Genomic DNA, 278976 nt, shown 5'->3' with positions numbered 1-278976 from the left:
TGGGTGGAACATTTCCAACCTGGACAAAGGTCTATCAGTCTCCATCCTTCAAGGCACTCTTTAACCCTCGACCCTGTGTGTGATGTCCCCACTAGCTTCAAGGTGCTCCAGGACTCATGCTCTTGGAGGCATAGTCCCTGACCATGACCTGGACTGCTTCCAGGAGGGTGAACTTCTGAGCTGACCACTTTTGCAGGCTGGTGAAATATTTCTTTCATGAGATTGTGACCCCTCCCAAAGGGGCTGACACTCTGATGTGAGATGGCTTACTCACACTGGATACAAGAGATGATCAGGCCTCTGGGATGCCCGGACAGAGTACCCCCCACCCCCAGCTTTAGACTTGAGCTCAAGCAGCATCAGTGCTTCCCTGTGCCTGTCCTGACTGTGGCTTCCTCCGATCAACACCCAGGGGCAGCGGGAGGCTGCAGGCATCTCTTACACTGTGGACCTTTCACTGCTGGGTAACCCTATCCCTCTGTAAGTTCCTTGCCCAGCTGGGCAGTCCTCTGTGGTGGCCAAGCCTATCTGCTCTGAAGGCTTTCAGATCATTGCTTTAGAACACTGACTGGCCCTTCTGATTTGGATTCTCCTTTGCCCCCAGGGAATTTGGTGGCTTCATGATCCCCTGGGATAAAGGGAGAACATTTCTTGCAGTTTTACTAACTTTACCCACAGGCCCCTCACCTACCCTGCTGGCTGGTGGCAATGGGTGGAAGGTAGGGGTGGGGTCAACAGGGAAAGAAGTCACATTATGGGAATGTAGTGAAAGAGAAAACAGAATTGGAAGACAAGTTGTTCTCCCTTTATCCTATAAAATTCCACTCTGTAAACTTGATATGACCCCCAAGTAGATTGTTGCTCACATTCTCTGGATGAGATTTGCTTCTGTGGTTGTCATCAGTGGAGCACGGTTATTACTTTTGAGAGAGTCCTTGGAAACCAGTACTCAAAGGCTACATGACCGATGAGCCAGTACCATACATAAATGTTACAAACAAACAGCACTAAATACATGCAGGGGTGAGGAGATCTCTATGGTGTCAATACAAACGTGTTTCAGAGAGTGATGACATTGTGAGTAATAATACCATGCTACATTATTTTTTGATGTTCACTTGCTAAGTTGTGTCCTACTCTTTGAGACTGCAACATGCCAGGCTTCCCTGTCCTTCACTATCTTCTAGAGTTTGCTCAAACTCATGTCCATTTATTTGGTGATACCATCCAACCATCTCATCCTCCGTCATCCCCTTCTCCTCCTGCCTTCAACCTTTCCCAGCATCAGGGTCTTTTCCAATGAATCTGCTCTTTGCCTCAAGTGGCCAAAGTATTGGAGCTTCAGCTTCAGCATAAGTCCTTCCAATGAATATTCCGGGTTGATTTCCTTTAGGATTGACTGGTTTGATCTCCTTTTTGTACAACGATTCTCAAGAGTCTTCTCCAGCACCACAATTCAAAAGAATCAATTCTTCAGCAGTCAGCCTTCTTTATGGTCCAACTCTCACATCCATACATGACTACTGGAAAAACCATAGCTTTGACTATATGGACCATTGTTGGCAATGTGATGTCTCTGCATTTTTTTTTTTCTTTCCTGTTTTTTAATATGTTGTCAAGGTTTGTCATAGCTTTTCTACCAAGTAACAAGTGTCTTTCAATTTCCTGGCTGCAATCACCATCCACAGTGATTTTGGAGTCCAAGAAAATAAAATCTGCCACTGTTTCTATTTTTTCCCCATCTACTTGTGATGAAGTGATGGGACTGGATACCATGATCTTTGTTTTTTGAATGTTGATTTTAAGTCAGCTTTTTCCACCCTCCTCTTTCACTGTTATCAAGAAGCTCTTCAGATTCTCTTCTCTTTCTGCCATTAGAGTGGTATCATCTGCATATCTGAGCTTGTTGATATTTCTCCTGGCAATCTTGATTCCAGCTTGTGAGTCATCCAGCCCAGCATTTCAAATGATGTACTCTTCATTTAAGTTTTTTGGGGGGAGGAGGAAAATATGAAATTATCCAAGAATAGCACAGTTGATGATAAAGACCATGAAGAGAAAGAAGATCTCGGGACCTAGACAGAAAAAGAAGGTTCTTGGACATTTGCCACAACTGGATGATAAATACATATCAAAATATCTCTTCCACTTCTTTCTATCCATTATTCTGAATCTTCATCAATGAATCACTATACTTTCCAGGTGCCCACATGTTTTGTAAAACATATTTTAATCACAGTGTTTAGTTAGAGCCTTTCAAAAAACAAAGAAGACTGGGACCCCATATACCCCACATAGGGGCAGCTCTGCTTGGCTGTGACCTTTTCTTTCAAAGTTAGTATAAATTGACTCACTACAGAGTATCATGTTCTGTATCGAATGCCTTGAGATCATAGGACAAAACCAAAACCTGTGTGATGTAGCCACGGCCCTGGAGAACCACACTCTTGGTGGTTACACAAAATTCAGACATTTGAAACACATCAGGAAAAATGTAACAGTAGACATTGAATGGTGTTTAATTAGACACATCTGAAAATAAAGGGCAGAAATGGTCATGGCTCAGGGTTTTGGAAAGGGCAAGTTCAGTTTGGGCTGGTGTCCCCAGAACCGCTTGGTGGCTCTTGATGCAGGCACTGAAGTTCCAGCTGGACTTGGACCGGCTCAGAAGTATACAGACAGTGGACTGGGTGGGGGTCAGTGGGAACCCTTGAGTAGGGAGACCTGAGGACACTCTGAACTGAAGAAGGCACAGCCTCCGTTTTCTTGGAACTAGGCTCTCCCTGAAGAGCGTTTGACTGCCGTGGAACAGGCGTGGTAAGCCATTAGGGAACCCTGCCCTGCCTTGCCAACAGGTGAGGTTGATGGAATACCCTCTGGGGTAGAAGTCTCTCATTGGGAATAATCTCGGTGGTTTCTTCAACACCAATTTCTTGACATAGACCTAGCCCAACAATCACACACTTTCCTGTCTCTCTTGCCATCCTGTTTCCATCCTCCTGCTGCCCTGCTGGCCCCGGTTTGGTTTCTGAATTTGCTGTCTGCCCTGGTGTCCAAGCACAAATGTTGGTCTTCTCCTTGTATTCCTAACCCAGCGTTGACTCAGTGTTACATGATGGCAGGAGCCTTGGACTTGATGTCAGAAGACCTAGGGCTGAGGCTGGCTCTGTGACCCTGGGCAGGTCACTGCATGGCTCGGAACTTCTGTTTCTTTATTTGAAATGGAGATAATGATGCTTCACTACTTACATTATGGGGTGTTTTGAGGAGAAAAATGAAGTACTTTAGCTTAAAAGAGTAATGTGCTGTGCTTAGCCATGTCAGACTCTTTGCGACCTTGTGGATGGTAGCCCACCAGGCTTCTCTGTCCAAGGAATTCTCCAGGCAAGAATACTGTAGTGGGTAGCCTATCCCTTCTCCAGGGGATCTTCCCAACCCAGGAATTTAACTGGAGTCTCTTGCATTGCAGGCAGATTCTTTACCGGCTGAGCTACCAGGGAAGCCCTAGAAGAGTATTATCTAATACTTAAATAAAACTTATTTTGTGTTGGGCAATTGTCTAAATGTTTTAGATATATTGACTATTTTAATTCTCAAAACAACTGTATGAAGAAGAAGCTGTTAATATGGCCATTTATGGTGGGGAAGTTTAGGCACAGAGAGGTTAAGTAATTTCCCAAAGACTTAACACATTTATTAAATATAAGACCTGGGGTTTTAACCTGGCACCCTGATACCAGAATCCGTCCTTTGAACAGCCACATTAAATTGTTTATCTAATTGTTGCTATAAGAGCTAACACTTACATAAGGCTTAATGTATTCCAGTGTGTGGGCTCAGTCACTCAGTCGTGTCCAACTCTTTGTGACCCCATGGACTTTAGCCTGCCATGCCAGAGATGGTTCCAAATGTCCAGTTAACTCACTTAAATCTTACAGAAGTCCTTGGAGGGATGTGGAGGCAGGTACTGTTGTCATCTGTATTTAAATCATTTGTAAAAACTTCCACAAATGGGAAAATGGAATAAGTAGATGTAGCTTTCCCTGTTCCTCCCACTAAGTGCAATTGAAAGCCTTGTACATTACGTAAAACAAACACAGGAAGGCTCAGAGGGATGGAGAGAAGGCACGCTGACAAGGGACTCAGAATCCAAGGAACCGTATGATCATGAGTTCCCTGTATTTTCTTTTTTGCCTCATGTATCCCAGACTTGGAGCTGAAGAAGCTGGCAACTTGGAAATGCCAATGAGCATGGACGAAAGAAGCCCCAGCAGACGCCTGCTCTCTCCAGCCAAAGGAGCAGCCTAGCAAGACAGAAACCTCTTAGACAGTAACTGCTCTTCTCCAGCCAACCGCTACAGCAAATCTGTGGCCCCATTTCCACCCTTGCCAGTGGCGAGACTAGATCCCCGCCCTTGTGAGGCTTATAACAGGAGCCCCATTCTCTTTGCCACGATCGTGTCCGGAAAGGCAGAATAGAGAGCCAGGACATTCATCCATAGCCCTGGGAGATAATGAGGCCTCCTCCCGTGCTGCCAGTGGAGATCAGCAGAAAGCCATCTGTCACGAATGGGGTGCCCTTCCCCCATCCCCACCCCTGGGAAAGTGTAGAAGGAGGTCTAATGGGGTGTCAGGATTTCCCCCACTGCCTGGTGGTAGTGAGGTCCTCTTACGTCTGCAACAACATGTCAGTGAGGCTGTGAGAGGAGCAGTCATGAAGACCTCCAAGCTGTCCACCCAGAGAGATAACAGCACCACTGGCCTAGTGCAGAGCCAAACTCCCACCCACGCCCAGCAGTAAAGAGGAGTCCCACCTCAGGGGTCCACGACGGCCAAGTGGAAACCTGTGCTTCTACCCCCACCTGACAGTGAAGAGGTGGTCCCTGCTCCCCCACCGCCCCCCGCCCAGACAAAGTGATGTTACAGGAAGCCAGAGACAAGGAAGGCTTAAAAAAGATCAGAGTCTCCTAACAGAGGCTTCCCTGGTCACTCAGTGGTAAAGAACCCCCTGCCAACGCAGGAGACGTGGGTTCCATCCCTGGGTTGGGAAGATCCCCTGGAGAAGGAAATGGCGACTCACTCTAGTATTCTGGCCTGAAGAATTCCATGGACAGAGGAGCCTGGTGGGTTATGGTCCCTAGGGATGCAAAAGATTTGGACATGACTTAGAGACGAAGCAACGACAACAAGAGCTCCTCACAGAAGGCCCCATATGTCCTGGATTCAACTTTAAAAACCGCTCATCACACCAAGAACAAGGAAGAGCTCAAACTAAATGAAAAAAGACAAATCGATAGATACCAACACCAAGATGTCAGAGACGTCGAATTATCTGACAAGGATTTCAAGCAGTCATATAAAGAAGCTTCTGTGGCTTATTTTACTTAACAAAATGCCCTCCAGGGAGGCCTTTCTCGGGAAGGAGAGTAAAAATAAGAAAATTAGATCCATATGTGCTCATTTTTTCTTATTTTTCCTTCTAATATCTTAAAGAACTCTTTGACAACTTTCTGAAATAGTGCATCCGAAGTGTCCCCTAACATAATGATTAGAATTTCTCTAAATCTACTAACTCTCTTAACAACTTAGAATGTGTGTTATAGAGACAGTGGTTGAAAGATATTTCACCATTTCTCATATACTGGCTTTTATTTTATCGACAACTCATTTCATACAGTTTCCCTTGCTTATTTCCCCAAATCTCTTTTTCTGACCTTTTTAAATCAAAAAGCAGAATTTAACTATAAAGTTGTACCCCTGAGATTTCTGATCATAGTGTCAACAAATTTTCATCCTTTTGTTGTTGCTGTTACCTCTGTTTATATAGATTAATTGCTATCTTTTATCTTTAAGAATCTTTGTTATCACTAACAAACTCCTATTTTCCTTTCTGGTTTTGTATCTTTTTTCCACACCTTTCTCAAACTATAATCTTGCTTTTCTTCTTTATTTCCACCATGACATTTTACCAATACTTTGTCCCTACACTGGAAACCTAATATTATTTATTATTATTTTTCTTTCTTGCTCCTGTGAATTGAAAAAGATAGATTTCAACATTTCAGTAAACTTCTTTTTCTAAATTACCTCAGAACTAGAGGTCTCACGTCAAGTGCTTTACACAACAGAAATCTCAGAATCAATTTTCGTTTTTCACTAACATGAAGGATGACAGAGAGATTATACAAAATCTTTTTTTCCTATCCTCAGGTACTTAGAGAGAAGATCCTTTGAAAAGGAATGAAGTTCAGAACTATCTGGGACTAACATGAGGTCTCTACAGAGTCGTGCATCATGGAGTCAGCTGGTCCAGAGACTCTTGTAATAGATGATTTCAGCTCACCAACCAGTGCCCGTCATCAGCACTAAAGCGTGTTGGGCAGTGCATGTCCCAGTGTTAAGTGCTCTTCTCCTTAATTTTCCTGATGAAGGAGCCTCAGCCATAAGGTGTTTTGGATAACCACTATATCTCAGGCTGGGAGGGCTCTGAGGTATTTATTCGTGAGATTTGACTTTATTCCCCCAAATCCAAGTCAAATCAGCCTAAGTATAAATAACTCATTCATCTAGGGAGCTTCTGGAACCCAAGGGAAGGATTAGTGTTCCTCTGGGATCTCAGCTTCTTATTTATCCATGGCTGGGACAGTGGGCAAGATAAGATTAGCTAAAAAAATGATGGAGCAGTTCTTTTAAAATACTAGAGTACTCTCTGAGGATATTTATTTGTTTATTATAGTCTGGCAATACTTTTCAATAAAGCTTAACATTTGCTCTGGAGGAAAATGTTGCTCCCTCACAATTCAGTCTGAGCCAGATGGGGACACTTTATTCCCCCTGGCAATACAGTCTGTGGGAGCTGCTATGAAATTATGAGAATTGTGGTATTTGGAGGGTGGGATACTTGAAAGAACAATGGGTTGATGGGTGGAAACCCAACATGATCCCAATTCCCTCTGTGACACGGAGCAAATCCAGCTTCTGGACATTTTTTTGTTTTTTTGTTTTAATTTGTGTGGAATTAACCAGTAGTTTTCAGATTTTTACAGTATGAAAACTCTTTTTAATTTCAAAAAGTTATGGATAGCATGTGTAAAGGTATCAATTTTGTTGCCTGGTGGAGGGGAGAAAAAAACCTGTAAGTGTATATTAGTTTTAAGACTTGCAGCAACTCCAGTCTCTGTAAGTTCAAATGCTGCAGACTGGAGCCAGTGGTCTGGTTGACTTTGCAATCCCTTCTGGCTCTGATATTCTGGGATTCAAGTCAGAAGAATTTGGACTCCTTAGAAAACATTCATTTATTCAAGAAGAAAGCTGACATTAAATATTACCAGACTCAAGAGCAGCATTAGAAATTTTGAGAGAGATGGATTAAGGCAGATTTCAGGCTCAAAAAAATCTGAGCTGAGAGAAGCTGGAAGAGGGACCAATACTAAGAGCAGTGGGAGGCACTGAGAGACAGAATGGGGAGCCTGTTACATAATGTGGTTCTATTTTGTGCCCATCTAAGCTTACTAAAAAACACTGTTGTGGTTGGACCAGCCTTGTGATTTTATGATTGCAACACACCCTTCAGAAATAATTATCAGGAAAACTTTGAAGGAATAAAGGTTTATTACTTACAAGGCCTAGAAATTGCATAGCACACACCTTGGCTCCTACAATGAGGTCCTAGGTAGGAAGATAATGCTTTGGAGCCTGGGCTTCTGCTTTTATTGGGGGCCTAGGGTTTTGTAGTTCACTTATTGAAATCAACCAAGATCTGTAAAACAAAGGAACCTCCTTGGAGGGGGAGGCCTGGGTTCAATCCCTGGGTCGGGAAGAGGCCCTGGAGAAGGGAATGGCTACCCCTTCCAGTATTCTTGCCTGGAAAATCCCATGGACAGTGGAAGCCGGTGGGCTGCCACCCAGAGAAGTCACAAAGAGCTGGACATGACTGAGTGACCAACACTTTCACTTACAGGAACAGGGTCAGATGTCATGATGGCTAACCAAAGGAAGCAGGGAGAAGGCAATCTTGACTCTCTGACAGGTGGACCAACTCTTCTGATCTTGAGCAAATATATTATGTAATAATATTTAAATATGAAATAATAATATAATTAATTATATGTGGTAACATTTGTTCTATTAAATAGTGTTTGCATATAAAGGCATCAGGACAGTGGGTAGTATAAAGTAGGCTACTTTCCCTTCTCCTTAATCAAAATAACAGTTGATGTGTTACTTACAGCCTTCTAGTTGTTGATCAGTCACTGTCATGTCCACCTCTTTGCAACCCCATGGACTGCAGCACGCCAAACTTCCCTGTCCTTTGCCATCTCCTGGAGTTTGCTCAGATTCAAGGTTAGCACCAGTTGAGCTGACATCAAGAAGTTACTGGCAATGTTTGGGGGTAATTTCTATATTGTATTGATATGCTCACAGAAAAAAGATCTTTGTAGCTTGTCTCTTTTTTATGTTTTCAGTATTTTGTATGCTTCACATAAAAAAAAAGAGATTGATTCTCAAAGACATTCTGCCTTATAGTACTCTTCCTGAAATTTTAAGGACATCTGAACTTAACAGTTTTTATTTCCCAGAGTTAAACACAGATTGGGTATTAGGTTGAGGATATCAAGTCACATTTCTACCCAAATAGTCATCTAACTGATGAGAAACAAGACAAGCAAATAGGGACAATCCTCAAGAATTTTTTTTTAATGTTATATATTGCAGTTCATAATTCACTGTTTTTTAAAAAAATATTTGTTTATTTATTTTTACATTTTTGGCTGTGCGGGGTCTTTGTTGTTGTGTGTGGGCTTTCTCTAGTTGTTGCAAGCAGGGGCTACCCTTCACTGAAATACACAAGCTTCTTATTGCAATGGCTTCTCCTGCGATGGAGCACAGGCTGTAGGCACGTGGACTCAGTCATTGTGGCGCATGGACTAAGTTGCCCTGTATCATGTGGAAACTTGCTGGACTTGGGATCCAAGTCCCCAAGACCCTTGGGACCCCAAGCTTGGGATCAAACCTGTGTCCCCTTTATTGGCAGATGGATTCTTAACCACTTGGCCACCAAGGAAGTCCCTTGAGAATTTTTAAAGTTAACAGTTGTCAAGATTTTTATAGATTATTAATATTTTGATTCTCATTTTCAAGCTAATATTCCCTTCAGATCAGATCAGATCAGTCACTCAGTTGTGTCTGACTCTTTGTGACCCCATGAATCGCAGCACGCCAGGCCTCCCTGTCCATCACCAACTCCCGGAGTTCACTCAGACTCATGTCCATCGAGTCAGTGATGCCATCCAGCTATCTCATCCTCTGTCGTCCCCTTCTCCTCTTGCCCCCAGTCCCTCCCAGCATCAGAGTCTTTTCCAATGAGTCAACTCTTCGCATGAGGTGCCCAAAGTACTGGAGTTTCAGCTTTAGCATCATTCCTTCCAAAGAAATCCCAGGGCTGATCTCCTTCAGAATGGACTGGTTGGATCTCATTGCAGTCCAAGGGACTCTCGAGAGTCTTCTCCAACACCACACTTCAAAAGCATCAATTCTTAGGCACTCAGCCTTCTTCACAGTCCAACTCTCACATCCATACATGACCACAGGAAAAACCATAGCCTTGACTAGACAGACCTTTGTTGGCAAAGTAATGTCTCTGCTTTTGAATATGCTATCTAGGTTGGTCATAACTTTCCTTCCAAGGAGTAACGTCTTTTAATTTCATGGCTGCAATCACCATCTGCAGTGATTTTGGAGCCCAAAAAAATAAAGTCTGACACTGTCTCCACTGTTTCCCCATCTATTTCCCATGAAGTGATGGGACCGGATGCCGTGGTCTTCGTTTTCTGAATGTTGAGCTTTAAGCCAACTTTTTCACTCTCCACTTTCACTTTCATCAAGAGGCTTTTTAGTTCCTCTTGACTTTCTGCCATAAGGGTGGTGTCATCTGCATATCTGATGTTATTGATATTTCTCCCGGCAATCTTGATTCCAGCTTGTGCTTCTTCCAGTCCAGCATTTCTCATGATGTACTCTGCATAGAAGTTAAATAAACAGGGTGACAATATACAGCCTTGATGTACTCCTTTTCCTATTTGGAACCAGTCTGTTGTTCCATGTCCAGTTCTAACTGTTGCTTCCTGACCTGCATACAAATTTCTCAAGAGGCAGGTCAGGTGGTCTGGTATTCCCATCTCTTTCAGAATTTTCCACAGTTTATTGTGATCCACACAGTCAAAGGCTTTGGCATAGTCAATAAAGCAGAAATAGATGTTTTTCTGGAACTCTCTTGCTTTTTCGAGGATCCAGTGGATGTTGGCAATTTGATCTCTGGTTCCTCTGCCTTTTCTAAAACCAGCTTGAACATCTGGAAGTTCACGGTTCACATATTGCTGAAGCCTGGCTTGGAGAATTTTGAGCATTACTTTACTAGTGCGTGAGATGAGTGCAATTGTGCGGTAGTTTGAGCATTCTTTGGCATTGCCTTTCTTTGGGATTGGAATGAAAACTGACCTTCTCCAGTCCTGTGGCCACTGCTGAGTTTTCCAAATTTGCTGGCATATTGAATGCAGCACTTTCCCTTAGAAGAATAGAAACTCCCTCTATTTCTCCAGCACATTCAAGTAGAAGCTCTAAGAAAAACATAGAGCTTAGAAGAAAGTGTTGATCCAAATATGAATCAAATTAAATGTGGTAGTGTACTGAGAAGTTCATGCAATGTAAGGAAAGTAGATCCTTTACATTCTCTTTGAAGTTGTAGAAGTGTTCTGACAGAGGAATTACATTATCTTTTTTCAATGAATCACGTTACTTGATTCTTCAGTGAATAATGATCATATACTCATGTACTGTGAGTGATGTGCTGTTTTCACTTTTTAGAATCAACCTTAATAGCAAAGCATGTTTAGATAACGACATATAAATGTTCTAATCTAAACCTGGAAATCTGTAAATTGATACATAGCTGATAGAAATTGAAAGTGGATACATGAGAAAGAGGAAATAGAAGTTCCAAACAGAGAAAATAGTGGGGAGAAATCTATCAAAGAAACAATAGAAGACATTTTCCCAAAATAAAGCACATGTCTCCAGGTTGAAAGATTGGACTGATTGCTCAGCTCAATGAATGAAATATATGTCCACCATGAAGCCACATTGTTGTGAAATTTCAAAAGCCCAAGGATAGAGAAAAGATCTTGAAAACTTTCAGATAAAGAGAAAACCACTTTAGAAGTAAGTCAGAGGAGAAATACTGTATGACATCCCTTATATATGAAATCTAAAACGAAATGATACAAATGAATTTACTTACAAAACAGAAAGAGACTCACAGACTGAGAGAACGAACTTATGGTTGCCTGTACACACTGCTATATTTAAAGTGGATAACCAACAAAGACCTATTGTTTAACACATGGAACTCTGCTAAATGTTATGGGACAGCCTGGATGGGGGCGGGATTTGGGGGAGAAAGGATACATGTACATGTATGGCTGAGTCACTTTGCTGTTCACCTGAAATTATCACAACATTGTTAATTGGTTATTCCCCAATACAAAATAAAAAGTTAATTCCAGGAAAAACTAAAAACTGAACAAAAAAATGGAAAAAAAAAGAGAAAGACACTTTATATACAAAGGACTGGTTTTAATAATGGCATTATTTGTAGCCTTGTTCATCTTGCCACAGAGATTTTTTTCTTCCACTCAAGCCAATATTACTGTAGTCAAACCCTTTCTCCTGAAAGCCTGTCTTCTGAGTTTTACCTCTGAACTCTTCCCTCACTGCCCTTCTTGTTCCACACACTGAAACTCTTCCTACAAGGTTCTATCAAATACCCACAACGATCTCATCTCTCTTTAACCCATTTCCAGATCTGACTCTGGGACAGACTAAGTGAATACTGGCCTGGATCTGCCTCTTTGCTGAGAGAGGCATCTCTTCAGCTGTCTTCTGTTGTGGGCAGTACTGAGTGTGGAGTTCTCACTCCAGGCCAGCTGGCCTCAGCAAGGTTGAGGAGATTGCCTCCAATCTGCTCTTGTCACAACAAGATATTGATAACTCCTTTTTTTTTTATCCTGCTTGGAGCTAAGTCAATCTATAAACACTGTCACACCATCACTAGAATTCTCTCTGCTGATTCCGAAACAGATGAATCTACACAGCATTACTATCAAGTGGAGACTGCGAGGTAGCAAGAGTTTGCTTCAACTGACAGCAAATGCATGGGTGGGTGGGCACTGTGCCTGAGGAATGCTTAAGGATTCATGCTTGAATTTACATATTTGTACAAGATCAAAACCCCTTCATTACTTTGTTCTGTCTCTGCTCTCCCCAATTTCCCTGTATTTCTCACATGACGGTCACACAATACTACACTCCCAGGGACCTATTGGCCTCCACACATTTATATCTTCCACTGTGTGTGTTAGTCGCTCAGTTGTGTCCAACTTTTTGCTATCCCAAGGACTGTAGCCCACCAGGCTACTCTGTCCATGGAATTCTCCAGGCAAGAGTCTGGAGTGGGTTGCCATTCCCCTCTCCAGGGGATCTTCCCCATCCAGGGACTGAACCTGGGTCTCCCACATTGCAGGCGGATCCTTTGCTGTCTGAGCCATCGGCTTGTTCCTGACTTCCATTACCATTTCATTATTCCATGCATTTTTAGGTGTTCCTGTGTCCTTATAGCCTGCAGATGTCCTTATAGCTTTCATGTATCATTTAGTTTTTGATGAATAGCAAATTACCACAAAATTTAGTTTTGTGGTAAAGTAACTGTTTTTTAGCTCATGACTCTGCAGTTTGGCTATTTGGACTGGGTTCATAAGGGTAGTTCTGATCAGATTGGCTGGGGATTGGCTGGTTGGAGGACTTCAGTTGAGATGACTCTTCTTTACTTTAAGTGGTTTCTCATTTTCCAGCGGGTTCTTCTGGGCATGATCACCTAGTGACTGCATGGTTCCAATAACAAAATAAAAGACGCTGCAAGGCATCTCCCCCCATTCAATTTTATTGAGAATAATCGGCACATGTCACTGCATAAGTTTAAGTTGTACAGCATGATTTATACATGTTATAAAATGATTATCACAATACAGTTGGTTAACATCTCTCATCTTCTATAAGTACAATAAAAATATTTGATAAAAATCTTCTATAGGTACAATTCTTATATACTTTACAGTAGTGTTAACCACTATACAGCCATCATGCTGTTCATTACATTTCTAGTACTTATTTAAATTATAACTAGAAGTTTGTAACTTTTGACCAGTTTCCTTCAACTTCCCTCCACTTCCTACCTCTGGTATCTTATCTGATGTCTTTTTCTGAGTTTGACTTTTTATTTTTATTATTATTATTAGATTCTACACACATATATACAGTATTTGTCTTTCTGTGTCTGACTTATTTCACTCAACATAATGCCATCAGGGTCCATCCATGTTGTTGCAAATGGTAGGATTTGCTTGTTATTTTATGGCTGAGTTATACTTCATGTATATGTCCTAACTTTACGCATTCATCCATTGATAGACACTTAGGATTTAGGTTGTTCCCGTGTCTTGGCTATTATAAGTAGTACTGCTATCATGCTGCTATGAACATGGTGGTGCACTTATCTTTTTGAGTTAAGGTCGTGGATATAGTCCCAGAAGAGGAATTACCAGATCTCTTAACTTAATTTTTAAATTTTTAAGAAAGCTCCATACTGTTTTCCAAGGTGTCTGTAACCAACTTATAATTCCATCAATAGTGTACAAGAATTCCCTTTTCTCCACATTCACACCAGCATTTGTCCTCTCTTCTTTTGTGGATCATGACCATTCTAACAGGTGTGGTGTGATGTCACACTGTGGTTTTAATTGCTTTTCCCTGCTGCCCTCGTGGCTTAGAGGGTAAAGCGTCCGCCTGCAATGCAGGAGACCCGGGTTCAATCCCCGAGTTGGGAAGATCCCCTGGAGAAGGAAGTGGCAACCCACTCCAGTACTCTTGCCTGGAAAATCCCACCAACAGAGGAGCCTGGGAGACTGCAGTCCATGGGGTTGCAAAGAGTCGGACACGACTGAGCGACTTCACTTCAATGACTGGTAATATTGAGCATTTTTTCATGTACCTGTTGGCCTTTTTTGTATTTCTTCCTTGGAAACATGTTTACTCAGGTTCTTTGCCAATTTTTAAACTGGACTGTTTGCTTTTTTGCTACTGAGTTGTATAAATTTTTTATAATTTTGGATATTAACCTCTTATTGGATATGTGCTTTGCAAATTGTTTCCCCATTCTGTAGGTTATCTTTTTATTTTGTGATTGGTTTCTTTTGCTGTGCAGAAGCTTTTTAGGTTGATGTGGTTCTATTTGTTTATTTTCTATTTTGTAACTAGTACTTTAGGCGTGATTTCAAAAATATCACATCAAGGAGTTTTTTCCCCTGTATTTTCTTCTAGAAGTTTCATGGTTTCAGATCTTTCATTTAAATCTTTAATTCATTCTGAGTTTTAATTTTTGTGAGTGGTGTAAGGAGTCAAGTTTCATTTTCTTACATGTGAATATCCAGTTTTCCCAACACCATTTATTGAAGAGAACGTCTTTTCTCTATTGAGTATTCTTTACTCCTTGTCAAATATTAGTTGACTGTATATACTTGGTTTTATTTCTAGTCTCTCAGTTCTGTTTCATTGGTCTATTTGTCTGTTTTGATGCTGATAATATACTTTTTAAATTACTATAGACTTATAGTATAGCTTGAAATCAGGAACTGTGATACTTCTTTATTTGTTCTTCTTTCTCAGGATTTCTTTGGCTATTTAGGGTCTTTAGTGTTTCCACATAAATTTTAGGAGTGTTTTTTTTTCTATTTCTGTAAAAAATGCCTTTGGAATTCTTGATAGAGATTATATTGCATCTATATATTATTTTTGGTACTATTGATATTTTAATTATATTAATTATTCCAATTCATGAACATGGGTTACCTTTCCTTTTATTTGTGTCTTCTTTGATTTCTTTCATGAATGTCCTGCACCTTACAGAGTAGAGAGCTCCAAGTCCTCTTGGAGCCTAGGTTTGGAACTCAAACATTACTGCTTCCAAATGTTCTATTACAGTAAATTTCAAGGTCATCCCAGATTCAAGGGAACCCTATCTCTTGGCAGGAGGAACTACATAGTATTATAGTCACTTTTATAGCACACTATATTTCAGTGGGAAAAAAAATGGGGGTAAAGGAGGAAAGGGATAGACAACTTTTACTTTTCATTTATACCATCTGTTTTGTCTGAATTCTTAGAATCATGTATACATACACATTATTTCTATAATGATATTTAAATATAAGTTCAAATATTTATTTTATTAATTAAAGTTACATGCCAGGGTAATAATCCAGACATTTAGAAGGACTCATGATTTTGAGTCACAACAGCTAATTCAAGATATGTCTTCAGATTTCCTCTGATTGTAAGGTCAAGATTTCCCGAAATCTGCAGCATGGAGCCCAGTACATGATACATGATAAATGCTTAATAAATGTTTGTTGAATCTGAATCTGAATGAAAAGATGGGAGCAAAAAAGATGTATGTATCAGGAAAAATTGCCTTAAAATATGTCTTAATAATTTAGTTTATAATCAGCTTTTATCTTGCAACTTAGAATTTAGTGGGGAAGAAAAGAGATTTAACTTCCATACAGTGGCAAGCATGGGCTGCTGGATGAAACAGCAGCGTGTCCATTGCTGAAAGTCGCAGTAGTTGGAAATTATAACCTACAGCAGAATCAAGGGAGCCCTTAAATTCTAGTCCTAAAAGTCACCAGTCTGATTAAAGAAATAATGTACCTTTGCAAATGCCAAGGATGCTCTCAACTATTTCAAGCGGGACCTTGGAAAAGCACCCAGAAGTGCTATTAAAAAAAAACAACAACAAAACACCTTTCTTTAGCAGCTACAATACACATTACTAAGAAGCAGAAGGTGACCTGTTAATTTTAACAGACACCGTATTCAGTTTGGTTTGCTGCTGTTACTAATCTTTCTGTTTCTTCAAATTAAAAATTGATAAATAAAAACAATAAGAACACATTTGAGAAATTCTTCAAGATTCCTTCTTGGCTGATTTTCAGTGTAGAATGTATTTCCCTAAATCCTACTTATTAAGCAATTGCAAGAGTAGGTTGGTTGGTTATTCATTTAATCACCATTTCGAAACCATCCTTACCCTTCCCAGGAAGGTCAAAAAGTAGCCTGTCATTTGAATGCCCAATTTAACTGGAAAAAGGAAATTGCTTTCATCATTTTTACTCTGCCTTTTCTAATTGGATCGAATGTCAGCTTTCCATGCAGTGTTCCCTGACATACACTCATGTTTCTAGTGCAAACAGATTAGGTCCATCTGCATCTGTCTCCATGGACCCTGGGATTGCATACGCTTTGGATACATATTTATTTTGTGGATTTCATTTCCATGTTAATTAGAATGTAGGTTCCTGGAATTTCCATCCTGAGTATGATAATCTTCTTACAGTCAGCAGGATGGAAACAGCTGCCTGCTGTTTACTTTGTGAAAGATGGTGTTCCTTGCTCAGATGATCACTAGATATTTACTTTCTAAATCAAAGATTGTCCCTCCATTTCTCCTTACAGATTTGTCAGAATATGTCACTTTATTGAGAACTTTTAAACTCAATTATATTAGGTCATTGCGGGTTTTTGGAAGGCACAGTGAACTAAAATTATTGGGAAATCAAATTTACTAATATGCATCTCATTTCTTTTTCTTCTACTCTAAACTCTGCCATTTTTTGAAACAGATTTTTTTAAGATTAATTATTTTTCTAATTACAAAGGTTATATATGTCAAGTGAAGGAAATCTGGAAAATAGACAGTCACACTACTGTTAAAATTTGATGGCTTTATTTTTTGCATAAGTACAGCAGATTTTTGTAAGATTTATTATTATGTAGATAAGTAAGGTATTGGTTCCAAAATGCTTTTTTTTTTTTACCAGCCATCCTTCTAACTGAATCAAGAATTTGTTAGATAATAAAATGCAGCAAATTATTCAATTCAATATTAAATATGTACTAAAGATTTATTATGTGCCACCTACTTTCCTCTCTCTGGGGTGGGTGGGAAGGGCACAAAAATAAATAAGACATATCCTTGCTTTGAAAAAGCTTATAACTAGAGCGATAAAAACACAGTTAAAAGTAATTAATATAAGGTAGACTGTGATAATAATAACCATTACCAAGCACTAATTATATACTTTTATTTCTCATACAGCTCTATGATGGGGGTGCTCGTATTTATCCCATTTTATAGAAGAGTACACTCAAGCTGAGAGATATTAAATATTGTGCCCAGATCACATAGCTAGTAAATGGTAGAAATGGGATTTGAATTCAGCAATATGGTTTCAGCCAGGTTCTCCATCACTGTAGGAGAGCACTTTAATTATAACATTTCTTTGATTTATAGAAATATATAAACACTCTCAGAGTTTTCTTGACATAAACTATAGTGTTCCACAGGTCTCTCCAGTGTTCCTCATTCTCACCTTCTTAAGTGAAAAGACCAACAGTGGAAAATTTACTTTTGAGCTTGTAGGTCTATGAAAGCAGTTTTGTTATGACAGCAATGGAAAGGATAAGAAAATCAAATAGTTTAAAATTTGGCCATACTCATGTTCTGGGATTATTTTCTCTGAGATTAAAGAGTGAGTGCAGCTCATGAGATAACTCCTTGACAAAATCCAAAAAGTAGCAGGTGCTTTTCAATGAGGGATTAAATTTGGCTGTATGTAAGAGAAAATCCAGAAAACAGTGGTTTTTAAAATATAAATGCCTATTTATTTTTGTTGCATAATAAAATTAAGGTAGGTCTCCTGGAGTGGTCTGATGTCTCTATGATATTTTCAGGGTCCTGGTTTCTTCTATCCTTTCTCCTAGTCATCATGTGCTTGTAGTCACAGGTGAGCTGCTGGAGCTCCAGCCATCACATTCAGGTTCCAGGCAGATAGAAGAGGAGGGGCAAAGGAGAATAAGGGGCTTATGACAAATGAGTCACTTCCCTCTAAAGACCGTTCCCAGAGGCTTAATTTTAAATATGGATGTTTATTTGTATGAATGAATGTTCTACTTTTAAGAAGGTTAAAGTGGGGTATGAGGACAGTCCTTGTGGAGTACCTGGATCTGCAGTAGGAGAACTCTTAATTTTTCAAAATATTCATACTACTGTTCCTAGAACTAAGAACTATGGAAATTTTGGAAAAGAATGATGCTAAATACTGCGAGTTCTATTTATAAGGGACATAGTTCCAAATGTTCCATGAGGCCAAGATAGATATTTCCTTGTAAAGGAAATCTGAAGTTGTCACAACAGACCTTTTTTTTTTTTTTTGAATGGTTATAATAATAAAACACGATGTCTCCTGTATAAAAGAGCCTTGGCTAATGCCAGCCGTGAAGCATGTAAGCATGAAAGACACATAAATTTATGCTGAAGTCTCTGATTTTAAAAATAAGGCTATTATTTAGCTTTGTTGTAGTCAGTCATTCAGTCATATCTGATTCTATGCAACCCCATGGACTGCAGCACACCAGGCTTCCTTGTCCTTCACTAACTCCCAGAGTTTGCTCAAATTCATGTCCATTGAGTTGATGATGCCATCCAATCATCTCATCCTCTGTCACCCGCTTCACCTCATGCCTTCAGTCTTTCCCAGCATCAGGGTCTTTTCCAATGAGTTAGCTCTATGCATCAGGTGGCCAAAGTATTGGAGCTTCAGATTCAGCATCAGTCCTTCGAATGAATATTCAGGGTTGATTTAGCCCAATTAATATACTGTGAAAGTCTAAAATGCTTTGGAGATGTCCATTGATTAAGGGGCTTTGGGTGACCTGTGAGTAATGATTCCATAACTTGCAGATCTATATTCAACCTGAATATCCAGTAATATTTGACAAAGCCACCGAGTACTTGCTACAACCTCATCCTCCCCACACACTTCTCCCCAACACACATACAAAGTTGATAAAGCTCAGGCAAGGTCTGTGTTATCACAAATGTATGCTGCTGCTGCTAAGTCACCTCAGTCATGTCCGACTCTGTGCGACCCCATAGACAGCAGCCCACCAGGCTCCCCAACCCCTGGGATTCTCCAGGCAAGAACACTGGAGTGGGTTGCCATTTCCTTCTCCAAATCACAAATGTATACCTCTGATTTTCTCTCGTTTGACCAATGTCACAGAACATCTCTCTTTCAGGACTCATAAAATTTTAGTTCTTCCCTCTTGCTATAATCAGATTCCTAACCCATGATGCCAACCAGAGTTTCATGGGATGGTTACTTATTTATTTGTATCAGTTCAGTTCAGTTCAGCTGCTCAATGGTGTCTGACTCTTTGTGACCCCCTGGACTGCAGCACACCAGGCTTTGCTGTCCATCACCAACCCCTGGAGCTTGCTCAAACTGATGTCCACTGACTCAGTGATGCCATCCAAGCATCTCATTCTCTGCCTTCCCCTTCTCCACGTGTCTTCAATCTTTCCCAGCATCTGGGTCTTTTCCAATGAGTCAATTCTTTGCATCAGGTGGCCAAAGTATTGGAGCTTCAACTTCAGCAACAGTCCTTCCAATGAATATTCAGGATTGATTTCAGTCAAACCAGGATTGACTGGTTTGATCTCCTCTAGGCTAAGAGACTCTTAAGAGTCTTCTCCAACACCACAATTCAAAAGCATCAATTCTTTGGTGCTCACCCTTCTTTATGGCCCAACACTCACATCCATATATGACCACTGGAAAAACCATAGCCTTGACTAGACAGACCTTTGTTGGCAAAGTAATGTCTCTGCTTTTTAATATGTCGTCTAGATTGGTCACAGCTTTTCTTCCAAGGAGCAAGTGGCTTTTAATTTCATGGCTGCAGTCACCATCTCCAGTGATTTTTGAAGACCAAGAAAATAAAGACTGTTATTATTTCCATTGCTTCCCCATCTATTTGTCATGAAGTGATGGGACCAGATGCCATGATCTTAGTTTTTTGAATGCTGAGTTTTAAGCCAGCTTTTTCACTCTCTTCTTTCACTTTCATCAAGAGGCTCTTTAATTCCTCTTTGCTTTCTGCCATAAGGGTAGTGTCATCTGCATATCTGAGGTTATTGATATTTCTCCTGGCAATCTTGATTCCAGCTTGTGCTTCATCTAGCCCAGCATTTTTCTTTTTTTTATTTTATTTTTTAACTTTACAATATTTATTGGTTTTGCCATATATCAACATGAATCCACCACAGGTATACATGTGTTCCCCATCCTGAACCCTCCTCCCTCCTCCCTCCTCCCTCCCCGTGCCATCCCTCTGAGTTGTCCCAGTGCACCAGCCCCAAGCATCCAGTATCGTGCATCGAACCTGGACTGGCGACTCATTTCATATATGGTATTTTACATGTTTCAATGCCATTCTCCCAACTCATCCCACCCTCTCCCTCTCCCACAGAGTCCAAAAGACTGTACTATACATCAGTGTCTGTTTTGCTGTCTCGTATACAGGGTTATTGTTACCATCTTTCTAAATTCCATATATATGCGTTAGTATACTGTATTGGTGTTTTTCTTTCTGGCTTACTTCACTCTGTATAATAGGCTCCAGTTTCATTCACCTCATTAGAACTGATTCAAATGTATTCTTTTTAATTAGCCCAGCATTTTTCATTATGTACTCTGCGTGTAAGTTAAATAAGCAGGGTGACAATCTACAGCCTTGATGTACTCCTTTCCCAATTTGGAACCAGTCCATTGTTCCATGTCCAGTTCTAATTCTTGCTTCTTCATCTGCATACAGGTTTCGCAGGAGGCAGGTAAGATGGTCTAATATTCCCATCTCTTTAATAATTTTCCTGAGTTTGTTGTGATCCACACAAAGTCTTCAGTGTAGTCAATGAAGCAGATATAGATGTTTTTCTGGAATTCTCTTGTTATTTCTATGATCCAACAAATATAGGCAATTTGATCTCTGGTTCCTCTGCCTTTTCTAAATCCACCTTGAACACCTGGAACTTCTCAGTTCATCTACTATTGAAGCCTAGCTTGGAGAATTTTGAGTGTGTGAGATGAGTGCAATTGTGTGGTAATTTGAACATTCTTTGGCATTCCCTTTCCTTGAGATTGAGATGAAAACTGACCTTTTCCAGTCCTGTGGCCACTGCTGAGTTTTCCAAATTTGCTGGCATATTGAGTGCAACACTTGCACAGCATCATCTTTCAGGATTTGAAATAGCTCAGCTGGAATTCCATCACCTCCACTAGCTTTGTTCGTAGTGATGCTTTCTAAGGCCCACTTGACTTTGCACTCCAAGATGTCTGGTTCTAGGTGAGTGATCACACCACTGTGGTTATCTGGGTCATGAAGATCTTTTTTGTACAGTTCTGCTGTGTATTCTGGCCACCTCTTCTTAATATCTTCTGCTTCTGTTGGGTTCATACTGTTTCTGTCCTCTATTGAGCCCATCTTTGCATGAAATGTTCCCTTGGTATCTCTAATTTTCTTGAAGAGATCTCTGCTGCTGCTACTGCTGCTAAGTCGCTTCAGTTGTGTCCGACTCTGTGTGACCCCATAGACGGCAGCCCACCAGGCTCCCCCATCCCTGGGATTCTCCAGGCAAGAACACTGGAGTGGGTTGCCATTTCCTTCTCCAATGCGTGAAAGTGAAAAGTGAAAGTTAAGTCGCTCAGTTGTGTCCGACTCTCCGCGACCCCATGGACTGCAGCCCACCAGGCTCCTCCATCCATGGGACTTTCCAAGCAAGAGTGCTGGAGTGGGGTGCCATTGCCTTCTCCTGAAGAGATCTCTAGTCTTTCCCATTCTAATATTTTCTCTATTTGTTTGCACTGACCACTTAGGAAGGCTTTCTGATCTCTCCTTGGTATTCTTTGGAACTCTGCATTCAGATGGGTATATCTTTCCTTTTCTCATTTGCCTTTCACCTCTCTTCTTTACTCAGCTATTTGTAAGCCCTTCTCAGACAACCATTTTGCCTTTTTGTATTTCTTTTTCTTGGGCAGGGTTTTGATCACCACCTCCTGTACAATGTTACGAACCTCTGTCCATAGTTCTTCAGGCATTCTGTCTATCAGATCTAGTCCCTTGAATGTATTTCTCAGTTTCACTGTATAATCATAAGGGATTTGATTTAGGTCATACCTGAATGGTCTAGCGGTTTTCCCTTTCTTCAACTTAAGTCTGAATTTGGCAATAAGGAGTTCATGATCTGAGCCACAGTCAGCTCCAGTCTTGTTTTTGCTGACTGTATAGAGCTTCTCCATCTTTGGCTGCAAAGAATATAATCAATCTGATTTCAATGTTGACCACCTGGTGATGTCCATGTGTAGAGTTGTCTCTTGTGTTGTTGGAAGAGGGTGTTTGCTATGACCGGTGCGTTCTCTTGGCAAAACTCCGTTAGCCTCTGCCCTGCTTTGTTTTGTACTCTAAGTCCAAACTTGCCTGTTACTCCCGGTATCTCTTGACTTCCTACTTATGCATTTCAGTCCCCTATGATGAAAAGGACACCTTTTTTTTAGTATTAGTTCTAGTAGGTCTTGTAGGTCTTCATAGAACAGTTCAAATTCAGCTTCTTCGGCATTAGTGGTTGGGGTATAGACTTGGGTTACTGTGATATTGAATGGTTTGCCTTGGAAATGAATGGAGATCATTCTATCATTTTTGAGACTCCACTCTTGTACCCAAGTGCTGCATTTCAGACTCTTTTTTCAGTAACCAATAGAATAAGGCGAAGGTGATGGAACGGGATTACCTTACATAATCCTGCTGCCATTTCTCTCACTTGTTGGCTTTGAGGGTCACATTGGGAAGGCCCAGGTGGCAAACAGTTGAGGGAAGCCTCTGGCTTGGTCAACATCCACGAAGAGACTGACACCCTCTGTCCAACAGCCCATGGGGATTGAGCCTTGCCAATAACCACGTGAGCATGGGTCCTTCTCTAGCCTAACCTCAGCTGATTGCAGTGGTGGGGGACCCCAAACTGAAGAACCCAGCCTAGCCTAGCAGCCTAGCCTCATCCTGACCCGAAGACATGATGAGACAAGGAGTGTTCCTAAAGGCTGCTAAGTTTGTGGTAATATTGTTAGATGGCAATAGATAACTAGTATAAAACACATGATAATAATGTCCAGAAAAGAAGAGCAGACAGTGAAATTTTTGCTTTGTCAAACTTTATATTTATAATCACATCAATAAAATAAATAACAGTAATAAAAAGTAAAATAAAGAGGATGAGATGGTTGGATGGCATCACCAATTCAATGGACATGGACTTGGGCAAACTCTGGGAGATGGTGAGGGACAGGGAAGCCTGGTGTGCTGCAGTCCGTGGGGTCATGCAGAGTTGGACACAACTTGGTGACTGAACAGCAACAACAAAAAACTAAAGATAATTAAATGGACTAAAAATTCAGAAATATATTAATATTTATGAAAAAGAAGAGATATTGTCCTGTGACAGAAATTAATAAATTTGTGGTTTCTGTTTTTAAGCCTTATTATCTGCAAATTTGTCAATTACTTCCTCAAAATAGGTCTCTTTTGCATATTCATGTTCAGCAGAGGATAGGTAGATTTGTTAACTTATCATTTCCCACGATTGATCCTTACATAGGAATTTGTCTATACCACACATGGATTGGGATGACCAGCAGCACCCAAAGCAAGCTCAGAACTATATTACAAATTTACTTGCAAACAATATGTATCATCCTGTCTACTTGTGTCAGGCTGACTGTATAGCTCAGATTTCTTTGAAGTAACTTCCAAGTAGAATACCATGCCCAAGCACTTTCAAGTAGCACAGCATATTTCTGGAAACAACCTAACTATCCATCAACAGATGAATGGATAAAGAAGTGTGGTACATGACATACAGTGGAATACTACTCAGCCATAAACAGTGAAGTAATGCCATTTGCAGCAACATGGATGGACCTAGCGATTACCATACTAAATTAAGTCAGAAAGAGAAAGATGAACACCATATGATACAACTTATATGTGGAATAGAAAATATGACACAAAGGAGCTTACCTACAAAACAGGAACAAACTCATAGACATAGAGAACAGACTTGTGGTTGCCAAGGGAGAGACAGGATGGGGGAACGATGGATTAGGATTTAGGGATTACCAGATGCAAACTAGTATATATAGCATGGGTGAACAACAAGGTCCTATTGTATAGCACAGGGAACTGTATGCAGTATCCTGTGATAAACCATAATGAAAAAGAATATATGTGTGTGTATATATATATTTGAGGAGGACATGGCAACCCACTCCAATATTCTTGCCTGGAGAATCCTCATGCACAGAGGAGCCTGGCAGCCTACAGTCCATGGGGTCACAAAGAGCTGGACACGACTGAGTGACTAAGCACAGCACACTACAGCATGTATGTATATATAACGGAATCACTTTGCTGTACAGCTGAAATTAACACAACATTGTAAATCAACTATATCTCAGTTTTTTAAAGAGTAGAACACCATGTTTGTTAAAGAATAAATGATTAAAATGTGCTAATTTCAAGTGTGCATTTTAGATGTTTAGAAAAGTAATCATGGTAATTGTCTAGAACTTAGACCAAGGAAAGGTTTGTTTTTGTTTTTTTTTTAATTGGAAGAGTATTCCATCATTGATGTTTAGAATTTCTAGTGCACAGTGATAATAAAAAGTAGACTGAGTTTGAGTCAGTTTTATTATTGCTGGTCTGAGCCTGGGGCATATTTCGCCCCAAACTCAGGGCATGGGATAAAGTGTAATGAGGGCTTTATTATGTGTGGGGTTTCCAGGAAAGGACTCTCTGATGACTTCATATTTGGGCAGTCCTCTAGGGAAGTGAGAGAATGAGCTGCGCTACTATCTGGAGGAGGATTGTAGCAACCACAACAGTTCTGAGGCCAGAGTGCAGCTGGTATGTTCCAGGAACAGCAAGAAACTGGAGGACTGAAGCAGGAGTGAAGTGGGTGTAAGAGCTGAAGAAGTTAGAGAAGCAGCCAGTCAGGGGGCGGGGAAGGAAGGCATGACTGCCTGAAACATGTAGTACTTGTTTCCATCACCATCCTTTGCCTTGGGTGGCGGGCACTGGGGTCTGGATTTCCAACTGGAAAACCCCACCTGAATCAATTTTTTCCACTTAATAGAACTGTTTCCCAGTGTAGAAAATGAGGATAATAAAACCTATCTCGATAGGGCTATTGGGCTTATTAAATGAATTAAGATGATGGTTGTGCAAGTGTAAATCTCTGTGATAAAAACCACTCTTTGATGGTTAAATGCTGAAGAACCAGGGAGGTGGAGGCGTTCCAAGCGAGTGCTCTGGACCCTGTCATCCTCTTCCTTAACTGACCCCATCCATTGATTTCCAGCACCCTCTCCACACCTCCCCTCTTCAAGCAGGAGGCCTTGGTGAACACAGCCAGGCAGGCGCGCTTCTCATCAGCACGACAGGAGGAGTATAACCGCCCACTGTGATAACGTTTAAACCAAGCTAAACAGTATAAGATAACCTTCATTTGCAAATCTGACGAGCAAAATTACAGGGTTCAGCTCTAATAGAGGGGGGAAATGAAGCTCGAGATCATTATTTCCACTTCTAAGATTAGCAGCTGGAAAATACAGTACATCTGTAAAATGACAGTGTCAAAAATACCCTAGTTTTGCATGACAACAGCCTCCACACAGAAGAAGAATCGCTTCAGAGAGTAGAAAGGGAGACATAGTTCTCCCAGAGGTCACGTCAGATGGACATTTCTGAGTGCTTGCCACATACCAGACCAGGCTACCATGACATCATTTGCTGAAACGACTGATAAAGGTCTTTGAAAAATAGCTGCTTACCCAAGGGAAAACATGAGCTGTCTTTCCATTCTTTTTCTCTTTCATGGGTCGGAAGAAAGTGTTCTTTGCTTGGAGAAATACTCCTTTATATAAATCAAGTAGGGAAGATGGGGATAGAAGGATTTAATGCAGGAGTAAGAGGTTGTCCCAGGAGAAATTGAACATCTCCCTTAAATTTCCACAGGGTTGTTTATTTCTGCATCATAGTCAGTAATTTACTGGGGTTCTTGGCCCCCAATAGACCTGGGTTTAAAACCTTGTATTCCATTGACTTATGGGACCTGGAGCAAACTATTTAACATTTCTAAGTTTCTATTTTCTTAGTAAGAGGAGATAATAAGTGTAGTAGGTAGGTCTGTGATGAGGATTAAATGAGAATAATATATGTAAAGCACAGCACAATGTTCAATAAATTCTGGCTATATCAGTACTGGAGGGAAATTATATAAAAGTCTTATCAGAGGAAAAAAGCATAAGAATGGGGGAAAATAATCAACTTTAAAAATCACTGTAGTTTCCTACAGTTTAATATCCGTCCACTGTAACATTTAATATATGTGAATTGCTTTTTTAAGTCCATATTCTACTTGCTACTGGTATTAGAAATAGTTTTTTTCCCAAACATTTGCTTATTTATTTTTTTAAATTTCTTTCTTTTGGCTGCAGTGTGTAGCATGCACGATATTAGCTCCCCAACTAGGGATTGAACCCATGCCCCCTGCAGTGGAAGTGTGGAGTCCTAACCACTGGACCATGAAGGATTCCCTGTTGTTTTTTAAAAAGGAGATTTTTCAATATACATTATTTCACAATACACTTGGTTTAAAAGTCAATGTATGAAGAGTCAGCATAATGTGAATTTAAATTTAATGATAGTGTTAATATTTTTAAAGAAAACACTTAAAAATCACCAGTAGAAATACTTATTTTCAGTACAGTACATCTTCTTTATCTGGAGCCATGAGTAAATGAAATATTCATGACACATAAGTAAAATTTCCAAATTACTAAAACCAAATCCTTAAACATCAAAACTTTGAAAATATTTCCTAAATGTATTTTATGTAATTATATCTATTATTTATTAAATGTAAGTATGCACATGCATAAAAATAACATTTTAGGCAGTCATATTGAACAATTTTTCTTATTCTTGGTATTTTCTTATTGACTTTGCTTCATTGATCTGAACATCATTACTGCACAATGCTGAAATATGAATTGCCCTCAGGAGCTCATAAAATAGAAACTCACCAATCTAAATGGCTTTGCACTGAAGAATTCTTCAAAAATTACAATTAGAGTTCCTTTTTAATATTTTAGGGGAAGGAAAATTTTCCCTCGACCCCTGGCTGGGTCTGACAATTAAACCGACAAAAACTTGTTGACAGGAGAAAAGCATACAAATTAATTTAATATGAGTTTTAAGGAACATATGTGCTTTTGCAAGAAAATGAAGACCTGGAAAAAAGGTTAAGCCTGAGCGTTTTTATAGAAGGTTTAATGAAGAGTAGAAAGGGGAAAAGCATGATAGAACAAAAGGTTTAAGCTAGGCTAGCAAACTGGGGGGAAATCATCAAGGCCTGTTTGTTTGGATTTCCTCTCCCTTTGGAGATGAGGGCACCTCTGTGTGCTAGGTGCCGGGAGGGTATCTCTCTCAAGAGCGTCCTACAACCTGCATCAGGGATAAGAGGGAAAATCAGTGTGACCTTCCTATACTTGTTGTTTATCTATATTAGCTTAAAATATTCAAGTTGCCAAGGTGCCATGTATTGGGGGAACATGTTCTGCACCTCACCAGCATCCTTATCTTCTGGCCAAAAGAGGAGAAAAATAGACTTTTTTAAAAAAACAAACGGGAAAATGAGTCGCACAGCAGACCTCTCCGTGTTACTCAAGGACAGTCACATCTCCACCTCAGTTTCTATGATCCAGAACTAGAGGATGGTATGTGACTTCCAGGTCACCCCCAGTTCTCATTCCTGAGCTTCCTCCTACTCAGCTATTTAGAGAGGACTTCTTCTATGCTGAGGACTCATTCACAGGGAATGCAGCTGGACCTGGGAGAGGATTCTGACTTTCTTTCCAAGGATTCTGACTTTTCTTTGCCAATTAGAATTCTGCCAAAGTAAAAAATTTTAACTAATAGTCATAGACCAGCAAATCATTGTTGCCATGGCATACACCACTACCATCATCAATAAAGTGTCTCTGACTTTTTAATGACAACAACATAGCAGGTTTTCAATGCATCTTAGTTGAATTGAGTTTGAGAGTGATTTTTCTTTTTAGTAAAAAGAGAACATACATAACAGCATGTCTACTTATATAGAACTTATTATGTATTAAGCATTATTGAGTGCCTTACAGATATTAACTAAAGTGACCCACACAATCTGTGAAGTAGACAGATGATGTGACTCCTATTTTACAGATGCTTATTTATGATTATCTTATACTGAAAGATTTTGTAGTCTGCTCAAGATCACACAAGTTATTTTTTGTTTGTTTTTATTTTTTCTCTTTCTTTTTCTTTTTTATTAAACTTATTATTTTGTATTGGAGTAGAGCCAGTTAACAATGCTGTGATAGTTTCAGGCGAACAACAAAGGGACTCAGCCGTACATATATATGCATCCTTTCTTCCCCAAACTCCCCTTCCATCTGGGCTACCACATAACACCAAGTAGAGTTCCCTTTGTTATACAGCTGGTCCTGTTGGTTATCCATTTTAAATATAAAAAGATTACATAAACTATTAACAGTAGAGAAGAAATTTAAATTAGGCAGCATTCATGTTTTTACCACTAATCTACACCAATTCCAATTTTACATATTAAAACTAATCTATTTGTATATAAAATATCTGGAAAGTTGTATATGCCAAATGCACAGAGTAATTCTATTAGACTGGTGAATTTCCAATATTTTTTCTTACTTATTTTTTGATTATGTGAATTTTCTAATTTTATACTTTTTCAATTAAAATGTTTTATTGTAGTTCTGGGTAAGGTGAAATAAGCATACTCCAACGTGTGTCGCTGTTAAATGTAACTACAGAACCTGGACCTGGACAGAATGCGTGGTACAGCTAGTTCATGATTCTGTAACATAAACAGTGGCAGGAAGATCAGGAATGAAGACCAGGATTTGAAAGTGCCACCGAATAGACAGTTTGCTGTTTTAACCCTGGTTTCTCCTTAGACTTGAGTAAGGCTGAACTTGGAAGAGCACAAATAGAGAGAGCTCTAGAAACCTTCTTGCAAAAGGGGTTCTCATGCTCAGAAAGAGCAGAGGAACTCCTGGGGTTTCTTCTTCATTTTCTTGCTCCCCAGCCCCCTAGTAATCCTGCAGCAGTCACAGGGACAGGAACAGGAACCTAAACTCTGAGGAAGAGAGAACTTTCTCTCCAAGGGAGAGGGGTTTCTCTCCAAAAACCCCTGTTGTTTTTTTCATTCTTTCTCTCCCTCCACCAACCTGCATCTTCCATCTGTGCCAAATTCAGTACAGTCATGGCAAGTGCATGGGAGAACAGAGTAAAGTCCCAGGTTTCTGGCCTAAGGACTGAAACAGGGGAGCTCAAGGAACTTAAAAGTAGCAGGGAGATTGCAAAAAGAGGAGTTTGGAAACATAAGCCCATAAAAGTTCTTTACAAAATCCTGGACTTACCTCTGAACATGGATCCAATCCTGAACACTACCAAAGACTTTGAGAACTGAACTAAAAGAGAGACTCTGTCTAAATCCCAGACCAGCTACTACATGAAGCACCCACAGGACACACCTGAACAGCGTGGCAAAAGCTTTGAAAGTAAAACTGATTGCGAAACCACAACCAAAAGAACCTTCAGTCTTTTAAAAGTTGAACCATTTGGGTCAGTTGTCCAAAATAAAAATATCAACATGATCTATAGGATTTAGAAAAGACCTAGAGTCTAATAACACGACATTCAAAACATCCAGTATACAATCCAAAATTACCAAGCATATGAAAATCTCAATTGATGTGGGAAAAAATGATGAGTAGACATCAAAGCCAAGAAGGCCCAGATGTTGAAATTATCTGACAAAGATATTTTAAAATGTTCCAAGCAATAAAGGCAAATATCCCTGCAATGAATGAAAATAGAAAGTATCTACAGAGAAAACAGAAAATATATAAAAAAGAATTAAATGGAAATTTTAGAACTGAAAAATAGAATAACCACAAAAGAAAATCTTACTGGACACAATAATGTAGTAGAGGCAACAGAAGAAGGAGTCAAAGAGTCAGTGGAATTGAAGATAGATCAATAGAAATTATCTATATATGCAACAGTGGAGAAGGCAATGGCACCCCACTCCAGTACTCTTGCTTGGAAAATCCCATGGATGGAGGAGCCTGGTAGGCCGCAGTCCATGGGGTCACTATGAGTTGGACACGACTGAGCGACTTCACTTTCACTTTTCACTTTCATGCATTGGAGAAGGAAATGGCAACCCACTCCAGTGTTCTTGCCTGGAGAATCCCAGGGACGGGGGAGCCTGGTGGGCTGCCGTCTATGGGGTCACACAGAGTCGGACACGACTGAAGCGACTTAGCACAGCAGCAGCATATATGCAACAGAGATGAAAGAAAAAGAACAGCGCCTCAGGGACCTTGCTGTCCTCAGAGATAATACCGAAATATCTAACATTTATGTCATCAGAATCCAAGAAGGAGAACAGTAAGAATATGGTGCAGGAAAAATGTTTGAAAAAATCATGGTTGAAAACTTCAAATTTGGCAAATAACAAACCTAAAAATTCAAGGAGCTCACAGAATTCCAAGTAAAATAAATGCAACGATATGCTCAAACATCATAATCAAACTGCTGAAAACTAAAGGCAATGAACAAAGTATTGAAAGTAGACAGAGAAAAGTGATGCCTTACTTATAGAGAAAAAGCAATTTGAATGACTATGAATTTCTCACCAGAAATCACAGAGGCTGAAAGGAAGTAGCACATTTTGAAAATGCTTAAAAAAAGGAAAAAAAAAAAAAAAGAATTTTGTACATAGAGTAAATATCCTCCAGAAAAGAAAATGAAATAAAGATATTCTCAGATGCAGAAAAATTAAGAGATTTTATTGCTAGCAAACTGACTCTGATACCCAAAGAAACTAGAACATCAATATTTTAAAAAGAGCAATGTAAGTGATAAATGTCTGAGTAAATACAATAGACTGAGTTATTTAAAAAGTGTTTGAAGTTTGAAAGCAAAAATTATGAAATTATCTGAATAGTTTGAATATACGTTGATATAATATGTAAGAAAGTGCCAACATAAAAGCAGGGGAGATGAAGGGACTTAAAAGATGGTAGGATTTCTACATTCCATGAAAAGTGGTACAATACTATTTCTAAATGTGTCAAATGTTAAGTATGCCCTAAAGCAATACTTAAAAACTATGCAAATAAATGTAGACAAAAATCAGAGTAGACAAGTTAAAATGGAATACTATAAGATATTCAAATAGCTCAAGAGAAAGCAGAAAAGGGGAAACAAACAAAAAAAGAGGAAGTAAACAGAAAATAAATATTAACATGATATACCTAAACCCAAACATATCAATATTTACATTAAATATAAAGGCTTTATCTGAATTATAGAGGTTGGCAAACTTTTTCTGTAAAAGGCCAGATAATAAATATTTTCGCTTTTCTGGCCAGGGTGTCGCAACTGTTCAATTTGCCCATTGTAGCACAAAAGCAGTCATAAACCAAGCATAAATAAGTGTTTTGGCTGTGTTCCAAGTATACCTTATTGGTTAAACACCAAAACATGCAGTGAGCTGCATAAGGCCCATGGATGGGCTGTAGGTTGGTGGTTCCTGTCCCAAACAAATTAATTAAAAGACAAATTGTCAGAATAGATAAATAACCATGGTCAAACTGTATGCTATCTGTAAGAGACTCACTTCAAATACAATGGCATAAGTAGAAAAAAAGTAAAAGGTGGAAAAATTATACCATTAATCAAAATGGAGCTGAGGTGGCTCTATTAATATCTAACAAAGAAATCTCATAGCAAAAAATTTACCAAGAGTAAATAGGAACACTACATAATGATAAAAGGATCCATCACCAAGAAGACATAATGCTCTTCGATGTCAATGAACCTTAAGATGGAACTTCAAAATACATGAAGCAAAAACTTGTAGTATTGAAAGCATAAATACAAAAATGCATAATTGCAGTCAGAGATGTAAACACTTCTTAATAAACAATGTAATTATTATAGTAAAATTACCAAGGATATAGAAGAACTGAACATTATCAACTAATTGCATCTAATTGATGTTAATAGAAACATTACCTGACAGAAATATTAAGAACAGCAAATGGAATATAGCAACACATGAAAAGAATAATCTACCATGGCCAAGAAGAATTCCAACAGTTAGAACCGGACAAAAAACAAGGGACTGGTTCAAAATTGAGAAATGAGTACGTCAAGGCTATATATTGTCACCCTGCCTATTTAACTTATATGTAGAGTGCATCATGCGAAACTCTGGGCTGGATGTAGCACAAGCTGAAATCAAGAATGCCAGGAGAAATATCAATAACCTCAGATGTGCAGATGACACCACCCTTTTGGCAGAAACTAAAGAGGTATTAAAGAGCTTCTTGATGAAGGTGAAACAGAAGAGTGAAAAAACTGGCTTAAAACTCAACATTCAAAAAACTAAGATCATAGCATCTGGTCCCATCACTTCATGGCAAACAGATAGCGGAAAAAATGGAAGCAGTGACAGACTTTATTTTCTTGGGCTCCAAAATCACTGCAGACGATGCATGCAACCATGAAATTCAAAGATGCTTGCTCCTTGGAAGAAAAGCTATGACAAATCTAGACAGTGTATTATAAAGCAGAGACATTACTTTGCCAACAAAGGTCCATCTAATAAAAGCTATGGTTTTTCTAGTAGTCATATGCGGTTGTGAGAGTCGGACCGTAAAGAAGGCTGAGTGCCAAAGAAATGATGCTTTTGAACTGCGGTGTTGGAGAAGACTCTTGAGAGTCCTCTGTCTCTTGAGGACAGAGATCAAATCAGTCAATCTTAAAGCTAATCAATTCTGAATATTCATGAGAAGTATTGACCCTGAAGCTGAAGTTCCAATACTTTGGCCACCTGATGTGTATAGCTGACTCATTGGAAAAGACCCTGATGCTGGGAAAGATTGAGGGCAGGAGGAGAAGGGGGTGACAAGGACGATATACTTGGATGGCATCATCGACTCAATGGACATGAGTTTGAGCAAACTCTGGGAGATAGAGAAGGTCGCGCAAGCTTGGTATGCTGCAGTCCATGGGGTCACAAGGAGTCTGACATGACTGAGTGACAGAACAACACCAACAAGGAGAGTTCATCACAGGAATGCGAAGCTGATTCAATACTAAAAATCAAGCAATGCAATCTACTATGTCAGCATCCTTTTCAAGTACATTTTGAACATTCACCAAGGTAGATTATGTTCTGAGCGATGAAACCTTAAGAAATTTTTAAAAACGGAAATAAAATAAAAAGCGTGTTCTCTGACAATAATATGATAAAGCTAGAAATAAATAGGAGAATAATAAAAGGAAAATCTCTGAATACTTGGAAATTAAATGATATGCATCTAAATGAGCCACAGGTCAAAAGGAAGTCTTCAGGAAGATTAGTCAAGATTTAAAACTGAACAAAAATAAAATACAACATAACAGAAACTGTGGGATGAAGACAAAGCAGAGTGTGTGTGTGCTAGTCACTCAGGTGTGCCTGACTCTTTGCAACCCCATGGACTGTAGCCCCCCAGTCCTCTAACCATGGGATTTTCTAGGCAAGAATACTGGAGTGGATTGCCATTTCCTTCTCCAGGGGATCTTCCTGACCTTGGAATAGAACCTGGGTCTCCTTCATTGCAGGCAGATTCTTTACCAGCTGAGCCATTAGGGAAACCCTACTTAGAGGGAAACTATAACATTAAATGCTTATATCGAAAAGAAAGATTTTATATCCATAATCTAAGCTTCCTCCTTAAGAAGCTAAAAAAAAGCAAAATGAACACAAAGCAAGTTAAAGAGAGAAAATAATGAAGATAAAGGCAGAAATCAATAAAATTTAAACCAGGAAAACAATAGAGAAAATCAATGAAACAAAGAGCTGACTCTTTGGAAAGATCTATAAAATTAATAAATGTCTATTAATATTAAACCCCCCATAAGAAAGAGAGAAAACATTATGTACCAATTGGAGGAATAAAAAAAGGTTATCACAGTTGTCACCAGATATCTTATAACTATTAAAGAAATTGAATGCATAGTTTTAAAACTTCTGCAAAAAGTCTCTAGACCTAGATAATTTCACTGGAGAATTTTACAAAACATTTAAAGAAATAAAACCATTCTATGTAATCTTTTCTAACAAGTAAAAAAGGGCAAAACATTTCTTGAGTCATTTTATGAGGCTAGCATTATACTGACACCAAAATCAGACAAAGACAGTACAGTCAGTTCAGTTGCTCAGTTGTGTCCTACTCTTTGCGACCCCATGAATCACAGCACACCAGGCCTCCCTGTCCATCACCAACTCCTGGAGTTCACTCAAACTCATGTCCATCAAGTGGGTGACGCCATCCAGCCATCTCATCCTCTGTCGTCCCCTTCTCCTCCTGCCCCAAATCCCTCCCAGCATCAGAGTCTTTTCCAATGAGGCAACTCCTCGCATGAGGTGGCCACAGTACTGGAGTTTCAGCTTTAGCATCATTCCTTCCAAAGAAATCCCAAGGCTGATCTCCTTCAGAATGGACTGCTTGGCTCTCCTTGCAGTCCAAGGGACTCTCAAGAGTGTTCTCCAACACCACAGTTCAAAAGCATCAATTCTTTGGCGCTCAGCTTTCCTCACAGTCCAACTCTCACATCCATACATGACTATAGGAAAAACCATAGCCTTGACTAGACAGACCTTTGTTGGCAAAGTAATGTCTCTGCTTTTGAATATGCTGTCTAGGTTGGTCATAACTTTCCTTCCAAGGAGTAAGCATCTTTTAATATCATGGCTGCAGTCACCATCTGCAGTGATTTTGGAGCCCAAGAAAATAAAGTCTGACACTGTTTCCACTGTTTCCTCATCTATTTGCCATGAAGTGATGGGACCAGATGCCATGATCTTAGTTTTCTGAATACAACAACAACTAAATGCCTACAGACCAGCTGCTGCTGCAGCTAAGTCGCTTCAGTCATGTCCGACTCTGTGTGACCCCATAGACGGCAGCCCACCAGGCTCCCCAGTCCCTGGGATTCTCCAGGCAAGAACACTGGAGTGGGTTGCCATTTCCTTCTCCAATGCATGAAAGTGAAAAGTGAAAGTGAAGTCCTTCAGTTGTGTCCGACCCTCAGTGACCCCATGGACTGCGGCCTACCAGGCTCCTCCATCCATGGGATTTTCTAGGCAAGAGTACTGGAGTGGAATGCCATTGCCTTCTCCCACAGACCAATATCACTCATAAACAAATTTTCAAAAATATTAGCAAATTAAATCTAGCAAAATATGAAAAGAATAATACACCATGACCAAGTCAGCTTTGTCTCAGGAATGCAAAGCTGGTTCAATGTTCAAAATCTATCAACATAATTCACCATATTAACAGTCTAAAGATGAAAACTCTTATGGTCATATCAATTGACATAAAGAAATCATTTTAGGGAGTTCAACATTAAGGAAACTTCCTCAGTGTGATAAAGGGCATCTGTAAAAACACACAACTAACATCTTTCCTAATGGGGAAATGCTGAATGTTTTTCTAAGATCAGTAATAAGACAAGCATAATTTTAGGCATGCATATTAGATGGCTGAAACTCTAAAACAAAGCAAGGAGTCTATTATTCAAGCCAGGATAATGGTTACCTCTGGGAAAGGAGGTAGAGAAGTGGTTGCAATTCGAAGGGGCACAGAGGGATCTTCCGAATGTTGGCAATACTGTTGTCTATTTTTTGACCTAATGGTATTTTCATCAGTGTTTACATCACAATTTGTTGTGTATTTATCTTCGGCACTTTCCTGTATTTCCATTATATTTTTCAATGCAGTGTTATAGAAAAAAAATTAATATTAAAAAAAAATTTAAAATGTTACTTTCTTTAGAGAGAATTTTTTCTTTAGAAAGAATAATTTAGTATGATACTCCTCGTAACTTTATATTTTTATTTTACTTTGCTTTTTAAAGCCAGAACATTTATTGCTTGACTAATCATTGAAATCCTTAAGATGAACCGGATACCGCGACAGCTGCCCTTTGGGGTTTAAGTGTTGTTCTTTAATGGAATCCATGCCTGAATCTGCCGTATACAGATTTTAGGTGCCGCATTCGACCAGTCCCCGTGGTATTTCGCCTTTTAGCTTTACCACCCCAGTTATACTTTCTCTTTTGTTTGGCAGGACAGCCACATCTGCCGCAGGTTGACTCCTGAAGGTGGTAGGCTTTACAACCACAGCAGCAGCACAGCGCGTGGCTTATTCTGATGCTTTCCAAATGATGAGGTTCCCTTTGTCATCTTGCTCCGCCCAACTTTCTATATTTTTAATATTAACTCTGCTGCTGCTGCTGCTGCCAAGTCGCTTCAGTCGTGTCCGACTCTGTGCGACTCCATGGACGGCAGCCACCAGGCTCCCCGGTCCCTGGGATTCTCCAGGCAAGAACACTGGAGTGGGTTGCCATTTCCTTCTCCAATGCGTGAAAGTGAAGTCGCTCAGTCATGTCTGACTCTTAGCGACCCCATGGACTGCAGCCTACCAGGCTCCTCCATGCATGGGATTTTCCAGGCAAGAGTACTGGAGTGGGGTGCCATTGCCTTCTCCAATATTAACGCTAACAATTTATAAATACTTGAAGTAAAAAATTGCCCTCTGGAGATTTTATTGTATTCAAACCAAAGTCATAGTTTTAACTACTCAGCATGGAACTTGCTTAACTCCTGAGGTTTTGTTTTCTCACCAGTACAGTGAGGAGTGGGCTAGAAAGTCTCTTCTGGTTGTGGGTGGGGCCCCAGCGCAGGAGGAACACAGGGGATCAGCTAGCAAGCTTCTTAGTCTGTTTTCAGCTTCAATCCAACCCTTTCTGATTGAAAAACTGTCAAAAATTGGCCTTAATTACCTAAAACCTTTTTATATAAGTTCCTTAAAAGATTATTTATAGTAAAGCCATTTAATATCATTAAGATAATTCCATGTGCATGTAAAAAAAAAAAAACTTATTTTAAATTCCAGTGATGGCTCAAAATGTCTGTCCTACTTTTTTAGGTTTCCACTTGCTTAAAATAGTATTTAAAATAAAAATTTGAACCAAAGGACCAATAGGAATTTGGAAAAACAAGCATGGATAGAAAATTAAGAATGTGTAAAAGTCCTATAACTAAATCTTAATTTGTATCAGTATTATGGAGAAAATATAAAGTTATGCAAGCAGACTTTAGCAAAAGTACAGATAATAAACCTCAACGCTTTTTTTCTAGATTTGGAAAAAATGACTTAAAGCTTGAATTTTTATTATGAATGCTCATGTATTTAAAAACTTTTTAAGGTCTTACTTTGGGAGTGATATAGGGGTTTTCTAAAATAGTAGCCTATCTTTGTGTTTTATTATACATGATAAAGTTTTAAATTTGTATGTAGTAAAATGTAGAATTCCCTACTCTGTGATTCCTTTTAATCTTTGCCTAGAAAGTAGTTCCTCATTCATTTCTCATTCATTTAATTAATGTCTTTCATTTATTTAATAAATACTGAACATTTAATATGTTCTAGGTATACATCAGAAAACAAAATAGACAATATTTCCTACCCTCTTGGACCTTACTTGTAGAGGAAGTAGACAAAAAAACATAATTAATAAGTATATTATATGATGTGTTAGAAGGTAGTAAGTGCCATGAGGGGAAAAAAAAGTAAAGCAGAGCTATGGAGATCAATAGTGAGAGGAGGTAGGGGATTGTAATTATAAACAAGGGAGGATCAGAGTAGAACTCATTTAAAAAGGATATTTGAACAAGATACTTAAAGGAAGTGAGTGAATAAGGCATGCAGATATTTGGGGGAAGAATTTTCTAGGTGAAGGGAATAACATGAACAAAGTTTCTGAGGTCAGAGGTTGCCTGGATTGTTGAAGGAACAGCATGGAGTCCACCGTAGCTGGAGCAGTGACAAGTTGGGAGATTAAGAGGGGTAAGGGGACTATTGTGAGACTCTAAAAAGTCTGACATTCACTGTGAATAAAATGGGGGCCATTGAAAGGCTCATAATCTAACTTGGGTTTTGACAGGGTCACTCTAGCTGTTCTTCTGAAAATGACTGTAGGGAAACAAGCATAGATGCAGAGTGACCTGTTAAAAGACTATTACAATAATCCTGGCAAGACGTGACCCAGATCATAGTGTAACAGTGGAAGTAGTAACAAGTGGTCACATTTTGGATATACGGTGAAGGTAGGATTCCACTGGAAGAATGGATTTTTTATCAGCTGAGATGAAGAAGACTTTGGATGGAAAAGAGATGGATAAGATTAGTTCAGTTTTTGACATCTTAAATTAGATGCCCATTTGATATTACAGTAAGTCACTTTTGTACATACAAACCTTCAAGTTGAGAACCTTCAAAAATGTAAACATGCATTCCATCAGTGTCAGGCATGAATGAAATTGCAGCTTGCCCTCTGTGAGTTTCCCTGGTGGCCAGCTGGTAAAGAATCTGCCTGCAATGTGGAAGACCTGGGTTCAACCCCTGGGTGGGGAAGATCCCCTGGAGAAGGGTACGGCTACCAACTCTAGTATTCTGGCCTGGAGAATTCCATGGGCTGTATAGCATGGGGTCTCAGAGAGTCAGATATGACTCAGTGATTTTCACCTTTCACTCTGTCTCCTACTGCTGACGATCCTTCAGCTCTACCATCTCCCACCTCCTCTCCCTCCTCTAGTCAGTAACTCTTCTTGCCTGTTCACTTGACACCAACCCATATATATCAGCTGTTGTACTGTACTACTGTAATTTTTAAAGCCCTGCACTATAAGGTTAAAAACATTTTCTTTATTTTTTGTGCTTTTTTATGTATTATTTGTGTGAAAGTATTAATAAGTCTATTAAAGTACAGTACTATGTGTTAGTTGGGTACCTCTGCTACCTTTGTTTGACTTACAATTAAACTGGACTCACGAATACACTCTAGGAACTGAACTCATTTGTACTTAGGGAACTTACTATAAATGACAATGTTGAGTACTATACTGGACTGAATAGCATCCCCTCAAAATCATGTCCACTCAGAACTTCAGAATATGGCCTTATTTGGAAATAGGATCTTTGCAAATGTAATTATTTAAATTACATAATCATACTGGATTAAGATCAGTTCTAATCCTGTGACTGATGTCTTTATATGAAGGCGAGGTGAACACACAGGGACACACAAGGGACAGTACAATGTGAGGACAGAGGCAGGACTGGAGCAACGTGTCTATAAATTGTAAGATATGCCTGAGATTGCCTTCAGGTACCAGATGCTTTGAGAGGGACCCAGAGCAGCTTCTCTCTCCGCGCCTCCAGCAGCCAGCCCTGCTGACGCCTTGGTTTCAGGTTTCTGGCCTTCTGAACTGTGAGAGAGTAAATTTGAGTTTTATGCCACCCAGTTTGTAGTAATTTGTTAGCGCAATGCTAAGTGAGCAAGTGAAAACATGAGTAAAGTTTAGGGGAAAGATCTGGACTGGAGATACAGATTTGTGTATTGAAATCATATAGACAACATTTAGAGCCTTGAAATTCAATTTCAAGTAAATGATATAATTAGGCTGGGGAAGAGATCCAAATTCTGAGCCATGGGGCCCTCAACATTCACAGTTTGAGACGATGAAGAGGAACCAGGTAAAGAAAGTGACCAATTCAGTAGAAGGAAAAGCATGAGTGCAGTATCCTCAAGTTAAATAGAGTCTATTTAGGGACTTCTCTGGTGGTCCATTGGTTAAGAATCTGAGTTGCAATGCAGAGGACATGGGTTCAGTTCCTGGTTGGGGAACTAAGATCCCGTATGCCTCGGGGCATCTGAGCCAGCGTGCCACAACTACTGGGCTTGTGACCCACTGGAGAGCCTGTGCACTGCAACGAAGACCCCACGTGCTGCAAATAAGACCAGGTGCAGCCAAATAAATAAACAAAAGAGTCTATTTAGATGGAGCACCATCAGCTAAAACAAGCAAGATGAAAAATTGGAAATTAGCATTGAATTGATTAATACAGTGATCATTTGGCAAATTTCATAAAGAGAGTTTTGTTGGAGTGCTGGCAGATAAAGCCTGATTTGGAATGGATTTAGGGGAGAATGTGGGGAAAAAACTGTAAACAACGATCGTAAACAAGACAAGTAGCAAAACAAAGTAATTCTGCTTTAAAAAAGAGCAGTCAGGGAATGGGTTAAGACTCTGCCCTTCCACTGCAGTGGATGTGGTTTGAATCCCGGTCAGGGAAGTAGGATCTGACATGCCTCCTGGTGCAGCCAAAAACAAACAAACAAAACAAGAAAACAACAAAAAAGAGGAGTCAAAATAGAGTTTATGGGAAAATGTCAATAAGTGGGGTCATGAGAGGGCTATTTTAAAACTGGAAAAATAACAGCATGTTTATGTGAAGAAGAGAGTGATGCAGAAGAGAGATGAAAACCCATCCATCTAAGAGATGCAGGGAATGAGTGATGTCCTTGGATAGGGAAGAAGGGATGAGATCTGGGACAGAATGGTCCAAAATGGTAACAAGGAACCACAGCTGGCTTCTGAGCACTTGAAATGTGGCAAGTCCTAATTGAGATGTGCTGTAAAGCACAAAATACATACCAGATTTCACAGACTTAGTGTGAGCAAATGAATGCAAAATATCTTGTTAAAAACTTTAACGTTAATTACACATTCAAATGCTATTTGGGATATACTGAGTTAAATGAAAGGTGCTATTAAAATTATTTTCACATACTCTTTTTACCTTTTTATATTGGTACTGCTGCTACTGCTAAGTCGCTTCAGTCATGTCTGACTCTGTGTGACCCCATAGACGGCAGCCCACCAGGCTCCCCCGTCCCTGGGATTCTCCAGGCAAGAACACTGGAGTGGGTTGCCATTTCCTTCTCCAGTGCATGAAAGTGAAAAGTGAAAGTGAAGTTGCTCAGTCGTGTCCTAGAAAATTTTAAATTCTACATGTGACTCACATTACATTTCTTAAAAAAAAATTTTTTTTATTTTTCATTTTTTGGCTGCGTTATGTACATGTAGGATCCTAGTTCTCTGACCAAGGATCAAACCTGTGCCCCATGCTTTGGAAGCATGGAGTCTTAAACCACTGGACCACCAGGAAAGTCCCTCACATTACATTTCTATTGGATGAGCTACCCTATGGCCCAAGTGAAGGAATTGCCCCCCTAGAGAAGCAGGACAATTTGTCTCAAATAATAAGAGGGAAAGCAGAGTATAGGGGGGAAACTGTTGGCTGGTGAGTGGAGAGGATGGTGGGAAACTGAAATAGCTTCAGTTTTCCCAGTGAATGAAGAAACAAGAGTGTCCATAAATTGAGTTCTATTAATTTGTATTGAAGTCATTTTGGTATAGAATATAAAGCAAAAATCTAAATAGATTTTTCCCCCTCAGTAATGACCATTTGTTCCACACCACTTATTGAGTAAGGTTTCTTCCCCGTTGATGTGTGATGCCCTGCTTTTCATAATATAAATGCGATTTGTTTGTGAGATGTCTGTTTCATCAATCTGAATAGGCTCATATCCATCCCATATTGATTTAATTATTGCAACTGTTGAAGGGATTCAGAACATGACTCTTCAAATATGCCACTTTGGTGTATTGATTATTTTGAGTTGAAGGCACTTGAGAAACACAGAGACATAAGGGGTTCCGTGCTCTCCTATTTTCTACCTAAAAGCAGGTCACAAAATTCCCCAAGAGAAAGGTACCCTCACTGTACCAGAAGAGAAGATCATTCATAGACTGGAAAGCCAACACCGAAATGGATCTGTATAAACCTACTGAAATAACCCTGATATTCCACCAATTTCCCCCATATATTTCCTAGCCACTTTCTCACAGCTTATTGTCCCCTAGCCCAAACCTCTGTTTTGTCAATTCCCCACAAATTTCTTATTTGTTTAAAAGTGTACAAGTCCTCAGTTCTATTTCTTTTTCTTCATGAGACTCCCAGGTACATGCAAAAACAGTGAATACAATTTGTATGTTTTTTCCCTGTCTGTGCCCTTTTAATCCTCAGGTGTAGGCACAGATCCTGAAAGGGTAGATGAAAGTTCTTCCTCCCCTGTGCTCTATAATATGCTCTGTATGTTAGGATTGTCTCTATCCCCCCTTCTTTTTCACAAAAGTCTATTCTTCAGTATACTTGCCTGTTGTATAATTCCAAATGAAATTTTAAGATGTTTTTCCAAGTTCCAAAAATTGTAGAGATTTTGCCTCAGTTCAGTTCAGTCACTCAGTTGGTTTTGTCAGTTTTGTCTTGGTAGAGATTTCTGACAAAATGTGATTCACCAGAGAAGGGAATGGCAAACCACTTCAGTATTCTTGCCTTGAGAACCCAACGAAGAGTATGAAAAGAGATTTTGCCTGGCATTACTCTAGTTTACAAAAAGTGACATCTCTGCAATATCCTGTTTTACCATTCAGTATTCAAAAGCAGAGACGTTACTTTGCCAACAAAGGTTCGTCTAGTCAAGGCTATGGTTTTTCCTGTGGTCATGTATGGACGTGAGAGTTGGACTGTGAAGAAGGCTGAGCCCCAAAGAATTGATGCTTTTGAACTGTGGTGTTGGAGAAGACTCTTGAGAGTCCCTTGGACTGCAAGGAGATCCAACCAGTCCATTCTGAAGGAGATCAGCCCTGGGATTTCTTTGGAAGGAATGATGCTAAAGCTGAAACTCCAGTACTTTGGGCACCTCATGTGAAGAGTTGACTCATTGGAAAAGACTCTGATGCTGGGAGGGATTTGGGGCAGGAGGAGAAGGGGCGACAGAGGATGAGATGGCTGGATGGCATCACTGACTCGATGGACGTGAGTCTGAGTGAACTCCGGGAGTTGGTGATGGACAGGGAGGCCTGGCATACTGCGTTTCATGGGGTCGCAAAGAGTCGGACACGACTGAGCGACTGATCTGATCTGATCTTCCAAATTCATTTTCTCTTTCTGCAGTTGTATAGTTTTCCTCATATAGGTGCTACACATTTCTTTATATTTCTTGGGATTTTGATTTGGTACTTGTTATGACTTTTAAAAATGTATCCTTTTTTCCCCACTACGATTTCTATTTGGGAAGTCCTAATGGACTGGAAAGTGCTGAACTTTTGTATCTGAAGCTTGTATTTACTCTCTACCACTTGTCAATGACCTATTATGTTCTATGAGGAAACTGAGATTAATTAAAGTATTATTTTAATAGTTTTTTAGTTGATTTTCTGAGGTTTTCTCTATATGCAAATAAGTGATCAGCATAAAATGATAGCCGTGTCTCTATCTCTTCAATAATCACATCTTTTACTTCCTTCCTTTGTCTTCTTTCAGGGCAAACTGAACAGCATTTAAACCTCTTTTAATCTCTGGGGCACGTCATTATGGAGATAGCAGTAATGATAAATTATATAGGGCTCTTCTACTCCGGGTTGAAACTGCTGCCACTACTGTTAATTTCTCAGGCGTCACATCTGTTGCAGTCCCCAGCTACTCTACCTTGCTTATTCTGTAGCTTCTAACCTGATAAATAATAAATTGTTAAAACGGTACGCTTAATTTTAGACTATTTCCCCACTGGGGTTGGTGGAGCGTTTCACTGGAAAGTGGTGTCTGTGGCAGCTGTTTTATGTGCAGAGACAGCTTCCTGCTCACTCCAAACACTTGAAATTATCAAAAGCATGCCGTCTGGACAAGGGAATGTTCTAGTATGACTGTATTTCATTAAAAACAATCACCAGGATGTAAGTTAGGAGACATGGATTCCCAGTTTATTAACTTGCAATAATTTGTCACTTCATCCTCTGGGTCTCTCATCTATCAGTTGGCTATGAGTAGTATACAGTATTAATAGTGTCCATTTGTACAAATAGCATGTCACAGGTTTCTAAACTTTTTTCACACACATTGTTCATTTTTTCCTTCTAATAACCTGTAAGCGATCAGGTCAGGGACTATCATTCCCATTTTACAGATGGGAAGACTGAAGCACAGGAGACTGGGTTATACAGACTCACAGGGGACTGGGTTGTACAGGAGACTATGTTGTACAGACTCTAGGTTTCTAGTTGTTGAGCCTGACCTAGAACCTGTTTTCTAGTTCACTGTGTTCTTTGGATGAAAATCCTTAAAGTCCATCAGAGCCTATTCCTTTAGTATGTCTAGTTAGCTGGTAAACCTACCATTAGTAGATTTGTCAGACTTGCATGGGGATATGCAGGACATGGTTCCCCTGATCTCCAGCACCCTAGCCTGGGGTACTCCTAATCTCAGTATGGATCCTTTCCAAAGCACCAACTAGTTCGTTATTCTCTGGGCCTGGGGTCTTGTTTTACTGGGAGACTGTGTGTGAGAACTTTAGGGCCAATTGAAAAGTGGGAGGGCACAGTCCTCAAGACAGTCCTCCTTTCTGACACCAACTGCAAGTTCAAGGGGCTTCCCAAACCACCCTCTGGTTTGGAATTCTCTAGAAAGATGCACAGAACTCACTGAAAAGTGGTAGATTCCCAGTTATGATTTACAGCTGGGAAGGGATACATATATTAAGATTAGCCACAGGAAGATACACAGAGAGTAGAGTCTAGGAGGTTTGAAATGCAGAGAGCTTGTGTGGTCTTCTTTTCTCTCTGGGGAGCCAGAGGCATAATAATATCAACATGTGATGATATGCACAGAGTATTGCCAACCAGAGAGGCTGAGGTGTCTGGTTTTTACTGAGGTCCATTACATAGATGGTAGCTCAAATGGTTGCTCAATTGGTAAAGAATCTGTCTGCAAGGCAAGAGACCAGGGTTCTGTTCCTGGGTTGGGAAGTTCCTCTGGAGAAGGGAATGGCAATCCATTCCAGTATTCTTGCCTGGAGAATTCCAAGGACAGAGAAGCCTGGTGGGCTACAGTCCATGCGGTTGCAGAGTTGGACACGACTGAGCTACTGAGTGACTGTGAGTCCACAGTCCACATTACATAGATGTGATTCATCAGTTGCCCATGTGGTCAGTGTCCAGGTTCCTGATCCTGGGAGACCCAAAGCCTCTGCTCTGAGTCCTGTGGTTGGTCATTTTGGTGTGGCCTGCCCCATCCTAAATCACTTTATTGGATGATCTACTGCCCCTAGAAGAAGAAAGACATCGGAGATCACCTCCCAGCAGTTGAGGACAAAGGTCAGACCTCTTACAATGGAGGTTAATTCTTCACTACACAGGGCAGCTGACAGCTCTGTTTCCTGTATAGTGAGGAAGAGAGCTCAAGAGCTTCAGTTCCGGGGATCAGATATTTTTGAAAGAGAGTTTGCTTTGGCTGTGCCTGAAATGCTCTGCTCTTCAGTTCTCCAAGGGAAAATGAGCTCACCCCTCATTGAAAAAGCCCTTAACCAATCAGTAGCACAAACAGCATACCCCAGGAGGCCTCAGTTCTCTAATCAGCAACCTGAATCACACTGAGGAAATTGCCCTTAACGTGTCATCCAAATTTTATGTAGACCCAAATGTTTCATTTAAATGTAAAACAAAGATAACAGAGTGTATCTGAGTGAAATGTGCCTCTCTTCCAATCATGCTGCTCTTTCCCTAGCACTCAAAATTTGAACCCCACTGAGAAGTTACCCTACATCACCTTCCCAGCCAGCAAAACTCCCACCAGAGAAAGCCAACTCTTCTTAAAACATTTCTCCAGTACATATCTCCAGATACAAAGGCTGTCAGTCAATGACAAAGAATCAACTTGTTAACAGGCCCTAGACTAGCACTGTGGAGAACACAGGGGTGAATCAGTGAGGCATCCTGCCCTCTGAGATCTGGCAGTCTAGAAAGCCAGGGAAACACACAAAAATGACCTGAGGGTGGAGGGAAAGGTATTGCCATACAGACTTACAAGGAAGGGAAATAGCTTCTCCCTCAGAGCCTGGGACTCAGGCCCATGTCTTGTTCTTTCCAAGGCAGAGAAGTCTTTCTCTGTGACCTAGTCTTGGAACATCTATTTTTCTTTGCAACTGAAACCAAACCCTGGACCTCACAGGACCTGATACTGAGCAGGGCCCTGTGGGGCTCTTGGGCACAACGCCTTTATGTGTCCCTCATTTCTTTGATTATAGAAAACAGTCTTCATTCAGCTTCCATGACTTTCTCTGAGTTCTAACTGGTAGATTCAAGCAGTTGTTAATTAAGGAAGGGAGGGGAGGAGAGACCAGGGAGAAACAAACAGTCAAGAGCAGTCCTGGGGTAACATCCTGATTCTCCATCAATGCATACACATATAACAATATCTTTGAGTTATTTTGCAAACACTGAAACCCCTTCCAGGTGGGAGAAATAAATGATTAACTATGGTAGGCCCACAAGCATATAGACCCCAGACCAGTTGGACCTGAAGGTCGAAAATTCTCACTCTTACCTATCTCACCAACCTATCAGAAGAATGTCCACCATCTGACCACTCCCTCTTTGAACAATTACTATAAAAACTTCTCACTATCTTTGTGGCTGAGTCCAAGCTTTCTCTGCTAGCCACATGACAGGCCAATAAAATCGGAGAGGAGGTATTGAGGCAAGGAATATAAGTTTATTTGGAAAGCTGGCTGACTGAGAAGATGGCAGACTAATGTCTCAAAATAACCATCTTATCAGGATCTGGATGCTAGGTTCTTTTATAGAACAGAGAGAGAAGAGGTGAGAAAGTAAAGTAAAAAGGCCATGTATCTTGCAAAATAGGAGGGGGTGTGTTAATTTCTTCTTTTCTGCAGCCATTCACAGGAGGGCTGGGTCAGACTGTCTCTAACAAAGGCACTTTAACAGTCAGGTAGAGGTGCAGGGTTCTCTGAGGCAGGCCATTATGTGTGATTAAAACAACAAAAAGCAAAGATTAAAGTTAAAGAAACGGATTCAGCATGGAAGCAGAATTGGCTTCTCCCAGCAACATCTTCTCTAAACTGGGGCACACAGTTTTGAGGGCATTAGCCTGCTTTGGCTGGCAAAGTATATCCTTTTCTACCTCACCAAAAACTCTGTTTACAAGATTCAATTTGACACCAGTGTAAAGAGAAGTTGAGTTTTCGAAATCAGGCCCCACTGAGGTGTTTTTTGACAAAAGCACCTCAGTGCCCCCTCTTTCTTGTTTGTAGATAAAGGCTGTAGTCTCCTTGGTCTTTCCTGAGTCTCAAAGAGCAGACTTAAGCAGTTACTAGTTAGGGAGTAAGAGAAAGCAGAAATAAAGGAAAAGCAGTCAAGAAACAATAGTTCAATGATAAAAAGGGTCCTAGTTCCTCCTCAAGGGAGGAATAACAATTTGACACATATCTGAATTGTTCTTCAGGAATGAAGGCCCCCACACTCAGATGGGAGGATGGTGACTTCCTGCTAAGCACAAGTACAGAGACCCCAAACGGATTGAAATCAGAAGGTTGATGATTAAATAAGAGTCCCAAACCATCAAACTGTTACCTCATCACCGACAACCAATCAGAAAAAAGTCATGCTCCCTGCATCCCTAGCTCCAAATGTTCTTTTTAAAAGACCTCCCCTGAAAATCATCTGGGAGGTTGAAGCTTTGAACAAGAGCTGCTTGTTTTCCTTGCTTGGCATCTGCAATAAATGCTGTGCTTTCCTTCACTACAAACTGTTGTTGGTAAATTGGATTTTCTGTGTAGCATATGAGTGGACCTAGGTTTGGTTTTATATCAAAATCAGGCCTCTTTTTGGAAATTCCAGCCAAAAAGTCCAAGACACACCAATTCTATTCCCTGGAATATGTTTCCACTGGGGGTGGGAGTGAATTAGGTGTTCTTAGCCATGCATTTCTTCTGGTACTTCAGGGTGTCAACGGTGCCTGTGGTGGAGGGCTTAGCACACAAATGCAATAGATTTAGGGTTGAATGTGATGCTGAAAGCCTAGCTTCTCTGTATGCTGGTGCCAAATCAAATCTTGGAGACAGAGTTTTGGGAGAAGTAGGAAAGGATAGCTGTATTACTTTGCCAGATAAAGGGGGCCACAGCAGGCTCATGCCTTCAAAACCACGTGTCCCAACTTGGAGAAGACAGTGAGAAGTTTCATATAATTGTTCAAAGAGCATGATCAGCTAGTGGACATTCTTCTGACAGGTTGGTGGTGAGGTAAGTAGGAGTCAGCTTCTTCAATCTTCAGGTCCAACTGCTCTGGAGTCTACATGCTTGTGGGTAGCATATCAGTTCAGTTCAGTTCAGTTGCTCAGTCGTGTTTGACTCTTTGTGACCCCATGGACTGCAGCACACCAGGCTTCCCTGTTCATCACCAACTCTTGGAGCCTACTCAAATTCATGTCCATTGAGTTGGTGATGCCATCTAACCATCTCACCCTATGTTGTCCCCTTCTCTTCCTGCCTTCAGTCTTTCCCCGCATCAGGGTCTTTTTAAATGAGTCAGTTCTTCATATTATTTAGCCGAAGTATTGGAGTTTCAGCTTCAACATCAGTCCTTCCAATGAATATTCAGGACTGATTTCCTTTAGGATGGACTGGTTTGATCTCCTTGCAGTTCAAGGGACTCCCAAGAGTCTTCTCCAACACTACAGTTCAAAAGCATCAATTCTACATTTGGATCAATTCTAATGAGGTGGATGAAACTGGAGCCTATTATACAGAGTGAAGTAAGCCAGAAAGAAAAACACCAATACAGTATACTAATGCATATACATGGAATTTAGAAAGATGGTAACGATAACCCTGTATGCGAGACAGCAAAAGAGACTCAGATGTATAGAACACTCTTTTGGACTCTGTAGGAGAGGGAGAGGGTGGGATGATTTGCGAGAATGGCATTGAAACGTGTATAATATCATATATGAAACGAATCGCTAGTCCAAGTTCGATGCATAATACTGGTTGCTTGGGGCTGGTGCACTGGGATGACTCAGAAGGATGGTATGGTGAGGGAGGAGGGAGGGGGGTTCGGGATGGGGAACACGTGTATACCTGTGGTGGATTCATGTTGATGTATGGCAAAACCAATACAATATTGTAAAGTAATTAACCTCCAATTAAAATAAATAAATTTATATTAAAAATAAATAAATAAATAATAAAATCTAAAAAAAAACCCCAAAAAACAAAAGCATCAATTCTTTGGCACTTAACTTTCTTTATAGTACAACTCTCACATCCACACATGACTACTGGAAAAATCATAGCTTTGACTAGATGTACCTTTGTCGGTAAAGTAATGTCTCCGTTTTTTAATATGCTGTCTAGGTTGGTCATAACTTTCCTTCCAAGGAGCAAATGACTTTTAATTTCATGGCTGCAGTCACCATCTGCAGTAATTTTGGAGCCCCCGAAAATAAAGTCTCTCACTATTTCCCTTGTTTCCCCATCTATTTGCCATGAAGTGATGGGACTGGATGCCATGATCTTTGTTTTCTGAATGTTGAGTTTTAAGCCAACTTTTTCACTCTCCTCTTTCACTTTCATCAAGAGGCTCTTTAGTTCTTCACTTTCTGCCATAAGGGTGGTGTCATCTGCATATCTGAGGTTATTGATATTTCTCCTGTCAATCTTGATTGAAGCTTGTGCTTCATCCAGCCCAGCATTTCGCATGATGTACTCTGCATTTAAGCTAAATAAGCAGGGTGACAATCTACAGCCCTGATGTACTCCTCTTCCAATTTGGAACCAGTCTGTTGTGCCATGTCTAGTTCTAACTGTTGCTTCTTGACCTGCATACAGATTTCTCAGGAGGCAGGTCAGGTGGTCTGTTATTCCCATCTGTTTCAAGAATTTTCCACAGTTTGTGGTGATCCACATAGTCAAAGACTTTGGCATAGTCAATAAACCAGAAGTAGATGTTTTTCTGGAACTCTCTTGCTTTTTCAATGATCCAATGGATGTTGGCAATTGATCTCTGATTCCTCTGCCTTCTCTAAATCCAACTTGAACATCTGGAAGTTCATGGGTAGTATATAATTTATCATTAACTTCTCCCACCTGGAGGGGGTTTCAGTTCCAGAAAAATAGCTCAAAGATATTTTTGTGTGTATCCATTGATGGGGAAATAGAATCTTGCCCCAAGGCTGCTCTTGAGTGTTTCTCCCTTGTCTCATATCCCTTCCCTTCCTTATTTAACAACTGCTTGAATCTGCCCGTTGGAACCCAGGGAAGGTCATGGAGGCTGAGTGAAGGCCACTTCCTGTAATCAAAGACATGAGGAACACAGAAAGGCCTTGTGCCCAGGAGCCCCACAGAGCCTTCCCAGTATCAAATGAAGCCCTGGAGCTTTCTCAGTTGAGCTGCCATGATCTTTGGGGAGCTGTGGGAGACAGAGAGTGTGTGTATCTAGAAGAACAAGATGCAGCACTGAGCTGTTAGCAAAGATATTCACTTCTCTGCTTGCTTAATGGATGATAAAATTAAGTTCAAGGGTAAAGAGAGAACTGTTTTACTTATTAAATTCCTCATTAGAATTTGCATATTAGACGACCTTTCTGAAAAGCCACAAAATGGTTTCATTTTTCTAGTAAAATAAAATGTGGTTAAGGTGGGTCTGAGGCGGTGAGGAGCTAGTGCTACTATTAAAAACAAGAGAGCCAGAAGCCCTGTCTCAGTCCATAAGCAAATTGTGGGCAGTCGCTTAGCTGCTGACTCAGTTTCCCCAACTGTCAAAAGCAGCCCAGAGCTCTGGCCACCTACCGCATCCCCACATCAACCAGCCACAACTTTTCAATGCTGTCATTTCCCTCCAGATCAGTCTTTGTTCTTTTGTTTGTTTTTCCTTTTGTCTGCAATTAACATTGCTGTGGACATGTGCTCAGCTGCTCAGTCATGTCCAACTCTTTGTGACTCCATGGACTATAGCCCACCATGCTCCTCTGTCAATGGAATTTCCTAAGCAAGAATACCGAAGTGGGTTGCCATGTCCTCCTCCAGGGTATCTTCCTGAACCAAGGATTGACTCTGCATCTCCTGTGGCTCCTGCATTGGCAAACAGATTTTTTTTTTTTTTTTTTACCATTGAGCTACTGGGAAGCCCTTAACATTGTTACTACTGCTTTATTTTTATTAACATTTGCCTCATTGTCTTTTCTCTTCCCTTTATTTTCAGTCCTAAGACATGGCTGACAATGTGCTTCCTTCCCAGGGCTTACATTCAGCTTTCAAGGATGAGCTGCCTACTCACTCAACCCTGTAAATGAACTGGTCCTATTATCTAAAAACTAGGTTCCTCTCTTGGTGGGTATTGAGCCAACAGACACAACCAAGCTAAAGCACGGGAAAAGGAAGGATTTATTACTACTTGCAGCAAGTAAGGAAAACACTGAGGATCTTTCCCAAAGCAGTGTCTCCCAGACAGCAAAACTAGGGAAGTGTTAAGCTAAGGGAGCATCTATATTCATGAAAGGGCCTGAGCAGAACTGGGGCCAACGTCAATAGAGTCCAGCTTTAGTTGACTGAAGTCAGAAGGTCAAAAAGGACTTCACAGGTGGTGCAGTGGTAAAGAATCTGCCAGCCAATGCCAAAGACATCGTAAATCTGGGTTCTATCCCTGGAGGAGGAAATGGCAAGTTACTTCAATATTCTTGCCTGAAGGATCCCATGGACAGAGGAGCCTGGGCCATTTCCTCCTCCAGGGGGTCTTCCCGACCCAGGGATTGAACCCACATCTCTTATGTCTCCTGCAGTGGCATACAGGTTGTTTACCACTAGCACCACCTGGGAAGGCAAAGTTAAGTTTGTTACTGTTACTTTGAGCAGGGAGAGAACATCTGTAGGGGTCCTGGGCCTCAGTCTGAGGAGATCAAGAGAGGGAGTTCTGGAGCTTGTGCTTGCAGATGTCGGGAGGGGAGCGATCCAGGGAGCTGGGCTTGCTGTCAGGAAGCTGGGGAATTCACTGGTGGTTATTTCAGTAGGGCAGACTAAAGGCAGTCTAAAGGTGAAAATGACAAAGAAGCACCGTCCCTAATTTTAGCTGGGGGCAAGGATGTTTGTATTTTGTCTGTGTTCATACTCGATTGCTGAAGGATCTTGTCCATATATCGATCCATCACAATCACAGAGTAGCCTTGTCTGATGCTGCCATTCGGTGTGGTTGTTCGCCATCAGTAGGAGAACAGTAAATCCTAGCTGTCATTGTGGCCAGCTGAGAGCAACTCCAATTCCACTCCCCAATGTCGGGGACTGCTTTCTCCCTTCTCAGCCTGGAGGGGCTTTGTGTTGTCTTCTGCCCAAGTTCATCCCTCCCCATCCTCAGAGCTGGAGAAACAGGAAGTGAACAAAATGGAAGGTGGTGCTCACGGTCAGGAAGCAGCCGTGCCCTTGCCCGACCCTGACTGGAGATACTTCCTTACCTGTCCCTCCTGACTCTCCTAGGCTGCCTCACTTCCATCTTGCTCCAGCAGTCCTTTGCCCTTCCTTCTTTTCTCAACCTAAATCCTACCTAGACTTCCCAGGTGGCTCAGTGGTAAAGAATTTGCTTGCCAATGCAGGTTCTATTTCTGGGTTGGGAAAATCCCCTGGAGGAGGAAATGGAAACTCACTCCAGTATTCTTTCCTGGAAAAGCCCATGGACAGAGGAGCCTGGTGGGCTACAGTTCATAGGATCACAAAGAGTCGGACCCAACTGAGTGTACACACAAACCCTATCCAGACCAGATAGAGACACACAGAGACCAGTGATGGGGTTCAGGATCCTGACATCACAATATGGCTCCTTCTTATATTGACTATTGTAAGCTGAAAAAGTTTGAGAAAATGGCCCAAACAGGAATGTTACTCTGAGCTCCTTCCCACCTCACCCTGCTTCCTTGAGACAGGAATAAAACTCTCATGTGAGACATTCCCTCCCTGTACCTGGAGGAGAGGAACACGCTTGTCTCCAAAACAAGACAAAAGGATGCCAAGGAGAATCCTAACAAACAGGTCTTGCTCAGTTTCCCCAGTTACTACACTTACCTTGCACTTCTTGCCCTATCCTATCTCCCATGACTGTCCACTCTTCTCAAAGCCAGCACTGAAATACTCAAGTCTAGCTCTTTCCTCAGGTTTCAATTCCTTACAAAGACTTCTGTGTCCCATAAAACTTATATTAAATACATTTGTATACCTTTTCTCCTATTAATCTGTCTTTGCCAGTTTAATTTTCAGACCCAGTCACGGCCCCTAAGAGCGCCCAGGAGAACTTTTCCTTCCCTACACCAGAGGCAGCTTTCCCCTCTCTGACTGCTGCTGAAAGCTCGGCTTCTCCATACTCAGGTGCTGTATGGAATCTCAGAGACAGAGTTTTGGGTGAAGGAGACAGAGTTTATTACTTTGCCAGGCAAAGGGGACCACAGTGGGCTAATGCCCTCAAAACCATGTATTCCAACTTGGGGAAGATAGTGAGAAATTCAATAATAGCTGTTCAAAGAGGGTGTGATCAGCTTGTGGACATTCTTCTGATGGGTTGGTGGTGAGGTAAGTAGGAGTCAGCATCATCAACCTTCAGGTCTAACTGATCTGGGTTCTATCTGCTTTTGGGCTGCCTATCACTCATCCTTAACTTCTCCCATCTGGAGGGGATTTCAGTATCTGCAAAATAGCTCAGAGGTATTATCCTGAGTATTCACTGATGGGGAAATACGACCTTGCTCTGGTACTGTTCTTGACTGTTTCTCCCTGATCTTGCATCCCCTCCCTTCCCTAGTTAACAACTGTTTGAATCTGCCCATTGGAACTCAGAAAAGGTCATGGAAGCTGAACAGCTGAAAGAAGGCAAACAATCAAAGAAATGAGGGACACAGAAAGGCTTTGCGCCCAGGAGCCCCATAGGGCCCTGCTTGGTATCATAACTGTGGATGCTGCATGTTCATTATGGTGTATAGCTATACTATGCACCCCATAGTATAGCTCCTAGTCATTTGGTAACTGCTTTACAAGGATATGTTTGGTTTTTCCAGTTGCACTGTAGGTCTTAGTCTGACTGGTTCTTTTTCATCTTTCATGGCTCAACTTAAATGTAATCCTGAGGCAGGACTTCCCAGCCCACCTTAAGTAAAATATTCCCGCCCCGAGGCATTCTCTCCTTTAGTGTGTGCACTCAGTTCAGTTCAGTTGCTCAGTCCTGTCTGACTCTTTGAGACCCCATGGACTGCAGCTTGCCAGGCCTCCCTGTCCATTACCTACTCTCAGAGCTTCCTCAAACTCATGTCCATCGAGTCAGTGATGCCATCCAACCATCTCATCCTCTGTCATCCCCTTCTCTTCCTGCTTTCAATCTTTCCCAGCATCAGGGTCTTTTCCAATGAGTGAGTTCTTTGCATCAGGTGGCCAAAGTATTGGAGCTTCAGCTTCAGCATCTATCCTTCCAGTGAAAATTCAGGACTGATTTCATTTAAGATTGACTGGTTTGATCTCCTTGCAGTCCAAGGGATTCTCAAGATTCTTTTCCAACACCACAGTTCAAAAACATTCATTCTTCGGCACTCAGCTTTCTTTATGGTCCAACTCTCACATCCATACATGACTACTGGAAAAACTATAGCTTTGACTAGATGGACCTTTGTTGGCAAAGTAATGTCTCTGCTTTTTAAAATGCTGACTAGGTTGTTCATAGCTTTTCTTCCAAGGAGCAAGCACCTTTTAATTTCATGGCTGCAGTCACCATTTGCAGTGATTTTGGAGCCCAAGAAAATAAAGTTTCTCACTATTTCCATGTTTCCCCACCTATTTGCCATGAAGTGATGGGACCAGATGCCATGATTTTAGTTTTTTGAATGTTGAGTTTTAAGCCAGATTTTTCACTCTCTTCTTTCACTTTCATCAAGAGGTTCTTCAGTTCCTCTTTGCTTTCTGCCATAAGGGTGGTGTCATAAATGTTTGTGTGCTCAGTCACTAAGTTGGGTCTGTTTGCGGCCCCAAGGACTGTAGCCCGCCAGGATCCTCTAGCCATGGGATTCTCCAGGCAAGAATACTGGAGTGGGTTGCCATTTCCTTCCCCGTGTGACGTTTTCTTCATTTACTGATCACTATATGAAATGATTTTTACTTATTTTCACCAGCCACCTGAATGTTAGTTGTTTATAAAAGCAACTATTTTGTCTGTCTTGTTCATCCCTATATCGCCAAAATCTATTTTTAAATATAGGATTTTCTTTTCCAATTTTACCAAATCCAGTTTAAATTATAAACTGGAAAAATTCTATACAGGGTTAAATTCCTGATTCTACTGTTTTCTGAAGAACTTAATCTGATGAGGCTGAAATGAAAATAACAAGTATGGGGAGAGGAATGACTGTCAAGTAAAATGTTCATTTGCTTATTTAGGTCTTCCCTTTCCTGTCTAGTGTGACTTTTTATAGTTTTTTGTGGTCAGGAAGTTCCATTTTCATCGGCTGACCCTGACCTCTAAATTGATTCAATTCAGCTGCTATTATCAGGCAAATGTGTACAGAGTTCACAGCATCAAACCAGGCAGGGGCCAAACCAGGGAGAGTGTCTCTGCTCCTGAGATAAGGGGTCTTATCATTCATGGGACTCTTTATACTTTCAACAAATGATTCTTTTGGCCTTTCATTTATCTGCTTAATTGTTTAGCTTTTGTTGGCATTCAGTATCTGTAAGTGCGGAAATGGTTGCAGATAGTTTTGAGATGTGAAAAATCTCACCTACCTACATCAGTTTAAATGGTTCTCGGTTGCAAAGTACTAAATATGGCTGTTCATTCATAAAAAAACAATAAAATAGAACTCTCTGTACACAGAGAAATGGGTCTGGAAGCTACCCAGAATGCTCTCTGGGAAAGAGGCAAGATTTGAAAAGGAGAGTGAAGGCTTTACCTGTGAAGTGTGAATTTTTTTCCATAGTCAGAATACTTTTGTATGTTATTTATATAATTAAGATGATTTTTAAAAATAAGTGTGTGAAAGGAAAATTCATGTTAAATGTACTGTTTTCAGATTCTATACCAAGGTCAAAAGCAGAGCTCAACTCTCAATGAGATAGTACAGTTTCATGAAATTCACAACCAGGAGAAAGGAGAGAAGTGATCCTGACAGTCTTTAGTGATTCTTCTGTAAGAAGCTGTGTGTTCCCAGCAGATGTGTTATTGATGACTCACGGTCCACATCTCATTCCCCAAGCACTTTCGGTTCCCTGCTGAGACGTTCCGTCTCTTCCCGATGCTGCGTTCCCTACTCTACGAAGCCACTGTCTTGTACCACTGCCAGTCTGTGACCTCTACTGTGCTGCTGACCGGACACTGATGGGAGGTCAGTTTTCATTTTTGTCCGTCATCCTGGCAGCCAAGCCCCTAGGATAGGCTAAGTTGCTTCAGTCATGTCCGACTCCTTGTGACCCTATGGACTGTATAGCCCACAAGGCTCCTTTGTTCATGGGATTCTCCAGCCAAGAATACTAAAGTAGGTTGCCATTTCCTCCTCCAGGGGATCTTTCACAACCCCAGGGATTGAACCCATGTCTCTTATGTCTCCTGCATTGGCAGGTGGGTTCTTTACCACTATCTTTACCACTATCCAAGCCCCTATCCCCTCCTACAGACACTAGGTATACCCTCGGCTCTTCTGGTGACTGCTGCTGCTGCTAAGTCGCTTCAGTCGTGTCCGACTCTGTGCGACCCCATAGATGGCAGCCCATCAGGCTCCTCCATCCCTGGGATTCTCAAGGCAAGAACACTGGAGTGGGTTGCCATTTCCTTCTGCAATGCATGAAAGTGGAAAGTGAAAGGGAAGTCGCTCAGTCGTGTCCGACTCTTAGCGACCCCATGGACTAGACCAGGCTAAAACCTTAACTCAAGGGCGGTCAAAACATATAGCCTAGTTCACTGTCCATGCTACTCTGGCATGAAAAGTCTTTCCAAACAAGAATCAGTTAGCTTCGGCCATCTAACTTCCAGGAATTAGAATTAAGAAACACTGAGAGGAGGGGCAGCTTGCAGTGAGAACTGTTCAGCTTATGTAAAAGAAGGAGGCTTTGAAGTAAAGCAGAGGCTGTGAGGAGCCATGAGCAGGCTGACCTCGAGAGGAAGCAGAATCGATGGACACATGGATGCTTTAAGAAAACAACAAAATTCTGTAAAGCAATTATCCTTCAATAAAAAAATAAATTAAAAAAAAAGGAAATATTGTGAGTAAATGTGGGAAAGGCAATCAACAGTGAAAGAGAATCAGAGTTGCCTACAGGAGCAAATCTGCAGAGAATAAGTGCAGCAGGTTCCGGAAGGCACAGAAACTCCATCACCTGACCTCCCAGAAGGCTCTTGGCATGTCCATGAGTTTCTCATTGCAGTCTCCTCCAGCCTGGCTCTGATATATTCAGACCTTCCTGAAACCTGGGTGTTCTGCTTTTCTGGGGTTCTCTGAGACTTGACCATGAGGCTGAGATCACTGTTTCCTCATTTTTATAGGATTAAATACAGCACGTTCTTCATGACTTGAGGTGATCTGAGTCTTTGGAGAAGGAAATAGAAACCCACTCCAGTATTCTTGCCTGGGAAATCCCATGGACAGAGGAGCCTGGGCAGGCTACAGTACACAGGGTTGCAAAGAGTCAGACACCATTTAGCAACTGAGCCCGCACGAGTCGAGTCTTATTCTTCAAATCTAGAGAACCTAACTCCAATGGTCTCTTTGCCCTGCAGGGGTCCCCTCAGCACAGAAGGTGGAATAGATACAGCTGAGCATCGTGGAAAAGGCATGGTCTTCCAAACACATTGGTCTGAGCTGCAGGCCAGCATCTGCCACCTGTGGGCTGTGGAGGCTTTGGGCAGGTTACTTACCTACTTTTAGTATTTGTCCTTCCTACCTGGAAATGCCTGTGGCTTAGGATTGCTGTCAGGCCCAAGAATGGTTTATGTCAGGAGTTGGCATGATGCCCCACACTGTGCTTGGTACAAGTTCATGCCCTTCCTTCTCTCTGAATGCTTCCTGTCTTGCACAATAAAACCCCACCCACCCATTACCCTTCAGGGCAACAGCTATAGTTAAAATTGTCTGCTTCCTGTCTCCCTGGGTTCTGCTGTTTAACTCTTTTGAGCTCACACACTTAAAGAGTGAAAGCCAGTCTGGTCCAAGCCATAAACATAAATTTGAGGTCAGAGTTTGGGCCCATTTCATATGATAGCTACCGTGAGTTCAGTAGAAGAATATGGTTGGAAGCCCACTATAATGTAATCAGTTTCACAGGGCATTGGGGACAGGGAGTTACCTTTTTTATATCTACCCTTAGTCAAGCTGCCATCAACAATTTCTGCACAATATATGCCAAGATCGGAGGACCATAGCACTGTGTGTGATGAACTGTGGCACAGAGCGATTAAATCACAGTTTATTCCAAATTTCACTTATTTAGGATTTACAAATGTATGATGACTTTTGAACAGTGTGATTAAATATTGTAAAGATGGTGTTTAACTCTCTTGTGTGTGTTGGTGGAGGGGGGGTGGTGGATGGAGAGAGTCAGTCATATTTGGCTCTTTGTGACCCCGTGGTCTGCAGCCCGCCAGGCTCCTCTATCCATGGGATTTTCCTCGCAAGAATACTAGAGTGGGTTGCCATTTCTTTCTCCAGGGGATCTTTCAGACTCAGGAATCAAACCAACATGTCCCAAGTCTCCTGCATTGCAGGCAGATTCTTTACCACTGAGCCACCCAGATCTTAACTGGGACTAATTAAGATTTAATCTAAAAGTGTCTCCTGTGTGGGGCCGTACTGTCCTGCTCCTAGACAGGGTTAAGGATTTATGGGCGAGTGACTCAATAGCTGCTCTGTCTCTCCAGAAATCAGCAAACATCTATAAATCTTGCCGAGCTCCACCAGAGTATTACTATGTAGAAAAATATATGGTGGTATTGTGTTTATGGTGGAGCCAGATTACCCTAAAATCATAACATTCAAGACACATCTAAATTCTTCCTGAGAAACTAATCTGCCTGTTTTCCGTGCTTGGACCTGTTTTTCCTGCAAACCTTCAGAGTGTAATTTTTTTTAAGGGACCTGTATAAATCTCTCTGGAGCTGTTCATTCTGAATTCTTTATTTTCTAGTAATCTCAAAGAAGTGGCTTTCTGTGCCCTGCTGACCTCCTTCGCTCAGAACAAAACAAAAGAAAACATAGACCAGAAAACTGAGCATCCTCAGAAATCCAACTAGGCAATGTGAAATATGCACACTCCACAAGTGCCATCAATTATTTCTTAGGCATGAGAGACAAGTGCAAGTATTCCACCAACTGAAAGATCTGCCTTAAAAAATTCAAACCACAGAATCAATAATTCTCTAAGGACAATGAAATGAGGAAATCTTTCATGAAAAACCAACGGGAGAATTTGGTAGATCGTTCATCGCCCTTCCTACCATGCACAAACTTTCCCCCTAAATACATGCCGAGTCAGGGTAAATCCCAGTTTGAAAAGACAATAACACACCTTCTGCAGGAAGTTCACTATGACTCTCAGCTGAACTTGGACAAGGTAGAGAGAAATCTAGAACCGAAAATAATAGTTGCATCCTCTAGGAACCTTGTCATCTGTCATGTAACATACACGTATGTTCTGTGCCTTTGTCTAGATAGCTGAACAGAACTTGTATAAATCAGTAAAAAATGTTGTTAATTTAATAAATATAATGATGGGCTGACTTTTCAAATGGAAACCTTTTCTGTGAGAAGTTCTGTATCAAGGACAATCCAAAATAGCTTGCTTAGGTTGCAACACAAATGTCAGTACTCAAGGGGAGAATATGCCTCAAGAAAAGGTCAAGTTAAACTCAAAGAGTAAGACATGGCATATAATTACCATCTCCCCATGTGACATCTAGTTGTCACAGAACTACCATCAGACAAGATAATAGATGGAAAGGAACACCTGAAAGGGGAGGAATCAAAATTAATGAAATTGTTCAATAAATAGAATGATAAGTATGCTGTCTTTAGCAGTATCACACCACAAATCCAGTGTCATTATAATGTTATGCTATATAAAATCCAGTTATTTCTCATGATTAAATGACTTAGGATGGGAACCAAGACATACCATTTTCTCAATCATTTAGAAGACATTTTTCTCTCATCACTGTCGTCATTCAACATTGAAGAAATAACTCTGTGTTTCATAAGAGGAGGAGCCAGGAGGGCTACCTTCTAGCACAGTAAGGCTCTTTCCCTACTGCTTCAGCTCAAAGTGTTTTGTATTTTCTTTGAGAAAAGACCCATTCTGTTCCCTTTGGCTATCTGTCCTGTTCTGTCCTAGGTTTGGTGTGCTTCATGGGACTCTCATGCCTAAAGTGATTCCCGACCTTACACATATTTTCTACTTTTCTCAATTCCTCCAGGACAATGCTGAGCAGGTCCCAGACATTGATGGAAGTGAAATCAATCAAACATCCCATCACTCAGGCTCTCCTTTCATGATTAAGGATGTTTTCCTTCCAGAATCCTGACTCTTCCTTTTCTGTGTCTCAGAAAATGGTAACACCATCTTTTCCATCAAGAATCATTACAATGAACATGATGGATTTTTTTTCAGACAAATCACCCTGAGTTTTTCTCTGAAGTCCCTTAGTTTTCTTAGAATTCTTTTGTGTTCCTTCAAGTAGCCTTAAATAACTGAGTAGTATGTGTATCCCTGTTTATTGTGCTATCTCTCTGGCACTCCTCTTATTTCTCCTTGGAGCTCCTTTTGAGCTCAACAGAGTCTCTATACAGAAAGAGTCATTGTGTGTGGATACACACCCTGCCTGGCATGATGAAGAGCTCTCAGAAAAGACAGCCTTTATTTTTACTCAGAGATTAACCTGATTACTTGTAATGCCATCATTTTTTAAAAAATAGCACCTCAAGGAGACAAACAGAATGAACTAAGTACCACTTTATGGAGTTATAGAGTTGCAAAACATTCACAATACTGATTATAATCTCCAGAAAATTAAAGTTCAGAAAGCAGTTATTGGTCTCCAGATTGCTTTACTTCCCCTCTATTGGATCATGTAGAACTTGCCTATTCCTCCTGAGGGTCCTTGGCAAGACCTTCTTGTTCATTCTTCTCTGACTAAGTGTGGTTATTAATTAATGAGTTCTATTATATAAACATCTGAATGCAGAGTTCCAAAGAATAGCAAGAAGAGATAAGAAAGCCTTCTTCAGTGATCAGTGCAAAGAAACAGAGGAAAACAACAAAATGGGAAAGACTAGGGATCTCTTCAAGAAAATCAGAGATACCAAAGGAACTTTTCATGCAAAGATGAGCTCGATAAAGGACAGAAATGGTATGGACCTAACAGAAGCAGAAGATATTAAGAAGAGGTGGCAAGAATACACAGAAGAACTGTACAAAAAAGATCTTCACGACCCAGATAATCACAATGGTGTGATCACTGACCTAGAGCCAGACATACTGGAATGTGAAGTCAAGTGGGCCTTAGGAAGCATCACTACGAACAAAGCTAGTGGAGGTGATGGAATTCCAGTTGAGCTACTTCAAATCCTGAAAGATGACGTTGTGAAAGTGCTGCACTCAATATGCCAGCACATTTGGAAAACTCAGCAGTGGCCACAGGACTGGAAAAGGTCAGTTTTCATTCCAATCCCAAAGAAAGGCAATGCCAAAGAATGCTCAAACTACTGCGCAATTGCACTCATCTCACACGCTAGTAAAGTAATGCTCAAAATTCTCCAAGCCAGGCTTTAGCAATATGTGAACCATGAACTTCCTGATGTTCAACCTGGTTTTAGAAAAGGCAGAGGAACCAGAGATCAAATTGCCAACATCTGCTGGATCATAGAAAAAGCAAGAGAGTTCCAGAAAAACATCTATTTCTGCTTTATTGACTATACCAAAGCCTTTGACTGTGTGGATCACAATAAATTGTGGAAAATTCTGAAAGAGATGGGCATACCAGACCACCTGATCTGCCTCTTGAGAAATTTGTATGCAGGTCAGGAAGCAACAGTTAGAACTCGACATGGAACAACAGACTGGTTCCAAATAGGAAAAGGAGTCCGTCAAGGCTGTATATTGTCACCCTGTTTATTTAACTTCTATGCAGAGTACATCATGAGAAACGCTGGACTGGAAGAAACACAAGCTGGAATCAAGATTGCTGGGAGAAATATCAATAACCTCAGATATGCAGATGACACCACACTTAAGGCAGAAAGTGAAGAGGAACTAAAAAGCCTCTCGATGAAAGTGAAAGTGGAGGGTGAAAAAGTTGGCTTAAAGCTCAACATTCAGAAAACGAAAATCATGGCATCCGGTCCCACCACTTCATGGGAAATAGATGGGGAAACAGTGGAAACAGTGTCAGACTTTATTTTTCTGGGCTCCAAGATCACTACAGATGGTGACTGCAGCCATGAAATTAAAAGACGCTTACTCCTTGGAAGGAAAGTTATGACCAACCTAGATAGCATATTCAAAAGCAGAGACATTACTTTGCCAACAAAGGTCCATCTAGTCAAGGCTATGGTTTTTCCTATGGTCATGTATGGATGTAAGAGTTGGACTGTGAAGAAGGCTGAGCGCCGAAGAATTGATGCTTTTGAACTGTGGTGTTGGAGAAGACTCTTGAGAGTCCCTTGGACTGCAAGGAGATCCAACCAGTCCATTCTGAAGGAAATCAGCCCTGGGATTTCTTTGGAGCGAATGATGCTAAAGCTGAAACTCCAGTACTTTGGCCACCTTATGCAAAGAGTTGACTCATTGGAAAAGACTCTGATGCTGGGAGGGATTGGGGGCAGGAGGAGAAGGGGACGACAGAGGATGAGATGGCTGGATGGCATCACTGACTCGATGGACGTGAGTCTGAGTGAACTCCAGGAGTTGGTGATGGACAGGGAGGCCTGGCGTGCTGCGATTCATGGGGTCGCAAAGAGTCGGACACGACTGAGCGACTGATCTGATCTGATCTGATTATATATTAATTTATTCACTCAATACCACCTCCCAAACCCTGCTGCTTATTCCAAAAAGGATTTAAGGTAGATTGTCATCATTCTTGTGGGAAAACAAGAGGACTGCTCTGTTCCTCGGTGTTTTTCACAAAGCCCTTTGTCCCCAAGCTGGCCTTCTGCTCCTTATCTCTCTCACCCAAGAAGCAAGGCCTGGTCTTTGGAGAAGGGCCCTACTTTTCTCTTCTAAGGCAGTTTTTAAGTATCTGGTTGGAACAGCAGCCAGAATATGCCTTGCTCTCTGTCTAGTATTTCACTTGGAAGATAAATTGTTTGTATCACCTTTGAGTTTAAAATCCCATATACAAAATATCTAATTTTTTTTAAAAATTGAAGAAGGACTTCCCTGGAGGTCCAGTGGTTAAGACTTCACCTTCCCATGCCAGGGGTGTGGGTTCGATCCCTGGGTTGGAGAGCTTAAGGAGCGGCTGAAAAACCAAAATACAAAACAGAAACAATATGGTAACAAATTCAATAAAGTCTTCAAAGACAGTTCACATAAAAAAAATCTTTGGGAAGAAACTGAAAAGAAGAAGAAATTTCAAGCAGCTTCCCTTGCTTAGAAGCAGATTAATTGTCCATGCATTTTAAATGAATCCAAATCATGACAAGAAATATCACGAACTGGGCCCATGAGAGTTTGTTTCAGAAATGGAAACTGACAACTAAAAATGTACCCATACATTTTCTACTTACATTTGTTCATTTCATGTGTGATGCTTCTAGAATGTCTGCCATTACAGAAATAGGTGATTTTTTTTTCAGCCCTTTCAATTGCCATAGTGAATTTTAGATCCCTCCCATCTGTGATCCAGCCGTACCATACAACGGCTTCTCACGTCCTTCTGTCTGCTTTAGGAAAATGCCTCTAGTTTTCCTGGGGATGTTTTTCCTATAGGAAGAATTCAGAGAGAAAATAACTCAGTTGATAAACGTGATCAAAATGGACCTAGTCTTTGCCATATGGTGGGAATTATGGAGAGATTCTTTATCATCCCATTATACTCAGCTGTTGTTTACTTTTTGTGAATTGAATGTTGACAGTTATAGTTTGAGGGTTTTTTTAAAAACAGCATATGCTGAACAAGATAAAATATTTAGAACAACTTACTCTGGACTTAGCAATTATACTACATTCTTCCAGCTCATGTATGACTAAATTAGAACATTTAGTAATGTTTGGAGACAACTCCCACACTTCATAAGCACCAAGGGAAAAAAATATAATTTATTTAATTGGTTTTCATTTGAAAGGGAAATAACCCCATTTCAAGCATCTCAGTGTTAGAAAAGGCACTGTGTATTCCCCATGAAAATACACAGATGCTCATGCATTTGGGAAATTAACATATATCTTCCACAAGGAAACATATGAAGGCTATTTCATTACATTACAGTCATTCCTTTCACCCACATGGTTTTGCAGAATCACTGCCAGTCACCTCGTCTTCCCCTCATATATTCTTTACAGAAACCCTGAACTTCAGACCAGAGATGAGGCTTTTAAATTATCATTGGTTTCCAGTGTCACCATTGACAGACATCATTGATTCAATAGGCATTTAAGGAAAGCCTCCTCCTCAATTGTGCCAGGCCTGTGCTGGGCACTAGGAATCTGAGATGAACTCAGTGTGATCCCTTCGTCAAAGACCTCCAGACTTAAAGGCAGAGTCAAGGAAGAAAATGCACAATTACAATGCTGTAGTGGAAGGGGGCACAGAGGAATACCTCAATCAGCCAGAATGGGAAATGATGGCTGTAGGATAGCTAAGAAATATTACCAACAGCAGGCAATGTTTGAGTGAGTAAGGTGGAGAGAGAAGCTTCATGCAATGATATCACTCAAAGGCAGGAGGAAGTGCCCTGAGTCAGTGATCACTATTAGTTCATTGGTGAGTGGAGGGAAGAGGGGAATCAGACTGAACAGTTAGGTGCAGAGCAGATGGTGTTGGGCTTTGCATTTGAACTTTACCCTGAAGGCAGTGGGGAACACAAGAAGAATTGTGAAATTTCTCTGGTGTTCCATCTGGGAGGCTGGTGAGGAGCTGAACAGAGGGCAGTCTATACTGTATGACCCTGAACTAGCACTGTGGCAAGGGAGTGTAGACTTGAGTGAGTGCTCAGGGTGGATCAAATGTGTCTGATGTGTGGGAAATCTTGTTTGCAGGAGAGCTTAGGTAGAAACACTGGAGGGGAAAAAAAGAATTGCTGTTGACTTAAAAATGCACAACGTGAGAGATGTGAATTAAGTTTTATCTGGGGCAAAATGAAGACTGTAGTCTGGGAGACAGCACCTTAGGTAGCTCTGAGAAACTGTTCCAAAGAGGCATGGGGGACGGACAGTATATATGTGATTTTGGTAAATGGGGAATACATGCAATCCAGCGCATATTTTTTTTGTAGAAATTTCTGCTCATCTTGTGAAGCTTCTGCTAGTCACGAGGAATAGTCATCACCATGAAGTATTTTAGTGCTTTTTTAGATATGAGAAGATATAAGAATTGAGCTCATAAAATCAGCTTCTGAGACTATCTAATTATCTGAAGACCTGTTCTGCCAGGTTTTTTTTCTGAGCACAGAGTGCTTCATTTCTACTTTCCACCCTGAACTCCTTCAGGGCGTGTTGAAGGTCAGCAGCTGCAGCCGCACGTCATTTAATCCTTGTAGAGGTAGATGATAAGCACCCATGGCAAGTACCAATTTGTAGTTGACAGGGGCCCCTCATGGTCATAAATTTGACCATACTTCGGGAGGTTTTTTACAACCATTTTATCCTATAGTGCTGGGAAGGCTCATTTTTGGGTTTGGCAAAGGTTTCACTGAGAAACCACTTAATGTTTGTTACTGGACTAGGCTTTTATAGTCAAAGATATTTGGACCTGTCTTTTAATACATTCTAGGAAAAAAATTCCCTTTTGCTTTATCTTTTTATATTTAGAGTTATATTATTACATCCATTGATTGCATATAGAACTGTATATTTGATTAACTGCTTTAAATTGGCTAGTCATCATTATTTTCATTGGAGATTTAGTTACACATTTGGCAATGAAAGAAACAACATTCATGAAAAATAGGCAAAGTACCAATAATATAGCTAGCAGTTTTATTAAAGTTATAAGTAAGAATTAAGCCAAAAACTTTCATTAGGTTTAACCCAGTATATTCTTCGGTTATTTGACTTAATCCAGTGGGAAATTATATACTGGCACTGTTTATAAAGCTTCTAGCCCAATTTTTTAGTGTGCTAGGCTGGTTATTCTTAGTATAATTTAATTGTTCCCGAGATAAAAGAAGCCTTAAATTGTAAATGACCATAGCCTGGTGTTAACTAACTACATAAATCTATTCTATAATTGTGCAATCCAGCACGTATTTTTTTTTTAAACCTCTGTGTAATTGTGAGAGGTTTTATCTTTTTGATTGAATTTTTGCTTGTTGCTTTTTTTGAGCTTGAGTTACTTAGAAGAAAATTCATATTATGGCCAGAGTCAGAGCAGGTATTAACTGGCCAGGTGAGAGGATTCCACCTAGTAATATTAAGAGTCACCTGAACAGGACTGAGCTTTTTTGTAAAATAATTTTTTAAGGGTGATTTAATTAGAGCCTTGGAGTGGAGAAATCCACCAAGGTAATCTAGAGGTACTAGATGCAGGTAATTGGCCACAAACCAATAATTGGGTTGGTTTTTAAAACTAGCACAGGATCACATCCATGATAGAAAAACATCTGATTTATATGCAAAAGTCTAAGAAGTTAACAAAACATTATGAGTGATCATACAAATCAGGTTCAGCATTTTGGGTAAGGTGCTTACTTTTGATGTCTTTTTTTTTTTCCCTCCGTTCTGGTGCAGGTGTAGCTTTCTTTGTTTGAGCATCATTTTAAGATAAGTTTGAGATCAGCAGTTCTCTTTATAGACCAGTCTGGCGTAGTGGCCTTTAGAAGTGAGAATTCAAGAGTCAAGTTCCCTTCAGTTTTACTGTGCATGAGCTAGTTAAGAGGACCTGATAAAAAGTTTTTTATCTAGGTAGGAGACAGCCCCTTTGGGTATATATAATTCCCTGTTTGCAGCTCATGGACATCTGATTTTTATACAGAGATTGTTGACACAAACTTTAGAAACAAAAGAGTGTTTTGTTTTTTTTCCAAATAATTTAATTAACTTTACATTAATATAGCATAATAGCAAGCAACTATCTGGGAAGTGAGTTAGTAAATACAGACCTTCATTAACAAAACTGGAATTTAACATTTATTGAAACAATCTTTTTTAAATTACCCTAATTTTTACCAAATATATTCAACAAATTAAGACTAATTTGTTGCAAAATAAGTTTGGTTTAAAATTTTAACATTTATTGAAACCTAACTTTTTAAAAATAATACATTTACCAAATATATTTAATTAAGACTAATTTGTTGCAAAATAAGTTTGGTTTAAGAAAAAAAAATTGACCTGATAATCTATATAAATATAATTGACCATATAGGCTTTCACCATATTAAAATTTTTAATGAGTTTTAAACTGAAGCTTAAAAAAAAAAAAACTCTTAGGACCAGGAAGCATACACCAATGGCTTATTACATGTTTTACCTACAGATCTAGCTGAATTCCTCCCTTTACAAGGTCCTCAAAAATACCTTGAGGTTTTTGTACCTGTTGGTGAGGTAGCTTTCCTAATTTATCCAAGAATGTTGCTGAAAACCTAAGAGTTTACAATCTTTGGAGGAACCAGATAGAGAAAAAAGATTAATGTCTTAATTTTGCTTACACAAGTATGATTACCAAATTACTATAAGTCATAATTAATTTGAGGGGAAGGTTTTCCTTACATCTGGAAAACACACATTCAACCCAGTAATTTTTTAGACAGAAACAATAAAAATTATAACCATTTTTACCAGTGTACTCTGTCCTTTTGTTAACTAACTTTTTGTTAACAGTTTATGAAGCCATCAGGTTTCTCATTAGGATTTGAAATTTCTTACCCAGTTCAGCATTATGGTCTGAAAGTTAGAAACTTATATTTATTTAAAAGTTTTTTTGTTAATCTTTTTGAAGAGGAAGCGTTTTTTTTGCAAAGGCATCAGAATAAAACCATAACTGTATATCAACAAAAGACTTAAGTCACATTTAAATTTGATTACAATACAAAGTAACTTGGTTACTGCTGTGTGCTATACAACACTTGCAGATAATAACTAGAATTATGACTGATAACATTTTACCAGGATATGTCAGCATTTTAGGAACTCCATATAAATTTTAGAATCTTTATATTAATAACATTTACCATACAATATAAATCTGAGAAGATTTATTACTCATTTGACAATACTTCCCAGGTAATTTAACATAGCAAATAAACCTAATTAGTCTAACATCTCTCATTGGGATGTTTCAGGAGCACTTTGAAGCATCCCAAAGTTAGCTAGAGGTCAAAAAGACTTCATTAGAATTTTATTTAGGAAATTTTGTCAAAGAATATTAAAAGGATTTAGAACAGTTAGTCATAGAATATCATAGGTTCCTGTAAAACAATAGTTATTTACTTAGCCAAAGTAACAATAAGAGATTTCAAAGGTATATATGGAGCTGCTGCTGCTAAGTCGCTTCAGTTGTGTCCAACTCTGTGCGACCCCATAGACGGCAGCCCACCAGGCCCTGCCGTCCCTGGGATTCTCCAGGCAAGAACACTGGAGTGGGTTGCCATTTCCTCCTCCAATGCCTGAAAGTGAAAAGTGAAAGTGAAGTCGCTCAGTCGTGTCTGACTCTTAGCGACCCCATGGACTGCAGCCTACCAGGCTCCTCCATCCATGGGATTTTCCAGGCAAGAGTACTGGAGTGGGTTGCCATTGCCTTCTCCCATATATGGAGCAGATAGCTTAAAAGTAAAAAATCTAAAATCTGATATTAAAAGCAGTTGAACATTTTAATAAAACTTGTACCATGCACAAATTTTTTTTTTCAGGATCCACTTTCCACAAACCTTTTTGTAACCATTACTTAATTTGCCCATCCAAAAACACTCACCTGTAACTCAGATCTATTTCCTTCTTTTAAAATAAAATGCAATTCCACTCCTCACACCTTCTTTAATGAAAACACAAATCCTACTTTACTTAAGGAACCGTGAACTGACTTTTATATTAGCATTTTGTACATTGGTGAGCATAAATACCAGTGATAGTTTAAAAAAAAAAATTGCTTTCTTACAGAGAACATCTTAGGATGGCACCAAACATATTAATAGTTGAAATATCTTCAGCTTTTCTGTAAGAGGAAGCCAGTATATAGTAATTAATGTTTTGTATCTTATTTTATTTGGGACTGACCTAGATGTTCAATAAACTTCCTTTACTTAATTTAGCACAGCCCTAGAAATTTAATTTAGCAAAATTTAGAGAGACTAAATAGATAGAATCACTGCAGATGGTGACTGCAGCCATGAAATTAAAAGACGCTTACTCCTTGGAAGGAAAGTTATGACCAACCTAGATAGCATATTCAAAAGCAGAGACATTACTTTGCCAACAAAGGTCCGTCTAGTCAAGGCTATGGTTTTTCCTGTGGTCATGTATGGATGTTAGAGTTGGACTGTGAAGAAGGCTGAGCGACAAAGAATTGATGCTTTTGAACTGTGGTGTTGGAGAAGACTCTTGAGAGTCCCTTGGACCGCCAGGAGATCCAACCAGTCCATTCTGAAGGAGATCAGCCCTGGGATTTCTTTGGAAGGAATGATGCTGAAACTGAAACTCCAGTACTTTGGCCACCTTGGAAAAGACTCTGATGCTGGGAGGGATTGGGGGCAGGAGGAGAAGGGGACGACAGAGGATGAGATGGCTGGATGGCATCACTGACTCGATGGACGTGAGTCTGAGTGAACTCCGGGAGTTGGTGATGGACAGGGAGGCCTGGCGTGCTGCGATTCATGGGGTCTCGAAGAGTTGGACATGACTGAGCGACTGAACAGAACTGAACTGAAATAGATAGAAATCTTTAAAGCATAATTATTTTTAGTAGAGATTATTTAAAGCTTTAATTTTATTTACATTTTCTTTCCTTAAAAGTTTCTTTACATTGAATTTCTCTCCTTGTTAACAAAATTGCAATAGATATAATAAGATTTTATTTAACTACGCTAAACCTAGGCACAATGAAAGTATTATAATGGATTATTATATTGATGACTTTAAAACATGTTTATATTAAATTGACAAACTTTAACATTAATACCAGGTACTAATTTAATATTGGATATTTCTCAGTTTATATGAAACTGAAACTTATTTGGCTTAATTTTCTTTTTTTTGGTAAAGATTTTTTATTTTTTCTTAATATATATTTATTTTATTGAAGTATAGTTGACTTGCAATGTTTCAGGTGTATAGCAAGGTGATTTACTTATGTGTGTGTGTGTTAGTCGCTTCAGTCATGTCCAACTCTTTGCAACTCCATGAACTGTAGCCCACCAGGCTCCCCTGTCCGTGGAATTCTCCAGGGCAGAATACTGGAGTGGGTTGCCATGCCTTCTCCAAGGGGATCTTCCTGACCCAGGGATCGAACCCATGTCTCCCACATTGCAGGCAGATTCTTTACCATCTGGGCTACCCAGGAAGTCCCAATTCAATTATACATATACACATATATTATTTTTGAAATTATTTTCCATTATAGGTTATTACAAGATATTGACTATAGTTCCCTAAGCTATAAAGTAAACCTTTGTTGCTTGTTGCATATCTATTTTTTTTAATTAGAAATCTAGCATTCTATTAATACTTAGTCAAACAAGTGGGATCAAAATGTCATAAATTTTTCAGCTAGGCAAAAATTCATAGTTTTTTCTAAAATATATATTATATACATACTTTTTATTATATGTATACAAAAGCTTTTTTACTTTTCTTGATAAAGGCTTGAGAAAGAACATAAAAAAAAGAAGAGATGGAGAAATTGAAAAACATGAACTAAATGAAATGGGAGCACTGAATATGAAACAGGAAAAGTGAAACAAGCTAGATAAAAGTCAAAGATCATCATATAATCTAGTTGTTCTTAAACATGGTTGCTCCTTAGCGCTCTGGAGGAAAAGAAGCAATACCTGACCATTTGTATTTTTCAAAAAATTATGGTATGCATATGGGTTTTAAAAAATGACTATAGGTTTTTCTATTAGATCCTAATTTTGGTGGTATAGAGGTCTATTATTTTTCTGTTGACCCATCATGATACAATGGTCTTAAGTGATTAGTAGTTACATAATCACAATAGCAAAAAATGCTTATCGGTTTTCACAATCAAGAGCCAGACAAAAAATAAAAAATAATTATGATTACAAGCCATAATGGGATAATGATTAACCTAACAATATAAAATAATTGCATACAATTTGGGGAGTCAGGCAGAGTGATGTGGTAAATAGAATTGCATAAATGCACATGTATTCGTCTCCCCACCCAGTCTATGTCTTTTGGTTGGTGCCTTTGGTAATTATCAATGGGTGTTCATTGGATGGACTGATGCATGAGGTGGCAATACTTTGGCCACCTCATGCAAAGAATTAACTCATTGGAAAAGACCCTGATGCTGAGAGGGATTGGGGGCAGGAGGAGAAGGGGACAACAGAGGATGAGATGGGTGGATGGCATCACCGACTCGATGGACATGAGTTTGAGTAAACTCCGGGAGTTGGTGATAAACAGGGAGGCCTGGTGTGCTGTGATTCATAGGGTCGAAAGAGTCAGACTCGACTGAGTGACTGAACTGAACTGATCCTATTACAGTTTTCTTAATTGTTTGGGTTTATTTTCTGTAGGTCTTTTCCATCTCTTGTGTTTCCTGTCTAGAGACGTTCCTTTAACATTTGTTGTACAGCTGATTTGGTGGTGCTGAATTCTCTTAACTTTTGCTTATCTGGAAAACTTGATTTCTCCATCAAATCTGAAGGAGAGTCTTGCTGGGTAGAGTATTCTTGGTTGTAGGTTCTTCCCTTTCAAGACTTTAAATATATTGTGCCATTCCCTTCTGGCTTGTAGAGTTTCTGCTGAGACATCAGCTGATAGCCTGATGGAAGTTCCCTTATATGTTATTTGTCGTTTTTTCCTTGTTGCTTTTAATATTTTGCCTCTGTCTTTATTTTTTGTCAGTTTGATTACTATATGTCTCAGTGTGGTCCTCCCTGGGTTTTTCAGCTTGAAGTGAAGTGAAAGTTGCTCAGTCGTGTCTGACTCTTTGCGACCCCATGGACTATACAGTCCAGGGAATTCTCCAGGCCAAATACTGGAGTGGGTAGCCTTTCCCTTTTCCAAGGGATCTTCCAACCCAAGGATCAAACCCAGGTGTCTTGCATTGTAGGCAGATTCTTTACCAGCTGAGCCACAAGGGAAGCCCAATTTTTCTTGTATTTACAATTTTCTTATATTTTTTTCAGCTACATTTTCTTGTATTTAAAATTGTTTGATTTGTAAATGCTTACTTTTTTCTAGCCAATAAATTTGAGCTCATTTACAAATTAACCTCGGCAATACTATCCAAATGTTAGGGGAAGCACACTAACTAAAACCGCCCACCTTGGCCAGGCACCATAATAACCATTTGCGTGAGTTATTTTACCACAGGAGTTCCTAGTAAGGAATATGGAACTGATAAGCCACCACCAACCAGAAGAGTTCAGGAAAGGTCAAAAGGAGACATCATGTGTCTGACCACCTCCCAGAATCCTTCTTGCTGGCATCCATCTTGGCTGAGCAATGCATGTGCCACTAGGAAGGACTCTTGAGTCAGAATGATTGGCCGAAGAAAATCCAGAAACTAATTCCATTATCATCAAACCTGAGACTGTGAGCCATGAGGCAGAGCAGTTCTCCTGGGTTCCCTTACCCTACTGCTCTGCACCAGGGTGCCCTTTCCAATAAAATCTTTTCCTTTGTCAGCTCATTTGTCTCATCAGACAATTCATTTCTGGGTGTTATGTGAGAGCCCACTTCTGGGCCCTGGAAGGTGTCCCCCATCCTGTAACATAAAGACAAAGAAAGACACATACTGAGACATACATATATTCAGACAGACACAACAAGAGATCTGGCTTTATTTTTTAAACTTAATTTTGAATTAGATATCTTAATATCAAACTCACTAACTTACAAGAAAGATTTTAAAACGCTTTTCCTGTTCTGTTTTGTTTTTTTTCAGTTTTAGGAATTAGAGATGGTCTGGATGGCACAGTGGTAAAGAATCTGCATGCCAATGCAGGGAACGCAAGAGATGTGGGTTCAATCCCTCCCCTGGAAAAGGAAATGGCAACCCACTTCAGTATTCTTCCCTGGAAAATTCCATGGACAGAGGAGGTCTGGTGGACTGCAGTCCATGGGGTCGCAAAAAGTGGGACAGGACTGAGAACACATGCACAACTCATAGACAAGATAAGTGGTCATGTTCTCCTCATTTGGACTTATTCCTTTAGGCATGTGTGTGTGGGTGTGTGCCCATGCTCAATGGTGTCTGACTCTTCGAGATCTTATGGACTGAAGCCCACCAGGCTTCTCTGTCCATGGGATTTCCCAGGCAAGAATACTGGAGTGGGTTGCCATTTCCTCCCCCAGGGCATCTTTCCGCTCCAGGTATCAAACCCACATGTCCTGCATTGGCAGTTGGATTCTTTATCACTTGAGCCACTTGGGAAGCCCATATTCCCTTAGTACATTACATATACATATATATATATATTTTTTTTTTTTTTCAAGCTAACTTTCTCTACTGGTTGGAATTAAACTGGTTCCAATCAGCAACTTAGCAACAGCAAATTGGTAGAGAAGGTTAGCTTGAAAAAAAAAAAAAGGAGATCAGTCCTGGGTGTTCATTGGCAGGACCGATGTTGAAGCTGAAACTCCAATATTCTGGCCACCTGATGTGAAGAGCTGACTCATTTGAAAAGACCCTGATGCTGGGAAAGATTGAGGGCAGGAGGAGAAGGGGACGACCGAGGATGAGATGGTTGGATGGCATCACTGACACAATGGACATGGGTTTGGGTGGACTCTGGGAGTTGGTGATGGACAGGGATGGCTGGCGTGCTGTGGTTCATGGGGTCGCAAAGAGTCGGACATGACTGACTGATTGAACTGAACTGAAACTGGTTGGGGGTTGGTTAACCTTTGACTAGCACTGTGCACTTATATTGGTGAAATTAAAGGTTCATCACTTTTTTAGATACCCCCTTTTCTTTCTTTTAATGGTTCTGAAAAGTTGGTCAGCCAGTGTAACAAGCCTTAGTGTGTAACACAGACCAACCTAGATTGTTTTTGTTTTTTTTTTTTGACTAGAGTAGCCAAATCCTCATCTAAGCCTTCTAAGAAGCAGACCACTGAAGGTAATGGAATTCCAGTTGAACTATTTCAAATCCTAAAAAATAATATTGTGAAAGTGCTGCACTCAATATGTCAGCAAATTTGGAAAACTCAGCAGTGGCCACAGGACTGGAAAAGGTCAGTTTTCATTCTAATCTCAAAGAAAGGCAATGCCAAAGAATGATCAAACTATCACACAGTTTCACTCATCTCACACACTAGTGAAGTAATACTCAAAATTCTCCAAGCCAGGCTTCAACAATATGTGAACTGTGAACTTCCAGATGTTCAAGCTGGATTTAGAAAAGGCAGAGGAACCAGAGATCAAACTGCCAACATCTTTTGGGTCATCGAAAAAAGCAAGAGAGTTCCAGAAAAACATCTACTGCTTTATCGACTACACCAAAGCCTTTGACTGTGTGTATCACAACAAACTGTGGAAAATTCTGAAAGAGATGGGAATACCAGACCATCTGACCTGCCTCTTGAGAAATTGGTATGCAGGTTAAGAAGCAACAGTTAGAACTGGACCTGGAACAACAGACTGGTTCCAAATAGGAAAAGGAGTACATCAAGGCTGTATATCATCACCATGCTTTTTTAACTCATAAGCAGAGTACATCATGAGAAACGCTGGGCTGGAAGAAGCACAAGCTGGAATCATGATTGCCAGGAGAAATATCAATAACTTCAGATATGCAGATGACACCACCCTTATGACAGAAAGTGAAGAGGAACTAAAGAGCCTCTTGATGAAAGTGAAAGAGGAGAGTGAAAAAGTTGGCTTAAAGCTCAACATTCAGAAAACGAAGATCACGGCATCCAGTCCCATCACTTCATGGCAAATAGATGGGGAAACAGTGGAAACAGTGTCAGACTTTATTTTTTTGGGCTCCAAAATCACTGCAGACGGTGATTGCAGCCATGAAATTAAAAGACGCTTACTCCTTGGAAGGAAAGTTATGACCAACCTAGACAGCATACTAAAAAGCAGAGACATTACTTTCCCAACAAAGGTCCATCTAGACAAGGGCATGGTTTTTCCAGTAGTCATGTATGGATGTGAGATTTGGACTATAAAGAAAGCTGAACACTGAAGAATTGATGTTTTTGAACTGTGTTGTTGGAGAAGACTCTTGACTTCAAGAGTGCAAGGAGATCCAACCAGTCCATCCTAAAGGAGATCAGTCCTGGGTGTTCATTGGAAGGACTGATGTTGAAGCTGAAACTCCAATACTTTGGCCATATGATATGAAGAACTGACTCATTTGAAAGGACCCTGATGCTGGGAAAGACTGAAAGCGGTAGGAGAAGGGACGACAGAGGATGAGATGGTTGGATGGCATCATCGACTCAATGGACATGAGTTTGAGTGGACTCCGGGAGTTGGTGATGGATAGGGAGGCCTGGCGTGCTGCAGTCCATGGGGTTGCAAAGAGTCGGACACAACCAAGCGACTGAGCTGAACTGAAGAGGCAGACTTAAGCAAAGGATCATTTTGGCAGTTAGAGAATGACTTAGGTGTCAAGTCAGAATATGGCTTCAAAGTTTTTGTTTTGTTTTAATCCTCCTTTCCTGGGGACAGGGGAGCAGCAGGAGGTAGAAGAGTTGGAAGAGATAAAAAAGAGAGAGACAGCATCTGGCCAAGCAATTCAGGTTGAAGAAAATATGAGACAGAGAGACAGAATCAATGACAGACTGTTAGCAGCCTTTTTTTGTTCTACGGTTTTAAGAGAAGCTTCTAGATACCAATCAAAGTAAGCATTTCATTCAGTCTGTTTGACCTTATGGCCAGCTTTTCTAACTGTGTGCCCGTAAATATTAATTTTGGAATATCAAAAGAACTCCAATTTTGTCATTTTTTGTTAGGATCTCTTTTTGTATAATTTCCCCAAGTAAGTAAGTACTTGCAAGTATAAGTTTTGTACATACATATCCCTGGCTGAGGTTTTAGTTAAGAGGCTGGCTTTCTGATGTCCCTTGTAAAAGCATCAGATCAGCCTGTTAAGTAACCATTCAGCACCGACAAGTTAAGTCTCCTACAGCTAAGCAAACCCTGGTATCTTTCAACCAGCCCCCACCAGTATATTTTAATGGAGTGGGTATTCCTTGGCCAAGCCCCACCAAGCATCTTTCCCCTGGATGGGGGGTGGGGGTGGTATTCTCCTAGTATCTTTCAACCAGCACCCGCTCAAAGCGTCTTTCATTTCCAACTGGTCATGTATTCCTCAGTATGTTTCAACTGAGCCCCACCTAGTGTCTACACACTGAGTGGGTATGCCCCAGTATCTTTCAACTGGGCCCCCTGCAGTACCTGTCAGCTGAGAGAGGGCAGGTTATCTGCTCCACTACCAAATAAAACTCAGGATCATCAACCAATATGGGAGATCTGAGAACCAGGAGATACTTACCCAATTTGTCTGGACTGTCCAAGGAGGCAGATGGGCAGATGGTGCCAAGGCTCTAGATCCTCAAAGAGTTCAGGTGAAGGGAAGTCCATGCTGGGTCCCTTCGTCAGTTGCCATAACTGTTGACTTAAAGGAAATTGCAATATGAGAATTGCGAGTTAAGCTTTATTTGTGGCAAAATGAGGACTACAACCTGGGGGAGCAGTTTCTCAGGGCTATCTGAGATGCTGTCTCCTGGACTGCAGTCCTCATTTTGCCCCAGATAAAACTTAACTTGCAACTCTCACGTTGTGCATTTTTTTTAAAGTTGACATTCCCTTTCCATGCTGCTATGGCTGGGCTCCAGGACTACAATGGCAGGTTATATTTTGCTCTAATCACAGTTGATTATCCAGCACTTACTGTGACCAGACCTGGTGCTAAGCACTTTTCATTGAAGAGGATCAGAAAATGCCAGTTTGGTATAAGGATGACTTTGAGCTGAAAGCAACTGAGAGGCAGCAGATATGGAAAGACTACTCTGCTCTCCCTTGTCTGCCTAAAAGCAGGGCACCAGTTGCCCTTTATGAAGGTGTCCTCCCCCACCAAGAAGGGAAGAGTGACTCTAATCTCTGGAGATGGAGAGCAACATCGAGGTTAGTCTGCATAGACAGACCTTATTAAAACACCCCTTATCTTCCATTAGTTCCCCCATATATCTCTAGTTACTTCCCCACAGTTTATCATCCCCTGAAGCTCAAATTTCCTTTCCTTTGTTAAAATGGGTGTATAAGACCCCAAGTCTAACCAATTCTTTGAGTTTCACTTCTCATCTGTGAGCTCATATAACTACTAATAAAATTATCTTTTCTCCTTTTAATCTACTTTTCATTAATTTAATATTGCACAGCCCCAGGCAGTAAACCTAAGAGAGTAAAGGAAAAGGTTTTCCTTTCTGACAAAATACATCATCACGTCTTTGAATCCTCATCCCTCTCAGTAAAGAAGGTTCTATTATCCCAGCATGAAAAGTGAAAGTGAAAAGTGTTAGTAGCGTCTGACTCTTTGTGACCCCATGGACTGTAGTCTGCTAGACTCCTCTGCCCATGGAATTCTCCAGGCAAGAATACAGGAGTGGGTTGCTATTCCTTTCTCCAGGGGATATTCCTGACATAGGGATTGAACCCAGATCTCCTGCATTGCAAGCAGACTCCTTACCATCTGACCATCTGAGCCACCAAGGAAGCCCCGGCATACTGATACAGAAACTGACCTAAGAAATGTTAAGGAACTGATCCAAGATCAATAGCTAATAGGTAGCAGGTCCAGAATTAAAAGACTCAGGCCTATATGACTACACAGCCTGTTCATCTAACAATTATGCTATAATCCCAGCATGATGGAAAGATAGTGCCAGTAGACACAGATTAGGGTGCCAGGAACCCTGTAACCTAATTCTGTCCTGCCACTATCAACAATAAAGTTAATCATGTAAATATTTGTGCTGTTTTCTGTTCTGTTATTGTTCATTCGCTCAGTCGTGTCCAACTCTTTGTGACCCCATGGACTGTAGCACGCCAGGCTTCCCTGTCCTTCACCATCTCCCGGAGCTTGCTCAAACTCATGTCCATTGAGTCGGTGATGCCATCCAACCATTTCATTATCTGTCGTCCCCTTCTTCTCCCGCCTTCAATCTTTCCCAGCATCAGGGTCTTTTCTAGTGAGTCAGTTCTTCGCATCAGGTGGCCAAAGTATTGGAGTTTCAGCTTCAGCATTAGTCCTTCCAACTTAGTCCTTCCAGCATTAGTCAATCCAATGTTCAGGATTGATTTCCTTTAGGATGGACTGTTTTGATCTCCTTGCAGTCCAAGTGACTCTCAAGAGTCTTCTCCAACACCACAGTTTAAAAGCATCAATTCTTCAGCACTCAGCCCTCTTTATGGTCCAACTCTCACATCCATACGTGACTACATTGTATGAGATTAAGTATGGCTTTGGATTATGGGCTGAATTTTGTTTCCTCCAAAATTCTCATGCTGAAGTCTTAACTCTGAATACCTTAGAACGTGATTTTATTTGGAGATAAGATCTTTAAAGAGGTAATTAAATTGAAAGAAAATAATTGGGTGAGTCCTAATCTAATCTGACTGGCATCCCTTTAAGAAGATGAAATAAGGACACATATTTACATAGAAGGAAGACCATGTGAAGACGACTATCTATACACCGAGTGGGGAGGCCTTAGAAGAAATTACTCCTATTATACCTTGATCTCAGGCTTATAGCCTCCAGAAGTGTGGGAAAAAAGTTTCTATTGTTTAAACCAGTCCATCTGTTGTACTTTGTTATGGCAGCCTTACTAAATGAGCACAATCATATAATCTATCTGCCTTATCAACACACACTTTTAAAATTCCTGTTATGTCCTAGGCACTATTCTAATTTCTTTTATCTATCTTGAAATGGCAATGCTTACTACCTTATAGTAGTGAGCCCACAAGCCAAACCACAGATATTTAAATTCTGCGGTTACAAGAAAATGAAACAGGAGTCCTTTCAGTTCTGTTAAATGCAAAACAAACACCTATGCACACCAGGTGTGGACTGCAAGGGCTGCATTTGACATGAACCAAGGTGGTCAATTGCTTTAATTTGAAAGAGGAAAAGTAAGCAGCAGATCTCCTGCTGATGGCCTTATTTTGAGCAGGTGAATACTCTTTTCTTAGTGGGTAACTCAGCTGCCTCAGACTTAACTAAACTGCCATGACCAACTTACTATTTGCGTGTATGCTAAGTCGTTTCAGTTGTGTGTGACTCTTTGCGGCCCTATGGACTGTAGCCCTCCAGGCTCCTCTGTTCATGGGTTTCTCTAGGCAAGAATCGGAGAAGGCAGTGGCAACCCACTCCAGTACTCTTGCCTGGAAAATCCCATGGACAGAGAAGCCTGATAGGCTGCAGTCCATGGGGTAGCGAAGAGTTGGACATGACTGAGCGACTTCACTTTCACTTTTCACTTTCATGCATTGGAGAAGGAAATGGCAACCCACTCCAGTATTCTTGCCTGGAGAAGCCCAGGGATGGGGGAGCCTGGTTGGCTGCCGTCTCTGGGGTCTCACAGAGTTGGACATGACTGAAGTGACTTAGCAGCAGCAGCAGGCAAGAATACTGGAGTGGGTTGCCATGCCCTCCTCCAGGGGATCTTCCTGACCCAGAGACCAAATTCACATCTCTTACATCCGTTGCAATGGCAGGTGGGTTTTTACCAGTAGGGCCACCTGAGAAGCCCCCAACTTACTATTTACCCAATCTCAGAGCACTAAGCCACTGAGGGAGGCCGCATGGAGAGCCATCTCTGATACAGACGATGAGAAGAGGGTCAACTGAACTCCCCAGCTTATGTGGAGAAGGTTCAGGAGAATGTTGTGGGGGAGGAGAGGGGTGAGCTGAGGTGGGGAGAAAAGATGGAGAGAGACACATTAGCTATAGCAGGACAGAAATGTAAAGAAATGGTAGAGACATTTTAGAAAGGTTTTTGGTGTGTGATGTGACAGACTAGAGATCTCTTCAAGAAAATTAGAGATACCAAAGGAATACTTCATGCAAAGATGGGCACAATAAAGAACAGAAATGTTATGGACCTGACAGAAGCAGAAGATATTAAGAAGAGGTGGCACAAACACACAGAACTGTACAAAAAAGATCTTGATGACCCAGATAACCATGATGGTGTGATCACTCACCTAGAGCCAGATATCCTGGAATGTGAAGTCAAGTGGGCCTTAGGAAGCATCACTATGAACAAAGCTAGTGGAGGTGATGGAATTCCAGTTGAGCTATTTCAAATCCTGAAAGATGATGCTGTGAAAGTGCTGCACTCAAAATGTCAGCAAATTTGGAAAACTCAGCACCAGCCACAGGACTGGAAAAGATCAGTTTTCATTCCAATCCCAAAGAAAGGCAATGCCAAAGAATGTTCAAACTACTGCTCAATTGCACTCATCTCACACACTAGCAAAGTAATGCTCAAAATTGTCCAAGCCAGGCTTCAATAAAATGTGAGCCATGAACTTCTAGATGTTCAAGCTGGATTTAGAAAAGGCAGAGGAACCAGAGATTAAATTGCCAACATCTGCTGGATCATCGAAAAAGCAAGAGAGTTCAGAAAAATATCTACTTCGGCTTTAATGACTACACAAAATGGCTGTCTGAGGAGGCCTTACAAATAGCTGAGAAAAGAAGAGAAGTGAAAAGCAAAGGAGATGAGGAAATATATAACCATTTGACTGCAGAGTTCCAAAGAATAGCAAGGAGAGATAAGAAAGCCTTCTTCAGCAATCAGTGCAAAGGAATAGAGGAAAACAATAGAATGGGAAAGACTAGAGATGTCTTCAAGAAAATCAGAGATACCAGGGAACATTTCATGCAAAGATGGGCTCGATAAAGGACAGAAATGGTATGGACCTAACAGAAGCAGAAGATATTAAGAAGAGGTGGCAAGAATACACAGAAGAACTGTACAAAAAAAGATCTTCATGACCCAGATAACCACAATGGTGTGATCATTCATCTAGAGCCAGATATCCTGGAATGTGAAGTCAAGTGGGCCTTAGGAAACATCACTATGAACAAGCTAGTGGAGATGATGGAATTCCAGTTGAGTTATTTCAAATCCTAAAAGATGATGCTGTGAAAGTGCTGCACTCAATATGCCAGCAAATTTGGAAAACTCAGCAGTGGCCACAGGACTGGAAAAGGTCAGTTTTCATTCCAATCCCAAGGAAAGGCAATGCCAAAGAATGCTCAAACTACCGCACAATTGCACTCATCTCACACGCTAGTAAAGTAATGCTCAAAATTCTCCAAGCCAGGCTTCAGCAATACGTGAACGGTGAACTTCCAGATGTTCAAGCTGGTTTTAGAAAAGGCAGAGGAACCAGAGATCAAATTGCCAACATCCGTTGGATCATCAAAAAAGCAAGAGAGTTCCAGAAAAACATCTATTTCTGCTTTATTGACTATGCCAAAGCCTTTGACTGTGTGGATCACAATAAACTGTGGAAAATTCTGAAAGAGATGGGAATACCAGAGCACCTGATCTGCCTCTTGAGAAACCTGTATGCAGGTCAGGAAGCAAGAGTTAGATCCCAACATGGAACAACAGACTGGTTCCAAACAGAAAAAGGAGTTCGTCAAGGCTGTATATTGTCACCCTGCTTATTTAACTTATATGCAGAGTACATCATGAGAAACACTGGGCTGGAAGAAGCACAAGCTGGAATCAAGATTGCCAGGAGAAATATCAATAACCTCAGATATGTAGGTGACACCATCCTTACGGCAAAAAGTGAAGAAGAACTAAAGAGCCTCTTGATGAAAGTGAAAGAGGAGAGTGAAAAAGCTGGCTTAAAGCTCAACATTCAGAAAACGAAGATCATGGCATCTGGTCCCATCACCTCATGGGAAATAGATGGGGAAACAGTGGAAACAGTGTCAGACTTTATTCTTTTGAGCTCCAAAATCACTGCAGATGGTGACTGCAGCCAGGAAATTAAAAGACACTTGCTCCTTGGAAAAAACTACGACCAAGATAGCATATTCAAAAGCAGAGACATTACTTTGCCAATAAAGGTCCGTCTAGTCAAGGCTATGGTTTTTCCAGTAGTCATGTATGGATGTGAGAGTTGGACTATAAGGAAAGCTGAGCACCGAAGAATTGATGTTTTTGAACTGTGGTGTTGGAGAAGATTCTTGAGAGTTTCTTAGACTGCAAGGAGATCCAACCTGTCCATCCTAAAGGAGATCAGTCCTGAATATTCACTGGAAGGACTCATGCTGAAAAGCTAAAACTCCAATACTTTGGCCACCTGATGCGAAGAGCTGACTCTTTTGAAAAGACCCTGATTCTGGGAAAGATTGAAGGCAGGAGGAGAAGGGGACAACCGAGGATCAGATGGTTGGATGGCATCACCGACTCAATGGACATGAGTTTGAGTGGACTCTGGGAGTTAGTGATGGACAGGGAGGCCGTGCTGCTGCCCATGGGGTCGCAAAGAGTCGGACATGACTGAGTGACTGAACTGAACTGTGATATACAGATTCCTCTTTAATCTGTGTACAAAAACATTAATAAAGCTCTTCCTTTTTGAAGGCTGCACTGGCTATCAGCCTGTTGACTCTGGATCCATTCCCTGCCTGTGCTCTCTCTGACTGTCTTGAGCTATGACTCCCAGGCGCTCTTGACCACCAACTCTATGTTAGGTTTGCCAGTGAGAGGCACTGGTGGAGATTGGAGTTGGGAGGAAAGGAGAAGTTAAGGTATTTCTCTGTATTGGGAGGCATGCCTGGCAGCAGCTGCAACTCCTGTATATTAATAACTCCTGCTTTTGCCCTAACAGAGCCCTGATGATACCAGGCGTTCCTGAGTGGTCCCAGCTCCTGGGCTCAGGTAACACCACCTTTTCTATTTGTTCTTCTAGACCAAAGAGTGGGTAGTGTCTTCCCAGTTGCTAATTTGGAAGCTGCCTCATCTACTTAGGTTAATCTTTCAACTCCTCTAACACTTTTATAACTAATTCCCTCTGTTTAATGCCCTCTGTTTAATAACCCTGGTGTGGATTTTGTTTCCTGGCAGACCCTGACTGATACAGAGGACAGACATCTTTTCTCTTGGTTTCTATAATGAGCATTTCTCTAAACACAGGCTTTGTCTCTCGTTGCCCCTTTACTTATTCCATTCCTGGGACTCTGGAGTGAGTACTCTGCTCATAATTTTGGAAGAGTCACTGGGCCCGTTGGATCAGCTCTGCTTCTTCCTTTTCGGAGTGAGTCTTCCAAGAGAACACAATGTCTCTCTGTATTGAAAATCTTGCCTGTGCAGGCCTGCTCTGGTCCAGCAAGTGTCTGCCTATGGGCAAGTCTGTCTAATTTCAGCCCATTTGACTGCCTGACCTAAAGCCTTGTTTTCTAGCCTGGTCTCTACAAGTAACAAAGGTGACTCCATTTGTCTTAACTTTGTTTTATTTCCTCAACTTGGTCAGCATGGGAAAGAGGATTACTGTTTACTGAAGCTTCTTCTGAGACCCTAACATTATTCATCAATTGTTTTGGAACTGAGTTTATAGTTGTTTTTTTTTTTTCTTTAAGATGCTACAAGACCAGGGCAAGGCCTAGAGACATAGGCACCTGGGCTTAGATGATTGGCCAAAGTTCCCCTCCTCAGTAATTTTTCTGAGACTCTCCAGTTGGACTCACATGTGTTCCTGAATCAGCCCTACTTCGTGCCCACTTCCTGACTTTGCAGTCCCTCACCTGACAGGTCTATAGCGATGCCATTGAGCTAGAATATTGTTCCTAATGCCATGTTGATGTGTCTGTCCATGAAGTTGGAATCCCACCATATGTTGTTGCTGTTACAAGCGGAGTCCTGCTGTATTTGGGTGTCAGTAAAGCTGACATCTAGTGTAGGCTTCTCCTGCTTTCTAGAATCACCAGTACACTGAACTCCCAATTCTAGAGTCCTGCCTCTCTTATGCCATGTTCTCCTGTAGGGGTCCCTGTCGTTCTCCCTGTAACCTAGCTGCTTTGGAACCACCAGCACACTTTGAATACCTACACATATGCACACACACCCTGAATCCCATACGGCATGCTTTGTTCAAGTCTTTCCTCATAGGCTTCTCAGCTGCCATGTATATCAAGAGTGCAAATACATGAACCAGGGATTATAATCTCCAAAATTCACTCTCCAGAACGATCTGAGTCTCAGCCATGACCTTGTGTTTGTGTATGTTTTAAAACTTGAGCCCCAGGAGAAATGTCCTGCCTTCTGGATACTCCTTGGGCTCTTTGTCCATTCCCCGTTTTATTTGATAAATTTACATGTATAGTGGAAAAAATTTGAGTTCTTGGAATAAAGTCAGAAACGAATAACCCACAAAAACAGCATATTTCTTTACAGTTCTATTTAAGTCCCATTGACCCTTATAGGTCAATATGTAGCTAAACTGAGGACCAGATTAGTTAAGGAATCCTTGTGTACCACCGGTGGTAATGTAAATTGGTACAACCACTATGGATAACAGTATAGAGAATCCTCAAACAATTAAAAATAGAGCTACCATATTATCCACCAATTCCCTCCTGGATATTTATCTGAAGAAATGAAAACAGTAATTTGAAAAGATAAATGCACCCCTATGTTCATTGTAGCATTATTTACAAGAGCCAAGATATAAGAGCAAGGTAAGTGTCAATCAATAGATAAATATATACAATGGAATATTACTCAGCTATACAAAGAATGAAGTACTGCAGTTTGCAGCAGTGTGGACAAATTTAGCAAGTATTATGTCAAGTGAAATAAGTCAGACTGAGAAAGACAAATACTGTCTGATTTCACTTATACCTGCAATCTGAAAACAAAACAAATGAAAAAACATAAAACATAAACAGAGTTTCTGATACAGAGAACAAACTGTTGGTCTCCTGAGGGGAGGGAGGTTGGGAGGAGAAAAAAATATGTGAGGGAGATTAAGAGGTACAATTTCCCAGTTGCAAAGTGGATGAATTACTAGTATGGAATGCACAGTGTGGAGAATATAGTAATATCTGGGTAATATCTTTGTATAGTGACATATCATAACTAGACTTACTGTAGTGATCATGTTGAAATATAGAGTAGTATCAAATCACAATATAGTGTTCACTTCAGTGCAGTCGCTCAGTCGTGTCTGATTCTTTGTGACCCCATGAATTGCAGCACGCCAGGCCTCCCTGTCCATCACCAACTCCCGGAGTTCACTCAAACTCAGGTCCATCGAGTCGGTGATGCCATCCAGCCATCTCATCCTCTGTCATCCCCTTCTCCTCCTGCCCCCAATCCCTCCCAGCATCAGAGTCTTTTCCAATGAGTCAACTCCTCACATGAGGTGGCCAAAGTATTGGAGTTTCAGCTTCAGCATCAGTCCTTCCAATGAATACCCAGGACTGATCTCCTTTAGGATGGACTGGTTGGATCTCCTTGCAGTCCAAGGGACTCTCAAGAGTCTTCTCCAACACCACAGTTCAAAAACATCAATTCTTCGGTGCTCAGCTTTCTTCAAGTCCAACTCTCACATCCATACATGACTACTGGAAAAACCATAGCCTTGACTAGATGGACCTTTGTTGGCAAAGTACATGACCCCTGGAAAAACCATAGCCTTGACTAGATGGACCTTTGTGGGCAAAGTAATGTCTCTGCTTTTGAATATGCTATCTTGGTTGGTTATAACTTTCCTTCCAAGGAGTAAGCATCATTTAATATAATGGCTGCAATCACCATCTGCAGTGATTTTGGAGCTCAAAAGAATAAAGTCTGACACTGTTTCCACTGTTTCCCCATCTATTTTCCATGAAGTGATGGGACCAGATGCCATGATCTTCATTTTCTGAATGTTGAGCTTTAAGCCAACTTTTGCACTCTCCTCTTTCACTTTCATCAAGAGGCTTTTGAGTTCCTCTTCACTTTCTGCCATAAGGGTGAGGTCATCTGCATATCTGAAGTTATTGATATTTCTCCTGGCAATCTTGATTCCAGCTTGTGCTTCTTCCAGCCCGGCGTTTCTCATGATGTATTCTGCATATAAGTTAAATAAGCAGGGTGACAATATACAGCCTTGATGTACTCCTTTTCCTATTTGGAACCAGTCTGTTGTTCCATGTCCAGTTCTAACTCTTGCTTCCTGGCCTGCATTTAGGTTTCTCAAGAGGCAGGTCAGGTGGTCTGGTATTCCCATCTCTTTCAGAATTTTCCACAGTTTATTGTGATCCACACAGTCAAAGGCTTTGGCATAGTCAATAAAGCAGAAATAGATGTTTCTCTGGAACTCTCTTGCTTTTTCCATGATCCAGCGGATGTTGACAATTTGATCTCTGGTTCTTCTGGCTTTTCTAAAACCAGCTTGAACATCTGGAAGTTCACCGTTCATGTATTGCTGAAGCCTGGCTTGGAGAATTTTGAGCATTACTTTACCAGCGTGTGAAACGAGTGCAATTGTGGAGTAATTTGAGCATTCTTTGGCATTGCTTTTCTTTGGGACTGGAATGAAAACTGACCTTTTCCAGTGTAACAAGAACTAACACAGAGTTGTAGGTCATCTATACCTCAAAACAAAAACAAACAAACCCATATAAAAGGAGATCAGATTTGTGGTCATCAGAGGTAGTGGGTAGGAGGAAGAGGGAAGGGGAATTGAATGAAAGCAGTCAAAAGGTATAAACCTCCATTAAAAGCCAAATAAATACTAGGGATGTAATGTACAACATGATAAATATAATTAAAACTGCTGTGTATTATATATGAAGGTACTGAGAGAGTCAATTCTTAGGTAGATTGATAAGAAATCTGGGGTCCCTGAGGAGGAAAAAGGGGTCTGGGGCTCTCAAGGAGGAGAAAAGGACAAACCTTTTTTTTTCCTCTAAGTCCTGAGCTAATGATTACACAACAAAACAACTCATCTTGCTGAAGGATATGTTTTTCCTTAAACTCTGTACCGATGATTATGTAACAGCATGTATCCTGCTTCAGGACATGCTTCTCCTTCTTAAGACCCTTCTGACTAACCCTGTCATGGCTCAGGCGGTAAAGCTTCTGCCTATAATGCGGGAAACCCAGGTTTGATCCCTGGGTCGGGAAGATCCCCTGGAGAAGGAAATGGCAATCCACTCCAGTATTCCTGCCTGGAGAATTCCGTGGATTGAGGAACCTGTTAGGCTACAGTCCACGGGGTCGCAAAGAGTCGGACACAACTGAGCGACTTCACTTCATTTCACTTCATGGGCGTGGGTCTGGTAAGACCTTTACAACCTTGAGACGGTCTTTAGATTTACTGCAATCCTGCTGCTAAGTCGCTTCAGTCGTGTCCGACTCTGTGATCCCATAGACGGCAGCCCACCAGGCTCCCCCGTCCCTGGGATTCTCCAGGCAAGGACACTGGAGTGGGTTGCCATTTCCTCCTCCAATGCATGAAAGTGGAAAGTGAAAGTGAAGTCGCTCAGTCGTGTCCGACTCTTAGCGACCCCATGGACTGTAGCCTGCCAGGCTCCTCCGTCCATGGGATTTTCCAGGCAAAAGAGTACTGGAGTGGGGTGCCATTGCCTTCTCCTTTTACTGCAATAACCAATTGAAAAAGTATATAAGTGAAGTGAGCTCGCTCAGTCGTGTCTGACTCTTTGCGACCCCATGGACTGTAGCCCATCAGGCTCCTCCATCCATGGGATTCTCCAGGCAAGAATACTGGAGTGGGATGCCATTTTCTTCTCCAGGAGAAATTCCTGACCCAGGGATCAAACCCGGGTCTCCCGCACTGCAGGCAAGTGCTTTACCCTCTGAGCCACCGGGGGAGCACATAGTATATAGCTATAGAAATAGTATATGATGCTGCTGCTGCTGCTAAGTCGCTTCAATTGTGTCCAACTCTGTGTGACCCCATAGACAGCAGCCAACCAGGCTCCCCCGTCTCCGGGATTCTCCAGGCAAGAACACTGGAGTGGGTTGCCATTTCCTTCTCCAATGCATGAAAGTGAAAAGTGAAAGAGAAGTTGCTCAATCGTGTCCGACTCTTAGCGACCCCATGGACTGAAGCCTGCCAGGCTCCTCTGTCCATGGGATTTTCCAGGCAAGAGTACTGGAGTGGGGTGCCATTGCCTTCTCCGAGAAATAGTATATAGAAAAAATATATAGCCCTCTAGCTAAGACTAGCAAGGGGGGCACTCTCCGTCCCCCTTCTGATGTCTATGTCAGAAACTTTCTCTGTCCCTTTTTCACTGTAATAAAACTCTGCTACTGCTACTTTTATTTCACTGTAATAAAAGCTCTTGAGTGATCAAGCCTGGTTCCTGGTACAGAAGCTAAATCTTCTTTGGAGATCAGAAGTCCAACACTGTAAGTTATCAGTAGTAAGTAAATCCTAAGAGTTCTCATCAAAATGAAAAAATTTTTTTCTATTTCTTTAATTTTATGTCTGTATGAGATAATGGATGTTCACTAACTTATTGTGAGAATCATTTCATGATATATGTAAATCAAATCATTATGCAGTATACCTTATACACTGCTCTATGTCAATTTCATCTCAATAAAACTGGAAGGAAAATATGCACAAAATGCCAAAAAACAGAAAATCCTCCCAAAACAAAACCTTAACCACAAAATAACTATCACACTAAAAAGAAAAAGAAGATTTTACTAACATGAGATATCTAGTTAACGTTTAAATTTCTCCAAATTTAATTTTTATAGGTATTTGATCAAATTAGGATCCAAATATGATGCATTACATTGCAATTAGTTTGTATGAATCTTTTAATGTATAGTTTCCTTGTCTCTTTTTCTCTTTCTTTCTCATTTTTCTCAACTAACATGTGAAGGAAATTAAGTCTTGTATGTTCAGTTCCCCACAGTCTGGATTTTGCTGATTGTGACCTCCCTGTGTCATGTAACATATTCCTTAGGTCTTCTGTTTTCAAAATGATTTGATTCAACAATCCTGAAGAGACTTTATTTTTCTAGCAAAGAACACTTCTTAAGAGGTAATAAGCTGTACTTCTATTAGGAAGAGCCTGTACATCCCTTTTTGAGAAGTTTCATTCTTTGATGATCATGGCTAAGATTATTCCCTTGAGGGTATCAAAATAATATTATATCACTCATTCAGCTTCCCAGGTGGCACAGTGGCAAAGAATCTGCCTGCCAGTGCAGGATGCACAAGAGATGTGGGTTCAATCCCTGAGTCTGGAAGATCTCCAAGAATTAGAAATGGCAACCCACTCCAGTATCCTTGCCTGGAAAATCACATGGACAGTGGAGCCTGGTGGGCTACATTCCATAGGGTTGTAAAGAGTTGGACACGACTGACCATAGCACAGATCACTCATTTATTTATTAGTTGAAGTTCTCCTAAAATGAGAGATTTCCCCTCATCTATTACTATCCTAAAGTACAGTTTATACATCCAAAGGTAGGATAAGTGCTTGATTCTTCATTTGCCATTAAAAAAAATAGAGGCCTGGTTCTCTAGCACTGTCCAGAGGTTACCAGGGAGGGTGTCTGTTGTGGTTGTTTTATTTGATAGGTTGTTTCTGAGCATAGACTCTTAAGCCCAATTCTCTGGGATCAAGATCCCAGTTTAGTTGTGTGACTCTAAGCTAGGCATGTACCCTCACTTTCCTCATTTGTATATTGGAAATTTGAGGGTGTTTTCCTTTGTCACAGGGTTGTTCTGAGGATTAAATAAGAATCTACATAGCACTCGGAAAAATGCTTGTCAGCTCAAATATAAGTATTCCTGATCATTCAGTTCAGTTCAGTTCAGTTCAGTCGATCAGTCATGTCCGACTCTTTGCAACCCCATGAATCACAGCACGGCAGGCCTCCCTGTCCATCACCAACTCCCGGAGTTCACTCAGACTCATGTCCATCAAGTCAGTGATGTCATCCAGCCATCTCATCCTCTGTCGTCCCCTTCTCCTCCCGCCTCCAATCCCTCCCAGCATCAGAGTCTTTTCCAATGAGTCAACTCTTTGCATGAGGTGGCCAAAGTACTGGAGTTTCAGCTTTAGCATAAGTCCTTCCAAAGAAATCCCAGGGCTGATCTCCTTCAGAATGGACTGGTTGGATCTCCTTGCAGTCCAAGGGACTCTTCAAGAGTCTTCTCCAACACCACAGTTCAAAAGCATCAATTCTTGATCATTAGTGCTGATCATTAGTGCTGTTCTTATTATATTTAAATAGGCTCGAGTGGATTCTAGGCAATGGTATTTTGTAAAAGGTCCCCAAGTGAAGCCAAATTGGGAAACCACAAGATGGTGAAGTTTAAAGAGATAACGTTTACAAAGCAGAGAAGATGACTATATTTGTTTTGGGGTGTTTTTAGAGTTAAGATTAGGCTTAGGGTTAGAGTTCTGTTTCTAATTTTATTTTTTTTATTTTTTTGTTTCTAATTTTAAAAGACAGGCTAGGAATTGATGCCCTGCTCCCTTCCTCACTAACAGTGTGAGGTTTGACAAGCAAACTAGCATCTCCAAACCTCCAAGTTTTCATGGGAAATAAGATTAATGATAGTGCAGGGCTCATGGAATGGCTGTGAGGATCAGTGATCCCGCACAAGGCCTGGTTTGTAGGAAGTGTTAGCGGTGATGTCTGAAAACTTCACCAGAGACTACTGTCTGTGCCCAGCTGACACTCCTCTCCCTGCCTAGCTGTGTCTCTCCATAGAACTAGTTTTTCTGCCTTTTCACCATTTCTTTATTCAAATAAAAAAAAGCAAGCATTAAAACTTTGACCAAAATAGATTCCACACAAATAGTTGTACTGGAAACTATTACATGCTCAGGGCAATGAAGAGCTATATAAACTTATACTCCAGTAATTCATAGTAGAACATTTTAATTTAAATGATAGTTTGAAAGAGAGAATCTTCAGGGCTTCCCCGGTGGCTCAGTGGTAAAGAATCTGCCTGCCAATGCAGAAGACACAGATTTGATCCCTGATCCGGGAAGGTCCCACATGTTGCAGAGCAACTAAGCCCTTGCACAACTATTGAGCCTATTGAACCAAGAGCTGCAACCACTGAGCTCACACACCCCAGAGCCTCTGCTCTGCAACAAGAGAAGCCACCACAATAAGCCTGAATATCGCAATAGAGAGTAGCCTCAACTCGCCGCAACTAGCGAAAAAGCCTGAACAGCAATGAAGACCCAGCACAGCCAAAAATAAAATAAGTAAATAAAATTATTTTTTTAAAACAGAGAATCTTCAAATTGGCTAAACACATAAATAAAGGCCCTTTGAACACAAGTCCAGATGGATTTTCTGTTATCTTATTTATACTTCCTGACTTATCAGATCTTTCTTCCTTCTGCCTGTTGTATAGCTTTATTTGTTTTGGTTATCTACACACTATAAACTTGGCATTTCATTTGAGATGCTGTATGCTTTAAAAGAAGGTATTTTGTTTTCCCAATATCCTAACTTGTCATCCATAAAGACAACAGACAAGACAGTCTTTAAGACACAGATGTTAAGGGATGAATTATTGATCAAATCATAAACAAGTTAGAAGATGAAATACATTTGCTAAATCAGTTTTATTTTAATCTTTTCCAAACTTTTCATCCTCCAACCCTAGAGATGTATCAGTAATAGAGAAAAATGCCATATACATAGGTGGAATCAACAAAAATAAACAGAGGGCATATTTTTTAAGGCAGAGGTTTCTAATACGGAGATCTCTTTTACGGCTTTCCATCCCCATGGGTCCTGTGCTTTGAAATAAGCAAACACACCAAACTGCACTTATCAATATTTAATTTATCTTCCCATTTTTTATTAATCAAAGTCATCTATAACTGCCAACCAGAACATCCAATTGGTATGAGACAACTTGGATTACTATACTGAATTGCTATAATTCTAGCAAAAAGCAAGAAAATATTTGAATGGAAAACATCTTTAATATGAAAACAGACATCGTGTTTTCTCCCCCAGCACGAAGAATGGAGATAGGAATCTTGATATTCAGGGTCCTTTAATCTTTGGTTCCAAACTCTGATAGGCAGCTGCTGCTGCTGCTAAGTCGCTTCAGTCGTTTCCAACTCCGTGCGACCCCATAGATGGCAGCCCACCAGGCTCCCCTGACCCTGGGATTCTCCAGGCAAGAACACTGGAGTGAGTTGCCCTTTCCTTCTCCGATGCATGAAAGTGAAAAGTGAAAGTGAAGTCGCTCAGTCGTGCTGATAGGCAGAATGGCCCCCAAAATGTCCCTATCCTATTCCCCAGAACTTGCGAATGTTAGATTTAGTGGCAAAAGGGAATGAAAGCTGCAGATGGAATTATGGTTACCACTCAGCTGATTTTGAGATGGGGAGATTATACTGGATTTTCCAGGTGGGCCCAATGTAATCACAAGGGTCCTTAATTAAATGTGGAAGTGGGAGGCAGAAGAGTCAGTGTTAGAGTGCTGTGATGTGTTATGAGGTGAGAGACTCAATCGGCTTTGAGTCTTGAAGATACATGGGGCCAGGAGCCAAGGAATGTGAGCAGCTTCTGGTTAGAAAAGGCAAGAAACTGCGAAGACTTCCCTAGTGGTCCAGTGGCTAAGACTTCAAGCTCCCAATGCAGGAGGCCCAGGTGTGATCCCTGGTCAGGGAACTAGACCCACATGCCGCAACTGAGTTCGCAAGCTACAACTAAAAGCTCTTGCATGCTGCAACAAAGATTGAAGATCCTGCGGCCTCACGTAAGACCCAGCAGAGCCAAATACATTTTTTTTAAAAGGCAAGAAACTGGATTTTCCTTTAGCACCTCCAGAGAGGAACGCGGTCTTGCTGACACCTTAACTTTGCCCAGTGAGACGAATTTCAGGCTTCTTGCCTCTGGAATCGTAAGAGAATACATTTATATTACTTTAAACTACCAGTTTGAGGCAATTTGTCACAGTAGCCAAGAAAACTGCTACCTAATCTCTTTCTTCAAATTATTGACCTCTACTCCCCTTATGAGTCCTGTGTTCTGGACAAAGGGACCTCATCAGCGGTGCCTGGGCGTGCTTTCTCATCCACTCTGGATTCTTTTTCATGCTCTCCCTCATAAAGCTGTCGCTCCACTTCATTGCAGCAGAGGCAAATCCTGTCCCTCTTTCGGGATGCGTTTCAGATGCCTGCCCTGCTGCAAGCGCCCTTGCTACTGCCTCTGCCAGTTGCCGCGATCTCTCCTTCCTTTGCGATCCTGCCGTGCTGTAGTTGTGTCTCCCTGTCCTGGCACTGGCTGCACTTTTTCCTGAAATAAACTTATTCATTCCCATACTGTATCTTCTCTACCAGATTTTAAGTTCTTTGATGACAGGGCTAGTGTTCGACTCACCTCTAAATCTTCTATAATGTTTAGCCCAATACTTTATGTCCTATGAACTTTACATGTCATCATAATCCTGGTACTAGTGGTAAAGAATCTACCTGACAATGCGGGAGATGTAAGAGACCTGGGTTCAGTCTCTGGGTCAGGAAGATCCCCTGGAGAATGAAATGGCAACCCACTCTAGCATTCTTGCCTGGGAAAGCCCATGGACAGAGGAGACCGTCCATGGGTCACAAAGAGTCGGAGTACATGTGGCTGAGCACACACATACATACACGTGTGTGTTTTTAGTAGCTCAGTCATGTTCGAGTCTTTGTGACCCAATGGACTGTAGCCCACCAGGCTCCTCAGTCCATGGGATTTCCCAGGCAAGAATACTGGAGTGGGGTGCCAGTACCTGTTCATATCTGCTCCTATGTATATATGTGTGTATATACATGTATATGTGTATATATGTATGTACATATAGGTAAACAACATTATAGAAAGTCATGTAGGACCTTATGCCCTCATAAGAGGATAAAGAAAACTAAGGTTTTTCACTAGCTGCCACACAAATGGCAAGCATCCCAGACACATCTAGTTTGTAGGAATAGCCTAAACCCTTGTCCCTTCACAGAATGGTTATTGAAGAATGGATGAGTTACTCAAACTTAATCCCCTGATGGAGGAGATGTGGGGTAAAAATGGAGAGCTGTGCCTGAGAGACCCCCGCGTTCCGAAATAGGATCTGAGCAAACAGAGGAAGGGGAGGTCCATGAGCAGGAGTAAGGTCTTGGGCCAATATCATACTTTTAAATTTTATTTGGGATTCAGCTACCCATCAGAAAAAAATGCAAAACGCTGTTTTTTCCCCCACGCAGATGATGATCAATATTTTTCTAGAAAGAATCTAAAAATGAAACTAAAAAAGCCACAACATCAAATAGCTGATGATACACTTGGCTTGCACATCTGTGAGACAGGGCCATGCTTTTAAAAATACTGAATGCTTGGTTTCCAAGATAAAGAGGTAGCTTTGTGGCACTCTAAATTCCAGTTCTGTGAAAATAGAAAATTGTTGTTTTTCATATTTTGCCTACTAAAGCAATTACTTTAGCTATTTTTTTCTAGCTTTTGTCCTTCTAAAATAAACATGAGGCCCAAGAATACACATCTCTCCCAAGACTATTCTAATTCTGGTATATTTTTAGTTCTTTTCCTCTTATAATCAGGAAATGATAGATCACAAATGCATTTTTAATTGTTTTTTATTCCTATATGTCAGACATTATGCTAAGTGTTTATAGATATTTTGCCATTTAAAGCAAGCTAAAAACTGCCCTTGTGTTCCTAGCAGCATTTTTTCTATTGCCAAGATATAGAAGCAATCTAAGAGTTCAGCAACAGACGGATGGATAGAGAAAATGTATATAAACGAAATGGAATACTATTCAGTCACAAAACAGAACAAAAATTTCCCATTTGCAGCAACTTGGGAGAGCATTATGCTAAGTGAAATAAATCAGACAGAAGAAGAAAAATACTAAATGATGTCACTTATATGTGGAATCTCAAAAACACAATCGACTAGTGAATATAACAAAAAAGAAGCAGACTCAGAAATACAGAGAAGAAACTAGTGGTTACCAGTGGGGAGAGGGAGGTACAAACTACGATTGTAAGAGAGGCTAATAGAATGTATTGTACAATATGGGGGTATAGCCAATATTTCATAACTGTAAATGGAGTGTAACCTTTAAAAACTGAATAAAATTTTTTAAAATTAAAAAGAAATGAACAATTCTGTGAGGTGGGTATTATTACCCTTATTTTAAAGTTTAGGTAGCTGAGCCATACAGAGTTTAGGTTCTGATACAAACTCCGATCAGCAGTAAAGGCCAGGAGATTCCATATAACTCAAGGTGTCTGCATCGTCAAGCCCATGTTTTGGACCCCAGTACCATCCAGAAGCTCCCCGTGGGCTACTTACCAGGCAGAGGAGCAGCTACATCCTTCTTGTGCTCAGATGTCCGTGTCTAACTTAGATATTAGATTTAATGAAATTCCAAGGCAGAACTGCCCAAATTTTTTTACAACAATCCATAATAAGAATTAACTTTTAACATCTAATCATAGAACACACACAGTTTGAAACAATATTATTAGTACTGTATAACATGCTTTGATATATTTTATTCTGCTCTCAAATTTTAATAATTTTGGTCAGGTACCACTAGATTGTTATCATAATTCACTAATAGGCTATTACCTTTATTTTAAAATATGTAGCACTAGTACATAGACAGTTTATCTTACACAATTAATTACCTTTTTTGAAAAAACATATGTTTATTTTTGGCTGTGCTGGGTCTTTGTTGCTGTGCACAGGCTTTCTCTAGTTGCAGAGTGGGGGCTACTCTTTGGTTGTGCCGCCCGGCTTCTCACTGCAGTAGCTTCTCTTGTTGAGAAGCACAGGCTCTAGGCCTGTGGGCTTCTGTACTTGCAGCAGTCAGGTTCAGTAGCTGTGGCTCATAGCCTTAGTTGGCTGGTGACACATGGGATTGTCCTGGACCAGGGATGGAACCCATGTCCCCTGCTTTGCAATGTTGATTCTTAACCACTAACTAGACTACCAGGGACGGAGAAGGCAATGGCACCCCACTCCAGTACTCTTGCTTGGAAAATCCCATGGACGGAGGAGCCTGTTAGGCTGCAGTCCGTGGGATCGCTAAGAGTTGGACAGGACTGAGCGGCTTCACTTTCACTTTTCACTTTCACGCATTGGAGAAGGAAATGGCAACCCACTCCAGTGTTCTTGCCTGGAGAATCCCAGGGATGGGGGAGCCTGGTGGGCTGCCATCTATGGGGTCGCAGAGAGTCGGACACGACTGAAGTGACTTAGCATAGCATAGCATAGACTACCAGGGAAGTTCCACAATTACCTTTCTGAAGAGAGATTTATCATCGTAGACAAGTTATTTAATTTCTGAGTCTCGTGTTTCCTCATCTGCAAAATGAGAAGATTGGACCAGATTTGTGACTCTTAATCCTGACTGCACATCAGAAATGTTTAAGAGCTTTTATATACTTTTGTCCAGGTTTTTGCTCCCAGAATCTCTCATTTAATTGTTTTGGGGTGGGGGCCTGTGTACTGATTTTTGCTGTTATCTTATTTTTGTTTTTAACTCCCCAGGTTACACGAACTAGCCACCAATCTTAGAAATTACTGAATTAGATGATTGCTAAATTTTCTTCCAGCCAAAAATTTTAGACTATTTTGAGTGGTGAATGGGCCCACATCCAGCAGTTCTGTGTACATCAGGGTGGGGCCACACACTTTGTGCACTTTTAACAAGTACCTTAGTGATTCTGATGTAAGCCATCTCAGAAACACTGCTCTGAGTCATTGCCTCACCAACTGTTTGTTTCCTCAGTCTAGCACTTAACCCGGCCTGTGGCCGATGCTCTGAAATGTTTGCTAAGTGGCTGCCTCACCAAGCTGCCAGGCCACTCCACTGCCCTCTGCCAGCACCAGGGCTTCATGCCCATTTTCCTCTGTTCTTTGATCCCTTTTCTAACTTAGCTCAAGTAAGATCACATTCTCCTCTTTCTCCTATTCCAACCGTACTTACGTCTTTCAAAATTAAAAATACAGGAAATAAATTCAATATTTTGTATTAACCTATAATGATACTGAGCAGGGTTCTGGGGGGCTCTTGGGCACAAAGTGTTTCTGTGTGCCTCATTTATTTGATTACAGGAAACAGCCTTCATTCAGCCTCCCTGACCTTCCCTGAGTTTCAGTGAGCTGTTTCAAGCAGTTGTTAATTAGGGAAGGGAGGAGTTGCAAGACCAGGGAGAAACAAAGTGTCCAGGGCAGCCTTAGGGCAAGGTCCTCTTTCACCATGGGGATGACACACACTGCAATCTTTGAGCTAGTTTGCAGATACTGAAACCCCCTCCAGGTGGCAGAAGTTAACGATGAATGATGGTAGGCTGCCCACAATCATGTAGACCCCAGACCAGTTGGACCTGAAATTTGATGAAGCTGACTCCTACTTCAGTTCAGTTCAATTCAGTCACTTATTCGTGTCTGACTCTTGGCGACCCCACGGGCTGCAGCACACCAGGCTTCCCTGTGCATCACCAACTCCTGAAGCTTGCTCAAACTCATGTCTATCGAGTCGGTGATGCCATCCAACCATCTCATTCTCTGTCATCCCCTTCTCCTCCTGCCTTCAATCTTTCCCAGCATCAGGGTCTTTTCTAATGAGTCAGTTCTTCGCATCAGATGGCCACAGTGTTGGCACTTACCTCATCACGAACTCATCAGAAGAATGTTCACGGTTTGATCACACCCTCTTTGAATAATTACTATAAAACTTCTATTTTAATATTGGGACCCATGGTTTTGAGGGCAGTATCCCACTGTGACCCTCTTTTCCTGCAAAGCAATAAAGCTATACTTTTCTGCTTCACCCAAAACTCTGCCTCTGAGATTTGATTTGGTACCGGTGTCCAGGGAAGCTGAGCTTTTGGCCTCAATTGGGGAAAGGAAGCTGAAAAAAATAGATATATATATGTATGTATAACTGAAACACTTCGCTGTATACCTGAAACTAGCACAGCATTTTAAATCAACTATACTTCAATTAAAAAAAAATACACTCAAACTAGGTTACTCATACCCTGAAGGTGATTATACAGTGGTAGCTAAAATAATAGAATGAACTTGGACAGATCTTTAATTTTATCTAACATATATTTTTATAGTGTTAACTGTGTGTCAGTTGCAGCTGTAAGACTTTATAAATATTAACTTTGTTGATGTACATACATAATCATCCTATGAGGTGCTACCATCCTTCTATATGACAGATTAGGACCCTAAATCCCACTCCATTTTTGTAGCACTGATACTTATTTTGAAGAGCATTATTTTTTATTTTAAATTATACAGACTTGAACATAGTATTTCAGTTAATATTTTATTTTTTAATTTTTATTGAAGTTTAGTTGATTTACAATGTTGTGTTAGTTTCAGATGTATAGCAAAGTTATTCAGTTATATACATAACTGAATATATATATCTATATATATTTTGTTGTTATTCAGTCACTAAGTGGTGTCTGACTCTTTGTGATCCCATGGACTGCAGCACACCAGGCTCCTCTGTCCTCCACTATCTCCTGGAGTTTGCTCATATTCATATCCATTGAGCTGGTAATGCTATCTAACAATCTTATCCTCTGCTGCCCCTTTCTCCTTTTGCCTTCAATCCTTCCCAGCATTAGAGTTTTTTCCAATGAGTGAGCTCTTTGCATCAGGTGGCCAAAGTATTGGAGCTCCAGCTTCAACAACAGTTCTTTCAAAGAATGTTCAGGGTTGATTTCTCTTAGGATTGACTGGTTTGTTATCCTTGCAGTCCAAGGCACTTTCGAGAGTCTTTTCCAGATTTTGATCAATTCTTCTGAGCAATATAATGCTATCAATATATATTAATCCTGAGAATACACACACACATATATATTCTTTTTCAGATTCTTTTCTGTTATAGGTTATTACAAGATACTGACTATAGTTCCCTGTAGTGTACAGCAGGTCCTTGTTGAATTTTATGTTTACTGCAGCAATGTGTTATCTCTTAATCCCAACTCTAAGTCTGTGAATCTGTTAATTCCAACCATAACTGTAAATTTGTTTTCTATGTCTGTAAGTCCATTTCTGTTTTGTAAATAAATTTATTTATACCATTTTAAAATTTTCATTAATTAAGTCTAATATGAGATATAAAATAAATTTAATTTGGGGAGTAGCCTGCTACAAGGAGATCTCCTATAGATAATGATTTAGCCTCTTCCACTATTGGAGGTTTTTAAGTGGAAACATGAAAATATAGTATTAAGGAATTATTTAATAAAGCATTCTTAATTCACCCAATAGTAATTTCCTTGAATAACTTTACAGAATATGACTTTTTAATCTAAATGTTTATCTCTAGTCATGAAAATTTAACATATTGTCCAACAAACATTTTTATTAACAAATATGTATTTGTCAATAAACTAATAGTGTATCATTTGCTAAGTTACATAGACAAGTGAACACCCTCACTCTGATGTGTAGTCATTTATTTATTGGTCAATTAAGTAAGATATAATACCAAAATGAAGATGACTTCACATGCAAAGGAGTTATTGTCCATTTATAACTAACGCGTTGGATAGGCTGTATAGTCTTATAAGCTAATCCCCAAACTTTGTCTCCCTTCCATCTGCAAAACCAGAACCACTTGTCTAGTGTTTGCAGCTTTATCTCCAGCTGGTCTATATTCTTGGTGGTGTTCTACCCTGAGCTCCTTTTCCAGGGTTGATAGTGGGGCTTTTATTGGGTTGTTTCAAATACCTGGCTTCCATCTAGAATCACATTTCAGATGATCAGTGTTACGGCTTTTCCTGTGTCTGAATCCTTGTCAACAGAGCTCTAGCTGATTGATGGAAGGTGGGGTGGGCAAAGGGGTCTGAGAATATAAAGTCCAGTTGTATCCATTATCATATCTTATGGTGACCAGGCTTTTCTGTAGGAAATGTATCTCAGAGTAAGCAGATAGCACCTGTGGATGGAGGAAATCTCTTCTTTACAAAAGAATGCTGAACTAAGAAATGTGTAAAGCAATGGTAAGATCAGAAAAGTCACTATTTTTCTACCCCTAATTAAATCTCCTTTTCATGTAAGAATCATCCATGTGTGCTAACACCATTTAGTGAAATGGTGTTAATAAATTCACCATTTAGTGAATTGATGAGGAACTGGAATATTGACTTTGTATTAATTCATTACCCACAAGACACTTGCTGGTTCCAAGTAGGAAAATATAACAATTTTCTGGCCACACCTCACAGCATGTATGATCTCAGTTCCCTAACCAAGCCCCCTGCATTGGAACCACAAAGTCTTATAACCATAAGACCGCCAGGGAAGTACCTGAAAAACAGAACTTTAAAATGAAGGCATCCGACCGTCACATTTTACTTGGTGCTCAATCTCAACATAGAATACTGGGAACCATCTTATATGTCCACTGCGGCTGTACAGTTTGAAGCTCACTGCCTTGCCTGTGAACTATTCTACCAAAAATATTTAACTTGTTGTCTAAATCAAGCCTTTGGATCTAACATTGACTTTATAGGAAACACAGGAGATAAAGTAAAAATTAAATGACATCACAAAGAAATCATTATTAGACTAGCTCAGTGGAAAATTCTACAGGACAAATATTTTCAATGAGTCAATGCCATGAAAAAAAACAAAAGAAGGGAGTGTTTGGGTTCTCTTCTAGATTAAAAGAAATTCAGAGACATAATAACTAAAGCAATGTTTGATTCTTAGTGGGTCCCAATCTGAATAGCTATCTCAGTTCAGCTGCTGTAACCAAATTCAGGAGTTCCACCTTGCTTGCAGGGCATGTGTTCCAAGACCCCCAGTGGATATCTGAAAGTTTGGATAGTCCTGAACCCTATATATGCTATGTTTTTCTCTATACATACCTATGACAAAGTTTAAAAATTGTAAATTTACAAATTAGGCACAGTCAGATAATATCCAAATGGCTAGCATTATTCCTTTTGTACTTTGGGCCATTGTTAAGTAAAATAAGAGACACTTGAACACAAGTACTGCAACAGAGTGACAGTTGATCTGATAATCCAGACTGCTACTAAATGACCAATGGGCTGGATACACTGGACCAATGGATGACTCAGATCCTGGGTGGAGTAGAGCCAGGGGAGTTGGGGTTGGATGAGAAACTTCATCATGCTAATCAGAGGGATACACAATTTAAAACTTGATTTAAATCTTTAAAGACCTGCAGTGCCAGGTCTTAGCTGCAGCACATGGGATCTTAGCAATCTTTCTTGTGGCATGTGGGATCTAGTTACCTGACCAGGAATCAAACCTGGGTCCTCTGCATTGGGAGGATGGAATCTTAGCCACTGGACCACCAGAGAAGTCTCCCAAACATGTTTTTTAAAGATATGAAAATGGTCTGTGGTTAAATAAATCTTGGAAATCTATATTAAACACATTTAACCAAGTTTATTTCATACAGAACTACTCAGAGCCTCAAACACATTAAAAGCCATTTCACATGGGGTGACTACAGAATGAATTCTTTTGTTAAGCATCCGTGCCCACAGAATTCATGAGGAGTAGCGACCTCAAAGGGACATGTTTTAGAACATGTTTCTTTAAAGATTTATCAGTAAAGACTTGTGAAAAATTATATCTGTAAATTAAAAATGCAGTGATAAGGGCTTTCCTTAAAGTTGTGACATTGAGAATACTGTTTCTAGTTTATAGCAACACACATACAGGAATAGAAAAACAAGGGTAAATTCTTTCTCTGATATGATCTAAGGTTTCAAAACAACTCACCTTGAAGATCTGTGAACTGAAGTTTCCACAGATGGAGCTGCTGCTACGTATACCTCCGGAATCTAATACGAAAATTGCCTCAAGCTGTCAGGCAATGCAGGCGGTGGGAGGTGGGGAGGTGGATAGGGAGTGGGGTGGGTGGGCCGGTGGGCGTAAACAAGAGCTCTGTGGCTGACCAGGAACAACCAGGCTGATTATGATCTTACAGGAGGATATAAGGTTTCATTTGTTTTCAAATGCTGGGCCTTGCTTTGCTTATACTTATGGGAAAATAGAGTTATAGCTTTCAAGTTTTGGCTTTTGGTATAACGTATTACTTGGCTTAAAACTCAACATTCAGAAAACTAAGATCATGGCATTTGGACCCATCACTTCATGGCAAGTAGATGGGGAAACAGTGATTTTATTTTTGGGGGCTCCAAAATCACTGCAGATGGTGATTGCAGCCATGAAATTAAAAGACGCTTACTCCTTGGAAGGAAAGTTATGACCAACCTAGATAGCATATTCAAAAGCAGAGACATTACTCTGCCAACAAAGGTCCGTCTAGTCAAGGCTATGGTTTTTCCAGTGGTCATGTATGGATGTGAGAGTTGGACTGTGAAGAAGGCTGAGCGGCGAAGAACTGATGCTTTTGAACTGTGGTGTTGGAGAAGACTCTCGCGAGTCCCTTGGACTGCAAGGAGATCCAAGCAGTCCATTCTGAAGGAGATCAGCCCTGGGATTTCTTTGGAAGGACTTATGCTAAAGCTGAAACTCCAGTACTTTGGCCACCTCATGCGAAGAGTTGACTCATTGGAAAAGACTCTGATGCTGGGAGGGATTGGGGGCAGGAGGAGAAGGGGACGACAGAGGATAAGATGGCTGGATGGCATCACCGACTCGATGGACATGAGTTTGAGTGAACTCCGGGAGTTGGTGATGGACAGGAAGGCCTGGCGTGCTGCGATTCATGGGGTTGCAAAGAGTCAGACATGACTGAACGAATGAACTGAACTGAACTGATACCTTATTATAGAAGATTGTGAGAAATACGCTGCATGGATCTTAATTTCATCGTTAAAATTCCTATTTTTTTCCCCAGAAAACTTGAGACAAGAGTCAAATATAAAAAGCTGTCATCTCTTGAGGCTAAAGATTTGGCCAAATGCACCCTAAATTCTAAATCCTAACAATAGAGCAATAATTTCTCTCATAAATGTTGAATAATTTGGCTCTTTTGACCAGACAATAGCTTGATTGCATTGCATTGCATTTCTTGACTTAAAGAGTAAGAGGACAATAGCAAAAAATAGGCAAAGAAAAAAGCTCTAGGCTGGAAGATAAGGCTGGGGTATGTATGAAATTAACTGCAAGCACCCACTGAAGGCGCCCTCAGGCTCTAACTCCCAGTGGGGGTAGGGAAGTCCCAGGGGTGTTAGCTTTCCAGATGACTTAGGTAAAGTTATGGGAGAGTTCCATAGAAAAGGAATCAAATGCATCCTCAATTCTGATTTAATCACATTATTGCTTAAGAATACAATATGAAGTCATTGTATTCTTGAACATTTAACTAAACATGCTTGAACACCTTTGTCAGGTACACTAGCAGCCACTGGGAATTCAACAGGTGAACAAGGCTCCTGCAGAAGCTAACAAGCAGCCACTGAAGCCCCTGAGTGGGGAGCAAAACAAAGGAAATAGAGTGTGTTATGATGGTCCCAATAGCACTTTTAGATTAAATGGTCATGGAAGACCTCTTAGGAGATGACTTGGAAGGTGTAGGTGGAAGAATGAAGAGTTAGATATCCAAAGAACTAGGGGGTAGAGGATGTAGAACATTCCAGGCAAGTGCAAAGACCCAAGTTATAGAAGAGCTTGACATGCTATATAAACAGAAATAAGTCCTGTGTGGTTGACAGTGTAAAGAACAATGAGAGTTCTAGAAGATAATGCTTCAGGGACAAACAGAAGCCTGATCATGTAGGACAGCACAAGACACAGTAAGGACTTTACTCTGGGATAATGGATTTGGACTTCTGAGCTCCAGAACTGGGAGGGAATAAATATGTGTTGTTTTCAGCCACCATCTTTGTCATATTTGTTACAGCAGCCATAGGAAATACAGGTGGGAAGAAAATTGAGTTTACCTGTACTCTCAAACGTCTAAGAGAAACAGGACTGTTAAGTGATTGATGTCATTTAATTCATAACATAGTAGATTCATCACTGAGTCAGTGTTGTGGTGCTCAGCATTGTGTATCTAAGAACTCATTCTCCTTGATTCATGAGGCATGATCAGATTAAGGAGGGTGAAAACATATTAATTCACAAAAGAGATACAAACCACACCACCAACTCACTGGCTTATTTATGGAAGCAGAAATACTAAATGCATCAGCTTACTCAGATCAGCAGCTAAGTGCTGCTTGACTTTGCTTGGGAGTTGTAAAGCCAGAATGACGACAATGAGCTCATTTTATTGCCTAAAGTTACCAAATCTCATAGCCTGATGCACTCATCTCTATGGGATGAGAACATTTACACTGGTCAGATGAATCCACTCTCTCCTGACTATGTTGGTACATTCTGACAAATTCTGGCTGGTAGGCAGTACCTTTGTAAAGTCCTCAAAGTCCTTCTGAGTGCATCACAAGGATAATGTCAATTTACATCATCTTCTCAGGTAGTCTCACCAGGAAGTGAGTCTCACCAGGAAGTCTCACTTCATCTTTCACTCACTGATTCTTTCAAGAAATAGTATTCAGATCTTACTAAATGCCAGATACTTCACTAGGATTTCAGACACAAAGTAAGCTAAAAGCCCTATTTTTTCAGAAATCTTATTTCAGTGGATTAGGAGTTTCTATATATTTCTTCTGTAAATAGCAGGTCTCACTCATGTCTTAAGATTTCATGAACTCCATTTTTGCAGAATAATGTTTCCTTACCCTCATGGTCAAATTTAGGGATGATCCAACTGAGGACCTATAAAGCAGTCAAGTCAATTCAATGAAAAATTCTACAATCTGGACAATTTTAGTTATGTCCTATTTTGATCATTTTATCTAAGTATTAATATTTCACTATCTAGAGTGAAACTCTCAATCTCAATAATTTTTACATTCCTACAAAACAGAGGAGAGTTTTGGCCACCTGTGCAATTTGCAAGAAAGGGATTTGTACAATGGGTGGTGCCTTGCAGCTCCTAGTTTTACTCTATGATACATTGCCATTGAGTGCAACTTAAGTTTTCTCAAGTCCCAAACTAAAGACTATTAAAGAAATCATAAAGTCACAACCATGCCATCCACTCTCGTTTGCATACAAAAATTACTTGTACATCTAGCCAATAAATCTCTGGTTATGGAACTATAGGGGTTTTTTTATCATCTCTTCCATGAAAACCATGTTTGGTAAACTTCCCTTCTTGGTTTGTTGTGGTATAAATCAAGTTTGAAAGTTAATATAAACTGGAAACTAGTATAAACTACAAAGGACTAGTGGATAAGTGGTTTTTCTGGGTGACCTACAAGAAGTCACTCAGCTCCTGGCCTCAGTTTCCTTGTTTGTAAATGTTAAATTTTATGTCTTTAGTTTTCTCAGTTCTATGATTCCATGATTTTTTGAGAATCTCTGGTAAATATCACCACAAAAAGTTAAAAGTTATTTCGTTTCTTTATAAGGAATCAGATCCATTTTATGGAAACCCTTTGGTGAAATTCCATTTTGAGTAGTTTTGAGGCCATGACCATACAGTAGATATTGTCCCTGCTGTTATGAAGTGTTCAAGAGAAGGGAGAGGCAGCATTAAATACACTCAGGAAATCCACAATGACGTTTATGAAACAACTTTTTAATTTCAATTGTATATTTACAAAAAGACAGAGAATAAGCAGCGGGAAGGCAGGAATGATGCCTGGTCACCTCCCACCTGAGGGTGCAGAAAGGGGCCATGGACAACATGTATGTGTCAGACTGATCTTCCCTGCCATTATTGATAAGAGCAATGGACAAAAGGCTTCAGTGAAGGAGGTCAGTCTATTTGGGAAGAGGCAGACGATCTGTTCAGTCCATGTGCCTGAGGAGGAAGAAGGCCCAAGTCAGCCTATTGAGGCCTTGGCTCTTTATAGGCTGAGGCCCTTCTCTTGGAAGTTTTAGGCCGCCTTCTCCAGGGCATGTAGGGGTCAGGGGGATGATACCTGGGAAAACCCCTATGGACCTCAGGGACCCGTTGCTGATAACAGGGTGGAGGGAAGCGGGGCATAGGCGGCTGGGGACCATACTGAAAGTCACCTTGGACGGCAAATTCTGTTTGGGTAGATGGGGGGACATCTGAATGTAAATAGTTTAAGGAGAATTGATCTGACTGGAAAGGATGGTCTGAAGAAAAACAGGTTTCCTGGGGACAGAATGGGAATGGGGGCATCACCTGGTGTAAGGGGATGGGATGACGTTGTGGGGACAAGAGCGGAAACAGGGGTGGGCAAGGAGGCGTGGGGAGCAGGGGTTGGCGCCCTGGGAGAGGCAAAGGTCTGGGCAGAGGGCAGGCCGGCTGATCTCCGCAGACCAGGGGCTGCCTCTCAAGCCTCCGGCCAGGTCGTCTTCTCCCAGTGCCATCCGTGATCCACGTGTCCACTGGGTCCCGCTGGGGCAGCTCTACCCCCCAGGCGTCGGCCACGTGGGCCAGCAGGAGCTGGGAGAGGTGGCGGTGTGCGTACTGGTTCCAGTGCACTCCGTCCGTCTGCAGGTACTTTCCTGTGTGGCGGCGGAAGTGGAAGTGCAAGTCCAGCACATCGAAGCCGTGCTTTTGGGCCTCGGCAGAGCTGTAGAAATTGGCTTCGATCACACTGATTTTCACGGAGGAGGAGGTGAACTGGACCTCGGGCGGGACGAAGCGGCTTGTGATTTTGTCGCCCACGGGCATGGCCGTGTTCCACACCAGGAGGCACGACTCGGACAGCACCTGGCGGAGGCGCCCAAACAATCTCTCCAGGTTCCGCCGGTAACTAGGCCAGAAGTCCTTCCCGTACCTGGTGATGTCCCAGAGGCACGAGTTCATGATGACCAGGTCCGGGTGATGCTCGCTGGACTGCAGCTCCTCCAGGACGTCCTCCAGGTAGTCGGAGTACACGCGCGTCAGGAAGTAGAAGCGCACCAGGTGCTGGCCGGAGCAGAACTGGCGCACCTCGCGGTAGTGCGTGCCGTTGTGCATGTGGCCCTGCTGGCCCCCATGCACCAGCTCATCCTGCTCGAAAGTGTGCTCCCCCTTGGCCTTGAGCTGGCTGAGTGTGAGCAGGCAGTCCTTCTGCAGCAGGAGCACCAGATCCTTGTACACAGCCCTCTGGACTGAGTCCCCCAGGATAACCACGAACTTGTTGTGGAGCAGCTGCCGCACTTCGGAGGTCAGTAGATGGACCATGACGTCTGCACCGCCTAGCTCTTTTCTTTCACTCAGCGGGTCTGCGGAAGGCTAGGACAGAAGGAGAGAACGCATGGGAGGGACCCACCTCCCACAGGACAGGACGCAGGAAGGTACAGTAAGGTGGGCCCGCCCTGTGACTGGGCTGGAACTCTGGCCTGGGGCGTCTGAAGGGCGGGGCGTCACTACCCTTAGCCCGGAGAGAGGGGAGCCTGGAGCCAGAAGCCCTGGTTGGCCCAGAGGAAGTTTCTGCCTGAGACTTGACTTTGAATACCCAGGAAACCCAAGTTCCATGGCCAGGAAGGGCCCCCGCCCTCCCCAGCTGGAGGTGCATCACCCGGTGCCTGGACGCAACTCGGATGCCTGACAAGTGAAGAATGGTTAGGCAAACTCTGCAGAGGTTAAATAATGAGGATTATGATTAAGCAAGAACACGGAGTGTCATATACTGTTAGCTGAGCAAGTTACATACCATATATGTGGCCATATCACTGAAATGGTGTAAAATAGCCATGCATACTAAGTTGCCTCCCACCAGGCTTCTCTGCCCATGGGATTCCCTAGGCAAGAATACTGGAGTAGGTTGCCATTTCCTTCTCCAATAGATATGCATAAAATGCATAAAAGAAAGAAAATACACAAAACCAGCTTTAAATAGGATAGTAGGATCATGGGGGCCTTGCTTCCCCCGTCCTCTTTTTTGTAAATATACTTTACATAGTCTTAAAATCAATTTTAATGAGAACTTAATGTTTCTTATAAATGGAACTTGTAAAAAATAAAATTATAATTCACAAGTGCTTCAGCTGCAATATTCTTTGTTTTTCATTTGAAGGAAATTGACTTTGGCATAAGAAATATATTGAGCTAAAGACCAATGAGAATCAATAGAAGAGTTCTCTGTCCTCCCCTCATGTATCTAAAAGCAAGATATAAGTTTTCTGAGGAAGGTCACCCTTCCCCCACCAAGGAGAGAAGCGTCAAGAAAGAAGAAGACAAGGAACTGTCAATACAAAGATGAGTCTGCATAAACAAACCTTACTAAAATAGCCCTTATTTCCCATTAGGAACCCCTTACATCCCCTTCTCCACACTTTATTATCCTTGAAACACAATTCCCTTTGTTCTCTGTTAAAATGGTAATATAAGTCCAAGTCTACCTAGTTCTTTGAGTTCCATTACTTTTCTGTGAACTGTTGTGCACACAGATATTAATTTAAAAACTATATGCCTTTTCTGTTTATCTACGGTAATTTTATTCACAGGGCCCCAGATACTAACTCTAAGAGTATAGAGAAAAAGTTTTTTCTTCCCCAGAACACTGAATAAGCTGTTAAAAGTTGTGAAACTCATCTTCAGAACTTCAGATTGAGTTTATTTCAAGCTGCCATTTACAGCCATATCCACTAATGAATAAACGCTGGAAACACACTAAAATACTACTAAGTCTCACATGGGGAGGAACATGGCATGCCCTTCACACACTTACAAAGAAGCTGTTAAAATCTGCTGTGGTTTGATATTTGTAGGCTATCATGCATTAGTAAAAATTTTAATAGGTGTGGTGGATAGCTATTAATAAATTACACATTTGGTTTTTAAAAGCTATACTATTTGTGGTTTTAAATGAGTATGAGCCCAAAAATAAAAACATGAAGATGGGTAGAATACAAAAGTGTTCCCCTAAGAGAACAGTTAGAAATATTGGCTTATTTGAATCTTCATTCAAAAACATCTGCTATCAAATAAGAAACTTAAAACCAGGATTTTGCTCATTGTAGTACAACAAAATTAAACATAATTAAACTCCAAATCCCACTGGGGCTCAGGCATATTCTCTAGTTTATATTCACTTATTCACCCACCTCACACTAGTTTATCTTCACTTATTCATCCAACTCACACTTACTAAGCACTGACTAAATGCTCCACATGGGGCTTCCCTGGTGGCACAGAGGTAAAGAATCTGCCCACCAAGCAGGAGACATGGGTTCTATCCCTGGGTAGGGAAGATCCCCCGGAGAAGTTAATGGCAACCCACTCTAGTATTCTTGCCTGAGAAATCCCTTGGATAGAGGAACCTGGCAGGCTCCAGTCCTGCTGCTGCTGCTGCTGCTGCTAAGTTGCTTCAGTCGTGTCCGACTCTGTGTGACCCCATAGACGGCAGTCCACCAGGCTCCCCCATCCCTGGGATTCTCTAGGCAAGAACACTGGAGTGGGGTGCCATTGCCTTCTCCAATGCACGAAATTGAAAAGTGAAAGTGAAGTCGCTTAGTCGTGTCTGACTCTTAGTGACCCCAGGGACTGCAGCCTACCAGGCTCCTCTGTCCATGGGATTTTCCAGGCAAGAGTACTGGAATGGGGTGCCATTGCCTTCTCCGGCTCCAGTCCATGGGGTCGCAAACAGCTGGACACAACTTAGCAACTACAGAACAATAACAAATGCTCCACATGGGGTATATAGAGATGTGTAAAACCTGGTCTTGCCTTTCAGGAGCAGATCGGATATATTCATTGATAACTGTAATACAAAGTTGAGAATGCTACAATGTTAGTTGCTCAGTCATGTCTGACTCTTGAAACACCATGGACTGGAGCCTGCCAGGCTCCTATCTCTAGGCAAGAATACTGGAGTTGGTTGCCATTTCCTTCTCCAGGGGACCTTCCTGACCCAGGGATCAAACCCAGGTCTCCTGCATTAGCAGGCAGATTCTTTACCATCTGAGCCACCAGGGAAGCCCATAGACAAATAAACAAAGGATGTGAAACTGGTTTGTAAACAGAGCTGGGCTGCTGGGGCGATAAGCAATCATGGCTGTGCACAAGTGCCAGGGTGCCTGTTCATATCCAGGTCAGGATGTGAGTCTGGTCTGCCAAAGCAGAGTGAGACACAGGCAGAATGGAGCACTGAAGGCGGCCAGTCAGGAGGAACCTTTGTATCTGTATCTGTCTTTGACTGGCTGTGTGATCCTGGGCTAGTCCCTGCCCTATCTGGTGCCAGGGTCCTCTCCCGTACAATGACAGTCCCGGGTTTCATGCTGCAGACACCCAGTTTCACCTTCTAGGCCAGGCAGGGCTGGTCCTTTGTGCTCCCTGGGATTTGAGTGTGCAGTGAGGAAGAGAGTCGAGAGAGAAGAAATCATCAGAGAAGGGTTGGAGTAGAAAGGAAATATGGACGAGGGGGTGTGACAGAGCATCTGGAAGAGCAGACTCAAGGCCCAGACGGGAAGCGGCCAGAGGCTCTGGGCCAGCTACCTTCAAGTGCCATGAAAACAGAATGAGCAGGTACAGTGGACGTTCAGGATCTCTGCAAACAGGACTCCTCTACCCCAGACCCAAGTCTCCAAAGTGTAAAGTGAAATCTTTCCCCAGTGTTTTCAGGGTTCCCATGCTTGCTCCTTGGAATAAAAGCTATGACAAACCTAGACAGCGTATTAAAAAGCAGAGATGTAGTTGTGTGCGAGTTGGACCATAAAGAAGGCTGAGCACTGAAGAACTGATGCTTTCGAATTGTGGTGTTGGAGGAGGCTCTTTAGAGTCCCTTGGACTGGCAAGAAGATCAAACCGGTCAATCCTAAAGGAAATCAACCCTGAATATTCATTGGAACAACTGATGCTGAAACTGAAGCTCCAATACTTTGGCCACCTGATGAGAAGAGCAACTCATTGGAAAAGATGCTGATGCTGGCAAAGATTGAGGGCAGGAAGAGAAGGGGGTGACAGAGGATGAGACGGCTGGATGGCATCACCGACTCAATGAACATGAGTTTGAACAAACTCCAGGAGATGGTGAAGGACAGGGAAGTTTGGCGTGCTGCAGTCCATGGGGTTGCAAAGAGCTAGATATGACTGAGTGACATGTCAGAGCAACAAACGCTACCCCAGTTCTATGTGCCCTCTCTGGGTTGGACTCTGGTCATACTCTGTCCTAGTCCCCTAGGGTAGAGGACACCATTCCTTTCCATTAGAATTCCCTCCCCTAGGGTGGCAGATGTGACAACAGAGTGCGGTCTCCTTCAGCGGTACTGTGTTTACAGGTCCAATACATTCCTTCTCTGTGTGTGAAGTGCCCTGGACTTGAACTCATGGATGTGAGTCAAATTTGCTGCTTAAAAGTTGTGGAGAATGGAGGCACTTAAGTATATTTGTGAAAAACAACCCTTTTCATCTGTAATTTTCCTCAACTGTAAAATGGGACTTTTAGCACCCACTTCAGAGATTTGATATGAAGAAGTGGTTAGAACAATGTCCTGATAAATAGGGTGGATATGAGTTACTATTTATAAAGCAAGTTCAAGAACACTTGGATAATCATCTGTAAACGAGGGTTACACTATTTGTGCTGTAGAGATCAAATGACAAGAAGCAAGTGAGATTCTGAATAAAACAAAACTAATGTTATTTGAACAGATACCGATGCCAAATGCTTAGCAAATGTTACCCGATTTGTGAGATAAGAAGGATCCTCATGTGATGGAAGTGAAAGTCACTGTTTAGTCGCTGAGCTGTGTCCCACTCTTTTTGACCCCCTGGACTGTAGCCTGCCAAGTTTCTGTCCATGGAATTCTCCAGACCAGAATACTGGAGTGGGTAGCCGTTCTCTTCTCCAGGGGATCTTCCCAACCCAGGAACTGAACCCACGTTTCCGCATTGCGGGCAGATTATCATCTGAGCCACCAGGGAAGCCCACCAGGGAAGATTTAAAGCTACTGATGGCAAATGTCCCTGTGGGAGATAGCCCTTAGAGCAGAACCCCCTGCAGTCTGAATCCCAAAGCTCAGGCTCAGGTCAGGGAGATATTTGAGGGGGAGATGAGAGAAGAGTGCTTCAGTGTGCCTTTAAGCATAGACAGGAAATCCTTTGGGCTTCCCAGGTGACTCAGTGGTAAAGAATCCGCCTGCCAATGCAGGGGACTGAGGTTCAATTCCTGGGTCAGGAAGATCCCATGGACAGAGGAACCTGGCAGGCTACAAGCCACGGGGTCACAAAGAGTTGGACACAACTCAGCGACTAAACAGCAGCAGCAGTAACAGGTAATCGTTTACTCTGCCTGCTCAGGGGAGATGATCCATGTGACCTTAGGGGGTTGGGGAGCTGCAAGTGAGAATACAGATGTTGGGTTGATCAAAAAGTTCCTCTGGGTTTTCCAAGGCTGTTGTGGACAAACCTGAAGGACCTTTTTGGCCAATTCAATATAGATAGATATGATCTCAAGCAAGAGACCTGTAAAAATTAAAACACCTGTGTTTTAGAATAGCCAAAACAAATTTCTACAGATTTTAGAGCCTCACAGTATTTGAGAAATTCTGGCTGTCTTATATGCTGACCAGTGAACCTAACCCACCCAGATACTGTTACAAGGGCTTAGAGCCAAAATCAAGCAAAAATGTCCAGCTGAGAATTTCTTGCTGTTCTTCTGCAATGTAACATGCAGACTGGACTGTAGAAAAGAAGGGAGGAGGAAGTGACTGGGAAGAAACATTCCAGTTAGAAGCTGAAACTGAAAGGAAATTCATGAAATTCTTGATAAACTTCCTGTCACAACTGTAACAGGATTAACAAATCAGACCTCTTCAGGACCGTGGGAAAAAATCATTTAAACTAAGATGTCAAGCATGAAAAACAAAACCTAACAAAAACAAAGTAATTTTTTCGGGGTGGGGTGAATGAAGAATAATTTGGAGAGCTGAATCTTCTCTGGTCTAAAAAAAAAAAAAGTTGGCAAGTTTCATTTTCAAAGCTCCTTTGATTTATAAAAATGAAACAAAAAAAGAGATTTGAAAACTATCAGTTCAGTGATTTTTTTTGGTCTAAGGGTTTTTCTTTGCTTCAAACTTGCAAAAACTTAACAGCTATTTTATAGATTAATTGACTCGTTCATTAAGAAATTTATTGAGAACCAGATATAATGCTAGGTGCAAGGAGTAGATATAAAAAGGCAGTCTCTTTCAAGAGGATGAGTAAAAAAGTGGACACATAAAAATATCAGTTAGAACTGATGATGTAAATGAAATATCAAAGCTGGTATGAAGTCAAGGAGGAGGGAAGAGGAGATAAATGGATGATCAGTGCAGTCTGTGAGTCCAACCTCAAATTAAAATCGATTTTTAAGAGTTTTATGATGATTCCTCAAATTTTAATTGTAAGCAGTTTCATATTTTTCTGTTTTCAGAGTAAAATTTGGGCTTTGGCTAATGCTCTGACAGAAATATACATTATTAATGGCTACTATTGATGCTACAATAAATTATTTTGAGGCATCTTGCTTAGATTTCTGTTCGGGGATAATTAATTTTTAATGGCTTCATAAACCATCATTTATAAAATCATTGACTATTGCATTATAACTATCACAAACCAAACACATAGCATTTGGTTTTTTATTAATCAGTGGGTTGTAGAAATTACATTAGTCTTTTTTCTTTTCTTATTGATTTTTGGTAACAGGAAGAGTGGCAAAGATATATAGGCCAGTTACTCCAGCGACCCTACGAAAGTCTTAAATCACAGAGGTAATTACTAACAATTAGGATGCTGTTTTGATTAGTTGTAGAAGTACTTTACCTAGTTCAAAGTTTCTTGCACATGACTAACCATCTTAATGCAACATTGTACTAGGCATATTAAATAGATCATTTTCTCCTAACTGCATTTTTAGTGATCAAATCTATGTTTGAACTATCTAAGATTCCCTTAAATGTTAATAGAACAGATAGTGCAAATAAGAAAATTATTTTTCATGAGCTCACCTGTACAGCATACCAATTCTTGATATTTGTTTAGTTTTCTAAGTGGAATTTAATCTTGTCAGAAATTAAATTGGTATCATCTCAAGTTTCCAAAGGAAAGAGAAAAGCAAAAGATTCAAACTTCTCTTCTGAGGATGGGGATTTCTCAAGAGACTGACCTTTTGATTTGGGCCAAGTCTATAAACATGAAAATGGAAATCATGCAGTCCTATTATTTTAAAAAGTGGTTTTAGGTGAAATTTTTAAAGATATATGAAAGTACTGTGAAATCCTATGATAAATAAAGCAACAGAAAGTTGTTTTTCAAATAGTAATCATTGGAAAGACCGATTTTAATGCCGCACCCCCAACAACCTCACGTGCAATAAAGGCCTTAGCTCTGCAGTTCATTAATTCAGAAAAAATATAGAAAACACTTTGTATACCTTGGTCTGTGAAGCTGTCATTCTGTAAGTTTGGCTACATCCTCCAACAACCCTCATGGTTCCTCTGCCCCATCCCAACACACATGTCATATGACTCCTATTTCTCACTTGGCTATTCAGTTAGTTATATGCCACAGCTAAAATCTCAGAAACTTACGGTATAAATGGAAAGTTGAATTTAGACTAATGATCTTCAAACTGGGCTCCACGTAACCATTAAAATCTCCTTGTGGAGGCATTTATCTCTGTGGACACATTCAAATTTGTATCCATACCGTCTTCACTGGGCCACAAGCTTAATTTGTGATTTTGAGGGGGGGGGGAATAAAATATCAACAGAATTGCACACATTTGAAGAGTTTGAAAATTGTCAAGTTTAAAAATCCTTAAGGCAGCATATTTTTCGCATAGTAGTAGTCTAATATAAAAAATTTCCTATGGACTATACAAAGAAATGCAGGAAACATTCTTAATGAATGAAATCCTCACTATCAGGTTCATAGTACCTGATAGGCAGGTAACTTCTATAAAAACAAGAAATAAACTATGGAGACTTTATTCAAAGAGCCCCATTAAACAAACAAAAAGCAACATACAAACAAAACCCACAAAACTTGTGTTTTACCAAAGACTGCGATTCATGGGGTCGCAAAGAGTCGGACACGACTGAGCGACTGATCTGATCTGAGTGTAAAGTGGAAAAAAAAATCAGCCAAAAAATCAAAGCAATTCAAACAAAATGTGATTTCAATCATGTACAGCCATTGACAAACTTCCACATTCTGGTCTTCCACATTCCACCATTTTACTTAAACCACATTTGCTAATTCTCTACCTATTAGTCCTTTAACAGGAATGAAAAATACTGAAAGGCAGTGACCCCGCTTTCACTTCCAGCAGATGACAAAGTCAAAAGTGGACTCTGGCCTTGAACAGCTGTGTGCTCTGGGATGGCCTCCCCCACCCCCAACCCCCCGACCCCTGCGCCCAATTTTTCTGTTGTCAAACAGGGGTAATAGCCCCCACTTCACTCAATAATAGTGAAGATATAAGATCCACGTCAGCGTCCATCAAGGGCCTAGGACAATACCAGTCTTGCATTAGGTACCTTTAAACCCTTAGCACAACTCCTCTCCTGGGGAGCACACTAAGCCTGCTGAGGGCAGCTGGCTCTGGCTCCCTCCCTCACACTTCAAACCCACAGCTCCTCTCCTCCCTCCTGCAGGGGCCAAGAGGTACCTCCTCAGGTGTGAAGGCGATCCCTCAACTCTCGGCAGGTCTCCTACATGCCCGGGCACTTTCCTCCAGGAGGTCCCTCAGAGAGGGGAGAATTATGCATTCCACGTTTTCTTCACTCTCCCTGAGCTGGCTCCTTTCTTTAAACCTTAAACATATTCTAGTTTCTTGCTTTAAAAAAGAAAGGAAACTTCTTTGACTCCACCTCCAGGACAGTCCTATCTTTTGTTTCTACTTCAAGGCCACTTTTTACAAAGTTGTTTGAACTGGCTGTGTCTGGGTCCTCACCTCCCACTCACTCCTCCGTTTACTTGAAATTTGGCTTCCAGCTCCACCAAAGCGAAGAAACGTTTGTCAGCAAATCCCCAACGATTTCCTTGTTCCTTTCAGCGGCTGCTTCTTGGGCCTTATCACATCTATAGCATTCCTAGTTCCCCGGGGCTGGGGCACTGCGGAAGATTCCCCTCTGTAACCCTGCCCGAGAGTCTGACACCGTGGCCGCCTGTCTCACCTCCCCCATATCCTTCGTGAGTTTCTCTTTCTCTGGCGATCCCCAAACGTCGGTCTTTCTCAAGGCCCACTCACTGCCTCCCTCCTTCTTTTCTTCAGCATTCTTTCCCTCGGTAAATTCATCCACGCTCTCTGCGTCCACCCGTAAGGTGAACAGAAAGCCCTCTTTGTCCCCACAGTTCTGGTTTACCTCTGTTTTTCCAGACTAATTGTTGATCTCCACCCTTCCCCTAAAAATCCTAGTTAGGATGGAAACAAACGGTACAGTCCCCATATCACTTACTATTTGTATGCAGATGACTCCGAATTGGGGCCTTAAAAGCACAGAGGCTGAGAAGGTGGGCCCTCGAGTTAGCCCCCTGGGTTTAAACCCTGCTCCATTGCTTTATTAGCCTCTGAGACCCTGGGGCGATAATGTAATCTCTCTGCATTTAAGAAATCTTACGTACTAAACAGGAATACTAAAACGGACTTCTTTTAGAATCAAGGGTTAAATGAACACATATGAAGGCCTTTGCATACGGTCTACCATATTTTTAAGTGAATAAATTTAGCTATCTCAAACTTGTCTCCTGAGTTCCTGACGTTCTAGAGAGTAGAATTTGATGAGTTCAGGTGAGATTTACTACGGGGGGTGGGGGGGTGGGGCAGGGGAGGAGCAAGAGGTGACTTAGTCTGTGTGGGCTTTTTATCACTTGTAAATTCTTTGGATACCACTATTCTCCCATCAAACTGTGGCTGAATTCCTCACAGAAGACTCCTGTGACCTTTGAACAATCCTTCCAAAGGTAAATATCGATCATCATGGGAATGACGGTGGTCTATTTTTCTGTGCACTTTCAGAGAACTGCTATATAATTTATGCTTAATATTGGCTGGGGATAGCTTGGTGGAAATAAACTCTGCTTCTAAAATGCTTGGGTCAAGTCATTTTTATTTTTCATGACTGTGGCCATTTCCACCATTCCTAAAACATCAAAATTCTTCAGTGACAACTTGGATATGAATCAGCTCAACAGTTTCTTGGCAATTAAAAGAAAAAAAAAAGATGTAATTTTAGAAAATACTTTAGGAATGAGAATGTTGCTGTATATTTTAGGAAACTGAGCACAGTTTCACCTCTTTCAGATTTTATGGCTAACTTTTCTATTTTCCATAGATTTCTCATAATCCCTAAGGAAGTGTGTCTTACTTTGATTGAAACTTTTCAAAATAGGAGAGATTTTATTTTATACATGTTTTCTCATAGTTCTCAATTTCATATCTTCATTTTCATCTGATACACTAGCCTAACTACAACAGTTTGCATTTATAGACTTTGTTTTTTAACCTAGGAGATGATCCTTCCTTCTATGTATCTCTCCAAAGCTTGTGGATGAATTACAGAGCTCGTGTATACCCAGAGGGCTTTTTCTTAAGCGTTCCCTGTTTGATCTGTGACTCAGCATTGTGTTCCCTAACCCCTTCCTCTCCTGAAATTCTGTTCCTTCTTTAAGACCCAGTTTAAAATATAGTTCTAAGAGCCTTCTCTGTTCCCAGAGAGAAAAATTCCCCCCTTCCTCTGACAGACACCTCTGTTTAGCCCTTGGTTCTGGCTTCTCTGGTGGTTCAGATGGTAAAGAATCTGCCTACAATGCAGGAGACCAGGGATCGATCTCTGGGTTAGGAAGACCCCTGGAGAAGGGAATGGCTACCCATTCCAGTATTCTTGCCAGGGGAATTCCATGGACAGAGGAGCTTGGCGGGCTACAGTCCACGGGGTTGCGAAGAGTCGAACATGACTGAGTGACTTTCTGCTTTACTGTATAATTAACTGTCCATGTGTCTTCCTACTCCAGTACATCCTAGTCCTGGGGAGCAGAAATGGGCCTCACCTATCCTTGTACCCCTCATGGACCAGTGTCTGAGGCAGAATATGGTTATTACCCATTGAGCATTTACCCTGTGCAAGGCCTCTTCTATACTCAGGACCTAGTGAAGAAGGAACTGTTATACCCATTTTACAGATGAGTAAACTGAGGCTTGGAGAAGTTATGTCAATCATCCAAGTTTGTACAGCTGCTGAGAAGAGACAGCACTCATCCCTTATGGACAGTGACTCTTCTGCTTGATTAGATAAGCATAAGATTTTGTTTTGCTTCTTTAGGAGGAAATATGGCTCCAGAGACTGAGCTTTTAACCTCAGCTATACATATATAGTGAAATCAAGAGGAAAAAATAATTTTACCAAAAAGAAAAAGAGTTGCATATAGTTTTCCTTTTTTTTCCCTCTGTTGATAAACAAAACAAAGCAATGCTGTGTGCACAGCTTTAAATTTTTCTTTGTGAAAACAGGACAAGTATGAAGTGAACCTAGTTGTTTTTTACCACTTATAGTTAACAGTTCTGAGTGAGTCAGTGGGAAAGTCAGGGCTGCACTAAAGCCACATTTGTGTTTCAAATGTTTCTATACTTACATTGACTACTCTAGATCATAACTACTCTAGATTCAACAGTTGAGTAAGAAGTTTCCATGATTGTAAAGGGTTGGGGTGGGGGTGCTAATATTGACTAAATTACTTTCAACTGACGAACAGGTTGGATTCTGAAAATTCTGTCTCTAGGAAGGGCCACAGAAGCCCATTTAACCAACGATGAGAGCACTAGTCTGAGTCAGCAGGCCAAAGGTTTCTGCCACCACCAATGCTCACTTTACCTCTGTGTGTTTAAGCTTGAAGTTGGAGAAATGGCCCCTATGTTCCTCTAGGGAGATTGTCCAGAAGAGCTTTTAAAATGACATTATTTTATTATTGCTGTTGGTATTATTTTTAAACAATATTATCTAGTATTCAGATAGGTTTCTATGGGGAACAAAGGTTTTGAATGGGAAAATGGGGATTCTAAGAGCCAGTTTCTGTCTGCTCCCTACCAACACTATTTGGTAGAGGGATCTGGAAGGTCTGGGTTCCCACTGCTCTGGGTGGGATTTCCCTAGGTTTCAAGCCCAAGGCTGGGAACAAGAGGAGGAACCAGGTGCAGGAGGGGAGAGGACCAAGGAAACTGAACCCACCACCACACCAGGCCTTTCCCAAGTCATGCTTTCCTCCCTTCAGATCTGAGTTTGGGCCTAAGAGTTTGTTCCTACTGTGTGTTCAACAGAGCTCTTACCCCTTATCCCTCAGTAACAAAACTAATCCAACGGCACTGCCTACCTCAGGGTTAATTGTGGAAATGAAATGATCTGTAAACTCCATGGATGTTAAATGTTATTCTGAGTCATCTCAGCATATCTGGGGGATGGGACTTAGCAGTTAAGGAAACTGTCCAGTGAAATGAAGTTTTATCTTATTATTTAAAAATGTAACTTATTATTTAGTGACATTGTTTAGTACCCTCTCAACAGTATGCTCAGTGTTTTGGCTCCTCTATTTATTCCTCTTAAGACCTGGATAAAATTGGTACTTCATTTTCTCCATTTTACACATTCAAAAATTAAAAGATTGAGTCATCTGCCCAAGGTCATCCATTTTATAAAAAGCAGAGCTAGGAGTCATAACCGATGCCAAGCCTTTGTGGTCAACCACAACATATAAGATTACACAGACAATAGAAGCGTCATCTCTTTTCTCCAGTTCACAGCTCACTGTTTCCCTGCACTGTATGCTGTTAGAGATTTAGTGGCTTATCAGTCATGCACCCTTATTAGACAATATTACAATGATAACAGTTGTCTCTTTAGGACTCTTGAGTTAAGTGGAGGTGGGGTGGAGTAGACTAGGCTGGTGATTCCTTCCTATACATTAAGTGCCCCCAAAATGAGGATCCTAAGAAAGGCTGGTCAGAAATGTGAAATAGTAATGCTTAAAATAAAATGGGAAAACTGAAAGTACTTACTCATTAAAGTAACTGGTGATTTAGAAATGTACTTCTCAGTTGGTCCTAGATCTTTTCCCTAGAGAGACTCCTTTCTCCGCTGGAGGTTGAAGCGTCAGGTGGGAGAGCCCAGAACCTGGGCTCAAGGCAGGTAAATTCACCTCTGGGGGCTGCTCCGTTTGTGAGCCAGCGTCTGGGGAGAAGAGGCCATTTCCGGTGGCATCTGGAGCAAATAACATAAATCAGCACTTTCTTGCATTAGGAAGTGGAAGACTAATGACCGAAGCTTTAAGAACTGGGCAAATAGGGAAACAAACTGGTAAGTAAATCAAACTGGAGCTTCTTCCTGAAATTTGGCTCTTAGCTTGCTTTCATTTTACATTTCTAAGTAATTTGGGTGTAATGTCTATTGACTCTTGCTTTGTTTCATTTTAACAATTCAAACTCTGGGTTCTTATCACCCTTATTTGTGTGGTTTGTTCACAGCTGGGAAAGCTATTAGAAGGGGAAAGGGGGAAAGACTGGGGACTGGAAGCAGAAGTGAAAAGAGACATAAGAGAAATGATGAGAGGAAGACTGGTCCCTTTTCTAATTAATTTTTTAAAGTCAGAATCCTGAATTTTTGTATGGGGGCATTAGAGTTTACAGGCCACTTTCAAATCCCTTCCCTTGTTCCTCCCACCTCCTGTGGGTGGAAGGATAGACCATTCCGCAGCTGCAGAAAGCAAGGGGTCTTAGCCACAGGCCTCTGGTAAACACAAAGTGGCAAAGCCTCCTCTCCTGCTCCCCTGGAAACCATCAGGTGACAGGAAACGGAAATGGGAAGTGGTTCTCTGATTGATTAGATAAGCTCAGAGCTTTGTTTTGTTTGGGAAGGATCTGACTTGGAAGAGGAGTATCACTTCTACAGATCCCAAGAGGAAAGAGAAGGAAGAAATAAATCAGAAAAAAAAAAAAAAAAAAAAAAGAGGAAGTCAAGTTTTAGAAGTTTTCTCCCAATAGTGAACCTTCTAAAGTATGTCAAACACTTTAGGATAAGGTATCTCTCCATTGCTTTAAATGGTGTAAGATACCTAAGGAACAAGAGTAACAGATTCCAAAATAGTGCTGAAATAATGTCTTTCATCCCTTGATTTTTTTAATTTTAAATTGTTTCAGGTAAATTGGCCTATTAAGTGATGCATTTATCTTTTCTTGAAAAATATTACTTTACTTCGCTGACTGCCCAATGTATGGCTTAAAAATTAATCCCACACATTACACTGTTTTTATCCTATTTTCTATAGCCACAAATCAAATTATTTCACACTTTTCCCATGAATTTAATTACAATGATTATTGTGTCTCAAGGCAGGGCTGTACCTAGAACCCAAATGATAACTTTTGTATTTTAAACTTCAGAGTGGCTTGTGACATCACTTTGAAAATGTGCCATTATTTGATTCTAGCTATTCTACAAATGAGTTGCAAATCTAACTTTAGTATTTTAAAATTCAGAGTAATTTGTGATATAACTTTGAAAACTTGCCATTATTTTGAGTCTAGCAATTTTGTAAATGAGTTGCAGATCTTTCCAGTTCTCTAAATTCCAGCTAGTGTGTACATGGTGAGAATAAAAGAACAATTTAGAGGATGACTAAAATTCACATAATCATCCTAAGACCAGAGAACAGAGGAGCTGTAATAATGCAAATGCTAATCTCACTTGTACTCTTCAAATTCAAAATGAATTTTTTTGAGACCAAGTAACAGATTATTTCCCACAGATTTTCTTACTTCTAAGAACTTACTATGATATATGGAGAGAGTCACAATTGCTGTTCTGGCCCCATTTCATGTTCTATAGCTCAGTGAGCTGGCTTTCTCACCCAGCTTTTTCCTAAAAGATAATGAGAACTATGCATGTATAATGTTTTACACTTAAAATGTGCTATCACAATAAATCCTGGTTTACAGAGTAAGGCAAGCTCTCATTATCTTCACTTTGCAGATGGTAAACTGAGGGAGAGCAGAAATGACATAAGTCACCTCGATGGGTCAGCACAGGATGGAGCACAGCTGAGTGCAGGCGGGCATTTTCACGGCCCTCTGCGGGGGAAGTCAGACAGGGCACACTGGCCTCACTGTCATCTTTACACCATTTTGCTTGTTTCTAGAAGCTACTTAATGCACAGGGTGCAAAAGTTCAAAAGGTGTATGAGAAGTAAGTTTCTTTCCCTTTCTTGTTCCCTAATCCCTTACTCTTCTTTCTAGAAACAATACTGTCACACCTTGTCTATTCTACCAGAAATATTCTCTGCAGATATTCTATATCTGTCTGAAATATTTTATTCTCTTTTTTCCTTTCGAAAGAGTCAACTTCCATTTTTATTGAAGGCTCTGGAAAAAATACAAACGCCACTTAGAACCAGTGGTAAACTGCAAAAAATCTGGTAAATCATCCAGACTGTCGCAAGCACTCAGATGTTTGAAATGCTGTAGAAAACTCGAGAGTCACAACAGCCTATGAAAAGAGGTGGGCTACTGTCCTTTTGGGTTTGGCCCTGATATCCCATCTGGGGATCACTCAGAAACCTTGATCTTGATTTGTGATGTGGTAATTGCATGTCTTTTGATGGAGAGGACTGGAGCCAGAGCGATGATGCTATGAAATAAAGTGAACTGCTGGATGTCTGACTTTGGGGCCAAACAGACTTGGGTTTGAAACTTGATTCTTTCACTTTGGGAGTCACTTAACTCCTCTGTGACACTGCGATTTTCTCATCTGTGAAATAAGGATAGTGATAACCACTACAAAGAGGCATGGGTTTAAGGAGAAAATAGATCCAAGTACCAGGTACACTGCCATGGCTAGTAAAATATATCTGTATCATTAGTCATGGCTCATTTTATTCAGTCTTTCCCTCATTCATTCAAAATAATTGTGGTAGGCAGTGTACGAAGTGCTGGGGAGAAATCACTGTGAATATGTGGGGGGAAACCCCCCCCAAAAAAAACCCTTGCCCTTATTGAGTTGATCTTTGTGTTAGGGGAGGCAGGTAACTAAAGAGCAAGTGAAATAATATGTTAGATAAATGAGAATAGGAACATGATTGCTGGATGGGGCGAATGTAAGGACTGCGGGTTGGAATTTTAAATAGGGTGGTGATGGGGTTCATGACGCATGCAGCACCTTGACATGTTAAATATTTTAAGCTGAAAGAATGTGAGAAACAGCAGGTACTGAAAAGACTCTGACCACCACCCCCACCCTTCCCCACCCAACCCTGAAAGCAAGTCTTAAGACCCTGTGTGGGAGAAGCTCTCTCCATTTAAGAAATGAACATTCTTGGACTTCCCTGATAGCTCAGATCATTAACAATCTGCAGATCCCTGGGAAGATCCCCTGTTGAAGGGAATGGCCATCCACTTCAGTATTCTTGCCTGGAGAATTCCACAGACAGAGCAGCCTGGGGGCTACAGTCCATGGGATCGAAAAGAGTCGGACATGACTGAGCGTCCTACACGTACACAGCATCCTTATCTCTGAAGACAAAGGGACTCCGAGGAATTCCAATAAACAGGGCTTGCTAAGTTCCCTCAGTTCACTGCCCTTAACTCTCACCCTTTGTCCTATTGATCTTCAAATCCAGTTTGAAAACATTCAGGCCTATTCAATGGATGCGAGTTTGAACAAACTCGGGGAGATAGTGAATGACAGGGAAGCCTGGCATGCTACAGTCCATGGGGTTGCAAAGAGTCAAATAGACTGAGTGACTGAACATCAACAAGAATCCTCCCTTTGGGTCTTCATTTCTTTAGAAAGGCTAATTTGTAACTTTTCTCTTGTTAATTTGTCTTTTGTTACAGAGATCCTGCTAAGAACAGTGCAATGGAAGTAAACAACCTTGGTTCAGAGGAGGCTGCTGTTGAGAAGTTGAGGGTGGAGGTGGGGGTATGGAGCAAACTTGGTGAAATCTGGTGGGAGGAAGCACCAAGCAGAGAGAAGAACAAGGAAACAAATTGACTGGGCTGGAGAGAACAAGGGAGAAAGACACAGGAGATGGACTTTCTTCACACAGAGAAGAGAGAGGCAGATGGTGACGGAGTCCTTGGGCCTAGAAAAGAAAACAGCGGTCTCCAAGGCCCTTGCTGAATCATCTGACTTTGGGGAAAACAAAACCGAACTTTAAGTCCCGCCCTGATGCTCTGGGACTTACCGTCCCCTGCCCAGGGGACTTATCGCCCCCTGCCCAAAACCTCCCACCCCCTGTTCAACTACAAATGCCATCTCAGCTGAAGATTACTGAAAACGTCCTGCCTGCCTAACATTTCCCTCATCGCTTCCACAAACCTCCCTTTAAATATGAAGCCTCCCTGATCCGTCTTACACGCAGCCTGGTCGTTAGGCCGACTGTCACCCCTCCTTGCCTGAATAAAGGTAACCTACTTTTCTTGAGGTCGTCTCTCCTTTTCTGCCTCGGCCCGAACTGTACCTTACAGCTGGGAATTCCCTGGTGGTCCAGTGGTTAGTTAGGACTCCGTGCTTTCACACTGTGGGTGTGAGTGAGGGCTTGGGTTCCATTCCTGGTGGGATCCTGGAGAACTAAGATACCATAAGCTACATTGTGGGGTCCCAAAAAACAAAAAGTCAGGGAGAGGGGCAGATTAAGGGTCATTGAAAGGACTTGGGCTTGTTATTTGAAAGCTGTTGTGAGGGGCTTGAGCAGAAAATTAACACCCACCTTAATAAGACTGGGATGTGAGGGAAAGCAGGAAGACCAATTAAGGAAGTTACCAAGTAATGCAGGAGTTGAGGCTTAAACCAGAGTGACATTAGCCAAGGAATGAGAAAGAGTCAGATTCTGGATATATTTTGAAGTAGAGGTGACAGGATTTGCCTGTGGAGAGAGGACAGGGTGTGAGAGAAGGGGGGAATACAGAGCTAGCTCCATGGCTCTTGGCCTGAGCACAAGAGGGACGAAGTTACTGAGATGGAGAATCAATGGGAGAAACAGATTTGGGGGTGGATGGCTTGTTCCCTTTGAGATTCCTTGTACACATCTAAAGTCAGCTGTGGGGTGGGGATTTGGCACTGGGCAGAAAGGACTAGCCTAGAGAGAGCAGTTTGGTTTGGGTTTGGATGCTGTTGCCAATGGAGATGGTGAAGCTACAGAAGAAAAGAGGTCTGAGAATTCCTGGGAGGTCAGGAAGAGGAGAGGGAACCTGGAAAGGGCCTGAGAAGGAAGAGTCAGTGGCTGCAAGAACAAAGTATGAGGTCCTGGAAGCCAAGAGGAAAACGTGTTTCAAGGGAGGAAGGATGGTCTCAGTCAGAGACAGGTGATAAGTCAAGTGGGATGTTTGACCACTGGCAGGACATTGGGTGACCTAGACAGTGTTGGGGACAACTGCTGATTACAGTGGTTAAGAGAATGAGAGGAGAATTAGTGGCAGTGCACCCTCCAGGAGTTAAACTATAAGCAAAGGGAAACTAAAGATGTGGGGAAGTGGGGGGAAGAGAAATTTTGTTCCTTTTAAGATGGGAACAACAGTAGCGTGTTTGTATGCTTACAGGAATGATTCCATAAACAGGGAACAAGATGCTGCAGGAGGAATGGGAGAGAATTCTGGAGCCATTCCCTTGAGTTGGTGAAAGGACTGGTCTCTAGGGCCCAAGTGGAGGGGTTGGCCTTGGATAGGACAGTGGACATTCAACCAAAGAAATTCCAGGAAAGACACCGAATGCGGTGAAGGTGCCAGCGGGCAGGGGTTTTCCTGACTGCTGTTTTCTCAGGGAACTAGGCAGCAGGGTCCAGGTCACCAACTGAGAGTGAACCTGGGGAGGGTGGTATTAGAGGTCTGAGGATGGAGAAGTGAAAGTGAAGTCAAAGTCACTCACGACTGTTTGCGACCCCATGGACTATACAGGCCTTGGAATTCTCCAGGCCAGAATACTGGAGTAGGTAGCCTTTCCCTTCTCCAGCGGGTCTTCCCAACCCAGGAAGATCTGGGGGCGTCCCAAACTGGGGACTTCTGCATTGTGGGTGGAGAAGAAGGTATGAAATAGTCATCTGGGGAATGAGGAGGCTGTCTACTCAATAGCATGGGGCCCCACTCAAAGCTAGGAGCCCTTACTTGGATGGGCTTCCCTGGTGGCTCAGACAGTAAAGAATCCACCTGCAATGAAGGAGACACAGGTTCAATCCCTGGATCCCCAGGAGAAAGAAATGGCAACCCACTCCTGGGAAATCCCATGGACAGAGGAACCTGGCAGGCTACAGTCCATGCTCAACAGGGGTGTTTGGTTTTCTCTAGTCTGTTTCAGCCACAGAGGTGCAGGTACAGAGTAGGCAAAAATACTATTTAGTCAGATCGGAGTTTTGCCTTTCAGTTTCTGTTTATGTCAATGTGCCATTACAAATTTATAATTTGTTTTAAACCATAATTTATTTAAAAGCAAAATCACAAAAGCCCAATATTATAATTTAGTGAAAATATTCTGAATATAACGGCAGAAATGATTTTTCTTTAATAGTAACAATTTTTAATAGGTCTGGCTGCAGATTAATTTAGACTTATCTCTATATTAGCCGTTATCATTTTATCTACAGTTTCTATTTTAAGGAACACTTATTTTTCTTATCTTACTGGAATGGAGTGTTTCAAACAGGCTAGAAATCAGCCCACTAAATACTTACTTATAAATGCACTTATTTCAGCCAGCTGGCATGGCGTGTGTCTGTGTACAAATCAGTGACTGGCCACCTTAAGAAAGAGGACCAAATCTGGCAAACCACAACTCTATGTGTTTTCTTCACTTGTATGACTTGAAACAGTATACATTTTTGATCATTTCTCTTCAAATCATTTGCATTTAGTGCTTTCAAGCACATATGAATAATTTGTTTCTTTAGTGGCACAAAGTCTTCTCTGAGAGTGTGTTAAGAATTTTGAGACTGGATCAAAACTTCTCATGAGTTTATCTGTACTAATTCAGTACATGCAAGCTTTTGCCTTATAGAGGAGCAAGGCCAGAGTTGCTGGAGTTTGGGAGCTTATAGGTTGACAAGAGCCCAATTGGTGGTTTCACCAGGATGAGAGAGGAATGGAATTTATAAAGACCTCATTCTGTCAGGATTGCTTTAACTTTTCTGCAAACCTTCTTTGGAATTTTTGTTTTATGCAATTTCTCTATTCTGCTCCAGTGTAGCTTCATAGTTCAGAGCATGGCCTTTGTAGGCCCAAGAAATGAGTTCAGAGTCTGAAGTTTGTAATCTATGAGCTGAGTGACTTTGGGAAAGTCACTAACCTCTCTGGCCCAGTTCCACTTGTGGAGATTGAATAGGCCAAAGGCTAAGCAGAGTGCTTAGCAATTGGTCTATGCTCAAATTATTCTAAGAATTAGTATACATACATCCATGCTTTAGTAATACAAAATAATTACTAAGTTATCCTAATAAATTAGCAGTATAAAAATAGATTTTTAAGTGGCTAACCATGGAGCTTGGACCAAAGACTTGGCCTCCTGAGTCTTGGTCCCCTAGTCCCAGAGACACGGTCCATAAATTTCAGGAAAAATAAAAGGTTATAAACCTTTTTCACAAAGAATAGTTTAATACACTAGGAGAATTGCATCTTGAATTATTTAGCAATATTCTTTACCTTTAAATAGCATTAAACTTTATTAGAAGATTACCAACTTAGTTTTCTGAATCCAGTGTTTCTCTTCCCCCACCTCCTCTCCCCCTCGCTCATATTACCGTCTTAACCATTTGCAAGTGTACAGGGCAGTACTGCGAAGTACATTCACACTGTTGTGCAACAGACCTCTAGAACTTTTGTCTTACAGATCTGAAAAACTCTACCCATTAAACCATATCTTTCATTTACTGCTCTTCACAGCCCCTGGGAACCACCATTCTACTTTTCTGTTTCTATGAATTAGGCTGCAATAGACACTTCATGGGCTTCCCTGGTAGCTCAGCTGGTAAAGAATCTGCCTGCAATGTAGGAGACCCTAGTTCAATTCCTGGATCAGAAAGATCCCCTGGAGAAGGGATAGGCTACCCACTCCAGTATTCTTGGGCTTCCTTGCTGGCTCAGCTGGTAAAGAATCCACCTGCAATGTGGGAGACCCCAGTTCAATCCCTGGATTGGGAAGATCCCCTGGAGAAGGGAAGGGCCACCCACTCCAGTATTCTGACCTGGAGAACTCCATGGACTGTATAGTCCATGGGGTCACAAAGAGTTGGCCATGACTAAGCAACTTTCACTTAACTTTCAGACATCTCACAGAAATGGAATCACACAGTATTTGTCTTTTCATGTCTGGCTTATTTCACCTAATATAACATCCCCAAGCTTCATCCATGTTGATGTAGGTAACAGGATTTCCTTTTCACAGGCTGAATAATATTCCACTTCCACTTCGCTAAAGTTCACCAGGTCAACATATCTGTAAGAGTACAGTTTTGTCCAAAGCCAGGCCAGCTCTTGAAGACACTAATTTTGAGATATTTAAGAGTCAGTTGACTATTGGTGACAACAAAATTTCCTTTCCATGATCCATGTTGGCATAAACTATGCAAATAAAGAAGCTATATTCTAGACCTGGAAAATGCTAAGAGCATCATTTTTTTTCTCGCCCAGAGAGGCTGGCAGAGAGTCCTCTTTTACCTTTCACATTCATCATCTGTGTTTGAAAATTTTCTCTTTAAAATGGCTTTTACTTTCAAGTTGTCATATTGGAGGGGGCTATTCACAATACCGTCAGTTTAAAAATATCTGGGTATTTTGGGAATGTAAGCTGGTGCAGTTGCTACCATATGATTCAACAATCTCATTCCTGGGCATACATACAGATAAAACTATGATTTAAAAAGATACGTGCATTCCAATGTTCACAGCAGCACTATTCACAATAGGCAAGACATGGAAAAACTTAAATGTCCATTGACAGATGAACGGATAAAGAAGATGGGGTACAGATACACAATGGAATACTACTCAGCCATAGAAAGGAATGCACTTGAGTCCTTTCTGATGAGGTAGATGAACCTATTATACAGAGTGAAGTGAGTCAGAAAGAGAAAGATAAATATCGTATTCTAACACACATATATGGAATCTAGAAAAATGGTTCTGAAGAATTTATTTACAGGGCTGCAATGGAGAAACAGCCATAGAGAATAGACTTATGGACATGGGGAGAGGGGAGGAGAGGGTAAGATGTATGGAAAGAGTAACATGGAAACTTATATTACCATATGTAAAATAGATAGCCAACGGGTATTTGCTATATGGCTCAGGAAACTCAAACAGGGGCTCTCTATCAACCTAGAGGTAGGATGCAGAGGGGGATAGGAGGGAGGTTCAAAAGGGAGGGGATATATGTATACCTATGGCTGATTCACGTTGAGGTTTGACAGAAAACAATAAAATTCTGTAAACCAATTATCCTTCAATAAAAAAATTAAAAAAAAAATGTGGTACAGATACAGAATGGACTACTACTCAGCCATAAAAAAGAATGAAATAATGGCATTTACAGAACCATGGATGGACCTAGAGATTATCATACTAAGTGAAGTCAGAAACACAAGGACAAATACCATACAGTAGCACTTGTATATGGAATCTAAAATATGACACAAACAAACTTATCTGTGAAATAGAAACAGACTCACAGACATAGAGAACAGACTTGTAGTTGCAACAGGGTGGGGTGTGGGGAGGGGAGGATTGGAAATTTGGGATTAGCAGATGCAAACTATTATATATAGAATGGATAAAAAGGAAGACCCTACTGTATAGCACTATATTCAATATTCTGTGATAAACTGTACTGGAAAAGAATATGAAAAAGAATGTATATATGTGTATAACTGAACCACTTGTATAAAAAAATTAATATTTTAAATCAACTATACTTCAATAAAATAAAACTTACTTTTTTAATGCATGCTTTTAAGTAGTGTTAAATGTTAATTCTAAGAATGCTAACATTATTTGTTGAAACCAAAATGCTCACCCTTCATCTGTGTGCATGGAAGATTATGGATGCAGTAATTTATTTTCAAAGCTATCTGAAACTTGGTGATACCACATTTATAGAGGCAAGTTCTAATATTTTAAATACTAGATATTTAAATATTAACTGCAGTTAATTAACATTAACTGCAAAATTCCTGACCATGAAATTGTCTTCTTATGGAAGGTAGAAATTGCTTAATATTTTTGATGCATGCTACTCTTCCTTTCCTTTTTTTTTAGATAAATCTCGACGAGTGCCTCCAGAGCCAGGTGCAGTGCCTGACACCAGCAGGTACAAGGTTGAGAAAAATATAGTCTCCTTGTTCAGGAGCTCCCTGTCAGTCAGGGAGAAACACAGAAGCAGAGGATTATAATTCAGCGCTGGAAATGCGGTTACAGCCTTATGTTAGGCATCACTTCTACCACTGAAAAAGGATTTGAAACATCTTAATGAAGATATGAAAATGACTGAAAATAGCACTGTGAAAAGTGGCTTCCGGTTAGACTCTTCCTAAAGACATTTGCTTTGTAAAGATAACGAGTGGCCCAAATAGCATCACTTGCTTCGTATGTCGGTTGTGCATCACTGTTCCGTTCTACCAGTAAAATGGTAGACTTTTAAATATTTTTCCAAATTATCATTCACAAAAATCATGCCTTCCTTGCCTTCCTTTCTTTCTCCTTTAGGCCGTTCCTTTTCTTAACACATTTTGTTGTTGAATCTCTGAAATACATTTAAATAAGTGAAAATGGAGAACTATAAGTTGCTCTTATTTCTCTGATGTTCACCAGTTTAACCTATGAGTCATATGTCAACATTCTGTTTTCTTTGTCATGATTTCTAACTGTTGTATAACTGTGGACTTAGTCACTTGATATATTGGTATCAGAAGAAAAAGATTCTGTTTATGTTCCATATATGCATTTATTCTTGGTGATGGAAGCTAATTAAATCTCGGAGTAGTTTTAAAATACATGACAAAAACTGCTAAGAAGAAAGAAATATCTCTTTGCTGCTGGTTGAATAAACTCTGAGACTATGCAAGGATCCAATTTAAAATTAGTTCTAAACTAATGATCTTATTCCCCAAGTGTGTTGTTCTCCTCAGTAGGTGAAGCCAACATTCACTTAATTGCTCCATGACAGAAATTACAAGGTCATCTGTGATTTCTCCCTTGCCTTCATCCACCCAGAATAGAGTAGATTCTACCTGCTGAACCAAGCTTGGGTCAGTCCCCTGCTCTCCCTACAGCCTGGATCTCAGCTCAGATCTGCAGTCCTGCTGTGGCTTCCTGATTTATCTTCCCAACTATATTCTCTTCTTCCTCTGCCCATTCTCTGACCTACTGTCTTTGCTGTTTCTAAGATGTAGATCATACACTTTCACTTCCCTTTCATAGGCTGAATTTAACCTGCTAAATCATGTCAAAATTTTTTCTGAAATCAGGCATGTTGGCCAAATACATAGTATGACCTCTGTGAGGCATGCAGATCCCAAAGTGACAAGGCATCTGGGTTTCCTTAGATCACAAGAATAAATAATAACGGACACTTCCTGAGTATAGTATTCTGAGTACGTTGAGTGTATTAATTCCTTTTACAAAGTCAACAATAATAATCCCTGCAGTCATTTATTAGGAATCTACTTTCATCCAGACATTAGGTGTCCATTAGCTGTCACCTTTTACCTTGCTTTTTTGGCCATGAGACATAAGGGGTCTTAGCTTCCTGGCCACAAATTGAACCCATGCCCCCTGCAGTGGAAATACAGTCTTAACAGAGGAACCACCAGAGAAGCCCCAGTTGTTCCCTTTTAAACCACTCTGCAGGATAAGTTCCTACCTCCCAGGGAAGGAGATGAAATGAGGGGAAGGATTTCTTAAAGGGTCAGGTGTTGCCCCAGGCCAGTCAGCTAGGAAGTAGTAAGGTCCAGAGCCAGCCCACACCCCACAGTCCCTGCTCCCTGCCCACCCTCGGCACTGGGCACCACACCACTTACTTGCTTGTAGTGGTGCCGCATCAAGGAAGGTGATGGAGATGGAAATTAAAACACTGTGACCAAGACAGGCAGGCTGTTTTGACTTAGGACCTGTGGGGAACAAACGTGGGGCTGAACTGACTTCACTAAATCCCTCACTTAACGTGTGACTGTTTTGGTTTTGGGCTTGTGTCTGGTTACGGCAGGCTCAGAAGTCCTGGACCTTTGGTGGAGTCTTAGAATGTTAGCCTCCAGGATGAAACTGTCTCTTGCAGAGCGTGATTAACCACAGACAAAATTTTAGGAGGAAGTAGGCTAAGAAAAATCTGCAAATCTTGCCTGTCGTCTGCTGAGGCTGTCAAACAAAACTAGATGAGGAGCTTATCATGTCTTTAAGTGGGAACCCCCCCCCCAGATGCTTTGTCTGAATAAAATCTCTCGGTGGATGCCTTAAGAACAAGTGGTATATCCTTAATGGCGGGGGACCAGCTCACCAGCCTGAGGTTAAGTGTTTTACCTTGGCGCTGTGTCTGCTGACGAGGAACGCATACTTACAGGTTCAGGCAAGGACGAGTTCCTTATTGTCATGTCCAGTCATGGCTTAGTCCCGGAGGAGGAAGGAAGAGAGGTCAGGGGGCATACCACACTGTACTCGTGCTAAGAGGAGAAGGCAGTGGGGAGCTCCTCTTGGCCACTTGCCGATCTGCTGGGTCATCCTCCTCCTATCAGGAGAGAGATGGCACTTCCGTCAGCAGGCTCGGGTGGGGGTTGCCACCTCAGCCAGCTGGAGAGCATGGCCCTGTGGCCTCGGGCTGCTGGGGACCTGGCTTGGGCTTCCTCTTTCGTGGAGCTACTTTCATAGAGTCCTGACCCTTTTCTGCGCTCCGGGTTGAGCCCGGCTGCTGGCTCCCCACTTCATCTCAACCAATCTCACCCACTTCCTCAGACCAACGCTAGGATTTCCTAATCATTTCTTTTACATTTGGGGACAAAGATCTAAACTAATTGAGCCCTCAGTCTCTCACTTTCTGCTTTAAGTCCTTTCTCTTGGTGTTTGGACCATAAGAGACCATTTAGGACCTGAAAAGATTTTTCACTGAAGGTTCTCAGCCAGAGACCACCAGGATCACCTTGGTCTACACCTTCTCATCATGAGCTTTGGGTTCTCTGTTTGCTGGCATCCCATTCAAAGTCCTTGCCCACCTGAGCCGGAAGACATTTTGTCCAGATGCCAATGAAGTTGGCTCCAGTACTTCTGGATGAATCTATCAAATTCCCTGGGCATTAGGACAGACATCTAGTTACAGGGAAGCAGACACTGCTAAGCTAGCACTCAAATCTGTTTTTTCACTTTCTTTTTCAATATACCAGGTCCTTTAAAAAACTAGGATTTTTAAAGTAATTAATATAGAGTGCAGAACATGAAAATACAGTTTTGCCTTGTCTCCAGGATGCTAAAGGAATGACCAAGGAGAGAAGATATACAGTAAAACACCCTGGGCTTTATGCCAACTGTTGATCATATTATGGCTCACATTTACTAAGACCTGTTTCTGTTCCTCTTTCTGTCTGCTCCCTCCTCTCTGATCTCCCTTTCCTTCATTTTCATAAAAAAAACTACTCTCTAGGGAAACTTCCCTGGTGGTCCAGGGTTAAAACTTCACACTTCTACTTCAGGGGGGTATGAGTTCGATCCCTGGTCACGGACCTAAGGTCTGTATGCCACACAGTGTGCCCCTCCCCCCAAAACACTATTGGCTAAATGAATTGCTTACTGTAACAATCTATGCTGTGCTGTGCTAAGTCACAGTCAGTCGTATCTGACTCTGCAATCCTATAGACTGCAGCCAGCCATGCTCTTCTGTCCATAGGATTCTCCAGGCAAGAATACTGGAGTGGGTTGCCATGCCCTCCTCCAGGGGAATCTTCCTGACCCAGGGATCGAACCTGTATCTCTTAACGTCTCCTGCATTGGTAGGCGGGTTCTTTACCACTAGTGCCACGTGGGAAGCCCATAACCATCTACATCTAACCTCAATTACAAGGAAGGTAAAATGATTAGTGAGGTAACTGAACTAGGGTATCCAGATTCAATATACAGTATTTACGGCTAAATTAGGAGGAAATGTTATGGCTTGACTGTGGAAATCAGCTTATTTGTAGACAATGAGGCAAGTAAATGAGGAAGAGAATTAGAGCCATCGGAGCCTTTACCTTTAAAAGTGTGACCTGCCTGTCCCAGTCTGTAGGCTCTGGGGGATTAAGGAAACTAGGCAGCAAGTAAGGACAGGGGCTGATCCAGAGCCTGCTACATACTCCAGGAGCACGTCTATGCTTGAGAACCAGCCCAGGAGGTGTAAGCTCCGGTGTCTATAGGAATTAGACGTGAGATGGAAGAGGATGAAAAGAGCAGGGTCTATTCTTTGTATGGACACCCATTTTGCATACTAAACATGTAGGAATAGTCTTTGTTTCCTCGAAGAATTGTACAGCCAGCCCTCTCATTTCATGTGTTCCATCTACATCCATGGATTCAACCAACTAAGAATAGAAAATATTATAAAAAAAAAAGAAATTCCTGAAAGTTCCAAAAAGTAAAACTTGAATGGCCCACGTGCTGGCAGATATTTATATAGCATTTACACTGTATTAGGTATTATAAATAATCCAGAGCATTTAAAGTATATAAGAGGATGGGCATAGGTTATATGCAAATACTATGCCATTTTATATGATGGGCTTGGTATCTTCTGGGGGTCTTGAAATCAAGCCCCTGTGGATACCAAGTGATGACTATACTGTACTAAAAAAAAAAAAAAAAATGATTGAACCTCTTAGATCTCTTATTTGCTACTTCTGATAAATACATGCTGCTACTGCTAAGTCGCTTCAGTCGTGTCCGACTCTCTGCGACCCCATAGATGGCAGCCGACCAGGCTCTGCCGTCCCTGGGATTCTCCAGGCAAGAACACAGGAGTGGGTTGCTATTTCCTTCTCCAATGCATGAAAGTGAAAAGTCAAAGTGAAATCGCTCAGTCATATCCAACTCTTAGCGACTCCATGGACTGCAGCCTACCAGACTCCTCCATCCATGGGATTTTCCAGGCAAGAGTACTAGAGTGGGGTGCCATTGCCTTCTCCGCTGATAAATACATAGGCTCACAGAAATACCCCTCTACCATAAGGAAAAACAGAAGAGAAAGTATAATGGCAAAATAAAAACTTAATACGTAGCCTCAGTGTTGGAGACATTAGGGAATAGTGGGGATTGTGGCAAAACTGGAGAACGCATGCATCATCTAAAAGGGCAGAAGCCACTCTGCTCTAGCAGATTGCTTCATGAGAGAAGAGGGCTCTAGTATCCTTTTTTTTTTTTTTTTTTCTTAACTTCTGTCTAGATAATGAGGGAGTCAAATTTGAGAAAATATAGAATCAGATCAAATAGGAGCAGTAGGTAGAAGACACAGGAACAGTGAGGACTACAGGAGCTATAAAAGGGCCAGAGAGAGAGAATTTTGGAAATAGTCTTGCCTTAGAAACAGACACTTTACTTTCCCTTCCAGCTGTAGTAGAAACCAGTGACAGTTTCCCATTCAACATCCAGTCTGGCATAGCCTGATAACTCATGTACTTTTGCAATGTAGCATAATTTCTTGATAGGCAAATTTTTGCACCATTTCAGAGTCCTTCCAACCCAAGAATGGAAGGTGAGATGGTGCTACTGGGTAGCAATTTCCTGTCATGACAAATTTTAACCCTTCTGTTAAGTTTACAGTTCTTAATGGATTCTCATTTCTTTGTCGTTGTAGTTCACAGAAATCAAATTTGCAAAGTCTTACTGCCACATAAGAATCTTCTACATGTTTTTATTTTATCTGTGGTGCTTAAAAAAAAATATATATATATATAAAATTAGATATTTATGACACCAATATGCTGATATTATAGTTGATCTAAATGGATTTTAATATTTCTTCACAGTTGGGTACAACTCAGTGGCCCATTTTCAGGTAGAGGGTCAAGTTTACTCAAAGATGAACTTAAAAACATCTGTTTTCTTTGTTAAGGAATAATAATGGTGATAAAATACTGTTATGTGCTTGTGCTCAGTTGTGTCCAGCTGTTTGCAACCCCATGGACTGTAGCCCCCCAGGCTCCTCTGTCCATGGGATTCTCCAGGCAAGAATACTGGAATGGGTTGCCATCTTCCCGACCCAGAGATCGAACCTGCATCTTCTGTGTCTCCTGCATTTCAGGCGGATTCTTTACCCCTGAGCCACTGGGAAAACCCTAATAAAATGCTGTTAGGGCAGTATTAATAACCATACTATCTAGGACTTTAAAAAGCCTTCCAAGTAACTTCAAACAAATCTATATTTTGATTTTAAGAACACTGGGGAAGTAGAATTTAAGTGAATAGCTGTGCCTTTTAATCCACGTCTCATGGGCCTTTTACTGCTTAACTGTCCTTATTTTTTTTTTTTTTCTACCTACTCGCTAACAAGCTGAACTGAGATGAAGTAGAGTTATTGGTCTGACACAGCAGGGGAAAGCTATAGGCATGTTGTTTCCTGAAATCAACAAGGCATTTGGCAACAACTATCATTGTAGCATTGTATATAAGAGGGAGAAATATGTATGAACTAGATGATAGCACATTTTAGTGCATTCACACTCATCTACATTCAACATATCATGCAACAGTGATTTAGAAAATAGTGAGTGGGAAACCATTATGGACTAGGCACAGCTCTAGGTCCTACAAGGATAGGAGTGAATATGAATTTTTTTGTAGAGGACACTGAGAAGCAAACAGAGGTTTTAAAGAAGAAACACACACACACACACACACACACACACAAACACTATACGTATAAAGACATATATAATTAAAAAAGAGATAACTCTAGACTTGAGTAGAGAATAGACTTCATCCTCAGTGGATACTGCAATATAAAAATAATTTTGAAATGTCATAGGTGAAAAATGTTACATTACATAATAATATATAAAAATATATTAATAGGCTATTAAGTATAGAGTTCTCATATACACTCCTCCCATCCCCAGATTCCCCTATTATTAAATTCTGCATCAGTGTGGTACATTTGCTATAACCGATGAACCAATACTGATATAGTATTTTAACTAAAGAAAGAAAAAAAAAAAGTGAAGTCTCTCAGTCATGTCCAACTCTTTGTGACCCCACAGACTGTAGCCCAACAGGCTCCTCCATCCATGGAATTTTCTAGGCAAGAGTACTGGAGTGGGTTGCCATTTCTGTCTCCAGGGGATCTTCTCAACCCAAGGATTGAACCCAGGTCTCCCACACTGCAGGTAGACAAGTTACCATCTGAGCTACCAGGGAGGTTTGACTAAAGTCATTGCTTTACATTAGGGTTCACTCTGTGTTGTATACTCTATGGGTTTCAGTTCAGTTCAGTTGCTCAGTCGTGTCCGACTCTTTGTGACCCCATGAATTGCAGGACGCCAGGCCTCCCTGTCCATCATCATCTCCTGGAGTTCACTCAAACTCACGTCCATCAAGTCGGTGATGCCGTCCAGCCATCTCATCCTCTGTTGTCCCTTTCCCCTTCTCCTGCCCCCAATCCCTCCCAGAATCAGGGTCTTTTCCAATGAGTCAACGCTTCGCATGAGGTGGCCAAAGTACTGGAATTTCAGCTTTAGCATCATTCCTTTCAAAGAAATCCCAGGGCTGATCTCCTTCAGAATGGTCTGGTTGGATCTCCTTGCAGTCCAAGGGACTCTCAAGAGTCTTCTCCAATACCACAATTCAAAAGCATCAATTCTTCGGCGCTCAGCTTTCTTCACAGTCCAACTCTCACATCCATACATGACTACTGGAAAAACCATAGCCTTAACTAGACAGACCTTTGTTGGCAAAGTAATGTCTCTGCTTTTGAATATGCTATCTAGGTTGGTCATAACTTTTCTTCCAAGGAGTAAGCGTCTTTTACTTTCGTGGCTGCAGTCACTATCTGCAGTGATTTTGGAGCCCCCAAAAATAAAGTCTGACGCTGTTTCCACTGTTTCCCCATCTATTTGCCATGAAGTGATGGGACCAGATGCCATGACCTTTGTTTTGTGAATGTTGATCTTTAAGCCAACTTTTTCACTCTCCTCTTTGACTTTCATCAAGAGGCTTTTCAGTTTCTCTTCACTTTCTGCCATAAGGGTGGTATCATCTGCATATCTGAGGTTATTGCTATTTCTCCTGGCAATCTTGATTCCAGCTTGTGCTTCTTCCAGCGCAGCGTTTCTCATGATGTACTCTGCATATAAGTTAAATTAGCAGGGTGACAATATACAGCCTTGACGTACTCCTTTTCCTATTTGGGTTTGGACAAATGTTTATTTGCATCCGTCATGTTTCATGGTGTTATGTATTATCATGTGTCTTCATATCATGTATGCACCATTACAGTATCATATGGAATAGTTCCACTGTCCTAAACATTCTCTCTGCTGTACCTAGGGCACATCCTCCTCTCCTCCAGAAGCCTTAGCAGTCACTAGTCTTTTTACTAGCTTTGTAATTTGCATCTTCCTGAATGCCATATGTTAATAGTTGTAGTCATTCAGTAGGTAGTCTTTTCTAATTATTTGGCTTCTTTCACTTAGCAATAGGCATTTAAGGTTCATCCATGTCTTTGTGGTTTGATAGTTCATTTTATCACTGAATATTATTCCATTTTATAAATGTACCACAGTTTGTTTATCCATCCACTTACTAACGGACATCTTGGTTGCTTCCAAGTTCTTGAAATTATGACAGAGCTGTTATAAACATTCAAATCAGGTTTTTGTGTGGCCATAATTTTCAACTCATTTGGGTAAATACCAGGGAATATAAATAATGGATTGTGTGGTAAGACTAAAAGTATAGCTTTGTAAAAAACTGCCAAACTATCTCTGAAATGGTTGGACCATTTTGCATTCCCACCCAACAATGAAAGTTCCTATAGTTCAAGATCTTCTCCAGCATTTGGTATTGTCATTACTTTGGATTTTGGCCATTTTAATAGGTGTCTCATTTTTGTTTTAGTTGTCATTCCCTAATGACATATGATATTCCCTGGTGGCTCAGACAGTAAAGAGTCTGCCTGCAATGCGGGAGACCTGGGTTTGATGCCTGAGTCAGGAAGATCCCCTGGAAAAGGAAATGGCAGCCCACTCCACTATTCTTGCCTGGAGAATCCCATGGACGGAGGAGCTTTGCAGGCTACAGGGTTGTAAAGAGTCGGACACGACTGAGAGACTTCACTTTCACTTTCAATGACACATGATGTTGAGGATCTTTTCATATACTTTTGGTCATCTATAGCTTTTTTCTTAAGGTGTTAGATCTTTTGCCCATTTTTAAAGTTAGGTTGTTTGCTTTCTTATTGTTGAGTTTTGAGAATTATTTCTACCCTTTAGATACAAGTTCTTAATCAGATACAGGTTTTGTAAATATTTTCCCCTAGTCTATGACATGTCTTTTTAATCATTTAAGAATGTCTTTTGAAGAGCATACGTTTCCCCCCACCCCCCATAAGTTTTTCATTGTAATAAGTCCCAGTTAATTTTTCTTTCACGGATTGCATTTTTGGTGCTGAATCTAGAAACTCATTGTCAAGCATAAGATCACCTAGATTTTCTCCTTAGCTTATGACCCATTTTGAGTTAATTTTTTAAAAAGGTATGAAGTGAAGTGAAGTCGCTCAGTCGTGTCCGACTCTTTGCGACCCCATGGACCCCATGGACTGTAGCCTACCAGCGTCCTCCCATGGGATTTTCCAGGCAAGAGTACTGGAGAGGGTTGCCATTTCCTTCTCCAGAGGATCTTCCCCACCCAGGGATCAAACCCAGGTCTCCCGCATTGTAGGCAGACGCTTTACCGTCTGAGCCACCAAGGAAGTCCTAAAAAAGGTGTGAGGTCTGCATCAATTCCTTCTTTTTCCTTTTTCCTGTGGATGTCCAGTTTTTCCAGTGCCATTTGTTGCAAAGCTTATCCATTGTCCACTGAATTGCCTTAGCTCCTTTGTCAAAGATAAGTTGATTAGATTTGTGGGGGTATTTCTGAGCTATTTATTTCAGGCCATCGATATATTTTTGCCAATTCTTTTGCCAATTCCACATCACTGTAGGTAGAGTAAGAATTAAATTTAGATAGTGGCAGTCCTCAAGATTTGTTCTTCTTCAGTATTGTGTTGGGTATTCTCGGACTTAAGGTTCTCCAAATGAACTTTGGAATCAATTTGTCACTAGCCACAAAATAACTTGCTGGTATTTTTATTAGTATTGAGTTACATCTATAGATCAAATTGTAAAGAACTGATATATTGACAATATTCACTCTTGTATCCATGGAATATGTCTCTATTTATATAGATCTTTTATTTCTTTCAAGAATTTTGTAATTTTCATCAGGCGGATCTTGTATTTATTTTTAAAAACTTTTCCTTAAGAATTTCTTTTTTTTCCCCTTTCTTTTGTAAATGGTGCTAATGTGAATGGTGTTTTACACTTCAAATCCAATCATTGTGAATGGGTTTTGGATTTTTTTCAAATATGTTTTCTACATTTATAGATATAATCATTAAAAAAAAAACCTTTAGCCTGTTGATGTGATGAATTCCATTAATTGATTTTCAAATGTTGAATGAGCCTCATGTACCTGGAATAAATCCTACTTCATCGTGGTGTGTATCTTTTTATACATCATTGGATTTGATTTGCTAATATTTTGTTGAGAATTTTCACATCTGTGCTTATGAGATACATTGTTTTCTTTAATGTTTTTGTGTGGTTTTGCTGTTAGGGTAATGCTGGACTCAGAGAATGAGTTAGCAAGTATTCCCTTTGCTTCTTTTTCTGGAAGAGATTGTAGAAAATTGGTATCATTTCTTCCTTAAATGTATGGTAGAATTCACCAGCAAATTCCCATGGGCCTGGTAGTTTCTCTTTTTGAATATCATTAGTTACTAATTCAATTTCCTCAATCAGTTTGGTTCAGTTCATTCGCTCAGTCATGTCCGACTCTTTTCGACTCCATGAACTGCAGCACACTGGGCCTCCCTGTCCATCACCAACTCCCGGAGCTTACACAAACTCATGTTCATTGAGTCAGTGATGCCATCCAACCATCTCATTGTCTGTCCTCCCATTCTCCTCCTGCCCCCAATTCCTCCCAGCATCAGAGTCTTTTCTAATGAGTCAGCTCTTCGCATGAGGTGGCCAAAGTATTGGAGCTTCAGCTTCAACATCAGTCCTTCCAGTGAATACCCAGGACTGATCTCCTTTAGGATGGACTGGTTGGACCTCCTTGTAGTCCAAGGGACTCTCAAGAGTCTTCTCCAACACCACAGTTCAAAAGCATCTATTCTTCGGCGCTCAGCTTTCTCCACAGTCCAACTCTCACATCCATACGTGACCACTGGAAAAACCATAGCCTTGACTAGACGGACCTTTGTTGGCAAAGTAATGTCTCTGCTTTTTAATATGCTGTCTAGGTTGGTCATATTTCCTCAATAGATACAGGCTTTTCAGATTGTGTCTTTCTCCTAGGTATGAGTTTTCACAGATTGTGCCTTTCAAAGAAATGATCCATTTCATCCAAGTTATTGTATTTTTGGGGGCATAGAGTTGTTAATAATATTCTTTTATTGTTCTTTTAACTTTCATGGGATCAGTAGTGATTGCCTTTCTTTCATTTCTGGTATTAACAGCTTGTATCTTTCCTTTGATTGCATATCATTCTATTTTAATGTGCAATTTTTATTATAAGTGAAAGCAGATATGTTTTCATATAGCCAGTTTTGGGGGTTGTTTTTCCTTTTTTTTGTTGTACCACGGGGTTGTGGGATTTTAATTCTTCAACCAGGGATTGAACCCATGCCCCCTACAAGTGGAAGTGTGGAGTCTTAACTGCTGGACTGCCAAGGAAGTGCCCATACAGCCAGCTTTATTTGTTTTATAAACTGTATAATTTATGTACTTTGCTTGTTTTTCTATTTTATCCAAGGCTATGATAATATGAAATGTTTACCTTATGCTCTCTCACTCATGTTGCCAATGTTTTTATCCCAGCTTGTTATTTTTCTCTTAATTTTATGTTCTTATATTTTCATGCATAAGCTTTAGTCTTTCAGCACTTTTTAAATTGCTTCTTTGTTATCACTGTCATGCTAAGTAATACCTAACATTCACTAAGTATTTACTATGCATCAGGCATTATATATTTACCTATATTATCTATGTTAAACCTCAAAGGATCCTTGTGGTAGCTACTCTTACCTCCATTTTATGGAAGAAGAGTCTGAGGCACAAAACAGTGAGTATGTCATTTCAGGTGAGCAAAGCCAGGATAGGAAGCCAGGCACTCTAATACCAGATGTGTGTTGTGTGTGTGTGTGTGTGTGTGTGTGCTCAGCCATGTCTGACTCTTTGTGACCCCATGGACTGCAGCCTGCCAGACTCCTCTGTCCATGGGATTTCCGAGGCAAGAATACTGAGTGGGTTGCCATTTCCCTCTCCAGAGGATCTTCCTGACTTAGGGATTGAACTCGCATCTCCTGCATTGGCAGGTGGATTCTTTACCACAGAGTCATCTGGGAAGCCCCTAATACCAGATACTCAGCTCCTAAGCTTTACTGCTTCCCAGAGAAGCGCTGCCAGTTGAAGATGGTATGATTTATCTATATTTTTAATGGTATACATATTTTTAAAAATAACACTCATAACCACTCTACCTTAAAAATGTCAAGATTTCCCAGTTTTATAACATAGAGCTATATGTCACAGCTCTTGAAAATTTAAAAGAATTCATTTATTTTCGAACTGGAATTGATACATTATATACTTCAATCTTGTGGGAAATTGGACTGATAGAATATTGGAAGGTGTGAGATAAATTGAGACAAATAAAACAAGCAATTTCTTAAAAAGACAATTACTATAGGAAAAAAGCAAATGATTAAAAAAAAACAACAATGGTCAGAGTACACACAATGTTAAGTTGTGAATGCTATTTGCATGGACGTAATAAAGTGAAAAATGAATATTTAACTACACAATAAAAGTGAATGAAAGGTGAGGAAGTGGAAAATCAGAGAGTAGAACAGACAATTCTAGTTTTGGGGAGATGCTATTTCCAAATGAATTTAGAAGAACAATCAGAGGAGGAAGAATGGTCTTACAGCCAGTAATATTTTGATGGGGCTGAAGATAAACGTAATGAATATGGAGAGAGATTATTTCACTTCCTCATAATCTCCATTTTCTCCCTTGAGACATAGTGAAAAGAAAGTGAAAGTTGCTCAGTCATGTCTGACTCTTTGTGACCCCATGAACTATATACAGTCCATGGAATTCTCTAGGTCAGAATACTGGAGTGGGTAGCCTTTCCCTTCTCCAGGGGATCTTTCCAACCCAGGATCGAACCCAGGTCTCCCGCATTGCAGGTGGATTCTTTACCAGCTGAGCCACAAGGGAAGCCCAAGAATACTGGAGTGGGTAGCCTATCTCTTCTCCAGTGGATCTTCCCAACCCAGGAATTGAACTGGGGTCTTCCTGCATTGCAGGTGGATTCTTTACCAACTGAGCTATGAGGGAAGCCCCCTTCAGACATAGCTCTATTTCAAAAAGATTTTTTAAAGTTTTTTTTTTCCTTTCATTCAAGAATACATCTTCACTTGACAAGTTAAATACATAATGCTAATAAATCACAATACTCAAATGAAGACAATAACTTTAAATGGAATTACAAAACAGAATAAATGCACAACGTTATTTTTGAAGAGAACAATTTCATATACTATCAAGTTTTGCCGCATTGTACCTTTTTCCCTGTCTCATTAAAACTCGCCCTATGTCACTGCTTTCCCATCTAAGGAACATCCGATCTTTTAATAGCACATGGAACTTCTACCAGAGTGACCTTTCTTTTTGGCAGGTCATCTGACGATATTAACTAGAGTACTTTGTTCCCAGAAGAGCAGGAAACCTTAATATTCAGAGAAGCTTTATGGTTGAAATGATCTGAGCAGACTGCCAAAATGATTGACTTCCTTTGCTCTGAAGAAGTTTCTCTTGTGTTTGTAATAAGTAGATATCAAAGGGACATTTATGGGTCTAAGCAAGTTCCAGTACTTGTAAAGAGGGCGACCCCTGAGATAAGGCCGGCAGTTGCGAGAGAGATCTGTTTCAGGGGCGTGGGAGGAAGTTTTCTGAAGGATGCTGGCAGCAAAGGGCCAGCAGCCAGGGCTACAGGGAGGTCTTAACATGACCAAGTATCCCTACCTGTGACAGAGCACAGTCAGAGCATATCAGAAGCATGCGATAGTCAATGTCAAGGTAGGAAGGCAGGAAACCAGGAATGCAGTTTACAGTAATCTGGGCCACAGCCCCAGAAAAACTGAGCAATGAAATGAGTTAAAAAAACAACTCAGGAAAGCAAGTGCAGTGATCAGAACTGGGTCCCCAATAGCAGACTCTGAAATAGAGTGGTAAATGAAATCAATAAACAAGGGTAGAATCTTGGAAACTATCCAGTTGCCTCATATGATTTATAGGACTAGAGAAGTGTGCTGATCCTCATACCAAAATTTATGTTACAAGGTGAAAACACAATTCTAACTTCCCAGTGAACCATGATTTAAGCTACACAAGGCTGAGTGCATGGAAGTATGTCTTTGTCTCTAAGGGAGATTATAACAAATGCTTGCAATTTAGAAAAGTCACCCATAATTTTTAATATTTTTTTGTTTTTGGAGGTAAGCCAAATTCCAAATCTATAGTATCCATTGCAGTAATCGAGATGAATGAAGGAGGTGACAGTGGAGGGAATGGGGATAAGGTGATGGACTGAACAGTTACAGGAGGGAAGTAGGGGATAGGCAAGGATCACACAAGCAGGGAAATGCTGTACAGAATGGATCCTTGGTGTTAAAAGATAGACTGAGGCATATTAAAATTTCTTAGCTTCTTTGAGCAAAAATCGGAATGGAGCAGCACCAGGCCAGAAGCAGTTGAGACCAACTGGGGCTCCAGAAAAGACTTTAGAGAAAGAAGGTGGGAGCAAAGCAATAAATTAGTGGTTGGTTGTCCTTAGGTCTTGATTTCAAAACCACAAGGCATTTACAGGCTTTGATTTGGGTTTGCTTACATAGGCAAACACTGGCATTGGCGCCACCTGTCTTCATGGTTTCTCTGTAGAGTTAATTGAACACTGGTTTCTGGATTGTCTCAGACAACTGAGTGAACAAGGATGCCAGCACAGAGTAGGGACAATCTGATGCTTGGAGTCAAAACCTGACCAGTTCTGTGTGAACTTGTGCCAATTACTTAACCTCTCTCAGTCTTTATCTGTAAAAACAAGAAAACTTACAAAGTTGTTGTGAGAACTAAATGACAGATCATACCATTAACTTGACACATATATTGAGTGTCGTATTAATTGCCAAATCCTGAATTCAAAGTCCAGTGTGCTGGGGGAGACATGCAAAAGCAATCAACACATTACAAAGGGGCAAATGATAAGCGCTAAAATATCAGTGTCCACAGAGTGTTCAAGGAGCCCAGAATCAGGCACTCTGCATACAGATGTGGGGAGAGGGGATTGGGTGTTTGAGTGAGGCCTGAATGAATATATTTCAATCAAAATGCATTTCCCTTGTGACCTTGACCAAATTAATCGCCTCAGTTTCCTCATTAGAGATAATAATAGTAACTATCCCAAGGAGTGATTATGAGAGCTAAATGAACTAATCCCTGAAGAATGCTCACTACAGGGCCTGTGAAGTCGCTCAGTCGTGTCCAACTCTTTGCGACCCCATGGACTGTAGCCTACCAGGCTCCTCTGACCATGGGATTTTCCAGGCAATAGTACTGGAGTGGATTGCCATTTCCTTCTCCAGGGGATCTTCCTAACCCAGAGATCGAACCCGGGTCTCCCGCATTGTAGACAGACGCTTTACCATCTGAGCCACCAGGCCTGGTACACAGCAAATACTTCATCAATGTTGGCTATTTTTATTAACATTATGACTATGGAGAACTCTGGGAGTCAGCATCTCTGATGAACTCAATGATATATCAAGGTCACAGCTAGTTAACAGCAGAGACTAGACTAGAGACCAGGTCACAGTTTTATGCTCAAAATAGAAGTAGAGTTCTAGACCCATCCATCCTGCTTTTTCTCCTGGAGATTCTAAGAGAGTGCGGTAACATGGAGACTTTGGCAACTGTTCCCAAAGGGAAGTTCTGGATGAAATCATGTAACACTTGGATAAGCTCATATATAGAAGGATTGTCCACTTTGACAGGCAATCAGTCTGCAGTATATATAAATTCACTTTTTCTTGTACTAGACATCTTTGGTTTTGCTTTTGTTTTCTTTTTTCCCAGTCTACATATTTTTCTTATTTCAACCTTCTAACCTCATTCTCTGAAGCCTGTTTGATTTTCATATCAAAGGAAAATTAAAGCAAGAAGAATAGGTTCTACTTGTAATCAACATCCATTTACTGTCTATTGTGGTTCAGAAGCTCTTTGCCAGGACTATGGAAAGAGGCAAAGGATAGAAGGATAGCTTCCATCTTTGAGACATGGAGACTTAAAGTTATCACTTTAAGTAAACCAGATCTACAGGCAATGAGAAAACAATAATTCTAGAATAACATATAGATATCCCATGGTCATATGGGGTAGGTTGGCGACAAAGTCAATTGGTGTTGTATTAGGCAGGAGCTAACGAAGATGTATGGAGAAAAAAGAATCACGTCTTTGGCCAGTGCTGTGCTGGGAATTCTGTATAGTATCTGGATGATTCTGAGCCAGCCCTAAAAGTGGTAAAAAGATCGGCAAAGAGAAAGGCAGGCAGTGGTTTTCATTAGGATCACCTGGTATGGACAAACAAACCTGCACCCAGCCCCCACCCTCAGAGATTCTGCTTCCTTCTTCCCCGGGCAGGGAGCTCAGGTCTCCACACATTATGAAAGCTCCCAGGTGATTCTACGTGCAACCAAGGCTGAGAATCTCTGCACTGAGGCAAATCTCTGCACTCTGCTGCTGCTGCTGCTAAGTCGCTTCAGTCGTGTCCGACTCTGTGCAAGCCCATAGATGGCAGCCCACCAGGCCCCGCCGTCCCTGGGATTCTCCAGGCAAGAACACTGGAGTGGGTTGCCATTTCCTTCTCCAATGCGTGAAAGTGAAAAGTGAAAGTGAAGTCGCTCAGTCGTGTCCGACTCTTAGCGACCCCATGGACTGCGGCCCACCAGGCTCCTCCGTCCATGGGATTTGCCAGGCAAGAGTGCTGGAGTGGGGTGCCATTGCCTTCTCCAGAGGCAAAGACTAGATGTCTGAATAGAGAGCTAATGCCTATGAAAGTGTTTTCTAAATCATACAATACTGTGGGAATAGTCTCATCATTGTTTTTCTGTGTGGAGTTTATACCGAGAGTTCCTCAAATGACATTGAACTAGTGTACTTCAAGTGTGTTGCTTGTACACTTCAAACAGGATTAGGAGCGTAGTGTATTAAAGCAGGCATGTGGGTTTGTGGGGAGGAGGGGGAATGGGACCAAAAGAAGTGCCAGACTAGGGCTGGAGGAACTGACTCACAAGGTTGCTTCTGTGGATTCCAGGTCTGCAGCAGCAGAAAGTTATGCCCAGGGCTTGCCAGACATCTCCAGAGCTTTCTGTTTGGAAATTTCAAGGAGGCTTATTTTGTCGTGGAGCTAGTTGCTGTGAAAATGCCAAGCTGGAGAGGAACAAAAGATGGGATTCAAGAGTTTGACTCAGTCCATGGTCATTAAGCGTTTGCTGAAATGAAGACAAAATGTGGGATGACAACGTAGCACTAAGAAGAAGAGATGGTCTCGCAAATTAGATCAGCCTGTTTGGATTTGATGCTGGTGGCAGCAGAAAGCCAGCATGTAGCCTTGAATAGTGTTTAAGGACCTGTAAACGACTGAAAATTGAAGAAATAAATGTGTCCGAGTCTATTCATCCCTTAAGAGGACTTTAAAGAAGAGTATTTTCATCATGAGAATAGTGGTCACTCAAACGGTTTATTTAGGCAAGATTATGGACTCTTGTTTTCTGAACAGGGCTGCACCTTACGGTTAGGCAGGCTGCTCATGGCACAAGAGCTGGTCTTAACCATAGAGTTGGTCCTGAGATCGGTCTGTCCTGAGCCACGAGGGCTGCATCTGCCTTTTCTCAGTTCGCATAAAGGCACCCCACGGAGTAGTGGCAGCCCATCTCTAAAAGTCCGAAGACAGCATCTCCTCTTCCACTCAGGCAGCCTCGTAAGGTGGCTTCCTGACTCAGGGAGGAAGCCCATGATGTGAAAAATAAAGTGGAAGAAGAGGAGAAGAACGGTCAAAATGTAAGAAATGAAAAAGAACAGTAGAGTGAGGTCCTAAGATAAGTGGAGGCTCTCCATCACATCTTTTGTGAGTAGACTCGGGGACAAAGTTCACCGTGACCTGTTAAATGGCAGAAATGAAAACGGACAAAATGCCACACAGAGGCATTTTGCAATAAGAAGCAACAGGAATCTGGGGCCTAAAATGCAGCGAGTATATAACCAGGCCTAGACAAAGTCCATTTTACCAGCAGGAAGTCTCTTTTTAGGGAGAACATGTAATATGAGTATGTTTCCAAAGTTCCTCTGCTCTTCTTTTCACTTTCACCCCAAATCCCTTCCTCCCCAGCCCACTTCAGCACCACAGTGGGACAGGGTGGCCACTGCTTATGTTCCACATGGTAAGTTTGGATGCTGGGTTTCCATATGATGTTCACATCTGCAACACTCTACCACTCTCACCTCTAACTGCCAACTCTTCTGGTACACAGTTAGAAAAGCAAGTCCTTAACGCAGTTTGGTCTTGAAATTACCTAAGAAATGTCTCAAGTTCCTTTCCATTTCTAAAGAAAGCAGAATTTGCATACTAGAAATGGAGCTCAAATACCTAAGCAAAGAATTCCATCAAGATAAATCAGGTTAGTTCAAAGGATATTTGCCTTATGGGTCACAGTATATCCCATGCTTTTCCATAGACCAAGAGGACCTGTGGTCACCGCTCTGGATTCCGACCCCTACGAGGCTTTTGCATGGAACATCACTGATTCTTAGAATTGCAGCTGAGGAATTTATAACATGATCTGTTTTCCTTGGGATTAGCCTTTAAAAATTTATTTATTCAGCCAACATTTAATACATTCCCCAACTGTGTTAGATGCTGGGAACACAAAATTCACTAATGAATGGCTACTGCTTCCAAAATCCTTATTTAGTAAGGGGAGACAGACATTTAATTTAATAAATGCCACAAAATGCTCTGGTGCTGTGAAAGATGTTATGTCTGGGAAAGAGAGGGGACACAAAGGGTGAGGAGAAACCTGTGGAAATAAAGTGTCTATTGGTCAAAGAGCTTGATGCAGATAGAAGGAAGAAAGATGCAGGTAGATCCAGTTGACCAACTTAAGTCCTATCTTTGGAGAAGGTGGGATGAAGCATAGGTCCAGGTAGAAGAGGTGGCAGATGGGGCCAGTGGAAGTGAAACCAAAAAGCCACAGTCTTTACAAAACTTGACCTCCACAGGATGAATCTATAATTCCCAGATATGCCTGCAAGGAAGCCAATTCAATGTTTAAGAGGAATTCCAGAATGCCTAGAGTTGGGGGTTGCTTGGGAGATGGAATGCTCAGAAAACTACCCGCCCCTATCACCTCTGGTCCTCGGAACTGAATTCCTGAGCATGTTTAGTCTCTGTCTTAGCTGTGAAAATATAGACTTTAAGGCACTGATTTTTAAACATTTTACTGTTTAAGCCTGCCATTGAATGAAGATGAAAAATACATCTCATCTCTATACAATGCTGCCGACTATTAAAATAACATCCCTAGTTCTCTCTTTCTCCTTTACTCTCTCCCTTTTTGTAACTGGGTTAATAATTCTCTTGGATTAGGGAGAGGAGATTTTCATTAGTACCCGATCATTTCACCTGTCTTTTCTTCCTGAGATTTCCAGTTCCTTGACACTTGATTTTCTTTAAAATTTCCATCCCTCTCTTAGTTTTTCATATGCTCCCATGGTCTGTCTCTGTGAACGCTAACCTTCGCTTTTCTAACTTCTTACCTGGAACCTTCTACCTGGATCCCTTACCTAAATTTTTCTTCTTTTCATCCATCCTTTCTTTCTTATTGAAATAGAGTTGAAATACAATATTATGTTAGTTTCAGGATACAATATAGTGATTCATTTAAATACATTATAGATGATAGCCACAATAAGTCTAGTAACCATCTGCTGCCATAAAACACTATTACAGTACCACTGACGATACTCCCTATGCCATATAGTACATCCGCATGACTTATTTATTTTATAACTAGAAATTTGTACCTCTTAATTCCCTTCATCTGTTTAGCCCCCCTCCCCTCTGGCAACCATCATTTTTTTACAAATCTGTTTTGGTTCTGTTTTTGAGAGTCCACATATGAATGAAATCATATGGTGACTGTCTTTGAGTTATTTCACTTGGCATAATATCCTTTAGATTTTATCCATGATGTTGCAATTGGCAAAATTTCATTCTTTTTTATGGGTGAGTAATATTCCTGTGTGTGTGTGTGTGTGTGTGTGTGTGTGTTGTGTGTGTGTGACACCTTCTTTATCCATTCCTCTGTGGATGGACATTTAGGTTGCTTCCATATCTCAGCTATTGTAAATAATACTGCAGTGAACATACAGGTGCACGTATCTATTTGAATTAGTGTTTTGTTTTCCTCAGGGAATACACAGATGTGAAAATGCTGGATCATATGTAGTTCTATTTTTAATTTTTTGAGGAATCTCCATGCTATTTTCCGTGGTGGCTGCACCAACTTACAATCCTACCAATAGTGAGGCTTCCCTTCAACACATCTTCATCAATACTTATTATTTTTAGTTGTCTTCTTGATGATAGTCATCCTGAGAGGTGTCAGGTGATATCTCATTGTGATTTTGATTTACATTTCCCTGATAATTAGTGATGTTGAGCATCTTTTTTATGTGTTTGTTGTCCATCTATATGTCTCCTTTGGAGAAATGTCTATCTTTTGCCCATTTTGGAGAAATGTCTATACTTCTTGTTTATTTGTTGTTGGGTCATATGTGTTCTTTATATATTCTGGATATTAAATCCTTTTTCGGATATGGATGCAGATCTTTTTTCAAGTGTTATTTGTTCTTTTGGATTGATCTCTTCATCATTATGTAATATCTTCTTTCTCTCTTTGTCCAGTCTTTGTTTTAAAGTCTATTTTGTCTGATATAAGTAGTGCTACCCCAGCTTTCTTTTCATTTTTATTTACATGGAATATCTTTCTCCATCTCCTCACTTTCCATCTGTGTGTCTTTAGATTTGAAGCGAGTTTCTTATAGGCAGTATATATGTAGTTTCTCTCTCTCTATTATTATTATTTTAGCCATTCTATCTCTTTTGGGAGCATTTACTCCAGTTGTATTTAAAGTAATTATTGATACATATATTATTGCCTTTTATGACCATTTTTTGTGCAACTTTGGTTGTTTTTGTAGTTCTCTTCCTTTTTTCTTCTCTATTCTCTTTCCTTATTATTTAATAACTATCTTTAGTGTTACATTTGGATTCTGTTCTCTTTTTTTTAAAGAAATTATTTTTTAAAAGAATGTATTTATTTGACATGTACACACTATTACATTTATTTATATTTATTTTTGGCTGCGCTTGGTCTTCCTTGCTGCCTGCAGACTTTCTCTGGTTGTGGAGGGCAGGGGCTGCTCTCTCATTGCAGTGCATGGGCTTCTCACTGCGGTGGCTTCTCTTGCTGCAGAGAACGGGCTCTCGCTCACGAGCTTCAGCAGTTGTAGCACGTGGGCTCAGTAGTTTCGACTTGCTAGCTCTAGGATAGCTGGCTTCAGAAGCTGCAGCACAGGGGCTCATTAGTAGTGGTCTGCAGGCCCTAGAGTGTGCAGGCTTCAGTAATTGTGGCACATGAGCTTAGCTGCTCTGTGACATGCGACATGCTTCCAGACCAGGGATCAAACCAGCGTCTCCTGCGTTGGCAGGTGGAGTCCTATCCACTGCATCACCAGGGAAGTTCTTCATTTTTTGTTTATCTTTGTAGGTTTTTTTATTTGTGGTTACCGTGAGGTTCATTAATAAGAACCTATATATACAGAGAGATATCTCCTATAAGTTGATGATCTCTTAAGCTGAACACATTCTAACAGCTCTACGTTTTTAGTCCTTCCATTATGTTTTATATTTTTGACATCATATTTTACATTTTAAATTTTTTCTGTATCCTTTAACTTACTGTAGGTATTGATAACTTTATTACTTCTGTTTTTTAACCTTCCTACTATCTTTATGAGTTGCTGACCTTTACTATATGTTTGCCTTTACCAATGAGACTTTTCCTTTCACAGTTTTCTTATTTCTAAGTGTGGCCTTTTCTTTTCTGCCTAAAGAAGTTCCTTTACTACTTCTTGTAATTCTGGTTTAGTAGTGCTGAACTCTTTTAGCTTTTGCTTGTTGATAACACTCTTTATCTCTCTTTCAATTCTGAAGGATAACCTTGCTGGGTAGAGTATTATTGGTTTTAGTTCTTTCATTACTTTGAATGTATAGCTCCTCTCCCTCTGGCCTGCAGTGTTTCTGCTGAAAAGTCAGCCAATGGTCTCGTAGTGCATGCCAAGTTGCTTCAGTCATATCTGACTCTTTGCAATCCCATGGACCATAGCCTGCCATGCTCCTCTTTCCATGGGGATTCTCCAGGCAAGAATACTGGAGCCGGTTGCCATGCCCTCCTCCAGGGAATCTTCTCAACACAGGGATCTAACTCATGTCTCTTACATCTCCTGCATTGGCAGGTAGATTCTTTACTTGTGCCACCTGGGAAGTCCAATCTTGTGGGAGTTCCCTTGTATGAAACTTGATGCTTTCTCTTGCTGCTTTTAAGATTCTGTGTTTATCTTTCATATGACATTTTAATTACAAAGTGTCTTGGTATGGTCCTTTTTGGGCTCATCTTATTTGAGACTCGGTGCTTCCTGGACCTCAGTGTCTGTTTTTTCTCCCAGATTAGGTAAGGTTTCAGCTATTATTTCTTCAAATAACTTCTGTTTGCTCTTATGTTTCTTTTCTCCTTCTGAGACCTCCATAATACAAATGTTAGTATGCCTGATGTTGTCCCAGAAGTCCCTTCAAGTACTCTTATTTTTTTTTTTAATTTCTTTTATTTCTTTTTTTCTGCTCTGTTCAGCTTGGTTGATTTCCACTAATATGTCTTCTATATCACTGATCTATTCTTCTGTTTAATCTAATCTACTTTGATTCCCTCTTGTGCTTTTTGATTTGATTTTTTAATTATTGTATTCTTCAGCTCTGATCTGTCCTTCTTCTTCTTTTTTAAAAAGTATTCTGACTCTTCTTTAAAATTCTTACTGTGTTCATCCATTCTTCTCCTGAGATCGATGATGATCATTACCCTTAATATACTGGGGAGGTTTCTTATCTCCATTTCACTTAGTTCTTTCTCTGAGGTTTTTATCTTATTCCTTTGTTTGAAATGTATTCCTCTGTTTCGCTATTTTGCCTCGTCTCGTATTTTATTTCTGTGTATTATGTAGGTCCATTTCATCTCTTTCTTTTAAAAAAAAAATTATTTATTTTGGCTGTGCTGGGTATTCACTGCTGCTCAAGCTTTTCTCTAGTTGTGGCGAGTGGGGGCCACTTTTTAGTTGCACAGTGTGGGTTTCTCATTGTGGTGCCTTCTTTTGCTGTGGAACATGGGCTCTAAGGTGTGTGGACTTTAGTAGCTGTGACACCTGGGCTCAGTAGTTGCAGTTTCTGGGCCCCAGAGCACAGGCTCAGTAGTTGTGGCACACAGGCTTAGCTGCCCCGCAGCATGTGGGATCTTCCCGGGCCAGGCATGGGACCCAAGTCTCCTGAATTGTCAGGCAGATTCTTTACCACTGAGCCACCAGGGAAGCCCCCACACCCCCATTTCATCCCTTGATCTTGGAGAAGGAGCCTTATATAGAAGAGGTCCTATTTCAAATACAGTTATATCCACTGATACCTGGGGTTAGGACTTCATCATATCATTTTGGAGGACACAGTTCAACCCACAAGGCTTTCTGTCCTTTTCACTTTATCTTCTTGGAAGTGCAGTAGCTATCTTATGACTATGAGGCTATAAGTATGAAAAGAGTTTACCATCTAAAGAGAGAGGAAAGGAAAGCTAAGGCAACAGTAGGTACCTAACAGCATCACAGCACAGTCAAACTCCCATTGACTTCTAGAGCTCTTGATCTGTTAGAAAATGACTCTGAGCTATTAAGTGACTGTCAGGTGTCCTGTCACTTGTAGTGAAAACCATGCTAATGGATACACCAAGATTTCCCTAGTTCATGACAAAATTAGAAAAATAAGTTAGTAAAATTTTCATAGAGCAAGGCTCATTTAATATAAAGGATTTTAAACATTCTAAAGTTAAACCATTCTCACTTTTTTGTTGTTAAAATATCCTTTCTTTTATGAAATGAAGGTGATTGTAGAATGTTATTTGTTTTTAGCATCCTTACTTGGAGAAGGAAGGAAGAGAGGGAGGGAGGGAGAAATGAATGAATGTGTGAATGGATGAGGGAGAAAAATTTTTGGAAAGTTAGTCATTCTTTAATTTTCAAAAATTCTTTACTTTTTGCTTTGGAAACCCAAAAGTCTGAGAAGAATGCTGCTGAACTTTCCTTGAAACCTAGAATTAGTGATGTGCTGGAGCCTCAGGCACCAGCTCATGAGAGTAGATGGTTGAATTTCAAGCAGTGGCTTAACATCACCTTGGTAACTTGAAATCTGACATGGTGGGAGTATTTACATAATAGAAATCTGCAAGTGCTATAAATCCAGTCCCCTTTCCCCGAGCTGGTTGTTTTCCAGCACCGTATTTCCCCAAACCTGCCTCTTACAGGTGTCCAGGGGATAAGCATGCAAGGGACAACTCATACCAACTAAAACACACATGAGATTGAGACAGACCTATTTACCAATTTAAAATTTCATAATGTTAACTATTCTCTGTCATTGCTTGTTGAATTATCTGACAGTCCATTTCCCTCATGAAAATAGTAGCTCTGCTTTGGAAGGAACCACATCTGTTCTATTCACAGTATCCTCACTGCCTGTCACAGCACAGAGTGGGCTCTGGGGTCCTCATTATCCTAGGAATCATTATCAGATATCCCACAGTCACCAGGATGCTTAGGGAACCAAAAGTTATTGTAACATAAGAATATTTACCAGTGAGGGGTCTGTAGACAGACAAATCCTTGTCCTCATCAGGTGCACATTCTAAGATGACTGAGTGGAAAATGCTAGTTAACAAAAGTACTGTGTAATTTCAAATAGCAGAAGTCATGAGAGTGTGAATTTTAAACAATCTGCTATAATACGTTCAGTGAAACACTGGTTCAGTGGAAAGTTGAAAAAACTTTAAATGATTCTATAGCCAAAACATGTGGGGAATTTTGGTTAAGCCAAATTAAGTCAGTGTCTATTGCTAAACTTCTCAGAACCTTTAATATGACACTGTGAATCTTTTTTTTTTTAGATTAATTTTTATTGGGATATAGTTGCCTTACAATGTTGTGCTAGTTTCTGCTGTACAGCAAAGTGAATCAGTTGTACGTATACATATATCCCCTCTTTTTGGATTTCCTTCACATTTAGGTCACCACAGAACACCGAGCTAAACAGTAGGTTCTCACTCATTATCTACTTTATACATAGTGTATCAATAGTGTATATATGTCAGTCCCAATCTCCCAATTCATCCCACCCCTCCTTTCAATACTTGATGTCTGTACATTTATTCTCTACATCTGTGTCTCTATTTCTGCTTCTCAAATAAGATTATCTATACCATTTTTCCCGATTTCACATATATACGTTAAGAAGCCCACATTTGTTTTTCTCTTTCTGACTTCACTCTGTATGACAGTCTCTAGACCCATCCACATCCCTAGATAGTGTGAATTTTCATTGTGCTTATGAATCTTTACTTTGACCATGAAATCCGTTTTTGACGTATCACCTATAATTAGTGTTCTATCATCTATAATTTGTTGTTGTTGTTCAGTCACTCAGTTGTGTCCGACCCTTTGCGACCCCATGGACTGCAGAACGCCAGGCTTCCCTGTCTGTCACCATCTCCCTGAGCTTGCTCAAACTCGTGTCCATCGAGTCGGTGATGCCATCCAACCATCTTGTCCTCTGTCATCCCCTTCTCCTGCCTTCAGTCTTTCCCAGCATCAGGGTCTTTTCTAAGGAGTGAGCTCTTTGCATCAGGTGGCCAAAGTATTGGAGCTTCTGCTGCAGCACCAGTCCTTCCAATGAATATTCAGGATTGATCTCCTTTAGGATGGACTGGTTGGATCTCTTTGCAGTTCAAGGGACTATTGGAGTCTTTTCCACACTACAGTTCAAAAGCATCAATTATTTGATGCTCAGCCTTCTTTCTGGTCCAACTCTCACATCCATACATGACTATTGGAAAAACCATAGATTTGACTAGACAGACTTTTGTTGGCAAAGTAATATCTCTGCTTTTTAATACGCTGTCCACGTTGGTCATACCTTTTCTTCCAAGCAGTAAGCGTCTTTTAATTTCATGGCTGAGATCACCATCTGCAATGATTTTGGAGCCCAAGAAAATAAAGTCTGCAACTCTTTCCATTGTTTCCCCATCTATTTGCCATGAAATGATGGGACTGGATGCCATGATCTTAGTTTTTTGAATGTTGAGTTTTAAGCCAGCTTTTTCACTCTTCTCTTTCACCTTCATCAAGAGACTCTTTGGTTCATCCTCGTTTCCTGCCATAAGGGTGGTGTCATCTGCATATCTGAGGTTATTGATATTTCTCCCGGCAATCTTGATTCCAGCTTGTGCTTCATCCAGTCTGGCATTTCACATAATGTACTCTGCATATAAGTTAAATAAGCACGGTGACAATACACAGCCTCAATGTACACCTTTCCCAATTTTGAACCAGTTCATTGTTCCATGTCCGGTTCTAACTTTTGCTTCTGAGAGTGTAACAGGAAGGAAGGCCATAGGTCCCCAAGTGGCAGGAGGAAATAAACTACAAGTAGCAGACAATTTTTTTTTCCTTCTCTGCACAAAACTAAAAGAGGCTTCTTTTAATTCTGTGTTGATGACACGTGGTTCTGCCTTGAGCTAACCAATGCGTTTTTCCTATGGAAATGTTTTTCTTAAGCTATGTTAATAAAACTATGTATTTGTTTTGGAATTTGCCTTTCTTCAAAATGGTTCCACCTAAGACTAACTTTTTTTCTTTTCTCAAACCTTGGGCTGATGATGGCTCAACAAACCAGTATCCCTGTCAATTGTTTTTTGGCTGGGGGATGACATACCTTGTGCCTTCCTATCTCAAAAGTGCATATTGTGGGAGAGGGGCTTGGTGAAGCTCCCTCAGCCTTGGGGTGTCTCTCTTATCTGATTAATAGCTTTCTAAACGACATAAAACACATTGCTAAAAACTAGCAACAGGGCACTCTTTCTGTCCCCTTCTGATGTCTAGGTCAGAAGCTTTCCCTATCTCTATTATACTTTAATAAAACTTTGCTACACAAAAGGTTCAAGTAGTCAAGCCTCATGTCTGACCCCAGATCAAAATCCTCTCCTCCAGAGGTCACCAATCCCAGTGTAACACACACTATCCACTTCTTCACCTATAACTAGTTTCCTAATTTTAGAAAACATGAACACATTGTCATCTCAGATTTCTTGAAAGGTTTATACCAGTTTCCTTGAGAGTCTCTTTCTGTTAGGCACTAAAGCAAAATATATTTAGGAATCCCACCCCCAGACAAATTACAGACATTTCCTATGTGTATTTTGTCCATCTTTTTACAGACACAGAATGAGACGTGAACACTTACCTACTATAATTTTAGAGCACAGTAATTGTAGGTACTCCATTTTTCCTTAATTTGAAAGAGTTCACTCTCTAATTGGGTAATTAACACTGCCAAGATATCAGATATGTTATTTAACCAGATTTTTAATTTTCTTTATGTTAACTTCCAAATGGTATAATGAGTAAAACCATCTTTTCAATCATGACCAGAAAGAAAGAGACCTCAAAGCCATTTTAAATTAGTGTTTGTGGCAACCCCCTCCAGTACTCTTGCCTGGAAAATTCCATGGATGGAGGAGCCTGATAGGCTCCAGTCCATGGGATCGCAAAGAGTCGGACACGACTGAGCAACTTCACTGCTTCAGGCAAACCTGAACGCTCTCCGTCCCAATAAGACATAGACATTCCATTTCCATTTCCAATCTCTGGAGTGATGAGCATCAAAATCTCATTTATTTACATGGCCTCATTTTTTCACATCCTTCTGGACAACTGAATATCTCTGCTCTTAAGGCAGCTCAGTGTACCAATGAAGAGCTGAGGCCCTAGACACAGCTTGGGTTCAAGTTCCAGCTCATCCATTACTAGCTATGTGGCTGTGTGCAAGATACTTAAAACCTCAGTTTTCTTCAACTGTGCAATGGGAATAATAGCGATAACATCTGCTTCCTGAGTTTTGAAATTCTTAAACAAGATAATATGGATACAGTAGTCAACTGTAACTTTAGCTCTGTTAGCACTTAGATCTACTGGTGATACTGACCCACTGCCATGCACCTTTGAGTTTTGAGTCCTCTCCTCCTCAACGAAGTCAAAGGAATAAATTCGGTGCCTCTAACAGCTCTTCTGAAGTGACTTAGCAGCAGCAGCAGCAACAGCTCTTCAGTAGGGGGATCCCCCAAGCTTCCAGCCATTTCAGCAGCTCTTTTCTGAAGGAGCTTCAAGTTTCACTGGTTTTCTTTAGTTTTAGTATTTCTAACTGAGCTCAGTGCTCTGAAAAATGCCTGCTTAGAGAAACAGAACCATTTGTGACTTCAAAATTGCCTCAAACTGTTCTTTGAAAAGATCTGTGAAGACTTCAGCCTTTCTGTTGTCAGTGGGAGTGGACTATTATTAGCATCCAGTTTTGCACGGATCTTCTTGGATTCAGTTCTGATTTTGAAGGGGGGAAATTACAGGATGTTTCTCGTGACAGGACTAAGATTGCAGAAGGGTTGGAATGGTTGGTAATGATGGTCTGTCTTCTTTTTAGAGCAGACAAAAAGTTGAGTTGTTTTACTTTTTTCTTCAGGAGAAAGAATGAACTAGACCAAGGAGGTTAAAAAAAAAAATTCCAGGTTTTTAAAGAATTTAGAGATCCAGCATTCTTTCTACTGTATATGGTTTTTCTATCTCTCTGTACTCAATCAAGAGAAATATAGTGGAAAATATCTTCACTAACCAGAACCCAGCTCCCTGAAACTATGATTTAAATAGACTAAAAACATAAACTTCATGAGAAAACATCAAATAACATCAAGCTAGCTGGCCTCGGTGATTAATCAAAAATCAACAACAAGGATATGTCTGTGTATAAGTTGTCAGTCCAAGCTCCTATTCCTTATACATATAACATTGTATGAAAATTTAATGTCCATGAAAGAAGAGATGTTTGTTTTATTCTCTGTTACGCCTTCAGTCTCTAGGAGAGTACTTGGCACATAGTAGGCATTCAGTCAATATTTATCAAACAGACTGATGAATGAATGAAAACAGTATATTTGGTGCTAAAAAGATGGGAAGTGATGGTTTGAGATTATGAAGCAGAGGTATTGTAAGGTCTGTAGTAAACAACATAATATCTGTGATGTTGGGATGGAACTATACCTCTTCAAGCAGAGCAGTTGACCTATAAAGCACTGAGAAATATACTGGCAAAGTACTGACTTTTTAAAAGAAATGGTTAACCAGAAATATTATTTCATCTGAACAGTCCACCAATTCCAAAACCTCTAGTTGAGGTTTCAAGTTTAAGAATAACAGTGCAGACTTTGCATTTATTAATACTACTTTATGAAAATCCATCCTTCAACTAGATGGACCCTTCACCAATGTTCTGATAAGATTTGTTGTTCCCTCGTTTCATCTTTGAGAGGAGGCCATTTCAATTTAAGCTCCATATTAATTTTCCTGCATTTAATTGAGACTAGCTAACATTGGCACAGAGGTCCTATTTGAGCCTTTCTGAGATGCAAAAGATGAGAAGCAGAGAAGGGAAGATGGAGATTAAGATCTAAACTGTGGTTGCAACATCTTGGTAAACTGAGCGAGTCCTTCATAAAGCAAATTATGGAAATGTTTCCATTTGTAATTTGTATTGCCTGGATACAACTTTCTATCATTAATCCTTCTTTACTTTTCAAAATTGAGAGGCAATTGCCTTGGGGGCTTTTGTAAACAATGGTATTTGCATTTTTACATCATCCAGCATGAAGAGAGTCAATCTTGCATTAACTTCATGAGTACATTTGAGGTGCCTTCCCCCTTTTCTAAGTTTTCTTTTATTTTTTGAGATGGCAGCAGAGCTCTATGGAATATTAGACTGTTGCCATTCCATTATTTGAAAGTGTTGTTGTTCAGTTGCTAAGTCATATCTGAGTCTTTGCAAACTCATGGATTGTGGCACGCCAGGCTCCTCTGTCTTCCACTATCTCCTTGAGTTTGTTCAAATTCATGTCCATTGAGTTGGTGACACTATCCAACCATCTCATCCTCTGTCAACCCCTTCTCTTCCTTCCTTTAATCTTTCACAATATCAGGGTCTTTTCCAATGAGTCAGCTCTTCACATCAGGTGGCCAAAGTATTGGAGCTTCTGATAAATATTCAGGGTTGATTTCCTTTAGGACTGATTGCTTTGATCTCCTTGCAGTCCAAGGGACTCTCAAGAGTCTTTTTCAGCACTATGATTCGAAAGCATAAATTCTTTGGCACTCAGCTTTCTTTATGGTCCAACAATCACATCTGTACATGACTACTGGAAAAACCATAGTTTTGACTATATAGACCTTAGCTGGCAAAGTGATGTCTCTGCTCTTTAATATGCCGTCTAGGTTGGTCATAGCTTTTCTTCCAAGGAGCAAGCGTCTTTTAATTTCATGGCTGCAGTTACTACCTGCAGTGATTTTGGAGCCCAAGAAAATAAAATGTGCTACTGTTTTCACTTTCTCCCCATCTATTTGCCATTAAAATGGGACCAGATGCCATGATCTTGGTTTTCTGAATGTTTAGTTTTAAGCCATCCTTTTCACTCGCCTCTTTCACCTTCATCAAGAGGCTCTTTAGGTTCTCTTTGCTTTCTGCCATAAAGGTGATATCATCTGCATATCTGAGGTTGTTGATATTTCTCCCAGCAATCTTGGTTCCAGCTTGTAATTCATCCAGCCTGGCATGTCACATGAGGTACTCTGCATATAAATTAAATAAGCAGGGTGACAATATAGAGCCTTGTGATACTCCTGATCTAAGTTGACCTCATTAGTCTGTAGAATTTCCTGTGGCAGCACTCCATCTTCTCAAATAGAAATCTAGCATCCCCTCTCTCAAATTGCCCCTGTTTATTTTGGGGACCCCCAAAGATGTGCTTCACATTTGCCTACGGACCCGCCTGTCAGAAACAGTTATCCCATGGCATGGCATCTACTCCACAGCCGTCCACTGGCTGCACTTACGCATATTGTTGGCTCAAGTTCATGTGCCTGATGCACAGGGAGGTCAAACAAACTGAAATGTCAGAGTTTGGAGCAGAGAAAGATTTATTGCAGGACCACACAAGGAGATGGGTGGCTCATGTCCTAAAAAAAACCCTGAGCTCCCCAAGGGTTCTGGCAAAACACTTTTTAAAAGCCAGGTTGGTGGGCAAGGATCACAGGATATATGCTTAGATTGTGCAGGGTTCTCTTGACTGATGGTGAGGTAACAGGGTGGTGTCACCAGGGTTAACATTATTGTCTTTAGGCTCCAGGAGGCCTAGGGCTATGTGCTTATGGTCATCAAGTAGTTAACACCTTTCATCTGTAAAACATTTCAGGAAATGTGCATCAAATACTATTAGCCAGGTACTTCAGAGAGGAATTAAAGCAGTAGATATGCAGGAAGGCCTGTCCTGGGAAGGCCCCATGGGGTCCTTACAATGTCTTTGCCTTTCTGCCATATGACCGCCTACCCCTGCCAAGTGCCACTGTCTGAGGTGAGAATGTAAGTGTTCATGCCAAAGTTGTCATATTCTTGGGGTGTGGGTGTGGATTTTATGCAGAGGAGAGGAGAAAGGCACTTTCCCTACTTCTGTACAACACACTGGGCCTTTAAGGAGATCTGATTACATCCGGAGTTCTTTCTATGCTTCCAGCTCTGGCTTCCACCCTCACTCAGCATGTTACAAATTCTGTCATAACAATAATTCTGTCAGTATGTGGCACCCATTCCTCAGCCAGAATTGTTTTGAAAACATTCCCTAAGTTTCTAGTTGCCATTCCCCTCCCAACCCCCACCCCCTGACTGGGGCTAAGACATCAGCTGGGGCAAAGAGGCCACAATCCTCATCTCTTCCCTCTCCTCTGGTGCTTGCTCTCCAACCAAAGCCAGTCACAAGCAGACGCTCCATGGGCCTCCCTGGTACAGAGATTTTTCGTGTAAATGGGGCGGGAGCACAGTGAGGTGATGGGATAAATGTGTACTTTGCTGCTCTGCTGCTAAGTCACTTCAGTCGTGTCCTACTCCGTGTGACCCCATAGACTGCAGCCCACCAGGCTCCCCCGTCCCTGGGATTCTTCAGGCAAGAACACTGCAGCTGGTTAAATACTCTCTTAGGGAAGAAATCCTTTTTCTCTGATTTCTGATGTGATGAAACAAAACCTAATCACCTTGGGCTCCACACACCATTTCCTTCAAGGCACCGCTCAGGTGAGTGCCGGCTGCCAGCCCTTCCGGTGTCTGGGGCTTAGTCATGCATTTTATAAAGGGTCTTCGTGGAAATTTTTCTTAGGGACAAGGAGTTCTTCATATGCCCCGCCAAGACTAGGATCTGTATTTGTTTGGTGTCCTGCAACTGGTCGCATCCCTTTTCCTTTCCTATTGAGCCATGAGGAACAGGTCGTCAATCTAAGCGGCTCTCCCTCTGAGGCTCCTCAGAGTTCAGAGAAGACATTGCATCCCAGATTGCTCTAAAGGGACAGTCTCTTTGTTTTCTCTCCTCCACCTCTTTACTCAGCTTCAATTTCATTTTCTTGCAATTCCCACAGGGGACAGCTTTGACTTCTCTTCCTCATGTTTTCCTGATTTTAGCTGGTCTCAGATCCAGACTCTTTTTAATAAGTAAAAGTACTGAGCAATAATATTATTTAAAGTGTCATTGGCTAGGACACACCAATATTAAAAGGAACAAACAGATAGGTTTCTGAATTCCCAAAAGGAATTTCTATGCACTAGCAATGTCTGTGACCCAACACTTAAAAACCATAATATTCTAGATAATGACCAGATAAAATTATGAGGCTTGGCTCCTTTGGAAAAAAACCTTGAACTAATTTAATTCATGCCTATGAGGATACCATGCAAGTTAATATTGATTTACTAACTCAAATAATACAAAAGTCCAAGAGTGAATAAATTTTCATTGAACTTGGTTTTGTTGCCCAGATATTATGGGCAGTTGGCCCACTCTGCTTCGAGGATAAAGTAATGTGAAAAAAGAAAAAGAAAATTTAATTTTTGATTCCTAAAGCTAAAGCAAGTATCATATTTAACTGTAAATATTCCACTCAACTAAATTCCAATTTTCTCCACAATTTGTTATTCAATCTCCTGTAATAAACATCAACAATGCAGAACTGGAGAAATTTGAGGAGGATATTAAAGGGGCCTCTTTAATTCTGTTACAGTAGCTAGATACATAAAGCTATACGGCATATGTGATAATAACTTTCATTTTGGGGGTTTACTATATGGTAGATACCTTGTCAGACCTTTACTTTACATTATCCCACTTAATCTATGCAGTAGTATTTAAAAAAAATTTTTGGAGTATAGTCAATTCACAAAATTGTGTTAGTTTTTGTTGTGCAGAAAGGTGAATCAGTTACACACATATATGTATTCACTCTTTTTTAGATTCTTTTCTCATATAGATCGTTACAGAGTATTGAGAAGAATTCCCTGAATTATACAGTAGTTCCCTATTAGTTTTCTATTTTATATACAGTAGTGTGTATATGCCAATCCTAAACTCTCAATTTATCCTTCCCCCAACCCCACTTTTCCCATGGTAACTCTAAGTTTGTTATTATGCAGTCTATAATTTCCATTTTATAGATCAAGAAGCTAATGCTCAGTGATATTACAAACTTTCCCAAGTTAATACCATCTGTTAGTGGCAGGACCAGGATTTGAACCTACATGTTTGACTCCAGAGATTATGCATTTAACCCTGTGCTATAAGGCAGGAGGAGAAAGCCACTTAAAAAAATAAAAGATTAAATCTTAGTGCACTCTCATAAAATTTGAACTGTGGTGTTGGAGAAGACTCTTGAGAGTACCTTGGACTGCAAGGTGATCCAACCAGTCCATCCTAAAGGAAATCAACCCTGAATATTTATTGGAAGGACTGATGCTGAAGCAGAAGCCCCAATACTTTGGCTACCTGATGTGAAGAACTGACTCATTAGAAAAGACCCTGATGCTCGGAAAGATTGAAAGCAGGAGGAGAAGGGGACGACAGAGGATGAAATGGTTGGATGGCGTCACTGACTCAATGGACATGAGTTTGAGCAGGCTCTGGGAGAGCCTGTTGCGGTGTAGTCCATAGGGTCGCAAAGAGTCGGACACGACTGAGCGACTGAACAACAAAAATTGTCACATTCATTCAAACTAGCTAAGAATCTGAAAAAGTAAATGCTGGAAAAGATGAGAAGCCAACAGTAAGAGGGGTTGATATATGCCAGGACCAGTGGGTGGAGTATGCCAAAGGGCAATAGCAGAGGGCACAGAGGAAGCAGAAGTCTGAGGGAGCCAGGAGTCACTGCACAAGGGTGAGACGGGCAGGAAGATGCTACTGCTGGACATCACATAGAAGATGGTGGGAAGGGGTTGCAGGGATAAGAGGGCAACAGAAGTACCCAGAACAGGAGCATGCACTGTGGCAGCTGACTGTGGATATTCATAGAATAGAACCTACATCTCTTACAACTCCTGCACTGGCAGGCAGGTTCCTTATCACTAGCGCCACCTGGGAAGTCTCCCCATGTCAACAGCCAGTCCCAACAGAACCCCTCTAGGCTATATGGCCCTGGAGTGGGATTAGGCAGTTTGAGGCACTAAACTGAGCCAGAAGGAGAATCACAGCATCTGTGCAGGAGGAAACAGTGACTAAAGGCTGCATTTTACAGATTCCAGGTAGAAAAGTACCAGGAAGTATGACATTCAAGGGGCTTTGCTTCTTCAGCCCAGTAATCCTCACTGCTTCTAACCGAGTTCTATTAAATTATGCCCACATGTTTCCCAAGAGCAAAAACCAGCTCCTAGAGACAGCTCAATCTGAGCCCACAAAAAAAAAAACATTTTCTTAGCTACTTTGCCAACGACAGGGCCCCTTCTCACTCATTAAATTCAGTGAGTCAAACATTATTCAGTCATATACATATCATGGGTTAACCCTCATCTACTGCCACCTTACAGCGCATGTTCTAATTGCAAGTTTTCCCCTTGGAATGTAGTACTGGAAACTGCATGTTTCATTCTATATGTGGCTTGACCAGCAGGGAATATAATGGTTATACTACTTACTTGTCATTTAAACTGCATTAGCATTGTAAGTTGCCACATCACGCTGGTATTGAGTTCATGGCCATTGAAAACTACCAGATCGTTTATATTTAAATGGCCACTATCAATCCAGATAGCCATCTTATATTTATGAAAACTCAGTTAAAAATAACTTTTAAAGGGATTTTTGCCTGTATTTCTGTTAATTTCTTTGTGGTTTTTAATAGCCCAACACTCCAAATTGCTGAAAGCAGGTTGAATTCCAGCCTGTTTACGACATCAAAATCAACGGTATCAGCTCTTCAGGCTTTATGATATCCACAGCTAGGACAAAATGTCTTCTATGTCTCCAGTAAATTACATAATTTTCAATCAAAATCAATAGATATTTTATCAGACATATGTTCTGAATTAGCCACTTTTCTAAATGCGAGGATGAATGAGATGTATTGATGATGTATGGATGAACTAGATAGAACTAGTACCCAAGAGGCTTACGGAACCTGGAGGAAAAGGCATGAGTACAGCTAAGTACAATACAATATGAGTAAAGTCCTATGAAAGCATTGGAAATTAGCAATTTACTGAAGCGCTTTAGCCATTATTTCAGTTTCTTATACACAGTTGTCCATCGGTATTCATGCGGGCCTGGTTCCAGGACCCCACAAATGCACAAAATCTGTGGATGCTCAAGTTCCTTATATAAAATGGTACAGTCAAGTCCCCTGTATTTGCCGGTTCTGCATCGGCAAATATAGGAGAATCAACTGTAGGCCATCTTTACTGAACCCGTTCTCAAATTTCCAATTGGTTGGTGTGGTACTAATTCAACCCGAAGCTAGGTCCACATGAAGCAACTAAACCAAGTAATTAACGAAGACATCATCACAGCGAGCTGAGCACAGTAGAACGTGTGAATTCTAATGTATTAAGAATGTTGATGCACATGACCAATGCATTAGAAACACACAAATATCTCACCATATCAACACTTTTTGTGATTTTAACTTTAAGACAACAACAATGAGAAAGATAGTGCACAAGACAGATGTGTCTCACATATGCTGCCTCTTCTAGAATGCAAAGATAGCAACAAGAAAGCAACAGAAAGCAGACTTCCACCTGCAATGCTGAATGGAAGCCTAGCCAGTGGCTCCCTTACCGTATCTCTGTATCTTGTAGCCAGCCACCAAGAATGGCCACACAGTTTTTGGTAGCTGAAGCTAGAAGAATTTATTTGGGTGGTTTGACTAATTGTTCCTTTCTCTTACCTTTCAGATGGAAGGAGGAAGAGGAAGAGGAGGAGGAAAACTTTCTGCCCACACTTTTTACTAGGCTGCCAAATCTACATTGGGCTTGTTCACATTCACTAACATCTCAGCAGGGACAAGAGATTACCTATTCAGTTGTGGGGCTTTTGGTATTTTACACTAAAAACAGTGACTCAAACCTGAATATAACTGAAAGAAGAGAGATCGGTTCCATAGCATCTAGACTCCAATCAGAGCTTTCTTTTCTCTTGATACCCTCTGCCCTGTGTGCATGCATGCTAAGACATTTCAGTCATGCCTGACACTTTGCAACCCTATGGACTGTAGCCCACCAGGCTCCTCTGTCCATGGGGTTCTCCAGACAAGAATACTGGAGTTGTTTTTATGCCCTCCTTCAGGGGATCTTCCCGACCCAGGGATCGAACCTGCATCTCTTATGCCTCCTGCATTGGCAGATGGGCTCTTTACCACTAGCGCCACCTGGGAAGCCCACCCTCTGCCCTAGGAGAGCATTATGCAGTCCCGCTCAGGCTGTCCTGTCCCCCTTTCTTGAGACAGGCACCTAACTATGCCTTCCCCAGCTGGGACCCCAGGCTCAGACCTTTCTTGGGCTGTGTGTGAGGCTGGTGCTCCCCTCAGCCAGGAGGCAAGCCAGGGCCAGCAGCCCAGAGATTTTCAATTGAGTTTGTTGTCTTGCTTTTTATTTCCTTCCCTCCCTCCCTCCCTTGCTTCCTTCCTAAGTCATTTGAGTATTTTATTACTAAAGTTCAAAACTCAGTTCTTGGCCAATGCAAGGATGAAGTACAATTTTTGAAAGATGTAATAAAGATGAAATAAACTGTTCATAGAGAGCCAATGGAGCAAATGGAGTCAAGGAGTTGAAAAATGGTGCTGGAACAGTTGGACATTGATATGCCAAAACAAAAAGAACCTTGACTATTCCTTGAACCATATATAAACATGTACTCAAAATGTATCATAGACCTGAATGTTCAATGTAAAACAACAAATGTTCTAGAACAAAACATAGGAAAATATCTTTGAGACCTTGGATTAGTCAGACTTTTTGGATATGACACAAAAGAACAAATAAAAAATGAAAAAAAAAGATAAATTGGACTTCATCACAATTAAAACCTTCTTTTCTTTGAAAGACACTTAAGAAAATAAAAAGACTAGCTATAGACTGAGGGAAAATACTTGCAGAACACATAGCTAATCAAGGACTTGTAGTCAGAGTATATAAATAACTTTCCAAAACTCAGCAATAAGGAAACAAATGACCCAGTTTAAAAAGGGAAGTGGTCAAAAGATTTGAAAAACTTTCACCAGAGATGATGTACAGATGGCAAACAATCATGTAAAAAGAGATTCACATAAAAAGATGCTCAACATTGTTAGTGATTAAGTGTGAAAGTGTTGCTCACTTGAGTCTGACTCTAGCCGTGGACTGTAGCCCACCAGGTTTCTCTGTCCATGGGATTTCCCAGGCAAGAATACTGGAGTGGGTTGCCATTCTCTCCTCCAGGGGATCTTCCTGACCCAGGGATCAAACCCGGGTCTCCTGCATTGTAGGCAGATTCTTGACTGTCTGAGCTACCGGGGAGTTAAAACCATAGTAGAGACACCACCTCTTAGAATGGCTAAGGTAAAATGAAATGAACAATACCAAGCACTCAGGAAGTTGCAAAGCAACTGAAACTCATGCACTGTTGTGGAAATAGAAAATGCTATAGCACTTTGAAAAACAGTTTGGTAGTTCCTTACAATATTAAACATATACTGACCTTATAATTCAGCAATCCCTTCCTAGATATTTACTCTGGATGAATGAAAATCATATTCACCCAAAAACTCACACTCTACTTTTATAGTAGCTCTTTAAAATTTCCAGAAATGGGAAACAACATATTTTCAGAGTAAATGGATAAACATGCGGTAGTACATCCTTACAATAGAATACTACTCGGCAATGAAAAGGAATGAACTGTGGATATAGGCAATGACATGGATAATTCTCAAGTGCATTGTGCTAAGTGAAAGAAGCCAGACTCCAAAGAGTACATATTATGAGTCTATTTATGTGACATTTTAGAAAAGACAAAACAATAGCAACTGAGAACAGATTAGTGATTGCAGAGGTCTGGAGGGAAGGAAACTGACTACAAAGGGGCACTGGGGAATTTTGTGGGTGGCAGAAATGTTTATATCTTTATTGGGGTGGTAGTTGGGCTTCCCAGGTGGCGCTAGTGGTAAAGACCCTGCCTGCCAATGCAGGAGACAAAAGAGAGGCAGGTTCAGTCCTTGGATTGGGAAGATCCCCTAGAGGAAGGCATGGAAACCCACTCCAGTATTCTTGCATAGAATATCCTATGAACAGAGGAGGCTGGCAAGCTACAGTCCATGGGGTCACAAAGAGTTGGACATGACTGAAGTGACTTAGCATACATGCACAGAGTGGTAGTGGTAGTTTTATGGGTGTTTACATACATAAAAATTCATTAAGCTGTACCTTAAGATTTGTGTATGTTCAGTTCAGTTCAGTTCAGTCACTCAATTGTGTCTGACTCTTTGCGACCCCATGAACTGCAGCACGCCAGGCTTCTCTGTCCATCACCAACTCCTGGAGTGTACCCAAACTCATGTCCATTGAGTCAGTGATGCCATCCAACCATCTCATCCTCGGTCGTCCCCTTCTTCTGCCCTCAATCTTTCCCAGCATCAGGGTCTTTTCAAATGAGTCAGCTCTTCACATCAGGTGGCCAAAGTATTGGAGTTTCAGCTTCAACATCAGTCCTTCCAGTGAACACCCAGGACTGATCTCCTTTAGGATGGACTGGTTGGATTTCCTTGCAGTCCAAGGGACTCTCAAGAGTCTTCTCCAATACCACAATTCAAAAGCATCAATTCTTCTGTGCTCAGCTTTCTTTACAGTCCAACTCTCACATCTATACATGACTACTGGAAAAACCACAGCCTTGACTAGATGGAGCTTTGTTGACAAAGTAACATCTCTGCTTTTCAATATGCTGTCTAGGTTGGTCATAACTTTCCTTCCAAGGAGCAACCATCTTTCAATTTCATGGCTGCAATCACCATCTGCAGTGATTTTGGAGCCCAAAAAACAAAGTCAGCCAGTTTCCACTGTTTCCCCATCTATTTGCCATGAAGTGATGGGACCAGAAGTCACGATCTTAGTTTTCTGAATGTTGAGCTTTAAGCCAACTTTTTCACTCTCCTCTTTCACTTTCATCAAGACGCTCTTTAGTTCTTCTTCACTTTCTGCCATAAGGGTGGTGTCATTTCCATATCTGAGGTTATTGATATTTCTCCCAGCCATCTTGATTTCAGCTTGTGCTTCTTCCAGCCCAGGGTTTCTCATGATGTACTCTGCATATAAGTTAAATAAGCAGGGTGACAATATACAGCCTTGATGTACTCCTTTCCTGATATGGAACCAGTCTGTTGTTCCATGTCCAGTTCTAACTGTTGCTTCCTGATCTGCATACAGGTTTCTCAAGAGGCAGGTCAGGTGGTCTGGTATTCCCATCTCTTTCAGAATTTTCCACAGTTTGCTTGATTCACAAAGTCAAAGGCTTTGGCATAGTCAATAAAGCAGAAATAGATGTTTTTCTGGAACTCTCTTGCTTTTTCAATGATCCAGCGGATGTTGGCAATTTGATCTCAGGTTCTTCTGCCTTTTTAAAAACCAGCTTGAACATCTGGAAGTTCACGGTTCATGTATTGCTGAAGCCTGGCTTGGAGAATTTTGAGCATTATTTTACTAGTGTGTGAGATGAGTGCAATTGTGGTTTGAGCATTCTTTGGCATTGCCTTTCTTTGGGATTGGAGTGAAAACTGACCTTTTCCAGTCCTGTGGCCACTGCTGAGTATTCCAAATTTGCTGACATATTGAGTGCAGCACTTTCACAGCATCATCTTTTAGGATTTGAAATAGCTCAACTGGAATTCCATCACCTCCACTAGCTTTGTTCGTAGTGATGCTTCCTAAGGCCCACTTGACTTCACATTCCAGGATGTCTGGCTCTAGGTGAGTGATCACACCATCATGATTATCTGGGTCATGAAGATCTTTTTTGTATAGTTCTGTGTATTCTTGCCACCTCTTAATATCTTCTGCTTCTGTTAGGTCCATACCATTTCTGTCCTTTATCGAGCCCATCTTTGCATGAAATGTTCCCTTGGTATCTCTAATTTTCTTGAAGAGATCTCTAGTCTTTCCCATTCTATTGTTTTCCTCTATTTCTTGGCATTGATCTCTGAGGAAGGCTTTCTTATCTCTCCTTGCTATTCTTTGAAACTCTGCATTCAAATGTGTATATCTTTCCTTTTCTCCTTTGCTTTCCCTTGTCTTCTTTTCACAGTTATTTGTAAGGCCTCCTCAGACAGCCATTTTGCTTTTTTGCATTTCTTTTTTTGGGGGATGGTCTTGATCCCTGTCTCCTGTACAATGTCACGAACCTCCGTCCACAGTTCATCAGGCAGTCTGTCTATCAGATCTAGTCCCTTAAATCTATTTCTCACTTCCACTGTATAATCATAAGGGATTTGATTTAGGTCATACCTGAATGGTCTAGTGGTTCTCCCCACTTTTTTCAATTTAAGTCTGAATTTGGCAATAAGGAGTTCATGGTCTGAGCCACAGTCAGCTCCTGGTCTTGATTTTGCTGACTGTATAGAGCTTCTCCATCTTTGGCTGCAGAGAATATAATCAATCTGATTTCGGTGTTGACCATCCGGTGATGTCCATGTGTAGAGTCTTCTCTTGTGTTGTTGGAAGAGGGTGTTTGCTATGACCAGTGCATTCTCTTGGCAAAACTCTATTAGCCTTTGCCCTGCTTCATTCTGTACTCCAAGGCCAAATTTGCCTGTTATTCCAGGTGTTTCTTGACTTCCTACTTTTGCATTCTAGTCTCCTATAATGAAAAGGACATCTTTTGTAGGTCTTCATAGAACCGTTCAACTTCAGCTTCTTCAGCATTACTGGTTGGGGCATAGACTTGGATCACCGTGATATTGAATGGTTTGCCTTGGAAATGAACAGAGATCATTCCGTCGTTTTTGAGATTGCATCCAAGTACTGCATTTTGGACTCTTTTGTTGACTATGATGGCTACTCCATTTCTTCTAAGGGATTCCTGCCCACAGTAGTGGATATAATGGATATGTTACTGAAGGCAAATTGTTTCTCAGTTAAAACATTTAAAAAATGAAGATGAAACAAAAATATTTTCAGATAAAGGGAAACAGATTTATTGCCAGAAGATCTGCCCTAAAAGATGCTACTAGATGGGAACTTAGATCTTCAGGAAGGAAACAAGTGCACTGAAAATGGTGAATATGAGGATAAATATAAATACATTTCCTCAGTTTTCCCTTCATTTAGCTTTAGGTGGGGACAGGTTGAATAGAAAGCACCTTTGCTAAGAAGGAAGCCGGTGGGGGGATTTTTTTTAGGAAACAGGGAGAAAGCCACCAAATCAATTAGGGAGTCCTAGCTCCTCAAAATTTGGTTCTAGCTTAATGCCATGATGCAGAGTACATTCAAACTCGGTCTTCATGATGCCAAATAACCTGGTGAATAAAACAAATTTGAGTCAATTATTCCCAAACACTGCTAAGTTGGCTGTTTGGTGTCCATGACTTGCTGTAAGCAGATACTAAAAAATGTTTGTTAGGTAATTATAACTTCTAAGCAACCCACTCCAATATTCTTGCCTAGAGAATCCCCATGGACACAGGAGCCTGCTGGCTACAGTCCATGGGGTCGCAAAGAGCTGGACATGACTGATTGATTAAGCACATATATATATATTGCTGAAGCCTGGCTTGGAGAATTTTGAGCATTACTTTACTAGCGTGTGAGATGAGTGCAATTGTGCGGTAGTTTGAGCATTCTTTGGCATTGCCTTTCTTTGGGATTGGAATGAAATCATCCAATTTAATGCCTGATGGGTTATTCTGAGCCACTTGCTCTGTCTTCCATATAGCTCATTCTGACTCAGAAAAAGGCAAAATTTTTAGTGTTGCTTTCTTCACTCTTTTAGTTCCTTGTTCTCTCTTTACTGTCCTGTCTTACCCACTGTCTATTTCAATGACTTATCTCCCCTGAAAACTGCCCCTACAAATACACAAATACAATTTGGTGCTTCCCAGCTTTGTCTGTTTCCAACTGATTTCCTTTGGCCACCTCCTCAATACCTTCCGCCCCGCCCCGCCCATGACACGCCTATGTCCTCTGGATTCTCAGGAGACAAGTCCTCCCTTCTTCAATACCGCCAGGAAAGGGAGGAGAGGAGCTCACTGTATGCCAGGCCTCACCTTCCCCAGACATGATCTCCTAGCAAGAGCTCTGGAAGAAGGCAATGTCATCTCCATCTTCTAGGACGAGTGTCAGAAAGTGGATGCAATTTGCCCAAGTGCACGAAGCCAAGCAAATGTGGAATTGAGATTTACACCCAGGTCCTTCTGACCACAAAAGTCATGCTATTTCACCGTGTTATCTTGTTCTCTATAACCTACGGGATCACACTCAAAGTTAATCAGTCCAGCACTCATATATATTCTAGATCAGGATCCAGTTTTGTACAGCTAGTTTTATATTAGCCCAAACTCCATCCAGGCTCTACTGATTTATGTCTTAAGGTTTATGTCTTAAGGTTTCCCTCTTGGAATCTTTCATTTTATGCAAGGAACAGTTGAGATGAACAGAACATTATTTCAAATTCTCTTACTACAATGTATTGTAAATCACCAGCTGTCCGGACTGTGGCCAGTAGCCATTCGACAGTACTTAATTCAGAGACTGTTGCTATGACATGTTTCTGAGGTCAGCTACAAGTTTTTCATATTTTAATTCCTTCAAGCTTTGGGCTGTATGTGTTAAGGAAAAACAAAGCTGGACGTTAGTTAAAGGTAGTAAGAACAGCCTTTCTTCAGTAACTACTGCAGTGGGGGAAAAGGACTTCAGTAGAAAACCAAACTCAACTCTGATTCATGTAGGGATGTAGAGATGGAGTTGGGGACTTGAGCAAAGTCAGGGAAGTGGAAAATTACAAAGAGGAAGTGAGGCAGTGGGGGTGGATTAATGTGATTAGGCCATCTGGGATTATTAACTGGCCCTGTGGAAGTGAGACTCTTACCCTCTCACAGACATTGGAGAAAAGGGGCCCTATTCAGGTACTGCCTGGAACAGATGGTGAATTCTTTAGTCAGCCTTGAGTTTCCCCAGACAGGAACTTAAGGGGGACTGTGTCATTCCAGGGACACGGCCTTGAGCTGTTAGAAGGCATGTCAGTGTTTGTTCAAGATCTTAGTGTGTGTGTGTGGTGGTGGGGGAGGGGGTGGTGGGTAGACAAAATCATTTGTGACGAGAGTAAAGAACAGTTTTCAGATATAATCTAAAGAAATCATGCCATAATAATGATCTTAATATATACAGCTATTAACATATGATTTCTTTTTGTCACTAAATTTATAATTTCATTTACTAATATAAAGTCAAATGAACACTGCATATGAACTCTGTAACTGAGTAAAGGACTAATTGCACATTTTGCCCCAGCAGCCCCTGAAAATATTCCTAAGTAACAGCATAATATGTTCATAAGCATCTCCAAAGGATAGCCCTGAGTCAGCCATCTGAATCAGTCTTTTAAGTGGAGGAGCAACGTTTTGTGGGTGTATAACTCAAATAGTCTACTTTTACCCACCAACTTTAACAAAATCAAGGAATTAGTCATAAAAGCCTATAAACAGGCACTTGAACAAGTAAATATAGAATGGAAATTTTTATGATTCCTTTCATTGTAGAAAAAATATTCAAACAACTGACAATAAATGATCTATGTTCTCTCTGAAGCTGTTAGAATATATACCCACAGGCTGGATGCGAGCGGGGGTTTGGGGAAGAATGGATACATGTTTATGTAAGGCTGAGTCCTTTCGAGGTTCTCTTGGAACTACCGTAACATTGTTAACCGGCTATACCCCAATTCAAAATAAAAAGTTCAAAGTTTGAAAAAAATAAATAAAAAATAAAATAAAAAGAATATGTGCCAAATTATTTCTCAGAATGTTTTTCTGGTACACACACACATATACCCTATATACATATATACACACACACATTTTTACACATATATATGAAAATGTGAAAACCTCCATAAAGCTAACAAAAATGAAAAACAATTCTAGAAAAATTGCCCATCATTCATTCATTACTGGTTGTAAAACGGTCTTATCTTTGCAGTAACAAGAAGTATTAGATGGGAGAATATGCTATACGAAAAGGAATAAATATTTCACTAAATCACATATTCCCCTGATGAGGTTGGTTCTGCACTATATGCTAAAGGTTCAACAGGAAAAAAAAAAAAAAAAAAGCCTCATCTTACTACAGATCACATTTGGACTTAGATGACGGCAGTAGATCTGGGAGAAAACTGAACAAAGCAGTTCTGGGTAGGAATTTGCAAACCTGTAGTAAAATACCTAGCGCCTAGAACACAGCAGGCGTTCAGGACATGTATGTTAAGTGGAGTTTTCAAAGTATGTATTTTGACCACATGTAAATAAAGTATTTAAGATACTGAGTGATACTTACATTTCTGTTGAATCACCCTGAACAAGCATCTGTTTCAAAGAAATGATAAAGAAGAAGCACCTCTGTTTGTTCAGTTGCAAAGAAGCCATATTATTAATATCATCCTTTCTCACTGTTGCACAGAAGCACTGAATTTAATTGGATATTCCTGGCACCAAATCTTCCCTCGAAGAAACAGAGCTGAGACAGGAGAAAGAAGCCAGAGTGCCCTGTAAAGAGCAAACTGAAGCTCTTGGAGTCAGAGCTGGCAGGTTTAAAGCCCTTATCACAGAAGAACCACCCCGAGCCCCAAATCAAAGTTTACTTAATCTCATTTAGCACAGACTAAGACTTAGACAATTTTATCTGGTTTCTATGCCACAAATTAGAAGGGCTATATACAATGTTAATTTCCTGGGATAGAATTTTAGAGTTATCAAGCTTTAAGAAATAGGAGGTCCCTCTTTGGGGTTTCCCTGGTGGCTCAGACAGTAAAGAATCTGCCTACAATGCAAGAGACCTGGGTTTGATCCCTGGGTCAGGAAGATCCCCTGGAGAAGGGAATGGCTACCCACTCCAGTATTCTTGCCTGGAGAATTCCATGGACAAAGGACCCTGGAGGGCTACAGTCCATGGGGTTGCAAAGAGTTGGACACGACTGAGCAACTAAGCATACGGCACACAGGGCCCTCTTTGAAGCCTATTTTTATTCTGAGTCCTATATCAGGACTTCTGCCTCTGTCCCCCAGTTGCTTCCTTTGTATAACTGGTTATATCTCTAGTTTCTCTAGTAGGGTAGGTACTTACCATGTCCAATTAATGTTTGTATTTCTAGTTCATTTAAAACTTTTCCCTAAACCTTGACACGGGGTATACAATAAATGCTTGTTAAACACAATGAATCAAAACAGAGAATGAGAAGAGTTGATGTCCTGTTGGATGAAGCAAGAAGTCACATATGGTGGGTGACAGTGTAGGAAGAAACTAAAATCAAAGGGCTGATGTATGAGGAAGCCCAAACACAAACACATGGAGCCCTTCAGTGTAAGAAGAAAGAGCTCCAAGTACGCAGAGTTCAGGAGCCCTGGGGAACTGCATGGAGATTCAGAGGTTGCGGTACCTGCTGCTCAGAATCACCAAACGGAATCTTCCCAAAGTTTAAATGAGGAGTTATGTGATGGGTTTACAGAGGCAGGGGAAAAATGAGATGCCATTTTTCTATCTATCAAATTAGCAAAGCTGTTTTCTTAGGATCAAGCCCACTGCTGCTAGGGGCACAGTAAAACCGGTAGGCTTATAAATTGTTGCCCCCTTATGGATCACAGCCTTGTTGTGGCGACAGGGCTTGTATAACTCCATGAAGCTATGAGCCATGCTATGCAGGGCCAACCAAGACAGAAGGTCATAGTGAAGAGTTCTGATAAAACATGGTGCACCAGAGACGAAAAGGGCCACACACTCCAATATTCTTGCCTAGAGAACCCTGTGAACAGTATGAAAAGGCAAAAAGATATGATGCTGGAAGATGAGGGCCCCGGGTCAGAAGGTGTCCAATATGCTATTGGGGAAGAGTGGAGGGCAATTATGAACAGCTCCAGTAAGAATAAAGCATCTGGGTCAAAGCAGAAAAGACGCTCAGTTGTGGATGTATCTGGTGGTGAAAGTAAAGTCGGATGCTGTAAAGAACAATATTTCATAGGAACCTGGAATGTTAGGTCCATGAATCAAGGTAAATTGGACCTCATCAAGCAGGAGATGGCAAGACTGAACATCAATATCTAAGGAATCAGTGAACTAAAATGGAGAGGAAGGGGCAAATTTAATTCCAATGACCTTTATATCTACTACTGTGGGCAAGAATCCCTTAGAAGAAATAGAGTAGCCCTCATAAATAACAAAAGAGTCAGAAATACAGTCTTAGGTACAGTCTTGAAAAATGACAGAAAGATCTCGGTTTGTTTCCAAGGCAAACCGTTCAACGTCACAGTAATCCAACTCTATGCCCAAACCACTGATGCTGAAGAAGCTGAAGTTGACCAGTTCTATGAAGACCTACAACACCTTCAAGAACTAACACCCAAAATTCATGTCTTTTTCATCATAGGTGATTGGAATGAAAAAGTAGGTAGTCAAGGGATACCCAGAATAATAGACAAGTTTGGCCCTGGAGTGCAAAATGAAGCACGGAAAAGGCTAACCGAGTTTTGCCAAGAGAACATGCAAGAGAACATGGTCATTGCAAACACCCATTCCCAACACCCCAAGAGATGACTCTATATATGGACATCATTTGATGTTCAATACCAAAATCAGATTGATTCTCTTCTTTGCAGCTAAAGGTGGAGAAGCTCTATACAGCCAGCAAAAATAAGACCTGGAGTTGACTGTGGCTTGGATCATTAGCACCTTATTGCAAAATTCAAGCTTAAATTGAAGAAAGTAGCGAAAACCACCAGGCCATTCAGGTATGACCTAAATCAAATCCCTTATGATTATACAGTGGAAGCGATGAATAGATTCAAGGGATTAGATCTGGTGGACAGAGTGTCTAAAGAACTATGGATGGATGTTTGTAACACTGTACAGGAGGTAGTGACCAAAACCATCCCAAAGGAAAAGAAATACAAGAAGGCAAGTGGTTGTCTGAGCAGACTTTACAAATAGCTGAGAAAAGAAGAGAAACAAAAGTTGATGGCGAAAGAGGAAGATTTACCCAACGGAATGTAGAGTTCCAGAGATTAGCAAGGAGGGATAAGAAGGACTTCTTAAATGAACAATGTAAAGAAATAGAGGAAAACAACAGAATGGGAAAGACTAGAGATCTCTTCAAGAAAACTGCTGATATCAAAGGAACATTTCATGCAAGGATGGGCACAATAAAGGACAGAAACAGTAAGGATCTAGCAGAAGTAGAAGAGATTAAGAAGAGGTGGCAAGAAAACACAGAAGAACTATACAAGAAAGGTCTTAATGACCTGGATAACCACAATGGCGTGGTCACTCACCTAGAGCTAGACATCCTGGTCGGTGAAGTCAACAGAGTCTCAAGAAGCATTACTAAGAACAAAGCTAGTGGAGGTGACAGAATCCCAGCTGAGCTCTTTAAAATCCTAAAAGATGATGCTGTTAAAGTGCTGCACTCAATATGCCAGCAAATTTGGAAAACTCAGCAGTGATCACAGACTGGAAAAAGTAAGTTTTTATCCCAATCCCAAAGAAGGGCAATGCCAAAGAATGTTTAAACCACTGTACAATTGCACTCATTTTACATGCTAGCAAGGTTATGCTCAAAATCCTTCAAGTTATGGTTCAACAGGATGTGAACCAAGAACTTACAGATGTACAAGCTGGGTTTTGAAGAGGCAGGGGAACCAGATGTCAAATTGTCAACATTTGATGGATTGTGGAGAAAGCAAGGGAGTTCCAGAAAAACGTCTACTTCTGCTTCATTGATTAGGCTAAAGCCTTTGAATGTGTGGATCACACCAAACTAGAATATTTCAAAAGAGATGGGAGTACCAGACCACTTTACCTGTCTCCTGAAAAACCTGTATGTGGGTCAAGAAGCAAAAATTAGAACCAGACATTGAACAACTGATTGGTTCAAAATTGGGAAAGGAGTATGACAAGGCTGTATATTGTCACCCTGCTTATTTAACTTAAATGCAGAGTATATCATACGAAATGTTGGACATAAGCTGGAATCAAGATTTCCAGGGAAGTGTCAACAACCTCAGACATGCAGATGATACCACCCTAGCTGCAGAAAGTGAAGAGGAACTAAAGAGCCTCTTGAGAGGGTCAAAGAGGAGAGTGAAAAAGCTGCCTTGAAACTCAACATTAAAAAGGTGAAGATCATTGCATCTGGTCCTATCACGTCATGGCAAATAGATGGGGAAAAAAATGGAAACAGTGGCAGATTTTATTTTCTTGGGCTCCAAAATCACTGCAGATGGTGACTGCAGCTGTGAAGTTAAAAGATGCTTGCTCCTTGGAAGGAAAGCTATGGCCAACCTAGACAGCGTATTAAAAAGCAGAGACATCACTGTGCCAACAAAGGTCCATATGGTCAAAGCTATGGTTTTTCCAGTAGTCTTGTAGGGCTGTGCGAGTTGCACCATAAAGAAGGCTAGGCACTGAAGAATTGATGCTTTTGAATTGTGGTGCTGAAGAAGACACTTGAGAGTTCCTCGACCTGCAAGGCTATCAAACCAGTCAATCCTAAAGGAAATCGACCCTGAATATTCATCAGAAGGACTGTTCTGAAGCTGAAGCTCCAATAGTTTGCCCACCTGATGTGAAGAGCCAACTCACTGGAAAAGACCCTGATGCTAGGAAAGATTGAGGGCAGAAGGAGGATTGGGCAACAGGGAATGAAATGGTTAGACAGCATCACCAACTGCATGGACATGAATCTGAGCAAACTCTGGGAGATAGTGGAGGACAGTGGAGCTTGGTGTGCTACAGTCTACAGGGTTGTAAAGAGTCGGACAGGACTTAGTGACTGAACGACAGCAACATAAACTTTTGGGTTGTGCAAATAGTTTTGTTTTAAAAATCTTTATATTGTTTAAAAGCAACTTTCAAAAGTTTTCACCACCATGCAAGATGCTTGCAAAAATGTATGACATGGGATGTTTACTGGAGCATTAACACTATGAAATAGAGAAATACTCATCAACAAAGATTTGTAAAAAATAAAATTGGAATATTTCTACATAATATAAATGTATGCATATGCATTAAAAGGATGCGTGTGCACGTGAAAGGATATAGATTAATGTATTAACAGTGGATGGTAGGCTCATAGATGGCTTTTATTCCTTCTTTATAATTCTGGTTTCTACATTTTCACCAATAGATATGAATTCATTTACCAATTAGAAACAAGAAGAAATTTTCTATGTGTGTGTTCAGGGGTAGGCTTTAGCTATATGCAAAATTCATTTACGTACAGAAACCCATTCCTTGACCATACGGTTATAGACTTGTAGGAAAATTCTGCTATGTGCCTGATGTTATGCTGCTATATGCTGTTTGTTAGGTCCTTAGGAAGATAAAAGACACGGTCCCTGCCCTCAGTGAACTTAGGCTTTACAAGAAGAAAAATTTTCACTCTAACATTTACTGAATATTCATTGGTGCTAGGTATTTAACTTAGATTATTTCATTAAAATCTCCATGATGATTCTTTGAAGTAAATATTTTTCTTCTCATAAGGAGAAGTTGAAGCTTAGAGAGGTCAAGTGACTTGCCCACGATCACAGCTAGTAAGCAATACAGGAGAGCTTCAAACCCAGGCAGACCAGTTCTAGACACTCTTCAGCAAGCCTGCCTCAAACAACTGTAATAAAGGAAATACAAGCTAGTTCAGTTCAGTTCAGTCACTCAGTTGTGTCCTACTCTTTGCAACCCTGTGGACTGCAGCACGCCAGGCTTCCCTGTCCATCACCAACTCCCGGAGCCCGCTCAAACTCATGTCCATCGAGTCAGTGACGCCAGCCAACCATCTCATCCTCTGTCGTCCCCTTCTCCTCCTGCCTTCAATCCTTCCCAACTCAAACACTCCCAGGCAGGTCTGGCTCAGTCTCTGTGGGGCCTTCTGGTGTGCACAAGGTTTTGTTTGAGCCCTCCAAGCATCTCTGGTGGGTATGGGGTTTGATTCTAAATGCAATTTTGCCCCTCCTACAGTCTTGCTGGGGCTTCTCCTTTGCCTTTGGACATGGGGTATCTTTTTTGGTGGGATCCAACATTCTCCTGTCGATGATGTAATTTTGGAGTTCTCTCAGGAGAAGATGAGTACATGTCCTTCTACTCTACCATCTTGTAAACTAATTATTGTTTACAGGTTTCCCCCACAGTCAGTCTCTCCCATCATGAAGCTTCCATAAGCCTCTTACCCTTCTCCATCAGAAGACAGACAGAATGAAAACCACAGTAACAGAAAACTAATCAAACTGATCACATGCACCACAGCTTTGTCTAACTCAAGGAAACTATGAGCCATACTTTGTAGGGACACCTAAGACGGATGGGTCATGGTGGAGAGTTCTGACAAAATATGGTTCACTGGAGAAGGGAATGGTAAACCACTTCAGTATTCTTGCCTTGAGAACCCCATGAACAGTATGAAAAGGCAAAAAGATAGGACACTGAAAGATGAACTCCCCAGGTTGGTAGGTGCCTAATATGCTACTGGAGAAGAGTGAAGAAATAAAATGCAAGCTAGGATGGAGGTAAATTCAGAGTGTGACTGGAACACTTAGGACATGTTTCTAACTGATAGTGGAGAAAAGGATGGGGAAGGCTTCCGGGAGGAGGTGTCATTTTCATGGAGTAGAATGTTTAAAGGAGTTGGGGCCTATAGATAGGAGCAAAAGTTGGTTCCAGGCAGAAGAAGCCACATGTACTTGTACTCAGAGGGCAGAGAGAACAGGGCACACTCAGGGAATGCACATGGCTCCTTAGGGCTGGAGCAAAGGTACAAGGGGGTATGAGGATCCAGTGAGCAAGGCTGGGACCTCAGAACAAAGGGACATTCTTGCCTAATCCCACACTACTGCACAAAATGGAATCTTTCTCTAAGTTTGCACTAATGGGTAAGAAAAAGGGTTAAGCAGGCTCTAAAACTCCCATGCTTGTTTGACTGATTACTGCCATGGTAACCTAGCAGCAGCCAACACTTCAAGGCCTCTTCTTTAGATACAATAATAAACAGTGATAAAACATTATCTCAAGACTTTATATTTTTGCCATCAGTTAAAATTCTGTTCTTGGCTATGGTGAAGACTTCTTCAACTCACAACCAAAAAAAAAGAAAAAAAAAGAAATGGGAAAGAAAAGAAAGCAAGAGAAAGAAAGGTATATTTTTAAATAATGTGCTGGAAATGCTTTATGCATATGCTTTAAGAATTCAAAGCCCTTAACATTTTAAGCCCTTGAAAAGGCCAAAAACCTTATGAAGGCAGAGAGTTCCGAAAGGGCTTTCTCCCTCCTAAGAATGAAGACTTGACAGAGGATAAACAATGACACTGCATTTTGTAGCTTCGCAAAGCATTAGCCCCATTATGTCTGTAATGATTTCTGTGGAGGTGAACAGCCACCCCCTCACCCTTCCTTTCCCTGGTAACTCTTGCTGAAAGAGAGGAGCCCAATCTCCCCATTATTGCTGTGTGACAGCTGTGTGATGGGTGGGAACTTGTTTCTAAAACAATCCACAAATATTTAGATTTGGTACCATTCTGAAAGCTACTCTCAACTCAGGCAGCTTCCAAGAGGCAACTCCTTAGAGTAACTGTGGGCTTCTCAGCTGGAAAGGAGACATAGCTGGGTGCAAATCATCACTCCCACTCCTTCTAGCATCCTCCCCTTCAAACCTTACCTAACCTCCAGGAGCTCAGTTTTCTGCTTCGTGAATGGGTTTTCTACCTCTTCTATGCAATAGAGGCAGAAAATAGAGTTAAAAGGTCTGGGGCTCATGAATACACAAATGTATCTTCTACAATTGGTAGCTATTATTATGCATTTAGAGTCATAAACTCAAACAATATGTTAGATAATAAAGCACTGAAATAGCTTAGGCAAAAAGTTTGCAACCCCTAATTCATGTATCATAGTTCATAAATTCTTAGCTATGCTGCTTCTTGTGTTTTAATATTTCTGAAATTGGGATGTGTCTTACAATTGGCAATACTTTTTCTTTCTTAGAAGATCACAAAACAGTGGAGCATCTTACTGTTGCGGACGTCTGAGATTAGATGATTAAGTAGAGTCCCTTTCAGCATATGGAGCGTTTGACTTTGGTTCAAGGCCAACAGATAAAAGAAGAAGCCAACCCCTACTCCTATTCGATAAATCTCTGACAGAGAAGATAAGATTCATGGCAAGGACCCATCTCATCTTTCTGAGCTGTTGCAACCTGGCAACACATCTGTTCCTAAGAGAAGACACATCAGAACCATCCATCTACACAGTCTCCTATGTGATCCATACCACCTGCAGCACTTTTTGGTATCTCCTCAACTGTCCTCCCCAGCACACAGGCTGCTGTTAAAACTAAATAGAAAAAGACTTAGTGTGAGATTTTCAAAGCTCTTTTTAAAATGAAACCGGCAAGAGTGTGATGAATGTAATTTTCCAGGCTTGTAGAAACACGTTGATCATAGCAGCAAGGCTTACTGTTGGGGGAGGAAGTAGGAGAATGTTCATGTACACACACATATATGCAAGGATCCGTCCGTCCCATAATATGGAGTTCTGCCTGAAGGCTTCAGGAACCCCCCAAAACAGCATTCTAAGGGAATGTAGGTGGGTGGGACCTTAGAGTAGCTGGTGTTACCTGTTTCAGAAAAGGAGATGCACACACACACACACACACACATACATATTCTTATAGGTAACAGAACCAGAGTGTGAAATGGGTTAGGAGGTACTTGCCTGGAAAACCAATCTGCAAGGGTGCTAAAATATCACTGGCATAAATCAGAACTAGGAGACCTGCTAATTCAGGTGCTTGAGAGCAACTCTACATGGTGGCTGAAACACAAGTTGGTTCTGTGCCCACTAAAACAGACACCAACTTCTAGGATAAATTAGTTCAAAAACAAAAACCCCCTACAGGTGCTAAACTTGTTTGAAATGTGTATTTGGGTGGTGCTCATGGGCAAATTACATAGTGCAGCTGTGGGATGGAGCACCAGTCCTAACAGCCCATGCCTGCAAGTCCTACTTCAAATGACTATCAAGAACTACCAAGGGCATGAGGTTTCACCTTCCTTGAGAGCTAGAGAGTTAGCCTGCCACTGTTTCATGGATGCTAGTTGATGATCCATGCAGTCTATGTGTGTTAGATGGTTTGGAACAAAGAGCAGTCAATGCCTGGCTCACAAGAGGTGTAGAAATGGGAGAGACCCTGGAGAACTGTCTCCCAGCAACAACACAGCAATGCCACATAGTGGAATAAACAGAGTCGTTCCCACTCCACTAAACAAACAAAGTGAACAGTATATTAGAACAAATGAAACATATGCTGAAAGAAGATCCATGTGAAGAGGTGCAGATTACAGCCTGCCTAGGAAGTTCACGTGGTCCAGCTCTGGTCTGGAGCAGTGCAGGCTAAGTCTTTTCATGGGAATGAACTTGAATGAAAGGTCAATTCATGGAGAAGGAAATAGGACAAAGGAAACAATGAATAGTTCTTTTTCTTTTTTATTCAGAGACATTTCTATTATGTAATTCAGTGGGAAGAATAAAGTTGGATGCTTAAAAGAAGTTGGAAAAATCTTAGTCTAAAGGCAATACAAAGTTTCAAAGTTCAGCTATGAAGAGTTGTCCTTTTTCCTCTTTCAGCACAGATGGCTTTCTTTTTGGCTATAGCTAGACTGCTATAGCAGTGAAGCCTGGTCCTTGTTATACTTAAAGGACTTGAATTAGTAGATAACCAGTTATTAGATTTGAGATGACTGGAACTCCAATCATTTTGAATTTATGTATCAAGTTATCTGGGGCTTCCCCAGTGGCTCACATGTAAAGAATCCACCTGCAATGCAGGAGATGCAGGAGACGAAGGTTCGATCCCTGGGTTGGCAGGATCCCTTGGAGGAGGGCATGGCAACCCACTCCAGTATCTCCGCCTGGAAAATCTCATGGACAGAGGGGCCTGGTGGGCTCAAGTCCACGAGGTCACAAAGAGTTGGACATGACTGAAGCAACTGAGCACGCACATATGCATCATGTTATCTATAAAATATATGCAGAGGACATTTTGTATAGATTTAAAGAATGTAATTCAACTTTAATTTCAATTTCTAAATTCTAAGCATTTTCTCCTTTTCCTAGAATTAGTACATTTGGTTATAGTCCTCTATGTAATAATCATTTTCTTTATAACTTTTATTAATTGGCAGTCTAATGTTATTTGAGAAGGTCACATTGATATAGTAGTCCTCTCTTAGTAACTGTAGAGGTTGGTTCCAGGACTCTCCTGGGATACCAAAATCTGTAGATGCTCAAGTCACTTACAGAAAATGGCATAGTTTTTGCATAGAGCTTAGGCACATCCTTCTTATACCTAATGCAATGTAACTGTTATATAAATCATTGCTGCTGCTGCTAAGTCGCTTCAGTCGTGTCCGACTCTGTGCGACCCCATAGACGGCAGCCCACCAGGCTCCCCCGGCCCTGGGATTCTCCAGGCAAGAACACTGGAGTGGGTTGCCATTTCCTTCTCCAATGCATGAAAGTGAAAAGTGAAAGTGAAGTCGCTCAGTCGTGTCTGACTCTTAGCGACCCCATGGACTGCAGCCTACCAGGCTCCTCCGCTCATGGGATTTTCCAGGCAAGAGTACTGGAGTGGGGTGCCATTGCCTTCTCCAAATCATTGCTAGCACACAGCAAATTTAGGTTTTCCTTTTGGGGATTTTCTGGAATTTTTCCCCCAAATATTTTCAATTCACAGTTGGTAGAATCCACAGATATGGAACCTGTGGATCTGGAGCACAGACTGCACGGTTAACTAATTTTCAGACCTTTTCCCAATATCTCCAATTGTCCTCTTTCAGGTCCAAACTTCAATTCAGGATCTCATTTTGCAAGTAGTTTTCATGTTTCCTTAGTCTTCTCCAATCTGAAACAATTCTTCAGTTAAAAAAGAAAATTTCCATGACCTTGCTATATTGAAGAGTTCTTCAGTTTGAGTTGATTTAATGTTTTTTTTTTTTATTATTATAGAGATTACTCATTTTTGTCAAGAAGACTACAGAAGTGATAATACACCTTAGTGCAGCATATTGGAGAAGGCGATGGCACCCCACTCCAGTACTCTTGCCTGGAAAATCCCATGGACAGAGGAGCCTGGTGGGCTGCAGTCCATGGAGTCCCTAAGAGTCGGACACGACTGAGCGACTTCCCTTTCACTTTTCACTTTCATGCATTGGAGAAGGAAATGGCAACCCCCTCCAGTGTTCTTGCCTGGAGAATCCCAGGGATGGGAGAGCCTGGTGGGCTGCCGTCTACGGGGTCGCACAGAGTCGGACACAACTGAAGCGACTTAGCTGCAGCAGCAGCAGCAGCAGTGCAGCATATAAGGAGGTTTATGATGTCAAGATGCCTCATAATTGATGATGTTGACTTCGATCCTTTGGTTACGATTTCTCCACCATAAAATTATGATTTTCCCATGGAACTAATAAGTATTAATATCTTGTAGGGAGATACTTTGAGACTATGCAAACATCTTATTTCTCATTATAACTTTGCCCACTAATTTTGCATCTATCAACGTTGCTAGCCTGCAACAGTTGTTACTGTTTACTTTGCTGTTTACCAAAGAGTGATTTTCTATTTCCATTTTTTCCCAGCATTTATTAATTGGAATTCTACTATAAAGAATAACTGAGCAATTTATTTATTTATATTAGTGCATACTCAGATATATTTATTTTATTTTCTTGCTCCATTTGTTCTACATTTGGCCCTTGGCAGCTCCTTCAAATTGGCTCCTATGGTGTTTTGACATGCTCCCATCATTTTTTTAAAGCACTGCCATAATTTCTGAGACTACAGATAGTCCAGGCTCATCCTTTATTTCTTCCCTGCAGCCCTGGAATTGACCATTTTTCCGAGGATCCTTGGCTCCTTTTATTAGAGAATGATGGTTAGAAATAAAAATCTTGTGGGTGTCAGGTGTGCTCATTATTACTGGGTGTCATCACTCCCGGGCCCTTTCAGCAAACAGAACTAGGATATATGGACAAAGGTCCGTATAGTCAAAGCTATGGTTTTCCCATTAGTTATGTATGGATGGGAGAGTTGGACCATAAAGAAGACTGAGTGCCAAAGAATTGATGCTTTCAAACTATGGTGTTGGAGAAGACTCTTCAGAGTCCCTTGGACAGCAAGGAGATTAATCCAATCAATTCTAAAGGAAATCAACCGTGAATATTCATTGGAAGGACTGAAGCTGAAGTTCCAGTACTTTGGCCACCTGATGAGAAGAGCTGACTCATTAGAAAAGACCCTGATGATGGGAAAGATTGAGAGCAGGAGGAGAAGGGGGCGGCAGAGGATGAAATAACTGTTAGATGGCATCACCGACTCAACGGACATGAGTTTGAGCAAACTCTGAGAGATGGTGAAGGACAGAAGCCTGGCATGCTGCAGTCCATGGGGGTCACAAAAAGTCAGACACAACTTAGTGACTGAACAAAAACAATACACACACACACACACACATGCACCTACTTATCTATCCATCTATCTATCTAATCTAGAACCATGATTCTCATTGGTATTCCTGATTCTAGTACATGGCAAGTTTCCTTATAGCTGCCCCCCTTTCCTTGTTTGTAACTTCTTTCCCCTTGGGTTGGGGAGATCCTCTGGAAAAGGGAATGGCAACTCATTTTTGCCTGGAAAACTCCTTTGGACAAGAGGAGCCTGGAGGGCTACAGTCCATGGGGTCGCAAAGAGTCAGACATGACTGAGTGACTAATACACACACACACACAAACATACACACTCTCTCTCTCTCCCCTTAATTAAGATAACCCATTCCCATTATCCTTAATCTAGACATTAAAAAAAATTTCATTTATTTAATTGCAGGCTAATTACTTTACAATATTGTAGTGGTTTTTGCCATACACTGACATGAATCAGCCATGAGTGCATATGTGTCCCCCATCCTGAAACCCCCTCCCTCCTCCCTCCCCATCCCATCCCTCAGGGTTGTCCCAGTGCACTGGCTTTGCGTGCCCTGTTTCATGCATTGAACTTGGACTGGTGATCTATTTCACATATGGTAATATACATGTTTCAATGCTATTCTCTCAAATCATCCCACCCTGACCTTCTCCCACAGAGTCCAAAAGTCTGTTCTTTACATCTGTGTCTCTTTTGCTGTCTCGAATATAGGGTCAACATTACCATCTTTCTAAATTCCATATATATGCATTAATACTGGTGTTTTTCTTTCTGACTTACTTCACCCTGTATAATAGGTTGCAGTTTCATCCACCTCATTAGAATTGATTCAAGTGCATTCTTTTTAATAGCTGAGAAATAGAATCTAGACATTTATTTGCACAATCTTATAATGCATATAAAGTAATTTCAGAGTTACTTAATCCATACTTCTGTGAAAACAAATTTATCAATTCAAATAAAATATTTCTGCATAGTTCTTTTTGCTTTTACCCTTATGGAATATGATGGCTAATTTTATGTATCAATTTGACTAGGCCATGCATGGGGTAAGAAGATATGATTTCTGGGTGTGTCTGTGAGGGTATTTCTGAAGGAGATTAACATTTGAATTAGCAGACTGAGCAAAGCAAACTGCCCTCCCCAGCGTGGAGGCCAGATGCAATCTGTTAAAGGCCTGAACAGAACAAAGAGCTGAGAGAAAGAATCCTTCCTCACTGCCTATCTTTTAGCTGACTCACTGGTTTTCTCCTGCCTTTAGACTGAGACTCAGACTAGAACTTACAGCATCAGCTCTCCTGGTTCGTGAACCCTTGCACTCAGACTGGACCTATACCATTGTTTTTCCTGGGTCTCCAAGCTGTGAACTACAGGTCCTGGACTTCTCAGCCTCCATAATCACATGAGCCAATTCCTTATAACAAAGGATGGACAGATAGATAGACCTCATGGTAGCTATCTGCCAAGTCGCTTCAGTCGTGTCCGACTCTGTGTGACCCCATAGACAGCAGCCCACCAAGCTCCCCCATCCCTGGGATTCTCCAGGCAAGAACACCAGAGTGGGTTGCCATTTCCTTCTCCAATGCATGAAAGTGAAAAGTGAAAGTGAAGTCACTCAGTCATGTCCGACTCTTAGCAATCCCATGGACTGCAGCCTACCAGGCTCCTCTGTCCATGGGATTTTCCAGGCAAGAGTACTGGAGTGGGGTGCCATTGCCTTCTCCAGCTATCTATCTATATCTATCTCCTATTGGTTGTGTTTCTCTGGAGAACCCAGATTACCAATATTCAGTATATAGTCAAAATACTATCTTCCAAAATCACTTAGGTTAATACTCTTCTTTTGTACTCCCTTCATTGTGGTTCTATTGTTCATCTGTAATTGTACATTTCTTACCTTTTATATTTCTTTAAAAAAGTGAGATCATATCTGCACAAAACCCTCAAGGACGTTCCCTCTCACTCTAAGTCAAATTGGAAGGCCTTTCCTGACATAAGCCGCACATGACCTGGCCTCCTGATGCCTCTCTGACTTTATCTTCTTACCCTCCAAACATCTGCTCACTCCTGTCCAGTCACACAGGCCTCCTTGCTGTTCTGCCAACACGCCCATCTGCTCCCACCTCACTGCACTTGCATGTGCTCTCCTGCAGACATCAACATGGCTGAGGCCTCACTTCCTTTGGGCTCCTGAAGGCACTTTAACTACCGATTTCTTTGCGTCTCAGTTATAAGAACGTGAGTTCCTTAAGGGCTTTTTTCTGTTCACTGCCATACTTCCTGACCTAGGACATTACTTGGAACTTAGTAGGGACTTATATATATATATATATATGCACGTGTATATATATATATATACACACACATATATATGCATATGTGATATGTGTGTATATATATACATATATATTTGCAGGGCTTCCCTGGTGGCTCAGACAGTAAAGAATCTGCCTGCAATGCAGGAGACCTGGGTTTGATCCCTGGGTCAGGAAGATCCCCTGGAGAAAGGAATGACTACCCACTCCAGCATTCATGCCTGGAGAATCCCCATGGACATAGGAGCCTGGTGGGCTACAGTCCACAGGGTTGCAGAGAGACATAACTGAGAGACTAACAAACACACATATATTTTTGTATATCTGTACTGAATGTTTGTTGAATTAACCTGCTTCGTGTTTCTTTAAGAAAATATCTTCAGTACTTTAGATGTCAATGATGAGTGTCAGCTGATGATGAATTGCCAGCATAAGGACTAACAATCTGTATTTCTGCCACACAATCATGTTCCAGTAACCGTGCCAGTGCAGACTGTGATTCAGTCTTATTCATTAGAATGTTTGCCTTCAATATACTCCTCCACATCTCTGCTAATAGCTGCCTGTCCTTATATAAAGGAAATATGTTTTTTTCCCCTCCAAATTCTTTGCAATAAACATATATTATTTTAAAATCAGAAAAAAGAAAAACAGAAAAGCTATTTAAACAAGCAACTCATAATGTTAAAGTGTTAAGTCCTCACCGTAGAATTATGATGCCCTTCCCCTCTTTTCATGCTCCTGAGGAATCTTTTCGGCTGACAGGCTCCAATATTAACTTTTAAAGTATCTGTCTGAGAAAATGATCCTAAAGCATTTTTGCTCCTACAGATAGGCCACCTACTATTGTGCAAGCCAGCTTATAACAAAACAGTTATCCCCAATCATTTATTAGGGAGCAGCAGAATAAGGAAATAATAACAGATAGGAGAAAGTATGGGGCTACTATTGTGCCAGTTCTCAGGCAACCTGACAGAGAGAGAGAGGTGCGAAGAAAAAGCAGCCAAGCGCTAATGGCAGGTGAGGATGTCAACATCTCTTCCTGCGTTGACACACAGTGACTCGGGGGGAGCACTCTGGAGGGCAAGCACTTAAGAAAAGTGAAATGTATGGTCAGTTCTAGGTTTAGCGTGTTTGGAAGCCAGATACAAAATACCAAATTATGAAATCAATTGAGTGAGGTCTAAACTGAGAAATAATAGCTGGAAAGGTGTTCCCACCACTTGAGAAAGCAGATTTATTTCTGTAAATTGAAAAGACTGGGAAGAGCCAAAGGGATTGTTAGATTCATGGACTCTTCCACTGAGTTCCATGGGGGAAGACTCTCAGCAAACTCCATTTCCTGATGGCATGTTACCAAACCTTTAGGTGTGTGGACAGTGGAAAATGAAAGGGGCCAGGGGAAGAGAAAAGGGGGACAGAAAGCTCTAATTGTGTAAAATCTCATGGGATAAGGGAAAGACTCTTAAGGGGAACAGATGTTGAAAACCGCTGTGGTCTGTCTGGTATCAGAGAAATGTCTGAGATTTAAGGAACTTGAGTCAGCTGCAGGAGAATCTGGCCAATGAAGTAGGCACATCTGAATTAATGGTGAAGAAATCTGTGAAACAAAGTAGAGGGCTTTCTCTTAGGGAGAACATCTGGATAAAAGTGGGGAAACAAACAACAAAAAAAAAGTGGGGAAACAGAGCTTCCGTGGGGCTTCCCTGGTGGCTCAGTGGTAAAGAATCCATCTGCCAATGCAGGAGACACAAGAGATGTGGGTTTGATCCCTGGGTCTGGAAGATTCCTTGGAGGAGGAAATGGCAACCCACTCCAGTATTCTTGCCTGGGAAATGCCATGGACAGAGGAGCCTGGAGGGCTATAGTCCATGGGGTTCAAGAGTCAAACATGAGTTAGTGACTGAGCATGAGCACAAGAGCTTATGTGAGCACAAACACAGCTCTTCAGGACTTTTTTCTTTTATTTTTTTTGGCTGTGCCCAGGCCATGTGGGATCTTGGCTTCCCAACCAGGGATCAAACCCATGTCCCCTGCAGTGGACTACTGGACTGCCATGGAATTCCTCAGGACTGTTTTTTTTCTCCTAGGAATCAATTAGTTCCAGGAAACTGAGGCAACATAAATGACCCCTGGGGTTCCCCATGGACTGGGGATTTCAGAAGCTGCACATAGTTGCCTCTGCTGTGCTTTCTACTTGGGAATTTGCTACAGCAGACAGCTCTGGACGCCTATCCAATAGTGATGCCCTACTCAGTGTTTCCCTGGTGGCTCAGATGGTAAAGAATCTACCTGCAATCAAGACTGGGGTTCGAGCTGTGCACCAGGAAAACACCCTGGAGAAGGGAATGGCTACTCACTCCAGTATTGCCTGGAAAATTCCATGGAAAGACGAGCCTGGCAGGCTAGGGTCCATGGGGTCCCCAAAACTCGGACACAACTGAATGATTTTGACTTTCACTCAACATTTTCTAATTGGCCCTGAATTTGACCTTGAATGGTTATCTAAGAAACCATAGGCTTTAGGTAATGCTATTCCCACTCTCAGTCCTGTGTTTGATTATATTAACCCAGTGGGGAAAAGATTTCTTTGTTCAACAGTGATTAGGAAGAGGCAGTTTTGGCCAGTGGGTTAGAGGAAGCTGATAAAGAAGGCTTCTGGGAAAGGTTTCTTAACTCTCTAAGAGACATAAGGAAAAGTCCCATTTTTGTGTCTGCATGATAGCAACTGAACAACAATAACAACAATGGAATGTGACAATATGATCCCTGACCCTGCTATAGCCAGTTTTTCTTTTATCTTGAAAATGTGTTTTTTAAATTTTTATGCAGTTTCTTGGTAGCTCAGTCAGTAAAGAATCTACCAGCAGTGCAAGAGACCCAGATTCGATCCCTGGGTTGGGAAGGTCCCCTGGAGAAAGAAATGGCAACCCACTCCAGTATTGTTGCCTGGGAAATCTCAGGAACAGCAGAGCCTGGCGGGCTACAGTCCATGGGGTCATAAGAGTCAGACATGAGTTAGTGACTCAACAACCGGCACAAAGGTTACTTTCCACTTACAGTTACTGCAAAATATTCGTTATCGTCCCCATGCTGTACAACACGTCCCTCAGCCTATCTCACCCCGGTAGTTTGTACCGCCCACTCGGCCACCCCCATATTGTCCTCCGCCCCACACCACACACACGTACACACAGTGGTAACCACTATCGTTTGTTCTCGCTGCAGCCATTTTTTAACCAACATGCCCAGGATGGAAGAGTTGAAGAAAGAACTTGGGTTTTTGATATTGTTGTCAAGGTGCCAAACTGAACAACCCTGGGGCTGTGCTCCCTTGGGACCTCTTGTTATATGAGATGATAAATCCATTAGCTGTTTCAGTCATGTTGAGTTGAGTTTTTTGTTGCATGAGTCCTACCTATTTCTTACTCTAATAACAAAAATTTGAACATGTTAGCAAGAGAATCCTTACTTCAGAGTAGATTGTTAAGGCCTCTCTACCTGTCACTCTGGAGGTCTCCCAGAGTGAGGGCGGTGCGATGCTCCCAGAGGTGAGAAAGGGCCCAGAGTCAAGACAAGAGCTCCCAACACCGCTAGGATTGGAACCTTCCCAGTTCCAATAACCCACTGCAAACACTGGAATACCCATTGGCTCAGAGGACTGATGCATGGACCAGATTTAGAAATTGGTTCACATTTGGGCTGAGTCCGCCTCTGAGTTGCCTCTGGCTGTGCTCTAATATCTTCAGGAGGCCCAGATACTATGCCTCAGCTTTGCAGTGGAGAATTAGCTCAGTAGCGTTGGTGTGCTCAAACCTTGCACATTCTGAAGAAAGGATTGGCCTTAATTGGCCCCTGGGAGATAACCTGAGAGCCCTTGGAATATCCTTGCTGATAAGAGTATCTTTGTATAACTGAGACTTTTGAGTCACGTCAGATAGTTTATGTTAACAGGGTGATTTATGGAGAATGCCTGCTTTGTTGACCTGTGGCCTTGAACCACGAGGTATCAGTGTGACCTGTGGAAGCTGAACACTGGGTGGTTCAGGTCAGCCACTCAGGTGCTCCACGCCTATGTGACTGATCCCCAATAACAACCTCGGACACCAAGGCTCAGGTGGGCCCCTTGGTCAGCAATGGTACTTTGCGTGTTATCACATATTGTTGCTGGGAGAATTCAGGGCTGCCTGTCTAACAACCCTGAGAGAGGACCACTGGAAGCCCGGGCCTAATTCTCCTTGGACTCTGCCCTTGGCCTTTAGTAATTTTAATATGTACCCTTTCACTGTAATAAACCAGTACCACGTGTGTAACAGCTTTTCTGAGTCATTCTAGAACAGTGGTCCCCAACCATTTTGGCACTAGGGACAAGTTTCATGGAAGACAATTCTTCCATGGACTGGTGGCAGGGGGTGGAAGACGAGGGATGGTTTCAGTATGATTCAAGCACATTGCATTTATTGTACCCTTTATTTCTATTATTATTACATTGTGATATATAATGAAATAATTATACAACTCACTATAATGCACAATCAGTGGGAGCCCTGACTTTCCTGCAACTAGACAGCCCCATCCAGGGGTGATGGCAGACAGTGACACCCAAAGTGCATTGCTTATGTCCAATCTACTTACTTGCCACTACAAAACCTGCCACTTGATGCAGCTTAATTGCCATTTGCCACTCACTGATAGAGTTTTGATATGAGTCTGAAAGCAACTGATTTATTATGGTCTCTGTGCAAACCTCTCCACTAATGAGGATCTGTATTTGCCGCCACTCCCCACTGCTAGCATCATTGCCTCAGCTCTGCCTCAAGTCATCAGGCATTAGCTTCTCGTAAGGAGCATACAACCTAGATGGGGAGCAGCTGTAAATACAGCAGCTGTAAATACAGCAACCTTCACTCACTTGCCTACTGCTCACTTCCTGCTATGGGGTTTGATTCCTAAGAGGCCACGGACTGCTTCTGGTCTGTGGTCCAGAGGTTGGAGACTCCTGTTCTAGTGAATCACTGAACCTGAGGGTGGTCTTGCAGGATCCTCAAAACTCCTGCTACCCCCAAATTTAAGAATTATTTTGGAATCTCTTATATTCTTTTCAGAGTCACATCTCATTTCAGTATTATACTGGGTTAACTGGTTTACTGGAAAGAGCACTGGGACACAGCAGACCTGAATTCACATCCTGGTTCCATGACATGGTGGTGGCGGGCGGCCTTGGGGGAGGCACAGATCTTCTCTAATAGGCCCTCTTTTTTGCCAAACCGGACAATATCTGCTCTATTACAGTGGGCTGTTGTGTGGAACCCATCAGATAATGCATGTGACAACCGCATGGATTTTTAATTGTTAGGTGTTCTATATACTTTTCATACTTGACACAAAAGTGGAATCTTAATAGCTAACGCTTAAGTCTGAATTTGTGCCAGACATTTTCATACAGTGACTCATTTCATCCCCACTCTACCATCAGCCTCATGTTGTATTTGTGAGAAACTTTGTGAGGAGGATAGTAACAACCTTTCCAAGGCTCCATAACTGGTAAAGAGCAAACAGGAACTGAAAACAGTCTTCCGATTGCAGAGCTCAAGTGATCAATCACTTTACAGTGAAATTCCATCCTTTCAAGTACCTCCAGCGAATTTCAATCCAGTATCTTAAATATGAAACCCCTTAGAGATGTGGAGTCTGTCATCTGAAAGTACTGAGAATGTCTTCGAAACCACCCTTAGATCAAGGTCACTTTAGGAAACACCCCAGTCTCACTTAAGAAAGTTGTGTTTTGTTCTGGGTAATGACACTTAGCAAGTAAACATATGGAAAATTTTGGCTCAATTAGGACACACCAGTCAACAACATTATAGGAGAAGGGGGACTTACTGCCTTCGCTCCCTTTTCCTGTTTATCCAGGGTATTTTGGACAGATTTTTCTTTTTGCATACAACTGCCACAATTATGACAAGGGGAAAAAATCTGTTATATCATCTGTCAAATATGTGAAGCATTTTCCACTGTCTCCTGACATAACTGAAGTCTCGATTGTGAAACATTCTCAGTGTTTCAATCTTGGTTGTGTTTTCTATGTGGGCCTAGATGGAGACTAGATATCATTGCATTTCACCGACTAAATGAGGAAAGAGGTTTTGGGGACAGATAATGCATAAAACAGAGTTGAAAGTGACAACATATTTTGTTGTTCCTGACACTATAGTACAAATTTCTTGGCAGCCCAAGATGCCAGGGGCATAAGAGACTACATAAGGTCAAGAATCCTTCAGCTTTCAAACCCACATGTTAACCAGAATTAAAAGCAAATAGATTTTAAAACTCTCTACTTATTTAAAATGTATTACTGATTTGTTTTGGAATCTGTGCTTTGCTGCATTATGTGTTGAAAATGTTGTCAAGCATTAAATTTCAATGATTATGATGATGTAGCAGAAGCAAAAGTGTTCTTTTTCAGAAAACATCAATGAACTATTGAAAACTTGGATTGTTCAATAAGTAAAATTCCTTATTAAAATGGGCTTCCCAGGTGACTAGTGATAAAGAACCCGTCTGCCAATGCAGGAGACATAAGAGATGCGGGTTCAATCCCTGGGTTGGAAAGATTGCCTGGAGAAGGAAATGGCAACCCACTTCAGTATTCTTGCCTGGGACATCTCATGGACAGAGGAGCCTGGTGGACTACAGTCCACGGGGTCGCAAGAGTCAGACACGACCTAGCAACTAAGACAACAGAGACAACATGCAGTAACATAGCAAGGTGGTCTTTTAATCCTGGGAGCTTGTCAGAAGGAAACAATCAGAAAAAGAATGTTTCTTTCCTTTTCAGGCTGAGGTTTTCAAACATCCGGGCTGGATGAATTTGGACTAGGTTTTGTTGCAATAAGAGTAGTAATTTTAATACACGTATGTACCACCATGCACACACAGGTCCCCCTATGTACATTCCCATCACACCAAACACAACTGCATATATGACACACCATACACACACCACACCACATGCATACATACACAACACATACACACACATCACACAAACACAAGACTTCTCCACACATGCACACCACACACACCTTCCCTCTCACACCAAGCACCTCTCCCGCACTCTTCACAAATGCAGTCTGGCCACTGGCTACCCCCGACCTAATTTCCAACTCTCTCTTCCTTGTTTACCGTACTTCAGGTACACCCTCCTCCTTAGCACTTCTTGAACATGCCAAATACACTCCTGTCTTTGCATCCGCAGTTTCTTCTGCTGAGTTTCTCTTTTCTGGACTTACTTTCCTGGCTTACTTAGCTTTCCTTAGAAAGCCCTTCCCTGACCCCATAACCAGAGTAGCACACAGATTTCTGTGTTGTCTCAAATGGAGAAGAAACTCGAACAAAATTACACAAATCATTCATTCATCCATTCAGCAAATATCTAGTTAACTTCATGTGCCTGACTCTGTTCTAAATACTAGTTATCAGAAGAGTATAAAAGGGGGCAAGGAAACTTACATTCTATTCAGGGAGGTAGGTAATAGACAAATAAACACATACTGTAATGTTAGCAGTGATAAATGCTTTTTAAAAGAAAGAAAACTAGGAGGGAGGAAAAAGGAGCCAGATGTAAGAAAGAGCCAGGAACAGTTGAGAAACATTATCCCAAAGGCACATGTTACAACATCTGTTCATTCAAGATGGTAGCCAGGTAATAGGTTAAAATATGAATACAGAAGGTTTAGCAAGAGGCTCCTTTGCATTTGAAAAGGAGGCATAGTTTCTGAATCTACCTTCAAGGCAAGAATAGTATAAAAGACTCTTAGATGGTCTAATGATTTTCTCAGTAGCAATAATTGCAGTTAAGATAATGGTGGAATCTGGAGTGAATCCATTCAAAACACAGTGCAGAACGAACCACCATGCATACTCTTGTTAATGTCAATTACTGATAGTGACTAGAGCTGACTTGGAATCCAGCAACACAGAAACATCTGAGAAAATAATCAACAGTCTAAAAGTGGGAGCCAGGCTACTGAAAGGTGGGAAGTCAAAGGTGATCATGCACAAGGCAAGATCAAAATCAGACTACTCATCTAGGAATGTCCCAATATATACTCATTCTGGAAGATAAAACTGCACTGGCGCCACCATAAGATGCGACAAAGTCATATAAAGGCTAAGAATGAAGACAAGATCTGCAAAAAAAAAGACCAGCAAGCAATGAAAAATAACCTCTTTCTCTCCTCATGCTTGAGGTTCTATAAAGGAGATAGGCACTAAATAGAAACATCTGAGTGTGTGGGTACACCTACGGCTGTGGGTGCATGTGCGCACAAGTGCATGTATGTGTGTGTATGCGTGTGTGTGTGCGTGTAAACGAGAGGAAGGAACAGACATATTTTAGAGGAGTCCTTACATGCTTAATGATATGTCCCGTCTGCCATGTCTGGCACACTTAACCCAAATCATTATCTTTTTGAGAAAAGAACGGTAGCCTGGACTTTTATGCTACATGAACCTCCAGAATGAGAGCTGCGTCTCGTATCATCAGAATGGGCAATTTCAACAAAATAGGCCATTTGCACTTAAATTACAGGGCCCTCTTCAGTGACAAGATTTGAGGGTTTCTGAATAAAGTTTCAAATCTCTGAAGTGCCTCAAATCTCTTGGCTTCAGTATAAACATCTCTGGGTACAATGTAGATTTTGGGTCTATATAATCCTTGTAATTTTAAACATTAAAAAGATTCCTTTTTTTGAAAGACAGAAAAGCTTTCCCTAAATGTTTAGGAATTAGAATAGGAGCATCTTAGAAATAATTTTTATATAGAAATTTATCTAATAGCACTATTTTATTTCCCATAACAGATCAAACATTTTTGAAAAGGACTGTTTGGAATTTGTTGATGATTCTAATTCTGATCATTCCTGTATTTGAAGACATATATTGAATATAATAACATAAGTGAAAATGTGCACATTTGATCAAAATATGCCATTGTTTAAATATGAAGAAAATAAAATGGAATTAAAGCAATGTTGATACCTATTTCATGAAAAAAAAATTGGTACTAAGTTTTGTAATCAGTACCACAATTTTTCACAAGTCAGAGAATAATCAGGAAGCCAATGAGACATTGTAAAACATAATCCACAGATCTGTTATCTTCCAAGTTAAAGTAATTCAGAGTGTTATATGGATTACAAAATGCTTTACCATGAGTTCTTTTTTAAAATTGATTTTTACTGGAGTATAGTTGCTTTATAATGCTGTGTTAGTTTCTACTGTACAGCAAAGGGAATCAGCTATACATATACATATATCCCCTCTGTTTTGGATTTCCTTCCCACTTAGGTCACCACTGAATACTGAGTAGGGTTCCATGAGTTCTTTTAATTTACAAAACGATCTATTTGCTATGTAGAAAGTTATTATTTTCATTTTGGAGATGAGAAAACTGACACAGAGAGCCCGAAGGAGTTTCCCAAGGTCCCATGGCAAGAAAGTGACAGACAGGTCCAGAACCTAAGCTTACCGACCCTAATCGTGACAACCGTCCTTCAACCTGCCCGTCTTGCTCTACTAGGCCTTATCTTCCAGTGCAAGTTGATACTACTTTAACTTAAGGAACTGCTTAAGATGATTTTACAAAGATACCAAGATGCTCAAAATAGAACTTAAAATTTGCCAGAAACATTACTTAAAATTTGGAACATTCAGGTTTCTGAAAGATATTGGAGAGCTACATGAAAAATACTCTTTGAAGTTCTGGTGTGCACGTTTTATGCAGATTATAAAGGCATGAATGTTTGGTTGCTTTCCCAACTCTGATGGATCAAATTTGCCTTGGGGACATCATACTGCCTTCTCACTGCTTACTTATCCTTTAAAGTAAGTGATAGTTTGGTTTTGTCATCTCCCATATCTCATTTTTAAGTGGCATTAGGCTGAAATTCTTTTTTTTTTTTTTTTTTAAAGAGAGCTTAATAATTCCATCTGCTAAGAGGAAGGAAGATGATTTATTTTTACCATTAAAAGTTTTGGCAGATGGACAGCCTAATTTTCTAGATTTATAAAGAACTCATTCAGAAAAATTAAAAGGTGAGCACACCAGTAGAAAAACGGACAGAAGACATGATCATGAATCTTACAGTACAAAAACACAAATGGCCAATAGATATATGAAAGATGCTTGTAATAAAGGAAATGAATAGCAAAACAATGAGGTACCCATTGACTTGGAAAAAAAGAGTTGGACAGTACTCACTCTTGGTGAAGGTATGAGGGGAAAAAAAGTCTTGAATCCTATGGATGAAAGTGTAAATTTGAATGCCCTTCTGGTGGGCAATTTGTCATTATCTCTAAATTGCATATATCTTTTAAAGGAACAATCCCATTGCATGTATCTTACTATATGACTATACTGATGGAAGTTCATCTAGATCTACGGATCTCACACTTCATTAATTACAGCATTACTTTGGCTTCCCTGGTGGCTCAGATGGTAAAGAATCTGCCTGCAATGCAGGAGACCTGGGCTCGATCCCTGGGTTGGGAAGATCCCATGGAGAAGTGAATGGCATCCCACTCCAGTATTCTTGCCTGGAGAAACCTATGGACAGAGGAGCCTGGTGGGCTACAGTCCATGGGGTCGCAATGACTTAGACACAACTGAGTGACTAACACTTTCACTTTCACTTTGTAACGGCAAAACCCCCTAAACAACCAATTCGTATCCGTAGAGAGTTGGTAAAATAAAAAATAGATAAATCCATGGAATTCCCTGGTGGTCCAGGGGTTAGGAGTCTGTGTTTTCACTGCCAAGGGCCTGGGTTCAATCCCTGGTCAGGGAACTAAGATCTCCCAAGTCTTCAAATCCATCAATCAATCAATCCATAGATGCAAATGTGCATGCATGTTCACTCAGTCATGTTCGACTCTTTGCAACCCCATGGACTGTAGCCCACCAGGGTCCTCTGTCTGTGGAATCTTCCAGGCAAGAATACTGGAGTGGCTTGCAAATACTGGTGCCTAAAAGATGTAAATATGTATGTGGAATGATTTTCAATATTTGGCAATAAGTTAAAAAAGAAGTAAAGAGATGTGAATAGTATGATCCCTATTCAATAGGTTAAAAAAGAAAAACATAAAAATACACGTGAACACTTGTACATGTGTATATGTATATGCTTTTGTGTCATGGGTGAATTACAAGATATTATTCAATAGCAGTTTCCCTTGGGGTCAAAGATTGGGTGAAAGAAGAAAGTGACCTGGCTCAGTCATGTCTGACTCTTTGCAATGCTATGGACTGTAGCCCACCAGGCTCCTCTGTCCATGGGATTTTCCAGGCAAGAATAGTGGAGTGGGTTGCCATTCCCTTCTCCAAGGGATCTTCCTGACTCACGGATCAAACCTGAATCTCCTGGATTGCAGGCAGACTCTTTACTGTCTGAGCCACCAGGAAAGCAAAAGATTAGATGGGAAGGAGTCAATTTAGAAGAGGAGATTTTCATTTTGTGTAGTTTTTGTCCTGTTTTAATTTTGCATTTTCTAACCAGACATACGTGTTATTTTCTGTTTGGTTTAAGTGTTAGAAAGAGAGGTCGTCTCTACAATTACCTGAATTGGAAAAAAAAAAAGAAAAAAGGAAGGTAGCAAAAAAGAAAAGAAGGACAGCATTCTATGTTGATAAGGAAAACAAACATATAAACAGCTCCATCTACAAAGTAAATCTGCAGTCTCTCCTGTCCTAAATCTCCTTTTTATTTTCTAAATCTCCTCTGTATTTTCCCGCAACATATTTTCCCATGTGATGGGCACAACATGCCCATCATATTCTGGAACACATCCTTGAGCACCTGAAGATATTCTCACTTCTGGATTGACCATTCACATCGTGAAACAGTCAGGGAATCTGCTGGAAATTATATCTTGAAAGTTACCACATGGGTTTCCTTTCTTTTCCTTCCCATGATAACTAAGATGCCTGCTGGGAGGTGACCTATGCTAGAATTGTGATACTGGTCTTCAAGGAACAGTGGTGTACTTCATGTGCAACAGGATTTTATTAGTGGAAACTCTGAGCCATGACAAGGACTGTCTGCTTGACCAACCTGTGGTCAAGCTCCTCTGATGCCTCTTCTCAACGGGACTGCAACATTGGCCTGTAAAACCCACAGATTCTCGGCATGAGTGATTTTGTCCACTCCGGCCCTGCCCCTCCCAGCACCAAGAGACTGAAGCAAACACTAGCACAGTTTCTAACAGCTCAAGCCTGCGCTCCTTAAATTATCTGCCTGAAAAAGCCCAGTGCTTCCAGGAGAATTTACTGTTTGCTACTGGCTAAGAGGGTGGCAGAGGATGAGATGGTTAGATGGCATCACTGTGGACAAGAATCTGAGCAAACTCTAGGAGATAGTGAAGAAGAAGGAAGCCTGGTGTGCTGCAATCTATGGGGTCGCAAAGAGTTGGATATGACTTAGCTGCTGAACCACAAAACCTGGTAATAAGCAGATGGGCTCTTGCACCCTCTCTTGGAGCAGATACCTTCTTCTCTTAGTACAATCCCTACTTGAGAAATCATGGCCCTTGAGGTACGTGGAAAGTGTGTTTGCTGATGTCATGTTGTCTTACTCAGTTTAACTAATCAAGAATGAATTCCATACATGTGTAGACGTATAAATAGGAGAAAATAGTCAGAAAATGATTTTGGTGTCTTAGTGATTTAAATTAACTTTGTACTATTTTACGAAACTACACATAAAGAAACATATCCTCTAAAGTCTCCTTTATAAGAAAGATATGGAAATTAATTTTAAACTGTCTTCTTAAGCTTTAAATATGAAAAGTTTTAAACACATATAAAAGTAGAATAGTATATACTCACCAGTGTTATGGGATTACCATATTGTCATTACTATTTCTTTCATTTTCTCCCCCTGAACGTACTCTATTTCCAATGATTTGTTGCTGTTCAGTTGCTCAGTCAATAATCTTCAACAAAAGAACTTCTAACTTATATTCCACAGATGTTGATTGTGTGCCAGCTGGGTATGGTTCTCCTTTGGTACTATGCTGTTATTCAACTTCAAGAGGCTATTATTTGCCACCCTTAGGTCATGGTTTGGGTTTTTTTTCCCAGTAACAAGAGGACTGAGTCCCCGCCAGGCTCCCTTCTAACTGACAGCACAGATTCTGACATAGTTGGGTATGGTGAAGAGTGTAGTTAAGACCATCTGGAAATTGACTTGCAACACAGTACAATGACTGAACTGACTTCACTGTCAGTTGAAGGTTGCCCTTTAGACTAACAGCCTCACATAGATCGTGCTGTGTGTGAATGCTGTTTTCCTGTATAAGGATGGCTTCAAGCTTTGAACTATAAATCCAACTGTAAGTCATTTAATTCTTCCTTTACACTAGGACATTTTTATAGGGGTATTTATGTCAGAGGGAAAAGTCTTACCACAGTTATATTAGGGCCTTATTTTTAGTTTGGATAAACTAGGTTCAAACTCCAGACTGCAGGCTTAAGCACACATAGGAATAAAAATTAATTCGTGCAATATGTTTATGGCATGGTTATTTTTTCCCATAACAATGTTTATGCATATCCACTTCAATAAATCAAGGCTCCATCTCAACTGATTGTTTAGAAGCTCATATGCAAATAAGAGTTCATAAAAAAGAAAGGGGTGATTAATTATTTACTAATGTGAAGACTGGCAGCCAGTTATTGTTTTATTAAAAAAGAAAACACACTGGAAAAAAATCTCAATGTTTCCACTGTTGTTAGTTGTCCTTGATGCCAATGACTTTCCATGTAAAGTTCATTATCGCCCAGGACACTTACTTTCATCCTAACTTCCTCATTTTTCATGTACATATGAAGTAAAACATGACAAGAAGGTCAGCACAATCAGGAAGTTGAATAAAACTGGAAATGAGCCATGGAGAAGAAAATAACCCATGCCCAAGTGGCTCCCTCCAACTGTCCTTCCCTTTTGCTGTTAGTGGTTTCTGCAGTGAGAATTCTCTGGTGTAATCCTGGTTGGGACAGATGACACACACAACCGAGTGCCCATCTGGGTATTTTAAAACATTCACTCTAACAGTTAAGTTTCTAGGAAATAAAACTAGTTGAACAGTTTTCTGCTTAAACCAGAGACACACTAAGATGTTCAGAGGAAGAAAAGGAAGGCTGTGGTCCTGCATCAGTTTAACAGGGCATTAGAAGAGCATTCTGAAGAGAAGAATCTGTGTATTTGCTCAGTCTATGGTGTGGAATGCTTAGGAGAAAGTTTTAGATAATGTTGTCATTTTAACAAGTAACAGTGGCTTGACATCTTATTGGATGAATCAGTTCTCTTTTAAGTAAGTAACAGATATTGGCATGTCCCAAGTCATAGAATAAGGCTATGGTTCCTCAGTTATAATTGTAATTCATGTTTATAAATACCATCAAGCTGCCTTCAGTTTAAAAAAAAGTTTTCTTGCCAGATGACCATTCTATGCTACAGATATGGATTGTGCGTCAGCTGGGTGGGGATCTTCTTTGGTACTGATGTTATTATTCAACTTCAAGAGGATGTTACTTTCCAGCCTCAGGTCATGGTTGGGGTTTAATTCTAGTAACTGGAGGGCTGAGTCCCCTCCCCTCAGCACAGTTTCTGACATAGTTGGGTAGGGTTGGGTAGTCTTCATTAAGACTGAGCATAACAAACACAACTGTTATGATAAAGTAAAATGTATGCCTTGATTTAACACATAAGGAATGTGTGTGATAGCTGTGATGCCTCCCGTATGGCTGTTAGCATAACTGATGCCATCTTGGGCCTTTACAGTTTCTCCTTCCTTCCACTGACTTGATCCAGGACTGTACTGTGTAGTAAATCACTTCTCCAAAGTCAAGAGCTTTGTAGTTAAAAGATAATGTTTAATAATCATTAGGACCGGATGGCTTCTATTCTCTGTTAGTCCCCAAACAATGATGAAAATCTTCGCTGACCTATTCCCAGTGCTCACAAGACTAGTGACGCATTCATGAATGTTGACTTATGAATGCACATCCTATTTCCAAGTGCCTACCCCCACACCCTGGGTTAACTAGAAAATTGTCCTAATGGCTTCTTGACTGTTTGGAGTGCATTTGCAAATGCATCCAGATCTTTGTCTGTTGGATCCTGATCCCAACTTATGAGTAAGTTACCCTATAAAAAACCGGTCCATTGATTATATAGAGTTGCCTGCCTCATTTTTCCATCTCAAGATGCCTTCTCAGTTCAATGGACACTTATCGTTTCCTCTGTCCTCCAACACATCCCCATTGATCACAGGTAGTTAACTGTTAATGCAACTAGCACTTAATATAGACTTTTCTGTATCTGTAAACCAAATCAACCAAGACAGCTTTAATAATACGCTGCTTTTAACCTTTTGAATTTGTAATCTACTTGTTGGTATAAAAATTTTTATCCTACTGATGAAATAAATATTTAAAATCATAATTAAATACTTTCTCATGATAATATCTAAGACAAAAAAATTGGGATGAAGAAAGTAATGTTAAATAATCTTGTTCTATTTTCCTGTTACCCTTCTCAGAAGCCTTTTATAGAAAACTGGGTAAAATACTTCGTTCATATTTTATATTTCATTGTATATCTTAGTAACATTTATTCTTTAAAAATTAAAGTGTCACTATTAAAAAAAAATTATCCAAACAAAAGTTTTTCTGTTCCTATAGCTCAGTGGCTCTCAATTCAATATTTGTTAACAAAGGAAGGTTCATTTCAAGTAAAACTTTACTTGAAATTCCAACATGTAAAAATAAACTATATGAAATCGCTACGGTTGAAAAAGGGCATAGAGAGCCTACCTACTAAGCTTTTCCTTTGGGCAAAGCTTAGGACTGCCTGCTAAGCATGTTGGAAAACCACAGCTTTAGCCCATCATAAGGATGTTTGTTCTTTATGTGGCACCAAGCAAGTCCAGTTGGTGTTCACCACGCTGTGGGACAGGGTTGTTGTGATGGACAGGCTACGTCTCATGCCTGCCAGGTACAGTGCCTCCTGCTGGAATCCTTCAGAGCTCTTGCCAGACACATGGCTCCTTCTCCATCCTTTGTACCTTGTGATTCGTCCACCTTAGTCATGCACAGTTAGACTAGGGGTGGGTACCTGATCTAAGGACAGTTATCTATAGGTTGCCCAATGACATGTAAGTAACCTGCCTTGAGATTTCTGCCCAAGAGAACACTCCATTCTGGAATGACAGTTGGCCTGTCACTCTCTGTGGGGGGTTCGAACTTGAGATGTAAAGAAAGGAATGGAACCAGGAGATATACAGAAAGAAGGCAGAAGGCAGAAGCCTTGAGGTAAAGAGAATAGAGTTTGTGAAGGCTGGAGCAGTGAAAGAAAAAGAGAGAGCAGCTAAGTTATCGTGTCGGTGGAGCACTGGAGAAGTGGGTAGCAGGTCCCTGGTTCAGAGTCCCCCTGACAGGTCACTGGGACTTCTGACGTGTTGTGAAAGAAGTTCGAGGAGGATAGCTTGTGCTTCCTCACTGTCGCATGTCACTTACACAAATCTTTATCCTGCAAGGCTACCTAAGGATTCTCTGTTGATTTCAATTTGGAAAAGTCTGATGATTGCCATTGTATAGTTTTCCTACTTTGTCAAACATGTCATGGGAAACCAGATTTAGGCACTAGATTTGTCAATATCTCAGATCCAAGAATATCAAATGGGTGGCATGTACTCTTCCAGTTTCTACACCTGTGCCCTTGGCAGACATCAGTGATTAAAATGGCCCTTTTGAGTTATTCATGAGACAGACAGAAATTTCAGACAATTTTTTCAGATAGTTCACTAGGCTGGTTACCAGTTCCTATTGTTGACTCTCCAATACTTTGGCCACCTGATGCGAAGAGCTGACTCACTGGAAAAGACCCTGATGCTGGGCAAGGCTGAGGTTAGGAGGAAAAGTGGGTGACAGAGGATAGGATGGTTGGATGGTATCACTGACTCAATGGATGCGAGTTTGAGCAAACTCCGGGAGATAGTGAAGAACAGGGAAGCCTGGCGTGCTGTAGTCTATGGGGTCGCAAAGAGTCAGACATGGCTTAGCGACTGAACAACAACAAATTGTTGATGCGAGTTGAAATCTATTTACAGTATCATTTCAGTAAATATTTTGAATGGAATCATCTATTTTCCTTCTTGGTTAGTAGAGTATTTAGGCAGGTCTTTGGTTTTCAATATTCTCCATGGTGTCTGAAGCCTGCAGCTGAGGTACCAAAGCTGGTGCCCCTGGGGGAAGGAGAGTGAGGCCCAGAATGAGGCTGAACAATTGAAGTCCAAATAAAAGAGGAGCTATTTCATCTTTATATCTGTATTGAAGTTCTGATAAAATTTTATTTGACGGAAGTTTTCTACAACTGAGAAAACCATTTTTGAAATCACTAAATTATACCTCATCATTTGGATCAGTCTTCATACATAGCGTTTAAGTCAAGCAAAGTAAATTCTGTTACTACAGTGAAATTAAATTAGAAATCAATAACAGAAAGATAATTAGAAAGTACCCAAATGTTTGGAAATGAAATAACACATCTCTAAATAACCCCTGGGTAACAAAATAAGTCAAGGGAAATTAGAAAGCATTTTGCACTAAATGCAAATGCAATCAAAACATATCAAAATTTGTGGGATGTAGTGGGATTGAGTTGACACAGTTATTAAAGGATAGTTTCTAGAAATAAAATGCCTGTATTCAAAAAGAAATTTCCGAAACCACTGACTTCAGCTTCCACTTTGAATATTAGAAGATAAACAGCAAAGAAAACCAAAAGGGAGCAGAAGAAATGAAACAGTAAAGATGAGAGTGAAAATCAGTGAACTGGAAAACAAAAATAAGAGAGAATATGAATGAAACAAAAAACCCAGTTCTTTGAGAAAATCATTAAAATCGATAAACACTCTACCTACTCCAATCGAGAGAGAAAAAAATGAGAGAATAAATAAGTGACTAACATTAGAGCCGAGACAGGTAATAACACTATGGAATCAGTGGATAGTGACAAGGATAATAAGGGAATATTATGAAAAACTTAATGCCAATAAACTTGATAACATAGATGGAATGTATGAATTCTTCAAAAGACACAAACTATGAAAGCCAATTCTGCAAGAAATAATAACCTAAGTTATCCTACATCTATTAAAGTAACTGAATTTAAAATTAAAACTTTCTCACAAAGAAAACTCCATGTTCATATGACTTTTCTGGTGAATCTTAACAAGTATTTAAGGAAGAAATAAAATTAACACAAATTCTACAAAAAATTCTTCAAGAGCATTGCACCCCACTCCAGCACTCTTGCCTGGAAAATCCCATGGACGGAGGAGCCTGGTAGGCCGCAGTCCATGGGGTCGCTAACAGTCGGACACGACTGAGCAACTTCACTTTCACTTTTCACTTTCATGCATTGGAGAAGAAAATGGCAACCCACTCCAGTGTTCTTGCCTGGAGAATCCCAGGGACGGGGGAGCCTGGTGGGCTGCCGTCTATGGGGTCGCACAGAGTCGGACATGACTGAAGTGACTTAGCAGTAGCATCCTTCATGAAACTTAATGTCAACACTCTTAACAAAAGTTTGGCAAATTGAATTCAACGTTACATAAATAGCATAATACATCTTGACAAGTGGGGTTTATCTCAGGAATGAACAGTTGTTTTAATATTAGAAACCAATCAATATAATTTACTGTATTAATAGACTAAAAGGAAAAGGATCTGATCTCAGCAGATACAGAGAAAACATTTGGCAAAATCCAACATACATTCCTTATTTAAAAAATACTCACAGTACAGTATAAATAGGACTTCCCCAGTGGCTCAGTGGTAAAGAATCTGCCTGCAATGCAGGAGACATAGGAGATACAAGTTCAATTCCTGGGTTAGGAAGATACCCTGGAGGAGGAAATGGCAACCCGGTACTACAGTATTTATGCCTGGAGAATTCCATGGATGAGAAGCCTGGCAGGCTACAGTCATAAGGTTGCAAAGAGTTAGACATGACTGAGCACACACAGATGCAACTGTTAAAACTGTATGTATAAAGATATTCATTGCACTCGTTAACAGTAGCCCAAAACGGTAACACCAAAATGTCTAACAGTAGGAAAATGGTTAAATTAATAATAATGTATTCATAAAGTACAATTATATTGCAAGCATTAAAATATTTTCAGAAGAAATTAAATAGCACAAGAAGAGTCATGTTACAAGGCAAATGTTAATAAAAAAGAGAATTCAAAATTACAGATAAGCATTATCATGATAATCCTTATTTTATAAGCTAAAATATAAAAGAAACAAAACAGGAAGAAAAATGTTGTTTAACACCTATGATTCTTTGAATCTATGGCTTTTGACCACCTATATTCAAGTTTGTTCTTGTTTTCTTATATGTGCCTAGAAATTATATTAAGGGAGGGGAAAATAACTGACATTAATTTTTGGATATCTTAGTGAATTTATAGAATTTGGGTGCACTATTTTATTGATTCTAATGAAAGTAGAATCAATATCTTAACCATAGATTAAAGCTCATAGATTAAGCTCTTTAAAGGGCAACGGACATGAGTTTGAGCAAATTCCGGAAGATAGTGAAACTCAGGGAAACCTGGGGTGCTGCAGTCCATGGGGTTGCAAAGAATCGGACATGACTGAGCAACGGAACGACAACAAAAATGGCAAGGTTTTCCCAATCTCTATTCTCCATAGATAATTGATGTCCAAAAAGTAAGCATCTTTATTTGACTTCTCCATGAATAAAATTCAACTATGCCTGGAGAAAAAAAAAAAAAAAAAAAAAATATATATATATATATATGAGGCTGTGCTCACATACTGTTTAGAAGGAATCATGCTAGAACTCAAATAATGCTGTCATACCTTAACTGCAGTGTTCAGAAACAGGAAAGCATTTTTAACCTAATAAAAGACATTTTCTTTTTTCTTCTACAAGAAAATTTCTTTTAGCACTAATTGTAATGGAATATGGATCCCTTTGGGCTTCCCAGCTGGCTCAGCTGGTGAAGAACACACTTGTCAATGTAGGAGACCTAAAAGCTGTGGGTTCGATCCCTGGGTGGGGAAGATCCCCTGAAGGAGGGAATGGCTGCCCACTCCAGTATTCTTGCCTGGAGAATCCCATGGACAGAGGAGCCTGGCAGGTTACAGTCCGTGGGGTTGCAAAGAGTCAGACACAACTGGGGCAACTTCGCATGCGAATGTGCATGGTAGCACCTTGTTTTGTGGAAAACTATTTGGTCAAATAATCTAGGCTACAACGTAACTGTAATTATTCTAGAAAGTAAGATTTCTCAGTCAGCAATATTAAATCCTTCATTCTAATCTAATGACCCAATCTGCTATATTCTGCTTCCTATACTGTGTTATTCTGCTTCCTATACTGTGTTATGCTTCCCATGAAACAAAAATGTCTCCCACTAATGAGAAAATAGGAAAATAAAATGGGTGTATGTTATTTGCTTTTGATTTACGGGGTTATAATCTCCAGGTCAGTGACTAATTCTTTTGTGACTTCTCAAAAATGGACAGGACATTTCAGAGCTCTTAGTAAATCTGTAATCATAGAATTGATTTTTGACAAGACTTGCTCTGTACAGCCAAGCTCTTACAAAGGGACAAGATAAACTTGTAAATCATTTATCCAAGCACCAAGGATTGTAACTATCTCCAAATTCTCATTTTCCAGATCTGAGGGACATACCTAGAACCTACAGGGAAACCTTGAGGAAAATGTTCATTTTCTAAGGAATAGTGACAGATGCTGAGGGCAGAGGTTGCACAGAGAGAAACACCATCAGTCTAACTTTCTGTACCATGTATCTTGACTAAAACATTAAGATGTTACAAGATGTTTAATGACTTTCTATTCCCGAGGACACAAGGAAAGCATTTGTTTTTCACACTTAACAAAATATGGCTTGAGCAATTATGATATAAGTCACACCCTGACAAAGTGAAATACTAAGTTCTGGAACCAAGTAAATGTGGTTGGCTTTCTGCCCGTCTTCAGGGAAACATCATGTTGGCTCCAGTTACAAATGAAGCACATTTTCTGTGGTGTAAATACTTAAGTCCATGGCAAATCTGCTGTGATACTTGAAAAAAAAAAAAAAAGAGGGCCAGTGTGGTTCACTAGATTATACATAGTCCTTCAATAGAGTGCTTATTATGCCAAGTGAAAAATGCCTAATCAAAAAAAAGAAAATAATGAGACACATTTAAAATGATTATTATATGCTAAATATACCCATTTTATTGTTTCAATTAATTATAACTTCACTGAAGACTGAATTATAATCATACCCATTTTACAGATCAAGATAGAAAAAAGTTGAAAGCAGCTTTTTACAATTTGTCTTGACAGAGTCAAGACAGATGCCTAAGTCAATGGTGCTCTTAACCACTTCTCTACCACCCCCAGTCAGCAAGAACTTCCTGACAGAGGCTAGCCAACTTACCTAAAATATTCTCTTTGGACATTTAATTAGACTAAATTGTTGTATTAGACACTGCATAAGAACATGTTAAGTATGCATTTTTGTTTTTGTACATTGAGTAAAAATTACAAAGGAAGTTTTCTTAAAAAACAAAACTCCAATATTTTGCAGTTATTAAAAAATTGAAATCACTGGGCTTCCCAGGTGGCTCAGTGGTAAAGAATTCACCTGCAAATGCAGGAGACTCAGGTTTGATCCTTAATCTGGGAACATCCCACATGCCACAGAGCAACTAAGCCCAAGTGCCACAATTACTGAGTCTGCGCTCTGAAGCCTGGGAGCCAGAACTAATGAAGCCCTCATGTCCAAGAGCCTGAGCTCTGCAAAAAGAGAAGCCTCTGCAATGAGAAGCCCACATTGCAACTAGAGAGTAGCCTGCTTCAACTAGAGAAAAGCCTGAGCAGAAACAAAGACCTCGCATAGCCAAAAAAAAAAAAAAATTACTATGGGCTTCAGTTGTATGTACACATACATACATACATTTATATATATATATAAATGTATGTATATATTTTCTTTTTCAGATTCTTTGCCATTATGTGTTATTACAAGATATTGAGTAGAATTGTTGTTGCTAAGTTGCCAAGTCATGTTCAACTCTTTGCAACCCTGTGGACTGTAGTCTGCCAGACTCCTCTGTCCATGGAATTTCCCAGGCAGGAATATTGTAGTGGGTTGCCATTGCCTTCTCCAGGAGATCTTCCCAACCCAGGGATCAAACCTTTGTCCCCTGCACTGGCAGGTGGATTCTTTACTGCTGAGCCACCAGGGAAGCCTATTGAGTAGAATACCCTGTGCTATATAGTAGGCCTCTGTTATTCATATATTTTATGTCTAGCAGCTTGCATGTGTTAATCCCAAACTCCTAATTTATCCCCTCCCCCACCTCCCGCCCTGCTATTTGATGGTGTTCTTTGATGCACAAAGGTTTTGGTTTTGATGAAGTCTAAGTTATCTACTTTTACTTTATGGCTTGTGCTTTTGGTGCTATATCTAAAGAATCCATTGCCAGATATGAGGTCATAAGAATTTAACCCTATGTTTTCTTCTAAAAGTTTTATGCTTTGGTGGTTTAGTCACTAAGTCATGTCTGACTCTTGTGACTCCATGGACTGTAACCTGCCAAGCTCCTCTGTCCATGGAATTCTTCAGGCAAGAATACTGGAGTGGGTTACCATTTCCTTCTCCAAAAGTTTTATAGTTTTACCTTTTTAGTTTAGGTCTTTGATCAATTTTGAATTAATTTTTGTATATGGTGAGAGGTGAGGTTCCAGCTTCATTCTTTTGCATGTGACTATCTAGGTGTTCCAGTACCATTGTTTGAAAAGATTATTCTTTCTTTTTGAATTGTTTCCACACCCTTGTCAAAAATAAGTTGACAATAGACACATTGGTTTATTTCTTGACTCTCAATTCTATTCCATTGATTTATATATATGTCTGTCACTATACAATGCCAGAACTGAAGTTTTTCAAAGAATAAAATTTTATAAATATTCATGATTGTCATAGTCCAGGATCTCACAATTCCAATATTTTTAATAAAACATTACCTAGCCTTGAGATTGGTGAATTATTTGGCTCAAATAATCCAACTACCTATTAAGACTTACACTATATCGGTAGTGAACTGTTAAAGAGTCACCTGCTATCTACTATTTTTAGGATGAAAATTTATATGACAAAAATAAGTCACATTTTTTGATCTGACTGTGCTTTTTAATAATGAAAATCTCAAAATAAAGTATATTACAGAATTTTGGAACTGAAAAAACAGACCAATCTAGGCCAATCTATTTGTGTTTGTTTTACAGATTACAAATTAAACCTTGGCTCATTTCATAATAAAGATGTCACCTTTCCCAAATTGTGACCTATAAAGCATCTCTTTCATTAAATTTATTTGCAAAGTAGAAATAATTCAGGTGTTTTGACAGACTGTGTACCTCTCCAAAGGGAACAAAAAATTATTGGTGTGCACAGAGCTTAATCAACATCACTTTTGTAGTCAAGACTTGTCACACAGCGGTTGTGTCAATAAATATTTAGATGAAAGACTTTTGCATTTGCCTTCTGGATACTTGGCATTATGTAGACTCAAAAAAAAAATCTTATTAGTAAAGATTATTTTAAATTGGAAACACTGAGAGAACAGCATCATGTTTTGAAACAAAATGCTGAAGAAATCAACTAGAAAATCACGGAATGATTGATTCGGAAATAGTTTTGTATCCTACATATCTTATATATTTAAATTTTGTTAATATAATTAATGTAGATTCATAGGGTGTTACTTTACAGGGATGTGGCTTTATTGATGTTTAATAAAAGTTCAAGCACTCTGTTAAGGACTGAACTGTGTCTCCTCAAAATCCATGAGTTGAAGCCATAACCTGCAGTGTGACTCTATCTAATGACCGGGCTTGTGAGGAGGTGATTGGTACAGGTTAAATGAGGGGGAGCCCTAGTCCTGTAAGGCTGGTGTCCTTCTAAGAAAAAGAACAGGCACTAAAGCTCTCTTTCCACCATGTGAAGACGCAGCCAAAAGACAGCCATCACAGAGACAGGAAGAGAGTCCTCACCAGAAACTAAATCAGCCAGCAACAAGATATGGACTTCCGTGCCTCCTGACTGGCAGAAATACATTCCTGTTGTTAAAGTCACTCAGTCTTATGGCAGTTTGCTATGGCAGTCCGAGCTCACTAACACACGCTCTTACTGGTGAAAATAAGTCTATACAATTTCTTGGGACTGGACCCTAGCATGGCAGTTCACACTGTACATACAATTGTTTTTCACTGAAGTTACACATAAAAGGATTATAAGAAGATGTAAGAAGTATAAATCTGAAAGGGATTCTCCCATCCACTATAGAAAATCATCACGTCACTTAGAGAATAAATGCTTTCACATTAGATGAATACCAAACTTGATCTCTAAGATGAATAAGGAGATTCAATCCACACCACATTTTTAATAGCAAAGAAACAGATTATTCCCTAATTGAAATCTTTCTGGAAGAAGGAGAGGGATAAGAATAAGATTAAGGAAAAGAAGACTAGGAAGAAGTAGAAGAGAAGGAGGAGACCAAGAGAGAAAGGAGAGAAAACAAATAAAGCAAATAACTTTGTTTCTTGTTCGTTTGTTTGTAAATATCAGAAGGCTATACCTTGGAAAACGTTCAAAAGTACATTGAATATTTAAGCAGAAATATAGAAAAGCTGATTCAATAATATTAATGCCATGTATACACTTAGGCTGAGAACTTAAATGTTTCACATGAGATCGTGCATGGTTGAAATAAAAGAGCCCCAAGACTGGATATTTTTAAAGAAATTTATCAATACTAAGAAAAATAATTTTAATCTTAAAAAAGGATGCTATTTCTGGAACTTCTACAATGTACTTGCATGAGTGTAAACAAGGAAGAATCTTAATAATCAAAACTCTGGGAGCTAAACGCCATTGAAAAGTTCTTTAAAATATTAAAGATTTTAAATTCTCAGCCAAGTTGTCCTTAAAAGGAATTTAATACTTTACAGGCCGGTTGAATAAAGCTATCCTATATACACTCCTTAAAAGCTTAATTCATTCATGTGTTAATCCATCTGCTTACCAATTGTTCTGGGAGACTTTGGTTAAATTCCCCCTCAGAGACCTGACTCCTCTAATACCCAATGAGTGAGAAACATTATCTTCCTCTGTGAGAAACAACCAGGATTAACAAAAGGGATCTGTAATTGCACTAAAGTTTCATTAACACGTTTCCAGAGGACATTAAAGCGTATGCTACTTGTGATAGATCTTATGGTCCTTTAAAATGCCCACTAAAACTCTTTTGGTGTCCACGAGAGGGGCTTGCTCCTTGAGCTCATCTCCAAGGAGGTTAGAGAATTCTGACTGGTTGACTTAGACCTCATCATTCTGCCAAGAGGAGGTAATCAGTGTTGACAATATCTTCCTGTTTTGAAGCAGTTCTAGTTGTTCCTTGTGAGCAGGACTCTATGGCTTTAGGACAAACCTTTCTGTTTGCCTCCTTTCCCCTGAAAATTACAAAATGGAAAGTGCAAAAAGTCACAGACATTGAAGGAGCAGAGGAGAATGGGAAGTCAGAAGAAACCACACCAGCAGAGGCCAGAATCCAGAGCAGATATCACCAGAAAGTGGTTTAATATTGGTTTTGGTGGAGAATAAAGGAGCACTGTGGGCTTGCCAGATGGTGCTTGTGGTAAAGAACCCTCTTGCCAATGCAGGAGACGTAAGACATGGGTTTGATCCCTGGGTTGGGAAGATCCCCTGGAGAAAGGCATAGCAACCCTCTCCAGTATCTTTGCCTGGAGAGTCCCATGGACAGAGGAGCCTGGTGGGCTACATGGTGGGTGTCCATGGGGTCACAAAGAGTCGGGCACGACTGAAGCAACTTAGCACGCACACACACAAAGGAGCACTAGAAGAAGACTAACTGTCCCGATTCTTCTGCCTGAAAATTCCTCTATCATTATTATACAGATTTCAAATTAAGCCTAATTCAGAGAAGTTTGACCCTGTTGATTTTCACAAGGTCTTAAAACCACCATCCATTTGTTCATTTACATTGTATATTAATACAAACACATATTGATAACCTAAGTACCAGGCTTTACTATGCTCCTTAAAATACTTAAACTGTAACATCATATTATATTTAGATCACAGGGATTGAGATTTGGACTGACTTATTGTGCAATATTTCTTCTTTATTATTTTTGAAGATCATATCAACTTTAGAGTAATTTAAACAGTGTTACAGTTTTCACTTGCACAGTCTAACTTCCCAAACCTTCCTCCCACCTGACTCTGTGATCATACTTTGCTTAATGAACTTCAGGGAACATGAAAGAAGATTCTCTTAAAACTTGCTGGGTCTTGGAGTAAAATGCTCACAATGGAAAGCCAGATGCTGGCAAGATCCAGCTCATAAAGGTTTACCCTCAGGCCTGTTGCTTGGTGGCAGTCTCTGGTAATAGGCACCTCCATCCCTGCTGTTCCTGGAGGGCTGGGTGGCAACGACCTTAAGCCTTCTGAGATAAGAACATTTGCTTTTTTCTTGAGAGAGTTCTACGGGTCAGGTGATGGCAGGGGTAGAATGGAGGCAGCCTCTGCTAATCCAGGGCAATGTAATCTTGAGCTGGAATCAAGGTCTGTGCATATATCCTACGGGCCCGACACAGATGTATTCCCAGGGCTGATGTTCTCTCTTATTCAGTGTGCTAAGGAGACAGAATAGAGTCTAAAGAAAGCTGCATGTCCAGCTTTGTTGGACCAGACTGTAATCAGCTGAAAAGCTTCTGTCTAGATCTCTGCTTCTAAATCAGAAGCCGCCTGTGGAGGCAGAGGGCCTTAGTGTGAATCCAAGTTCATCACTTACTATTGGGTTGGCCAAAAGGTTCCTTTGGGTTTTTCTATGTGAACTTATGGAAAAGCCCAGATGAGCTTTTTGGCTGACCCAATAATTATCTGGGCCTCAGTCCTGTCATGTGTCAGTTGCAGGAGATTAGCATCTGCCTCCCAGGTTTGCTATGAACTTAAAATGGTAGAAGACAAGCCTCAAAGGTAAAAGTATGTGGTGGGTGTTCAGGAAGGCATGCTGAATCTGAAATTTGGTAGCTGCTCTCTCCATCGAAGAGTATCCCTCTCTTTATTTTGGCTTTGTGTCTCTTCTTACCTCCAGCAAATCTTTGGTAAAATTACTAAAGTTTCAAGCTTAGTTTCTTCCTTTGTAATTGGAATCACAGGAGAAGACAGAATTATACAAACATACAAAGGGCATTCTCTGTGTGATTCTCAAAATAAAATATATGACTCTCAAAAGCAAACTCTTAAAAAAAATTCCATTTTTAACTACCCTTTGAACACGTGCATTTCCTCTGCCTACACGTCCCACAAATGTCTGACGCCAACTAGAAGGTAGCTCAAATCTGGTAAAAGCTGACCGAAGCCTTCCAATCCTTCTCCTTATTTTGGGGGGTTGGGATCAGGGTCAGGACAGGACATGAGGTAGGAAGTGTTACCAGCATGGATTAGTGCAATGAAAAGGATAAAAGCTGAGTGAACAATCATATATGGACAAGTCTTGGTGAACTCACTTCTAAATTAGGGGTTAAATGCCTAATCATATGAGGGATGTGAGAACTGAACTAGATAATTCATCAAAGCTGCCTAACACAGTGCCAGATACATAGTATGTGTTCAAGTCAGTTAGTTTCACTCCTAAATTCAGAGATTTGCCCATCTTCTGAGTTCCCACAGCCTTCTCTTTCCCATGCATTATGTCCTGATTTGCATAATAATGAAATAGACATCCTCTCCCTGGTCCTTAAGGACAAGGAGTCTGTCTGATTCCTCAGTACATTCCAGAGAGCTAACCCAGTCATGAAAAACATTTACTTATGGAATGAATAGGACATCCCATATAATTCAGAGGGGACTGTGTAGGATTTTAGAGAAAGCTAGTTCTATTTGCCAGTTAGCAGTATTAGACTGTAAAGGCAAATGTACCAGAGAGCAGGAATATTAGTTAAGAGGAAGGGGAAGGATTTTCTATGTGGTTTTGCAGCCAGCAGGGCAGGAGGTTGTGCTGGGGGCAGATCAAAGACTGTCTCTTTCCCAGGAAGCTCACTGAAGATTGAGGCTCTCTACTGTAGAAATGAAACTTAAGTCTCCCAGTTGAAGGGAGCATGTCTTTGTGCTCAGTCACTTCAGTTGTGTCTGACTTTGCAACCCTGTAGACTAGCCCACCAGGCTCCTCTGTCCATAGGATTCTTCAGGCAAGAATACTGAAGTGGGTTGCCATGCTTCCCTCCAGAGGATCTTCTTGGTCCAGGGATAGAACCTGTGTCTCTTGCATCTCCTGCACTGCAGGTAGATTCTTTACCGCTGAGCCACGGGGGAAGCCCCATTGAAGGGAGAAGGTGCTTGCATATTCCAGTAATCCCTGGAGCCCAGGGAGAATGGGGACCCTTTCAAAAGGCGTAAGAGAAAGGAAAGTATTATGTCTGTTATAAATATTGGCAAGTAATGGGATATTACCAACTTTTCAGTTAAAGGATTACGACATTGGGAGATATTCTGGTAAAGTAATGTACTCCGAAGTGACTTTCATATGAAGAAAACACAGATTTCTATTTGCTAATGTCTAACACATAGACTATGATTAAAATCACTAGATAAACTTTCAGCCAAAATTACTATTTTGTTAAATAGAAACCACAAGGGATGTAGTAAGTAGAAATGGTTGCTTCATTTTCTGCTCTAACACCATGGAATATGGAGGGATATATTCTCCTCCAAGACAGAAGCCTAATGAACTACAGTGAAATGTGCCTCGAGACTCTTACTGAAATAGCACTTAAAAAAAATCCTATAGCAAAGCTTTCAGAATTTAAACAATCATGACTGTATTTGAAAGGCGTGAGGAAATGAGACTACTGTTCATTGGACTGGAGGAATTGATCCCCTGTAGCAAGTTTGGCAGAAGTGTCTCTTGTATAACAGAGACTTTATCAAATAATTCCAGGTTTATGCTGGGCTTGGTGCAGTGTTGGCCACATAACAAGTGTTAAATAAAATAATAGCAACATGTGACATGGGAGCCTGATTCTCTCATTCTTACTGCTAAACCCACATACCAGATGGTTATACACACCCGTAATCAAGTGCAGAGCCGTGTGGGTTGGGGGCTGGCGTGGCAGCTCTGAGTCAGACCGGCTGCCTTTTCTCTCCCTTTTGTGGAAGAGCTTCATGACCTCCACAAACAGTTATTAGGAGCCATGCTGGGGTCCTTGAGAGCTCATAGAGCCTCGTGCTGTGCTGTGCTTAGTCCCTCAATCAGGTCCGGTTCTTCTGTGACCCCATAACTGTAGCCTGCTCCTCTGTCCATGGGATTTCTCAGGCAAGACTACTGGAGTGGGTTGTCATTTCCTTCTCCAGGAGATGTTCCCGACCCAGGGATCAAATGCGAATTTCCTGTGTTTCCTGCATTGCAGGCAGATTCTTTACCCTTGGAGCCACTGGGGAAGCTTTGGATGGGTTCAGACAATTCCTGAGTGAGGCCAGTTTTTCTCAGCTATGCACAGAATATCTTATCAGTACCTCTTACCATTGAGAGAAGCAGCTTCCTATTAAGATCTATAACCACCTTGGCTAGGACAAGTACAATTGATTGTTTATGAGTACTTGAAAATATTAGCTCTCTTAAAAAACTCAACCTTGAGGACACTACACTGAATGAAATAAATCTGCTATGAAAGGACAAATACTAAATGATTCCACTAATATGAGGTCCCCAGAATAGTCAAATTCATAGAGACAGAGAGTAGAATGGTGGTTGCCAGAAGCTGGGGAAGGAGCAATGGGGAGTTATTGCTGAATGGATGCAGAATTTCAGTTTTACAAAATGAAAAGAGTTTTGAGGATGGATGGTGGTGACGGCTGCACAACAGCGTGAATGTTTTAAAGCCACTAAAAAAAGTGAAAGTGAAAGTCGCTCAGTTGTGTCTCTTTGAGACCCCATGGAGTATACAGTCCATAGAATCCTCCAGGCCAGAATACTGGAGTAGGTAGCCTTTCCCTTCTCCAGGGGTTCTTCCTAACCCAGGAATCAAACCCAGGTCTCCTGCATTGCAGATGGATTCTTTACCAGCTGAGCCACAAGGGAAGCCTAATGCCACTAAACTGTACACTTAAAAATGGGTAGAATGATAAACTTCGTGTGTATTTTGCCACAATTTAACAAAATATAAAGACATATAAATTAAATTGAAAGATTCACTGACATAGAAAACAAATTTATGGTTACAAAAAGGGAAAGGGCAAATTATTATTGTTTAGTCACTAAACTGTGTCCAACTCTTTGCAACCCCATGGACTGCAGCACACCAGGCTTCCCTGTCCTTCACCAACCCCTGGAGTTTGCTCAAACTCATGTCCATTGAGTCGGTAATGCCATTCAACCGTCTTGTCTTCTATCGGCCCCTTCTCCTCCTGTCCTCAATTTTTCCCAGCATTGGGGTCTTTTTCAATGAGTTGGCGCTTCGCATCAGGTGGCCAAAGTATTACAGAGAGAAAATTAGGAATTTGAAATGAACAGATACACACTACTATGTAAAAGTGGATGAGCAACAAGGACCTACTGAATAGCACAGGGAGCTATGTTGAATGTCTTGCAATAACCTATAATGGAAAAGAATCTGAAATTTATATAGAGAGCTGAATCACTCTGCTATATGCCTGAAACATTGTAAATCAGCTATACTTCAATTAAAATAAATATAAAAAGATATACACATATAAATAAAAATCTAATAAGCATTTATTTCTTCTGAGGGTCAGTGAAAACCATAGAGATGTTCCTTCTATCATAAAAAGCCAGCAGAGGCATGTTGAAGCATTTAAGAGGCAGCCCTTCACAACACTCTTTTGTGTGGGTGCTGATTCTCCCTAGAGCGAGTCCTTCTAGGTCAATGCGATACCATCTTCATCTTTGTGTCCTTGTGGCTCAAAATATGAGGTTCACAGTGTCCCTGGGTTTATATTACTAAGATAACCCAAATGCTAAGTGGACTCTTCAGTTCTACCAAAATTTAATTAAAAAAAAAATCAGATTGCTTCTAAAGCAACTGAATTCAGTGGGAGGAAAAATGCATTTCTCTTTGAAATTTGAAGTTATGTAAGTCAAACTTCAAAGAACACTAGCACATTCTTTCATGCTGCATATGCTTTTTTTTTTTTGGTGGAGGGGGAGCTGAAGAGCTCAAACCTTTGCTGCTCTGACCTCATGTTTCACTGAAACTATATAGCCTGGGAAATTAAACTTCACACTGGACCAACCTCTGCCATGTGTTGGGTATTGACTCACGAGAGAGCAGCCTGGTCAATAATTACCTGAAAGAAAATGCTAGTTTGATCTAAAAATGAAGCTCGTGTTTTCATGATCAAAGCAGCTTCTCAGGGAGAAGCGTACCCTCACATTGATTTTACTCCCAAATGGAGATGCAGAAGGCTCCCAAAACCTTCCTTACTTGACTTTCACATGAGGCTGCTTCTCTTACATTTATAAGTCTCTGTTGTGTAGTCATGTCTGACTCTTTGCGACCCTATGGACTGTAGCCCGCCAGGCTCCTCTGTCCATGGGATTCTCCAGGCAAGAATACTGAAGTGGGTTGTCATGCCCTCCTCTAGGGGATCTTCCCAAACCAGGGATTGAACCTAGGTCTCCCACATTGCAGGCGGATTCTTTACTGTCTTTAGCCACCAGGGAAACCCTTATAAGTCTCTACCAGGCAATAAAGAGGAATGTTATGGAGTATCTTTGTGTCTTCAGGATCTTGTCTTCCCCAGTAATACTCGAAGTTCTTCCGCAGAGAGTATCATATTTTGTTAGTAAAGTTGGGTCAGAGCCTGTACTGAACACATTGTCCTTGTTAACTACAAGCTATTACCCAATACTTTTTGGGTGATGTGCTTGCAATTCGTAATCAAGTGATTGGCTGATTGTAATCTATTGATTACAATCAATCTATTGATTGTTTACTGAAGTGGATCTTAATGCAAACACAGCTTTCCTCTTCATTGACAACCTTACCTGCAAAACTCACTTTACACACTCTAAACTCAACCAAGTGGGGACAGAAGAAGTGGTTGTTGGCCATCCTCTGAATCAGTGATTTACATTTACATGATAGATTGTTCATTTGCTTATCTCTCTTTGTTCATCTACTTAAAAAATGTTTTCTATTGCAGTAAAATACACATATACATAACATTTACCATCTTAACCATGTTTAAGTGTGCAACTGAGAGGCGTTAAACACATCCATCATGCTGTGCAGCCAACACCAACATCCATGCACAGAACTCTTTTCATCTTGCAAAAGCGAAACTATGTACCCATCCCCAGCATCCCCCTAGCTCCTGGCAACCACAATTCTACTTTCTGTCTCTATGACTGTAACTATTCTAAGTACTTCATGTAAGTGGAATGCAGTTTTTTCTTTTCGTAACTGACATTTAATGTAGAAAATGCCCTCAAGTTTCATCCATATTGTAACATACAAAGGAAACAGAACTTCCTTCCTTTTTAAGGCTGAATAATATTCCATTATATGTAAATACCACATTTTGCTTATCCATTCTTCTGTTGATGGGACATTTGGGTTACTTCCATGTTTTTGCAATTATGAATAATATTGCTATGAACTTGAATGTGTGTTTATCTACTTTTTAGCTCTACAAAAGCCCATGGTAACAATTCATTTGGAGGCATGAACACCATAAGAGGATTTGGAAAAGCAAAAGGATTCATGAACTATTTCAGCCATGAGCAAATATCCCTCAAGCCATCTGTTTAAGCTAGTTCTAAACTCCATTCCATTATGTGGAAAATAAAGTAGAATCTCCATTTTACTTAGTTAAAAGTCACTCAAGGGTTCCACACACTGCTCAAGTGTTTTAGGATCATAGAAATGTTTACTAGAAGGGATATATACAAGAGCATTTAGTGATTCCCATTCTTCATGTCCATCAGAACCACTTGACTTGATAAAAATACTGATGCATAGATCCCATGCCCAGAGATTCTGATTTAACTGGCCAGTGGGTAGGCATCAGTAGTTTTCAAATTTTTTTAGGTAATTAGTCTGTAGCCAGAGTTGACAATCACTGATACAGCTTAATTCTCCTCCTCACTCCCATTGTGAGAGAGAAAGGGGAACGATTTGCTGAAAGTAATACAGAAATTGGTGGAATGATGCAAACAGGAATTTTAAAATCCTCGTACTCTAATTTTAAAATCTAGTACTCTAAACCTCTTGAAACTCCTTTATACTGTACTCTGCCTTCAACTCTGATCTTTACAAATTGTGAACACATAAAATACTATCAAGTGGATGACTTTTATTCAACCAAGAAAGATTTAAATTGAGGTTAAAGCCAAATTGGTAAATTTTAGTTTTCATTTCAGTATCTGAATGGTGATGAAGCCAAAAGATGAAAGGATTCTACTTATTACCAGAAATCTGCCAAAGGAAGACAAAGTCTGTGTGTGCTTTGAGGTATATACTCTTTTATACACTCCTAAAAGAGGTTCATCAGAGACAAAGTTTAAAGTAGAGGAGAAAACAGAAATGAAACAACAGGAGAGATTCTAAAGATGATTACATTCTGTTGTAAAAGTCAAGTAATGGAAATCTAAGAGGACATACAAATGCCCAATAAACATTTGAAAAGAGCCTCAGTCTTACCAGTGGTCAGGAAGCTGAAAATTAAACTACAGCTTGATTTATCAGATTAGGAAAAGTGAACAATGGATAACATGCAGGGCTGGCAAAGATATGGGGAAAAGGGAACCCAAGACATATTTGGGACATGTGTTGCTTCCAAACAGCCTCTGAGGAGGAATGTACAAAGGGTCCTGGCAAGGAAGTCACTGGGAAAGATTTACTGGTCTTCATTAACTCCGTTATTTTGCTTTCCACTCAGATCCTCGACAAAGAGAATATCAAGGAGGGAGTTCCTAGCTTTGGACCAGTCTTCTGTTGCTTTTTCCATGCTTCAGATACAGGAGACTTAAATTCCTATTTCCAACTTAACTGAGTTTGAATCCATTTTGCTACATGCTGTTGATGAGTCCACATTAATACAGAAAGTAAGCTCTTCATGTATAAGTTTCTTAGGTTGACTGGGTTGCTGGGGCGTATTTTCCAATGAACCCACTGAAGCTCTGATTTTCTTCTTCAATCTCTTTGAAGCAAAATTTCTGTACACAAAGTACCTAATTCCTGTCTTAGGTCTTTGCTGAGTGTGTATGGATCACCTCCTGAGAAGCTCAGCAGTGTTTGGGCTACTCTTCCTCCCATGTGCTCTTGCATACATCCTGAGCCCACTCCAGCAATGGATCTGTGTTCTCGACTGCAGAAAGCAATGCTCACCCACTCCCCACCCTGGATTCCTCGTCACCAGGTAGCAAGTCCTCAGGTTCTGTGCTCCTGGGTGGTAACCTTTTCACCAGCTCAGTTGCAGGCTGTGCATCTCACACTATTTCTTGAGTACTTGCTGGTACCAGGCTAGCACTTCATTCTCTCATATTTGCATTTTAACTTCCAACAACCCAGTAAGGTAATTATTATTTTTATTCCTATTTACCTATGAGGAAGATGAGGTTTAGAGAGTTCAAATGTCTTTCGTGAGGACACGTAGCTTGTAACTGGCAGAACAGTGTCACCTGCATGTAAATGAGTTTTGAGGAGTGAAAACACATTCTTCCACCAGTTTCCTCTTTTAGGAGACACTGTGTCTGAACACATCCATGAGGTACCAGCTAATGTGTGGGATGCTGACCCCAGGCTGCTGACTCCAATGACTAAGCCAAAATCCCTGAGCTACCCTCACCGGAGGAAGAGGCCTCTGCTGTCACTGCTGCCCCCTGCTGGAACCTGGTCTCTCTGCCAAGCTGAAGTCAGGTGCCATGCGGCGCCTGTCCCTTGTGCTCTAACTGGATCCATTGCACCCTCTTCTTCTTCTGGGAAAATGGTCAAAACCCCAGGGAGTCTGCCCCCAATATATCTTCTGAAAGTGGGACCCTAAAGGCCAGCTATCAGTTCCCCCTATATCCCTTTGGGAAGAAAAGAGAACAACCCCCTTCCTCCTAGAGCAGAATATTTGCAATCCTGTCCCATAGACTGTCCCAGAAAAGCAGGCAATGTTCCATGGAGATGAACAAGACCTGGACTCCATGAAGATCCCCAGCCTCCAGGCAGAAGGTCGGGGGTGGAAAGGGATAGTTAGGAAGTTTGGGATGGACATGTACACACTGCTATATGTAAAATGGATAAGAGACAAAGATCTATTGTACAGCATATGGAACTTTCAATGTCACACGGCAGCCTGGATGGGAAGGGAATCTGAGGAAGAATGGACACATGTATATGAATGGCTGAGTCCCTTTCCTGTTCACAGGAAACTAGCACAACATTGTTCATTAATTAGCTATATCCCAGTACAAAATAAAAAGTTAAAAAAAGATCCCCAGCCTCTTCATATGATGCAATATGGTAACTCCTTTGACATCTGGCATGGGCATTCACCAATCAGAACTTCAGGAATCTCTCGCGAATATGAATCAACAATGAAGACTTGATCATCAAGACCGATGGCATCCCCTTCCTCCCACTGACCTCAGGCACAGAATTTGTGTACATTGTGTACAGAAATTTTGCTTTAAGGAGATTAAGGAAGGAAATCAGAACTTCAATGGATTCATTGGAAGATACGCCCAGGCAGCCCAGCCACCTTAAGACAATTTTAAAGCATGAAGTGCTTGCTTTCTGTTAATGTGGACTCATCATTAGCAATGGGCAGCAATGGACTCAAATTCACTGAAGCTGGAAATAGGAATTTACAGTCTGTATCTGAACCATGGAAAAATCCACGAAGACCAATCCAAAGCCAGGAACCCCCACTGGGATTCTCTTCTCTTTGCCTCTCTCTGCAGGCTGGCTTCACTCTGTTCAAGTTTAGAGGTGCCAGTGGAGAACTTGAGGGGAGAAGAGGAATGAGCATGGAAAACAGCATCTCAAACTCACATCCCCTCCCCTCTGAGATCAACAAGGAGAAAGTCTTCCCAGCAGCAAATCCTGGAGAAGGATTCAAATTGTCCTCTTTTGGATCACATCACCATTTCTGAGAGCTGCAGTGGGCTTTGTTACCATAAGAAATAGAAAGAAGTGCTGGGCAGAAAATGAAAAATGGCCATTACAGTATAATGAAAATGTGTTTGTAAGGTTTACATTTGTTTTGGTTTTCATCAATTTTAGTTTTTTAAAAAAATAGTTTAAATAGATTCCCAAAGAGAGCATCCTAATAAAATTGTAACCATTGGAAATTAGGTCTTGACTTACCTGTAATTTTTTTCCTTTATCCCATGTGTTACTATTTTTATACTTATTGTATGATCATTTGATAACTGCTTGTCTGCCCAACTGGAATGTAAACTTCATGAAGGCAGGGCTATTTTTTTATTCACTAAGTGCTATGATTTCCATAGCACTTAGAATATTCCTGGCATACAGCTGGCATCCAACACATCCTGTGAAGGACCGAACAAAGAATCAACTCAACCTTTTCCGGGCTCAATGTTTAAGTCACCACCAGATGATTCCAAAGTTAGCTGAAGAATCCATAGGTTAAGAAACACAGAAAGAAAGAGGAAGTGAGATGAATACCTGGAATTAGAAGACCCAACTAGCCTCACCATTTATGGTCTGACAGGAAACTCCCAGAACAGAAACACGACAATACCGAAAAATAATGATCTGATGAGCAAAAAAATAAAAATTTAAGATGGTCATAAAAGAAAAAGATTCAAAATTCTAGCTAATTCTGAAAATTTTAAAGTTTACAGAAAAAGCTAATATTTATAACATGTGAAAAACCGAATTTGGCTTAAGAAACCTACCACCTATCATTATATTTCTATTTGATCCAATTTTTGGATGGAAATACCATCAAGCCAGACATCCAGAGAGATCTCATTACTGGTCTGTGTTTAATGGAGCAACACACTCATGAAAACACACCACTTGGGTACTTCACTGGGTTGTGCTAAAAATTATAGCCTTTCAAAGATTCTTGAATACACATGCTCTTGCCCTATGTACACTTAAATAAAACACTTTAATAAGATACAGCTGTTTGAGTTTCTATTAATTAAGCTTAACTTCTGGTGACCAGGACTTCCTGTGCCTGAGGTCAGGCCAGGACACTGGCTACTCATTGTGGTTGTTAACATGCAGAGAGAAGTATGTTAAGAAAGGTGGAGAATGAGGAATTTTGAGGCTGACGGGTACCCTGTAGGAAACCAAGATTTCTGTGAGGTCAGAGGAGGGGCCCAATGATATTGTGATTTATAATAGGAAATACATATTTGGCTTTTTTCCCCATCCCTGACACAGGGCTCCTAAAACCCTTGTAAATTCATAAGTGACAGGCACACTAGGGGCATCTTTATTTCTAATGAGGTGACTCTGGGTGGCTCCTGAATGGAGACTGGTCACCAGAAAGAGCAAGCCTTGAGTAGAAGCTTTGCATCTTCAGCCCACCCCACCACTTCTCTAGAGAGGGAAGCAGGGCTGGAAGTGGAGTTTATCACTGATCTTGTTATGTGAGGAAGCCTCCACGATATAAAAGCCTACTCATATAAAAATAGTAGGGGGCTTGAAGAGCTTCCAGATGGGTGAGCGTGTAGAGGAGAAGGGAGAGTAGCAGCCTCGGAGAGGGCACGGAAGGTCTGCGATCTTTCTCCATATCTTGCCCTAAGCATTTCTTCCACTGGGCTTTTCCTGAGTTATATCCTTTTATAATAAACTGGTGATCTAGCCAGTAAAGTGTGTCTCAGAGTTCTGTAAGCCACTTTAGGAAATTAATCGAATCCAAGCAAATTAATTGAATCCAAGCAAATTTATCGAATCCAAGGAGAGGGTAGTTGGAATCTCAATCTACAGCTGATGCTTCAGAAGTCCAGCTGACAACCTGGACCTGTAACTGGCATCTGGAGAAGATGAGTGGGAGGTGGGGGGTGGCAGTCTTGTAGGACTGAGCCCTTAGCTGTGGGGTCTGATGCTATCTCCAGGGAAATAGTGTCAGAATTGAGTTGTAGGACCTCCAGAGGGTGACTGAGAATTGCCTGTTGGTATGGGCTTCCTAGGTGGCACTTATGGTAAAGAACCTGCCAATGCAGTAGACTTAGAGATGTGGGTTCGATCCCTGGGTTGGGAAGATCCCCTGGAGGAGGGCATGGCACCCACTCCAGTATTCTTGCCTGGAGAATCCCATGGATAGAGGAGCCTAGCTAGTTACAGTCCATAGGGTTGAAAAGGACTGGACATGACTGAAGCAACTTAGCACACACACACACACATGCACACATGGGAAACTCCATTCCACGTTGGAATTGGTACTAGAATCATCTTAGGCCCCCATCTCCCTCCCACTAGAGACTCACACAGAGGGGAGGGGGCAGTGATAGACTCATGTGACTCCCTGGCAGGCAGTTCCATGCTTCCCTCCAAGGAACTGGGATGACAATCATCGTAGACACAGGTGAGTTCAGGGCCAGCATTTTGCTGATGCTTTGTCGCCTTGCCTGACCGCAAACACCAGTTGAGAGAGCTGGCCAAGACAGTTTCCCATACGATTCCACTTTCCATCCCACTATGTAACACCTCCATAAGTCAAGGTATGTTCAACACAAGGCTTACCTCGCAATGAAAGACTTAATTCCATGAACAGGAAAAAAGTATGCAGTAAGGAGAAATGTGAGGAATTTATCTGAAAAAAGAGTTCCTGACTTTAGAAAGAGAAAATGGAAAGCACCAACTCTTTCGCATCTGCAATAAAATGGTCTTTCGGGACTGAGGCAGCAAAGCAGACCACGCGGCAAAGCAGTTACCTTGAGTGATGGGCTTGGTGCACACAGCTCAGTGGCTTTCCTGGTGGGTTGCCCTCTGGTTCTGTCTCTCCGTCTGTAAAAGAATGAAAGGTTATCTAAGTTCTCATCCAGGTTTAATTTTCTAAGTTTTTCAGTTAAAAATTCTAAAACTTGCTGACTGTATCATTGTTAAGATGTTTTTCTACTCTTTAAGGGACGACATGGGGAGTATTTCCCAACATTGGTGAGGGAATGAAATGACTATGAGATTGTACTTGTCTCATTAAAGCAGCAACTCACAGTGCGTTCTTTCAAGACACCTGTACTTTGTCGCTCTTTCAATCACTCGTACTCCAGTCACTTTTCCTTTATGACCTTTATTCCTCTGGAAGCAGTTTTAGAGCTGCTTCTTATGAGAACCTTTTTTAAAGGAGAAAAATGTTCTTCCTACACAAACCCAAACAGGATTTACTAAATGATAAATTTGACTAAAGCATGACAAAACTGGGCTTCCCTCGTGGCTTAGTGATAAAAGAATCTGCCAGCCAGTGCAGGAGACAGGGTTAGACCCTTGGGTGGGGAAGATCCCCTGGACAATGGCAACCCACTCCGGTATTCTTGCCTGGGAAATCCCATGGACAGAGGAGACTGGTGGGCTACAGCCCATGGGGTTGTTAAAAAGTCAGACATGACTTAGCGACTAAAACAGCAATAACGATTGACAAAATCAGTTTTTAAATTCAGTGTTGAGCAGTGGTCTCCATCAGCTTTGCATATAATCATATTAGCATCCCAGTGTATCTTTTTTTCTTTTTCATTCCCAGGTCATAGTTACCGCAGGCCCCAGGCTCCTCCCACCAAGCTTAGCTCCGCCCGTTCCACACGCACATCACAACACACTTTGCTTCCACACTGCAATGTCTTTATCCTGACTGTAGGATAAAGTCTAAAGATTTGACTCAACCCTGGAATCCATGCTCACTGGTTCATGTCTGTCTGAGCACCCCAGCTACCATTACTCCCTTACACAATCCATGGTCCTGTCCCTGGGAAGATTCCCAGTTCCTGGCACATCCCAGACCCTTCCCACTTTGCTCATTTTCTTTACTGATTTGGACTATCTTCCCTCTTTTTTTTTCTGGCATTTGAATCCTATCAGTTTTTCAAAACCCAGTGGAGATCCCCTTTTCTCTATGGAGCTTCTCCAGAACTCTGCATCTTGGAGGGCACTACCCTTACCTTGTATAGTCCACTGCCTGGCACAGTAAGAGAAATTAGCTCAGTAGTCTTGAAAGTATTCCTCATGGGGCCGCGATCTCCTTCGCAGGGCTGAGTCTACTTTTAGTCAGCACTTAAAAAGCTTATAGGCCCCCTAAAGCATGGTTGGGTGAGAGAGGACTCAAAGTACAAAGGTAGTCAGTCCCCTGACTAGCCTCAACAGAACAGGACTAGGAGGCCCAAGGGTGAGCCAACCTCTAATGAGATGAAGAACACCCAGAAGGGCCAGAGGCACCTTCTCTCACCAGGTGCAATCTTCTGAGTCCTGAGTACAGTGTCCTTCTGTTTTTTACCCTCGTCTCCTTCCCTCTCTCTCCTAATCTTCTGGTGTGATTAGAAGGGGATGGGTAAAAGTTGAATTCCCTAAGACCTGGGTTTTTTCTCCTGAGCCTAAGGCAATTTAACCTAATTCTTGCCCCAGTGGGTCAAAGTAAACTTTTAACCCAGGTGTGAGCAAGATCTCTGCAAGGAAAGGTTTGACGGAGCCCTGATAACCACAACATTCAGAAGGTGATTTACTCAGGGTGATAATGAAAGTGATAACATAATTCATTCACATTGTTATTTATTTATTTTTTGCCACACCACAGCATGCAGAATCTTAGTTCCCTGACCAAGAATTGAACCTAGGCCCTTGGTGGCAAAAGCAGGGAGTCCTAACCACTGGACCACCAGGGAAGTTCTCTAATTCATTCACATTGATTGAACTCTTATCCTGTGGCAGGCCTTCTTGTTTTTATCTTTCATTCATGCATTTAATTCTCCCAATAGTTGTCTGAGTTGGACATTATTCTCTCCCTTTTACAATGAGAAAAACTTTGATGTCCAAAGGTGAGCTGCCTTTCCCCAAGTCACACAGCTAGTGAGTGGCAAAGTTGTTTTCATTTAGGGGAAGAACCTTAGCTTAACTTACTTTACCATAAAACCAGAGGAGAGAAACTCACGTGTCTGCAGGAAGCAGAGAACTCAACACATCCCAGGCTTCTCGAATGGTACCTCTGGGATCTCAGGGCCTCTCATTACCTGAAATAAGAAAATGGCAAAAGTTTAATTATTCATTTTCCATCACCCTTAATGAGGGGATTAACTGCCACCTGAAACAAAAGGAAATAGCCTGACCTTCCGGCTGTTAGGAAGTGATAATTAACTAAAACCTCTAGTCAGTGGAAACAGACAAATGAGTGTTTTACTGATCTTGATGCAAATGAGCTGTCAGGGTCACTAATTGAAGTCACATAATAGAGCAATGACAATGAAAAAATAAACACATGCCCAAAATAGACATTTTCTGAAGTACAGTTTGTTTACAGATGCTCTTCAGGAGTTTCCAAAACTCTGCTGACTCACTTTATGTCTTAGGGTTCTGAATATTTTGAATGGGTAGGGTTTGCAGGGCCCTAGTTTGCTGGGAGGGCAGCGGAGGGGAGGCTGTGTGCATGGGCAGGGAGGGAAGTTGTCAACTAAAATAATCAAGAATAGAAAAGAGTTTTATTTGAACCAAACTAGCCCAGACGTCAGCTTCCCAGATTACTCTGGAAAAACTGCTCCAGAAAAGCAAGGTTTCCCACACAGTTTTTTATCTTGTCAGAACAAAGAACGTTAAACAAGTCGGGGTTACATTTTTTTCAAGTTTTAAAAAAAAAGAACAGACCAGCATGTACACAATGAGTCAGTATGGCCTTGGCTCCTGGGAAGGCAGTCTTATCAGGGAAGGAAGACCAGAACTGCATCCCAGGATGGAGGGCATTAGGCCTTAATTTCTAACATGGACATTCTTTACCTTTGGTCAATGTGCCCTTTTCCTTATATAATTAAAGTCCATGTACAGTGAACATTTGATAGGCTACAAACAAGCTATTTTGGATAGCCTCTAGTTTAAATTAAATCATGGGTAAGGCAGAATGACTTCCCCAAACCTCAACATGCGAACGTTTTTCAGAGTCTGTTTAGCCTCAGATTCGAGGAGCATCAAGTAAATGGAGACTAGTTTGGAGACCGTTCATCTCAGCCTCAGGATCAACTGGTTGGTTTTTCATCACTTGGTTGATTGGTTTGACCAAAAGTTACTGCGGGAATGATTCATGGAACCATTCTGCTGCATGGCATGTAAACACAGCCTTCTCATCTAGACTTTAGCTATTAAAATGGTCATAAATAGCTGCAAATTACTACTGTTGCGTAACTGGTGACTTCATCATGGCTCTGGCCGAGCAGATGGAGCCGCGTTCCAGGCAGTGCTGCAGGGCCCGGCTGGTCCTCAGCGCGTAACGAGTGCAGCCTGGTAGGCGTGACACGGATGACAACATGGCATCCTTGTTCCAGAGTAACACATTTTTCAGAAGGCCATCAAGCCTTCAGAGCCTCACACACGCTGCATGATATATAAGTATATAACTACCCCAAATATGGCAAAACGAGTCGCTATTAATAACCCTAAGAGTCATGGGGATTTGGGCAGTCCAGTTCCTCTGCCAAAAGTTAAGAATGTTTGCTCAGTGTTTTGATTTTTTTTTTTTTTTAAACTCTGTTCTTGATTTGCTTCAGTACATTTCCTATTTAGCTACTCCACTGAGTATATGTCAGATTTTATCTGTGACTTTACTAGGACATACCAACACATACAGGATGGGAATGCAAGGCCTTTTAAAGCTATTGGGGCTTTCAAAATTGTGTCTAATAAACATTTTCCATTTCTCTCTACCATAGCGACTATCACCTTTGCCATACATGTGGAAATTACTAAAGGGCCAGGGAAGAAACTCCCTAAGTTACTTACATTGATTATAATATTGTACCATTAACTATTTCTTGAACATTTATTCTCACCAGACAGTGTTTCTATACATTGCTAAGTTTCACATCAACCTTCCAAAGTGGGTGTTATTCCTACTTCACAAACCAAGACTCAGACATTGAGTAACTGCCCTGAGCTGATATGCAAGTGACTCTCAGGGCTGGAATACAAACTCAAAGCTCCTTGACTTGAGCCATATGAAACTGCCAGTGGTCAATCATTTCTGACCATCAATGGCGATTTTATGGTTTAGCCCATTACGTGTTGGTTCTGAAAGGAAATCTAGAATCTCCTTCTGACATCACCGCTCATTTGACTGGAATTTTTTCAAAGCAGAATTGGGAGGAGAGGGAGGGGAAATGGTCAAATGATCTATTTTCCTTCCACTGATGATTATTATTATGACAGTAAAAACATGTGAAACTGCACCAAAAAAAAAAAAAAAAGGCAAAACATGTCAAAAGCTCTCTGTTCTACTCACATTGTCTGATACATTCTATCTGAAAATCTCCACATGGAAATATGCTCATCAGACTTTTCCAAGCACTGAAATGATTTTTAGCATTTAAAAGCTAATGATGTTAAGATATAATTTTGATAGATCATGTGTTTTAGTAAGCAGGTAGGCTATGAGTCTATAATACCTATATCTTGCCAAAAGATAATTTGGCAAGAGCAATTAAAGTTTCTTGGGAATTACCAGAAAGTCAATAGCATAGTGGCTTAGATAGGAGCTATTGTCTATAACAAATTATTTATCTGAGTGTTTTTAGAAATAATTCATAATAAACTCTTCTTTTTAATTCAGTTTTCTCCAATGATAAAGTAAGAAAAGGAAATATTATGGCAACCAATAATAATTATTGCATTTAACACAAGATAGCTACCGAATAGTAAATTGTTAAATGCATCATAATTGGGATGTTTAGTGTCACACGTTTGGGTCAAAAGAGAAATAATAAAAAAAAGGTTAATGAGCCTTAGAGTGAGATTTCAGTCAGAAGAAGAATCTCATTTTACTGAAGGGGAAACTGAGGCAGAAGAAAACCAAATTAAATAGCAGAACCATTCAACTCATTGGCAATACCTTAGTGACTAGCATTCAGTTCTCTTCTCAATTAATGCTTTCCCTCCCTAAAATCACAGTATGGCTCTATGTAATATTGTTTATTGTACTCTACATTTCTTTTCCTTGAAGATATCTGGAACAAATAATGAGATGTGCCTAACAAGTTAATACATTAAAATGAACTCAATATCCTGGGTGATTATATTCTAAAATGGGATAAACTAGATTCTTATTGAAACAAGATGATCAAATAACTTTAAAAGTAAATTCCTATAGATCTACTACTAGACTTCAAAGTCTGATTGGCCTTTCTCATGGTCAGAAAAAGTTTCCTTTCTATCTGACCCTTTCTAGACTCTCTGTTTACCTCAGTTGGGAGGCATCTGATTTCAGATACTGAAGGATTTAACATGACTCAAGGTTTTGACTCAATATTATGAATAGAAATATGAAACATCACAAAGTTTATAATAGCTTTACCACATTACTTGTGAACCAAATGACACAACCAAATGGGAGAAGTACCCACAATGAAAGAATTCCTAATATTTTTCTAATATAATAATAAACATATAGAGAAAGAAAAGGAAAATAAGTGTATTAATTGATGGATGAATGATTCAGCTTCTACATTAACAATGACTCAGTCTGTAAAAACTGGCATGTTTACAAAATAAATCATATTACTGAACCAGAAAAGACAGGCACATAATATGCAAGTGAACCAAACATGCTCACAAAATAATTTTCTTTTATTTCCATCTATGATTTTCTTGAGTGTTCTGAATATTACTCTAGCCTTTAATGAAATGCAAAAGAGAAATGAAATGTTAATGATTGCTAGAAAAAAACAGTCCTTTATGCACGAAAATAACTTGCCTCAAAGAGTATTTATGAATAGCAGTGGATTCAAGAGTTTCTATTAATAATCCTTCGTTGGCTATAGGTCAAGCCTGTGAGAATGGCCCCTTTTCCAAGGAAGGAGTGGAAAATTGCACAGTGTAGCCCTTCCTTCGGAGCCGCTGGGTTAATGTGCTGACGCTTGCATTGATGAACATGTGCTGAATGTCCTCATTGGAAATTCAGCTTTATGACTGGCAGGTAATGGACGTGACCTTGCGGATTTATGGACCGATGTTGGGAGTGTACAGATGGAACAGGAGGTTGTGCTGGCTCAGAAAATCCCTTCAAATACCTATATTGGCCTCATTAATCATGACCTTGTGACTGTGACTGGGCCACCTCTAAATCTTCTTTTCCTGGGCTAAGTAAACTCTGCTTTCCTGTCTTTCTCATCCTCTTCAAACCCTTCTAGCAAAGTTCACATGAAGTCCAGAAAGAGTAGCAAAAGGGGAAAGGAAAGTTTCTGAGAATGTCAGTTCTGACATTCTAAAATTTAAGAGAAGTGGAGAAAGAGTATTTGTTCAATTTATGTATATGATAAGTATCCATCCAAGTGAATGCTATAGGGGTCAGCCTTCATAAAGTACATTCATATACTAAGGTGCCAAGTATGCAAAGATGGTGAGGACATAATCCTTTCCTATTCTCAGGCACTTACAATTTGATAGAAGAGTTTCATATGTGTGTGAGTGTGTTGTAGGGGAACAGAAAAATGTTTCTGCATAATGATAAGCAGCTCTTTTAGGCAGAGGGCATGGTCAGCTACTGAGATAAAAGAACTTGCTCTGGGAAGATTCCAAAATATATTCTAACTGAGGCCCAAAATGGTATTGGGAATTATTATTCCTTGGTGTCTAATGCTGCACTCTCACAGCAGTGCTTTGTAAAGATATTGCTGGAGAAGTCAGACAATTTGACATGGGAGAGTTTTTTAGGTCACGTTCTTTCCTCACAGAAGAGAGAAGGACTGCACCAAAACAGGGTGCCGATCAGGAAGGGAAACCCATCAGTCAAGAGGCTGTTGGTTGCCAGGAATCTAATCTCACGTGAATTAACTCAAATTAAAAAGAGGAGTTACCTGTAAAGATAAAACCGGCAATCTTATGGACATCCAGAGGCAGGAAGCAAAGTCCAGCTGGATGTCATAGTAACCTAACCTGGGAACTAGAATGTCAGTGGGTCTCTGATTCTCTATTTTTTTTCACTCTTTCTCTTTTGACTCTTTTCCTTTTTTTTTTTTTTTTTTTTAGCATATCTAATGCCTTCCCTCTAAAGAGTTTGCTTCCTCTGATTATTTATAATTTGGCTTTCAAGTAACTTTGGTTGTATTTGATTTTGGCATGCACTGGTGCCAACCTCAGTCCAGACTGGATGTGAGCTCTGAGTAGGAGCCCACAGCCACTGATGGCCATGTCTGTAATTCGGTTCAGATTTTGAGAGAGTGGCTGTCCATGAGGCTGCTCCTGGTCTATTCAGATTGGGGCGAGATGGACATGGGGTGGGGTCAGGGCCATTTAGACCTGTCCTTTACAGCAGAGACTGTGAACAGCAGAATTCTCAGAGGTAGGAACTGGGGAGAAGGCACAAGTGTCTGGCAGAGTGTCAACCACTGCTCCAAATCAAATGCTTCCTTCTCACAGCATGGCAGGGGGCAAGCCTCACGTGGAGAGGAGAGGAACCCTGTCTGCTATGACACAAAGCTCGGTAGGACAGCATTTGGAGCATGGATAATAATGTGGCTTCTGAGTCTGCATCCTTTTCTCCCTCTACTACAAATTCAACAGAAAGTAACTGCTGTTTCAGTGGTGGTGCTGCCATCTCTGTGAATGGGGCCAAGAGAATCTGGGTAAACTGAGGAGACGCAGCTAGATAAGTAAGCAAGTAGGTGTTAGTTGCTCAGTCTTGTCTGACTCGTTGCGATCCCATGGGCTGTAGCCCGCCAGGCTCCTCTGTCCATAGAATTCTCCAGGCAAGAATACTGGAGTGGGTTGCCATGCCCTTCTCCACGGGATCTTCTCTACCTAGGGATCGAACCCAGGTCTCTTGCATTGCAGGCAGATTCTTCACTGTCTGAGCCACCAAGGAAGCCCCCATGCAGCTATATACTGAGGTACTTTTCATTCATTTATTCATTCAGTTAGTTAGTAAGTACCTGTTCTGTCTTGTGCTAGAAGAGCAGGAGAGCCCTATATACTCCAGAAGTTTATTTTATTAATGGCTCTTTGGGGTATGTGTTTGTTGACTTTCCACTGAATAAAATCTAGATATCACCAGTGAGAAGTTCCCAAAACACTCTTTGGATTTTTGTATCTAAACATTTCTAAAACCAAAATACTAATAAATAATTTTTATTTATTTCTAAAAGCAAAATACTAATAATCAATGCTCATTACTGGTTCTTAAAACTAAGTTCAGTCCAGTGCCTGGAAAGGAAAACTAAACAGAAAGACTAAAATAAACATAATATAATCCACCTCACTTTCCCTTTCTCACTTCTGCGTGGCTTTAATGTGAGCTTCTAACTGGGAGGAAACTTACTATGTTTGCTACAGGCAGATGTTTATGTGTGTTTTGAGTTTTAAAAATCTAGATAAGGAGTTATAAAAAGAAGGAAGAGGGTGTTCATTTAAGAAGTTGTCCTTAAATTGTATATTTTGAGGGGTGTATTTTCCATAGCCATACTCTTCTTTATAGACATATGAGTTATTTTAGGTATTCCTAGTTGATACAATAGTCAGAAACCTGACTGCTTCTGGGGAAACAGTCAGGCATCAGGGGACTTGGGTTCACTGTAAGGTGTGTAAATCTAAACGAGTCTCTTTCCTCCCATGATCCCCACTTTTTTGTCTTTTGGGCTTATCTATCAAGTTATTGGGAGCTTCCCCGATGGCTTAGTGGGAAAGAATCTGCCTGCAATGTAAGAGATGCAGAAGACTTGGGTTCAATCCTTGGGTCAGGAAAATCCCCTGGAGGAGGACGTGGCAATCCACTCCAATATTCTTGCCTGAAAAATCATGTGGACAGAGGAGCCTGGCGGGTTACAAAAGGAGAAGTCAAAAGAAGAAGGGGTGGCAGAGGATGAGATGGTTAGATAGCACCACCGACTCAATGGACAGGAATTTGAGCAAACTCTGAAAGATTGTGGAGGACAGAGAAGCCTGACAGGCTTCAGTCTATAAGGTTGCAAAGAGTCTGACACAACTTAGTGACTGAAAAGTGAAAGTGAAAGTTGCTCAGTGGTGTCCAACTCTTTGCGACCCTATGGAACTGTACAGTCCATGGAATTCTCCAGGCCAGAATACTGGAGTGGGTAGCCTTTCCCGTCTCCATGGGATCTTCCCAATCCAGGGATTTAGTGATTGAACAACAACACAATTAAGTTATTAGCAGTATCAACTGAGAGGTAAATGTTAACACTCTTTGAAAACTGGAGAACACCATTCAGTAAGTATTTGAATTTGACTGAGTAAATTCAGAACTTTACTGAAAAATCAGTATTATTGCCTGATCTTGACACTAAAGTTGTCTTACCCAAACTTACAATCTATTTTTGGTGATTATGTAATCAAAATTCCATCTCAAATATATTTAAACTAACATACTTAACTCACATAGTGGTTGCATTGCAAGTCTATTTTCAGGAAAAAAAAATGCTGGAAGGAACAAAAAACACTGAAAAGGGTAAGTACATGAATATTTATAAATTCCTATTAACTGTGCAAAACAATAATTTTAATTTTTTTGGAGAGTAAAATCTATGTAGAACTAAAATGCAAAACAAGAAGAACAGAAAAGGCAGGAAGGTTAAACAGCTTGAAAGGTTTAAGGATATAAAAATATCAGAGGAGTGGTAAAAATAATAATTTTTATAATTCTGTAATAAACCTATGTTTTGTAATCTCTAGGATAACTATTATCAGGATAAGAAACTAATGCATTATTTATAAGTTATTAGAATAAAAAAACTCAATAATTTAAAATTTTTAAATAATCTAAAAAAGGCAAAAAAGAGGGAAAAAAGCATAAAACAAGGAAAAAAGGAATATGAAAGAGAAGAACTTAATAGAAAATGAAAATAAGATAATATCTAGAAACCCAATTATGCCAGCAACTACACTGAATATAACTGAACTAAATTTGAAGTAAAAGACTATGATTTTCAGACTAGGTTTTAAAAAACCCAACTGTATGCTTTAAATATATTAACAAAGAAATTTTTAATGTAAAAGGAAGATAAATATATCATGCAACACTAACAACAATGAAAATAATTATGTAAATCTACCAGTATAAGGCAATGTGAACTTTAAAGCAAGAAATATTATCAGAGATAAAGAGAGGTCAGTCCAATAGGAAGATATTACAGTCCTAAGTTTCTATACACCCAATAGCATTGCTTCAAAATAAATCAAACCAAAATGGACAGAATGAAAAGGAAAAATGTTCAAATCAACAATCATAATGGGCAGCATTAGCATAACTTTCTCAACAGCTGATAGAATAAGCTAAAAATAAAAAATCAGTAAGGATATAGAAGATAACAGTATAATTAGCAAACCTGATTTAATTGCTTTGCACATAAAATTACGCCTACTGATGACCGTTTCATATTCAAGTGTACCTGGAACATTTATTAAAACCAATGTATTATAATATCAGTTCAGTTCAGTCGCTCAGTCGTGTCCAACTCTTTGCGACCCCATGTACCGCAGTACTCCAGGCCTCCCTGTCCATCACCAACTCCCAGGGTCCACCCAAACCCATGTCCATTGAGTTGGTGATGCCATCCAACCATCTCATCCTCTGTTGTCCCCTTCTCCTCCTGCCCTCAATCTTTCCCGGCATCAGGGTCTTTTCAAATGAGTCAGTTCTTCACATCAGGGGGCCAAAGTTTTGGAGTTTCAGCTTCAGCATCAGTCCTTCCAATGAACAATAGTCTCAGCAATTTCAAAATGTTGAAATATTTAAGAATATCTTCTCTGATCACCTTGAATTGAACTAGAGATTAATAATGGAAACAGAAAAAAACCCAACTTATTTATGTATTAATCTCAAGAAACTAGAAAAAGAGTAGCAGTCGAACCTAAGGAAATAAATGATAGAGATAAAAACCAAATCAAGGAAATAATAATCCCACATATATAATACAGAAAATCAACAAACTCAACAATTGGTTTTGAAAAGATTACCAAACTTAATAAAACCAAGACTGATCAAGAAAAGTAAAAAAACCCCCAAATCAGCAACAACAGCAATGAAAGGGAGATATCACTATAGATGGCACAATAAAAGCATGCTAAAAATAACTTTATTCAGAAAAACTTGACAATTTGGGTGATATAGACAAATTTGTTAAAAAACACAACTTACCAAAGCTGAGAGAAAGAGAATATAGGACTAGTTTCGGGTATGTTTTAAAAATTTGAACCCATTATTTAAAAGCCTTTCCTCAAAGAAAAATCTAGGCCCAGAGAGCTTATCAATGAAATTTCCGAAAATTTAAGGAAAAATAACCCTTATATAATTTAAACAGAAGTAAAACTTCTGTTTTACTTCAGACTTAAAAAAAAAAAAGTATAAACTTGATTTAAAAACTCTGATGAGCATTCTGAGAAAACCGCAACCCCACCTTTCTCATAAACGTTGAAAAATTCTTAACAAAATACTAGGAAATCAAATCCAGTGATATAGTATGCTGAGTGCTGTTTAGTCTAGGTTTGCAAGTAGGTTTGACATTTAAAAATCATAAACTTATTTAACCACATTCACAAAAAGAGTAAAATCACATGATCATCTTGAATGCAGAAAAAGGTTTTGATAAATTAATTCAACATCACTTGTGATGAAAATTTTTAGCCAACCAAGAATAGAACTTCCTTAATGTGATAAAGAATATCTACAAATTACCCACAGCAAACATCATTCTCACTGGTAGAATACTGAAATCTTCTCCTTAATACTGGGACTGGGTTAAGCATGCCTACATCGTAACTGGGCTTCCCTGGTGGTTAAGTGGTAAAGAGTCAGCCTGCCATTGCAGGAGATGAGAATTCAATCCCTGGGTCAGGAAGATCCCCTGGAGAAGGAAACGGGCAGTATTCTTGCCTGGAGAATCCCATGGACAGAGGAGCCTGGCAGGCTACAATCCGTGGGGTCACAAAGAGTCAGACACAATTTAGCAACTCAGCAAAACAAAACAACAAATAACGTTATAACTAGAGGTCTAGCCAGAGCAAAAAGCAAGTGGAAGTGAAAGTCGCTCAGTCATGTCTGACTCTTTGCGATCCCTTGGACTATACAGTCCATAGAATTCTCTAGGCCAGAACACTGGAGCGAGTAGCCTTTCCCTTCTCCAGGGGATCTTCCCAATTCAGGGATTGAAACTCGGTCTCCCACATTGCAGGCAGATTTTTTACCAGCTGAGCCACAAGGGAAGCCCACAAAAGGGAAGGGGAAGAAAGAAAAGTCATGGAGATTGAAAAGGAAAAAATGAAACTGTCATTTTTAGACAATAAGATCATGTACATAGAAAATTTCTAAAGAATTTATAGATAAATTCTTAGAATTAATAAGAGAATATAAGAAGGACACTGGATATAAAATCAACACACAAAAATTAGTTGCTGTAGAATGAATGTGTTCCCTACAAAATTCATATTTTGAAATCCTAACTTCAATGATGAAGGTATTTGGAGATGGAGTCTTTGGACTCTGACCCCATGAATGGGATTAGTGCCCTTACAAAAGTGTCCAGAGGAATCCCTGACCCTTTCTACCATGTGAGAACACAGAAAAAAAGCCACTGGGTATGTATGAAGAAGGTAGCCCTCACCAGACACCAAATCTGCCAGTACCTTGATCTTGCACTTTTCAGCTTCTAGAACTGTGAGATATAAATTTATGTTATAAATTTACAGCTCAGTGGGTAAAGAATATGCCTGCAATGCAGGAGACCCTGGTTCAGTTCCTGGGTCAGGAAGATCTGCTGGAGAAGGGAAAGACTACCCACGCCAGTGTTCTTGGGCTTCCCTGATGGCTCAGCTGGTGAAGAATCCACCTGCAATGCAGGAGACCTAGGTTAGATCCCTGGGTTGGGAGGAAACCCTGGAGAAGGGAACGGCTACCCACTCCAGTATTCTAGCCTGGAGAATTTCATGGACTGTATAATCTATGAGGTCACAAAGAATCGGACACAACTGAGTGACTTTCACTTTAATAAGCCACCCAATTTATGGTATTTTATTTAGCAAACTGAGCTATGACATAAGCCATATTTACTTGTATATACTGGCAATAAACAAATAGAAAATAAAACATTTATAATAGTATCCCAAAACTCAAACACTTAGAAATAAATCTAATTGAAGATGTACAGGACTAACAATTACAAAATTTTATTGAGAAAAAATAAAGGAAAGCTAAACAAGTGGACTTGTTATGATTGGATGACTCAGTATTACAAAGATAAAAGTTTTTCTTCAGATTATTACATACTTCCATGCAATCTCAACCAAAATCCAAGATGTAGGCTTATTTTTTTTCCCCAGCAATGTACGAATCAATACAAATAAATTCTAAAATTCATATGGAAAAGCAAAGGCCAAGAAAAGCCAAGTTTTCTTGAAGAAGAACAAATATGAAGGACTCACACTATAGCAGGAACTATTATTATAAAGCTATGGATAATCAAAACTTTGTGATACTAGTATAAGAACAGATAACTGTCCAACAGAACAGATCCATACATATATGATCACATGATTTATGACAAAATGGCCATGAAATTCAGCAGGGAAAAGGGTCTTTTCAATAAATCATGCTGGGTCAGTTGGATATCCATATGGAAAAAAATGTTTATTGGCTTCTACTTCACATTACACACAAGAATCAATTCCAGATGTGTCCTAGTCCTTTTGGGTTGCTATAACAAAAACACCATAAAAATTGGCATCTGGTAAGGGTCTGCTTCCTCCTTCATGGATGATGTCTTGTTACTATGACCCCACCTGGCAGAAAAGGGTCTCTCCTGAGTTTAATCTCATTCAGGAGGGTTCTGCCCTTATGAACTAATCATCTCTGCAATGCCCCACCTCTAATACCACTACCTTGGGGATTAAGATTTCAACATATGAGTTCAGGGCAGAATACAGATATTCAGACCATAGCAAGATTGGGTTGGAGAGATAAATTGAAAGATAAAGCAATACTCTTTTAGATGGAAACACTTTCATAACCTTGGACTAGGCAATGCTTTTTAAAATAAGAAATAAATTGTGATTGAGTCACAGAGCAGAATACTATATAGCTGTGAGGTTAACTGATGACTACATTCAAAAATATGGATGAAGAAAGCAAAAAAAAAAAAAAAAATATGGATGAAACTCTCAAGCACAGAGTTGAGCAATAAGAGCCAGACAAGAAGAGTATATATTTCATGTATATAATGTATCATCTATTTCTGCTTTATTGATTATGCCAAAGCCTTTGACTGTGTGGATCACAATAAACTGTGGAAAATTCTGAAAGAGATGGGAATACCAGATCACCTGACCTGCCTCTTGAGAAACTTATATGCAGGTCAGGAAGCAACAGTTAGAACTGGACATGGAACAACAGACTGGTTCCAAATAGGAAAAGGAGTACGTCAAGGCTGTATGTTGTCACCCTGCTTATTTAACTTCTATGCAGAGTACATCATGAGAAGCGCTGGGCTCGAAGAAACACAAGTTGGAATCAAGATTGCAGGGAGAAATATCAATAACCTCAGATATGCAGATGACACCACCCTTATGGCAGAAAGTGAAGAGGAACTAGAAAGCCTCTTGATGAAAGTGAAAGAGGAGAGTGAAAAAGTTGGCTTAAAGCTCACCATTCAGAAAACGAAGATCATGGCATCTGGTCCCATCACTTCATGGCAAATAGATGGGGAAACAGTGGAAACAGTGTCAGACTTTATTTTTTGGGGCTCCAAAATCACTGCATATGGTGATTGCAGCCATGAAATTAAAAGATGCTTACTCCTTGGAAGGAAAGTTATGACCAATCTAGATAGCATATTCAAAAGCAGAGCTATTATTTTGCCAACAAAGGTCCGTCTAGTCAAGGCTATGGTTTTTCCAGTGGTCCTGTATGGATGTGAGAGTTGGACTATGAAGAAAGCTGAGCACCGAAGAATTGATGCTTTTGAACTGTGGTGTTGGAGAAGACTCTTGAGAGTCCCTTGGACTGCAAGGACATCCAACCAGTCCATCCTAAAGGAGATCAGTCCTGGGTGTTCATTGGAAGGAAATGATGCTAAAGCTGAAACTCCAGTACTTTGGCCACCTCATGCGAAGAGTTGACTCATTGGAAAAGACCCTGATGCTGGGAGGGATTGAGGGCAGGAGGAGAAGGGGACGACAGAGGATGAGATGGCTGGATGGCATCACTGACTCGATGGACATGAGTTTGAGTGAACTCCGGGAGTTGGCGATGGACAGGGAGGCCTGGCGTGCTGCAATTCATGGGGTCGCAAAGAGATGACATGACTGAGCAACTGAACTGAACTGAACTGAATGTATCATAACAGGCCGAACAAATCCAGAAGTCATGAGAGTGGTTATCACCGGGCAGTTAGTGACTAGAAGGGAACACAGGACCTAGTCTATTCTTTGATTTGGGGGACTTTGCCCGTTTTGTTAATCCTCTTCTCTCTGTGCTACACGATTCTTATCTCAAACTGTCTTTGCTGGAACTTTTTTTCTTCAAAATTGTTGGACAGACCTCAGTTTCTGCTTGTGTAATTATTCAGTTTACTTTCAATATACATGATGTATCATTATGTTTTATTGAGGTTCTGCAAAATGTCTGCTTCTCAGGATTATTTCTGGAGACTGACTTTTTTTTTCTTCCAGGTAGCTCTGTAGCTTTCTGAGAACTCTTTCTGATAAGTTCTGTGTTCTCTGTCCATCTGCCTCTCTTCTGCACCATCACCACTCTGCCTTCTTTACGATGTTGTTCTGCTTTTGCTACTCTGTTATTATACTGTTGAAGAAAGAGGAAGAGATCGTCTTGAATAGAAAGTGTAATTTTCTGATTGGGGCAGCATCATGATGCTGCTGTATTTCTTGTGTAATTGAAGATTTCACTGATTAATGGCTTTAATAGCCTGCCCAGGGATGACAGGTTGGGTCCAGCCAACCTGAATATGTGGTCTTGTTGACAGACATACCTCTCTTATGGCAAGAGGTTTGTCATGCTATAATCATTTGGTATCACTCAACATTGAACTCATCAAACTACTCTTCTCTATTATTTCACACTCAGCAAATTTGTTTGTGATTATAAAGTTGGCTTCCCAAAGCTTTCTAACAGGCAGAGTTCTGATCCACTTGATGTTTGCTTTAAATTCATAGACAGGTATTCTTTTGGCTTATGTTATAAGCCATTCTCCACACATCAAATTAACTCTGGGGCATTAGAAATATCAAGCTTGAATCTAACATCTTGGGGTATGTTGATACTATCAAGGTAGTCTATCCAGAGAAGCCACTACTCAGCTTTCCTCCTAGACACACCCTGTTGTTGTTCAGTCAGTAAGTTGTTTCCAACTCTTTGCAACCCCATGAACTCCAGCACACTAGGCTTCCCTGTGTTTTCCCATCTCCCTGTTGCTTAAACTCATGTCCATTGAGTCAGATGCCATTCAAGCCAATTCATCCTCTGACAAGCAAAGACACACATATGATATCCATCAGATCAATGTTATTCTGCTTATGAAAATAGAATCAAGGTCCTCAGTGCCTTCCCAGAAAAGGTAATTCAGATGTCCATAAATTCTAATAAATATCACTGAGTAAGTGAAAAATTCCACTTTGAGATAAATGTGGACAGCTGCCACACTAGCTTGTTTTTCCATCATCTAGCTGTTTCTCCTAAGGAGGAAATGTCAGTGAGCAGACTCATCCTCCAGCAACTTGTTCAGATTTGCACATCACCTCTCCTACACAAAGCTTCCTTGGTCTCCTACTGTGCATTTCTATCACAATGCAGGAGGCAAGCAGCAGCACATCAAAACTGCTCTCTGGAGAGAGTGATGATTACTGTTTTTTTTAATTTTGTTTTTCCCTATAGTTCAGAACCCCTCTGGGGACTCTCCAGTGTGTCACTGACATTGCCAGTCATCTCTCCTAACTAAAGGTCTTCACCCAGGATGCCCTCCGTAACCTGCCAGCTTCAAGTCCCCCGGGGCTTTGGGCGGCGCAGGCATGCAGACTGGTGGCTCGTTTCCATCTGCAGCAGCTGAGAGTTCCATGGACAGTAAGGCAGGGCTGAGCCAACAGCAGGTTCTCCAAACGAGGACCGAATGAGGACCTGCTGTGCTCTGATACAGCCCGGCTCAGGGGAGCCACATAATTAGTACAAACACCGCTGTGGTGCGATACCTCTCCAGCTCTGTTTATTCTGTACATAAACCTAGCTTCGGCTCCACTAGGTTCAACAAACATTTGTTAAACATCTGTGCTGTGTCAGATCACATCCAAGGCACAAGGGCAATAAGGATGAAGAACACACGAACAGGACACACTCTAATACCCTTTTACAGCTTTAGAGCTCCCAAAGCACTTTTCACATGTCTCATCTCCATCAACCTTGTGAAATCAAATAGAGTATATACATGGGTACTGCATTTCCATTTCACAACTGGGAGGGCTGAGAATCTGAAAGACTGGGTGAGTTCCCTAAGACCACACAGTTAATAAATGTTAAGTTCTGGTACAAGAACCCAGGGATTCAAGTCTTTATTCAATGCTCAATTTCACCATATTGCTCCCCCACCCCTTTTTACACATGGTCATTTGGCATACAGTTAGAGGATGTTTTAGACCATTTACATGTGCCAGGAAAGAGAGACTACTTTTCTAGCTTATAATTCTCCATTATGAATGCCATGGATAAAATGAGCCAGAAGGATTCATATTGTTGTTGTTTAGTCACTAAACTGTGTTCGACTCTTGTGACCCCATGGACTGTAGCCTACCTGGCTCTTCTGTCCATGGGATTTCCCAGGCAAGAATACTGGAGTGGGTTGCCATTTCCTTCTCCAAGGATTCATACTATCATTGCTTAATTCTGAGAGATGATTTTCATCCCTGACCACTCAAATAATTTCTTCTAAATTATGTTTTTGTGTGTATCCAATTCAGTTTGTTGAATCAGCTACTTAGTCAACCAAGAAATGATTGACTTAAAATTAGAAGAAACGAGTAAGACCTAAAATTCTGCTTGTACTGGAATTTTCAATGCCCAAAGTACATATTTTCTGTTGCAAATATTTTAGCTCTTGGTTATATCCAATTTGAAATTGAATTATATACTGTCTTATATCCTATAATTATTCTAATAACACTACACATTCCTAGAGGAGACCAACCATATCATGGGTCTGGGAATGTGGCCAGAACTAACAATATTTGCTGAATGGAATTTAAATTATGGCTGACCATTCTACTCCCTAACAGGAAGTATCAGAGGTAATGGTTGAGCATGAGATCAGAGTGGGACAAACTTGGATGAGAGATCTGGTTTGTAATCTTGGGCAAGTTATATAAACCAGCTAAGCTCTACTGCCCTCCTTAGAAGATGGGGATGTTATTGATCATCTTGCAGGATCTTTGTAAAATTAAATGAGAAGCCTGGTAGACACTGAGAATGAATGTTTGGTCTTATTATCAAGCCCGCTTCCTTGGATCTTTCCAGAGGTCCTTCTGTCTTCCTCCATTTAAATTCGATTTTTTTTTTCCACTAGCACAGACTGAAAGGTCCGAGTTCCAGAGCCAATTATTACTCATGGAGCATCCACCACAGAGGGCCTTGTATTTGCTGAAAATAATTGAATAAGTATTTGCTGGTTATATAATAGAGTGTTTTTTATATTCTTTCAATTTTATTTTACTCTATTTTGTGTAAATGTTGACTAGCAAATAATGATTGTTTCCAATCAGATAGTTCCTTGAATAATCATATAGCACCTTTACAAAGGTATGATAAATTAATTACTGCTACAGGAAATCATGTTTTTTAAAAGATATAAAATTGGATTCTGAACACTTCATATAGTTCTCTAAACTGAGTTTGTTAAAAATTATCCATATTCTTCAGAGAAATAAAATCAGCCCCAGTTTTGAGAAATATAATAGCGTTTAAGAATTCAATTATATGATCCCTTCAGGCTAATAATAAGCAAATGAAAACTAGAGCACCTACCATTTATGACCAAAATCATAAAAGGAACCATAATGCTAGATGCATGGCTTTAAGACTGAGTTTTATAAAGCAAGTTTTCATGTGCTTATTTCATTCCTAAGGCTGAGAATTCAGAGTATTAAAGAAAAAGAAAAAAAAAGGTCTGTTTATTTCTCTTGTTATATAATTATGACAAAGAGAAAATCATCCTTTTGCAACCTTTTCAGACCCCCCACAACAATGAATTTATTCTTTCAGCAGAAATAAAAGTTACCAGTAAGATTACAAATGGGCTTCCCAGGTGGCACTAGTGGTAAAAAACCCACCTGCCAATGCAGAAGAACTGCAAACCTGGGAATGGGGATGACTGGCCAATAAGAAATACGTAAGTGACTACATGTGCCTAATCCTAACGTGACCTGTGAGCTACGGTAGCTCGTATGTATTGCTAAAATTCTCAGATTAACAGGCAGCACCCAGCACTTAGCAGATGCTCAGGAAATATCTGCAGATAAACGACAGCTGTGCTAAGAGAGGACAGCAATTATAGCACCTCAAATCAGGGGAAATCACAGTCACTTCCTGCCTGAGAAGTCAGAAGCGAGTTTGCTCTCTGAAACTGAACTGTTAGTCGCTCAGTCGTGTCCAACTCTTGGCGACCCCATAGACTGCAGCCCGCTAGGCTCCTCTGTTTATGGGATTCTCCAGGCAAGAATACTGGAGTGGGTTGCCATTTCTTCCTCCAGTGGATCTTCCCAACCCAAAGATTGAACCTAGGTGTCCTGCATTACAGGCACATTCTTTACTGTCTGAGCCACCAGGAAACTAGAGTTGCTGAAAATTAAGTCAGAGTCACAAAGAAGAAATACTGATGCACATGACTTAATTGTCAATAACTTGAAACAATGGTAAGTTCTCACTGTAATTTTTCTTGTCCCAAAAGCATTGCAGAGAAATAGAAAATGCAGATAAGAGATGAAAAATTTAAAACCACTGTTATAAGTATATATTCTTTCAGATGATCTTCTATACATACAGATAATTCATATACATGTGTATTTTCTTTTGTAAAAATTGGAAGAACAATTTTTGGTAATTTTTTGTTAGGTCACAAGACATTATTTTTAATGACAATATAGCACAATGCCGGATGGATGCACAATCATTTATTCACCCACATCTCTGTTGGACATTAAGGATGCATCTTTTTTTTTCCTTTGAGAAATGATGCTGCCCCTTTGTGATTGAATACTTAATAAATTAAAGTGGTATCTTGACTATAGGCAACTTGCTCTCAGTTACTTTTCCTGAAACAGCAATAAGACTGACATCACTGGGGAAAAAGAGGAGCTTGTGTCTACCCATTGCAGTGATAACTGACCCAGAGGAAGGAACTAAACCCAGATGGGCTCTAACTGGTTAGTACCTCTGTTCTAATCATCTGTCTTCCTGGGGCCTGGGCAACAGCAGATCAGAAAATCAGATTCATGTTTTGAAGTTAAAAGGAACTTAAGAAATCATTAATTGTCATATCCTTAATTGATTCTTAGGTTTTATGGAGAGATGAAAGCATTTTTGCCCAGGACTAGAACTTAGATCTTCTCAACTCAGAACCTGCTGGTTTTCTGTAATCACATAGGGACTTGACAGTTTTATAATTGAAGACTCTGAATAAGTAGAACTTTGGGTCTCAAGGTTGACAATAGCAGGAGCAGATGGCCGATGTTTAAACTCAAGTGCAAGAAAACCATCTATGCACAACTTTCAAAGGGATGATCCCAACTGGTTCTACAACCTTTAGCTATAATACCTCATCCAAACTTGAAAACAGTATGCTAAGTGAAAGAAGCCAGACACAAAGGCCACATCTTGTATGATTCCATTTATGCTAAATGTTCAGAATAGGCAAATCCATGGTGACAGAAAGTAAATTAGTGGTTGCCAAGGGCTGGGAGGGGGAAAATGGGAGTGACTGCTTGCTGGGTCCAGGGCATCCTTTCAGGAGTAATGGAATTATTCTAGAAGTAGACAGTGTTAAACACACAACAGTATATTTTCGAATGGTCAAAACGATGAATTTTGCTTATGCAAATTTTATCTCAACTAAATTAAAAGCAACATCACCAACAACAAAAATTCTATCCAGTCCATGTCAGTGAAGACAGGGGATAGAAAGAACAGATGGGGGTGGGGGGCAGACTGGTGGTTCAGGGTTCAGTGGTTGGGACTCTGTGCTTTCACTGCAAGGGGCATGGGTTTGATCCCTGGTTGGGGAAGTAAGATCCTGCATGCTTTGCAACCTGTCCCCACCTCAGCCCCCACCCCTTAAAATAAAGGGAGGAGCAAATGGGTAAGTAGTGATTGATTAAATAGTTGCCTTACTGTGGGCTCTCCCTGGGGAGGGCATGTGGGTACTTGCTGCATGTTCCATCCCCATTCCCTGCCCCATTTCTAGCTTAGGGAGATTCCAAAGAACCCAGCCACACGGTGACCCATGCCACCTGGAGTTCAGAGCACAGGGGTTGGAGCTTGAATCCGCATACAGCCAAAAGCACAGTACTGGGTTCAAGATCTGGTTCAGTCACAAATCTTGGAGAATTTACAAAAACCAACTGGAGCAGGCCAAAAGGTTGCGGAGCAGAGTGCACTTGCAGAGCTGGTGGGCAACATTATGCGTTTTCTGTGACCTAAGCTGCAGTCACATTGCAAAATCCCTACCAAGAGGGCTGTCCCTCGAGTGTGCTTGCAGCAGAAAGCTTCCACCTGCAACAATCAGGCCCCTGCAGAGCTAGATACTCTTGTGAGTTGTCCCTGAAAACGCCTCAAAAGTCCTCTCAGGTTAAAAAGAAAAAGAGGTAACTTTATTATTATAATTTTTGGGCCATACCAGGCAGCATATGGGACCTTAGTTCCCTGACCAGCAATCAAACCCACACCCCCGGGATTGGAAGACAGAGTCTTAACCATGTTATCACCAGGGAAGTAAAAAAAAGAGGCAACTTTAGGTTAGTGTCCCAATTATATCTGATCACAGGATGTATGCTGGAATTAAAGGAGATACAGATTGTGAAAGCCCCTCATAGCATATAAAGTTCTATTACAGTGTTCATGATTAATAAAAATGACTCCAAATTATCAAATTAGCCCTATAACAATTTTTTGTCTCCTAGCTCTAATTCCATAGGTCTTTGATTGCAACCTGATAAATTCTAGAAATCACAGGGCTAGAAGACCCCTGAGATTTCATTTACTCAAATCCCTGCCCCCAGGCAACCCCAGCCAAAGGACCACACAGGCTAGATTCAGAATCCCATCAAATGTCAACCTACTTTCTCCTATCCTGGAGTCATTACTGGTCAAAAAACACACACAAAAACAAAAAAACTGATAGATTGTGCCATGTAGAAAAGACCAGAGAAATATCTATCCGTCCTATTTTAAACTCCTGAGAAGGCAACTCAACCATCTGTCTTGGAAACCCATTCTAAGCTGGAAACACCCTGTCAAAAATGTCTCTTTTGGTTTAATCTAAATCCTTCAAATGGAGCCTCAAGCTAATTTTGTCCCACTCCATTTTCAAATAATTTGGAACACAGTTGTTTACCATCTGAATTATAGGATTATACAATATCACAGGGTTTTGGTGAGCAGTAAATGAAATAACCCATGTAAAACACAGAGGTCATATCTGACACATAATAATAGCTCAATACCTATTTGTTTATTATTACCATTATATATACTAGGATTCTTGTTTCAAGTGACATGAAACGCAACTCAGAAGAATAAGAAAGGAAAAAGAAAAAGGGATGTGGGTAGAGAATGTAATTAGAAGGGAAATAAAATTGTGCAGTGGCCTTCAGGCACTACTGGATCCGGGACTCAAATAATGTTCACAGGGCTCCTCCTTCCCTCTCTTTTCAAGAATTTGAAGTATAGACAGCAGGAGGGCAATGAGTAGTTCACGCTGCCTAAGATAGGTTCCTCATTCACCAGTTAATTTATCAAAAATTCCTTCAAAGACAAGTAAGTAGCAAGCACAGTTCTAGAAGCTAAGAACAGAGCAGTGTTCAAGATAAAACATTTCACCCTTGTGGAATATACCTTCTAGTGGAAAGGGTGGATCTGGTAGAAGAAGAAGGGATTCCAGAAAGATAAAACTGTTATCTTTAACTTTGTTAAAACAAAGTTAAGGTCCCACCTTACACCACCATTAAGATCAACTGTTGGCTTTCTCTCACCAAGTCAAGTAAACCCACCCTTTTCAAAACTCTTTTCCTCTTGGTAAATGTGCAGAATCCCCAAAATCAGGTCTTCAAATGGGTAAATAAACTTGGCTGTGGATTCTGAGTGTATTTAGTTTATTTAGGCTGTGTAATCTTTGCACAAAGTTTCTAAGACGTGCCTGCAGCCCTAATAACATAACATTCTGCTTCCATTTTCAAAAGCTACTTTTCTTTTTAAACCATTTTTGTTTGAAATATAGGTCTTTCTCCCATCTTCATTTTTTTCCTTTGAATAGGATGTTATTTAGTAAAATACTGCAAAAACCTGGTGGTCTATTAGTCGTTTAAAAAGTGTTCCTCTGGGTAATTTTAATCTATTTCTCTGTGCTAATCATTCTAACTGCAAAAATGAAGCCCTGGACACTAAGTTTTTTTTTTTTTTTTTTTTTTTGAGAACCCAAAGAAACGTAGCCTAAACTTTAGAAAATCTCAACCTCTGCCTTTCCCCTGGGAACCTGCTGTAAGAAATGTTTCCTGAAGCATTTCAGACTGTCTTATGATAAACTTCAACTTTTCAGAAAACCAAAACTAATCTGAATCAACCTGCTCTCACCTGAAAAACCTCAATTTACCGGTGCTATTTCAGATTCATTCCACAAACAGCCTAGCTACATCAATGATGCACACAATTCTATTTACATTTGGCACTGGCCTAACAGATCTGTGCCACCACATGAATCCATTCATTGACAATGTAGAGACCAACGCGCACTAAATTCAAGGTGGCTCAAGTGTGTGTGTATCGGGGCCGAGGAGTCGGTCGTCTACGTCATCGCTTCTATTTTTCAAGTACTATTACAAGTTATGTGCCCTGCCCCCAACTGTTTGCGTTTCAATGTCCCTGTCCCTTCTGCTTTGGTTAGTATCTCGTCAGTTCTTTAAATCCGGATATAATGTATAAATGGGTCATTTGGCTCAGTCAAATCCCATCATTAAAACTGATCTCCGAATTAAACAAAAATGGATTTTTAATCGAAAAGCTCATCAGCTCCACCCCGTCTCCTCACTTTGCCCGGCCTTGTCCACCCGGTCTCGCACCTTTCCTAGCTTGCCTCTTGGGAAAGGATGAAGAACCTCGGCAGACACCCCTTCCGGTATCAGTCTCTATCCCGCGCGAACACATTTTGAGGAAAAAAACAAAAAACAAAAAACAAAACCGGCTGGCTTTGGGATTTTTTTTTTTTTTTGCTTTTAAGCCTAATACTCTTATCTTTGCCTTCCAGGCGGAAGGTCGGCTCCAACCCTTCTTTCCTGCGCTTCTCCTTCGCGAATGGGGCACGAACCCTGATGCTTCCTCCTGAGTTAGGAAAGAGACCGAACTTCCCCAGGAGGTGCGCAGCGTCCCCGCGGCGCTTTCACGGTTCCTTCCCCCAAGTAGGAGACCCTGTTGCACAGGAGGGAACGCGCCCGATTTTTCGGCTTACCCCCCGCCCCTCTTATGAGGGTGGAGACCGAAGCCGGCTTCGGTGTTTGTTTTGCAAACCTGTAAAACCCACTGTACTTAGCGCTGCGCGAGCCCCCCGGGCCTTCGCCCAAAGAAAGGTAGCGATAAGAGGTCGAGGAGTTCAGCGGACTCGATGGGAGAAAAACGCGACCCGCGCGGTCGCGACACGTGGGTCTTCAAGGCTGCGACCTCTAGCTCCCGGGCTGGGCGTGTCCCTTAACCTCCCTCGACCCCACCAGCCCGCGAGTCGGGGCTGGGCTCGCCGACGCGATTGGCAGCAGTGCGCGAGCGCGTCCTCACCCCTGGGTACGCGAGCCCGGCCTCCGGTGTGGGTCCCCCGCCCCTCCGGGCGGCCGCTCTCCCGGACCCAGAGGGGCAGGAAGAGGGCGGCGGCGGGGCCGCGGGGTGGGTGCGTGGGGGTGCGCCGGCCGCCGCTCTGATTGGCTGCACCGTCGCCCCCTCCTCGCGCCGCGCGCCCCCCGCCGCGCGCCCAGCAGGCTCCCGCCCGTAGCCCGGGAGCAGGTTTACGCTGGAAGGAGGACGCGCAGGGGCGGGACTGGTCTCCCCGCCCCGCACCCGACCCTGAGCGCGCGGGGATAAAACCCGGCCGGTGGCGCCGGGGAGCCGGGGCCCTGCTGCCTCCCGTGAGCGGAGAGGTGGGGCCGGGTCCGATCCGCTTCCCGCGCCCCCGCCCCTCGGACCCGGCTCCAGGAGCCGGGCGCCCCACGCGACGACCGGATCGCTCAGGCGGTACCTTTAGCCGAGCAATGAAGAAAGCCCGGGAGAACCAACCGGAGCCGGTCGAGACGTTTCCTGCGGCCGGGGTTGCTGCTGCTGCCGCCGAAACGGCGGCTTGAAACTCTACAAAGTTGCGAGCCAGCGAGAGGCTGCCGCCCGCCGGGAGCAAAAGGGAAAGGAAGTCTTAAGATGCCGGAGTGACAGACGGAGACAGACGGACGCACAGACCTGCAGAAGACACCACGTCGGCGGCCTATCCCCGGAGCCCGTGAGGCGTCCCAGCTCTGTGAGTTGCTTTCTGGAGTGGTGGCTTGCTAAGTATTTCCCTGTAATTGTTTATAAGACGCGTTTATGTATTTTTGTGTCTCCTAGAGAGAGAAAAAAACAAACCTAACAACAACGCAGGATGCACCTTAAAAAACAATTGAGTTTCTGATATTGAGAAGGTTGTGCCAATAGAATGGAACTGTAAATGCCTGTAAGCAGGAGTAACCCAGGAAAAATGGGCATCTAACATAGACTCCCCAGTGTGAAAAAACCCTCCGTTTCAAAAGTTACTGGAAAGAAAGCCAGATATTACTCTTAAGGGTTAACTAGTGCTAGTGAATCTTTTTTTAAAACCCTTCTTTAAATATTGATTGTTTACCAGGTTCACTGGTGGGAGGCTGAGCTGGTGGAAAAGGCTCCTGGAAGAGACTCAGAGGCGACCATAATGTCTTTACGTGTACACGCACTGCCCACCCTGCCTGGAGTTGTCAGACCGGGCTGCAAGCAACTGCTGTGTTTGTTGGTTATCACAATGACTGTGAGCCGTGGCGCCTCCGGGGTGTGCCCCACCGCTTGCATCTGTGCCACTGACATCGTCAGCTGCACCAACAAAAATCTGTCCAGGGTGCCTGGGAACCTTTTCAGGCTGATCAAGAGACTGGATCTGAGTTATAACAGAATTGGGCTTCTGGATTCTGAGTGGATTCCAGTATCGTTGGTAAAGCTGAACACCCTCATTATTCGGCACAACAACATCACGAGCATTTCCACGGACAGTTTTTCCACCACTCCAAATCTGAAGTGTCTTGACTTGTCATCCAACAAGCTGAAGACCGTGAAAAGTGCAGTGTTCCAAGAGCTGAAGGTTCTGGAAGTGCTCCTGCTTTACAACAATCACATTTCCTATCTGGATCCTTCAGCGTTTGGAGGGCTCTCCCAACTGCAAAAACTGTACTTAAGTGGAAACTTTCTCACGCAGTTTCCCATGGATTTGTATGTTGGAAGGTTCAAGCTGGCAGAACTGATGTTTCTAGATGTTTCTTATAACCGGATCTCCTCTCTGCCAATGCATCATATAAATTTAGTGCCAGGAAAGCAACTGAGAGGTATCTTCCTTCATGGAAACCCCTTTGTCTGTGACTGTTCTCTCTACTCCTTGCTGATCTTTTGGTACCGTAGGCACTTCAGCTCAGTGATGGATTTTAAGAATGATTATACCTGTCGCCTATGGTCTGACACTAGGCACTTTCATCAGGTGCTTCTGCTCCAGGATAGCTTCCTGAACTGCTCTGACAGTATCATCAATAGTTCCTTCCGTGCCCTTGGCTTTATTCACGAGGCTCAGGTCGGGGAAAGGCTGATGGTCCACTGTGACGGCAAGACTGGTAGGGCAAATACCGATTTCATGTGGGTCGGTCCAGATAACAGAGTGCTGGAGCCCGATAAAGAGATGGAAAACTTTCATGTGTTTCCCAATGGAAGCCTGGTTATAGAAAGTCCTCGTTTTGAGGATGCTGGAGTGTATTCCTGTGTTGCAATGAATCGGCAACGTCTGTTAAATGAAACTGTGGATGTTACAATAAACGTGAGCAATTTCACCATAAACAAATCCCATGCACACGAGGCATTTAACACAGCTTTTACCACTCTTGCAGCCTGCGTGGCCAGCATTGTTTTGGTACTTCTGTACCTCTATCTGACACCGTGTCCCTGCAAGTGTAAACCCAAGAGACGAAAAACTATGTTAAACCAAAGCAATGTCCATGCATCTATTCTCACTTCTGGCCCTGATAGTGATGCCCCCACTGATGAACGGAAGGCAGGAGCCGGGAAAAGAGTAGTGTTTTTGGAACCCCTGAAGGATACTGCAGCAGGGCAGAATGGGAAAGTCAGGCTCTTTCCCAGTGAAACGGTCATAGCTGAGGGCATCTTAAAGTCCACGAGGGTGAAATCTGACTCAGATTCAGTCAATTCAGTGTTTTCAGACACACCCTTTGTGGCGTCCACTTAATTTTGTGCCTGCATTTGTACAATGTAGTGATTGAATCTCTTTATATTCAACTTTGTGTGTGGCCTGCAAAAATAAACAGCAGGGCAGAAATGGGGTTGTTCTGTGTTTCAGAAATAAAACCAAAGGGTCTCTTTCACTGGTTTATAGGCAATGTGGTAAAGCACTTAGGTTCATGCCAGAGAAAGATGGAGTTGTATTTCAGAGTTTAAGTTCTAGATAATACCTTCATCTTCAGCACAGATAATTTCAAAGCTGAACTGGAGGCGACGTGACTGACATTGTCCTTTCACTCAGGATTCTTGAAAGAAAAGCTAAATTTCAGATATTAGAGATTTTACTAACTTATTGGGACCAAAGTTGAGTTATGTTAAAGAAAAGTGTTCATTTTTAAAAGATGCAGAAGGAAGAACCAAGCAGCAGTTGTTTATAAAGCACAAAGTAAAGTTAGATTTGGGGATACTTCAGTTCATGTTATCATTGCAGACCAGAGTAAATAGACAGTCCTGATCAAATTTGCTGAGCAGTGCCACATTGCATATGGTGTTAGATAAATAGTACAGTAAAGGTACATTTGTTTGACTATCTTCTTTCCATTCTGTACATCCCCTATCCTTGTACAAAAGATCTTATTGAAAGTTTAAAGCCATCATTATTTGTTGCCATAAATATGTAAGTGTCAATGCCAAGATGTCTGAGTAACTTCTTCAGCCTTTGTTCTAGGATACTAATATTTGTCTATATGCTTGTGTGTGTAAAAGTCTTAAATTATATGAACTGTTAAAGAGATGCCACTATATTGTACTTTGGACTTTTGATTTAATGTAAATACATGTGTTCTGCGACTTGATGTTCTGTTTTATTTGGCTATTTAAAAATATAAATCTAAGACGTTTTATGTGATCTGATTGTGCTGCTTTGTGCTAAACACCATCAATTGCAGATTTCTCTCCAAATTTCTTATACAGTATAGATTTTTTTTTTTAAAGAGGAAAAAAGACTATGGAGTGTCCTACCCAGTGAATACCTTCAATATCCCATTTTACCTGATACCATTATGCACTTCAGCCAGGTTTGAAAGTCACTTAAGCTCTGAATTTGGAACATGTAGGAGCCTCCTTATTCCCATCTCTACTGTGAGATAATCAACTACCCACTTTGAACCTAGGTTTTCTCGACTATGAAATGGAGATTTCAGAGATTTCTTCCCACCCTGGAAGTGATGACTTCCCGGTGGTCTTAGCTCCATCACAGACTTGCACTGACTTTCTGAAAATATACCACATACAGAGGACAGGAATGGATTAGGACAGGCTAGTGTAACACTGCCTAGGTCTGAAGGTCTATGGATTATCAAGTCCAGCTGCTTTACTTTCTCAGGGATAAATGAAACCCAAAGAAGGCTGTGGGTTGTCTAAGGCCACACAGTGAGTTAGTGACAGGGATTCAAGGAGAGCTCAGTTTCTGGATTCTTCCTGGTGAAGATAAGCGAGTCAAAAAGTGGCTATTTTTAATGGTAAGAATGGTGAAGGAGCCAAAGAATGAGGCAAAACAGTGGTCAGAAAATGACAAAGGGGAATGAATCAGGGATGTGTTGTCGCTGGGGCTGAGAGAGAAGATAATTAAAAGATGGAGGTAGGTCACTGTAACAAGCATTTGGAGAAGTGGAGAATGAGATGAGGAGGAAAGACTGACTTTGGTAGTGGTGGTTTTGGGGGAACAATGGATCCTTGGTGACAGCTTGATAAGTGCCAAGCCGGGCACCTAGTGGCAGATACTGGTCAGCTGTGGGTTAAGGAGTGGGTGAATGGTCAGGATGTGTGCATAGGAAATAGCATAGGATGTTAGCTATTGCTCAGTTGACTTGACAATTCCTTATTGCCTAGTTGGTGTTAACAACTTACTGTCTCTACCTTTTAAACATAGACCTCACTTGTTAGATAAGATCCTTCAGTCCCAAGGATATTACAGGAAAACATTTTATTCCAGTTCCTGCCATTTAAGCAATTAGGAAGAACTGTGTGACCTGTGTGATCTTTAAAATCGTTACTCTTTTCATTCATATTTGGATGAAGAGATGCTGTGGTTCATTCAGGATCACACAGGGAGTCAGGACACGGGGAAACTCCTGAGCCACTGACACTCCAGCAAGGGGAAGGGCTGCCTCCAGGGGCCGTGATCACCAGGGTGCTGAGTGTGAAAACATGGCCGGCAGTGGGGTTGCAGAAGATCTCTGAATTCAGCCTTTTCTGGGCCACATCTCTAGGGTCTTTCAACTCTCAAACCCTTGATCCTAGGAAATGTATGCTGCCTTTGGCAAGGGACCATGGACAGTGCTGGCGGTGGGGAGTTTGGAGAGCCTGATTTTGGCTGATCCTAATCCTGATGCTTGGTTAAACGATGAGCTGAGTTGAGATCAAAACTAACATATTTACAGCTCAAAAAAACATGCATATATACATATACATGTGAATATATATGGATGTATGTATAACTGAATCACTTTGCTGTCATCTGAAACTAACACAACATTGTAAATGAGCTATATTTCAATAAAAAATAATGCAAAAGCAAATCCTGAATGCTGCAAAGCAAAGCTTTGTTTTGGACAGGAATAGGAAGGCATGGTGATGTAAAAGCATAGAACTGAATGTTATGCTGTGGAATTTTAAGTTCTTACGTGTATCTTCTTTTTTGAGGGGGTGGGGAGGGTAGAAGCCTGTGGGCTTCCCAGGTGGCATTAATGGTAGAGAGCCTGCCTGCCAATGCAGGAGACACGAGACGCAGATTTGATCCCTGGGTCAGGAAGATCCCCTGGAGGCGGGCATGGCAATCCATTCTAGTATTCTTGCCTGGAGAATCCCATGGACAAAGAAGCCTGGTGGGCTGTAGGTCTATAGGGTTGCAAAGAGTCAGACACAACTGACAAGACATAGCATGCACCTAGAAGCCTGATCACATGTATTTTAAATGTAGGAACAGAAGTGATTTGTACATTATAAATTTGTTTCACTCAAAACTTTTATATAATTTTCCTTCCAAGTAATAATTTGGATTTATGTACCTGGGTTATTCTTTTAAGGTACTTAGTATTTTTTAGTACTCAGTTATGAGAGAAGTGGGTACTCTGGAAAAATCAAACAAAGATCACATATGTGAAATTTTCCTGGGCTTACAATATTTTTTCACTATAATTATAAGATACTAAGTTGATGATAGCACCCTTTATTAATCATGAGTTACATTTTAAAATATACTTTCAAGACCTATTATCTGAACTAATGCCCTAAAACATTAATTTATAGTCAACTTCTGCATGAATCCTCACTGTTTGGCCTAGAGAGATTTAAATATATTTATTTTTAGCTTTAGTTACTTGAATTATTTGCCTGGAAAACATTTTTTTTTTTAATTTCTCTAAATAAACCTTGTTTCTAAAATGTTAATCAGAAGGGACATAGGTGAAACTTACAGGGGTGGAAACATAAGAGGGGCAAGAAGATGCGCTGTCAGTCTGGATTCTAAAAAGACATCTGATTTGGATCATCCTGCTAAGCACTGTTAAAGCAAGATACAGCCTAAACACCCTCCAATATTGCTGGCTTTTCCTTGGCCGTGACTGCTCCTTGCTGATTGTCACCTTTTAGTTTCATCTGCTTTACCGAGCAGTAAGTAGGTCTGGAGAAGGCAATGGCACCCCACTCCAGTACTCTTGCCTGGAAAATCCCATGGACGGAGGAGCCTGGTAGGCTGCAGTCCATGGGGTCGCTAAGAGTCAGATACAACTGAGCGACTTCATGTTCACTTTTCACTTTCATGCATTGGAGGAGGAAATGGCAACCCACTCCAGTGTTCTTGCCTGGAGAATCCCAGGGACGGGGGAGCCTGGTGGGCTGCCATCTATGGGGTCGCACCGAGTCGGACACGACTGAAGCGACTTAGCAGCAGCAGCAGCAAGTAGGTCTAAATCAGAGCATCTCCATGGGGTCACGGGGAAAAGTTAGATAAACAGGGGTTTCTAGTAGCTACCCTCTATACACTCCCCAACCAGAAGTTCTGGTTCAGGCCATCTGGGGTAAGGCCTGCATGTGATTTTTTTTTTCCTAAATAATTATGCTTTTGCTTATTTTGTTGAAACATACCCGCCCCCACCTCCCCCCCCCCCCGAAATGAGGCTTTAGCAAATTTTGTGTTTGGGACTATGTCAAAATACATTATTATTACTTGCTAATAGATTTACTAATAAAAAGAAGAATTTGTGCACACAAATTCTAATATGTTGGGAAAATGAAAGAGTTTGATTCTCTTTTACTAAATAAACTCTAGAGTAAATTGTTGGCTATAATTTATAATTTATGATTTTCTAAATTATGAAACAGAGTAATTACTTTGAGATCAGTAGATCTCGATTCTTTCATTTTTAAAAACTATTTTTGGCTTGAAAGCAGCAACGACAGATCCGGTTCATGACAATGAGCTTTGGGGCTTTCAAATCTGATTAGATCATAGTAACATGAAGGCATATCCCAAGGATATCTGAGTGCAGATTTCAGCTACAGAGAACAAACTTCTTTGTTTTTTCAGTATATTAGAATAGTATTTTTAAAAGACAGTACTGAAATTCTTTTCATTGTTCTCTATACCTCTTTGCTCAAGAACCAGCCCCCAAAGCCATATTTTTTTAAAATTTTTTGTAATATGAAAGTTAGTGTGGAAAGATGATGGTAGTTCACCCTTGCAAGTATTACTGGGTGTTAATATATAAAATGGAGAATCTAAAACTCTTATGATAACCTCCTGACTGATTCAGAGGACTGCTTACGGGACCATTATTATTTGTGAATTGATTGCAGAAGGGGTATCCTCTTAGTGAGGTCAGAGTAAACAGTATGGAAACACAGACCCTTTTATAAATTGTAAAAGGTGATATATCAATATATGTATATATTAAATATTAAGTGTCTGCAAAGTGCCAGACATACTGTGAGAGATGGTACTTATTATTCCTCATCACAGAATCTCTGAAATGGAAAATATTACCACACCCTTCATTTCAGATAGGAAAAAGAGGCTTAAAAGGGATAAATAATTTTCCCAGGTGGCTCAGTTAATAAGTCATTTTCATAATGATAATCATTTTAAAAATATCTGCACAGAACTCTTAGAGATGTTCTACCAACAGAATAACTACATGAAGCACGGGTCATAAGTAAAATTTTATAAAAGTAATTAGTGCTCACAGCAAATCTGGGAGAAGAATGGAGGGTCAAGAGGATCAGAAGTCATTCAAACATCATAAAGGTAGAAATTATTATTGTTTTTTCCCTTAAAACACAAGTAGCAAAATTAGAAGTCCATCTGAAAGGATTTGGTCTCATAGATGAAACCTCCCCAGTCTGCAGGGTCTTTTCATTCTGGTTGCTCTTCACACATGAAATTGCTTAATATGCAAAGCAGATATCTGCTTTATCATTATAATTGACATATTCAAGATTTTTAAATGAGTAAGTGCTTAAAATGTTTTTAAAATTAAAAATGGTCCAACTTACAGAATAAATATTTCTGATATAAATGTTTCTGATAATTTATTTTAAATGTCTGGAAGAATGGTGGAGGCAACTCAAACCCAATGGGGGATATTTTCAACTAATTTTCATATTAGATTTCTAAAAATTATTTAAAAATTACCGTGTAAGGTAGCTTTACCACCTTACCTGATTAAATTTCTCTTTTGGGTAATATGTCAGCAGAGTATCAAATATCAAGAGAATTTTGCAGTGTCTATAGGTGCTGGAGGACAGAGGAAACGAAAAGTACCCACCAAACTGAGAAAGTATCTTGAGACAGAAAAATGAGGCAGGCTGCTCTTTATAATCAATGGATTGGTTTTTTAATAGGGTAACTTACTCACAGGGTAGGATTGGAGTCCAGCAGGCAACTATGCAGAATCGGAGCCACACTCTGCACCTCCAAAGGGCCACTGAGGCAATTTTGTTGTTAACCCAGGGTATGGAGTAGGTGCTTGGAAACAGGACATGCATTCCTCAGTCAAGATTCACAAATGGGTCACTAATCTCGTGGGCGCCAGCAATACATCAGTGAAGGTTTCCATCATTGTTTGGGGACTAATAGAGCATAGAGGCCACCTGGTCCTAATGATTTTAAACAATACTCTTTAAGTACAAAGTTCTTGACAACAAGGAAGTGATTTACTGTACAACACAGCCCTGAGTAGGGTCAGCAGAAGGACAGGAGAAGCTGTAAGGGCCCCAAGATGGCGTCAGTTATGCTAACAGCCATACTCTAGGATTTTGGTGTCATGAAATCAAGTGTCATAAGATCAAGGGTCAAACCCTTGATGATGAATGGCCAGTGGTAACCAAGAGAAGATTATTAAGTATTTCTAGGTAGTGTGAAGGCCATATATGCTATATAATAACTACCCTCTCCCCTTAAGGAAGATTATAATACAACTGAGAGATGAATTGCAAAAACCTGAAACAATTCAAGAGTAAGAGTTGATTTGTCTACTGGAAAATAGGAGATGAGAAATGGATGATAATTAGCAGACCTTGCTTTACCCAAATGGGCTAATGTGACACAGGCTTGAACACTAGATAGCCATCCCATAGATGCTCTGAATGTTATCATAACTGGGATCCTTACCCCCAGAAAGGTTATACCTTAAGGAGGTGGTTCAGACTAGTTAACAGTGTTCTAAAGTTTATGTCATAGACTCTATTTAAAATTTGACTATTCATCTATTATCATTTGTGATCAAATCTAGAGGAGAAAGAGACTTTAATACTTAACACTGGTCCTCTACACTCACAGCTGCAAACTTACCTCCATTACAGTTAGGATGAAGACTTCTGAAATGTCCTAGCTGTGTTGAGAAGTGAGAACAGTAACAATAATAAGGGTTTGTACATTTTGTCTTATACCTATGAGAAAGTTATTGTTTTTACATACATTTTACAGTGGAAGAACTGAGGTACAGTGGGAGAACTGAGGCTTAAGAATGATTTTTCTAAAGAACATTGGCTCATTGAAAAAGCAAGAGAGTTCCAGAAAAACATCTACTGCTTTATTGACTAGGCCAAAGCCTATGACTGTGTGGATCACAATAAACTGTGAAAAATTCTTAAAAAGATGGGAATACCAGACCACCTGACATGCTACCTGAGAAATCTGTACTCAAGTCAAGAAGCAACAGTTAGAACCAGACATGGAACAACAGATTGGTTGCATCTGAGAATGAGATGAGAAACGCTGGGCTAGAAGAAGCATAAGCTGGAATCAAGACTTCCAGGCAAAATATCAGTCACCTCAGATATGTAGATGACACCACCCTTATGGCAGAAAGTGAAGAAGAACTCAAGAGCCTCTTGATGAAAGTGAAAGAGGAGAGTGAAAAGTTGACTTAAAGCTCAACATTCAGAAAACTAAGATCATGGCATCTGGTCCCATCACTTCATGGCAAATAGATGGGGAAACAGTGGAAACAGTGGCTGACTTTAGAGCAGCTCCAAAATCACTGCAGATGGTGACTGCAGCCATGAAATTAAAAGACGCTTACTCCTTGGAAGGAAAGTTATGACCAACCTAGACAACATATTCAAAAGCAGAGACATTACTGTGCCAACAAAGGTCCATCTAGACAAGGCTATGGTTTTTCCAGTAGTCATGTATGGATGTGAGAGTTGGACGGTAAAGAAAGCTGAGCACCCAAGAATTGATGTTTTTGAACTGTGATGTTAGAGAAGACTCATGAGAGTTCCTTGGACTGCAAGGAGGTCCAACCATTTTATCCTAAAGGAAATCAGTCTTGAATATTCACTGGAAGGACTGATGCTGAAACTGAAACTCCAATTTTTTGCCCACCTAATGTGAAGAACTGACTCGCTGGAAAAGATTGAAGGTGGGAGGAGAAGGGGATGACAGAGGATGAGATGGTTGGATGGCATCACCGACTCGATGGACATGAGTTTGAGTAAGCTTCAGGAGTTGGTGATGGACAGGGAGGCCTGGCATGCGGCAGTCCATGGGGGTCTCAAAGAGTTGGACATGACTGAGTGACTGAACTGAACTGAAAGAACGTTTATTAAGAGTCAGTTTCATTATTTGAATCCCGTTGTCTGGATCCATCCAGAACCCAGCCTCATAATGTCTGTTCTGTGATATACTACACTGTATGCTTTCCACCTCTGTAACAGGGCTTTACTCATCATGTCCCCTTTGTCCTCCTGCTTATCTGGCCTCAGGTGACCCTTCCTCCAGTGGTCTGGCTCTGCTTTCAAGACTCTGAACCCTTGTCCTCTCCCTGGCACATGCTGTTTTGACCCTTAACTGGTGCTGGGCTTTTATTGTTGTTTCTATTCGAATTCCTCCTCTTCCTGACCAGATCCTCCCTCAGCTGCTTGAGGAGATATTGTCTAGCTCTTTATTCAGCCTCTAGCCTGTAGTAGGTGTTGGCATGTCTTAGCTGTTCAATTATATTCATTCATTCAACACACAGTATTGAATACCTATATGTGCTTGACTCAGAGATCCACAGCCGTCCAGCTGTTCCCAGTGTTTGAAGAGACGCAGAAACATGGTTTTAATGAGGCAGTTGTGCTGCTAGAGCAGTGCCCAAAGGCAGGGAGGTCAGGGAAGTCTCCTGAAAGAAAGGCTACCCCCGCAGAAGTTTCAATGAAGTCTATGATTAGAGAGGTCTGGTTAGCTTTCTACAGCTGGACATATAGACAGGGTGGACGGAAGGACAGTGAAAGTCCCCTGGGGCCCTGAACGTTCGATCAGCAGCTGAAGGAATCAGCACTGGTGTCCTAGGAGCCATCTGGCAGTACGTGCTTCAGTATCTTGATCACTTGGTCCTCTGGATGCGGCCCAGCGTGAACCTTTCTCATTCCAGATTCCACCCTCGCTGAACACGTAGCTGCAGCGTAGTCCTATTTCATAGTTCTTCAAGAAGGATACATAGTAAATTGGCTCATGTAAAGGCTTATAGTGTATTTTACCAGGCTAAAAAGAGCTAGAAATATTAGCTTCTCTTGAGTAACAATGTGGGCGTAGTATGGTAATGGCAAAATAATGCTACTTAATTCAGTTATCACTCTATAGACCAAGGAATATCTCAGAGCTAATGTTTATCCAAGCCTCACTGTAATTAAATTCACATTGCTAGCCTAGATATTGATTTGACTACGCTGGTTTAATAAGAGTAAATGATTTGGGTGGGAAGAGAGAGAAAGATGCGATTTTCAAGGGAAAAGGAAAAGAAAGACACAAGAAACTGACCTGCAGAATTGGATTACAACAATTCTGGCTGCTTACTGGGCATTTGTGTGCGTTTTTTGCCTCAACTCTGCCTGGTTAAATACTTTTCCAAAGCTTTCATGCTTGAATGAGTCCGTCGAGAAGTCTAGACTTCAAGAGCTATGCACAGGATTTTCTTTTCTTTTTTTCTTTTTTCCAACTGCATTCGTTTTTCCAAAGAAAAGGATCTTGCCTAAGGTACAAACATAATGAAAGGCCTGTGATGTGAAAGTCTGAAAGAAGTTGTTTATTTTTTATTTGTTCTTAAATTTTTAATATTCATACTTAATTACAACCTTAGGGAAGCCTTGAGCTCTCAATCTGACCTACTTCAAATCAGTGGAGAAAACAGCCAGATCTCCCCTAAGCAGCCATTTATAATAACTTTGACTCTTTCCTAAAACCCAGAGGAAATGTCTTTCTTGATCCTGGGCCAAGTTTGTCAGGAACTATTTGTGTTAATAAATCTTATTCATGTAAGGATTCAATCAAAAAAATCATATCATTAATCATAATATATAATTTGAATAAGGAACTTAAAAAGAACTTTAATTAGCTATTAGTGTCAAGTGATTTGAATGACAAATGTATTACTGCATTTTTTTTCTTGTTTAATTGGTCAGTGTTAAACATCTTAGGCATTTGGCAGAGTTTTGGAAAATGAAATTATATGCAGTCCCGTACAGGATCTGGGGTGTCCCTAAGGAATGCAGTTTAGGTATTGCTGTTTTCAGTTCAGTTCAGTCGCTCAGTTGTGTCCAGCTCTTTGTGACCCCATGAACCGCAGCACGCCAGGCCTCCCTGTCCGTCACCAACTCCCGGAGTTTACCCAAACTCATGTCCATTGAGTGGGTGATGCCATCCAACCATCTCATCTTCTGTCGTCCCCTTCTCCTTCTGCCCTCAATCGTTTCCAGCATCAGAGTCTTTTCAAATCAGTCAGCTCTTCACATCAGGTGGCCAAAGTATTGGAGTTTCAGCTTCAACATCAGTCCTTCCAGTGAACACCCAGGACTGATCTCCTTTAGGATAAACTGGTTGGATCTCCTTGCAGTCCAAGGGACTCTCAAGAGTCTTCTCCAACACCACAGTTCAAAAGCATGAATTCTTCGATGGTCAGCTTTCTTTACAGTCCAACTCTCACATCCATACATGACTACTGGAAAAACCATAGCCTTGACTAGATGGACCTTTGTTGGCAAAGTAATGTCTCTGCTATTTAAAATTCTGTCTAGGTTGGTCATAACTTTCCTTCCAAGGAGTAAGCATCTTTTAATTTCATGGCTGCAATCACCATCTGCAGTGATTTTGGAGCCCAGAAAAATAAAATCAGCCACTCTTTCCACTGTTTCCCCATCTATTTGCCATGAAGTGATGGGACCAGATGCCGTGATTTTAGCTTTCTGAATGTTGAGCTTTAAGTCAACTTTTTCACTCTTCTCTTTCACTTTCATCAAGAGGCTCTTGAGTTCTTCTTCGCTTTCTGCCATAAGGGTGGTGTCATCTGCGTAACTGAGGTTATTGATATTTCTCTTGGAAATCTTGATTCCAACTCGTGCTTCTTCCAGCCCAGCGTTTCTCATGAGGTACTCTGCATAGAAGTTAAATAAGCAGGGTGACAATATACAGCCTTGATGTACTCCTTTTCCTATTTGGAACCAGTCTGTTGTTCCATGTCCAGTTCTAACTGTTGCTTCCTGACCTGCATATAGGTTTCTCAAGAGGCAGGTCAGGTGGTCTGGTATTCCCATCTCTTTCAGAGTTTTCCACAGTCTATTGTGTTCCACACAGTCAAAGGCTTTGCATAGTCAATAAAGCAGAAATAGATGTTTCTCTGGAACTCTCTCGCTTTTTCGATGATCCAGCGGATATTGGCAATTTGATCTCTGGTTCCTCTGCCTTTTCGAAAACCAGCTTGAACATCTGGAAGTTCACGGTTCACGTATTGCTAATGCCTGGCTTGGAGAATTTTGAGCATGACTTTACTAGCGTGTGAGACGACTGCAATGGTGCAGCAGTTTGAGCATTCTTTGGCATTGCCTTTCTTTGGGATTGGAATGAAAACTGACCTTTTCCAGTCCTGTGGCCACTGCTGAGTTTTCCAAATTTGCTGGCATATTGAGTGCAGCACTTTCACAGCATCATCTTTCAGGATTTGAAATAGCTCAACTGGATTCCATCACCTCCACTAGCTTTGTTTGTAGTGATGCTTCCTACGGCCCACTTGACTTCACATTCCAGGATGTCTGGCTCTAGGTGAGTGGTCACACCATCGTGATTATCTTGGTCATGAAGATCTTTTTTGTACAGTTGTTCTGTATATTCTTGCCACCTCTTCTTAATATCTTCTGTTTCTGTTAGGTCCATACCATTTCTGCACTTTATTGAGCCCGTCTTTGCATGAAATGTTCCCTTGGTTATCTCTAATTTTCTAAAAGAGATCTTTAGTCTTTCCCATTCTATTGTTTTCCTTTATTTCTTTGCATAGATCACCGAGGAAGGCTTTCTTATCTCTCCTTGCTATTCTTTGGAATGCTGCAGTGAAATGGATATATCTTTCCTTTTCTCCTTTGCTTTTCTCTTCTCTTCTTTTCACAGCTGTTTGTAAGGCCTCCTCAGACAGCCATTTTGCTTTATTGCATTTCTTTTTCTTGGGGATGGTCTTGATCCCTGTCTCCTATACAATGTCACGAACCTCCGTCCATAGTTCATCAGGTACTCTGTCTATCAGATCTAGTCCCTTAAATCTATTTCTCACTTCCACTGTATAATCATAAGGGATTTGATTTAGGTCATATCTGAATGGTCTAGTTTCCCACTAGAAACCCACCTGACAGTCAGGAGACTCAAGAGACTGGATTTCGATCCTTTGGTGAGGAAGAGCCCCTGGAGCAGGAAATGGCAACCCTCTCCAGTATTGTTGCCTGGAAAATTCCATGGGCAGAGGAGCCTGGTGGGCTCCAGTCCATGGGGTCAAAGAGTCAGACATGACTGACTGAGTATTGCCTGCCTATCTTGTTGTGGTGGCTGACTAACTCCCCTGCTATTTGTCACTGAGAGTAGTCTCTATTTCTGTTCAGTTTGCAGTACCACACCCTTGGGGAGAAAGGAGAGGCATCTACCAGTGTCAAACATCCCATACATCTCTTGAATTTAGGGCTGTTGCCAGGATTCCTGCCAGGCAACGAAGCCTCTTCCCACAGAGTCCTAAAGATTTAGAGGAGATGGTAGCAGAGGCATTTATGGGAAGTTTTTCCTGGCTATGTTTTCATCGCCTCTATTTATTTTTGGAGAATACTTAGAACATGTGTTTTTATTTGCTGTCAGACCACGTTAAAGATAACTCCACTATGGAAACTTGCCCTCCAGCCCCACCCAACTCTGTCTCTCTTAAAGGCATACTTGACCCCTAGAAAGTGCCAGGTGTGGACCACTTTACTATCTATGGGCATTTCCATGCAATGTGTTCATATTTGACCTAGAAATGCTTTCTGGGTTGTTGCATAAATGTGATTCTTCCCATGGTCTTTCTCATTTCAGTCAAAGGCAACCCCATCCTTCCAATTGCTCAGCCCCCAAACTTGGTATCATGTTGGATTCCTCTTTGCTTTCATACTATAAATCAGCGTTCCCCAACCTTTTTGGCACCAGAGACTGGTTTTGTGGAAGACAAGTAAAGTGGCTCAGATAGTAAAGAATCTACCTGCAATGCAGGAGATTTGGGTTCGATCCCTGGGTCAGGAAGATTCCCCTGGAGGAGGAAATGGCAACCCATTTCAGTATTCTTGTCTGGGAAATCTCATGGAGAGAGGTGCCTGGCAGGTTACAGTCCCTGGGTCACAAAGGGTTGAACACAACTGAGCAACTAGCACATGGGTGGGGGATGATATCAGGATGATTCGAGCACATTTATTGAGACTTTATTTCTATTGTTATCATATTGTGATAATTTGGTAATGCCAGCGATGGGGAGCAACTGTAAATGCAGATGAGGCTTTGCTTGCTTACCGCCTGCTGTGGGGTCCCGGTTTCTAACCGGTTCTGGGAATTGGGGATCACTTCCCTAGATCTATACCATCAGGGGAAAAATGCCCTTGGCTTCACCTTCAGCAATAGCTGGAGGAATGTGACCTCTTCTCACCGCCCCCAGCCCATCCTCATCCCAGTGCCCTCACTGGATCATTACTGTGCCCACCCCCATCTCCCCACTCCCACCTGTCCTCCTGCCTTGTCTGTTCCTAAAACTGCAGGCACCTGTGACCCTTCTGAAGCATAAGCCAGCTCCTGTCCTTCCTGTGGACTCGGTGTGGCTCAAGCCCTGACTGCTGGAGGCACATGTGGGGACATGGAAAATGCTCTCAGGCCTGGGCTCCATCTGTGGAGACTTGGATTCACTTGGTTTTAAAAGTTCCACAGGTGACTGCAAAGCCATGGTTGAATCCTCAGGAAGATCTACCAGCCCTTCCCCACCCTCTGCCAGCTCTCTGACCTCATTTCCACAGCCCCCTCCCACCCTCACTGTGCACCCTCTCTTTGGCCTCTCTGCTCACCAGGAATGCTCCCACTTTGTGCTTGGAATTCTCTTCCAGTCCTGCCTGACTGGCTTTGCCTCCTTCAGATCTTTACTCAAATGTCACCTAAGCGAGGCCTCTGACCAGTTTATTTAAAATCAGATCCCCTGGACTGCCCCAAGCCCACCCTCCTTCTCCTCTTTCCTGTTTTATTTTCCTGCATTGCCTTCATCACTGGCTGACATCCCTTGTATTTTGAATGTTACTATGGAGTTCCACAAGGGCAGGAATTTTAGCAGGTTTTTTTTTTTTGTTTTGTTTTGTTTTTTTTTTTTGAGTTGTGTTCCTGGTGCCAAGAATAGTAGAAATAAATATTTGCAAATAAATATTCAATGAATGAAACACATGCAGGAAGGAGCTGTAAAGCTGCCCACGGAGGTGAGGAAAGGCGAGGACAGGCAAACAGTGCTGACAATGATTGGCTTCCCTGAGGCACGTTTTCTACTTTGTCCCCCAGTTTGCAACATTCTTTTTCACCCCCAGAAGAGCACAAGAAAGGCTTGGCCATATTATATCTAAGTTCCATTTCACGTATTTTCCTTTTATGTAAGGTGTTTACAGAACGATGTCCTGCTGGGCACAGGAGAAGCAGGAAGCAAGCCTGTCTCCTCTCAGCACCTGCTAACCCGGTGAGTGATGCCAATTAGTGGTGTGTCAAGGGCCTGAAAAGAATCAGACTGGGCTTAAAAGGGATCAGGCAGTAAGCCTGACACAGATTTAATAAGCTGTCTCCTACCTTCGGAGCAGGTTTTTTTTTTAATTTTTTGAACCTACTTCTGTCAAGAGGCATCCCGACTACTTTAGTGGATACCCAGCAGAGGTGCTGTTTACTCAGTGACTCCCGAGTGCAGTCAAAGATGACCTCTGGGGAGGGGTCATGTGGTCCAACAGGCCAATTAACTCTTCTCCTTGTCAATACGTGGAAACTTCCTGCAACTTCCATGGCAACGTATTTTCTGAATTAATTCCTGGTATGAGGAAAAAGCAGAGAAGGCAATGGCACCCCACTCCAGTACTCTTGCCTGGAAAATCTCATGGATGGAGGAGCCTGGTATGCTGCAGTCCATGGGTCGCTAAGAGTCGGACACAACTGAGCGACTTCACTTTCACTTTTCACTTTCACGCATTGGAGAAGGAAATGGCAACCCACTCCAGTGTTCTTGCCTGGAGAATCCCAGGGATGGTGGAGCCTGGTGGGCTGCCGTCTATGGGGTCGCACAGAGTCGGACACGACTGAAGCGACTTAGCAGCAGCAGTGGCAGCATGAGGAAAAAGTTACTTGACCACAGAGAACACCAGGCAAAAGGAGAAACCCGAAAGTGGTGGGGTGGGTACCACGAGGCTCGGTCACTCAGAAAACCCGCCTACTCCAGGTGATGGCCGACTGTGTGGCGGTGGATGGGAGGTGCTTGGTGAACTGTGAAACGCAAGACGACCTGATGATCGAAGACGGTGGCTGGGCCGGTGGCTGCCCAGGGAAGGTCGCCCTGGCGCAGTGGCCCCCACCTCCGTCAGTGTTTTCCAGAATCTCTCCTCCTTCCTTCTCCACCTGGACTCTTCCTTCTGCTCCATTGAGAGTTGGTGTAATATCAAAACCAAGAGAGCAGGGGCCAGAGCACTGCTTTTGGGAGATGATTACTTCTCTTGCCATTTTATACCCTATATTGCTAAAGCACTTTTTTTCAGGTCTGCGCCATGTCATCAACTTAATTTCTGACTATTAATACTAACATTGAGGAATAAGAAATGATGATGAAAAATGAATAGCTAACATTTGGTGCGCACTTGCCAAAGCACAGCCTCTTTTTAAAGTGTTTTCCAGGTAATCCTCCTAACGACTTCTGAGTTCGGGATTACTTTGAAAGCCCCTGGCCTGCACTCAGACTGAAGCACAGAAATTAGAAACTTGCCGAAGGTCATCCAGCCGGTCAAGGGTAGAACCAGTGCTCATACACATTTCATTTAATCTAGGCAACGCCACACTGAAGTAAGCACTGTGAAGCCATCTTGCCTAGGACTGAAAATGGAAAGAAATGAATTACTCACCCAAGGCCATATGGCTATTAACTAAGAAGTTAAGATACGAACCTGTTTGTCTGGCTTCAAAACCCTTGGCTGTACTTTAATTGGTTTCTTGGGTAAAGCCAACTCTTTTTGATTCATTATTAATATTCTGAATTTGGTATTACCATAAGTTTTGCAGCAAGCAGGCATCCAGATATCCCTAGATATTAGGTAAAGAGTCTATCATACTTAGCTTCATTTTAAAAACAGCCAGTCATCAAAGTCTGAGTAGCAGCACCTTTGAGTTGAAAAGAATGATGACTCTAGGCACCCAAGACTGGTCTGTGCACACTGGGCACAGTGCCAGGTTCTTGCTGATAGAGTGCAAAGAAGTGCGCCATCTCTGTGAGGCAGGCATCAAAAGACCCATTCTCAGATGGGAAAATTTGCCTGAGGCTACATAACAGAGCTTGCACCTAGCTGAGAGGGGATATGATTTTATATCCCTCGACCAAAGCACACGGTCCTCTCTCCACCTGTGGTTCGTGCAAAAGCCATGTGCTTCAGGTACCGCAGGTATCTTAAAGAAAGAAAGAAAGAAAGTGAAGTTGCTCAGTCGTGTCTGACTCTTTGCGACCCCATGGGCTGTAGCCTACCAGCCTCCTCTGTCCATGGGATTTTCCAGACAATAGTCCTGGAGTGGATTGCCATTTCCTTCTCCAGGGGATCTTCCCAACCCAGGGATCGAACCTGGGTCTCCCACATTGTAGACAGATGCTTTACCATCTGAGCCACCAGGGACATCAGGTGTCTTAGCCACATCGTTATTTTTTCTTTATAACAAAAGAACTAAGAATGCTTGTCATTGCATCAGGAGCTTTTTGAGTGTGAACCCTTTCTGGGCTTGTCTGAATCCTTCTGAACAGGCAGCAGGTTGTTCACTGGTCCCAGATAGCCATCTCAGGAAAAATGCTACTATTGGCCACCAGGAAGCCTCTTGAAAATTGAAGATATTCATCATAAACCTAGCTTTTCTGTTGGGAAACAATTCTGAGAGCATATCCTACACAAACTAGGTCTAGGACACCTGGATTCCTATGCCAAAAAGCAGATATGGAATCCATTTGGTCCAAAGGCCCTTCTTTATGCTAATGGATAGATTAAGTTTGTTTATTCATTGTTTTAAATGTTCATATTCAGTTCTTTCCAGAAAGTGTTTATTGACAGCTGGATAAAAATAAACTGAATGTGTCCAATAAAAGTATTTCTGAAAATATAAATAGCATCTTTTTCTTCCCATGTCTCTCCCTCCCTCCCTCCCTCCCTTCCTTCCTTTTTCTCACTCTTTCTTTTTAAATTAAATCACTACATGTTTAATAATTACTTTGGTTCTAATCTAGAAAGGCTTTAGTATTACTCTCCTAGACTAATACATTCTTTAGAATCTCATTTTTGGACTCTGCTAATATATGCCATTTATAGTCTGAAAACACATTGTGTTTTATCATTCAGCTCCGTTTCTAATGTTAAATTCAACTCATTACTATCACTAGTCTTTCTTTTTATAATTTATTTTATTGAACTATAGTTGATATACAATGTTGTATTAGTTTCTGCTGTACTGCAAAGTGATTCAATTACATATACATGTGTATATATATATTTTCATATTCTTTTCCCTTATAGTTTATTACAGGATATTTAATATAATTTCTTCTGTTATACAGCAGGACCTTGTTTATCCATTCTATATATAATAGTTTGCTTCTGCTTCCATCCTAAAGGAGATCAGTCCTGGGTGTTCATTGGAAGGACCGATGTTGAAGCTGAGACTCCAATACTTTGGCCACCTGATGCGAAGAGCTGACTCATTTGAAAAGACCCTGATGCTGGGAAAGATTGCGGGCAGAAAGAGAAGGGGACCACAGAGGATGAGATGGCTGGATGGCATCACTGACTCGATGGACATGAGTTTGAGTGAACTCCGGGAGTTGGTGATGGACAGGGAGGCCTGGCGTGCTGTGATTCATGGGGTCGCAAAGAGTCGGACACGACTGAGCGACTGAACTGAATTCTAAATTCCCAGTCAATCTTTCCCCCACCCTCTCTCCCTCTTGGCAACCACAAGTCTGTTCTCTATGTCTGTGAGTCTGTTTCTGTTTCATGGGTAAGTTTACTTATGTCATATTTTAGATTCCACATTTAAGTGGTATCATATGCTATTTGTCTTTCTCTTTGTGACTTATTTCACTTAGTATGATAATCTCTAGGTCCATCTACGTTGCTGCAGATGGTATTATTTCACTCTTTTTTATGGCTGACCACCTGTCTTTCTTTAATGGTATGTAACCAGTAGAGATTTCATTTCCTGTTTCCTAAAGTTGCTGCCTTGTCAGAGCGAGAGGGAGATACTCACATTCAGTTCCCTCAACCTCCTTTCCACTAACTTAAATATTCCTTTAGATATCATGAAATATCCCACAATATTGTCACAATCCACATTCAAAATCATGATAGCTAATATTTGAAATGTTCCTGAGAAACAATTATATGGCTTAAACTTGGTTTACAAAATATGTAGATCATTAGCACACGATACTCAGTTTTTCCTTTGTTTTCAGGAACAAGACAGATTTGTTGACTGTCTGACATAACACAGTGGAAGTCCTCTAATCATTGTAGGTCTGAAACTTTAATCCAGGCATTCCCATTCCCAGTTCATTGCTTTAAAAGCCTTTAAGAATAATAACAGCATCTATGATAACTCAATCTTTCCCAGCCTCAAAGCAGTTTTAAAAATTAAAAATCGCTGGCTTTAAAAATTAAAAATCACAGCCAGTCACAGATGATCTGTTCCATTGAGGGGAAACGTTCCCTAACGCAAACTATTTATTTTTGTGACACAAAAGGCATCCTTTCCTGAAGCATCTGATAACCAAGATTTTACATGATGGAACAACCTCTTAAACAGTATATTGGTTTCTCTGGAGACAAAATTTTTGTAACATATTCTTTTCTTTTTAAATAATGACATTTTCTCCCTAATTTACCCTATTTTTATTGGTTAGATTCTTCTATAAGAATATGGTTATCTTATAATGGTACTGATATACATTTAAAAATTAAGCACTCAAACAGGCACTGGCTTCTGGGTAAAGATGAAAATAACCGATAGTTATCTTTTAAACAGTGTTTCCTAGGTCAGTCTATATCTCAGTCATTTTCATAGCAGAACATTAAAATTGCAGTTCTTAGAATTATTTCGATCTGCTCCCTCAGGTTTCTTGACTTCTTTTCTGGCAGAGAGTGAGGCCGCATTACTGTGACCTTGAGGTTTCAGTCAGTCTTTTGAGATCAACCATATAACCTGTCACCTAAAAATAATAATTAAAAACAATTCCTTTCACTTCCCATTTAACTTTCCTGAACTCTGTTAATCTGAAGAAGGGGAATTAGAGGCAGAACCCAATTTTGTCTTGCATAAAGCACATTTAATGGTGCAACCCTTTAGGACTGCACTCCAAATTCTCCTTAGATTGCCTCCAGGCATTTTTTCCAGTGTTTGTGCCCACAATTCTCTCTCAACAATGCATTCCAATATGGCCTAGTCAGGGTCTTTAAAGAGGCACCCAGAGTATTCTCCCTGGTATTTTCCACTGATTGATAGTCTATTAATCCTAAAATGATTGAGTAAAAATCTCACTTCTATGAAGCCATCTTTGACTTCTTTCATTCATATGTGAAAGTAACATTTTCTGAACCAGGTCTGATTTAAGCCCTCCTTTAAAGATTCCTTTGAAGCAGAGAAGGCATATTAATTTAATCTGCATCTAGAAAAGATCTTTATGGTAATGATGCTGAGAGGGATTGGGTGCGGAGAAGGCAAGAATGGAAGTAGGGGGAAAAGAGAGGACTTTGCAGTGGACCAATATCAAAAGCAGGATTTTTTTTTTTTTTTCCTTTCAAGCTTTAAACTTTTTCTTTTGCATTGGGGTATAGCCAATTAGGGGCTTCTCCAGTGGCTAAGTGGTAAAGAATCTGCCTGCAATGCAGGAGATGCTGGTTTGATCCCTGGGTCAGGAAGATCCTCTAGGTGGTGGGCACAACAGCCCACTCTAGTATTCTTGCCTGAAGAATCCCATGGACAGAGGAGCCTGGCAGGCTACCGTCCATAGGGTCAGAAAGAGTCACACATGACTGAAGCAACTGAGCATGCACACATGGCTGATTAGGGCTTCCCAAGTGGTGCTAGTGGTAAAGAACCTGCCTTACAATGCAGGAGATGTAAGAGACATAGGTTCGATCCCTGGGTTTGGAAGATCCCCTTGGAGGAGGTCATGGCAACCCACTCCAATATTCTTGCCTGGAGAAACCCATGGGCAGGGGAGCCTGGTGGGCTGCAGTCCATAGGGTTGCAAACAGTCTGACACGACTGAAGCAACTTAGCGTGTGCATGGCCGATGAAAAATGTTGTAATTTCAGGTGAACAGTGAAGGGACTCAGCCATACATATACATGTATCCATTTTCCCCCACAGGACAGGGATTTTTTTTAAAAATTATTTTTTAATTAGTAAATAAAATTTTTAATCATGTCTTGGTACATACACACACAACTGAAGTGCAAACAAAAGCATCACAGAATAATACCCTTAGCATTATGCAGCCTAATGTTTTGTATTATTTACTATTTTATTCCACTTATTTGTTTTATAAAATCATCAACACTTTAATAGTTCACACTAAGTATACATTCTCATTCTAAGTCAGTTGTGGTTCCACTACATGTTGTCTTCACCCAGGACTTAAGATGATGAAGCTGATTCCATCTAGAACATTCCCATTTCTTGTGGTATATGAAGAAACATTTGGTGAGCACTCGCCAAAGCACAGCCTCTTTTTTAAGTGTTTTCCAGGTAATCCTCCTAACAACTTCTGAGTTAGGGATTACTTTGAAAGCCCCTGGCCTGCACTCAGACTGAAGCACAGAAATTTAGAAACTTTTTAAGACTTCATTGACTGAAATTAGACAAATCATTTCTAGCTCACATAAGGGTAATAATAAAGAAATGCACAAAGCATATTAGAATAACAAAGAAGAGTGGTCATACTGAGTATCCAGAAAAGCTTTCCTAAGGATGTAATACCCCATGACAATCCTTGGAGCATGAGTTTGAGATGGAGCACAGGTTTGTGAGGTGAAGTGGAATGGGAGGAAGGGGATTCCAGCTCAGTTGGAGGGAGTAGCATGGGTGAAAGCCAAGAGATTTGAGAGAATCTGATATTTCAGTGCCAGGAGTTTGGTTTTGCCAGAACCGTAGTAGAGGATGGTTAGAGAGGTGGGAACTCCACAAAGGGGACACTAGAAGGATAGGCAGAAGTCAGATCCTGAAGATCCCCAAGTCATTTCAACATTATTCTGAAAGATATAAGATCAACCTGTGGATTTCAGCAGCTCAAGTGATAGGAACAGATGTGTACTGAAGGGTAGCAGAATATGCCATCCCCAAAATGCCACTTTGGCATAAGGATTATTTTGTGCTAAAGGCAATTCAGAAGAAGCAGATACCAGAAA

At 40.9% G+C, this 278976-nt stretch overlaps 2 protein-coding genes, 2 long non-coding RNA genes and 1 pseudogene across 25 annotated transcripts; 2 read left to right on the top strand and 3 right to left on the bottom strand.

Moving 5' to 3' along the window:
• Nucleotides 1–36159: 36159 nt before the first annotated feature.
• Nucleotides 36160–36451, bottom strand: LOC129641683 (60S ribosomal protein L37-like; annotated as a pseudogene).
• A 27088-nt stretch (nucleotides 36452–63539) lies between these two features.
• On the bottom strand, nucleotides 63540–102180 carry LOC129641681 (uncharacterized). Its single transcript, XR_008709401.1, has 3 exons — nucleotides 102117–102180; nucleotides 76828–76950; nucleotides 63540–63955 (listed from the first exon to the last, which is right to left on the bottom strand). It is a non-coding gene; the product is annotated as an uncharacterized LOC129641681 (long non-coding RNA).
• Nucleotides 102181–105930: 3750 nt separating this feature from the next.
• Nucleotides 105931–255368, bottom strand: PCED1B (PC-esterase domain containing 1B). Of its 22 annotated transcripts, none has more exons than XM_055581748.1 (8): nucleotides 255251–255368; nucleotides 231721–231799; nucleotides 229520–229592; nucleotides 132835–133001; nucleotides 132301–132390; nucleotides 122080–122168; nucleotides 120311–120512; nucleotides 105931–107568 (listed from the first exon to the last, which is right to left on the bottom strand). In XM_055581748.1, exon 8 carries the CDS (start codon nucleotides 107515–107517, stop codon nucleotides 106204–106206), a length of 1314 nt encoding a protein of 437 aa, XP_055437723.1. In that variant the 5' UTR covers nucleotides 107518–107568; nucleotides 120311–120512; nucleotides 122080–122168; nucleotides 132301–132390; nucleotides 132835–133001; nucleotides 229520–229592; nucleotides 231721–231799; nucleotides 255251–255368; the 3' UTR covers nucleotides 105931–106203. The 22 variants fall into 22 exon arrangements, 12 of the variants coding, with proteins under 12 accessions (XP_055437723.1, XP_055437714.1, XP_055437706.1 ...); XM_055581739.1 differs by lacking the exon at nucleotides 122080–122168 and adding an exon at nucleotides 115931–116098; XM_055581731.1 differs by lacking the exon at nucleotides 122080–122168.
• On the top strand, nucleotides 117092–124727 carry LOC129652822 (uncharacterized). Its single transcript, XR_008714801.1, has 2 exons — nucleotides 117092–117225; nucleotides 124139–124727. It is a non-coding gene; the product is annotated as an uncharacterized LOC129652822 (long non-coding RNA).
• AMIGO2 (adhesion molecule with Ig like domain 2) lies at nucleotides 254957–258412 on the top strand. Its single transcript, XM_055581713.1, has 2 exons — nucleotides 254957–255520; nucleotides 255884–258412. The coding sequence occupies exon 2, from the start codon at nucleotides 255947–255949 to the stop codon at nucleotides 257510–257512; it is 1566 nt and encodes a 521-aa protein (XP_055437688.1). The 5' UTR covers nucleotides 254957–255520; nucleotides 255884–255946; the 3' UTR covers nucleotides 257513–258412.
• Nucleotides 258413–278976: the final 20564 nt, after the last annotated feature.

This window comes from Bubalus kerabau, chromosome 1 (assembly GCF_029407905.1).
Source record: "Bubalus kerabau isolate K-KA32 ecotype Philippines breed swamp buffalo chromosome 1, PCC_UOA_SB_1v2, whole genome shotgun sequence".
Lineage (NCBI taxonomy): Eukaryota > Metazoa > Chordata > Mammalia > Artiodactyla > Bovidae > Bubalus > Bubalus kerabau.
This window is presented reverse-complemented; position numbering and strand designations above follow the sequence as displayed.

Coding starts and splice junctions, on each gene's coding strand:
- AMIGO2 (XM_055581713.1), top strand. CDS start 255,947: ATGTCTTTACGTGTACACGCACTGCCCACCCTGCCTGGAGTTGTCAGA.